The sequence below is a fragment of the Sebastes umbrosus genome, chromosome 10, assembly GCF_015220745.1.
Source record: "Sebastes umbrosus isolate fSebUmb1 chromosome 10, fSebUmb1.pri, whole genome shotgun sequence".
NCBI classification, from domain to species: domain Eukaryota; kingdom Metazoa; phylum Chordata; class Actinopteri; order Perciformes; family Sebastidae; genus Sebastes; species Sebastes umbrosus.
The window spans coordinates 10,370,759-10,614,551 of record NC_051278.1 but is presented as its reverse complement, the minus strand read 5'-3'; the positions used below and the strand labels follow the sequence as shown (position 1 = coordinate 10,614,551).

The window sequence follows — 243,793 nt, the reverse complement described above, 5'->3', positions numbered from 1 at the left end:
GTCAGGTTTACCTTTATTTACCTCATATTTCAAGCCTTGGTTAATTGACATTGTGTGGTGGTATTTATAGTTGACACAGGGATTACGAGGCTTCTGCTATTATTTCTGGCGAGTCAATGTAACATTTAACAACCGAATAGCTTCATTTCACACAGTAAATACCAGACTTGCTTTGTACATATTAGAGCCACTAAATGATAATAAGGTAAGGTAAATGGGAAACATGACTAGTTTGTATAATGTATGGCAAAAGTCCAAAAGAAAGACAATTTCAAAACACTCACTTGCTCAGTAACAGCACCGTGATCTTTATTTGTACAATAAGAGTTCATTCATAAAGGTATTAGTATTTACAATGAATTTTGAGTACGAATTTAATACCTCCAAACTCAAACAGATATTATAATTCCTGCTACTCATCAGTGAAACTCGGCCAGGTGTCTCCGGTGATGATAGTGAAACATTTTCCAAGATCTCTTCCCGGATTTCTCTTCCTCTCTAGAAGCCTAGTCTGGAGCCTCCTCATCTGACATTCAAACAAAAAACAAAAACAAAGTCAGATCAATAACGTATGAGTTCAATATGGATGAGTTGTGTGAATAATGAAGTATAGGCCTGACCTCCTCCAAATCTTGATCTGTCGCTGCCAACTGCTCGGTGGTCCTGACCCTGGGATTCCTACGTCTATCCTGGATCGTCTCAACACGGGCACGGATCTGCCGCTCCATCACACGTGCTGATCTGGAGGGAAACAGGTCAAAGATCAATTACATACCAAAATACTGAATATTTAGATGCCAACGGTGTGTAGCCCTTAGGTGTGGTAGACAACTGATTAAAACTGCAAGACTGTGAGTGACTGTTTTCCACTTAAGTTAAGATTTATTCTATGGATGAAAAAAGAAAATTCTAAGGTGTACTATCTGATCTGGGTCCTCTGTTTTTGGGCATAATGTTGCTCAAGAAGAACAAAAGAAACTGCTGATGCTCTGTGGTGGGTGTATGGTCTCTCTTTGTCCACTAGGGGTCTCTAGTTCTCCACCTGCATATGCATGGCTGATGATAGGAGACAATGTAAAAAGCCATTTGGTGGATACTTTTAGACCTGTAGTCTCTGTACTCCTACAGCTCAGGCTGTTCTGCATCACTATTTTAAGTTGTATACACCAGATACAGTATGCACAGTAGTCTTTTCATCAGTTACACTGTTAAGATGAACATATATTGCCGTATCGATTTCCCTTATTAAAGGCAGGGTTGGTAAAGATTTTAGATGCATTTTTGTTATATTTGTTGAAATTCTTATTACATCTCAACAGCAATCAATAAATCAAATGCTTTGACAAAAAAAAAGAAAAATCCAGTATCTGTGGATGTCGCAGGACTGTAATAAGCCCGACCAATCGATTCGTTCAGGCCGGTAGACAGGCTGAGTACTAACAATAGCCATGTTCGCCATTCACGTTCAATATGATATGTTTATGTTCGTAATGATATTTGTGGGGGAGTGGCTTTGGAGGGAGGCCTGAAGGGACGGACTGTCAGTGTAGATTGATAGATAGATAGATAGATAGATAGATAGATAGATAGATGTACTTTATTGATCCCAAATTGGGAAATTCTTGTGTTACAGTAGCAGGTAATCCAGACAATGCACAGGAACAGTAAATATAAAATAAATATACATATCAACACTAGAGATAATATCTATAGTAAACACAATATAAAGAATATATTAGAATACACTATAAATATACCAGACTACTACAATTTTGAATAACAAGCATACGACATACAATAGAAAAGTGTGCAATGACATACTATATATTAGAAAAGTGTGCAAGTTACACTTTTTCTTCAAAAAAAAATGAAATGAGGTTGTAAACCAATGTGCAAATTCCACATGTGCAAGATTATTACAGAACAGAAACTAAAAGTGTTGCCGACTTTGCGACTTTCTCTCTAGATTGAGGGACTTTTGGAGCTGGTGCTGTTAGCTACTTTCCTTGGAAAAGTGTTGGCAACACTGGGTTCGTTTTTTCGGCTGGATCATTTTAAAAGATCTAGTGTACTCTTGCTAGTCTCTCAAGGCCCTGCCTTTAAATCGTACAAAAGAGGTAATGGAGATAAACAGAAGCATTCATGTTTAAAACTTTGAGATTTTGATTTCTGCAGCTTCGACTGAATATCAGGAAGATGTTCCCAGTTTTATTGTACATTCAGTGTCAAAGCTCGAGGCAGATTCCGGATTCTGCCCAAGGTTTCTACTCGCTAAAGGGGAGTTTTTCCTTGCCATTGTTGCACAAGAATGCATGCTCATCTGGTTGGGTCTCTAAATTATAGAGTATGGTCTAGACCTGCTCTATATGAAAGGACTCTCGACATAACTTCTGCTATGATTTGACGCTATATATATAAATATATATATAAAAAAAAAACTGAATTGAAATTGAAAGCAACCAGTCATACTGATACAATAAAAAAAGACATTCCTGGCCAATGCAGCAGGTCTGATTCTTATACTGGCTCAGGTTTCAGGTTTTTGTGTACTACTATTTCTGGTCTGAAGTATTTTGTTCACCCTGAGTTCCTGTTTACCTGTTCTCCTCACACTCTGTGATGGATATGCAAGACGTCTGACTCTGAGTATCACTTCTGTCTGCTTCTGCTTCCTGTAACAGAGAGAGGGGGTGTTTGTGATCATGTACAGCAGTATTTTGTTCTAGAGTGCAGAGCTTGTGTACATATAGGCTATAGGATGATACAGCTGTTGCAAATACAGCCTACAGCTGCAGTTACATAACAGCCTCATTGTGTCAAATTACCCAAACGGGGTTGGTTTTTAAAGTGTTTTCCAGAGGACATTTACACCTCTGCTGCTGCTTGAATGCAATCATTATACGCTACACTTCATCTGCATGCATGGCGATGCAGCTGACAGTCAAATCACTCAAAACCATCCATCTACATTGTCTACAGTTTGTGTATACGTCAGCTCTGATAGCTATATGTTGCTGCTGTGCGATCACTGATGCGGCGCATTCCATCACAAGCTCTGCCATCTGTGGCTGCCTTCCACAGCACCATCCTAAATACCATCATTAAGGATCACTGACTCTGGTTGTGCTGCTACCTGGAAACTCATTAACAAAATGTTCTATCATATTTATTGTAATAGTCCTCCACCCGGTGTGACAGAGGCGGTGCTCTACTGCCTCCTTGTGGTAGGCCGGTGGAGATTCAAGTGATTTATTCCACACATACCTTTTGTTTTCTTTGTTCTGCATGCTTCTTCAGCACAGACACTTTCTTCTTCTCCAGCACAGACACTTTCTTCTTCTCCTCCTGTGTGATCTTCTGAAGTGCCTCTTGGCTTCTGTGGGAGAGCCGGATAACAATGCACTGTAATATAGATCTATGTCAAGGGGGCTATTGTTTCAAAATGGTTGCAAAGGGGTCTGCAAACATTGCTTATTCTTTCTATATTTACTTTGTGGATATAGGATGAATTCCCTACTGTCTGTCTCTTGGGCATTTATGAAACAACATTCTGTCTAATTTTTGGTATTAACTGCCCTGTGCAATTCCTCTAATGTAATTTAATGGTCAAAATGTAGTGCAGTAGGATAGTAAATGGGTATTTTATGGTTGAACTTACTTTCTTCTCTGCTCTAGAATAGCCTGTTTCTCCTTCAGCTCTTTCATTGCAGCCTGCCTCCTTTCTTCTGGCCTTTTCCGATGCCGAGTGTCAAACAAGGGCAGCTCGGGAATTACGCTGGCCTTGGTAGTCGCCTTTTTTCTGACAGATAAACTGAAACAAAATGCTTTATTTTTATTGCTCTCCTGCGCTCTGAGTCCCGGCGGAGACATGCTGGGAGATTTTTATCACTTGGTCTCCTCCTTGGAGAATCCCATTAAGAAGGGTTTTGCTATCCTTTTCCGAGGCACCATGCCATGCACAAGTCCAAACCTAAGCACAAAAGTTATCTACTGAAACAAAACAAATCCACCTCCTCTGTCCTACTCTCAGATAGCCAATAACACTTTCAGACTTCATTGCACAGTTTATCTGAACAGGTGGAAAACGATTTATGCCCAACAGATATTTGCAGGCTGGATATGTGGATCCTTTTTCTTTTTTAAAGGAATAGTTTGACATTTTGGGAAATACGATTATTTGCTTTCTGGCAGAGAGATGAGAGGATCAATACCTCTCACATATCTCTATGGTTAACTTAGTTTAGCATAAAGACTGGAAACAGCTAGCATAACAATGTCCAAAGGTATCGAAATCCACCTACCAGCACCTCTGAAGCTCACTTATCAACATGTTACATCTCATTTGTTCAATCTGTTTAAAAACTGAAGTGTCAAAATGACAACTTGTTGTTTTACAGGTTGTTATAGACGTTCAACGGAATTGCATTGCTAGGCAACAGCTTGGGTCCATATTTACTTCCTGTCAGCTGATGTCATTCACATGGGCTGCGTTCAAAATTGCATAATATGCACCACATAAACAATATGTATACTATCGTTCAACATACTTTTGTATGAATAAACAGTAGTATGTATCTTTTCAGACGCACTGAGCTGTAATATACGTTGTCAGTTGGAGACGTGTAACCATGGTAACCTGTGCCAACCTCATGTGACTAAAACAATGATTTGTGAGAATCAAAGTCTGAATTAAAAAGTGAAATCTTACAGTTACATTTAAGCGCTATTGACGTTACAGAGCTGTCCGCCACTGTCTGTTATGAATGTTATCATTACTATTGCATTTGCATTGTGGGATATTTATGCCACCATAGCGTCCAGTGTTTGCATACTGTAATATTTCACTGGAAGTAGTATGCAATTCACGTACTATTGGTATCATACTAAGGTTTTGGACATACTAAAACATCTCACATACTGTTTTAGTGTATAAATAGCATGTTAGTATGGAATTTTGGACGCAACTATACACTGCAACTAGGAACCCTTTTGCAAAGATACCTTTTACAACTGTGAAATGGTCTATATTGTCTAGCACCACTTGTCAGGAAACTAGGGTAGCCTCAAGGAAGTTACTGGTCCCAGCCAGGAAATGGTCCAGAATTGCCTTTTTTGTATTTGTATGAACTAAACAAATAAGATATATTTAATTAATTAGTGAGCTTTAGAGGTGCTGGTTGCTCCTGTTTCTAATCTTTATGCTAAGCTAAGCTAACAATCTCCTGGCTGTAGCTTCAGATTCAATGTAAAAGTGGTATCAATCTCTTCTAACTCTTTGAAAAATAGCTAATATATCCCAAAATGTCAAACCTACAACAGAGAAAAAGCAATTTCCTCTTCAAAACTCTCTTATTCCTTTCAGCCAAATACTTGTACTCACCTTTTGATGACAGGGATAAGGTGTGACTTTGGGTTTCTATCGCCCTGTGCTGTTGAGCCCAGCTCAGCTTTGTCCAGCAGGATCATCATGTCTTTGAGTTCCCTGAACCTCTGCAGCTCGTCCTCGTCCACCGACTCGTCCTGCTCCTCCATCAGCTCCGACAACTGGAGCTTCTCCACCACTGGCAACTCTACCAATGAAACCACAACCATGGCAGCTACAAGTATAATGTGGGGGCAGCCAATACTGGCAACAACCATCGCTGGCTACGGCTACATTGGCTGGTAGAAGCACAGGATGAATCAAGGATTACTGATAGAGTACAGAGTTTGTTTCCAACTGCAGCAAAGATATGCCAGCAACAAATCAACTAATAATAGCAGGTAAAACGTTCCCTTAAGTTTAAAAATAAGGGGCTGAATGTAACTTTTACCCACATTTAGGATAATCAGACTAAATATCCCATGTTATCAAAGCTGGTGACGATGCAGTATCGCTGTATATTCAAATGTGCTAAACTTATACTCTGAGCCAATTAAATGAAAGGAGATTACCCCCTGGAGACCTGGAGCCCTGTCTTCGTTAATAACCTCGTAGGCAGAGACATAAATCGTGTGATTGAGGGGTTTGGCTCTGCTCATTGTGCAGCAGCAGCCTCTCCTGTGGAGGGCTGTCTTGGGCTTCTCACAGTGATTACCACCAGACAGTGCTTAGTGACAGAGTTTAGAGCCCACAAGGTTATCGATCATTTTCATCTGGCTAAAAATATTACAGAGCTGGAACGGAGGGGGGGAAAAAAAGAGTCAGCCGAGTGGCACGCGCCGTCTTCAAGGGAACAGAAGTCACACCAGTGAAGTGGTACCAGGGCAAGGAGCTATTTTTGTGTCCAGCCGTCCTATCTTTGACAAAAAGAGCAGATGGCTATACTAAAACACCTTGCTGCTGCATTGTTCAAAGTTAAGGTGCCTTTGATTCACCTGGGGGGCTCTTTCTCATGCTAACTGGCCGCTCAGCCATAGCACTCCTGAGGTACTGCAGGATGCTCTGGAGCCCCTGGTTCACAGTGTCTGGTGGAGGGGAAGTGATGGGGCAGTTCCTCAGGTTCAGGCCATTGAGGGTGATCACATTTCCTAGGGATAATAAAGAATCCTTTAGAAATATATTTACAGGTTACACTTTTTGCATTGAGTTGACACTCTTATCCAGATTAATTTTTATAATGAGAACATCAGTAGAAGGAATCTAACATACTGTATATTCCTTGATTACCAGCGTTAAAGGAACAGTGTGTAGCATTTAGGGGGATCTATTAGCTGAAAAGTAATATAATATTCATAACAATGTTTTAATTTGCGTATAATCACCTGAAACTAAGAATCGTTGTGTTTTCGTTAGCTTAGAATGAGCCCTTCATATCTGCATAGGGAGCGGGTCCTCTTCACGGAGTCCGCCGTGTTGCTCCGCCATGTTTCTACAGTAGCCCAGAACGGACAAACCAAACACTGGCTCTAGAAAGAGCCATTCATGTTTTTATGTTACCTGAAGGCCACCGTAGTTCTTCGACATGCTTGTGAAACTGCGGTAACGTGAGCCGCAGAAACCGTGGTACCACCAGCCACCGTCTGACTTCCATTGCTCCTAAAGGAGTGTTATCATAGTACGGATGGCCTCTGAGCGAGGAGAACGGCGTTACCATCGTTTTGCACTCTGTGGCTCACGTTACCGCAGTCTTGGAAAGGGAGGAGTGAGCGGAGGGGTACTCAGTTGGTTGCAATCTGCAACCACACCACTAGATGTCGCCAAATCCTACACACTGTACCTTTGATGCATTGTACTTGGAAGCAACAGTGTATTAGCAACCGTTTTAGTGACAACAGCTAAGAGGAAAGCAACACATGTGATCCTCTATTGTGTATTATTTCTATTAATAACTAATCACTGCATGCAATCTTGCTCTAAATTTGCTGCCAGTGAGGCTTATTGAAACTGATGAAACAAGATGACAGCTTGTTATTTCAAAGAAAAGAGACATTGTTTGGAACACACCCAACTCAAGTGGAAGTTCTGAGATGGGGTTTCCTTCCAGAAGTATTGTTTTCAGAGATCTACATGAACAAAATCACAGATTGTTAGATGATCGCAAGGGCTATGCCTAAACTGAACACAAGGAAATTGTACAAAATGGTCAGAAAGAATCTAATCTCCTTTTGACAAACTTTGGAGTCATGAAGTTGTTTTTCAGAGCACATGCTACTGAACAGAACTCTAAAATAGAAAAAATTAATATCTAAAAATGTTCTGAAATGTGACAAAGAAACATATTCCCATGGTGGCCGAGGGGTTTGGAATCAATCAGCATGTATTTCAAAGGGGCAGTTGCATAAGTAACCTACCTGTGCAAGCCAATTTCGGCAGGGAGCGATGCAATTTGGTTATTTCTGAGGTCCAGCCACAGAAGGTTTGGCAAGCGGATGAACATTGAATCTGGGATACTGGATATCTGGTTGCCTTCAAGATATAAATACTGAAGATGATACAATGAGCAGTTAGAATTAATAGATAATGCAGAAGACCTAATTATACTGAGCTATTATTGTTGGCCTAATGTTCTACTGGCTGCATTAGGCCAGTGGTTTTCAAAGTGGGGTTCACAATGACAGAATGTATGACTATTTTGGTCATGGGTTTCATACACTTTCTGTAATAAAATATTTAAAGATGCTATTGATAACATTCAGCTACTAAATGTCGCATTCTCCCTCCCCCGTTCCATTGCATTTACTTCACAACAAGTCGTTACCAGGCACTTACTATCAATCTCAGCCATTCATCTGTTTTTTCCACACTAAATGACGACCCTGAGATACCAGGTGATACCAGTGTCGTTTTACTATTGGTTCACAACCCTTGTTAGATATGGGAATCAAATGTCAGATGTCTTCCACAGAGATAAATGGTGCCTTCAAATGAAACTCGTGAGCTCATGTTTACAACATGGGAAGTCATGTACACGATATGCTTGGCGTTCAAGTGGTTAAGTCGTGAGAACACCGCTGCTAAGCAACGGCAATATTAGCGTTACTGTCGGTGTCTAGAAGCCACAGAGGCTAAAAATTTCGCAAGCTAGCAAGTGGGCAACATAATGCAGTAAATGCAAAGGCTTAATAACAGAGGAAAAAGATGAGGCTGTTGGGAATATCAACATTTTCCTCATACATATTATAAAATTACAAAGAAAAACAATATATAATTAAAATTACAATATATTCACTTATTATGTACTGAAAAATGAGCTTCCATGGCCTCCGCCATTTCTTACAACGTCAACAAACACGTCACAACTCGTGAACTCTGAGCTTTCAGACATGTTCCACTTACGAGGTCGTGAATACCACAAGAGGGGAGCGTTCATATGGGCTCTTCTCGTGCACATGGTGAACACAACCCCATTTGAAGGCACCAAAACAAAACATTCATTTTGGACTCGCCAAACATTTTTAAATAATTAATTCACAATCATTTTTTTTTTTTCAGGAAAGCCATACTTTTATTTGGCACCTTTCTAACGGCTCTTTGGATTTATTAATTTAAAGAAAAATATTCGTCTACATAAAAATGTTATCAATAAGACCTTTAAAAGCAAAAATCCAATCAGATGGGGGTCTCTGGTCTAATTTGTGTCAGTTTAGGGGTCCTTGATGTTAAAACGGTTTTGGAACCACTGCGTTAAGGCTACTGATTTCTTGCATGAAAACCACTGCAACGTATGCAGATGAGTAGTGTGAAGTCCATACTGACCTTTAGTGAGCTATTTTTCAAAATACTTTCGTCAACATATTTCAGTTGAGTTCTCCTCAGACATAATGTCTCTGCTGAATAATATTCAGGGAGCTCCTGTGGCTCAGCCTCCTCAGGCTGAATGTGGGGGGTCTGTGGTTTGAAAACACTAGTGTTCCCAAAGACAAAACTGAGCTGCAGGTCGGAAACCTCCTCCTGCTGCAGCTCCTCTGGGGAAGACATTGTAGAAGTGATGCTGAGCTGTTTAGTGTTCATTGTTCAAGGTATTTTTCTGCATTGTTCGACCTGTGTCTGAAAATGAGAAAGTTCATATAAGTATCACATTCAGTGGTTTCGATTGAATACAGAATACTTTTATGTGATATTTTTACTTGCCTACAAGCCAGGTCTTTGTCTGAAATACTATGCAGTACATACTCAATATGTGTACTATCGGTTTACATACTTTTGTGTGAATAAATAGTAGTATGTATCTTTTCGGATGCACCGAGTAGTAATTTACGTCACTTCCTGAGAGCCTCCTCTCCGGTTAGAGACGTATAACCATGGTAACCCATGCCAACCTCATGTGAACAAAGTCTGAATTAATTTAAAGGTCCCATATCGTGCTCATTTTCAGGTTCATACTTGTATTTTGTGTTTCTACTAGAACATGTTTACATACTGTAATGTTAAAAAAAAAACTTTATTTTCCTCATACGGTCTGTCTGAATATACCTGTATTTACCCTCTGTCTGAAACGCTCCGTTTTAGCTCATTTCAACGGAATTGCAACAGAATTGCGTTGCTAGGCAACAGTTTGGGTCCATGTTTACTTCCTGTCAGCTGATGACATACACATACACTGCAACAGGAAATAAACTGGGACACATTTAGAATGTTTACGTTTAAAACTGTGTAATGATCTATATATATATTGTATATTTGGGACATCACAAATGGACAAAAAATCCAAACGGCTTGTTTCACGAGCACAGTTTCTGAATACGGGCTGTGTGTATTTCTCTGTGTTATTGAGCGTTTTGACAGTTTAACAGTATGTATACAGGACTTAAGCCTGCTTTATAATATAAAAGACATGAAAATCTCACTTTTTTACAATATGGGACCTTTAAAATATTTATTAGTAAAGTGAAATCTTACTTACATTTAAATCGAAGCGTTATTGATGTTACAGAGCTGTCTGTCAAAGTCTGTTATGAACGTTGTTGTCACTACCGCATTGCTCTTTGGGATATGTATGCCGCCCTAGTGTCCAGCATATCTTCCTGAGACCCAGCCCATTGACTTGTATCCTCTGTAGTGGACATTTTGTCCACATGCATCCCCTTTTACTCTTTTGAGCTACTCTATCAACCCCTGGTGTATTTTAAAGAGGACATCCTGGGCATCATTGGGACAATTCCAGTGTTATGGGCTCCTGTTTTCCAATAATCATAAGCGCAAACTTTGCATTCTTGAGGTAAATTGTATTTCTACTTGGGAAATCTTCAAACCTCAATTATCACTGATACACGTCAGTGATACATAGCAATATGTGTGCATTATGGGTGTTACATTACATGGAATTACCCATTTACTGTAAATATAATTTATAGGTTGTGTGACCATGAATCCAGAATGATATATTTTTTAGTTTTTCAATCAAGTTGAATGTATTTTTGGTTTAATATCACTCTACAGCCATATGCACATATTACATTTATTTACTGACGGACTGTACACACTATGTTCACCCATTCACTCTGTGTCTTTTATATCTCTATTATTGTTTTTATAATTTTTGTATACCTTTACCTCTCCTGTGTTTCACTCTGTTTGCTGATGTTGCTGCTTGACACCTGAATTTCCCTCCGGGGATTAATAAAGGTTCATCTTATCTTATTTTATCTTATCTTATTTTATAATCTGTTATATAAGCTGTCTTTTAACATTACAATGGGCCTGTGGTCCACTACAGAGGACACATGCTGTAAAATTAAAAATGTAAATAAAATTGAAAAAGTCTAAATTGTAAGATTTTCTTTAAACCCTAAATATTAAGGATTAAATCACAAAAAAAATTAAATTGGAAGACACTTTTTTTTCCTCAGTTCCCAAGAGGATATAGGTCTATAGTGTCCAGCGTTGCATCCTGTAATATCACCTTAAATAGTATGTAATTCACGTACTATGGATTCCTACTAAGGTTTCAGACATACTAAACTATCTCACACACTGTTTTAGCGTATTAAACAGCATGTTAGTGAGGAAAACATGTGTTAGTTAGCTGAGTTATCTAGCTAGCTAACTGGCATTCATTCACTGCTGCTGCACTATAACATTAGTTATTAACATTAGCAAACTGTACTGTACCTTAAACGTACTCGTAGCCCCTGTGGAAGCGACTCCGTGTCTTCTTAAAATAATAAACACTTTATAAAACGAACAAACATGAGTTACTGTAGAGGAGAAAATGTCATGCTAACTTTTAGACACCTCTTCATCACTTCAGGAGTTCGCACTTCGTAACCATGGCAGCGAGGTCAACACAAACTACGGCAGCTGTCTACGTCCAAACAAAAGGCGAACTGCATCCATAATGTATCACCAACCTGAGATTGTTTTAAAATGTCACAGCCTAAGAGACAACCACAACAACACATAACACTCTGCCTTTTATTTACTTCTCTATTTCATGTTTTTGTTTTGGTTGTTCTTTACATTTATATAATTATTAGCATATATTATATATACAACTTATTATTGTTATATATACAATTTATTAGCATATATTATACATACAACTCTATAGACTGCACATATGTACGTATTCAACTTATTTATTGCACATACTACATTTATTTATTGACGGACTGTACACACTATGTTCACCCATTCACTCTGTGTCTTTTATATCTCTATTATTGTTTTTATAATTTTTGTATACCTTTACCTCTCCTGTGTTTCACTCTGTTTGCTGAGGTTGCTGCTTGACACCTGAATTTAATTAATAAAGGTTCATCTTATCTTATCTTATCTTATCTTACATACATATACACACACATACACACCTACATACACACACATACATACATATACACACATACACATACACACACATACATACAAATACATACATATATATATATATATAAAAATAGAATAAATAAATAAATTATTATTATTATTAATAATAATAATAATAATAATAATAATAATAATAATACAAATAATAATTATAATAATGAATAAATCAATCAATTTAAATGTAATTAAATGTATATATATATATATATATATAACATATTTTTTTTTCTCTTCTTCTCTTATTATTTCATGACTTACTTGCGGATACTCTCCCTGTGTTGTATTCTCTACAATTTGAATTGTATGTATCCATGATTGAGAATCAGTTAGGTCTTTTGTGGCCAGCCTTGGCTGTTTGTGTGTATGTTGTTGCTAGGTATGATTGATTGATGTGTTGTGTCGCGGTTTGAGTGTTGTTCAGAAAAACAAAAATCAACTTTCCCTGTATAGAGTTACTGTTCTATTGATTATTGACAATTAATAAAAAAAAACTTTGTAGAGATGTACTTTATAATGTGCAGTGCAACAGAGCAAATAAACCTAGAGTGCATATTGAATACAGCGTGTTTAAAATCCCCTTTCCCTCCCTCAGTGATCCGAAAGCACCCATCCATCTCCTAATGAGATTGTGGAAGATGTCACTGAGGTTCATTTGTGCTGGAGGAGGAGGAGAGTACCAGTCTGCTGCTGGTAACAAGCGATGGATGGAGATGGAAGCCTCTCCTCCTCTGGTTTGTATACTGAGAGCTATCCTGGCTTCACCTACAGAGGCTGGTCCTTATGTGTTGATATGCATGACAGTCTGTGATACAGGGCTACGTCGACTACAGTCACTGGCCAGCAACTGTCACACTACTCTCACATGTGTCAAGCTAGTCAGGATGCTAGTGGGTCGCTTCCGGTTATAACTTTCACAATAAATATCTCCTTGGCGACCGTTGACTGTAAAAGTAAAGGAAGGCAGATGAAACGACACTTGAATGCTTTTTTAAATATATAAATATTTTTCTTTTCCCACTAAAGGCTTTTATCTACGTGCTCTATATAAGATAAGATAAGATAAGATAAGATATTCCTTTATGAGTCCCGCAGTGGGGAAATTTGCAGTGTCAAATGTTTCGTGGCTCCAGACGGATTTTTTTTTGTTGTTTTGTTTTTTTTGCCTAATATGGCTCTTTTGATAGTAAAGGTTGCTGACCCCTGGCCTATATAGTCACATTGCATCAATGACTTAACGTCTGTAATATTTAAGTTTTTATTCTTAAGGCAACAGACAAACTTTGGAGTCAGGAAGTTGTTTTTCAGAGCACATGCTACTGAACAGAACTCTAAAATAGAAAAATGTATATCTAAAAATGTTCTGAAATGTGACAAAGAAACATACTCCCATGGTGGCCGAGGGGTTTGGAATCAATCAGCATGTATTTCAAAGGGCAGTTGCATAAGTAACCTACCTGTGCAAGCCAATTTCGGCAGGGAGCAATGCAATGTGGTTATTTCTGAGGTCCAGCCACAGAAGGTTTGGCAAGCGGATGAACATTGAATCTGGGATACTGGATATCTGGTTGCCTTCAAGATATAAATACTGAAGATGATGCAATGAGCAGTTAGAATTAATAGATAATGCAGAAGACCTAATTATACTGAGCTATTATTGTTGGCCTAATGTTCTACAGGCTGCATTAGGCCAGTGGTTTTCAAAGTGGGGTTCACAATGACAGAATGTATGACTATTTTGGTCATGGGTTTCATACACTTTCTGTAATTAAACATTTAAAGATGCTATTGATAACATTGATAACATTCAGCTATTAAATGTTGCATTCTCCCTCCCCCTGTTCCATTGCATTTACTTCGCAACAAGTCGTTGCCAGGCACTTACTATCAATCTCAGCCATTCATCTGCTTTTTCCATACTAACTGAGATACCAGGTGATACCAGTGTCGTTTTACTATTGGTTCACAAGCTTTTATTTTGAAGGCAACATTCCATGACTTCCTTGTTTCCGGTTACCTAACGGTTTCTAACTCGACGCAGCTCTTTTACTCTCAGCTCCGACACAAAACACACAAGTCTCTCGTGTTGGCTGGCAGGCTACGGAAGACAACTGAACACTACCGGCACCGAGAGATTTATATTATATACGTCCAACTGTATCAAACCGAACAGTCTTTCTCTGTGAACACACATCTCTACAGCGGTAACGGTACTTGCTTAGTTGCACTTCATCTCTCCTCTGGTTTCAGAGAGAGAGTTCAAGTCGTGGCGCTCACAGAATAAATCTCCGTTAAAGGGAAATAACGGGACTCGGTTTTGGGTTGAAATGTACGGTTAGTATATCACTGTCTTTTGAGGAGGAGGGGGTGTTAAAACACGCTGTAGTTTCTCCTCAAGAGGCGAGGAATGCAATCTGAGCATCAATGTTTCACTGGGGCAAGTGGAAGAAGAGGATGGGAGCCAATAGTTCATCTAAGAGACCCGTGTTCGACGAGAAGGAGGATGGTAAGTGATGGAAAAGTAAAGCTTAAAAAAAACTTAAAAATAACACAACTTTAGTAGTAAGAGTTGCAACTGTGTTATGTGATGTTTAGTGTCCTTATTTAATCTTTCCAAGTGAGCACTAGCTTGTTTTATTGTGTTGTTGTCAAAGTTTCTACTTTTAAATGTTCGTAGAAGAAGACTGGAGTTTATCCTAAAAAAAAAGAGACGAAGAAGAAGTAGCCTGTTGCCTACATTTATTTAACAAAGGGTGTTTTTGTGTTTTTGGAAATGTCCAAGTTAATAGACAAGCTACAGAAGAAGAAGAAGAAACCCACTTTATTAATCCCTGAGGGGAAATACATTTTTTTTCACTCTGTTATATATACAGGACACACACATGCACAAACAGGACCTATATATATATTAATTTATATATATATTAATGAGTTGGAAATGTTGGAGGAAGTCCAACTTAATAGACAAGCTACACTCTCTGACAGTGCTTTTATCCAGAGGTGATAACAAAAAGATGCTAAGTAACCTCAAATGAGTATTTTCCCAGCAGCAGATATTCCTCCTGTGACTGAGTGGTAATGCCTCTCATTTTATCTGCATATAGACTAATTTGAAGTGGAAACTCTGTATGCTGTCAGTGTTACCTTATGTGGGCGTTATTGTGTGGAAAAGTAAAGCCAAAAAAAACCCTTTAAAATAACACAACTTTAGAAGTAAGAGTTGCAACTGTGTTATGTGATGTATAGTGTCCTTATTTAATCTTTCAAGCAGGCACTAGCTTGTTTTATTGTGTCAAAGTTTCTACTTTTAAATGTTCGTAGAAGAAGAACTCCTGCTAGAGTTTATCCTAAAACAAAAAAAGACAAAGAAGTAGCCTGTTGCCTACATTTATTTAACAAAAGGCTGTTTTTGGAAATGTTGGAGGAACTCCAATTTAACAGACAGCTACAGAAGAAGAAGAAAGGCACTTTATTAATCGCTGAGGGGAAATTAAAGTTTTTCACTCTGTTATATACAGGACACACACACACAAACAGGACCTATATACATGCGTTAATGAGAGAGATGTCAGAGCGAGGGTTGGGGGTTTGGTGCCTTGCTCAAGGGCACCTCGGCAGTGCCAAAGAGGCAAACTGGCATCTCTCCAGCGACCAATTCTCACTCAGTACTTGGTCCATGCGGGGACTTGAACCGGCAATCCTCCGGTTCCCAAGCCCAAGTCCCTATGGACTGAGCTACACTCTCTGACAGTGCTTTTTTCCAGAGGCGTTGACAAAAGATGCTAAGTAACCTCAAATTAGTATTTTCATCACACACAATAACGCCCACATAACTGCACACTGACAGCATACAAAGTTTCCACTTCAAATTAGCCTATGTGCAGATAAAATGAGATTAATGAGATAATTATTGTGTTGTGCTAAGTTGTCAAAGTTTCTACTTTTAAATGTTCCTAGAAGAACTCCTGCTGGAGTTTATCATAAAAAAAAAGAGACGAAGAAGAGTAGCCTGTTGCCTACATTTATCTAACAAAAAGCTGTTTTTTGTGTTTTTGGAAATGTTGGAGGAAGTCCAACTTAATAGACAAGCTACACTCTCTTGACAGTGCTTTTATCCAGAGGCGATAACAAAAGATGCTAAGTAACCTCAAATTAGTATTTTCATCACACACAATAACTCCCACATAACTGCACACTGACAGCATACAAAGTTTCCACTTCAAATTAGCCTATGTGCAGATAAAATGAGAGGCATTACCACTCAGTCACAGTAGGAATATCTGCTGCCTGGGAAAATACGTTAATGCCTGAATGAACCCTTTGAAATATGGACTATTTGAAGACAGATAGTTAATTGCATAATTAAGACAAGATTAGTGTCATGCATGGAAGTAATGTTAATTCACGATATCTTGTCAGTGTATGGGAAATAAGCTTCTTTGAAGTGCACCCTGAATCTCTGCGATAGACTACAGAAATCCAGTGTTGCTACAGAGCCATCATCGATGCGCTGGCCAAGTTACAGGCAAAACTTGAGTAAATTAGGTCACTTCACTGCAGGGATGTGGTCATATGGCCTCTGTGTGTGTGTGTGTGTTTAGTTCCTACATACAAGGATAACCCAATTAAGGTTGCAGCTTTTAGTCAATAAAAAAACAGGAGTGGTATGTTCTCGCCTTTTACAGCAATTGATCAAAGCCCACATCGGTTAATATATTAGAGAGAATTTCTGTTTCTGTAGCTGTTCTGTGTGATTAAAGGAGAAACCTTGAAACACAGGGCTGAACCTCTCAAGGCGGAGATGGTGCGTTTCTCCACTTTGTGCTGAGAGAGAGAGAGATAGCACACCATCTTTATTAGCAGTCAGAAGTTAGTTTACATACCCTCCTATCATCAATAGGCCTACGAATCAGGTGGCAGTTATGTATGACCTACAAAAAACTAACAACATCTGCGCTTCAATTTCAATTTCCGTCCGCTATGTTAAGCGCCGGTGCATCATTACCATCATCCTGACCTGCCTTTGTCCTATCATGCTGCATAGATGCATAGATTGAGGTCCAGTCTGTTCTTTGGTGCAAAGGTGTGTTTGATGCATTCATACAATATTGCTGTTACACGGATGTATTCAAGAGTGTGTCCCTTTATGCAGCTTGAAACACTCTGCTGAACGCATAGTGAACAGTAGGTAAAGTGGGTGGAGGGCATTAAAGAGAGACAACTGTTAATGTCAGCTTGATCACCTTGAACACTTGTGAAGCACTGATTCTGCATAGTTTAGTCTTTGTAAAGCAGCTGCTTCTCTTTTACCCTGTTCATCTTTCAAAGAGCTGCTGATAACAGCCTGAGCAAACCGTGCTGCAGTGCATTGTGGATGCTGACTTAGACTCTAGATGTCTCTTGCTGCCTGTCGGGTCTCTTAGAAACAGTATCTCTTGGCTTCTTGGAAAACAGCATATGGCCTACATTAGGCAGTAATATTAGAGCAGCGTTTGGCTCTAAAGGCTGCAAACATAATCAAGCGGTCAGGTTGATGTCCAAGCGTAGCTGCCAAAAGGGCATTTTTTTGGCAGATAGTTTGATTAGCAAAGGAAGGCTGTGGAATTGATTGAGGTGCACATCCTGCTAGTTTCGGCATTGTTTTTCCTCACTGGAACTCTTTGACAACAGCATGCATGCCGATCTGGTCTAGGTTTAGACACTTGAGCATTTCTGTGATCTTCATTTGAGAGAAGTCTTTTGTTTTTCTCTTTTGGCTGTTAAATTACTGTTAAAATTTCAGATGTGCTGGACTACAGCGGAGGCTGTACGAAGTCACTGAATAGTTCAGCACATAAACCCCCATGAAGCCACATCATGTTGTTTTTACACTTCATTTTTTGTACGGATGAAACGAGTGAGATATATTGTGACGTCAGTGAGCTTTAAGGCCCTGACACACCAAGTTGACGGTCAGCGGTTGGACAGTTTGGGGCCGCCGATGAGCGTCTGTCGGCCTAGTGTTTGCGGTGTGTCTTGTGTCTTTTTTTCTTGTCGTTCCTAATACGACCCCTCAGATTTATCTTGTGACCCTTAAGGGGGTTACTGACCCCCTAGATTGGAAATCACTGTTAATAACAGTGGTGTACAGTACAGTATTCAGAGCTTTTATTAAAGTAAAAGTAGGAATACCTCTCCCTAGAAATACTCTGTTACAGGTAAAAGTCCCGCTTAAGTAAAAGTACAAAAGTATTGGCATGAAAATATACCTTAAGTACTAGAGGTAAAACTGCTCATCATGCAGAATGGCCCATTTCAGAATAGTTTATGTTCTGTTATTGGAATTTATTGATGCATTAATGTGTCCATCACTTTAATGTTGCAGTAGGTAAAGGTTGGTAATTTTAATGACTTTATATGCTGCTGGGTAGATTCTGAATTTCCCCTCTGGATCAATAAAGTCTCATCTTAATCTTTAATGATACATAATAATGTATTTGTTGATTATAACTAACAACTAGCAACTCAAGTTAAGTTAAAAATAAATAGTGGAGTAAAAAGTACAATATTTCCCTATGAGATAGAAATATAAAGTAGCATAAAATGGAAATACTCAAGTAAAGTGCAAATATTTCAGAATTGCACTTGAGTAAATGTACGTAGTTACTTTCCACCACTGGTTAACACCATGTCCTTAGTCATTAATGATGAAACTGTGAGCAGCTGTGTGTCCAGAACACTTATGATTAGTCGATTCATTGTTTGTTTAAGACATTTTTCAAGCAGAAATATCAAACAACTGCTGCAGCCTCTTGAATGGAAAATTTAGATTTTTGGCTGCTGGTCAGAGTTTAAGCACAAGTGAGCACAACAAGACACTATTTTTAAAAAGTTTGTAGACCGAATCAGTTGTGGAAATGATCAGTAAATTATCCAGTAAAGAAAACAATATAAAATACAGCCCTAATATGAAGTTTACTCCACAAAGTTGTTAACACAGTGGGAGCTGACTGAGTCAGTGTAGCGAGTGTTTAGTTAAACTATTCAGCAGGCTCCACTCCAGACAAAGGAGCGCTTCACTCTCTCCAAGTCCTCATCTCAACTTGGAACAGCAGTAGCGTGGCATTTTTTGCACAACAGGGCACTTGTTGTGAATGTACTAAAGCGTTAGGGAGGGAGTGCACAATTGACAAATTCCTGCTTTAATTGAGCATGGCCTCAGATCTGGTGTACATGTTATTTTTGCTCCAAAGGATTTACTAAATGTGTGAGCGATTGTGCATGCAGAAGATGCTGTTAATTGTGTTGTCTGTTTATTGTGTTGTCACGCTGTTGTGTGCATTTGATCATCCTTGTTAAGCCAAAGGCAAATTTCCACTTCTGTGGACGATAAACTTCTATTCTCTGTGTAGGCGTGTGTGTGTGTGTGTGTGTGTGTATCTGAATGTCTGAGTGTGTGTGCGTGACTGCTCTTCCCGTCAAGGATAAGTGTGTGAGGCAATGAAAGCAGATTTGGTTGAGGATAAAGATAGACGCTGAGAGAGATGGCTGATTACTCGCACTGAATACTGAGGCGCTCACTTTCTTTCATTCCTGTTACAGACTCTCAATTTCTTTCACTCTCTTTATTCAACTTCATGGCTGCCTGCAGCTACTGGCCTCCTGCCACAACAGAGGGCCGCCATAATGGGCTGAACGTGCAATAGGTGGGGAATACTGGGCCGGTCATATTGCAGTCATCTGATCGCGGAGGGTGGCCACAGTTCAGATTGTTGAGTATTTCTCTGGTTGAAACTTAACGCTTGTAATGATTAAATGTAGCAACAGTTTATTTCCAAAGTACAAAACTGTCAACACTCTCTCAAAATAAACATGTAGCTAATGTAGGGCTCAATAATTTGAGGTAGGGATGCTCCGATACGACTTTTTCAGTCCCGATACCGAGTACCAATCTGATACCAGTGTTTAATTAATAAGCTGTATGCCTCACTGTGTGGAAGCGACTGAGCGAGAAACATGAATATATATACAGTTGTTTGAAGGAGATGTTTTCACAGCAGTATAACATAGATAATAGACAGGAAATTAACCACAGTAATAAAGGAGTGTATGTTGAAGTACATGCTGTTAAAGCTGTTTCTCACCAGCCCATCCGCATGCAAATTTTCCACATTTGACAACTATGCACACCGGGTCCTGTGCGAATTATCCGCATTCCCGTGTTCCATTTTCACAATGAGTTTCCTCCTAATGGCGATCAGGATTTCATTGGTCAAACATATACTGTATTTCTGCAGGCGGAAATTCGCTGAAGTTGAGGTCCGTCCGAATATTTTTTCCCCCGCACAAATGTTCCGCAGTGGTGTGCAAGCATTCATAAGAACCCACAAAATTAGTTTTTATAAATTTTCGTGCGTTTTTTTTCGGATGAAAATCCATGCTTGGTGTGAAACGTCTTTTATTGTTTTGTTTAGTTTTTTTGCCTTGGTATCAAGAATAGTGTAATTTCACTGGTATTGGTATGGACTTCTAAATTTCTTGTATCATGACATCCCTACTACATTATATACTTGACATTTCCCCATAATATTCCAATGTTACATTTTAAATTGATGTCATATTAACAGCTTCATAGTTGGCCGCTTCTGATAATAATGACAAACTGCTGGTAAGTCGGGTCTGACAATGTTTTTACATCTGAGTGACTGCACCTTCTGCTGCTGACAGCTTTGCGTAGGCTCTGTTTCACAGCAGACACTTTCACTCTGATAGTAGGAAAAGCGCAGGTGTTACTAATACCATTAACGATGGCTCTGCTCTATTCAATTGTCCCTGTAAGCCATGACAGTGTGACAGCGAGCCAGCACGCACATCACCATCACCACCCTGCAGATAATTAAGCCTTTATTCATTTTATTATTTACACCTTTGTTCTTTCTACTTGCATGTCAAAGTGCTGTGCTATCAATCATATTGTAAGGGTATAGATGTCACTTTTTCCCCAACTGGTTTTTCCTTTTTTAAACAAATCCTTCCACATCACATACAATAACGAAATAGTTGACAATGCCTCGTGTGTTCTTTTTGTCCATCTCGCCAGTCTTATGTAACCTTGTTTGCTTCAGGTGATGTGCAGGCGATGACAGTTGTAGCGGCTCGAGTGCCAGCGCGTCTTCAAAGAGATGAGCTCAGCTTGATGCTGAGGTGGCAACAGAGGGAAGAAAGGTCGCTCTTGCCTGTTGAGGTGTGTGCGTCTGTGAATGGATTAGGACCCGGGGAATGCAATTGAAGTGGTCGGGTGGAGGAGGACCTGCAGATTGTTTCGTCTTTCCTTCCTTCTGTTTTTGTCACTGCTTTGGCACTTTCCCGACCTTTGTAGAGAGGTTTGTTGTTGACCATAGATCCCCTTGTCTTTGTCATCGGAAATTACAGACTGGAACTGATAAGAGGAGCGTCTAATAAAGCAAACAAAAGTGTTACCTGTAGGCAGCCTTGCAGCGGCAGTTAGGTTAGTTCAATATTTGGCTGTCGGGTCGTACAGTGCTTTTATGGAGAAATACAGCGCTGCTTTCAGCCCGCATGCAGTTAATTCCCACCGCTTCGATTACTGAACTAGATTCATGACAGAGGGAAGAGAAGCAGCACTCTCGCCTTTGCCAATTCCTCCGGGAAACGTGAATGAAACTGTAAGTACTTTTTCACCGTGCCCAAGCTCAGGCAACCTCGTAGCAAATGAGGAGGATAAAGACTCGGGACGCAAATCACAAAGTCAACACAAGTTACTTGACAGACTGACAGATGTAAACGCTCTGTAATCCCATTCATTACGCAGGATGTGTGTGTGTGTGTGTGTGTGTGCGTGTAGTACTGTATCTGACTGTGTTTGTGGGGAGGCCTCTGTGCAGTGTAGTGAGACAAACACTGGGCTCCTGCATTGAATTCAGCAGCAGCAAACCCTGACATCATATCCCATGGAAACCAATTAAAACCAGTTTTCAGATAATCTCAGCATCCCTGCATTGTTTCTACGTCAAAGTAGTTTCAATCTTTAAGAATAATAGTCTGACTGGTTGGTTAAGTGTTTATTTAGCTTCAGTTAATTAATAAAAGTTACAGGGGGAGTATTGATTGTTCCCTAAGCCCCCTCAATTACTGTTGCTACTATGCCTGTCAAGCTTTTCACTCTTGCACGGCACAAATACAGTTTACAATTCTAACAGTGGAAGATTTAACACTCAAAATTCAGAAAGAGGTAGACATTTTTCCGGCTGAAATGACAGCCGTCGCTGGCAGATTTCATGGGCTGTTACTCGCTAACTATTCAAGCTGGATGCAATAAATTTGGTTGACTTTTTAGCAAGCTACAATATCGGCAAAGTGTTTCAGAGATAGAGAGAAAATATTGCTAATAGTTTAGCTTAGCCCTCTGCTAACCTCGTCATGACTGGTGCACCGCAGCGGTGATCTCACTGCTCACGCAGAATGCTAAACTATTAAGGCCCAGACAGTTTTTCGTCTTGACTTTACTCGTTGGCTTGCTTTCCTCACTTCCGTTTCTCTTCTCGTGCACTGATTCGTTTAAGCTGAACAGCCAGTCAGAGTGATTTCTCTTACTGACGGGCTCCGCCGCCGATTCAACATGCTGAATTGGCTGAAAAAACTCAGACACAGGCAGACTAGAGCCGACGGTGCGGGACACACCGAAAAAACTAGGCTGACAGACGCTCACCAGCGGCCCCAAACTGTCTGATGGCCAACCGTCAGCTTGGTGTGTCAGGGCCTTTTTTTAGAGATGGAGAGAAAATGTTGTTAATAGTGTAGCCTTCTGCTAACAGTAGCCGAAGCCGTGAGCCTTTGGCTGCGGCACTTTTTGAAGTCCATCTTCCATTTTTGGGTTGCTTTGCAGTGTAGGCAGCTGTTGCCAATGCTGGAATAGCAACTTTTTCTGCAGGATAGTTATGGGCATCCAAAGATTTATACACCCTCAGTTTCAACATGTGGAGAAATCTTGACAGACATGCCGTGCCTAGTTACAGTTGCTAAGCTATGATTGGACAATCTCTGTTTTGGGTAGGCGTTTAGCCAACATCCAGTGATTTATTGATCTATATGATGATGTGTTGTAGTAATAATTCTTTCAAAATAATAAAATCCATAGTAGTAGACAGAGTATATGCTCTTAACTTCAGAACAGCAACACAGTTTAATCTACTATCGTAAGATCTTAAATTTCTATCTCTATGATTACAAAAGTAGGCAAACTTTTTGAACTGCTTATGAAATGATAGCATTTTTTTTTAAGGTCGTTCGTCTGAGATTAGATTTTTCCAGAAGGCTATTTGTATCTGAGAGAATGAGGTCAGAGGAAGGTGACTCTGTACTGCAAGAGGACAGGACAGGACTGCCGGCCACACCACGCACCACCACTGTACTTCTTTATGTTGAGCTTTGAGCTCACTTGTGTGGCCAGAGGGTTTGTCACACTCATTATGATCACATGCACACAAGAAACAAGGTTATTGGGAGAAACTGGGTTATGGCAGGAAATCAGAGCGTTTACATCCGTGTTACTGTAAAACCTGTGTTTACATGGTCAGTAATCTGATTTCTCTCCTACCCCCAACCATCATTTTTAACTAAGGGCTGGATGCACCACTACAAGTAATAATGTTCCCTTTCCAGCTGCACAAAGCAATACTTCGCTTGTACGAAGTCATGCACAAGTTTTTTTTGTAAAAACCCAGAAAGTAACCTGCTTACTGTTAAGTGTACACGTGGCTTAATCCCTTACCCCAATAATGGAAACTGAGTTTCTCATTTACATGACGTTTAAGATCTTAGATTGCTGCAGACAGCCAACAGTAACCAGGTTACTTAAGCGCATGCAAACACACGGACTCACCGGTGGTGCACAAACACACACACATCCATATTCTCATTCTTGAAACGCTCTACGGTGAATGGCCACCGAAATGTGACACTATCAAATCTGACAGTGGCTCCTCCTTTCCAGCTGCCCGTTCCACCCCGGGGGAGTGTGTATGCAAACAAGCCTCCTTCACTTCGTAGATCAGAGGCCTATAAAAACAGTCACACTGCTACTTACAGGTGTCGAAGGAGATGTATCTGAGTCGATTTCAAAGTGTTGTGTAAAGATAAAGGGGGTTTTGAAATGTGGGTTCGGGCTGAGGCATCATGTGAGCGCACACCTGACTGGTGAACTGGATATACAGCTCTGGTGCTTGTCCTAAATACCTGTGAGGACTCACAGAAGTCAGGTGTATCTGGGCCAGAACACAATGTGTCCTGCCGGTGCTTCAAATTGGAGCTGCTAAGGGGAAAGAAATAGGCCACCGTGTCCATCTCCTCTCACCTTAAACGCACTCTATAAGGCAGTGTCATACACGCTATGCTGCAGTTTAAGCACTGTTTGGCAGCATTAAAGTATTCTATCTCTTAATATGGTTGGAAAGCAAAGCTACAGTGTTTGTCTCATAGAAATAGAATAGGAGTAGAACGGATATTGAACTGTTTTCCATGATCATTTCACTAGTACAAAAGAAAATGCCGATTGTTGTACAGTCATCAGTGGGGCTGTAAAGTGTCGTCGCAATCTCACCGGGAAGAGAACAGACGCAGCTCTGGAGGCTGGATGGTGGTTAGTTAGCTAGAAGAGCTTTTCCATTAGCACATTTTGCCACACCGAGTTAAACCATGCCGCACTCGAAATGGACCTTCTCCGTAGTCGGGCCAAGGTGCCAAGGTTTCACCCCCGTGTGGGTTGCGGTGACGTCTCGCCGGCTGCGGCCAACCCTGGACTAGCCCCCCTCTTCCTCTCAAACAAACCTGTGTTGCACGACTCAGCTCATGTCCTTGCAGAAGACCAGAGGACGTTGTGTGTGTGTTCAGCTTTGAGTACTTTTGTAGCTTTTGACTGAATCTCTGTGGTTTAGTTTCTCTCTTGCGTCCCTGTTTGTACATTCAGATATCTGCTTTATTTTACCGTTTTGCTTTCAGCTGTAGGCTGTAAGAGTCGTATTAAGTTGCTGCTGATGTAAACCCTCACAATCCTGATTTTGCTGCATCATAATAACAATTTTTGAATGACAAAGTAACGGGGGACTTTTGTTATGAAGAGTTTATAGGAAACTAAATGTTTATCTCCAAATTAGCGGAGCTTTGTTAGCGGCTCTTATATAGCTGCTCCTTTGGCCACGGTGCAAACCTCAAGTGAGTAGCTCTGTTGTAATAGAGTGCTACAAGGATGAAGTATTTTTGTAGGCCAACCAGGAAGTTAGCATCCCCCTGGTTCCTCATTTCTGGGTTTTAGGACTCATCCCTGTAGCACTGTATGGCATTGGTACACATAAAAATGCCCCCCCCTCTGACCATCCTGCTACATTGATTTGAATGGGAATGTCCGTTCTACTCCTATTCTATTTCTATGGTTTGTCTTGCGTTGCACTGTGATACTGATCAGTCTTTTTCCTCTGGTTAATACATGCATACAACATATGGTTGTATATTAAACATTTTTCCGAAATTGATCTGAATTGGGATGTTATCATGAATAATTTGTGGTACATCAGCTCCGTACTGCTCTTTTGTGTTCTGTGTTCATATGAGGGCAGCTGGTGTTGGAAGTGAAGATGCATTATTTAGCCTTCAGTGTACTTTTCACCTCTGAGGGGCTGAAAATAGTTCAAAACTGAGGCAGTATAGAAGTGGATAGTATGTACAGTACAGGCTTTCTTTTCTCTAAAAGACTCTTTGTGACTGCTCCTCCTCCTCCTATCCCTCTACTGCATTCCCTCCCACCACCTCCCACCGGGCTCTAAATAGATCCCTAATGTATCCCTCTGTGAACAGTCGAAAGGTTACTATGGCATTTTAACCCTGTAGCGTGGTCTATTTGTGCCCCGCAATGTGTCACAGCCCAGTGGTTTGTGAAACCGGGTCCTACCGGAGATGCACGAGGATAGATGATGGGAGCAGTTAGGGATGGCTGTTGTTGAGATGTAGTTCTTAATTGGAAGAAAAGGTTTGAAACACATCGGAAGCAGGAAGTTTTGGACCCACTGAACAGCCAGAATAGAGCTAGTGCTAGCATGTCCGACTCACTTAAAAACAAGCATAAAACAGGGAACATTCAACTTGTGCATGGTAAAATAGAGAATATTGGTATTTATATATATTCTTTATTGCAAAATACCTTATCATTAATGAAAAGTGACATGTTTATTGCACCTTAAAGGGGACATTTTATGGAAAAACTCACCTTTTCAGTACTTGTGCACATCCATTTAGGTATGTGGAGTGCCTCCCAACCCACAAACTGTGAAATAAGACGACCCAGGCAGTTTTTTATGGGCTGCCTAGATCAGAAAACACACGATTTAACAAGCCGTTCAGATTTGGCTCCCCTTCCTATGTCACATGCTGGTTTATTATAATATCTATCGCTCACAGCTTGAGAACTACCTTTGCAAAGGTGTACCATGTTTTTCATGAAGGCCAATCACAGCAGGAGGGGGGTTTAAAGAGACAGGTAAAACAGAGCGTTTCAGACAGAGGGTGAATACAGGTATATTCAGACAGACCAACACAATCTCATGGGAAGGCGGATAAATAGCACCACATTACAAGGACAATCCGTGTGTCATGAAGACGCATTTTTGGCTTTTCGCGTGTTATTTGTACGCCACGCAACAAAACTACGGTATGTCTGTAGTTAGGTTTAGGCGACAAAACCACTTAGGTTTCAGAAAAACGTCATGGTTGGGCTTTAAATAAGTACGTAAGCTATGTAAAATACATACAGAAACAACGTAACATAAGTACTAAAGAAACATCACAAACAAACGTCATCACACATGACAAACGTCACTAACGTAACTTACAAAACAAAACACTCGTCTCGAATACCGGTCTCCTGGTTGAAAGTCCTGAGTTTGTTCCACCTCCTCCCCCTCCCGTCCACCATAAGCAGTCTTTCTCGCTTTTTATTCTAGGTCATTAACTCTGAGCGTATTTACGAGGATGCGTTTACTGTACATTGCAGTCAGTACAGACTACATGGCGTAGAAATGACACGCCAAAAGCAAGAAAGCCGTTCCTATTATATGCTAAATGCCTTTGCATTATCGTGTCATTCATACGCCTTTTTGGGTGAAGGGGCTGGACAGACAGTATATGAGAATAATAATGTGTTTTTTGTACATTAAAGCATGTAAACATGTTCTTGTAGAAACCCCAAATAAAAGTATGAGCCTGAACTTGAGCATAATATGTCCCCTTTAAATCTGCTAAAAATTGTTTTGCTTTTGCTTCTAAAATATTTTGGTTTCTTTGTTATTCAAGTGAGATGGAAAGAGTCTCAAAGCCAATATTTGATACGAACCATAACCCAGCTTAGGCTGTATCTTCAGCTTTAATGACTATGCAGTGGCTGACCTGGTTTCAGGGCGCTGGGTTGGGATGATGACCTTTGAGGAGTCAGGCTCCAATTAATCCATTGTTTTTTCACCGGAGAAACCTAACAGGAGTAACTTACACGAACATTGGCTTGCAGCGAATAAGATCTTTATTTATCGCCTGACCTAACAAGCGATAGGTAGTTCGCCGTAAATCCAGCACAATCCCTCTGTTTTTATTAATGAGCCAAACATGATGAATACACAATGTGCCGAAGCTTGCCCAGGAGTTGTGAATCACACTGAATTAATTATGCCAATGCAGGGACTAGCAGATGATGTGGCAGCTCTGTAACGTAAAATAGACAGAGAGAAATAAACACACACACACACACAAAGGGACACATTGCTATGGTAACCTCAGAAGTTTTCACACGGTCCAGATGATGTTTCTTTGTGACAGTGCTGTGCATGCGAGAGTCCCCATGCTGCAGTGCAGAATTATCCTCTGAAGTGCTCTCTTCTTGCTCCCTCCTCGTCTTGACAGCCTTTAGATGTACGATACAGCCTCCCGTAGTGATTTCTCTGTGTGTAGAGGTCCAATTTCACATCTCCTCTTTCATTCTCAGTGACATGGCTCCCTGCTTGTGAAGATTTACTTGACATCTGTGCAGCTTTTTCGTACCTCATTCAGCTACACAATGCTGTGCATACTCACAGATACTGTACACATGCTTTGCATCGTATTGCAACCGCGTTACCACTGTGTACGTGTTTGTGTAGATGCATGGGGAGCACATTTGCAGGTGGGCGTCTTGTGTGAAACTGTAGGCCAACCAGTGGATGTTACTTAAGTTAAAATCCTTTACATTTCGGTCCTGGTTCATTTGGCGACACCCATGGTTACTGTGGTAACAGCAAGAGCGGTTTACTGGTGCCAAAATTCATGAGGCTGCACTCCTTGTACAGCCACGTTGTCAGAAATAAAACAAAAGAGCAACTGGTGCTTTTGTTTACAGTGCAGCCAAATAAACTGATGTTGTTTTATAAAAAAATAATAAATGCAACTGCGATCTGATTTCATGCTGTACACACACAGAGAGAGAGAGAGAGAGATAGAGAGAGAGAGAAAGAGTAGTTTTCCTCTCAACAGTAAAAGGAGTTGGAGGTGTGTAGCGTGTCACCTGCAGCTCTTCATCTAACAGCTCACTGTGACTGCTTCCTCTTGTGCCATTTCTCTCTTGAAAAAAAATGAAAATGATCCACTACAAAAAAGAAATTGCAGAAAATGACCATGTCTTGTTTTGTAGACGTATTTGGGATGAATGATCGCTGTGAGCGTTAGCTCCAGTGACAAATACATTGTGTTTCCTACGAGGAGAGTTAAAGGTAGGGTTGGTAGTGTTGTTCAAATACATTTTTCTTTATGTTTGTTGAAATTCTCATGACATCCTGACAGCAAGCAATAAATGCTCTGACAAAAAAAAAGAAAAAAATCCTGTATCTGTGGCTGATATGGATGGATAACTTAAAGAGACATGGCAAACAAGATTACTGGCCAGTGTCTCCGTCCACACAAGTCTGGGAAGAAGGGCTACTGTAGGTGAATGATGGATGTAGAAATCAACAGGCATTGCTGTTCAGGGAGAAAATCAGTATCTTTTGGCAATGAAACATCCAATACAACTTTGATGGTTGATGTGTGCGTCCCTGATCTATACCCTCTATTGATCTTCCAGTTCAAGCTCTTTCTAATTTGGTGAGTAACCTTAGCAACAAGGTACAGCGTATGAATCACATGCCCCACTAGTTGTTTTTGAATAGAGGTTCATCACATTAGTGAAGCACACAAACACAGCCAGGGCCAGATCAAGCCTTAATGGCTGCTTTAATTTTCCAGCAGTGTGACTCTTTTGTGTCATAATAAAAGCCGTCCAGCAGATGAAGATAAAAAAAAACACTCTCGTGGTAATTAATGCACATGCAAGGAGACTCAAAGACGGTATGACCACATGACAGTGTGCCCGCAGGGATCGTCGACTCACCACTGGAATTGTATACAGAGTTGCACCGACACACCCTCTGTGCACATCTCCCCATCCTTGTCCAATTATCAGTTGAGATCCATAGCTGAAATAGTCACGCCTGTAAAGACAATGAGCTCTGTAGTGCTCATGAATATTCATGGCATGCTCTGTTTAGAGAGGCCGCAATTAGGCTGTATTAGCGCTCTAGTGTACAAGGAGAAAATGATGATGATGGCTGCTCAGTGATGATAGTGATTTAAGTAAACAGATTCATCAAATGTGGCCTTCAGCGCGCGGCGGAGCTTTGAAACTGAAGACAGCGAGCATTTGCTCTTTGTCACCAGTTATAGAGTAAACCATAGCTACATACAAATCTATTGGGTAAACAGGGAAACACCATGTTTCAATGAGGCAGTAGCTCTGTCTTTGTCATAAACAAGCAAAGTATATGTGGAAATAGAGCGGTATAGCGTTGACTTTCTTCACCTGATCCTTATTTCTTATCAACCCGGTCTCACAGGAAGGCATATTAATACCACAACGTTACACGGACATTCAGCTTGTCATGAGTACGCATTTTAGCCTTTTCGTGAGTCATTTGTTTGCCACGCAACTAAATTATGGTATACGTCCGCAGTTAGGTTCAGGGAACAAAACCACTTAATTAGGTTTAGGAAAAATTTCATGGTTGGGCTTAAAATGAGTTTGTAAACTAAGTGAAATACGTACGGAAACAATAAAACACAATTACGGAAAACGTGTAACAAACGTCACTAAAAAACGTGACAAACGTCACTAATGTAACTTACAAAACAAAACACCAGTCAACACCGGTCTCAAACACCGGTCTCCTGGTTAAAAATCTGATGTTTGTACACCGCTTTTCACGTTTCATTTGTACGCCACGCAACTAAATTATGGTAACGTCAGCAGTAAGGCTCAGGCAACGAAACCACTTAGTTAGGTTAAGGAAAAGATCGTGGAAGTGGCGTTATTTAAGTATGGAAGTTACGTGACATATAAGTCAACGTTTGGGTTAAAATAGGAAAGTGGTGTAACTTAAGGTAACTCATGGTTGGGCTTGAAATAAGTTCCTAAACTAAGTAAAGTACGTACAAAAACAACATAACACAACTACGGAAAACTAGTCACAAACATCACTTAAAAACGTGACAAACGTCACTAACGTAACTTACAAAACAAAACACCAGTCAACACCGGTCTCCTGGTTAAAAGTCCGGTGTTTGTTGGACCTGCCCACAATAAATGGTCTTTCTGGCTTTTTATACTACGTCACTAGCTCTTAGCGCAGCATTTATACGCGGAAGTGTTGACATTGAAGTCAGCACAGGATACATGGCGTACAAATGACAGGCAGGAATCAAGAAAGGTGTACTTATTGCACGCTAAACACCTTGCGCATTATCGTGGCATTCATACTCCTTTTCGTGCGAACGGGCTGTTCTTACAGTCTCAGCAATACTCATACTCATACTAATTTATGCAAGAAGCACCTCCAAGAGCATGGCCTTAAAACTACTTGAAATGAGGCACGATGATGCAAACATAAGATTAATTCATGCCACCGTATTCTCTTTATTGCCATCCGAGGCACATGCAGCCTTCCCTGCGCTGATCAAAAGAACATGTGAGTCTTTTCCCCCCATCTTGAAATGAAAGTCCCATCAATAAAGATCAGAGAAGATCAGTGCAAGGTCAAGATCAAGATGGCCTTTAACCAGCGCTCGGCCTCTGAGATAGCTTGAGAAATGGGGAATGCCAGTAGCGAAATGTCTTGGATTTACAACGAGTTGAATTGCCTCTCAATGCATTCGATCAGATGCTCAATATCAAAGCCTCCAGTGTGTCCCAGCAGCAGCTCGACTACTACAGGCCGTGAAATATGGCTTACTACTGCATTCAAATATTCAGTAATCACGTGGGAGAAGAAGCTGCTATAAAGCAAACAGTTTTATCAGAGCGGTTCTTACTATGATCCTCGTGGCACTGTGTAGTGTCACATGCACATTGAAGTGTCACATGCACTGAGACTCTCTGATCCCCCTGCCAGTGTCTGTGTAGAGACACTAAACTACCGCCACGAGAACTTGAGCAAAGAGCGTCGCCCTCATCATATCCAGCGTTGCCTGCTGCTGATGCTATAAAGCTGCCAAGCATAGCGGTTACTGTGTGCACTGTGTATGCAAATGGAAACCTGTCAGCAAAATCTGAGAAATAGCTTGTACACAGGCTGATAACATAGTACAGAGGCAGACAGCGTCGGATTGGATTAGAAGCAGAGGCGTATTCTCCAAAGACAGAACAGGAAGAGATCGATGCTAGGAGGTTTTTTGATCCCAGTCCAATGGGTTTATCCACACAGGGTGCATTCACTCACTGATTTGATGGCTGGGTCGTACTCTAAATGTACTCTACATTAACATTTCAGAGTTCACTTTCTGTGTTCTGTGTCAAACTACCTTACATTTAGAAAGGATTGTGCCTCACTTAAATATTCATAAATTATTACACTCCACCAGTATTTCAACATTCACATTTTACCATTTTTGAGAGAGAAATAGTGATTCATTTGGTGCCAGTTATGCTGGGCTTTGTGCAGACTGTGTGTCCATCTACCACATTATTACAGAAACTATATACAAAAGCACTGTTAAAAAGCAAGTAGTCAATAATCAGAACATGGAGCATGGATGTTACTCCTGTTTACGTTTCTGGAATTGTGGATATTGGTTTTGTACCTTATTGATATCCTTTATTGTTATGGCTCCGCGCTGGCGACAGCCATGGCCGGAGGCGTTATGTTTTCGGGTTGTCCGTCCGGTCCATTCACGTGAGCGCGATATCTCAGGAACACCTTGAGGGAATGTCTTCAAATTTGGCACAAACGACCACTTGGACTCCAGGATGAACTGATTCGATTTTGGTGGTCAAAGGTCAATGTCACTGTGACCTCACAAAACACGTTTTTTTGCCATAACTCAAGAATTCATATGCTAATTATGACAATTCATAAAAATGTCTAGCAGGATAAAATGATGAAGTGATGACATTTTGGACAGACTGCAATTGCTGTAAACTGCAACTTGACTAGTTTACGGAGGCATACAACAATCACAAGGCGATAATTCTAGTATAGTATATTTTGTTTATTTGGACTCTATATGTTTGCACTCTTTCACACTTTGTACAGCTACTGCAGCACAACAATTTCCCTTGGGATAAATAGGGTTTTTAAAGTTATTTTACTGAACTACAAACTTTTAGGTGGTGTCTCATTGATAGCCATAGGGGACTTTTTCGATCGTTATACTCGTTGTTATTCCACGTAACTTTCATTAATGGTCGCTCCATATACTACGCCATTTTCTGCGTCGGTCCGCAGACTATCATTACAAAGGTTTGTGTGATATGGCAAAGGCAGACGTAATCCGCAACAAAGTACATACAAACATAATTGAGAATGTTTCGTTGTGTGGGAAAGTAACTTTTAGGTGACATGGCTGGTTAAAATATGTATAGCTTAATATATTATTAATGGAGCCTTAATTATACGAAGTAAGCTGTTTATATCAGCACTCAAAATAAGTCTCTATAGAGTATTTTAAATGCATAAAATGTATTTTCATTGTTTACCACTACCAATACAGATTACTCTCACTTATTAAACCGAGCATAGTCAGGCAGGTGTGAGTCAATAGTTCACTCAGGATTTTAAATGGAAGTATTTTTTACATGTTACGCTGACCGAACTTCAATCTCCGGCTTCCCCAATTCCGCCCTCTCAGCACAAACACTTGGGTCGTGAATGGAATGAGCACGGTGAAGCATGGCTCCATCGTATTAAGCGGTATCTCTAAGATCAATGTGCTTTAGCTTTACTGACATCCAAGGTATTAGGTTGCCTCCCATTAGGATAGTACTTTGCCTCCTTCTCAATTCCTTGGTAGCATCCTAGCTCAGCTTGATGCATCAATTTCAGGTGACAGTAGCGGAACAGTATCATTGGTCCAGTTTATTGATCATGTGTTGATTCTCTTCCAGTTAGGTAAAGCCTCTTTGGGGAACCCATGGGTGAAATTGGAGTCTGCGTGGTGGAGGATGAGATGTTGCGGGGGCTGTTTTGATTTTCTAAGGAATGCATCAATACTTAATTTGCTGCTCTCGGAGTGGTTCTAAATTAAACCAAATTGAAGGTCGTTTTTTTTTTCTCTACTAGATAACTGTGGTGTGTTCTCCAAGGACAACTTTTTGGGTTTGGGGGAAAATGATGTATCTGAACGCTCTCAAAATTACAGAATAAAAATGAGGACACTTCATCAGATGTTCACTCATCCATAAAAATGATTAGCTCAAGATGGACCTACAGTAAAAACTCAAGGTGACAAATGAATGCTCACCCACATAGCAGCTCCCGTGTTGCATCACATCTCTCAATACCGTAAAATTGCCCCGTCTAACTTTTCTCAAGCAAGTGACGTTGCATAAACAACATAAAAACTCTCAACCTTGAAGAGCCAAGCATCTGTTTGTAGTGAGTCACACCACAGCTATCTAAACTGCAGGTATACTTGTATGAGTTGAACTCACAATTCATCAGCATCCCGCGCTCTTGATAAATTGCCACCCCTCCTCCCCTCGCACAGCCCTCTTTGTGCCGGGAGCAGCGACTGTGATGGTGATTAATAAAGGACGTCTCATAAAAATTGCATTATCTTAGGATTCATTATTAATGCCTAAATATGACTATAGAAACTTTGCACACTAAATTCACATTAATGTTTGTACATTTATTGGCATTATGTGTGTGCCAACATGTTCTCTGTGTGGTCCCAGCTGTTAATTGCAGTCCTTTTTCTTACTATGTTCCACTAATGACTCTGGCTTGTAATACAGCGATTTCTTTTCATCTTTGAAGGATGGATACCATCCCCGTCTGTTGACTGCTGTTGCGTTTAGTCTTGCTTTCTAAAAGTTATCATGTTTGAGGAGAATTGCTTTGAAAGGTTGTCTCTCAGGACCCCTCTGCAATTCAGTATTTCCTAGGGTATAATTAGCAAGGTTAATGATCTCGATGCATAATGTATTCTTCGTGGTCTTGAAAGTGTCCTCCACATGGCTCACCTTGTCTAGCCTCTTCTCTCCTCCTTCATCACATTACACACACACACGCTATTACAATTAAGGCTGCACGCTTTTGAAAAAAATATCTATTTGTAATTATTTAGACTGATATTGCGATTATGATTTGCGATATTAGAGGCAATGATACGTTTTACATCATTGTGCTTATTTTCATTGAAAAACAGTCAAATGATTATGGGAGTTTTTTCTTCAGGGATCTGTGCTAGGACTGACTCGAATGCTTCAAAGCTTCGACCGTTGCCATGGTAATCAACCTCCAAATCAGCGTTTGAATGCTTCGTTTTCATATTCAACACTCATTATTGTCAGTTATTCTCAGACGGATATCGCTGTTGTTGTTGTGTGTGTGTGTGGACAGTAGTGCGTCAGCAGCACTGTCACGAAGCTTTGAATATCTTTGAATATTTCTCACCAAAGCTACGAAGCCCAAAAAACTGTATTCGGGACAGCCCTAATCTGTACCAAACAAAGAATATGAAGTAGAATATAATGTGTAGGCCAGGACATCTCTGCAGCACGACAATTTTTAATTTAAAACGATATTTTGACACACATTTCACCTCAAACAAATATTTCCCCTATAAAGGCTCATCTTATCCTGTGTTATTAATTGCAATCATCATATAAATAAGCTGTGCCCCCCCACTAGACCACTACCAAGGTTATTGGCTTGTTGTTGCTGTGGTTGTTAAGCCGCTCCTGAGCTAGAGAGATATTAGAACGGGTCCATCTCCCTTTGTATCCCGTATAGCCCCAAGTGGTGCTGAGACAAGTAGTTGATTATAAATGATAGTACATTACAATTAGATAACCAATAAATTAATTTATTTAAAGGGTATCTTTGTTTTTTTTCAACCCTATTTTCCCATGTTTTTGTGTTTAACTAACTAATAGGGACAACAATTCCTGAAATTGGTCCAGTATTGAGGGAGAGCGCTGTAGACGGCAGCTGCTCATGGGCTGCAATATAATCCTGATGGGGCAAGCTGGCATCGTCATTTACGTCCACTAAAAGTGCTTGTTTTTGCCATGACAGGCTCTAATTTTGATTATAAGTGTGTGCCATCATAGAAAGAGTCAAGCTCAAGGAGAAGTCTCCTTCTGAAATCTTTTGAGGTGACGTGTTGCCGGAAAATGGAATACAAGTGTAATACATCCATGGTGGAAACGTGAGTGCCAGCCAGGCAGAGTTTGTTGTGTTGGAGTACAGAAAGCATAGCTCAGTGTTATCTGTTAAGATGATTTCGACAATATGGATGAGGTCTTTGAATTCGATGTCTGCCCATAATTTTTTGAGTATAGAGATATTCGGATTTCACAGCGAGACTTGCGAACAAGCGAAAGGTAAGAAAAATGGTTTATTTCTCTGTAAGATCCTTTTCCCTATACATTGTTAGACACTTATAATTACAATCAGAGCCTTGCAGTGGCAAAAACAAGCACTTTTAGTGAATCTAACATTTTATTGACAGCACAATTGCTCCCGCAGCTTGTTTTGTGGCTGCCATTTACAGTGTTCTCCCTCCAATACTGGACCAATTTCAGATATTGTTGTCCCCATTAGTCACTTAGACACAAAAACATGGGAAAATAGGGTCCAGATTGAAAAATACAGAAGTTACCCTTGAAGTAATTTATCAGGTGACAAAGATTTGTAGAGTGAACGGTTAATCATGAGAATAATGTGATAATAAATATAATAGTTAATTGCAGCCCTACCCCTCCAGAGCACTTTGCTGCATATCATTACAAGGAACATTTGAAATGGGAATACAGAGTGTCACGACTTATTTTAGTTAGGGCTGAATAGTGCCTTTGGCTCAATTAGTGGTTTTAAGTGCGTGAACACACACAAACTCTCAGACCCTCTCAGATCCACTCTGATGCCCCTTGACATGGGCTTTGTGCCAATATCACCTCCTCCACAGGAGCCAATCACCCATTGAGGGCCCCTGTGGAGCCGACTCAGCGTATCATCCTGGTGTGTCAGCAGCTCCCAGCCCCCACAGAGGAAAAGATGTTGTCGTTCTCCCACCGTCTCCATAGTAGATCAGATCCACTCACACTGCACTTGTCTGAAGGGTCTGGCCGTAGTCTTTTGTGCAGCATCCACTGAAACCTGAGAGCGGCTGATGGAGCCAACATGCAGTATAGACACTTTTTTCTATCCAACCTCACTCACCATCAACAATCTGGTTTTCCTGAGTACCACTTGACTGTGAAACGACACAAAGTACAAATACCATCAGCAGTGTTTGTTGACTGTAATTTATCGACTGGATGCTCCCTGTCCTTAATCATTTGACTAAACACCTTCTGCAGCAACTGCGTATAAATCAACCACTTGAAGCTGGGGAAGAAAAGTGCTCCTTGACAGCACTGGAAAAGCATTCATTGAAATGCTGCTGAATAGAAAGGCACACAGGATGTGTTAATAGAGTCAACATGTAAAGAGAAAAACAGCTTTTGCATGATAACCGTATGATAAGCCAGGTTGTTCTCATGCAACGTTCTTAGCTAAAAGTAATGCGCTGTAATACGTATATATCCCATGAAATCAATCCATATGTAATCCACATAATTGTGAACCAGGAAGTATAACGAGTGGCAAACGCTGCGTAGGAAGGAGGTCAAAGTGGACGGGTGGGTTAAAAAACACCAGACTTTTGCCCTGGAGCCCGGTGTTCGTACCCCGTGTGAAACCAGACGTCAACGTCTATTTATTTCTCACGTTACTGACGTACTTAAGTTACACCACTTCTGGAGTTATGCTAACCCAAACCAGGATCTTTTCCTTAACCTGACTAAGTAGTTTTTTTTGCCTAAACCTGACTAAGTAGTTTTGTTGCCTTAACCTAACTAAGTAGTTTTGTTGCCTTAACCTAATTAAGTAGTTTTGTGCCTTAACCTAACTAAGTAGTTTTGTTGCCTTAACCTAACTAAGTAGTTTTGTTGCCTAAACCTAACCAAGTCGATCCTTACCTAAACCTAACTAAGTAGTTTTGTTGCCTTAACCTAACCAAGTAGTTTTGTTGCCTTAACCTAACTAAGTAGTTTTGTTGCCTTAACCTAACTAAGTCGTTTTGTTGCCTTAACCTAATTAAGTAGTTTTGTGCCTTAACCTAACTAAGTAGTTTGTTTGCCTTAACCTAACTAAGTAGTTTTGTTGCCTTAACCTAACTAAGTAGTTTTGTTGCCTTAACCTAACTAAGTAGTTTTGTTGCCTTAACCTAACCAAGTAGTTTTGTTGCCTTAACCTAACTAAGTAGTTTTGTTGTCTAAAGCTAACCAAATTGTTTCCTGTGAAGGCGGAAGTTTATGTTGAAAAGACTGTTTGCATCTAACAAGCGGAAATGAAGTGTTGCTGGACATTCTTTGGAAAACGCTCGAAAAATGAGGAATTACTTTTCGTGAAAGAGATAAAGATATCCGTTGTATGAGGATACGTTGGACAAGGCGGGTACTGAACAATAAACCATTTGTGCTGCTGTGCACCATTAATCTGACTGAACTGGAATCTCTTCGCCTCTGCTGTTTGACGTCACTGGTCAGCCAGTCAAGAGACGCCACCCTGATGTGATTTAAGTCAGTGTAAAGCTCCTCCATAATTCTTCCTCCCAGCATGTGGGAGCCAGCCTGACACATGATGCTGATGGGATGGTTACAGGAAACGCTGTGTCCGCTCTAATTATCCCCTCAGAATGGAACAAGGCCCAAATCTCTTTTGCCCCTGAACCTAAAGAGCAGCTCCTTTCATCAGGCCAGTTAAAGGGTGGGGAGGGGGCTTTTGTTTTGCTTCCCATTACCCGCCGATGATGACTCATACTTCGAGGAAGCACAGTGATACTGGGGACGATCGATGGGTTAAAAGAAAAGTTGCAAGCATGGTTAATTGTGCTATCTGTCGTGTAGAATCATATTCCAAGTCTTTGGTAGTCCATTTACATTTCTAGGGTTTCCTTTTTTTATATATATATATAACTTTTCTTTGATGATTTATAACATCTGACACATCTACTACAGTGTGACTGTGTGAAGGTGAAGTCGGTTTCAGCGTTTACTCATGTCTTTGTGAAAAGAAAAGCTAAAACCCTGTCAGATATGTAACCATAAGGATATTATATGAATGTTATACAGAGCCTGAAATTATAAAGTAAGTGAACCAGTGCTCCGATTTGTTTTAATGTTTCAGTACTTGTTGATACTATGACATTTTTGTGCAGTCTTGCTGAATAATATATGGTATCCCTGCTTCCTTTGCTAGATATATCATTCTTTAATTAATCTATAATGTCTAGGCTGGCTGCAACTAACTTGAAAAACATTTTAATGATTATTTTCATTGTTTATTTATCTGTTGATTATTTTCTCAATTAATCAATTAGTTGTTTGGTCTATTAAATGTCAGAAAATGGTGAAAAATGTTGATCATCATAAACTGAATCTATATGTTGTATATACATTTTCTAAACATTTCACCTCATCAGTTTTAATACCTCGCGGATCGCTGTGTTCATGGCACAGTGTCTCTGTGTGCCGGCACCAGGGGTGCAGTCAAAGCCATGCCATATGAGAGGATTAGCCATGTACAAAAGACTGAGCAGGGACAATCCACACTGGATTAGCCTATCTTCCAGACAAAAGACACAAACCACACCTTGTGTCTTTTGTCTGGAAGCATTGTGGGGTTTACCTCCTCGTTCAACCCGGGGTGCATAGGTCAGCTGGCAGTGGGTCTGCCTGGAGGAGCCCAGCGTGCGCTGTCGTCTCTCATGATCGCTCCTTGTCTACACGGACAGGGGGCTGAGCAGATCAGGATGTGAGCTTCACAAGCTGAATGACTTTTAAGGAGGAGCTGCATGGGTTAGCGTCAAGCCTGCTGTGCTCACATCTGCCTGTGGCACTGCCACACACACACACACACTCACACACACACACACACACACACAGAGCAGAGGCAAGTCTCAATCAGTAACATAGAGGACCAGGAGGAGGCCGGTCAGGCAGCCCGTCAGCTCATCAGCCCACATTTGTACGTGCACTACATAGTAACATGCTGACTGAGTTCTCTGGCTTAAATCAGTGCCAATTCACAAAAAAATCTTTTAAAATATATGTCTAAACCTTTTACATTCATGTGGAAAGAAGAGATTAGAAAACACCACTGCAATTTTAATCAAAACTTAATGAACAGTGAAGCTGTAGTAAGTGAAAGTCTGTTGATTTCTCCAACTATAACTCAACTGTAGCTAACTATTTAACTCAGCTGTAGCTAATTACAGTGGGCTATGTCTTTGTTGTTCATAAAACACCGAACTGAATGGCAAATCTCATCATCATCATCATCATTTTTTTTTGCGTCATCACTGACAGGTGAGTCGCTCAAGGGTCATTTTCACAGTGTTAGCAGACAGTAGGCTAGTGCACATGCCATGGACACTACTGTTTCGTCCCCATTGAGGAATTTTTTAGGGCAGTGGATAATTATTTTTGTCTAGAAGGTAACATGCAAATGGTTAAGGTTAGGCATTGACCGCGAACGGTTAAAGTTAGGATAGGTCATAGAGCAGCGAGTCTCGCAAGAGCTTTTTGCAAGTTTTTGCAAGTTTTCACAATTTGAGGGTTACCTTCTAGACACTACCAAAGTTTGTGAGTTATTTCCCTTCATCCATTCATGTGAATGAGCCAGAGACCGAGGCTGGAGTGAGGGCTGGGAGGCAGGGTTAAAGAAAACGCTACCGCGCCTGCTCTATGGGCCCAATGGATGCGGGAGATCGCCAGAAGATCCGGGTAATTTTATACTCAGAGGTCGAGCCATTTTGGCTTCATGCGCCACAGAGCAACTGTCAAAGGAATGAACGTGACCCCGCCTCCAACGCTGTATCCACTTCTCTTTATACATCCATGGTTACAGTAGGTGTCGTCAGTCCGACTTACCATCATTTATACCATAACTGACCAACTATGTAGCTGCTATTAATAAAAACACTTTTGAATGTAATGATTATGTTTAGATATTATTTAGTAATATCAAGTATACAAGTAATAATAAATGCAACAATTCAATGCAATAGCATTATTTTATGTAATTATATTGTAGAAACAAGATTAGTTTGTGATAATGCAAACTTATCTTGTGCAATTCTATTGTGTTTGGTATTATGGACAGCACAAAATACAGGCTTGCATTATTATTTTTATATTAGAAAATAATCACATTTTATATTTCAGTCACAGTTTTAGTCAGAGAAATCACAAATTTGATATTTTCCTCAAATTGTTCAGTTGAATCAACACAAAATTAAAAATATAACCTGTTGCTTTATATTATACAGAGGTTTAACTCTGTACCACACACAACACAACTCTATCAATCAGCAGAACACACATGCACTGAGGAGGACTAAAACATCAAACTGTTACACATATAGATATATCAAAATAAATTAAGATGAATGATTACAGTGCTGTGAGCTGGGTGTTTTTCTGAAATGAAACTCCTCTGTCTTTGCCTCCGCTCTGATGTTCCCACCAGATAAACTGGGAATCCAAATTAAACATTTTCATATAGAGATCTTTTTTTATTTCTTCTTATTCATTTGCACAAATTAAAGCATGCAAGCGTCGATCTTGATAACAATTTGAATGGCTTTGTTAAAAGTTTCCAATGTTCTGTGACATAGCTGTAACTAATTTTAGTCATTTTCAACGCTCTGAATGTTTTACGTGTTGTGTGTTTTAAGTCCTGATGTTATGATAAGACAGAGAAAGTTTTTTGTCTTTAGTTCAACTAAAGTTATGAGAAGACAGAACCATGCAGCAGGCATGATTAGAATTCCCTTGCTGATACATGGTACTATTTTGAAGCTACACTGTTCAGGTCTTGCAAAACCATACATGCTTCATGTTGTGACTGTTGTGCTCTAACTCAAAATGTCATTACTTTTACATTTTACAGACTTTTCATTGTCCAAAATTCAGTTTTCTCTCTCCCGCAATGTTCACAAAAGCTGGTTTTCATTCTAATTGAAGATATACTTTATGTTGTATTGATTCCAAAGCTACAACTTGACAGTATTAACAGTACAACCAGAAAGTATGTACAATAATATGTTTTTATTGGTTTGGTACTGTACTCCAGCTCAATGGATTTGATATGAAACAGTGACTATTCTTCAGCTTTACGAGTGTTCATATCAGTATTGGGCGAGGAGTGTAGGATTCGCAGCACTTTTAGCCGTATTAGAGGCACGACTCTAGAGATGTTGGTTGGTCCACCACTTTGGTCCAGACTGAAATATCTCAACAACTATTGGATGGTTTGCTGTGAATTTTTTGCACAGACCTTCAAGGTACTGAGAGGATGAACCCTATTGACTTTGGTGATCCGTCCTCCTCTAGTGCCAACATGAGGTTCACATTTGTGGTTTTGAGTGAAATATTTCAGCATCTATTGGATGGTAAATTGTCATGAAATTAGCTACAGAGATTCATGTTCCCTCCCGAGGAAATACCAAATACCTGCAAAACTAATGAAATCAGCTTCAGCTTTACTTTGTGTTTTGTGTTAATTAGCAAATGTTCGAGGTCGACCATCAGCTTGGTGTGTCAGGGCCTTTAAGTACAGCCCCAGTGAGCATGCTGTAGACTCTTAGCCTTGTTATTTAGGAGTATGCAGAAGGAAAGTGATCCTATACCTACAAGCAAAGCAACCAAGGACTTTTTTCAGGCCAAACAAAATGTTCTTAACTGGCCAAGTCAGACACCTGACCTCAATCTAACTGAGCATGGGTTGCTAAAGACCAGGCTAAAAAACAAAACACCCTCAAAGCAAGCAAGAAGTGAAGGTGCTTGCAGTACAGGCCTGGCAGAGCATCACCAGGGAATTGTCTGCTGATGTGTGTGTGTGTGTGTGTGGGTCGTAGACTTCAGCCAGTTATCGACTGCAGATTATTTGCAACTAACCATTAAATGCGACGACTTTATGTTAACTTGTCCAATTACTTTCTGTCCCATAAAAATGGGGGAGTGTGTAAAACAAAGGACTGCAATTCTTCCACCATTCATGTGATGTAGCTGTGAACACCCTCAGATTCATGTCCGCACTTTGACCTCATAGTCATTTTAAATATAAATGTGCTGGACTGCAGAGCTGAAACAACAGCAAAGGTGTCACTGTGCTAATACTTTATGATTGCACTACATGTCTTGCTCCCTGTCTCATAGCTGAACTCATGCTGACGGATTCCTTCTCTTCTCTTCCTCTCTTTTTCTTCACAGTGAACTTTGACCACTTCCAGATATTGCGGGCCATTGGGAAAGGGAGCTTCGGAAAGGTAACGTAACCTCTATTTTACACCCAGTGGATGTGTATCTTCAGTTACCCCACACAGTCATTATCTCCACTACAGAATCAGAGAAGGGCAGGCAGAGATTACACTTTAGCTCTCATGACATTATGGTGCTTAAAAGATAAATAATGTTTCTATTTTAACAATAGCTATTAATACAGCGTATGTAATTCTCTCTATAAAGTCACTTAGAGAAGAGCCAATTTACTTTTCATCTCACGCCAGCCAACCTGTTGGGAGTTTTGACCCCGCGTCTCCATTTAATTACAGAGCGGCACGATACTGTGGCTGCATTTGTCACCATGCTCAATGGTTGGCCTGAATGAATACAGCAGAGAGGAAAACTTGGCACATCTCTGTGTGTGCTGCATATTGTGAAACCAAATTACAGCAGTTCTTTTCAAGCACGTCTCAGGTGCCAATATCGTCATCGGTGGCCATTGTTGATGAAACAGACATTTTGGATTAACTTTTGGACCATGTTTTAGTTGAAGAATTCTTTTGTGTTTGTATTGAATGCCTGCATGAGACTTCAGTAATGAATTCAGGGCGTAGCGGGTGTGCGTGTGTGTGAGTGTGTATGTGCGTCGACACACAGTTGGACTCCAGAGATTGGAATAGTTTATCTTCATTTGGAATCCCAAATATCACGGCTAATATTTGTTCATTGTACTCATGTCTGTGTACGCCTTTGCAAAGTCTTTCTGCTTTGCTCTTCTCAAAACACAATCTTTTTTTTCCAAAAAACATGTCCCTCTGTTCTATGGAAAGTCATCGCCCAATGCTGAATACATTACCATGCGAATTTATGTTAATTTTAACTTATTGCTTTGTTCCCTCAAGCTGCTGCCACTTCCCTTATGATACTGAAGGGAAACTGCAGTAAGCCGGGAAATACTCTGCTCGACTGAAGCAGGGAAACCCATTTTTTTGTGCACATTAGATTATTTACAAATATTTTTTGGGGAATAAATGCCACATGGAAATAAATGTTCATTCATGTTTTTGGTTTTAAAATTCCAACATAAAGAGCTTGAAATAAGCTGCTCTTCTGGCTAAGATTGAAACGTCATGGATATCACAACGATCCATGAAAGATGGTATTTATTTTTGGACACCTTCCGCTCCTCTGTATCAGACGAGGGAAGCCAACTGCTTCAACCAAGAGGCACATTTTTTATCTGAGAGCTGGCTGGTCTCATACACCGCTTGTAGCTATACCTACGAAAAGTAAATGCACTGTAATTCATATATATCCCACAAAATCAATTCTATGTAATCCATGTAATCGTGAACCAGGAAATATAAAGAGCGTTGTGGTGGATGGGTGGGTCAAAAAACACCAGACTTTCGCCAGGAGACCGCTGTTCATATCCCGTGTGAGTCACGTAACTTCCATACTTTACGCCGCTTCCGTATTTTGACCTTGACTTATTTGTAGGGGTGTCGATTTTAAGGTCACATTTCGATTCGATTTTCGGTTTAAACATGACATTTGAGGAATAACTTTTCGTAACATATCATACGAACCGTTGTATGAGGATGCGTTGCTGAGAGCTTGCTTCCAGTTACGCCGTATCTGCAACACAGTCATGTTCTCACACACTTCTATGGAGACATGAGCGTGCACTCAGACGAACTACACTCCCACAGTCAGACAGATGCTCAGAGAAGACGTCTAGATAAAGTTTGTCCTTGTTGGAGGTCATCCTGTCTGTGTTTTTTTGGCCCACTGTGGCCACACTCTGTTTTCCTGCTGTTTTCTGAATACTGAACAGCATGAGTCTCTAGCTCTCCACTGAACACACCAAGGCCTGCGTTGGTGTGTGTGTAAGCGGGGATGTAGTAAAGAAGACGGGTAAACCATGACCTCCAGTTGGCATAAAAACAAGACAAAACAAACTTTCATTTAAAAAAAGAACTCCTACTACTTTCAGATTTGCTTCAGTGTCTACTTTTTGCACCAAAATGTGCAGCATCAACTTGATATTATACTAGTGTTGGTTATGTTATATAATGTGGTTATAAGGATTTATGTTATCCATGTATGTATCCATTAAACCATAAAAAAGCCTAAAAACCACAACATAAAGACATTGGCGTGTGTGTGTTTGAGTGTGAAGAGTAAAAGACAGAAACACAGAGAGAGAGGTATTTACCTCACACTGTAGCACTGTGAAACATGATCTGTATATTCCAGCTTGTGTAGGTGCTCCAAGAAAATGGGCTCTTTGGTGTGCGGTACTGTAGACGTGCGTGTGTATGTGTTTTGCATTTGTGAAAGTCAGAGTATGTGTGTCTCGGTGCTCGCTCTTGCACAGTGGGAACTCGTGAGGTAGGCTGGAGCTGAGAAAGAAGAGGCTGTCAGAGGGGAAGCGGAGGAAACCTCCCTCTAAAGCCATCTGCAAACATGGCTGACACCGGTTTAACTCTGCTCTTCACTTCTCTTTTTTTTCTCTTCATATCTCTCCTTTTTCATATCCGTACAGTATTAGGATATGTATCTTTCTCTACCGCTCCTCTGGCTCTTTCAACACAAGAGCTTCTCTCTATGTCATCTTCCTCTGTCAGCACGACATTAAAGGTGTTAATTCAATATCCAGAGCATAAATATAGCAGCAAACAGCGATTTGCTATGTAAAGATACAGTGGAGTAATGGCATCCTGAGCAGAGGATCCCAATCCTGTATATTTAGCACCTTTTAAAAACCTCACAATTGCTGCACAACTCAAAGTAGAAGACATTTTCAGGCTTGGCTAAATAATGCAGCTCAGTCTGTACACTGCAAATGTCCCCACTGTGGGACTAAAAAAGGAATATCTTATCTTATCTTATCTTATCTAACAGCTAAGAGTTACATTGAGTTGAGTTACATTAGGATGTGTGCATGTGTTCATGCTCTATTCAGTTAAAATGAGTATTGGGCTCCAGGTAAATTATAATGTTATCTTGTAAAATTTAGTTGAGGGTGAAAAACTTGAGGCGGATCATCAGTTAATAATATTATTCACAGAAAACAGTATGAAAACAGTAATAAAGGAGTGTATGTTAAAGTACATGGAATTTATTGTTTTGTTTTTTACCGTGGTATGGAATTGGTTATCTCGAATCGTGGAATTTCACAGGTATTGGCATCAACTACTAAATATCTGGTATCGTGACGTTGAGACGCGTTGTCCATTTTTATATACAGTCTATGACCAAGCAACCAAGAGTTTTTAGACCCATCACATAGTGTGGCATATAACGAACTTGTGAGATTGTTGTTATCACGCAGCCTGTAGGCGCACTGAGACAAATTGTACTGATTACAAGATTATTCCAGTTGGAGAGTCCCCCCCCCAGTTTCTGCTCATCCCCGGAATCAGACTCCAAGGGGGCTCAAACTACAAGTGCATCTTGTTTTTGTGTTGTCATGAAATCAAACCTGTCTGAAAACTGTGGTGGTGGCGTCTGGGACAGCTCACGTCGAGGTCCAGACATGTCTCGGAACCACTCGAGCTAGATGGCCCGTGGTGACAGGTACAAGCCCAGATTTCGTTCCAGGACTTATGTCTTTGGAATGAAAAATCTGTCTGGAAAAAGGGAAAAGCATGGTGAAAGGCACTCACTCTCTTTTGCCTCGAATCTCAATCATTCCCCTCGTTCCTTCTTTATCAGCAGAGCTACCTCCCTCCCTCCCCCTCCCTCCCTCCTCCTCCTTTTAATATATCAGGCCTAGTTTCTCTCTCTATCCCCCACTGTTCCTCTCGCAAATTCAATTCATGGGTGTTTTATGAGCTTGACAGTAAAGAAACCCTCTTTTGGCAAAGCAATATAATATTATTAAGAATAATATGGCATTAATGTTGTTTAAGCGCGGTCTCTCTTTACTTCTCCCTGTAATGTTTTTGGAGCATCTGTCCTCTACGAGGTGGGGGTGAAGAGTGATGGTAGCTGGGTGTGATTATTTCCACAGCAGTGGAGGATATAGCTCATTTGTAACGTGCCTGCTAGAGGGCTGGATGGCCATATACAGCAACCAAAGTCGGGATAATTGCTTGCTCCCCTGTTGCTCCCTCTCTCCTGCGTTACCCTTTTCCCCATGAGCATCACACTTTTGCCCCCCTTTGTCACTCCATCAGGTCGCTTCCGCCTCGGGGCTCATTAAGGCCCGCGCCCAAGGGAGCTCGAGGGCGGAGTTGACACTCGAGGGAGACGTGACGGCAGTTTAGTGACAGCTCCTTAATGCCGACAGTCAGGTGGACAGGTAAACATGTAAACAGAGGGAGGAGAGAGCGAAGGGAGGCAGGTGGAGAGAGGCAAGGAAGGTCAGAAATAGTGCAGCAGTTCAGCTGATGGTTTCTACGTCTTCATACCCTGCAGCACGCACACACTTCAGGGAATAAACCCTCATTAGGAGTGTGATGGAAGTAGAAAGACAGAGGAAATAAGTGGGAGTGGAAGAGAGAAGGAGGTGATATAGTGAGGTGAAAGGACAGCGAGAGAGGCTGTCACAGCCTCATCATATCGGGGTATGATAGCGGTGTCTGTGGAAAGGTCAGGAGATGATGAAGCCTTTGTTACCTTTTTCTCTTGGTTAGCCCTGCAGGTCTCCCAGGCAGCGCACCGAGAGTCCTCCTGCCTATAAAAGACTGACAGTTGAGCCTTTACCTTCTAGCTGCAGGTGTGAAAAGCTCCGATGAGAGTTGGTTTTGCAGCTTTGCAGCACAGCCCATCCGCAGTGTAGCCCTCGGCAACCTATTAGCCTAGAAATGTATGCTCTTCCATTACACTGCTCCTCCATAGGCTTCACAATGCAGAGCTCCGCTGCATTGAAAAAGAAGAAGAAGCCATATGGATGAAATAGCTTCAGGGCTTCGAAAAGCTGCTTGAACACAACATCCAGGGAGCTCTGAAATGTAAAAATGCTCCGTTGTTTTTTTCTGAAAGTATAATTTCACCCTTCTCTTTTTGTCCGTGTCCGAAATCATTCACTCATTCACTGCTACCTAGTGAGTTCTATAGAGGACTATATAGTGAGCTCACCTGCAAAATGAAGAAGACTCGGTCAAAACTATGTCTGGACCGTGTGCAGTCAGTCTATGAATTTGTGGTTAAATTGTTACACAGATAGTCAGTGGTCATGTCTATGATGTTAAATCCAGCAGTACATGTCCACCAGGTCCGGCGAGGACACTAGGCGACACGCTGCTCCACTCAACTGGCCGTTCAAGCGGTGACGTACCCTATCGTGGAATGCACCTGATTGGTCCCTGGTTTTCTGCTCGCCGTTTCAAACAGGAAACAACATGGTGGCGTGCTCGTAAAGCATTTTAAGTGAGAAGTAGGTCTATGCCGTTGCTAAATCTCGTTTCCTTTTAGATCTAGATCGTCTAGTTTAACAGCCGGACACATCATGCTGGACGGGCTCATTTGCATAAAGCCTTTGTTTGTTGATGAAATTGCTAGGCAAATTCAGAATCCAGAAAAAAAATAGGGCATTTGGAGGCGTTAATATTAACATGATTCCTGCCAACAAAATAAAATATACATGGTAGAAAATGAGAATGGCAGTAATGCTGTGAGCCAGAAAGCTGTCATGACCTCTGAAACTTTTCATACTCGCAGACTGCATCTTATTTTATCATCGTCCAAGTATGCCAAAGCGCATCTTTGTAAATACAGCTACACACATTAATGAGCTAGCTTTTTCCACTAATAATAGGGTTAAATTCTTGCTTGTATTCATTATCATTCCAACCATTCTTCCCCAGAGAATACCACTGAATTTCAGTATTCACATGTACTGTATCATTATTTAACTTCACTGCTTGTGTTAGCCAGAAACAGGACTGAGAGTTCTGATCCACCTCCTCATTTATTTGATATCTGCTCAGCTCCACGGAGAATGAATTGCAATGTGTGACAGTATTCAGCATTTTTCTGAGGATATGGTTACATTTTCTGATTAAAATCGGATACAGAACTGTCTCTCATTTGAGGTTAAAAATTCAGATAATCCATCGACTCGCAAAATCAATGTCCTTTCATCATCAATGTCTTTTCATCATCAATGTCCTTTCATCATAAATGCAACCAGGCTTGAAATCAGGATGGATCAGAGACTTTAAGATATTTGATTTATTGCCTTTGAAGATGTACTATAAATTAATATTTGTTAGGTATGAGTGGCTGCATTTAACCAGCATTCATTCCCTGTGCAGCAATTGTCCAACCATAGCTTACCTAAATAGCCCGAAGCAGTGTGCACGGAGTTGCAGAGCGAAACTCGGAGAGTTTGGAGGTAGTGATATTTTCATTTAGCCTTTCCAAAACCAATTATCACAAGAGCAAAATGGTAAGGAATAGATTAAAAAGTGTGTTTCTCTATTGTAAGCTGTGATTCTTGCGATTGCATGAATGGCCAACTAGCCGTAACTAGGGCTGTCAAAGTTAACGCGATAATAACGCGTTGACGCAAATTAGTTTTAACGTCACTTATTTCTTTAACGCATTAACGCAATTGGTCTTTCGGAGGTTCTAGCTGACTTTTAACGCTAGAGTGACGCTACTGGTATCATATGAAACTAGAAAAACCTAAGGAATCCATTGGTACCAACTATGTCATACTTGCTTGTTGCAAAAGAAGTTAAATAACGCTCCAAACTTGCGCAACATTTTGGCAAAGAAAAACTGACATGCCATTTTCAAAGGGGTCCTTTGACCTCTGACCTCAATCTATTTGAATGAAAATGGGTTCTATGGGTACCCACGAGTCTCTCCTTTACAGACATGCCCACTTTATGATAATCACATGCAGTTTGGGGCAAGTCATAGTCAAGTCAGCACACTGACACACTGACAGCTGTTGTTGCCTGTTGGGCTGCAGTTTGCCATGTTATGATTTGAGTATATATTTTTTTTTTTGCCTGGTACATGTAGCTTTAACCTCAGTCTTTTAGCACGATATCAAGAATGTAGCCATCAAGTATGCATATATATGATCTTTCTACAGGTTTCTCATTTTACTACAAATCAGCATGACACAAGTCAGTCTGGATCATGAAGCTAAACACTTAATTACCTATTAAGCTACAGCTGATAAAATCTGCTTGTTACAGATGCCATCTCATCTGGCAAAACTGACGGCTGGCAACGAGAAATGAGAAGCTGTTTGTGTCTACCTCTTTTTGAAATCAAGTACCCAAAAAGGATTAAAACATTACTTAGTGGTAAATCTTCCACTCTTATTGTAAACTGCGTGTACTGTGCGAGAACAGAAAGCTCAGCAGTAACTAATGGGGGCAGGGCTTCAGAGTGAATCAGTTGATCAATCGTGGCAGCTAAAGTGCTCATACATTTGACGGAGCAACACTGTATGTATGTCAGCGTTGTGGTCGGTCCCGCAGGTATATGAACTGAGTGACGTTCCCTTTAACAGAGAGCTCAGGGGGGAATGAAACCTCCAAACAGGAAAAAAAGGAGCAAGCTGTCAGACACGTGAACTAAAATACCACGTCAAATCCCTGTAGTTAACAAGACGGGGATCAAGGTAACAGGCAGGGTGTCAATCATTTTAATGGTCAGTTTTATCCCTCACTGATTCACACTATGCTTTAATTTTGAAAGAGGGCATGCTCTATTAAACAGTATCTGTTATCAAACAGCATCTATCATGTTAATGAATATGCATGAGATGTCCCACCTTTAATGAAACATGTAGTCACGCCTCTAACACCTTCAGTAAACCTAAAGAGAATATACATGAGAAAAAGCCTTCAGGCACTTCTTGTGCATCTTAAGTCTCCTCTACATTCTGGGATGCATGTAATCCTCATTATGCCATCCTTATATATCCCACCTTCATAAATGAGTGACTTCAAAGTATTTTTGTGTGTTTTATATAAACTGGAGGTAAGCACACACACACTCAAGGCAAGCTTGGAACAATTTTCTGCAATTTGTGTCTTTTCCCAGGGGGCATTTTTGAATTTTTTTATATCAGTTGAATCAAGTTTTCTTTTTTTGTAGACATGCAACACAATTTCATTCAACCAGAACAAACAATGGATCAAAGTGAAAGTCAATTATGTAATGTTAATAAAGGATGCACCAATTGGATACACTGGATCGGCACCGGGGCGATAATTACCTTATTAAACATATTGGTTATCAGCCATGACATGACCAATCCACACTGAATACGGTTTCTTTGTCAATGTCAAGATAAATTCAGTGTTTTATCAGTTACATTCAGTCAGTCACTATGGAGGACATAACCTGCCAAAATAAAAAATAAAAATATAAAATAAAATAAATAAATAAATGACTCAATGAATAAATAAATATGCCTATAAATGTACCAAAATAATGTTAAAAATAAATGTTTTTTTCTGTTTTAATTTGCTTTTTTATTTATTTACCTTTTTATTAATGATCCTATCTATCTACTGTAATATTTGATTTTTCCCTTTTATTTATTTACTTATTTTTATTAACTTTAAATGTATTTATTTATTTTTGAATTATTTTTGAATTAATTTGTAAATATCTTTATTCATTATTAAATGTATTTATTTATTAATTAATTAATTATTTATGTATTGCATTTATTTATTTCTGCATGATTTTTCCTTTTCATTCCCCCCCATTTATTTCCCAATAAACAACTTTCCCTAACTCTTTTATTTCTGTGTTATTTTCTTTATACATTTATTTATGCATTTCTGCTCCATTATGCAAATGAGTTAATTTCAAAGTGTGTCATGGGGTCAACTTTTCGCCTATGATAAATAAAAGGGAAAATTAGATAGAAGAGTAGATAGGGGAATTCATACAAAGGTAAATAAATAAATAAAAATAAATAAATGACGAAGCAAATTAAAACAGAAATATCAATTTATGTCACATTTTATTATTTAATTAATGCCTCAAGTTTTTTTAATGGTATTTTGGGTATGTTTAATGGCATATTTATTTATTTATTGAGTCATTTATTTATTTATTTTGGATTTTGGCATGTTTCGTCCTCCATAAGTCACAGCAGTCTGAAATAATCTGCAACTATTTTTCAAGCAAAAATACCATCCAGGCTCCAGCCTCTCAGATGTGAGGATTTGCTGCTGTTTTTGTTCAGGTTTTGGTCAGACAAAACAGAACATCTGAAGATGTCACCTCACCTTGTACTGTGGGAAATAATGATGGGCATTTTCAGTGGAGGCTGCTTCAAAGCCTGAAGCACTCTCAGGTTGTTAGAGGAATCTCTAGCAAGGTCCTGATGTGCAACCTAATGTAATATTTGTATTATTCATCTGTACTCAAGATGACTCGCACACTTTTTCTGATGTACTACAAAGCCTCACTTTGCTCCGTCTCACAGAAGTCTGATCCATGACTGTGCTTACTAATGGTCATGCCTACTGTAATGGTGCATCCTGGAGCTGTTGCAAAGGGACGGCCGAGCTCAGTAAACACTTTCATTTCCTCCGGGCTGACAGCAGCCGCTGTGGAGCAGAAGACATCCAGCGGAATGAGCCAAATGAAAGAGCAAATTATTCCTTCTTCTCCCTGGATGACATGTTCATCAGACCCTGAAAGTGTGCTTGCCTCGCTTGCCTCTCTCAAAGCACTCTTGCCCAAATGCAGCATTGGCAAGAGTGTGCGCGAGCGAGTGTGCGTGTTTGCATGTTTTTTTCGGTTATCCTGTACTTATACAACTTTTCTTCAATCACTGCACACTGACGACGAGTGTTACACCATCAAACACTGGCTGAAAGTTAATCTGTATGAATGATGGATGTCAGTGCTTAATGTACAGTATATTTCCGCTGAACTTAAGAGGAGAGACACAAGCTGCCCTCCCCTCAGGCAGTGGTCTTCTATCTGTTCGTTGTTCCCCATGTGTCTCAGTCAGAGGCTTCTGGCCGACTTGGCAGTTACCTGACCTAGAAAACAGAAAATCTGCAGCTTCCTCACTGAGTCCACTAAATTTAACACCCCACCCGTGTCTCCTCGCTGCAAGCCTTGCTGTCCCAGGAGCTTTAGACCCTCTGACAACAATTGATAGGACTGCTAACTATAGCAGAACAGTGGAGGGGATGAGGAGTAAGTAAGAAGGGGGAGTGTAAACGTAAACAACATGCAGCCATCCCTTGGATTTAACAGCGACGCTCCGCTTTGAAGCACGACACGAGAGAGTTCTTTTAGTGGCCGAGTGGTATGTCCAGCTAATAAGCATGTAAAGTGTTCAAGGAGGGAGTAACATTGAGATTAACCGGAGGGAGGTCGGGGGTAGATGGAGAAGAGCTGGAGGCTGAAGCAGAGGTCTGGTGCGAAGAGACCTAGATCACTATATCCAAACATATTAAAGATTTAGAGCAGCAAAAAGGGAATTTGGGCCTTTATTTTTGTTTGTTGAGATTCACCAAGCCCAGAGGCCAGGCACACAAGGACAGACTCTGATACCAAATAGGAGTGTGATTCCCAGAGATATGATCTCAACATACTACCTGATACCACATGAAGGTGACTGAGTGGTAAGAGAGTCTGTCCCAAAACCTTGTGTCAACCTTTTGTTCTCACAATCATTGTGTACTTGTGACTAATGATATTGTAGTATTGTAAATACTGAAAATAGGTGATTGCTTTATGACTTTAAAGGTGCCGTGTGTAGGATCTGGAGGCATCTACCAGTGAGGTTGAAGATTGCAACCACCTGAAACTTCTCACGTGTGCCAAGCGTGTAGGAGAACTATGGTGGCCGACGCAAAAACGCGAAAGGCCACATCTAGAGTAGAGAGTGGATACCCAATCTGAGCCCAACAGGATGGGTCCTGTCGGTTCGGACTGGGTTCGGACACATATTTACAAATGACGTTTGGGTCGGGTTCGGTCTACTTTTAGTGAATATATAATGTAAAAATAAATAAAACTGAAGGATCTACTGTGTGAGCTTCTTGTTCAGTGCTGCTGGTGTTTTTTATTTACCTGACGACGCATGAACGCGACAGCGCTGAATGACAACTCCAAATACATTTTGGATTATATACAAAGTACAGTTAACAACGGTTCAAGAGAGTTGTGAGTTTAAAAAAAGGGAAATAAGACATGACAATGGTAAGCATTACATTTTGTAATTTATAACTGCTGATAACCTTGCGTAGGCTTATGTGACTGTGTATACTAAAACAATCTGCATAAAACAATGCCTTTTGACGTTCATGCAAAGCTGTAACCATGGTAACAGTTGCAATGACAGGGTTAAAAAAAGAGGACCCTCTCCCTATGTAGATATAAACGGCTCATTCTAAACTAGCAAAAACACAAAAATTCGTAGTTTCAGGTGATTATACACTATCGAAAACATAGTTATGAATATTATATTCCATTTCTGCTAATTGATCCCCAAAATGCTACACACTGTTCCTTTAATGCAGCCTTTAAGATAACTATATCACGATAATACAACAACCAAACCCATACAAACTCTAGTCTCATATAACAATAAAGTATTGGTATATCACCCAGCTCTGTTATTAGATGCCATAAATCATCTTGTAATGCCTCTATAATGATCAAGCGCCCCTGTCGGTGCTGGTGCCATATCTTAAGGTCACTTAATAATCTATATGTCATGTCAAAGTGTCCTTCAATAAGAACTGCATTCTGACCCGTTAAAGTAGCTTATCATAGGATCTCCTGCCTTACTGTGAGATAAACGTCTATATATATATTTATATATATATATATATATATATTGTAAAAGCCATGAGTGAGATTGAAGTGGTAGATTTAATATCTCCTCTGTGATGGATGAAACACATTATTAAAGGCTTTTAATGAACTTCCTGGTTTCCTATTTCGAGCATAGTTTGAGGCTCTTGCCTATAGGCCTGTCAGTCTGCTCCAATATCTTCCACACCTCTTCCTCTTCTTTCATAACTCCGGCAGCATAATAATACTCAACTGTTAGGTATCCCTCAGTTAATAAAAGGGTGTTATTGAAGGAGCCGTTCATCTTTTTAATACCACAGAAGTTATTCCTGTATTACTATTGGTGCCTTGAGTCCGGTTAAAGTTTTAATGAAATTGAAGGAGAAAGCACCTCTTGGGTTTAATTAAGCTGAGCTAAAGGATTACCTGCATGACTTAATGGACTGTTTTTTTTTAAAATCGGTATGCCTACTGGTCACTTTCTCTTACCTTGACTAAGTACGATTCTTTTTTAGTCATGTGGATGAATATTTTTTTTTAATTGTGAATTCTCCAATGCCCTGTGGAATCATTATCCAGTGACCTTACCAAATTAACATCATCCACCCATCCAGCAGCCGGGTAAAAAGGCTGGAGTCGGAGCTGGACGGAGCATCTCAGTGGAATATATAATTAGTCTGATGATCTTCAGTAGATGGGTCATACTAGCAGATAGGTCACATTGAGCCGCAGTGGAAATTTACCAGTAAATTTAGGAAGACTCATGCTTTACAACAGCTTCTTTTTGAGATGTTATATCATATATCATGGTTTTTATATACATTTGGACACGAATAAAGCAACCCGTTCGCATTCCCAACTCGTCACATACTTACGCTTGGTCAGAACCCCCATGAACCAACATGGCGGCTTGTTTGGAAACTTCTATTCTCTTATATTCCGAAAATAGTTCACCGAAATGTGTTTCTGAAAACATTTTATGCCAGATGCAGTTGCTGAATCTGTCTTCATTTTAGATCGACGGGTTAGTTTCAACGTTTTTCAGGAGTTTCCAGAGGAGGCGAGTCTCTCTGGACGCCCCTGATGCCGAGGGCTGTGACAAAACGTCGGTATTTGACGCTCTGGGAATGAGTCTGGGCTGAGTATATTATAGCTCCTGTTTTGTTCTTTTTTGCAACAATATCGATTACAGCGTCTTTGAATAATCTTTACCCTTTCAGTATGCAGTCTCTGATGGTCCGTTGAATAGGATTTGCTGAATTATTAATGAATTGCTGTTGCTTCTTTTAATGGGTTACTGTTGCTTTCAAACCTGCGTTTACAAATAGCCGCTCTCATCACAAGCCGTGGAGGAACCTGCCATTGTTATTCTGTAATTGCTGCTCGTATTGCCTCATTAGAGATCCTCAAAAGTTTTTTTCAAAACATATGGGTGAATAACTGTGTTGGCTTTATTTAGAATAGTGGATTTTTTTTAATGTGGTGTTCAATCGCAGGAAACGTGTTTCTGTGGCTGCCAGGCGCCCCCGGCTGACCCTATGGAGATTAACTCCAGGAAACAGCCCGCCGAGCTCCTCGTTATTAGTTGCCGTTCTCCTTTCTTAGCACTGATTAAATAATGATTGTGCTGCAGAAAAACAAAGTTAGTTTCATGCTTCAGAGCTCCAGACTATTAAAAGTGAGCATCGGATGCAGAAGATGTGACACAAAGGAGGGTATCTTTGAGGATGAGACGGACAGGTGCTCTCATCCGTGGCGTTCCTTCGCGTGCGGCGTCCTTGCCTTTGAATTCGCCCCACATCAAATGACTCCTCACTTCTAACGCTGTCCACAGAGAAATCAATAGGTTCCGCCTTTACGTTTACTATGTGTGTGACCACCTCTAAAAAGCTGTCTTTAGTTGAGATAAACAGGTGCTATGTGCAGCTGGTGGTCAGAGATTACAGCCAACGTTGTGACAGCGTCTCACCTGGGGCCAGCGCTGTCGTCCTACCCTCTGCTTGGAGACGAGGAATCTGGAGCGAAGTATAAAACGGACACAGCCCGTGTGAATGAAAGGCCTGTTTGTTTTCCTTCAATTGTATTTGCTCATTAACCGCAACACCATTCAAGTTCCGTGTTGCATGATGGGACTAGAGCAGTCTGACAGCTGCCGTGCTGCATTCACTGTCACCTGGACCGTGACAGCAAGTTTTACTCGCACGCTGTAGGTAAATACAGCTGGTCAAAACTCTGGAGTACATTCAGAGCTCCACCGCATACAAGAACCTGTTTGTATTTAATTCATGGTAAACAAGTGAATATAAGTGAGAGCAGCACATTAAAGGATAAGTCTGGTGGTTATATTCTATATTTTTCTGTTTGTCAACAAATCCCATGAAAAGACCAGCACTTAATGTATTCTACTAACAAATATAGTCTGTGTGGCTAAAGCCTGATGTTCCTCTGTGCCTCCATTGTTGTCCAAAAACTATTAAAAACACATCAATGAGCCACACTGTTGTAGAGTGACATGTTACTTCATTACCATGAACACAGGCACAGCAGTGTTTTTTGGCATACATTGTCTGGCTGCCGGAAATACTCACTAGCACGTCAAATTTGCAGCTGAAAATAGTTCCCTACAAATACACTTTTTACTCCCGTGTCCGGATGGAGCAGATTAGATGGGTTTTTGAGCAGGTTTACTCAAATCTTTTCCAATGAAAATAATAAAAGTCACTAAAAGTCGTCAGATGACGCCATCATTTGCATAAAGCTTAGTGTTTTTCAGTGGGCTACCTCCGGGTCTGAAAAGTGAAGCCAATGCAGACGTGCCTTAAACTTGCATTCTCTCTAATAGCCATCAGGGGGCGACTCCTCTGGTTGCAAAAAGTAGTCTGATTGTATAGAAGTCTATGAGAAAATGAGCCTACTTCTCGCTTGATTTATTACCTCAGTAAACATTGTAAACATGAGTTTATGGTCTCAATCGCTAGTTTCAAGTGTTCTTCAATACAGCATGATGTTCATTTAGTAAATTATGGTCCCATTTAGAGTCAAATACACCATAAAGCAGGGTATGCTTTAGGGCGTGGCTACCTTTTATTGACAGGTCGCTACCACGGTGTTGTCCGGTCTGGGAGTTGTCCTGTTTGCGTCTTACAACTTTCACAGTTCACAAAAAAACAACATGGCGACGGCCAAATAAAAAAAAGGCGACGACCAAAATGCCGAACACGAGGCTTCAAAACGGCAATCCACAAACCAATGGATGACGTCACGGTGACTACGTCCACTTCTTATATACATTCTATGGTGGTTTTGCATGGCATGGTGCCATGGCAACACTGTTTTTATACCTCAGCGCTGGCGACAGCTGTAGCAGGAGGCATTATGTTTTCGGGTTGTCCGTCCGTCAGTCAGTCCCATTCTCGTGAATGCAAGATATCAGGAACACCTGAAGGAAATTTCTTCAACTTTGGCACAAACATCCACCTGGACTCAATGAGTTGGTTAGATTTTGGTGGTCAAAGGTCACTGTGACCTCACAAAAACAATTTTTTTGCCATAACTCAAGAATTCATATGCTAATTCTGACAATTTCACAGAAATGTCTAACAGGATAAAATGATGAAGTGATGACATTTTGGACAGACATGGGTGTAAACTGCAAACTGACTGGTTGGTGGAGGCGTACATAATTCTAGTTGAGTGTTAAAATCTGAATAAATTATACTTGAAGATTATAAGCTTATTTAATCATGTATTGAATAATGTTGTAAATAAACATTGTTTACTAAAATTTGAAGCCAATTTGTCCAGCGGACATCACCATGAGGTCCTTTTAGTTGGATGACTCATGCTGGCTGGAGGCTAGAACATCCAGAGCCTGATCTGGTGAATAATGTGCCAGTTCTTTAGCCAGCTCTTTCCCCAGATGCACCGCCAGCCAGCCAGCCAGCGGAGAAATCTGGCACCGTCCTCGGACTCGCCCCCGGCTTCCACCCTGCCTGTTCGAAAACAAAATGACCTTTATCTGTGACAAATATTCAAAGGCAATCTAAATAGCAGGTGTTCCTAAATTAGAATTTAACAATGAAAACCTCGACTGCAGTTTAATCGTAGGTTGGCTCATGCTGACCATTAGCATTTTGGAGATAATGTTACAGAATTAATTAGGAACACTTTAGTGTCCATTACTGCTGGGAGGGAATCGGTCTCAGAAGCCATCACTCTACCGGTGCCTCAGTCCTCAGCCGGCACAACACAGCGATAGCTGCAATCTTCCATCTCACCGGATTTCAATCTAGGTGAAAATGTCTCCATTCATATGCAAATAGATTGCAAAACATTCTCCCTGACACCTCACGCCTCAAAATTGTTACTTTCTTCTGCTCCCTACTAAACTGGCCTAATGCACTGAATTGCTAATATGCCCAATGAATATATGAATAAATCCTTTTTAAAAAGTCATCATTTCACAGCGCTGACCGGCTCCTGAGGATTCCAGATAAGATGGGGCTGCTGGGAGATGACTGACAGCGTGATAACTGGTTTTACATTTTACACAGCTGCCACAATCATTAGTCTTCCAATAAAGAAAATCTAAAAATAGCTGGATTTAATGCAAAGTTCTGTATTTAGCAACAGAGAGAATGGTCAAATGGTCAAAAATATACAGTATGATCAGGGAAACATGAATCAAATGAACGGGAGTTTTGTGTACAAAGTCTGACAATATACAGTAAACAACTTACTGAGGTGAACTTGAACTAAGGAACGTGCACAGAGTATTGAGGGGTAGTGGAAGTAATCCAAAACAGAACAATGAAATATTTCAGCTTCAAACATTCACCTGTTTGGCTGAATTATTTCTCTCTGCCTCCGTCAGCTCTCTTTAGAGCTCCTGCAATCACTGTGCAACACTGTGTAAAACCCTTTTCATCTTCGGTAACCACAGTCAACAATTAACCTTTTACAGTGTTAAGCAACAAGCTTAGAGCTCCAAGATATCTCATGCTACACAATCAAGTAAGTAACATGCTAATCTCTCTATATATATACATAGGTATATACTGTAGGTAGGATATAGGTCTCATCTTAATCTTTGAAAGACATTAATTCCTAGTTAAAGTGATGACTTGTTGAATAGGATTTTGGCAGGCTTTTCCACAACAGTAATTATAAGAATAGCAGCTGCAATAAGAGTTGTGATAATCATTTTTTGTTTGGTCCAGAGGGGCACATCAGCAGCTTGCGCCTCGAGAGCCGCCGTATACAGGGCACACATCCTGTATTTGAATGAAGTCACATTAAATATTCAAAGGATAAGAAAGAATGAAGCTGAAGGATGATGCTTAATGAATGCTGCTACTAACTGACTTTACATTATCATTAACATTAACATTTTCTAAATGAGACCATAAGATTTTAGATTTATTTCATACCATTCATCTCAGTATGCGATGACTAGATGCTTGCTTTAAATACCACCAGTGATCTTGTCGCTTCCTATATTTCATTTGGTCACAAAGTAATGGAGTTGTGAGCAGGCACCGTTTTTACTCCCCTCAGTCGTGCTTTCAATTTAACAGATCATATCTATAAAATTGTGCTCTGTACCGATAATAGAAAATAAATGTAAAGTCCACTGAGTGCTGTACTACGAGTGCAGCATTTTAAAGTTTCATCTGTCACTCATAGGCCTCATATAGAAAATTTCCTCTGAGGATAGTTACCACACCAACCTGGTTGTACAGGAAGGCGTATAATAGGCACGACATTACATGGACATTCTGCGTGTCCTAAGGATGTATTTTAGGCTTTTCGCGTGTTATTTGTACGCCGCTTTTCGCTTGTAATTTGTACACTATGCAAAAAAACTATGGTAACATCCACAGTTAGGTTGAGGCAACAAAACCACTTAGTTAGGTTTAGGAAAAACGTTACAGTTGGGCTTAAGTTAAGTATGTAAACAAAGTAAAATACGTACAGAAACAACGCAACATAAGTACAGAAAACACATCACAAACGTCAATAAAACACGTGACAAACTAACGTAACTTACAAAACAAAACACCAGTCTGTGTCCTGTGTTTGTTGGACCCATCCACTTCCACTCCCACCCACCATAAGCGGTCTTTCTCGCTTTTTATTCTATGTCACTAGCACTGACCTTTGAATATTTACGTGGTCAATACAGGGAACAGACTACATGGCTCACAAATGACACGCCAAAAACAAGAAAGGCGCTCTTATTGCACGCTAAATGCGTTGGGCATTATCGTGTCATTCATACGACTTTTCCTGCAAACGCACTGCCCACACAGCATGGCTGTTTCTCACTTGCACAAGGTATTTTGATGTTAAATGTAGTGTGCACAGTGGAGGTCTCTTGTGATTGGCACACTGGTTCTATGTAAGAGACTTTTGGCATGCTCTATTAAAACATGTTACTGCTTTTGCTCCAAAAAGAGCCATAAATAAGATTTCCAAAATAGGTCCTGAGCCAGTGAGTGTCTGTGTCTGTTTCTTGTTCCCAGATGATGCAGACATGGAAAATTGCTTTGAACATAAATGGAATAAGGTGCATATGGGAAGGACGGCTTATTTGCCTTAACAGTAGAGGGATAAAAATGTGGAGATAACCCTTTGGATTCTTGTATGCAGTATTTAAAGGAGTTTATTTAGTCTACCTTCTAGCACAGTGCAGATGGTACAGACTGGCCTGGCTAAGAGCAAAGAGAAACTGGGTCTGTGCTGAGCTCAACAAGGGAGATGGAAAAAGGGAGGGCCTGGAGCTGCGTTTTATCATGCTGAGGGCTAAAAAAATAGTCTAAAAAGGAGGTATGGTTGAATTGATAGTGAGACTTGAAATCCAAAAGCAGGATTATAAAATTTAAACCGGCAATAAGCAATATTTTCTGCTGATATTCCACATTTTTAAATTGAAAAATGTTTGGCTGTCTCCCAGAATCATATCTTTTCTTCATATGGATATGGGAAGTCCTCTGTGTCAGTATTTAAACCATCAGACAGTAAAAGTCTGCAGTGACTGGTATTGACAATAATTCTGATAACAATACAAGAGCAAAAAGTGTAAGGACTGGATTACTACTATATATATATATATATATATATATAAAATTTATATTATATTATACAGTGCTAAACATTATAATGTCAGCAGGGGACAGCATTTTCAACATAGACTGTATATAATAAGTGGACGTAGGCACCGTGACGTCACCCATTGGTTTGTGGACGACCGTTTTGAAACCGTTTCGAGTTTGGCATTTTGGCCATCGCCATCTTGGCTTTTGCAACCAGAAGTGACACTAGAGGGTGGAGCTAAGTACAACCGAACACTGAATAAGACATGTTTATGTGACCACGATGTTAATATTAACTTTCATGAACTGAAAACACTCTGTGAAAGGGTTACATTTCTAAGACTAAAACACGGACAACTCCCAGATGGGACAACGGCGTTGTAGCGACCTGTCAATCACAAGGTAGCCACACCCTAAAGCATCCCCTGCTTTATGGTCTATTTGACTCTAAATGGGACCATAATTTACTAAATGGACATCATGCTGTATTGAAGAAGACTTGAAACTAGTGATTGAGACCATAAACTCATGTTTACAATGTTTACTGAGGTAATAAATCAAGTGAGAAGTAGGCTCATTTTCTCATAGACTTCTATACAATCAGACTACTTTATGCAACCAGAGGAGTCGCCCCCTGCTGGCTATTAGAAAGAATGCAAGTTTAAGGGACTTCAGCATTGGCTTCACTTTTCAGACCTGGAGGTTACCCTCTGGTTTTCAACCAACTCATGGAACTAACTTAATTAGCTAGTTAGTTAAAGCTGATGTTGCCATTTCAGCCAATAGAATTGACAGTCTCTGTCAAGAAATAAGAAGCTGCTGTTGTTTAAACTGTTCGAAAATTACTAATCAATACTAATTTAGAGCGGTAATTCTTCATTTATCACCGTAAAACTGCACAGCTAATAGAAAAACTCTCTTCTTCAGTGTAATCTGTGAAGGAGGAGGAACAGGTTTGATGAATTTCAGCTGTGATGAGCTAATGAATGTGACAGAAGTAGGGGGAATCTGGGCTTGGAGGAGATCCAGACGGAGGAAACAGGAGAGACAGCCAAGTCAGACCTGGCACTCATCTGAGCTCTGTGCTTCTTGAGGGGAAACCATGAGCACAGTTAAATAGATGGTGTTTTACACAGTAATAGATTCCCTCCTGTCACCTCATGGAAAATGTTCATTTTAACACCTCATTTACTTTGGTGTTCATTCTTTAAATCTTCTTTTCGCCCGTTCAATCAGGTGAATAAAATCCACCAGATTTCAATAATCTTCATGATTTGTTTGTAATGCAGAGGTAATTTGAATATAGGAGACAAAATGAAAGTAACTCAAGATGAAAAATGTCAAACCATGCATATGCACAGCTGCACAAACATCCATCAGCATGGAAGCAAGGGAGAATTGCTCTCTCCATTGGCATTTTTCCTCGTCTTTTGTATGACTTAAAGACTGAGCAAATGAGAAAATGACTAGCTGAGATGGGTGGTATTTTTTGTAGTGCATCAGGGCCAGAGTGCCGTGTAAAACAGCCATCTGTCTGGCTCACACTGTAATGAGGAGACCTGTGCCTTGGTGGACAAATCAATCCAGCTAGGGCCTTCTGTCTGTAGCAGAAATAGCAGGGGGCTGTTTAGCTTTTAATGCTTCACAGGATGGTCAAGTGCTACACTCGGGGATACTTTTTAAGGCCAAAACAGCTGCTTAGGATTTATTACTGAAGTGCTTTGACAGTGAATAATGATGTGAACTTCCTGTCTTTTGTGAGGGTTTCGCAGTCGCTGTGTTTACACGCACGCAAGAAGCCAGGTTAATGGGAGGAATTAAATCAGGTAGTGTGTTTTCTTGCAGGTGGTTGGTAATGAAATTCCACCCAGACGCCCTCCCAGAGCTTTAAAGCAAGACTGGCATATTTCCAGGATGAGTAATGATGTTTCCTGCTGCCACAGTGATACTTTCAACTCAAGTCTTTGTCAGAAATCATCTGTCTCCATTAGAAATCTAATTTGAGTTAACCAGATTTCTCTTAATCCCCTTTTCCCCAGTTAAGGAAAACCAGGATTCTTGTTAAAGAAATAAAGACCTATACCAATATTTCTGTGCGTTTTCTTGTTAGTCATTTTGTATTTGATGCCACTGTACTGTGTGTTTTCCCTCTGGCCCACTTAGGCATTTTTACTGACAGTATTGAGCGTTGGTGGTATCCCTGCTCAACAGTCATGCAAATTAGATCTTACCACCCTTTGGAGATGGCTGTGAAGCCACATTAAAGGAGAGATTCAGATTTTTTCAAGTCTATTTTAATACACAAGCCATATGCACTGAATGATGAGAGTCATTGGTTGTTATTATTCATTCCTCCTCTTCATACTGGCCATAAAGCAATCCCCTTGTAGCACCAATAGCTCTCTCAACATACATTTGGCATATGAGTTTTGTATTTATCCAAACCTTTCATATCCTTCTTCATTTCAGTTTTAATCCATCTAATCTAAGTGCTGTATAAAGCAAATAATCTGTGTGTGTGTGTATGTGTCCTTTGCATATCTCGAGAACCGTTCATCCAATCTACTTCACACTTGGTGGGTGTATTGGTGGGGACCCAAGGATATTCAGTGTTGCAGTTGGTGCACTTTGGATACGTGACATGTTCAATATTAAAGGAACAGTGTGTAACATTTCATAAAATATTCTTAAGGTTGCATCAAAGGGCCAGTGTGTGGCATTTCTGGGATCTATTAGCAGGAATGGAATATAATTTTCATGTTTTCGTAAGTGTATAATCACCTGAAACTAAGAATAGTTGTGTTTCATGTTATTTACGTTACCCTTGGTCATGACGCGATCCTAGGAAAAAAGATTTGGCATTACGGAAGCCAAGCAATCGGCAATGTGCTCTAAATGGCCGCACTCCGAACGGGCACTGCTCTAGTTGATCAAGGACGCTTTCACAAGCCAACATTTAGTCCATTTTAATCGAACTCTGGTGCAGTTCAACCCCTGGTACGATTCATTTGGGCAGTTTTGAAGGCAGTAATCGTACTCTGGTGCAGACCAAGCAAACCAAAACGCAGGCTGCCTGTGTGGGCATTTGTTGAGATGGACGCAGGTATACGACAGGTTAACGTGAGTGGGAGACGACTGACCTGGACTTCTGCAGAAGTCCGATGTTTGATTGACATCTGGGCCGAAGAGAACATACAGAATATAATAAATAAAGTCCACAACAGTGACGTTTATAAAGTCATTGGAGATAAACCGGAGGAGAAGGGATTCGTGTGCACAGCAGATCAGTGCTGAGTCAAAGTGTAAACACTTCAACACCAATATATCAAAGTCTGCAATTCCTTGTATAGAAGTAGCAGCTCTCGAGACAAAAAAGATAAATTAATTCCTTCGTACACACCCCTCAGCAACTTAACTTTTTTATTTGGTCTGCTTTAATTTGTGCACTTTGAAACCGAACCAGACTAAATAGAAAACGAACCAAAACCATAAATTTCACCCTGATTTGAACTAAACAAACAGAATGTGGCTTGTGAAAGCACCCTAAAATGCTATCTGGTCTTAAGGTAACACAAGAAAAACAGAACGAGTGAAGATGTATTTCCTTATTTGTCTCCGAGGCAGGATTCGCAGCAGATAGATGATCCGTTTAATGACCGTGGTTGTCACGGTAATGTTACTGTAATGACTCTGACCTCTCTGGAGCGCCGTCCTGCTCCTGACCTTTCGCAGACACTTCCTGACAAAGCCACAAAACTTGTCATGAATAAATAATGAGGTGATTTGTTTGGAAGTGGTTTCTGCCACAAACTTCTGAATGAAGTTCATTAGAGGTGCTCGGCGTGTCAGCGTTTCATGCGCCGGTATAGGGCCTCTATCTCAACAACAGCATTAATCAACAGCTGAGAGATGCTGTGGGCTATTTTGAAAACATTTCATTTGCATAGCAGCGTCATGGCCGCATTACTGGAACTGAAACTTGGCTTCGACACCTTAGCAGTGATGTAATTCTCATTCCCTGCCAATACAATTCTGCAATTAGCACTGTGTTGTTGCTTTATGAATTCACATGCAGATTTTGCATGCAAACTATCTAAATACATGTTTCTCTTGTACTAATTTGCTTATTTTTTCTTTCTCCTCCCTCTTTTTCTCCCTTCTCCCTGCTGCAGGTATGCATTGTGCAAAAGAGGGACACGGAGAAGATGTACGCCATGAAGTACATGAACAAGCAGCAGTGCATAGAGAGAGATGAGGTCCGAAACGTCTTTAGAGAGCTTGAGATCCTACAGGAAATTGAACATGTTTTTTTAGTAAATCTCTGGTGACTATCCCATGTTTTTACACTTTCAATGTGGTCTGCACTGCCTGTGTCGGTCGCCTGCTTTGTCTTGTCTGTGCATCTTGTATATTTATTTACCCTCCCAGTAGACGAGTGCATGCTCACTCTAAAAAACGATGTACTCTGAGTAAATATTATGTTAGTGTTGCATGCTTTATTTTCTACATTTGGCACTTAGCGGAAAGTTTTGTTAGCTTCATTAAGGCTCTGAAACGCATTTCCCTCCAGAAACCAACAGCCTTTTAATTTAAGAAATAATTTACACAGCAGAGATATTTTGGGATATTAATTTTGACTCTGAGCCCATGAAGCACACATTTGATAATTACTGTGGTTCGAAATGACCTTACTCTTCCCTCGAGTCTGATATGTGGGTGAACGGAGGCTGCTTTCATTATTCAACGCTCATCTCCGAGCGGGACACATTTCTAAATGTAATTGGGGACCTGGCACGGCATTCACGGCATATTACACAAAGCACTCTCCTCTTCTGTAATTGGTAGACTGATATTGCACGTGCCTATCTTCTCTGCAGCAATCGCCGGCAGGATATTTTGTTATTCGCGCAATCCATGATGGATCGATTATGTGTAGATAACGAGTTGATGAACCAAGACAAACTCGAGCTCATTCCCTCATCAAGTTGTGAATGGTTTAAGTTTAATCAACGGGATATTGTTGCCAGCTAGAGGAGCCACTCTGCTAGAACAAACGGAGGGCATTTTAATGAGCGTACAGTAGTAGGCCTGTGTATTTTTTATAGTATAATTCCCTGCAGGAGTGTACGACTGCCAAAGCCTTCTGTGTTCTAGTTTGCGGTGTTGCTCTCTCTTTCTCTCTCTCATACTTTGCATCCAGCACTATTTCAAATGCCCATTAGTGATAAAGATGCTAAGCTGTATCATTGCGGCTACGTGGGAATGAGAAGTTTCACACCTCACACCTCCTCTCTCTGCTTTCTAAGTCAGCTTCACAGAGATGCTCCACAAAAGGGCCTGTCCATCTCCCTGGGAGCGTATAGAAAACACGCCAGCTTCCCCCGTACAGAAAATGTAACACTCACATACTCAGCAAACAGCCTTAGTTGCTCTGATTAATCCACATATTCTCATTTACATCCAGAAGTATAACAGTATAAAATGTCATAAACATTAAAGGGTCAGTTCACACTAATTATAAAAAAACATCTTATCTGATGAACCTCTCGTGATATCCATACATGCAGATGGTTTTTGTTTTATTTGCCAAGGATTTGAGATTTCTTCCCTCGCTCCAATACAATAGATCACGAATGCAACCTAAACAAATTGATTTTCCAGATCTGTGTGGCATTAGTGAGTCAGTAGAAGACATTATCAAGTGGCCCAATATTCAGTGGCCAGATATATACATTGTATTTGGTGGAGAAAGCGCGTAACGTCACACCAGCGAGAAATAACGAGCATACAGGTCACTAAATGCTGCCAACTACGTTATCTGTGGTCATGTACAGAACGTCAAATACCATGACAGACTCAGAGTTTTAAGTTTATTGAGTTTTGAAATGGGCGCTACAAATGCAAGCATTTTTGATCGTGTCCTCAGTCCAGTGGTGGTCAACACGTTTCATAGCTTGCAGCCATAGACGCCGCTGGTGATTTGGTTTAACAAGTGACCGTGTTAACAGCAGAATGCGTCGTGGTTGCTTGTAGTAACGGCAGCTGTTGAAAACACGAATCGAACATGTAGGTGTCCTTGTTGAGCCTCCAGTCGATTTTAAATACATCCTCATCTGTGTTTATTATCTACGCCAACCATTTACGTAACTCACTACGAGCGACCACGGACGCATTTGGCTGAAAGTCACCAGTTAACACGGCCGCTCGTTAATCCAGAACTTGAGTTCCACTGTTGGAATATCGATTCTGACAACCAAACACACAACAACAGGACATTTTGATGCTGGCAACAGTTTTAATTAAATGTTTAAAGCTTGCAAACTCATCTTTGTTTCTGAATTACGCCCCCTTATACTCACTTTCCTGCTTGTTTAGTTTTTTGTAACTGTGATGACCCGACCCTTCAAAGGGCCTTTATACGGCTTTTCTGAACAGTAATGTCCCCCTTCCCTCATCTTGCTCAGAGCTCACCTTCTTGTATTTGGCTGGCCCTCTCGAGAAGCATAGGGAAAGTGTCAAATCTGCACAACAAATAAAGCATCATAATGAGGGTTACAGAGAGCAAAGGCACAACCTCAACAGGCTGTTGTCAGCGCCATCAGATTGTGTGACGAGAGGGACGGCACATAAAAACAGCTGTGTGACAATGTCTGGATGCAGCTGTTATACTGTATGAATCTGTCAGTGCAGCGCGCTCAGACCCTGAACTTGAGCAGCTGTGTTGATGTTAGTAATCGCATCACCAGACTGGTCCCACGCAAAAGCCACCAGAGAGAGTGACAACGTTTATATAGAGTACCATTTTTTGGTAGCCTCATTGTGCAAACCTACAGTCAGAAGCTGACGGAAAATACAGTCTGGATTGGTTCCATCCTCATCAACTAAATTAATTAACACAGGACTGCTTTAAAGATGCTCTTCTGGGACTAAAGCCTTCCTGAATTGAGCTTTCTCTGAGCACAAAAACAATTATAATTGAAGGAAAGTTGTGCTAGAGAGAGGAGAACACAGTGACACATAAAGGAAATCAAATTTTAGCTGGAGTCTATGGTTTGTTCCACCCCAGTTTAAGCAGACACTGTGAGCATCTGTACATGACAGCATTGTTATGTGTTGCACCTGTATGCATCGCATAAACTGTCTGCTTCATTTAGCTGCTTCTTGGGACGCCATCGCCGCCGGGCAGGTAATGAGGTAGGACTGATGAGAACGCCGCTTCATCTTCCCATCGTCTCTCTTACTGTATAACAACTAGGATCCTAATTGGTTCACCGCGCGGGTATGTTGTTTAACCAATTCCCTGTAGATCAGACAGTTGCCAGTATATCCATAGGCTTGTCAAACACTGAGCGTTGCGGTTTCTGGCAATTTGGCACTTCAGCGTGTTATTAATGGTTGTGCGATAGACCAGCTGTGTTTTTTGGGAACTGCTTATTCTTAAAAGCAAACAAAAATGAAGAGGCAAGTCACGAGCAACACCAGCTTTGATAAAGCTTCATAGGAGTGTTTTTTTATTGATAGCGTGCCAGGAGGGAGCCATAGAGACACTCGGAGAGAATGCGGGAAAACACACCAAACATCTGTCAGAGGAAGTAATGATTCCTGCAATCACATAGAGAGGGAGGGCGAACATCACGTAGAGAGGAGGGGTGCACACGGCAGCGCTAAGAAAGCATTTGGCATTGATTTGTTTTGTCAAAAAAAAAAAGGAGATGTGCAGACTAAGAGGATTTGTAAGGTTCTCCTGCAGCTCTTACCTACACACAAAGACACACTTTCTGTCTTGAAGCTTTCGCTTTCATTGAGACATCCTGAATTTCCGCTGTGCTTTTGAACAGCTCCGTCCGTAGCTGCAGAGAAAATTCATTAGGAAGCAGCCTTGTGAAAGCCCACACTGAATCCCATCAGCCGGGTAAAGGCTGCCTTAAGCTGGGCGGATGTCAAGTTTTGCAGCCCACAATAATTGCTGCGACCATTCCCTCGCCGCGTAGATATGATGTGTAGGAGCCGGCGCTACGCTGAATGGATTACCTCGGAGGAGGAAAAATTAACTATCATCTACTGCACACACCAAATCCACATGAGAAGACGCTGACTTCGTCTTTCCCTCGCACCTCCAAGTGCAGGGGTCGTGTCTCCCCACCCAGAATAACCAGCATTAGGGCATAGCGATGGATCCCCTGGTCTACGGAGTATAGTACATCATTATAAAAGCAAGGTTTCCGCCCTAAGCGTTACATCACAACAGATCACTCTCAAATGTCGTCACCCGTTCTCCCCGAGGGCCGAGAGACGCAGCGGTGAATCATGACCAAATGGACGCTGCCACACAGTGCTGTCAAAAAAAACAACTCGCAGAGGGTAGCTAGGGTTGCTGCAGCGGCTGTCGTCAAAGAGTTAGAGCTTTAAACACAGTCCCTTGGGATCGTCTTAAAGGATTTTCAAAACCAAAACAGTGGTGAGTCAGGAGCGGTGTACGGCTTTCCTCTTACTGTCCGTCCCTTCATCGGAGTCAGAAAGCGAGCGAGAGGAGTGGCGAGGATGGATGTGCCGTGTCCTGCTCAGCCTCCATTAGGAATATTGATTTCAGGCCTGCATGGAACAAGGCCTTAGGAGACTGTGGAACAAATTAGCCTCTACACCCTCTGTCAGCAGATATAACAAGCTCTGTGAGGGGGCTTAGCCTTAAATCATCGTCATAAAAGGCGAAATACGGGATCATCTGTTTCTGTTTCACAGATTATTTTGCCCTGGATTTGCAGCCTTGAAGGACTTCTACTGCTACTTTTAAAGAAGAACTTTTTTTGTAGGACTTTGAAAGTGCACCTTGTGAAAGTAGGCCAACGGAGGTGTTGTGTCTCGGAGAGGCAGCGTTCACTCACACCATTGTTGCATCCACAGCGGACCACGCGGGGGGTGTCTTGTGATTGAGTCATGCAGCCGGCTCCAGCCAGCCCATCTCTATCATCAACTTTATGTAGGCCATCGAAACTTTGCAGACCAACTGGAGCCAACAGAATCACAAGCTCTTGTTTCTCTGTCGCCTTTTTCCTCAATACTCCTCTTCCGCCTCTCCTCCCTGCCTCCCTGGGCCCATTTGTCATTGTGGCCTGATTATTTCAGCCTGTTCCTTGTACTCCTTCCAGCCGGCTAACCTTCCTCTCTTAGTCGCTGTGACTGTCGCAGCCTCGTCCTGTCCACATGGCCTCCTCCTGGTTTTGGACAGTAACAGCTCTCCCCAGACGCCAGATTACTGCCAGGCATTCACTCACGCTCAAGGGTTTGACCTGCAATTCGTCTGTGCTCATTGTAAAGCACCACTCAGTAAATTGTGCTAATTTTTCCGTATGAGGAGCTGCAGAGGGCACATAAAACTAGATTAGTGGTGAAACATTACTTTGACCCATTATAGTGAAGCTCTATTCATAAAATAGTTAAAGCTGCACTAGTCAATATTTTTATATTGACTATAGATGTAATGACACTTGACTCTGCAGTTCCCTTCAGCTCTACAGAGCATTTCATTTTCTTCCAGCTCATTGTTTTGGTCTTACAGCCCGCAACTTTACCGTTTGGTTCAGTTTCACTGCTCCTATCAACTGTACGCTACCTGCCCAGTACCAAACAGCAGACAGTTAGTGACTTGCTAATGAATGTAGTGGAGCATTTAGAAGCTGAAGAGACAAATATTTCCCTCAGGAGTTGGTGGAAACAAACAGAACTGAAAGGAGAGTGAATACTAGACTTACCTCTACTCAAGGTTGCATCTTGTATCATATGGTAGAGCGAAACTAACAAGCAAGCAGATAGAATGATGCATGCTGCTAGCTAACTTTACCTAGTAGTCAAGATCTCCTCAGTGACTTCCAGCACGCACTGGAGCGGTTTGCAGCTGAGTGTGAAGTGTTTGGGATGAGAGTCAGTAACTCCAAGTCTGTGTGAGTCACTACCCCAAGTGAGGGAGTTCAAGTATCTCAAGGTTTTGTTCATGAGTGAGGGTAAAGTGGAGCGTGAGATGGACAGGCGGTTCGGTGCAGCGTCAGCAGTGATGCAGGCGCTGTATCGGACCGTTGTGGTGAAGAGGGAGCTGGAACGGAAGGCAAAGCTCTCGGTTTACCGGCCCCATACGTTTCGATCCTTATCTAAGGTCATGAGCTTTGGGGAGTGACAGAAAGAATGGGATCGCGGATACAAGAGGCCGAATGGAGCTTCTTTCGTAGGATAACTGGGCTCAGCCTTATGCATACACGGACAGCTGCAGACACCACGGACGCTTAGTAGTTCTGTTTATACTATCCACTCGGAGAATGTGCTCCGAACATGCTTAGTAGATCGTTAAGCTACATCTTGTAGAGTAGTGGCTGTGTGGACCTGTAACAACAAATTGCCAGTAGGCGGATGTCCGCACAGAGCCTACACCTACACCCTTTGATGACGAAATTTGCATCACACGGACCCCAGTACTCGCCGTAGCTGCGGACTTAGAAGGTATAACTCTGGGTTTAGAGATAGGATGAAGAGCTCAGACATCTGGAAGGAGCTCGGAGTAGAGATGCTGCTCCTTTGCGTCGAAAGGAGCCAGCTGAGGTGGTTTGGGCATCTGATCAGGATGCCTCCTGGACGCCTCCCTTTGGAGGTTTTCCTGGCACGCTCAACTGGTAAGAGGCCCTGGGGTAGACCCAGAACACGCTGGAGAGATTATATATCTTGTTTGGCCAGGGAATGCCTCGGGGTTCCCTAGAAAGAGCTGGAAAACGTTGCTAGGGAGAGGGACGTCTGCTGCCCCCGCGACCCGGCTCCCGAATAAGTGGAAGAAAATGGATAGTTGGATGGATGGAAGATCTCCTCACATGTTCTACGTTCATGGACTCTTCAGGAGATGTAGAGCTACATTCTGCATTCCAACAAACAGGTTACAGAAGTAGCCATAATGTGATCTATTCTTCTTTTCCCGTGATTGATGCAGACGCAGATGATTGCTGGAAATGTCTGTTCTATGCGTTCGTTCTTAATGACTCAAAGCCTAATGATGACGAAATCATCAGCCTGAATGTAGATCACAACCTGTCACATTTCATCTCTCTTCCTCGCTGTCATCCCCAATCTATACCATCCCCTTAAAGTAGACGATGTCCTTGAATACCAGCGTGTGAAATTATATTTCCTTACCCTGAGGGGCAAGATGAGGAGAAGAGGATATCTGGAAAGAGAGTGGAGCTGCCCTCCCTTCATATTAACGGAGCCAGTTGAGCTGGTTCTGGCATCTGATTAGGATTCTTCCTTGACATCTCCTTGTAAAGGTATTCCGGGCATGTCCATCTGGGAGGAGACCCAAGGGTAGACCCTGAGCATGCTCACATTGTATATCTTATCCGACCTAGGAACACATTGGGATCCCTCAGGAACATGCTGGAGGAAGTGGAAAGGGAGCGGGAAGCCTGGACTACTTTGCTTAATGCCAGAATATGCTAGAAACTAACTAGATCGTACAACATGTCGTCAAAAGGCAAAAGAATGATGGGGTGAAAAGCTTGCCATCATGGACGCCATGACCTCTCAAAATGTGGATAACAGCACACAGTTTATCCCCTCAACAGCATTCATGGTGTTACGGAGTAGAGACACTTGGTTGTACGGATGAAACATGATGGAAGTATTCAATTAATTGATTAGTTATCAATTATTAAATGAATAGACATCTATTTTGATAATCGATTAATCAGTTTGAGTATTTTTTTTTTAAGAAAAAAAGTCAAATTTCTCTGATTCCAGCTTCTTAAATATATATATTTTATGAATATTTTCTGGTTTCTTTACTCCTCTATGTTAGTAAAATGAATATCTTTGCGTTCTGGACAAAACAAGACATTTTAAGACGTCATCTTGGGCTTTTAGGAACACTGATCAACATTTTCACCATTTTATAGACCAAACAACTAATCGATTAATCTAGAAAATAATTGACAGATTAATCGACAATGAAAATAATGGTAAGCTGCAGCCCTAAAGTAGTCGCATGAAGAAGGAAAAAAAGGAGCTTGAGAGAGACGTTCAAACCCTTTATACTTTCACATATCTGGGCAATTGCTACATGAAGTGGGCAATGGGAAAATTGCAAAAATTGTCTGAAGCATACTGACCCCTTTACCCTAAGATATCAATAAGTGCCAAAAAGGGATGGATTCAAGTGCCCTTCAACTAATACTTTACTTGTCACTTTCCCTTCCTTTTATTGTTTACCCAGTTTTCCTTTCCGCTCCCAGACAGCAGAACACTCCTTTATTTGAGTTTCAGGACTGTCAAATTGGTGGACTTTACATTGTGTTTATCTGGAGCGAAGTGTTCCCAAAAAATGGGGAATAAGTTTGCGTTTCCTCCCTGTCCCAATCCTTGGCGAGAGTCTTAAAGGTGATGAGGCTTGTCAGCGCCGGAGCTTTCATATGCTCCCGTTGTCGGCCCGTATCTGACATCTCCTTGTCACCTCAGCGAAAGCGGGGGAAGGAATTGACAACCAGACCGAGCCGCTGCAGTCTTTCTCTTGGGAGCCCAGATATTTCGGCAGTGGATTTGGGAAAAGCGTTTTTGTGGAACAGTGAGATAGCGAGTGCCGCCTCATCTGTCAGCTGGATACTGTGAATCAGACTGTGACAATGAGGTGATAAAAAGGTGACGGTGAGGAGTCCCCGCCAACGGCAACAACAACATCCTGGGGGCCGGCCATCTGCTGCGGCCGCTCTGTGTTTTAATAGTGAGGCTGATATTTGAGAGGTTGGGGCAGGTTGGTTCACGGTGTCTCATGTAGGTGGCTCTATTGTCATTTCCTATTGAGTGCATGCTACAGGACTGTCTTGCAGTGCTGGCAGGGTGTGTAATGAAAAAGAGGAAACATTGGAAAACTTTTTGATGTTAATACAAAGCTATATGTGATGTTTTTGTGCTCACAGAGTCAGTAGAGTGTGCCATTATCTATCCCATCACATGAAAGTCGAGGCCCTTTCATCAATTAATCTACGTGGCGTTTTAGGAGAAGAGAAACAGTCCTTTCATCTGAGGCAGAGCCACCAATCTGTGCAAAGAGATGGAATGATTTTCGCTCTGCAGGCCTCATTTCTCACTTATACGGAGGCAGGAAATTGCACCTGAATAGGGCCAATCACAATGTCCCCATGAGTGTTCAGGACCGAGCCTGAAGATACAGAGGGAACCTGCTGCTATAAAAAAAAGAAGTAATATCGGCACAGTATCAGAGCTTTAATGGGAAAATATAAAGAATTGGCTCAGTTGCAACCCGCATTAAACCGGGTTTGATAGAAGAAACCACCAAGTTTGTTTTCCCTCCTCTGCAAATTGGCACAGGGGGCCTATTAAGATATTATTCTGCTTTTTTCTTGGATGAGAAATTAGATTCTGTTATACAAAAACAGTTTGTTCAGCCGTGTGGTTTAATGTTTTGTTCGGTGTCTGGGGCAGAAATTGTGGAGTGGAGTGTTACAAATCCCCACCCCGATCACTGAGAGGCTGTGTTTTAATTTGATGTGCATGATTAGTAAGCCTGATTGACGAAAATGTTTAGCGGACCACGAGCAGCCTTCAATTAAGTCACATCATGCAAAGACGGGTTGTTTTCGAGCTCTAATTCAACAGCCAGTTTCTCTCTTTTGGCATTTCCTTCAAAGACGTGTTATAAGGATAATGATGAGTGTTTTTTTACCGTCAACTGTTCACGCTCAGAGCCTGCCAGGAAGCACAACAGAAACCAACTCAAGCATTCATTGACATATACAGTATAACTATGTATTATGCATGAAGGTCGCTGATTCAACGGTATTTGTTTAGACGTATGCATGAATATGGCATGTTCTCCTGTAGTAGCTCGTAGATATGGCCTTTGTCCTTGTGTGGGTTTCTATAAACATGCATGTGTGTCTGCAGACGTTGTGTACTGCTTGCAAGAGCACACAAGCCCCTATACTGTGTGTGCTTGTGTGCTCAGTCTTTGCCTTTGTTCGTATAGCATGTGTTTTCTTTCCACGCTGGACGGTGAGTGAGCACTGTGTCCCCCCCCCCCCTTGCTCCCAGGTACTCGTTCCAGGACGAGGAGGACATGTTCATGGTGGTGGACCTCCTGCTTGGAGGAGATCTGCGCTACCACCTGCAGCAGAACGTCCAGTTCAGCGAGGACGCTGTCAAACTCTACCTCTGTGAGATGACACTGGCGCTCGACTACCTGAAGAACCAGCACATCATTCATAGGTACACGTTCATCTGGTTTTATTTCCTAAATTCAAGGCAGCTTCCCAGCCTTTTTGTGGATATTTATAAAGAAACACATCTTTCCCTAGTCTTTCCTGTCAACTACCTTTACACGGACATGTAAAAATGCACTGTGATTCGTATAAATTCCACAAAATCAATTTGTATGTAATCCACATAATTTTGAAACTTGAAATATAAAGAGAGACAAGCGCAGACTTTCACCCAGGAGACCGCTGTTTGTACCTCATTACGCCACTTCTGGAGGTATTTTAACTAAGACCGTAATCTTTTCCTAAACCTAACTAAGTAGTTTTGTTGCCTAAACCTAACCAAGTCGATCTTTTCTTAAACATAACTAAGTAGCTTTTGTCACGTAACTTTTGTACTTAAGTTACGCCACTTTTGGATTTATTTTAACCCAATCTTTTCCTAAACCTAACTAAGTAGTTTTGTTGCCTAAACCTAAACAAGCTGTTTCCTGTGAAGACGGAATTTTATTTCTGCATGCAACAGGCGGAAATTGACACATTTTGCTGGACATTTGTAGGAAAACGAACAAAAAAGGAGGAATAACTTTTTCGAGAGATATTATATGAACCATTGCCTGAGAATATGTTGGGCGGTTACAGCTAATAACGGTGTCCCAACTGACGGCATCAACGCAGAAGCATAGCACTCACCGTCGGGTTCCCCTTCAGGTAAACACCGTTATGTCTGTCAGCACTTTCGCCTTGTTTTCACTGGTAGCACCTTTAGCTGTAGGCTGCCAGCTCCCTGTGTTGAGAGCTGGGTGGAGGCAATAGAAATACTCTCAATCCTGTATTTAGCATCTTTAAATCAGTTATTGTTACAGACTCGCTCTCCACCTTCCTACACTTGTATTTTGAATGTAATTAATTTGTCATAAAAGACTCAAAACACACAATAAACAAAGTTAAAGATGAATTTGACTGAGCATTATTCTTCTTTTTCAATAGATATTCTGATAATATCGTTATTGTGACTTATTTTTGCCACAATAATCATGTAGTGAAAATCTAGTATCATGACAGCCCTAGTAGCATGGGTCCTTTAAAGTCCTTGGCGTTCAGGTTTTACACTGAATAAAATGACTTACACATTAAATAGACTGACACTCCCAATGTGGGACCAGACGTCTTATTTTCTGGGTTTTGATTCAATCTTCAAAATAGCAGATCAGAGAGAAACAGACACATTAAACTCCCAAATACACCCATTAAAGTGTTTTGCCCACAATACTTGGCAGATACAGCCAGTGTCAGGCCATTACATCATTATATTTTGTTCCATCAAATATACTAAACCTCAGTTCAAAGCACTGATGTGTTTCTGCATTTAAAGAACTCTGAATATCAATTCAAGGTTGTGTCTGTGACTTTTAGTATTCAAGAGGTTTCCTTCATTGTGTTCTGCTTCTCCAGCTCGCAGCGTTATTATTGGTGATTTATGAAAGTAATGGTTTACTCTTCGAGCTGGAACTCAAACACTAAAATTAATTTAAGGAAAAGTCAAGGGTCCTTTTCTTAACATCACGACTTGCGCAAGTGCATTATCTCCTCTCTATTCCAAAGGGAACGCTGCAATAAGCTTTTTCCTTTGTGTAAGCACTCTTGGTGTATCAGAACCACAAGGTCACGGTGACTTTCTAACTAGCTTTATGTGCACTTCTTTAGGCTGTAAACTTGACTCAAGTGTCTCTGTATAGATTTATATATTTAAACTCGTCTTCGTCATGTCCTGTTGACTAATGCCTCCGCTTCGACCTCACCGGTTATGACCACGTCCGCTCAGATGACACTACATTATTCTCCCAGAGGTGCCCCACAGCTCCCTAGAAAGGATAGTAGAAGGGTTAGTCATGCTTTTATTTTGGAACATGTGCCCTCTACATTTTCTCTATTTTGCACCATTTTGTACCTGCTGTTGTATCCATGCACTCACGATCACAGCATCAGGAGGGATGTGTTCGTTATCCTCTATCTAGAAGTCAAAATTAGCATTATAAGTAGAGATAACATAAAAGTATTAGACTGAGAAATATACCACACAAGTGAAAGAAGCCAAGCACACTATCTGAAGTCCTGGTGTGGCCTGCAGGTATTGCCTTATCTCGGCATTTGGGCATCCCTGTTTTTATTTCCGTTACTTTCCTCATATAAAGATAGCTCTAATGTTTGTTCTCATAATTGTTACCATCCATCATCCTCAACCATGGTGGGACTCGCTGTCCGCAGCTTTTTGTCCAAATATGCTGAGCGCAGCGGTATGTGTCTGTGCAGTCCAGTAAGTGAAAGAGCCGGATCCCTGCAGACTGCAGATTTAGTGCCGCAGATGGCTGAAAAACTGTTTGAACCTTGTTCCAAACCTCATTTGGGCTACATTTCTTCCTTCAAACAACAGCGTAGTCAAGTCAAGTCAGTTTTATTTATAAAGCCCAATATCACAAATCACGAATTTGCCTCAGGGGGCTTTACAATCTGTACAACATACGACACCGTCTGTCCTTTACAGTACAACCCTCGCTTCAGATAAGGAAAAACTCCCCAAACAAACCCCTTAAACAGGGAAGTGGAAGAAACCTCAAGAAGAGCAACAGGACAGACATGCAATACACGTCATGTGTACAGACTAGACCAACATAATAAAATTACAATATAGACCAGTGATTCTCAAAGTGGGGTCCGGGGACCCCCAGGGATCCGTGGCACTCTGTCAGGGGGTCCGCGAAATAATTTGCTGTAATTAAAAAATTGTGCTGTATCATTTAAAAGTGCATAGGTTGCCTGGCAACCACATTGCGACAACGAGAAGAAGAAAAAACTTGTCTGAAATCACATACTATGCACTACATACCCAATAGGTGTGGATAAACAGTAGTATGTGTCTTTTCAGACGTACTGAGCATGTACTTACCACGTCACTTCCTGAGAGCCTCCTTGCCAGTTCGAAACGTGTAACCATGGTAACCCTCGCCAACCTCATGTGACCAAATCGACGGATTGTGAGAATCGAAGTCTGATATAATTTGAAATATATATTACTCCTAGCAAAGTAAAATCTTACACTTACAGTGACGCGTTATTGATGTCACAGAGCTGTCCGTCAACGTCCTTTATGAACATTGTCGTCATTACCACATTGCATTGTGGGAAATAGAGTGTCCAGCGTTACATACTGTAATATTTAACCGGAAATAGTATGCAATTTGTGTACTATTGGTTCCATACTACTACCATACTACTACCATACTACTACTACTAGAAAACCAATAAGTGTGTGTTTCAAAAGCAACATTCAAGCATTAGTAAATAAATAATATACACATCAGGCATCGTAAACAGTATATATTGTGCATAAAAATATATCTTTATATGTGCATTTCATTCTACAAATCTTCTACATTTGCAGTGGGCTGTTTGTGTGTCATCACAAGCGTATGTGATCGTAATTTCAAAGAGCCAGTCACTCTCCCACGTTTCACTACATGACAGGTAGCCTAGTTGGCAAAGACGTCGGACTTCAGAACTGCCGTTTGTAGCAGGTGACAGATGTTGCTCATCTGTGCTTTTTTTTCTATTTTTTTTTCAACCTCTCCTTGACATCAGCTGTTCTGCCTTTGACACAATTGTGTCTCCTCTCAGAGGCGTAATCCAATCCCTGGGTATCCGTGGCCATCCCCAGCTCTACAATTTTGTTCCACCCTGTAAGTTTTTGACAGCAGAATACTATACAATTATTTTGTTGCACCAACTGAAGGAAGAAGGGTCTCTGGTCTCCTAGCAACAGTCAGCTGCCACCATGCCCAAGGAGGTAAAAATGGTCCTATGAGAAGAAGGGAAGTAAAAGTGGAGAGTCTCTCCTGTTTCCTCTCTGCGCAGATCGCCAGGTTGCTTCAGTCGTCTTCATCATACACTCAACATGTTAAAACTGCTCCCTGTGCAAAACAACAAGCCACTTCCCGTGCTGTTTCATGTTGGATTGGCATTTCTGTGCTCGCTGCAAAATGAATGAAACGTTAAGTGAATTTTTCTCTACATCAAACAAAATAGAACGATGCTGTAGCTGGCACTCACATCAGGCTTCCTCCTGTGAACATGTGAACATTTCCCTCCAGCCTTGTACTGCTGGATCAGACAACCCCCCCACCACCACCACCATCACCACCTCCACTACTCCCCTCCTAGAATTTGGCAGATGATATTAGCATCAGTTTAGCGTTGCATAGCCACAGCGAGCAAATGCGTCCTACGGGAAGGGTGGATGCTCTCTGAGGACCGTGTGTATTCTCCACACCAGCGTGACGTGCGGCATAATTAAATAAGCTGTGTGCGCTCTGTTAATTGCCTGCGGATGGCTTGGAGGGACTGGGAAATGTCGAGATGTGTGTGTGTGTGTGTGTGTGTGTGCCTGGATGTGTCTGTGCGTTGCATCGGTGCCCGGTGTAATAAGCATGTGCAGACAAACCTGCGAGAGCCTCCAGGGGGATCGGTGATGGCTGTGCTCTCATGCGCTCTGGCAACGTTTCAAATGCAGGAAATTAAAATGTTCCCCCTCTCGTTCTCTCACCTGACACACACACACACACACACACACACACACACACACACTTAACATGTTGCACCAACATGTACAGTAATTCACACATTCATGAGCCTAAAAACACCTCCTACAGAGTTTCACATCCACACATAGTGTACACATCTTATCGCACTCTTTCCTACCTGACCACAATCTATTGGACTTGAGGCACTGTTACAGTATGTGTTTCTGATTTAACTGAGAACTACAGGAACAAATAAGGGATTTAGCAAATGCCCTGAATCTGAGACACTTTTACTAACCGCAACAATTCAATAAGTGTGTTTCCATCCACCTATTTTCATGCCCATTTTCAATGAAAATAAAAGAACTTAACTTAATAAGAACTCATAAAACCTCTGGCATAAAAAAGAAACATTCCAAATATACAAACTCGAAACAGTCGCAGCTTGGTTAGGTTTAGGCACCAAAACTACTTGGTTAGGTTTAGGAAGATATCATGGTTAAGGTTAAAATAAGTACATTAATCCCAGAAGTTATCTCAGGGGGTGTGTCTTGTAGTAAAGTGGGTGTGTTGTGTAGCCTGCGAGACTGCTGATACACCCTTCTCATGCATTTCGGGGCGGTGAAGTATGTCCAGTAAACTCACGTCTCATACTCAGAAATTCTTTAATTTCTTGCATACACAAAATCGACATACTGCGGCGTTGGAATGCACTACATACTCAGTTTTACGTCATACTTGAATATTATTATTATTATATGAATAGTATGTTAGTATGTGGTTTATTCGCACCTGACCGGACAGTTAGCAAAATCAGCTGTATCTTGATGCAACCGACTAATAATATTCTCATTACAGTAGTGAATTGAAATGAATGTTAATATGGTTTGAATTTGAGCTGCACTTCAATGGAAACCTGACTGTGTTGTTTATGATATAACATTAGATTGTTATTCCGTATTAAGGTTATTTATGTGGCAAATCTTTTTTGATATGTGTGTCTGTTTTTGTCTCCTTTTAGAGATGTCAAGCCAGACAATATCCTGTTGGATGAGCAAGGTAAGGATGTGAACTGTTTGCTTTGACAGACTTATCATATAAATTTTTATGCAGATGATACAATCTTCTCCACCGCAAGCCGTGTCTAGACTACTGTGTGCTTTTAACATTCTTCAGACATCCTCAAACTTGTACTAAATGTATTTTATTCTCAAGAACCCATGATTCTATTTTGCATCTTCTTTCTAACCATACACGATGTAGTTTACCACTGTGTCATTTCCGAATCACCATCACAAGCTATTGTTCATCAGAGCAGATCCCAGAACTGGTTACCTCTTGATTCCCCACCAGTAAATACTTGGGGAAAACCGCCTTCCAGTTTTCTTTGCACTATATAAATTGAATAAATTACAAATGATTTTTAAACTTCCAACATCTCGTGCTTGTGTTGTGACAGGCTGTGTGTCTTATCACTGTTTTTAATTCTTCTGTTGTAATCAGGTTTTCTTGCAAAAGAGATCTTGATCTAAATGAGATTGAATAAAGGTTTTATATATATGTATCCATAACGCATTTGCGCATTTGCGTATTTGTGTATCTTAGTGTCTTTGTGGTCGGGTGAAAAGTGGAAATTGCGTCACAGCCAAAACCTTTTAAAGGTACAGTGTGCAGTATTTGGTGGCATCTAGTGGTGTGGTTGTAGATTGCAACAAACTGAGTACCCCTACGCGCACTCCTCCCTTTCCAAGACTGCGGTAACATGAGCCGCCGAGTGCAAAACCGCCGTTGGCCTCGCTCAGAGGCCATCCTTACCATAATGACAGGCGGTGCCACAGTTTTGCACTCTGCGGCTCACGCTACTGCAGTTTCACAAGGGATTCGGAGAACTACGGTGGCCTTCAGGTAACGTAAAATGCGAAAGGCTCTCTCTAGAGCCAGTGTTTGGTTTGTACGTTCTGGGCTACTGTAGAAACACGGCGGTGCAACATGGCAGACACTAATGAAAACATGGTTATGAATTTTAAATTCCATTTCTGCTAATAGATCCCCTGCACTGTTCCTTTAAGTGCACAGTATAAAGATAGGAGTGCGATTAAGTCCATCGTGACAAGTAGGACACAAAATGACCCTGCAGGCTACTAATGAGTCACGGTAACAAGGTCAGAGGAGTCAGGGACGTGTGCCCGACACACAAAAAAACACTGAAAATGGATTTAGTTGTGATGGATTTTGTGGTTGTTTTTTCTCAGGTCACGCTCACCTGACGGACTTCAACATAGCAACGATAATAAAGGACGGCGAGAGAGCCACAGCCTTAGCTGGAACCAAGCCCTACATGGGTAACTTTGCTTTGCAAGCTGCATCACAACCATCCTGTCCATCGTGTCTGATTGCTAGGTTGTATTCTTGGCATAGGAGAATTGCTGTGACATAGTAAACTGTAGTTTGTAGTCTCAAATGTACCTTTAGAAGAGACAGTTTAGTTAATTTGCATAAACTGTTTCTGACATTGCTACAGTGGGAAGATAACCTCAGTAAATATGAGACAAGCTTACAGTAGACACACTGTTCAAATTAGATAGTGCTGCTAAAGGTGCTAGACTCTGCTGATTTCTAAACATATTTTTGCTCGCTCATCAGCACTTAAGAGGCACTTGTGTGAATTAAATGATAGAAATTACAGATCTCGTGTTTATTTCTGAAAAGCCGAGGCAAAAAAGTCCCATCTTGTCTTTTGATTACACTGCACAGCTGAGGGAAAATAAACATGCTGACATTTTGGAAAGGAACATTTTGTTTTATTTTTTTTTACCACATGTACAAGCAGTGGTTTGAAAAGCTTTTCCAGCTCCAGAAGTGATTCTGTGTTTGTGCTTTCAGCCCCAGAGATCTTCCACTCTTTTGTGAGTGGGGGGACGGGCTACACCTTTGATGTAGACTGGTGGTCACTAGGGGTGACCATCTTCGAAGTGCTGCGTGGATGGGTAAGGCGTCATGGGAGTTTTTATGTTATAAGGTTGCAAATCTGAACTCCATTCATCCCTTCTCCTCTTTCTCTTCCTTATCTGTGTATTCATCCTATTTTTGTCATTGTGTTTCCACACCAGAGGCCCTATGACATCCATGCAAGTAACTCTGTGGAGTCCCTGATTCAGCTCTTCAGTACAGTCAGTGTCCAGTACAGCCCGGCCTGGCCCAAGGACCTGGTTTCCCTCTTGAGGAAGGTGAGCCGGACACAATGGGGTGTCATTTACTTTCAGCTCTTTCATTTAAATAGTTGGATTTAGCTCAGAGTCTAAAACCTGGGAATATTTTCGCACTGAGAGATAAGCATCATGAAATTGGGGCAATGGAATTTCGATTTACGTTGAGATGCCCCTGAACATTTCACTTCTCAGTCTCTTTTTTTCTTACTCAAGATAATCTGGTTTAGGATTTTGATGGTGTGGATGCGTTGACTTCTTTTCAGTTGCTATATTTTCTGCAGCCAGTATCTTCTTGATTTTTGGCAGTGTGCATTAACTCTGAAAATATGGATATAATTTGACAAATGTGCATGTTGTTAGGTGGCTAAAGTGGACTTATTTTACTCCAACTCTAGAGCTGAAATGATTAGCTGATTAATTGATCAGTCAATTGACAGAAAATTTATTGCAACTGTTTTGATAATTGATTAAGGGAAATGTATTTTCTCCCAGATTGCGGTCGCAGTTTTAATCACGATTAACGTTGTAATTTTAAACAAAACAAAACAAAAATGCAACAGAACTACCTAGTTAGGTTTAGTAAAAAACGGTAACGTCCGATGTTTGTTGCTAGCTAGCTTGCTAATTCCACCAATCTTCAACGCCACACTGGTTACAGAAAACGAGCCGAAGAAAATTGTCACTCGTCTGGCGATAGCTGTGCTTTCCTCTGCTGTGATAAGAGTGTGGATGAAGCATTAAGTTCTTAAATTTGACTCAGTTTCTTTGGCTCTCTATGCTTCATAAAGTTACTACTCCACTGTTCCTTTAGTCGTTACTGCAAAACCTCAACTCAGTGTGTCTGCGATTTGCCGCAAGTCGGTTTAGTACGGAAGTCAGCCCGTCGCTATGGCAACGGTACACATAAAAATGGACGTCCCTCTGACCATCCTGCTACGTTGATTTGAATGTGGATGTCCGTTCTACTCCTATTAAAAGTCTATGGTAGGGCGTGTCAAACTAGCCGATAGGCAGGTATTATGCAGATATGTTACTTTGTGACATCACCAAGTTACGGAAGAAAAGGCAGGCTTCAAGCAAGACGTTTAAGGCAGTTCAGGAGCTTTTTGTGAGAGAGAGTAACTCCCTTTGACGTGGACTTTGTGCTTTGTAACTTTGCAGACCTTTTACAAGCACAAAAAACTCTATAACACACTAAAGGAAAGGGAAAAAGCACAAAAGCATAACATGTCCTCTTTAATCAATTAATCTTGAAAATAATCTTCAGATTAATCGATAATTAAAATAGGGTTACCAAAGCATACTGTAAATATATGAAAATATAAATTAATGAAAGAATGAAGGAATGTGGACAAAAAATATATATATATATATTTCTCCTATTTTATTGAGATTCAGGTTATATTTTTGTTTAAATAAATTGAACCCTGACCCTCTGCCTGGACACAGATGGTCTTCCCTGTAAAGAGGATCAGGAGGGAAGCAGAGCAGTGGGGATATAGAGGTGAAATTGGGGTGCATATTGAGGTAAAAACCACTGAAGCCACAGGAACAGAGGATGAAGGTAGAGTAGGGGGACTGGAGCTGGAGGGAGGGAGGATGAGCCGAGACCCTCGGGGCAAAGGAGAAGAAAAACGACAGATGGGAATCTGAGGGATGGAAGCACAGAAACAGAGAGAGAAGCGATATATGTGTGACAACCTGTGTATTGCTGCTGATAATATTCATCATAACAAGTCATTTGACCTCATATTGAGGCTCAAACTGTTCTTACAACTGAAATTCTGCCAGTTGGATGAGATAATTCCCTTTGCGTCGAATGGAAATAAATCTGCTCAACAGTTTTCTTGTTATAATCGTCTACCTTATTCTGTTTGGTGTCAACATGTCATCTGAACAAGTGAAACTGTGCTGGAAACAAATGATCTAATCCCCTCTGGCAGTATTTCCTCACTCATTTTAAGACACGATTTATGTAGTATAAACAACGAGTACAAAAAAACGTGACTTGTTAGGAAGGATATTTTTTGGCAGAGTAAAAGTGTGAGCAGGAGAGCGTGCATGTGTTCAGTGTCTGAGAGACTGAGTGTCCTGGACGGAGCGCTGGTCTCTTCCGCTCTGCTGCTGATCGATTACCGTGTCTGGACTCCACTGAAACAGACGTAACTGGCCCTGCAGGAGAAAACCGAATCGACCTGTGACCAAAAGGAAGAAAATAAAGCACGGGAAAAGACTTAACATGACAACAAAAGCCACCTCCCGTTATTGTTGCCAGTGTTCACCCTCGAGGAGAAAAATGAAACAGATGGTATTCCATTAAAAACACAACCAGTTTTTATTTCCTCTCTGGAGTAAGTGACTCCAATTATGTGTGCCGTTCATCGGTCGCTGATAGCTGAAACAATTTTGAATCAAAACCTGATGAGTGGCTGATTTGATTAACAGTGCCCCCTGTTGGTTACTACATCAGTAAGGGTTTTAATTGAGCTGATATTCCTGTTGAAGTTTGATGCAACATAATTATACAGAAATAAACAAGAAATTTCGGAATAAATAAGATAAATAAATGAGCCAATAATTTGTAAATTATAATCAAAGAAAATCAAAACTCAGCTCATTATCGTGAAATGCATTTCATTATTTCATAATAACAGGGTTTACTGGACCTCATTATTTTTTCATTATAAACATTTTTAGTTAAAAAGAATATTTTTCGAAAGCCTGTGTCAAATTTTATTTCATATTTCTTTTCTTTTTTTAATTTAAGAAAACATACGTACATTAACAGTATGTACTTACAAAACTGCTCATATCAGGTGTACATATACAAAGTTTAAAAAAATAATAATAATACATATATATATGTATTTTTTAATTATTTTATTTCATACATAATTTTATATATTTATATATATATATAAATATAATATATATATACATATAATAAATATAATATATATATATACATATATATATATATATAGTTAGCTTGCTAGATAAGTTGCGTTCGTAGTTATGTTAAGCTAGGAAAGGTTACTTAATGTGTGTACTGTGTTGAATTACAACAGCATCCATAATGTCTTTTTTTTTAATTTATTTATTTAATATTGAATACTCGGGGCTCCATATTCATGCACATGCTTGTAAAGATAGCTTAACAAGGCTGCACATGCCACCTACCTAGCTGGCTAACTAGCTAGGCGGGGTTGTGAGCTTGTTTTATTACTTAGCATCAACGAGAAATGCCAGTCTTTGCAGCAGCGGCTAATTGGTTATCTTGACGATGTTCCTCTGAGAAAGATACAACTCTGAAAACGCTTTGGTAGTAGTGAAAATCTTTAATATCAAATGTGGAAGTTTTTATGGCAAGATAGTCTCAGTGAAGCCAGAAAGGATTAAATTCAACAGAATATTTTTTGCTCGTTGTTATGTTGACTTCACCGAGCCTTGCCACACACACACACACACACACAGTGTGGCACATCTTTTTATGTGAACTGCACAATAAAAAGGAAAGAAACAATTTTTTTGTTTTGTTTTTTCACCTGCAATTTGTCGAGTTTATTTCACCTCCCAGAGAGAGTGTCTGTGAGTGAGGAGAGAAGTTGTGAAGGTGATATTGCTACTCGGAGGGTGACATGATGTAGGTGACATTGCTGTGTGTGTGTGTGTGTGTGTGTCCCTTCCTTCCAGCTACTGACAGTGAACCCAGAGCATCGTTACTCAAGCCTGTCTGACATGCAGACATCTCCCTACCTCGCTGACGTCAACTGGGACGCCGTGAACGAGAAGAAGATGGAGGCCGGATTTGTTCCTAATGTTAGTGTGAAACAATCAGATATCAACACACACACATACAAATAGACACTTACAGTAAAAGCACACATATGCACTCCTTCATATTTGCTGATCGTAATGAGCACGTATAGCAACTAAATAATGCATTCATGTGTGTTATTCAGTACGTTCAGTCCAGTGTGTGCACTATGCATTGGTGCACTCTGTGGCTCCTTGTATAATGCAGCTGATTTATGACCCTGTGTGTGAGTGTTTGTGTTTCTAATTATCTCGTGTGCACCCTTCCTTCCTACAGAAAGGCCGCCTCCACTGCGACCCGACCTTTGAGCTGGAAGAGATGATCTTGGAGTCGCGCCCCCTCCACAAGAAGAAGAAGAGGCTGGCCAAGAACCGGTCTCGAGACAACAGCAAGGATTCACAGTCTGTGAGTGACGTCGTTGTTTGCGAACAGAGCTGCTGGTTGTACTGGAGTTGTCTGGATATAATGACAGTGCCTACCTGTAATGCCTCTGAGCACAGCTTTGTTTTATTGACTTTAATAGATTTATAATTTAAAAATACGTCATATCAGACTTGATTTGCAATAGGAAGACAAAGTTCTACCTTATTTCCATCGTTGATCCTGATGTTTTCACAATCCAGCAACCTTTACCAAGATGGAGACATGTATCCTATGTTGGACCTCAGAAATATTACAAACAAAGAACAGAGAAATTTGTTTTTTAAAGGTATAATATGCAAGAATTAACAAAAAAAAAAAAAAGATTTATGGACTAATCCCTCTCAATCATCACTTATGCCCCACTAGAATTGTGAGGTGGTATCTCTTTTCTTATTATTTTGCTTTACTCAGGACACTTTTGGGCATCTGCAAACAGCCTCCCGGGTGTGCAGCCCGTTCAGGTGGTCAAATATCGCCGCTTTGTCACGCCTCTCGGCTTCTAATACAGACTCACAAGTCCCCCTTTAGCTCTGTTAGATACAAAGCGGCCGTATTTCACGGATGGGAACGGGTTGTGTTATGTGCATGTGTTCCAGTCATCCCCATGCTCCTCTCTGTGCTGTGAGTGCAGCTATGATCGGTGTGTGTCTGTAGTTTGACGAGAGCAGCGCTGAGCCACAGCCAGCAGAAAGGAAGTCTGCATTCATTCAAAATCCCGGCAACACGGCATCTTCCCGCAGAGTTGTGCGGAGTTAGTTGTGTGTTTATTTGTGTTTTAAAACGTAACCGCCATGAAACAATCAGAAAATAACGTTTTATTTCTCTGATTCGCTGCTTTGTTCTCACTAACGCCGCTCCCTCTCTTCAGTCACTCTATAACTTGCTCAACCAACACCGCTGCTCTCTCTCTCTCTCTCTCTCTCTCTCTCTCTCTCTCTCTCTCTCTCTCTCTCTCTCTCTCTCGCTAGTTGAGCTGTGGAGGACTGGCCAGCTTTGAATGCTGTGTGTTTACAAACAGGAACAGACAACGGTTACATATTATACCTTTAATAAAAATGTAAAATTAAATCAGACAGTCAATAGGTACAAACAAGGTAGGGAGTATTCTAGAAACATCTCTGTGTGTACATGCATTTGTGTCTCTTAAAAGAATATTTAAATAGAGAGGTCACATTTCTCAGATTAACTTAAATCTGCACCATCTTTCATATTTCAGCTTTAGATACAAGAGATAAAATAGTGAAATGCTGCATTATGCACTAGCATTATGTTCTGTTGAGGAGGAGGATTTAGAAGCAGTGAGGATGAAGGTGGAATTCAAGATGTCACTGCATCTGTTGAAATGCCTTTATTCCCTCTGATGATAGAACGTAGAACACTATTTTTAGCTTTTGTCACATTTAAAATGGTTATTTTCCATTATACAATGCTATGATTTGCTGTTTCCTTGTTAATTTGATCTTTGTAGCCTTGTGCAGATCAGGTTAGTGTTATTTTCAGTATGTACGTGCTAAAAGCAAATGATTGTGAAGAGGACACCAGCACATGTGTCTGAGCAAATTATAACCTGCCGCATAGCAGTGTGTTACACATACAGTAGATACTATACAAATGAAGAGGCAGGGCCAGTCTCACAAATAACAATGCTGCTCAGGTTTGCCTTGGTCTCCGGTCTGTCAGTTCCTGTCAAAACTGTATATTTTTAGATTGGAGGTGAGCCAAAGCCCAGCATCTTTTCTTTTTCCTCAGCTATTGTGGATTATCTCAGCTCAGCAGACAAAATCAATAACGAATTGAGTCTTACTGTACAAACTACATGTAGCTGCAGGCCTCCTGTAAGAATGCTGACTGTTTGCATATTTTGAGATCATAAATATTCCAGGCCATAGTCTCTCCTTTACAGTCATACTGTGTATTTTGCTCCTGTTTTAAAACAAACTCTATCCTGAACAAGTGGAAATAAGAATATTACAGTAGGATATTATACAATTAAGGGATAATGTACAACAATGACCCGCTAGCTAGCTGTATATTATCCCGCTTATTACACGGCTACTTACTTAAGAAATCAATATTTCACACAAAATGGTCCACCAGAGTCCGAGATCAGAACTGTGCCCATAGCAACGGTCTGTTACACATGGCAACGGTCTGCTGTAAAGAAATAACAGACCGTAGAACGCCGTGATTGACCAATCAGAATAATCGAGTATTCAACAAAGCCGATTACCTGTCATACCAAAACAAAAGGATTTTGAAATTTAAAGGTGCTAAATTCGAAATTCAGAGCATATCTTTGGTTGATGGATTGCATCTACACCGCTCTCAACATGGCGACAGCTGAACCAGGCGGCTAGCAACTAACGGTGCTGACAGCACCAACAGTGCAAACAACGGCATCAGTGCTGACAGGGCTAACAGTGTTAACCTGAAGGGGGGAACCGGAGGATGGGTGTTACGCTTCTGCAATGACACCGTGGGTCGGGACGGCGCTTTCAGCGGTAACTGCCTTATGAGCGCCAAACTCGGATTACAACACACACAGAGGAAGAGTGACTTCATGCTCTGCTCAGGTAGACATTACTCCTCTTTATCTTTACATAGCAAATAGTTGTTTTCTGCGATATTAATGATCAGAATTTCAAATTTAGCACCTTAAAGAAATAGTTTTGAGAAATGCGCTTTTTTCGCCTTGAGTTAGATGAGAAGTTTGATACCACTCTCATGTCTGTCTAAGACATTTGTTAAATGTGCTAAAAGGTGTAATCTGAATTTCTCTGCTTTGTTGACATAGCTTTTCCGACCGCGCATGCTTTTAGTGTATGTTCGTGCATGTGAGCATGCCCCACTGGCTAACTCACGGCCGCCGCTCTGCACCGCTCTCATACGACAGATGATAACACCGTCCCGACTGACGGCGCTGTCGCGGAAGCGTAGCACCCACCCTGTTAGAAATGCTCCTAATCTTGTATTCAGCACCTTTAAAGCCATACAGAAACACAACAACAATTCACCCTTTTGCAAGGGTTTATGTGCCAGACTATGTCTTGGCTGGGAGCAGTAAGTTCCTGGAGTCTCCGCTGGTTGCCTGGCAACGGCTCGGTGAACAAATGGTAAATTGTCTTTGTTACACTTCGGGTAAAAAGATTTCAAGATACCTTGTAGAAATCGGTGAGCTTTAGAGGTACTGGTAGATGGATTTTTGTAACCTTTGGACGGAGCCGGGCTAGCTGTTTCCCACTGTTTTCAGTCTTTATGCTACTGCCTCCAGCTACATATTTACCACAAAGACGTGAGAGTGGTACCTATCTTCTCATCTAACTCTCAGCAAGAAAACCATTCAGCGTATTTCCAAACATTTCAACCTATTTCTTTAACTTACTTATAAAGCTCAAAACATTTGCTTGTTATAGCTTCTGACATTTTATAGCCTAAAAAGGATTAATCGATCATGAAAATAACAGAATATACTCCTTTTTTTACAATAGACTCCATCCTGAACAATGGGGAAAATATTACAGTAGACGTCTTCGCATTAAAAATGACAAATTTTGTGCAGAAATGAATGTCATAATTAATATATGATAAAGCCTGGGCCCGTCCTGATGTGCTCTGTGTACACTCAGACCAGAATTATATTCAGCAGCGGAGTCTCTTTGTCTCGTCTGTCTTGTTATGTTTGATTGAGACATTATTTACCACAGGCAGGAGATATCCTCTCTGTATTTATGAGAATCAGCCTGTTCCCATCAGACCGTCATCATGACATCAGTGTTGTTAACGTCAGTCCTCTGTGTGTGTGTGTGTGTGTGTGTGTGTGTGTGTCAAGTGTCATCAGCGTTGATCAGCGTGTGCAAGGAGTGTGTACCTCTAACAATAGCAGGGTTATGAGACTTGGTGTGTGTGAGTGTGTAGCACATACATGTGTGTGTGCCTGCTTGTGTGTGCCCCCATACTCCGTTATTACCAAGATTATTAAATTATGAAGCCTTCGCTGCTGTTGTCATGGCCTCAAGTGCTTTCGGAAATATGAGCTTCTATTTTTGTCTCGGGCCAAACATCCAATTTGAGGAGGGCTCACAAACAATTCATGACTTGTTTAAAAAGAGCAACGAAGGATAAAAAGGAAATGAGGAAAAAGACATTTTCACCTCAGAGGTCATGTAGTTGACTGATTCAAGTTGACGTAAAGTTTCCTCTGCAGTTTTTAATGATGATAACGAGGCTGATGTTGATGATGATGATGATGATGTTTTGTCTGTTGACTGCCTGCAGGAGAATGACTACCTACAGGAGTGCCTTGACGTGGTGCAGCAAGAGTTCATGATCTTCAACCGGGAGAAGTAAGAGAACACAAGAGCAGCAGACCATCTATAACACGGTGGTGATGCACGAACACACAGAGAACGTTATCATGCTGCCGGACCGAGTGCAAAGGGCAAAATATTACGAGAATTACACCAAATTTTCATTTTAAACAACATTAATTTGTTCTTCTTTGCTACCCTTTTGTTCAGATCTGGCATTAACATGCGTCTTGAGTGATCTTGTCACCAGTGGACAGTTTTAAGTACGCCAGTTCACACATGTACTGTACATCTCCACTTGTGATCGGATGTCACCTCCCCACTCTATATGCAAATAAACACGTACATCATTTCCATTTGCAAAGACAAAATGCTTTGTTTTTAATCGGCGGGAGGCAGCGATGCACTTCCTGTGCATAGTCTGCCGGAAATTAAAAGAAGAAGAAGGAGAATTCAAAAACATACATACTGGGTCTATTCCTTGGCGTGTTCCAGGTAAAACCAAATCGCCCAAGATGTTTGACGCACTCGTAATATTTCTCTTTGGGCTTTTCCAAATTTTCAGACGTTGCGGACTGCATGTTGTCACATTTTAATATATATAAATAAAAGAAATTTAATTTAGATAAATACTTTTCTTTTTACAATTAACACTTGAAATGATGAAGGCACTTGCAAATGACAAGGTAGTACAAAATGTAACACTTTGGTGTTTTTTATTTAAGATTTCATTAAACTTATCTCTGTCTTTTTACAAAATGAACCAAAACACTGACAAAGAGGAAGCTCTCCGGTAGATAATAATGAGAATATATATGACACAAAATTTAAATCATACCCTCTAAACTAAAAAGAAATCACCTAAAGGAAAGGCCCACCTAAAAGAAATCTATATCAGTTTAGGTGTACGCTATATTTCGAATATTTTCGCTGGGTTACTTTGCCGTCAAACAGCTGTACAGTCTATATTTCTGATGGGGAGCTGAAGCCGTTATCTACGCTCTCGCCAAAGCCATCAGACTCCATTGAAAAAAACAATAATTTTACCTCTTAGAACACGGGGGTTGCTGGTCTACCGCTGCCTCGATTGGTTAGTTTGTTTGTGTTATTGTGTGACTTTGGTTAGTTCGGATACACCAGAGTGGCACAGTAGCACAAACAAACTAACCGATCGAGGCAGCGGTAGAGCAGCAGCTCCTGTGTTCTCCGAGGTAACACTACTGGATTTTCTGGTCGCTTTGGCGAGAGCATAGATGGATACAACAGATTCAGCTCCCATTGGAAAGGGCTATCTGACTGAAAGGTAAAGCGGTGAAAATATTCTAAATATAGCGTACTCTTAAACTGATATTGATTTTTTTAGGTGGGCCTTTCATTTAGGGGGCTAAAATACGTTTTGCTGCCGGCCCCGTCCACAGCAGTACATTGCTTTGCTCCTGTATGGTAACTCCTGTCTGTCTCCAAACTGGGAGCATGATGACCGTCATCTACTGTAGGTCATACACTGACTATGGATAAATACCTCATACAACCCCACTATCCCACTAACCGCCCTAACACCCAAACTATCCCTTTAAGAACTTGTATCAGCTGCAGTATGTGAAGAGGCTCAGCAAATAGCCCTCTAATTTATGTCCAATATAAACTATAGAGCATATTATTCCAAACCAGTATGACAGCCAAGCCTCTTTAATGAAATGACTTGGATATGTAAATCATAGACGACAGAAGGTTTTTAAGAGCTCACCCTGCTGTGGCTAAATATGATGCATCTAATCTTTTATATCTGTCAGTAAAATATACTGTACATCATAAATATAGACTATGATGTCCATATATCATTGACTCTGTGTCCTCTCAGCAATGCCAAGGGAGGAATATTGGTTCAGTGCTGCTCTAAATTATTGCCTCATTTATTATTGACCGGGTCCTGCCACTGCAGCGTTGCTGAAATCCGTCTGTTTGGCAAATGTCTTATTTTATCCTTTTGCTCTAATTAATAGCAATCTACTTCTATTTATAACGGAGGGGCGTAATACCCAGAATTAGTGCTATATTATAGACCCAAGGTTTCCTTCTGCCCGTGTGTTTCATTTTGCTACTTTTCTGAGGAACAAATGTGCTCACGAGGATGCCTGTTCTTTACATTAAGAGGTTTCCATATGGTGTACATATGCATATACATATTCATGCAGGTTACATGATTATATATGTTTCTGTGTCTCCGTCTGTCTCAGGATGAACAGGCGTCAGGAGGAGGGTCAGGAGGAGGCCGGGGGCGATGACGCCAGCGGAGACGGCGACGGAGAGGCCGAGGCCGGGGCCACCGACGAAGATGCGCCCGAGCCAGAACCCGAACCCGAGCCGGAGCCCGAGTCCTCCTCCAAACTGAGCATGTGCGGCTCGGTGTGCTCCTCGCCCGGCAGCTGCTAGCGCCGCTATCGCCTCACAGTGACGATCGCAGGTCTCTCTGGCCGCTGCAATGTTTGTGCCATGCCAATAGATACATTCTCACCTCTCTCCTCTGTTGTAGCCAGGAGCGGAGGAAACAGACGCACAGCAGGGGCGACTGACGCACAGCAGGACCCCAAAATGGCTCCCACCATTTTTCCCTCCTTTTTTTTTTGTTCTGTAGCATCCTTCCGGTAGGGCATGAGCGAAGCAGATCTCCAGAGAGCCCCCCGCCTACTGTACCCATCCGCCCTAGAGTAAGCTAACTAACTATGCAATGTTACAGTATAGCATGACAAATAAGGTATCACTTACTAGGAGGTGTTGTTCACGAGCAGAAAGCCCCACGAGCATGATGACATCTCGGGCAATAGCAGTCCAACGGTTTTTGGGGGGTTTTTGGTGGAGACGCCTCCCCTCTCAGCCTTCCTGTTCAAAAATCTGATGGGGACGACTGAATTATTCAGCACACGCAGGCACTCAGTTTATGTTATTGCCTGTGTCTTCAGTTCACTCCCCCCCCCCCCCCCCCCCCCTCCAGCCTTTTTCATGTAATGTGTGCCCTAATTCAGAACAATTGTTTCTCCCGGAGCACCTTCCTCGTGTTGCAACACCTCTCCGAAACACATTTACAGTAAAGTGTGCATGGCTGTTTTCAGTCGGCCGAGAAAGCGTGGCTGGTTTCATGTTGTAAACCTGTTTAAAGTGGTGCCTGTTAATGATAATCAGTATTCGTTAATCACATTGGATGCATTAATCGGTCAGTTTCCTCTTTAAGTATTCTTTTTCTGAGCTTTGTTTTAGGACGATAAGGTACTGTAATCTATGGGGGAATCAGTACAGCAATCAGACTGAAAGATTTTGCTTGTCACTGTGTCTATAATGGTTACCAAGATGTAGTATTTTAGCCCTACGCCATGCTCAGAAACTGCTCTGGGGAGACTGTAAATGCCAATCACATCTTTTAAGAATCTATTAGAAAGCTCTGTTTACTCCACTAGACGCCATCATCTCTTTAAGTGCTTCGTTAGTATAAAGATCATCTCCCTGTAGAGCTTGTTTCAGGGCTGTACTTAAATGTGTAGCTGTTGGTACTTCAAATTGTATACACGAGTTAGTCTATTACTGTCATAGTGATAGTGGTACATTTAAGGTGGCGCCCATTAATCTCAGTGTGAACACCTGGGAACATGTAGCAACGGTTCACCTTAAAACCCTAAGGCCTAATAACATGAAAACCATGTAAATAGCATTACAGTATAGGTAATTAATCTCACCACAGTTTTATGTGGGACTGCGAACTCGACATATAAACTATAAAGGAAGAGCTGCGTGAAGCTTCGTACTGCTTCGTTCTGCTCTTCTTTCCAAGTGTGCAGGCACAACTTGTAGGCAAAATATGCCAAAGCTTTTCTACCATTTGCATAACCATTTCTAAGGAGCTGTGAGTGTGTGAGTGTGAGTCTCTGTTTTTCCCTGTATAACATAAAGTCAGTGTTCCTTCTGCAAGTGAAAACCATTTATACGATCATATTGTGATTATGTATAAAGTATCTATTTCAGGTAAGGGGGGGACCTTAAAGTAATAGACATTTTGGGAAACACGCCCAGCGTTGCCAGATGTACGATAATTATCGTATATGTACGATGTACGATCGATAACGCCCAAAAGTGCCATAATGTACGATCATTTAAAGGCCCCATATTGTAAAAAGTGAGATTTTCAGGTCTTTTATATTATAAAGCAGGTTTAAGTGCTAAATAAATACTGTTAAACTATCAAAACGCTCAATATACGGAGAAATACACACAGCCCGTATTCAGAAATTGTGCGTTTGAAACAAGCCGATTTTTGTCCATTTGTGATGTCACAAATATACAATATTTAGACCATTACAAGGTTTTAAACATAAACATTCTAAAGATGTTCTATTAGAAACACAAAATATAAGTATGAACCTGAAAATGAGCACGATATGGGACCTTTAACCATTTTGTGAGGCTTATTATTGGTAGTTGGTTTTAGTCCGCGCAGTCTCATTTGAATTAATTTCCAAATGAATCCTAAGTCTGTGTTTACGCATCCCTTCTTACCTGACATCTTTCCAGCCAATCATGCTTGTGGTAGGCTATGATGTTGATGAACATGACTCATTTGAAGAGAGCACGAGAGATAGCTCTGAATGCACCAGGAAGCCCACTTATTTATTTATTTATTTAATTAGCTTAGCTTATGGCCTTAACAGTGTTCATGCAGAGTATGAACAGGCTTCCAGTCGGGATGTCTTGTAATTTAATTTTGTACACGCATCATAGCTACGTCAGCTTGCTTTCGACAAAAAAAATGATTGGGTAGATTTGTGGGTGTGTCAAAAAGTTGGTTTAAATTTGTGTTTTGTAAATTTACACATATATTTGTTTATTTGTTCTAGTGGTTATGACTCATGTACGATAATTTTTCTCTGCTACAGAAGTTTAACTTTTCCCATCTGGCAACGCTGAATACGCCTATTGGCTGTCTTTACAAGAATTATATGAGAAGATACCACTTTCATGTCTGTGCGTTAAAGGGATAGTTTGGGTGTTTTGAAGTGAGGTTGTATGAGGTACTTATCCACAGTCGGTGTGTTACCTACAGTAGATGGCGGTCGGAGCGACCCCAGTTTGGAGCAACAGACAGGAGTCACCACACGGGAGCAAAGCGATGTACTGCTGTGGACGGAGCCGGCAGCAAAACATATTTTAGCCACCTAGAAAGAAAGGCCGACCGTCATCTACTGTAGGTAACACACTGACTATAAGTACCTCATATAATCCCCGAACTATCCCTTTAAGAATGCCTTCAGAAGCCTACAATTTACTTTCTGATTGAGCACCTTTAACGGAGCTCGACTGAATAAGTAACGAGTAATGTAACTTATTAATTTTGCTGGTGAGTAATTAGTTAAGTTTCTTTTCCAATGAGTAAAATGTAATGAGTAATTGATTACATTTCAAGTAACTTGTCCAGCACTGTAACAATAGTGATGGAACAGCAGATTAGCTCTGCTAGCATCAGCGCTAGCTTGGCTTCCTCTGTCAGCCACGTGACCCTCGTCTTTGCAGGTCGTCTTTAAGCTAAGCTAGGCTACTCGCCTCCTAGCCTCAGCTTCATGCTTCACTCACAGAGACATGAGACTGGTGTCCATCTTCTCATCTCACTCTCACAAAGAAAGCAAATTAGCCTATTTCCCAGAATGTTGAAGTATTTCTTTAAACACTATACATTATGATTAGATTAAGAAGCTTCTTTAAAGGGATATAAAGTGGCATCTTCCAAGTCTGCCAAAGTATATGATGAATTTAATAGTCTCGAGCCCTGCGCTTTTTTTGCATGTACCTTTACAGTATAAGCCTGTTTTTGCCAAAGCCTGGAGCTTGAGCCTTACTGGCTGATTTGTGCATGCACAAGCTTTTGGTGATGGCTCACCTGATTATAGACACAGTCCAAATCAGAGTATAACTCATAGATGTATATATACGTAGATGCCACATTGGCCGTGTCGCCGCCATATTGGGGAGGTCAGGACTGGCCTGTAAACATATACAAGTGAACGGGGGAGTTTCTCTGGATAAAAAGCACTTTAACGTTTAAATTTCTCAACTGATTTCAATGAGTCATTTTATATTCAAGGATTTATGATCTAGGAGGAGTAGAAAAAGACAGTTTTTCTCCAGCTATTTAACATTAACATTACATGAGCTGAATTACTTACATGGTGGAAAATAATTCATTTTGCTGAGAGTTAATGTTACTGTTCCAAAAACCCGACATGACATCAACTTTATTGTTTGCGATATTAGACACTCAAATTTTAAATACAAAATTATGTTAGACATGAAAATCTATAATCTAACATTAGATTTGGTTGAGGATTAGCTAACAATAGCAAATGCCAGCTAGAAATTATCTGATGATCTACGGAAGCAAATGTTTTGTAAAGATGTAACTTGAACTGTAATGTTGATGATGTGAAAAATTCTTAAAGGAAAATGTGTTATGACTATGTTATGAGTCCGAAAAATGTCTGAACAAAAGTCTGAAAATATCTGAAAAAGGCGAAAGAAAGGCCGAACAAAAGTCTGAAAATTTTTCAAAATAGGTCCGAAAAATGTCTGAAAAAGGTCAAAACAAATGTCAGAAAAAAGGCAGAAGAAAAGTCAGAAAAATGTCCAAAACATGTCCGAAAAATATCTGAAAAAATGTCTGAAAAAATGTCTGAAAAAGTATGACTTTCTAATACCATATCAACAGACAGACCGGCCGTTGAGCCATGAACTGTTCACCAAAAGTTTTATTTGTGGGGTGAATCTAACCTTCAGTACTCCACGTAAATAATTAACACTTGAATATAAAAACGACTCGCTGGAATCAGTTGAGAAATGTAAACATTATACTGCTTTCCATCCAGAAAAACAACAGCTCTCCTGTTCGCTTGTATGTGTTTAAAGGCCAGTCCTTGAACCATTATGGCGGCAACGTTGGCGTACAATCCAAAGGCCAATGGGGCATCTACGTATATATCCATATATCTGTGGTATAACTGGCCTGTGTGACTGTTTCTGGACAGTGAGTTTTGTGAACTTTAAACTGTACAAAATCGTATAATCCCAGTGTTATATGGACGGCATGATATTTTTAGATGATATGCAGTACCTTTTGGCATCCTGTAGGTTGTCTTAATGCTTTGTTGAAGTATACAGGCTCGTACCCTTGCTGGATGAGTGGAATGAGGTCAGCAGTTGTGTGTGATGCTCCGTTGTGGGTTAAGTGTTGCGTTATTGACTGTGCGGCAAAGGAAGAATATGGGGCACTTCACCCCAACAGAATTTGCTGCATTATAAAAACACTGAATGTCTCCATTTGTGGAAAAGAAAAGCTCAGTTATTTCTCAGTCTACACTCCATCAGAGTCAACATAGGTCTGAAGTGGATGTGTAATTATATGTTAATCATTTGTAAATGGGTAATCGCTTATTTTCAGTTCATTTAAGTGTAGCTTTTCTCTAATTTACAATACTAATCGACTGTTTTTGGCATTTTGTTCCTTGATATCGGTGATCATTTCCTCATTGGACTGTGCTTGCAAACCCTCCCGACATGTTTATTTATGTGTTAATGTTCTGGATGCCGTTAGGTGTTTAAAAAAAAAGGCATTGTGCTAGTGTTTGACCAGCAACAGCATGTCTCCTATTCAGCCGTTTTTTCCGATGGATGCTCTCGAAGCGTACCATAACTGTAGATGTCTTAACTCTGTGGATACAGTTTTGAAACTCAGTGCCCTGTTGAGAAAAACAAATCGATAAGAAAATGTGATTTTAATGCCACACTTTTTCCTCCTCTTGATCCTATTTTGCATAACGTTCTTGTGCTGCAGGATTTTTAACGGGGAAGCCTTGTTACTGTACCAACTGAAACTGCTCCGTGTGTTTAAAAAAATGCTGCTTTAACTGCTTTGATAAAGAAATAAATCTCCTTCCAGTAGTTTGGTGTCTGTGTAGTCATTTCCACTCAAATACAGCATTTAAGGCAGCCGGTAGAGGGCGATGAAGAGCAGGGGTATAAACTGACTGAGCAGAGGCGTGCAACATGAATTCATCTCTTTGAATAGCATTGTAAACATGAGCTGTGCCACTATTGACTGGAGGTGGAAGAATCTAAGACTGGAAAAGAAACAAGGCTGTCACAGGATTAGTAGGAGTAAATAATACAGACTAGCTCTCTTTTAAGATTAAAAAAAACTTCATTTTGATACAGTATATGCATACACAATTTTTTTTAAATGTTTGCAATTAACCCCCCGAGACCCGACAGACTTTACATTTTTTAAAAAGCTGTAGCAGGTTCGGTTTTAGAGCTAAAAAACCTAAGGAATACTTTGGTAACAACCATGTAGCTTGTCGCGAAGGAGGCTAAATAACGCTCCAAACTTACATTACATTTTGGTGAGGAAAAACTGGAATGGCCATTTTCAAAGGGGTCCCTTGACCTCTGACCTCAAGATATGTGAATGAAAATGGGTTGTCAGAAAATGTGTTATTTCCGCCTATTCTAAAAATGATGTGTTTGAATATTTCTGCATACTGGGGTCCCTAAACAGTCTTGGAATTACATAAATTGGGTATCACTGTAAAGCTGAGACTCTTGTGGAACCAATGAGCCCAACTGTATTCATGTGTGATGATGTTAGTCTCTATTGTAGCCATTTCATTGTAGTGAGACCATTTTTTGTAATTTGACATTACTGTATAACATGACCTGTGGTGACCTCGAGGATAATCACAGCCTCATGAAACTTTACAAACACAAACAAGAGACCTAGAGCATTCAGAGGATGGTTGGCTATTCTAGGTAGATTGACAATAAGGGGGTTTCTGAGCAGTTTACACTACAGAAGTGCTCGCCATTCAATTGCTGAAAAATGCAATTCTTGCAGAAATCTCAAAATGTTAAAAGTTTTTGATACCAAATCCCAGCATGGCTTTTTTTAGAGGGATTTTTGATCATTTTATCAATTCTCGAGTGGTCAATTTTTTTTTTAATTTAGCACCAAATCTGTGTTACAAATGGTATCAACCCAAAAATTGCTGCAACAATTTATGAGACTTAAAGCTTGAGAATAGCCATCATGTACTTCGATCATAATGTTCTAAACCCTTACACAATTTAACAATTTTAAATAATTTATGAATTCATGTTTATTTCTGATTTATGACTAGAACAACAATTCATCTAAAATTAATCTTCAGGTTCCCAGCTTTCAGATGATGTACACTACTTCTATGTGACATCTACAGTTGACCTGCTATCTCCCCTAAAGACCCCCTGTACCCCCCTAAAAAAGACAAAAAATGGGTCTATTGTGGGTCTCAGAGGGTTAAGTCATTGAAACAGATTTAATCCTTCAAAGTCCAAGAACAAGAGGCTTCTTGAGTCCCTCCTCCATCGATGCCTGGTTAGTTTTAAGACCTCTGCCCAGCTGGGTCCTCCAGGATATCCACTGTTGTCTTTCCTGTATTGTCCAACAGCGGGCGCCACTCTGGGGCTTCAATGGCCTGCAGAAGAGCAGCCAGCTCAACCTCCAACGTCTCAACTGTGTCCTCAACTCTCTACAGACAGACAGAAGACATAGTTGTTGTTTTGACGTATGAATAATACATTAATAAGTTGTAGTATGAATAATAGAATCATCACCCATGAATAATACAATCACTTATTCATATGAATAATACAGTTGCCCAAAAAACAGCTAGTAAGGTGAGGTCAAAGTAAGCGCGGGGTTTGTCACATGAAAGTGGGCCAACTCATCAGCGATTTTGGGAAAAGTTGAGAGATCATGGGGTTTTTTAAGTGTGGATGTGGCAGTGAGCCACGGTTTTCTCGAAATCTTCCTTGAAAGGAAATTTTTTGGCAGCCTAAGACGGAGAGAGAGCTGACATTTGATAATGAAGCTGACAACATCAGGGGTTTCAAAGCACTGAGTGCTGAATATGAGCTTGGATTGGAAACAGCACCTTCTCCACTACATCCAGGCGGTTGTGAAGGCTTGTGTGCTCTTGACAGGCACTTGAACGCACCGCTAGAGGCTGCACAACAGGTTCAGGTCCTGCAAAACAGAAAACATGCATATCTGAGTGATTTACAGTGCATGATGGAGGCAAACAAGTCACTTTAAACCATAATAACATAAGCAGAAAAGCTATTTTTGATCACATACTTCAACTCTCAACTTTCAAAATGAGCATTTCACTTTACCTCCTCAGTTAAACAGGTATTAGGAACAAGAATTAGGAGAACAATTACTTTCTAAGACAACAGGAGATACTGAAGTCCTTTATATGTAAGGCATTGATGTATGTATATATATTTTTAATATTTATATTTTTAATATCTTTTAATCAGGACTTTTTATAGTGTCTCATGTATTGTAATGTATTATATGTAATGTATTGTTGTTGTTGTTGTTTTTCTTATCTGGACCTTGAGTCTGCAATAAAGTTTGAATTGAATTGAATTGAATTAAAGCAATAGTTTGACATTTTGAAAAATATGCTTAATCACATTCTTGCAGAGAGTTAGATGATTTGATCAATACTCTCCTGTCTGTAATTTATTTATTTATTTTTCCTATACTTTATTTAGAAAGTTCAATACTGTAGCTACATAAACATGTTCAGTGTATAAAGTATAAAAATAATATTCATTTTTACAACAAATAACATGTAAGGACAGGAAAAGATGAATAAAACATAAAATAAAAAACAATTGGGGTCTGTTAAACAATTAGAATAAATTTGAAATGTCTAAATAATCTAATAGTTTTTGCCAATTTCGAATTTTTGAGTTTTCAGTTGTAGAAACAAATATGTTTTAAAATCAGTATCTTTAAAAGTATAATTATATATACTGTATATTATATGTATGTATGTATATATATATATATATATATATATATATATATATATACATATATATATATATTCTTTTAAGCCATGTCATTTTATGGATATAATATTTTACAAAGTTATAGATAAAATTAATTATGTAAATTTAATCTGCTGTGAAACTGGGATTGTTAAAAGTGTTGTTAGTATGATATGTTTTTCAAAATGTTTTGAGAAGTTCTTCTGTAAATTAATGTCATTGATGTAATTTATAGTTGCTATGGCGACGGCGAGCCGGAAGCTCGCAGCTAACGGTGCAAACAGTGGAAACTAGCAACACTTCTGACAAAGCTAACAGTGTTTACCTGCCCACAGGGAGAGAAACTTCATTCTCTGCTCAGGTAGACATTACTCCTTTATATCTTTACATAGACAATAGTTTGCTGCTCTAATAATGCTCTTGATATTGAATTTAGCATGCTGCAGCTTAGCTTAGCTTAACCTTCCAGCACTTTTAAAACTCACTATTAACAAGTATCTATAATATATATATAATTGTAAAAACTACTCCTCCGGTTCACTTTTCCTGGCCAGGAGATACAGAAATAATGTATTAATTGGTGAGTTTTACTGTCCTGACCCGGTACATTTATACGCTTAAAAAGTTACAAACAGTTCCTTTAAGTTTGACTCATGTGACTCTGCAGCAGAGTCTAAAATGATTATAATCTGTGCAACAGTCAGGGCACCATAATGGGGCACCATAATGATCTTGGTGTGAATTCACTCCAGCAGTATTGGGAGGGGGGGGCCACGTGCATCCTTCCAGCTGCTTTCCCCTCACAGTCATGTTTCCAATTATCTGTGTCTCTTTGAAGCCGACATATTTGAGTGGAAGCCTGCATTCTCTGGCAGGACTCTGCTTTCCATTTTCTAGCACCTTCTTAGTGGCCGCGGGCCAAGCTCCCATTGATAGCATTTATATTTTATAAATGAATGAACTTCTCATTCATTTACTGACTGCTGGCAGCGGTGCTGTCGCTGTTATTTAGATGAAACATTTGGAGTGTACAGGGACAGCTAATGCCCGAGAGCGTGTGTTGTTATCGAACATTAGTGATACTAAAGGCAGTGTTAGGTTGCCTCTGTGGAGCGGCATTTGTCAATATCATTTCTCTCATACTGTGGCTGCTTGACAATGACCAAACAAGGTTGTGCGTTCACCTTTTCTCCTGGAAAATACCATGAAATAACACTTAATCTTGAAGTTTTCTTTTAGGCCTTAACCAACAGGCAGCTGGTAACTTAGAATGAGCCAAAATACACTGAGCTCTTTCCAACTGTAAAAACTCTACACCTCCAGATTAGTTTTCTTTGGTTTCCTTGAAGTTAAAATCTCATTTTTTTGTTTGACAGCTTTACTCTTTGTTCACTTTTTTGAGCAATACAGTATGAGAAAGATTGCTCAACTTTTAAGCTCCTACAGTGCCTTTTCCCCACCATTTCACGCCTTCACATTACTCATTTTGTCCTCTCTGTGTCCTCATTGGAAAACAGAGCTTCACATGAGCACACTTGGAAATACAAAGTCTGCTGTCAGATAAATACAGACTGGCTTTGTTCAGGTTTCCGTCTTTGTAGCTCTTCAGCAGCGGCTACAGCTGTTAAATTAAATTCACATCTGGCATGATAAACTAAAAAAAGATGAAGACAAAATGTATGTGTTTACTTTCATGAGTGGATATTTATCCTTATAGATGCAGGGATTGTTGTTCTGCTGATCTCACGCTGCAGACCGTATCCGTCCTAACAAGTCATTTAATCCACTGCCGACCCTTAAAATCTTTTCTTCCTTGAGCAATAAAAGCTGTGCCAGCAAGAGTTGGCCGGAAATTATTCCCACATCTTATTCTGCACGTTGTCCCCCCCATGTACAGCCGTGCCTTAGCATCAGGCTGTTGATTTTACAGAGATATCCCGTGGAAACATTTTACAAGCTCCATTACGCCAGCAGATCGGTGCCAGGTTTAGTAAATGCAGGAAGCAGGCCAAGAAAGAGCAATGGATGGATGGATGGATGGATGGATGGATGAATGGAAGGGACAGTAAGTGGGTTTTGTCACTGAGCGGACAGAGCAGATGTCTGCCCTGATGTGTCCTTCATGATGGAGGTTTTGTTGAACTGACTCGGGGGCATGAAGGTTTGACAGTGATAGATCAGCAGTCTGCTAAAGACGTGAAGATTTCCAACACAGACGCTATTAAAGTGGTGGTTTCTGTCGTTGCATTTCAAAACAACCACAATCTTCAGCCGTAGCAGAATTGTGCTGCTGGTTTACCGATCAGCACAACAACAAAAATCCCCCCAAACCACAGCTGTGCCTCCATCTAAGTGTCAGTGTGTGTTTGTGTGATCAGTGTGTACACAGCCAGCTCTTGAAAAGGGGAAAACTTGCAACAGAGAGCTACATCATGAATACTGGCATGAAAAGGAAGAAGTGTCTGTGATGTATGCAATAAACAGATGAATGTGGCTGATGTGAAATAGCTGACTGGCTGAGATATTAGTTATAATCTCACCAGTCTGTGTTTCCAAAACAGCGATAAAGGCAGTCGTTCCTGTTTGTGTTGGCTTTTGCTTTCGTCCAGCTCACATGAAGACTTTTTTTTTCTCCCCTGATCCAGGAGGTTGAGAAATCATAGATTCACACTCCAAGGAAACACACCACAAGAACAAGCAGATATGATGAACACTGACTCCACCCGAGGACAAAGGTGAGTGTGTGTGTGTGTGTGCGCAGTATTTTCTAGCTCTGTGGGTTTGTTTTCTGACAAGGCTCTCTACAGGAGAGAGGAGAGGAGTTCAGCCAAGTGCAAAATTGAGAAGTCAGTGCAGGTCAGAGCGTTAGTTCACAACAACAGTGTTCATACAAACTGAGAGACATAAAGGCAGTTTACAAGCATGATCAATGAAGAATAAAAACTGTCATGTGTACTGCATAAAAGCCTGTTTGCATATGCAAAGTGAAACTGCATAGGATGCGCAACAGTGGGCAACCTCCAGGTCTGAAAAGTGAAGTCAATGCTGAATTGCCTTAAACTTGCATTCTTTCTAATAGCCAGCAGGGGGCGACTCCTCTGGTTGCAAAAAGAAGTCTGATTGTATAGAAGTCTATGAGAAAATGAGCCTACTTCTAACTTGATTTATTACATCAGTAAACATTGTAAACATGAGTTTATGGTCTCAATCACTAGTTTCAAGTCTTCTTCAATACAGCATGATGTTCATTTAGTAAATGATGGTCCCATTTAGAGTCAAATAGACCATAAAGCAGGGGATGCTTTAGGACGTGGCTACCTTGTGATTGACAGATCGCTACCACGGCCCAGCTCCTTAACCTTTCTCTTGATTCAGTCTGTTTGTTATTGTGACATGTGGCTTAGTGTTATCTAACAGAGTTTCAATATCATGGCTGAATATTTAGCTGATCTTGACAATGTGGATGCGACGCAAGATTTCAGAACGAGACCTCTCCCAGCGAGACTTTATTAGACACAAACAGACCGGATGAAAAGAAAGTAAGCAGAGAAACACTTTTATTGGACGTACATTGACGGTGACGGTTGTTGTCCCCATTAGTCACTTAGACACAAAAACATGGGAAAATACTGGTTTTGGGTTGAAAAATTCCAAAATTACCCTTTAAGGGCTTCAACCCTAAACTGTACCTCTCAATTTGGCAAGCAACAAATAAACATGTTGAAAAGATTTTAACCTTTTGTTTCCAATACGCGCACTTAGATTTCCCTTAAAACATCTAGCCTTTTCTAGTTTGTTCTCCTCTTGTTTCCATTGCCATTTAATTGTTTCTGACTCACATATCATTTGTTTGACACCATGGAGTGCCGTATCCTGCCCTTTTCTGAGATAGAGACCCTTGAACCATGAAAAAGCCTTTAAACAAGAACTATTCAACCCATGTTTACTTATTATGTTACCGTAAAATTAAGCTTTTAAGATGAAATATGAGATGAAATGCTTCGTGTGTGTGTCTGAGTGCTTGCTTGTTTTATTCGGTGAGTGTTCATTTTGCTGTGTTCCTCCTGCAGTTGGCCATTCTTGCAGTATGAAGTCAGTGTAATTCACACTCTGTGAGGCCGTCACTCACAGATTCGGCTCTGGAGGATTGGCCCACATTTCTGTGAATTTTCCACTGGACTTTAGTAACACTGATAAACAAAGCTAAACACACTGGTTAGAAGTGGGCAGATGAACATAATGGATGAAGAGAAAGCGAGCAATTGTTTGAAACTATGAGGACACAATATTAGATTAAGTGTAGCCAGAGCTGCAGTGGAATTAGTAACAGATGTGGTGGCAAACCCTGAACACACACAGACTCACATGTGGGTGTATGAACACCCCATGATGTCAGTTCAGCTTCATGTGTGTTCATCCAGCCGTCGTCTACACAGACTTACATCTGTGAAATATATGACATGTATTGCAACAAAGACGAACAAAATAGACGCGATAGGCATCCAAAAATGTATTTATACTACACCCCATAAATCATTTGTTAGTTAAATAAGTAATTCAACGCACTGAATACTGATCTGCTCAGCTGAATTCCCAGCTGTGTGTCCTTTGGCCCTTCCTGTCTGACCTTTGACCCCTCCACCCTCCCCTACATCCCTTACCTGCAGCAGCGTAGCCAATCAGAAGGAAGATGAGTCCAACTGAGGAGGTGGAGGGGCAGGTCATGGTGAAACCTGGCGAACAGCTGGTGACGAAGCGTGTAGTGTGTGTGAGAGTAAAGACACAAACAGCCCCCCAAATCTCCTCTAATCCAGAACCAGGCTGAAAACAAAAAGGCTTCTTCTTCTTCTTCTCCTCCACAACTCTTCCTGTTCACCCTGCGCTCGCTCTCCTGCTCTCTTATCCTTCCCTCGTTGACTTGGTTGCACCCAGTTTCCTAATGAAAACATTAGATGCAGAACAAAAAGCTCAGTATCTGGGAAGGGGCGGGAGGATGGAGCTGCTGGGGAGGGGACTCAGATCTCAGTTCAGCCTCACGCTGACCGGCTTTTAAAGAGGGGGAACTCTGGTTTTACTTAAGTTTTGTGGTCACTGGCATTTTATTGTTCACGTTGAAGTTAATATAAAAGCACAATCAATCACAGCAAATCATCAGCATTTACATACTAAACGGATAATTTTAACATAAGTATACAAACATGGTATTCTTTTTTATAATCCATGTATATTATGTATGTATATTTGCCCGACAAAGGGCTCTTACTTGCCCCTCCAGTCTTAAAAATGTCCCCTCCTTCCTTCCTCCACCCTAGTTGGCACATGGGTACGACAACCCCAAAAATAAATAAATAAATATATAAATAAAATAACCCGTTGCTATGTAATATGCATGTTTTTTTTATATCTGTGCTTCTTCTTTGCATGTTCTTGTAACAGTGTCTAATAATGTAGTACAATGTGGTCTTATTTAGTCCATGCATGTCCTGTATTGTGAGCCTCCATGTTGCATGTTTTTTAATGATTTTAATAACTTCATTAAATATTATATTTTGTTTTTAGGGTGACTCTGAAACATCTGTCCAGGGACTATAGACAAAAAAATAGCTTCTTGGCTAACTCTGGCGCATTTAGAGCAATGTTTCTTAATGTGCACAGTCCCTGTTAAATAAAAGAAAGAAAGAAAATAAATATATAATAATTAACAAAAAACAGTAATATGGAAAAGTTAAATATTTGTACATGTTAAATGTAAAAAAGGAGAAAGAAAATAACAATACATAAATAAATACATATAATCATGAAGAAAAAATAAAGAAAAATAAATATATTTAAAAAAACAAAACATCAGTTATAAATGTCAAAAACTGCCACAGGGAAACCATGTAGACCATATATTTTGGTAATAGTATAAACATTTGGAAACAGCCACAGATGCTATTTCACAGTCTGGGTTATATAACTTAATGTCACTTTCTCCGGTGCCTTGGACAAGGTGTCAGTTGTATTTCCCTTTGCACCGTTGGTTCGAGGCTTCGAGCTATAAAGAGGTCCAGAGAGATGATGTCTAATAATGAGAGGAACCACTGGGAAATCTGAAGTTTATGGGGAGGCTTCCACCTTAGTACTAGCAATGATCGGTCATTTTTTACATAGTTTATGAAGAAAACATGACATAAGAAGACTTTTCCAGAAATAAGATTTCAATGTTATATTCATACCATATTCCAGCACTGTATTACAAACACCATCTTTAGACTAACAGTTACATGCAAAAAAAATGCTGTGATGCATCAAAGACAAGGGTAAGACTGAAGTAGACAAGCTCTTAATAATTTAAATTTTATTATTTAAACTGTATTTTTCGATGTAATCGAGAGAACAACATAAGCTGCCGAGCTCTTTCTGGGAAAAGCAGTCAGGGTTTCCGTTTGGCAGGAAGTCCGAGAGATCAAAATCAATTCAGCAGCAGAGAATGCCCTTTATAATCACATTGATTGGTTCCTGTTATTCTCGCTGAATTGACTTCTCTCTGTCTATATCTGTGTGACTCACACACCTTCCCACACACATACACACACACACACACACACACACACACACACAGCCAAGACTGTTACGTAGTAAACGTGGTTATCTTCATTAAGCCTGGCTGTCTTCAGCCTCGTGCTCCGCTCTCTCGTCTGGCCTCTTAAGCAGATCTACAGGTTAAGCAGCACAAAACAAAACTGGAGGAAAAGTGAGTGAAGGGATCAAAGGAGAGAAAAGTAGATCAAATCCAGAGGTATACAGGCCAAGGACACATGAAAAGAAACAGTTATATGCCAAGAATTACTGTTAATATCTCACACATGACCAACCTTCTTGGTCTTTCATTTATATTTTAGTTTTAGTGGAAACTCATATGTCCTTAAAGTGAAAAAAAGGACTAGAAATCACATTTGAAAGGACACAACTCAAGGAAAAAAAATTAACTTCATACTGTCAGAATGAATTTGATACGCTTAACATCACACAAGGAAGAAAGGCACATTCAATTACCTTTTTTAACATTTAGTAGAAAGATGAATCCTCAGCGGATCACCTCAAAATGCAGATTCACTCTTGCATTTATTTTTTAAATTGTTCAGAAAACATCTACTTATTTATTTATTAGTTTATGTAACAGGGACGACATTTATTAATAAACAATGCTCCTGTCCCTGGACAGACATTACATAGTCACCCTAAAAAAAAGAAGATATACATATATATATGCAAATTTGTATTAATGTTGGTACACCAATGTGCATACACGATACATATGTAACGCAATTTGTGTATTTTTGGCCATTTCCAGGCTCTGTACTTTAACAAACTCCTCCTACAGATTTAACCTGATTGACTTCAAATTGGGTCGGCCCAATCTAAAGACCTTTGTGATGAAAAGTTATTAGAAGTTTGAGCTTTCGTGAAACGGTATTTACTTGATTCGCCATTAATCAACAAACCGTTGTAACTCGACTGTACTTGGTCAAATCTGCTTCAAACTTGACCTACTTCATATCAGTCCAGGCCTGAGGACATCTACGTGACAATATTGTCTCATAGTCGTAGCGCCCCCTACTGGCAACAGGAAGTCAGCTCTATGTGACAAACATCATACGGTTTACATTGTGTGGTCACTACACTTGATATACAGCAACATAATGCATGTTTAGCGCGTGTTAATGGACACAGAAAGTGGTGCAAAATTCGCAATATGTAATTTCTAGCGCCGTGCAGGAAATAACGTCAAACTCGTGTGCACAGTTTCCGATGGTCATGGAAGAGCATGGCCGCATCAACCGGCGTCCCGCCAGTACCCCAGACGTGCACATAGGTGCAAGGGCTCGATCATCGCTGCTTGCAGCGCTGAACCACATTTTTAAGGGCTAAACATGCTCCAAAAATAATTATATAACGTAACATAAATCCCACATAACATACATTTGAGCAATTGTTTTTACCATAAAATCGAAATTACATTAGAAAAATTGTTCGAAGTGTACAATAAAACCCTTGTCAAATATGGCTTCTTTTAGGTTCCACATTTTTAGGTCCCAAAATGTTCATGATCGCAGCGTTGACAAGTCATGTGACCTCGCGTGTTAACAAAATATATCTATTTTCTAGAAATTTGAGAGCTGAAAATGGATTTTGGTTTGTTTTTCATAAGAATTTATCAAACAAATTCTAAACCAGCGTGATATTAGATGTAAATGTAGGTCAAAGGTCATCTTGTGACCCTTCACTCAGATAGTGAATACGTGTTGAAGCACAGAGCGTCTACTCAGACACAGATCCAGAGGATCATGGCATCCAGTAGGTCGGCGTCGGCGTCACGCCGATCTGTGGTGTAACAGACTGCTGGAGGCGGGGTCACCTTCTCTCTGTCTATTTCTGTCCAGTACTCGTCTTTGTGCTGTCTACATGTCTGTTTGTTTTGGTCAATGTAACGCCTGCCAGTCATGATGATGACCAAACGAGCGTGGAGAGATGAGGGAGACCCTTCATCATTTAATCCAGTCAAACAGTAAATCTTCACCTGAACACGGACCTCACTAAACCCTTGTTGTTGCCAAGAAGAGAGCTCAGCTCTGCGTACCTGTTTGGCCTCTGGCATAGTACGCCGTCTTCCTGCCACTGTTTTTTAAGGCGCTAAATCTAATTTGGGTGAGGAGTGCTTGAAGTCTGTGGCTCCATCAAAAGAAGACAAGTCATTAGTTGACCTTCGGTTTCCCTCGACTGTGTCCTAATCCTATTGTAGATTTGCTGTACTTACAGAAACTATCAACAGCTTGACTCATGTGCTCAGCTTACTCAATATATGATAAGAAGACTGGTACCAAATCTTTTCTTTCATGCCTGATAGAACAGTGTGACTCTGTCATGTGGACATTTCATCATATAGCACCATATATTTACTTTCCAAATTATGAAGATAAATCTGTCAGATATTCAAAATTGATATTACTTTTCTGTCCATTTATAACGTCTGTAGACAAAACTATGATCCTCATCAACGGTCCATTACTTGACCTTTTTCTACGCTATAATAACTGTAGCTGTCTGGCTAATTTCAGCTCCTTTTATGTCTAAACAAAGAAAGCTCTATTTGAAAATCATGCAGACTTCTTTAGCCGCGTAAAGTGACTTTCATCCAATTTTCTGATTACGAGCCGCGACAGCGACGCTAGTATTGTTTTCACCTTATGAGTCAGGAACTACCACAGAAGTGGTTTTGAGTCGACCTGTCTGAGGACAGATATTGTCAAATCCGAGCCACAACTCTGCAAGATGCAGTCATGAAACTTTACAGATGTGTAGTTGAGATCAAAATGAAAGCCGCGTTTGAAAATGTGTATGGTCCGAGCAAAGGCACCAGAAGTAGGGGGTAGGAATTGGGGAACTGGCTCTTGGCGTTGCAGCTAGTCTCTAGTTATTTTATGTGTCTCCTTCCGACACAATTCAACCATCCGACGAGCATTTGTGAAGAAGCATACTGGCAGCTTTAGTGTTTATAGGTTTGTGCCCTTTTGATTGTCCCAGCTGCTTCTCTGGTGTGAGCTAAGCGGTAACCCTAATTGCCCAAACATGATCAGCGGTAAGCCGTGCCCTGGTTTTCCTATGGGGAGAGTGGTGCTGGGTGTTAGGCTAAAACGCTACCCTCGGCGTGGCGCACCACTCGAAAATTACCTCCGAGCGCTGCACTGAAAGTTCAAGTTATTTCAACTTTGACCTCGGTTGCTGCCGACCTTTCAAAGTGCAACCAATGAGAACAGCTGCAACTGTTGTTGTTGCCTAGAAACAGTGAATGCCATTCCCTGATGGCATATTATACCTGCATTGCACTTTTCCTCTGCGAGGCTTTACGCCCTAACTCACGGTGAGTGAAGAGCAAATTTCTTATCATGTAAAGGCAGCTTAAAGGGTTCAGTATGCTTGAAATTAACTAGGTTGTACGACGTGTACAAAGTGTTTATACCTGTTCTAAATGGCCACACTCAATGGTGGGGCAAAAAGCATGATGTCATAGTGGCAGATGGGAATAACGATCCACACTTTTGTGCAGTCTCGGAATGAAGGCATTCATGATGTTGCACTCAGTTGTGCACATAGAAAGTAACGGAAATTGTTGTGTGAATAATCATAAAAAGGGAGCTTGAGAGAGAAACCTGCTTACTTTTGGCAAATTGCTGCAAGGCACTTTGTCTGAAGCATGCTGAGGCCCGAACCATGCATGCAGTGATGGTGACCCTTTTGACTTTTACCCCTGCCCCACAGAGTTTGTGCATATCTGCTTACCACTGGACTGGTCAGAGTCTACTAGGCTTGAATGCAGGTAGAGAGACACTGTTAATGATATAACACAATCACTACTGGAGATTTTAGACTGTCACACGTCTCTCTTTGCTGTAACTGACACCATCTGCACTGTGCTGCAGCTGTAAGCTCCACCCATCTTCACACTCCATTCACTTCGCTCAGATTTACCTGCAAATACAGTTCAAGCCATGTCTGCTGAAGGGATTATCTCTGATTACAAACATTCCTGTGGTGATTTCAGTTGGTGAACACTCATTATCTGGAAGGAGCCACTCTGTCCAGCGAACGCTGGCATCACCGACGCTCCTCAGTTCAGATTTGAGGAACACGTTGGACATCCGATCAGAGCTGAATAGGATCTGGACCGCCTGCTGAGTGCTGGCAGCAGCCAATTTAACTCTTCTCCACTTTCCCTAAAGTCTCTGTGATCTGGCTGGCAGCTTGTCTCTCTCTACATGTACTGTTTATCCAGAGAAGCCTTGCTCTTCTGCAGCAAAATCCTGCTTTAGTTTCGTTCTGATGCAAGCGCTGACATCTGACAGCTCATCTCATAGAGAGCAGTTTGAGGGGGGAGGTGCTATATACCCTGATTCTAGGGGTGGGGGAAAAAAAATCGATATTTGAGTCTATGAGGAGGTAGAAGGAAGTTACCGCTTTTATTGTTGTAATCTGAGTAACGTTACGTCATATTTGTTCCGTATCCATCCCTACTATCCCTAGTGTATTGTCCCAGCCCTACTGGATTCTACAAATGGAAAATGGAGATATGAGAGTTACTTATGGCTCTTTCTCACTGATTTTTGCAGGTACAGTTATTGAATCCTGCGATTCTCTGGACACAAGCCTGCATCTCTAACCTTTTAGGCACCCACAACCCCATTTTCTTTCATTTCTGATCCTCCACCCATAGTCGTCTCCTCTGTGTGGTTTAGCCTCCAGATCACTGCTCCCTAGATAAACCCTAAGTCTGCATCTATCTCCTTAGACTGTCTGATTAGCACTACGTCAGAGAATGGGGTAGTAATCCCGGTCTGGGCCCAGGAATAGAGCCCTGGGAGGGGCCAGGCCACCGGAGAGACGCTGCAGAGCCACCATGCATGCGTCCCTGGGTAATCCCTTCTTAAATAGCCCTTGGGCAGAGAGAGAGTGAGGGAGCTGGAGCAGGTCACCGTTACACCGTGGGAGCAGCTCCAGTCAGTGTCCTCTTATCCCTCGGACACACCACAGCAACCGAAGGAGGAGGAGAGGGATTCGGATACTTGTTGGACTGTAGGAGGACGGTGCTTCGACCAGGATGAACTTTGCTGCCCAGTTATTCTACTCGAGCTACTTGAGCGAGCGACTGGAGCGTTTGTACTCACCGAGGCCTGCACTTAAAGGCGGCGAGGAGAATGACCCCTTCTGGCAGAGGTGAAAATTACAACACGTAGCCCCCTGGATCCTCCAGACCCCTTCCCTAACCAGCTGAACCCCGTAGCGACAGATCTACCCTTGGAGATAGCTTCTACCTCCACAGCCTCAATGCTTCTTCCTTCTACCTCCTCATCCACTTTGTTGGCAGCTTACCCTGACAAACACACCCTCAAATCTCCAATCTCTTCCTCTGTCACATCCTCCTCACCTTAATCACAAAAGGAAATCAACACCACCACCCACTCGTCTTCCAAATCCGCTTGGCTCCTGCGATCTCCAAATCAAGGCTTTACGAACTCCCTTCCAAGAATCTTTCTCTTCAGATGGTTCCCCGCAAACCCTCTCCTCCCGCTCCATCCAGGTCCCCAGCAGAAATGGCCTCCTCCTCTTCCATATCCCCGTCTTCTCCTCTTCCCTCTTCTTCCTCAGCTCCTGCTCCATCCAGGTCCTCCTCCTCTTCCTCAGCTCCTGCTCCTTTTAGAGAAGAGCTACTTCCGACCTTCCAAGCCCTGGTAAACTTGCTCCTTCGCTTGGTGCTCTACTTGATTTTCCTCTTCGTCCCCAGGTAATTCTCATAGATTTAGATCAAATCAGAGAGAAATCAAAGTGTGGCATCGGATTGCTTTGTGTAATATAGAAATGACATCACATGTAGGGTCAAAAAGGAGTTGGCCGGAGTTGTCTTTTTAGCCAACATGGAGCACCAAGATTGTCGGGATTTAATACATTGGAATGATTTTGGCCAGACGTGTCTTCAATCATGAAAGACAAACTAAGGGCGCATTTAGTCCATTTTAATTGAACTCTGGTGTGGTTTGTTTGGGCAGTTGTGAACGCAGTAATGGTACTCTGGTGCAAACCAAATAAAACCGGTCTGAGATTGCTTACTAGAGGTGGTATTGGAAGTTTCCAAGCGAACCAACTCGCAGGCTGCATGTGCGGGCATTTGTTGAGATGGACACAGGTAAACAACAGGTTAACATCAGTGGGAGAGGACGAACCCAGACCTCTGCAGTAGTCCGATGTTTTTCTTGACATCTGGGCTGAAGAAAACATACAGAAAGAGCTAAAAAGTCTGCAAAAATAGTGACATTTATAAAGTAATTACAGATAAACTGGAGGAGAAGGGATCCGTGTGCGCACAGTAGATCAACATCAACAGCAATATTTCAAAGTCTGTGATTTCCTGCATAAAAGTGTCAGCTCCCGAAATGAAAAAGATAAATTTGCTCCTTCGTACACACCCCTCAGCTAATCATTTTTTAAAAATGTGGTCTGCTTTAATTTGTGCTCTGTGATACCGAAACCAGACTAAATAGAAAACAAACCAAAAATATCAATATCACTCTGAGTGGGTCTAGCCAAATGGATTATGGCTTGTGAAAGCGCCCTAAAGAAAAAACAACTTTCAAGTACTTTGGTGTGAGTATGCAAACCTTGTGGTACCTCAAACCAGACAATAAAGGTGCAGAATTGGACTAACAACAATGCGACATCCACTATCAGGCTCATATAGTGCTAGGAGACATTTTCTCCTCTCAAGTGAACATTGTTGCGGCGGGAAAAGGAAGCGGTACAGCAGCCAGTTAGGGCATTTAGTCGTTAAAAGGACATTAAGAAGCTGAGATAGTGCGATGATGAAAGCCTGGTGGGCTGAAATGTCTCCTTCACTTTTTGCTTCGTCCTCACTTTTCACTTTTTGTACCAATTTGAATTAAAAGAACCTATTTTTTTTTTACCATCTCATGTCTTCTGAGGAGGCTTGATAGCGGCTGCCGTGTTGCTCTTTTCCCCTTTCTTGATGTTGTTTTTTGAACTCTGCTTTTTGAACCAGAGCCCCCTAATCACAGGTGCAGCCTCGTACTTTTTCTATTCACAGTCGTGTTAAGAGCACATTGTGAGGCTGAATAAAAGACTGAAAGGGACGGACAAGTGGGGCAGAGGGCAGTAATGGACCCCGGGGACGAGGTAAAAGGTCATCGTATTGTTTATGGCAGATCATTGTGTTATAAATAGACTGGGATGTTCTCTGCAGAGTGCTGGCGGATTCAGATAGTTGGTTGGGGGAACTGCTCCACCTGGTGGCCTCGTGGTACTTTAACACACTAAAAGCTCACCCCTAAAGCACTTTCACCACTTCATTCTTTTGTTATTTCACTCTTTTCAGTTACTCAGCTCTATCTGGACTCTCATGATGCAGCAAACCCGTTTGGCAGGTTAAAACAAACACACAACTTTTTGCTCGTACTGTAGATGTGAATACGACTGGCATGGCTCCACTGCACAACTTTATTCAAACTATTCAAGCTATTAACCATTTGTGATGTGCTTTAGTGGCTAAGTGACAGGGTTAATCTCCAAAGGGTGTAATCCTATTATTCTGTTATATATTCCTGATTAACTACGTGGTCGGAGAAACGTCCACGATCGAGTCTGAAGTTTTGTGCAGTGTCATTTGAGAAATTAAAGTACAGTCGGTAGCTTTAGGAAGAAATTTAACTATTTAGCAAATGAGTTGTACTGTTTCATTATATTCAATGGCCATTTACTGAGCAGTTATAAATCAAACTGTCCTGCCTTTGGCCCTAAATTGACACTTTAATCGTTTGCGCATCTCCTAAAAAGAACCGAATGACCCCATGAATCATAAATTGACTTCTAGACGTAATCTGCCACAGTAAGTGGAAGCTGGGTTGACATGAAAGGTGACTCGATTCATCTTAGACTGAGGGATCAGGGGTATGTGTGTGTGTGTGTCGAGGGTACATTCAAGTACAGTACCTTCATGCCAGGGTGTGTTTGATTTTAATTGTATCAGTTCAGGAATTTTCTTCCATAAAATTTCACTTACACCCAATCTCAAATGTTAATAGGACCGGTAGCTCTAACAGTGATATCTGAATTACAGTGAGTGAAGCCAAAACATCTCGATCACCCCCTGGTGCTCATAAGTCCCGCCCCCTCCATGTTAGCAGATGGGACATGGGCCAAACTAAAAAAGTCAAAGCACATGTCAAATAATTTTTTCCCCAAAAATGGTTTCTGTCATTTTTTAGTAGTTCTCATCGCGTTGATGTGTTGAAGTGTTCATTTTTCTGATAAGTTTGGTTTTAATTAGTTATTTGATGCTATAAAAATGGGGTGTGATGTCATGATTGACAGCTGCTCTGAGCAAAGTAGTCGCACAGCCAGAGGCTTGGGAATTGTGATCGTGTCTAGAAGGTAAGTTGAAAGCATTTATTGATGTGAAAAGTCTTCCAGGGCAGTGCATTCATGTGTTTTTGGGAAGTTCCAACTATTAAATTCACATGATTCTTTTGTTTTTGAATTGTTTTTCATCTGGGTTTGATTTCTGACAACATAAGAAGTGCAAAATGAAACTAAAATCTCGGCTTCCGGCCACAAATTAACCATCGTGGCCCATGCCTTAGCTAGCAACAACAACATAAGTATGACAAAATAAACCTGCATATGATGTTCATTGTGCAAGTTTCAAGGATCTAGGTAGAAAAAGACTCGTTACTTCCTACCTAGTCTAATCTGTGCCGTCTATCATTTTGCAAAAGTACGGATCAGTTTTCTCAAATGCACAATAAACAAATTAAACATAACGTCTTGTTTGTTGTCTTCTTTCCCAGAGATGAGTTGCATCTGGGTCCCAGTCAGCCCGGCGGCTCCTACAAATGTGGCCTCATCAGTAACGGCACCGCAGGCCGCAGACCCACCCTAATTGAACCAGAGCGGCTGAAGGACTTTGGCGAGGAGGATCTTGTCAACGGGGACGTGAAGGTCTACAGCACCAAGGTGATGGGGGGTCCTGAGATCATGCTCATGGAGCCCCCCAAAACCAGACGCCTCAGCGAGTTCAGGATCGTCCCCAGACCTCTTGTCCAGTACCTTCGCTTTGAGGATATCAGTGCCGCGGCCTTCAGGATCCAGACGGGGATACAGAGGACACCCTGCACGGTACACTAGCATAGCATGACCTTACATAGTGGGAAGTGATGTGGTGCGTCCAAAAATGTTTGAATGTCTCAGTAACCAAACAATCTAAAAGTAAGGGCTACAAGGAATGGACAAATAGGGTTAAATTTGTTTCACCAATACAATAAATATACACTCCCTGTTCACTTTATTAGGTACACCCATACAATCTAATGCAATCCAGTACAACCCTTTACAAGGAGGTGTTAATTCAACTATATGGCTGGTTTATTGGCTGCCCTCATCTCATAGGAAGGCGTAGAAATAGCACAACATTTCCGTGGCTTTCCGGCTTTTCACATGTCATTTATAATCCATAGGCTTGACGTGAAATGGCTTTTTGTGTGTCATTTAACGCCACTTCTTTCAACGGCCGCAATTAGATTTATGCAACAAAACCATATAGTAAAAAAAATCATGGTTGGACTTAAAATAACTACATAAACTAAGTAAAATCCGTACGTAAACAACGTAACATAAGTACAGAAGTCACGTCACTAACATAACTTCAAAATAACTCAACAACACTTTGGGACGCCGTTCCCAAACGCCAATCTCATGGTTGGAAGTCGTGTGTTTGTTGGACCCATTCACCTCCCCACCATATGCAGTCTCTCTCTCTTTGTATCCTACGTCACTAGCTCTGTGCGTAGCATATTTACGCGGATGCGTTTGCAGTCAGTACAGACTACATGGCGTACAAATGACACACCAAAAGCAACAAAGACGTTGTTATTGCACACAAAATGACTTACAAATGACCGTGTCATTCATACGCCATTTGGTGAGACCGGGCTGGTTTATTATTGAGGTCATATATAGTGGTGGTGTAGTACTGGGCTGTAGTATATTAAAACGTGTTTCTAACATTCTTCCCCTTCATGTAAATGTCAAAACATTAGCAATAAATTCTGAATTGACAAGAACTCTTACTGATTGATTAGTCGATTTAATCAACAGGTCTGTAAAACTGAGTTTTTCCCAAAAGAATCACATAAAATCACGACTTTAAATCTGATCAGATTATTGGAAATAAGTCATTCAGCATGAAAAAGCATAAAAAATGACTAATTGACTAAAGAAATATTAGTTGATTAAGACCAAAAACGACCAATTAGTCGACTAATCGACTAAAAGGCAGCCCTGATCAAAAGTGAATGTTATTATCTTTATAAAGGTTGAATTTATGGCTGAACTGTTGTATTTGATTGCATTACATTTTAATAAAGTAGCCACTGAGTGTATACTTAGGGTACCTCACGGAACAATTGAATAAATATAGAAACATGAGATAAAATACAGACATCTTTCTAATGATAACTTCATCAATAGGGAATCTTCTAATATAAATACATTATCATTCGCTGACACGCATTAATTGTTTCCTAAATCAACAGGTAAGATTAACTGAAGTAATAGTTTTTGACCTACTGAACAGTTCAGTTCACTCATGAGTTTAAACATCGAGCTGCTCTTGTAATGCTGCTTCTTTTTCTGTCTGTGTGCAGTACTCCAGACTGTCCAAACAGTACGGGATGGAGATCTACCTGAAGAAGGAGCACCTGCACTACACCGGCTCTGTGAAGGAGAGAGGAGTCCTCTACCTGCTCACCTCCCTCACACAGGTGAGACAGAGAGAGAGAGGTCAGACGTCAGAGGTCACAGCTAGTGCGATCTACTATCTGTGTGTTCGTGCAGACAGACACGTGTCAACTGACCGTCACTGACCTGTAGTGACAAAAATAGTCAGAGTGCAGCTTTAATGGATAATGACTGGGCAATGTGTCCCTTTGCATGTGTGTCTATGAGCGAGTGAGCCTGATTTCTCTTAGACAAGTGAGAGAACTGAAATTAATTTCAATCATATGAATAGAAATCCAGCAAAGCTTTGCTTCTCGGTACCTTATAGATTTTTAGGTTTAAGCTAGTTTGAGTTTCTAGCAACGACAAGTGGTGACGGATTGAGCACACTGACAGAAAAACCACTTCCATCCGTGTGCTCAATCCGTCTGTAAAGCCATGTAAAGATCTTCTTTGTGACAGGAACAGCAGGGATTATGGGAATTGTGGTCTAAATTTTAGAAACACTGGCTTAAGAAAGAGGCTTTATCACATGGAAGGCCTCATTTGGTTGCAGTAAGTTTTATTTTTTATTGCGTAAGTATACTTCATGTAGCACATTTAAGGTCATTCTTAAGCCTTTTGAAGAATAGTTTGCCATTTTGGGCGGTATGCTTAATCCCTTTCTAGTGGAGATGAAAATCGATACCATTTTCACATCTGTTTGTTAAATATAAAGTTAGCTTAGCATAAAGACTGGAAACGGGGAAACAGAAAATGTCTTAACCCCATGAGACACGCGGGATCTTACTATGTTTCAGAGGCTGTAGCAGGTTCAGGTTTAGAGCTGGAGTGGGGATACAGATATCATACAAAACTAGAAAAGGAATTCATTGGTAACAACCAGGTTGGCCAAAACCATGCAGTTTTTGTAATGCAGTATAAATGTGTTATTTCCGCCTATTCTAAAAATGGTGTGTTTGAATACTTCTGCATACTGGGGTCCCTAAACAGTCTTGGAATTGCATAATTTGTATCACTGTAAAGTTAAGACTCTTGTGGATTCAATGAGCCCAACTGTATTCATGTGTGATGATGTTAGTTTCCATGATAGCCATTTTGAAGTGAGACCATTTTTTGAAACGTGACTGTCACTGTATAAAATGACCTGTGGTGACCTCTAGGATACTCACAGCCTCATGAAGCTTTACAGCCATAAACAAGAGACCTAGAGCATTCAGAGGATGGATGGCGTTCCTCAGTAGATTGACAATAAGGGGGTTTCTGAGCAGTTTCCAGAACAGAAGCGCTCGCCATCCAATCGCCGAAAAATGCAATTCTTTGCTGAAATCTCCAAATCTCCAAAGTTTTTGATACCAAATCACAGCATGGCTTTTTCTACGGTGTTCCTCAAGGTCTTGGTGTCTTAATGTGTTGTTTTGGAAGGATTTTTGGTAATTTTTATCAGTTCTTGAGTGGTAAAAAATGGTTAAATTTAGCACCAAATCTGTGTAACAAATAGTATCAACCCAAGAATTGATGCAACAACTTATGAGACATGGGAGTGGCCATCATATACTTCTATCATCATGTTCTATGCTCTCATACACTTTCACAATTTATTTTAATTCATTCATTTTTATTTATGATTTATGACTAGAACAACTTGACACACAGTGCTGAGCAGCATCTCAAATTGATCTTCAGGTTCCCAGCTTTCAGATGATGTACACCACTTCTATGTGACTTCTACTGTTGACCTGCTATCTCCCCCTAAAGACCCCCTGCACCCCCCTAAAAAAGGCAAAAACGGGTCTATTGTGTGTCTCAGAAGGGTTAAGCATAACAATCAATGTTTTTAATACGTCCAAAAGTGTAAAAAACAACAATTCGCCAAGGTATAGTCCTGCATGTCGCCCCCTGTAAAACAATAAACTGTTATTTTTACACTTGAAGCACAATATTCAGTACACACTGGAGAGGATTCTTCATTGAATTTCCACCGAGTATATTGATGTTTGCTATTTGTACGTATTTATGATATATGAATATATGTTAAGCGTTTGTTTTCGTCCCTCCAGGCGCAGCAGAGGAAGGGCGTGATCGTGGCCACGGACTGTAACTTCTCCATGGCCGTGGCTCACCATGCGGTGGAGCTGAAGATCCCCGTGTTCGTCATCATGCCGTCATGCTGCTCCTCGCCTCGCCTCAGGATCTACAGGGACTACGGCGCCATGGTCATCTCCTACGGCAGCACCAGCTACGACTCTCAGAACCACGCCCGTCATCTGGCCACGGAGAACGGATACCTCTACCTGGAAGAGTCAGTCCCACTCTTACTCACTTTGACATTTCACCCAGAGGTCACAATACGTCTGCCTGCATCCAGAAAGATAGACTGATATGCTGTAATGTTATAATTCAGAGTATCAACTGTCAAGGGATAGTAATATTTTAAAACAGAATTAGAAAATACTTACTTAAACAAAGAAAATTCTTCAAGTAAAAGAAGAAGTTCACTTTGTTTTGATTTGACATTTTGACTTGTCAGAGGAGGAAAAGCCCAGGTTCTCTGGTCTGTAGGCAGAGTGGTCAGTGGAAGAAGAACTCCATAGCTTTTACACATCAAAGTTTACAGGTCTTGAAGAGTACTGCTGCATATGGGAGAAATGTTGTATAAAGTCTTTTGTGGCTCCAGAGGGAGCCGTGTGAAGTCTGATAAACTGACTCAGCGTATGGGCGGATTATGAGGCAACGGGCCCCCTGGGCACAGATAAAAAAGACCCCACCACCTCTCCAACATAGGAGCAAGACACACAGACTTTGTGATGCCTTTGCCTCTTTTTGTTGTTGTTTTGCATCTCGTAGTAGTCATGTCATGCATCTTTTCATGATTTTGTGTCTCTTTGTAGTTGTTTTTTTGTCTCTTTGTGGTCATTTTGTGTCTCTTTGTGATCATTTTGCATCTCTTAGTAGTTGGTACATGATGTGCTATTAGTGAGTGGGTAGAAGACATTAGCAAGTGGCCCAATATTCAGTGGGCGGATATACACCGATCAGCCATAACATTAACAACATTATGACCACTGACAGGTGAAGGGAATAACATTGATTATCTCGTTATGATGGCACCTGGCAGTGGGTGGGATATTAGGCAGCAAGTGAACATTTTGTCCTTGTTGTTGATGTGTTGGAAGCAGAAAAAATGGGCAAGCGTAAATATGTGAGCGACTTTGACAAGGGCCAGATTGTGACGGCTAGACGACTGGGTCAGAGCATCTCCAAAACTGCAGCTCTTGTGGGATGTTCCCAGTCTGCAGTGGTCAGGACCTACCAAAAGTGGTCCAAGGAAGGAAAACCGGTGATCCAGCGACTGGGTCATGGCCGACCAAGGCTCATTGATGCACGTGGGGAACGAAGGCTGGCCCGTGTTGTCCGATCCAATAGAAGAGTTACTGTAACTCAATTTGCTGAAAAAGTCAATGCTGGATCCGATAGAAAGGTATCAGAACACACAGTGCATCGCAGTTTGTTGCGTACGGGGCTGCGTAGCTGCAGACCGGTCAGGGTGCCTGTGCTGTCCTAATGTTATGGCTGATTGGTGTATACACGTATTTGGTGGAGAAACCTAGTGTGTAACGTCAGACCAGCGAGAAATCCAATCCAATACATGTCACTAGATGCTTACAACTGCGTTATTTGTGGTTAGGTACAAAACGTCAAATACCATGACATGCACTGAGTTTATTGAGTTTTTAAATGGGAGCTATAAACGCAAGCATTTTACAACCTAATACAAACCAACCTCTTTGTTTGCAGCCATAGACGCAGCCGGTGTTTTAGTTTAATGAGTGACCGCGTTAACTGGTGACTCTCAGCCGAATACATCATGGTCGCTCGTAGCGACGACAGCTGTTAAAAACACGAACAGAACATGTACAGGTGTCCTCGTAAAAGCCTTCAATCAATTTTAAAACACGCTGAACTTCAGGTGTTGTGTGCTGTAACATGATGGCTACTTTTACATACTGTCATGGAAGTTGTTCACGAATTGAATTCATATTTCTACCACAATTTCACAACAAAGACGAGTCTATTACTTCTTTCATACTATATAAATAAAGTATGTTATCTTTGTGCACAGGGCAGAGAAACTGAATGGGATGAGAATGGTTTAACAAAGGAAACCTGTGAAGTCTGCTGCTGATCACCTGATGCTTTTCTTTTTCTTTCTCTCTCTGTTTTTTGATGTCCAGAGATGAAAGTCCAGCGTACCTGGCAGGACTGGGAACTGTGGGCATGGAGATCTATGAGCAAGTGTCCAAACTGGATGCAGTGGTTGTTCCTGCAGCCGGACAGTACGGTCTACTGGCTGGTACAGCTGTTGCCATCAAACACCTCAACCCACAGATTCTTGTCATAGTAAGTAGACGCTCAGAAGATTTGAGAGCTTATAAACATCTGTGTATCACTGTCTACTTAACTACAATACCTGTAATGTGTAAGATGAGTTGCCTCTATCTCCCACCAGTGGTATTGTTGGTGCTGTTTCTTAAAAATGAGGTCACATTTCCCATAAAGCCTTACTTCTTATTGCAAAGATGAGTCTCCTCCGACACGTCCCCGGTGTTGATCCAAGTGTGTTTTTCATTCTGCTTGGATTTCCTTAACAAGATGAATGTATTTGAAGTATTTCCATTGTTCCACTATCTGCTCACAGCTGAAACTCTGACAGCTTTAGCTCTGTTTACACTGGAGGAACAGAATATTCTCAGTCATAAAGAAATATCCCTGTGTACGAGGAAGCAATCAATCAAATGTACTGCCAAGTTTATCCCAGTAGTGAACATTATAAAATGCAACGTAGAAGCTGATTAAGGCTGCTAATCTTCCCATATGTGGTCCTATTTTAATCATAGTAATCATATGAATGTTGCACGTTTTATTAATGTTAGTATTGAAGATGTAGCACATGAAATTACAGTGGACAGAATGCATGCATGAGCAATTTTATTTTGAAATGCAGTCTGTAGTCGGACATTTTTGCACTACATGTTCCAGGTGAATTCAATAGAAAACGTTGTGCATTTAAGTCCTGAACTCCACTTCTGTCATAAAAGGGAAAGTGTAGATGAGGGAGAATAGGCATAGTGAATAATGGGATTGGAACATAATATTTTTAACCACACTAGGAGATTTTAGTGGATTGGTCGGTATACTTCTTTGGTCCGGACTGAAATATCTCAACAACTGTGTGATGGATTGCTATGAAATTTGGTAGAGACATTCATGTCCCCCTCAGGATGAATTGTGATCCTCTAACTCTTCATCTAACGACACCATCAGGTCAAAATGTATTTTTTCCAATACCATGGGTTATGACAAAATACCTGCAGAACCAAGAGCCTCAGCTGTACTTTGTGTGAAATGAATCAATCATCCTCATGTTCTGTGTTCATGCGCCAGCTAGTGAGCCTTTCGGCAAGTGCAGACCAGATTTTACTGCACGTGTACCCCAATGACATGACGCGATATGGCGCTGTGACATCTCCTCTTTTAACCCACCTTGGTTGATAAACATACTGCTAAACATCAGCGTGTCAGCATTGAAATTGTTAGCATGCTTATGTTAGCATTTATCTCAAAGCTCTATTGTGTCTAAGTTCAGCCTAACAGAGCCGCTAGCGTGATTGCAGACTCGTAGTCTTGTTTGTACGCGTGGTAATATTCTGAAACTATGTGGGCTTTCTCCAACAGGGAATTGAACCAGAAAGTTTCCCTCTGCTGCTACAATCTCTGAAAACTGACGGTCCAATCAAAGACATGCGCAGCAACCCCAATAAGAAACTCTATGGAGGTAAAGTTAGTTCAGAAGTAGTTAGTTGGTTCTGGTTTCAGACATTTAGTGCACAACTGTCACATGAATAAACTTCTTCATTATCTGTTACTGTTAGAAGCTCATATGTTGATCTTCTCTCTCTTCTCAGATCTTATGGAGCGTTCGCTGGGTGTTAACACCTTCCACCTGGCAAAGAAACTAGTAGATAAAGTCATCTCTGTCAGGTACTGCATCTCCACAGCACATTTACCAGAGGTGTGGACTCGAGTCACATGACTTGGACTCGACAAAATAAAAAAAGATTTGCAACTCAACTTGGACTTTAACACCAGTGACTCGTGACTTAACTTGGACTTGAGCCTTTTGACTTGTAAATACTTGATACCTTCCCCCCCACGATTAAAAAGATTAAAAAGTATGTTATTTAAAAAGTGTGTGCACAAAGACGATCAACTGCCCGGAACTGAAAAAACTAAATTTCTTGTTTATTGCTGAACCCCCATTTTTTTTTATTTTTGGTGAATGGGACTTGCATTTTATTATCTTACACTTAATTCCCCAATTTGAACCAATCCGACAGCATCCAATCAAGTTGCAGGAGAGAACCATGAAGAACTAATGTTAAATTACGGAGCACCAGTTGGCGCCAGTTACTCTGTTGTAAAAATGGCATTACATTTGGTGAAGAGCGCATTATGACTTGTTTAGGACTCGAAACTCAAAGTTTAGGACCTGGGACTTGCCAGTCTTGACTTGGGACTTGAGTGCAAGGACTTGAGACTTACGTGTGACTTACAAAACAATGACTTGGTCCCACCTCTGACATTTACACATTCACGCTTCATATGAAAGTTTTTACTCAGAAATAGATTTCCACTGTGTGAAAAATGTGACCTCAGTGTTAAAATTCTGATTATGGTTCACTGTTATGAGCCACTTTTACATTCCGCCATTTAAAGTATTGACTGCTTTGAAATTCAGAATTAGAATTTCAGATATTTTAATGCAGAATTTTTGACTAAATCTTCTCATATCAAAAACTGTGGAAATCCTCTCTGTGTTTACTAATCGTGAAATTGAATTGATAAGGCTGCTGTGACTTTTGTCTTTCTTTGCCTCACAGTGAGGAGGACGCTCTGGTGGCGATGCTGCGGTTTCAGGAGTTTGAACGCTCCACTGTGGACACAGAGGGAGCCATGGGACTGGCTGCCATCTTGGCCGGACAGCTACCCGAGCTGAGAGGCAAAAAGTGGGTCAGACTTGTTGATATTATTGAACCCGACTGAGCCCTATTGGGAAATTCTCTGACAGACGTCAGGAGCAGACAGCAGCATTCATTCGAGCATCTTGTAACTAAAGCTCTTCGTGTTTATAGAAGGTTTTCTTGTGTGTGTGAGGCCTAGTTTTTTTTTTTTTTTCAAATGATGTAAAAACCCTCTCCCCTATCATTTTAAATATAGTCCAAAGTGTGAGGGTTGAGGTATTTTTTTAATGCCTAAGAAGCTGACATTTTGGCAATACAGCGATCACAGCACAGCTAATCCTTCTGGCTGCAGATGAAACAAGACTTCCTCTGTGTGTGTGTTTATCTGCTGTAGGGTCGCCGTAGTGGTGAGCAGCGCTAACATGGAGCTGGAGCTTGTGAGGCAGTGCGTGGACCGAGCCCTGGTGCTGGACGATCGGGTCAGTAAGTTCTCTGTGCAGCTGGGAGAATGGCCAGGAGACATGGCTAAGCTGCTGGACGTCCTGTCCAGAGAGGATGTCAGGTAGAGTCAAACACCCGTCCATTTTAAGATCTTTTACTCTGTCGTTTCCAGTCTGTTTTATGTTTAATGCCACTTTAATTCTTTGTCTCTGTCCTCCCAGGTTGTTGGACGTCTGCCATCGGAGACAAAGTGATAAGTCAGACCTCTTCAAGTCAAAGGTAGGCGACTAATCTCTCCTCTTCACCTCATTTTTTTCCCTCCTCCTCTTCAATCCGCTCAGCTACTTTTCATTTCATTGCCATGGTACTTATGGCCTTGAGTTGGCGGGACAAAACTGTGAGACTCGGAGGGCCAAAAATACATATCATGTCAAAACAAATATAGAAATATCTGTGCTGTGTTTTTGTAGCTTGTGTAGACGGGAAGAACCTACTCATATACTGCAAGAAATACTGGTACCACTTCCCAGTAAGGAACCCTTCATGAAGTTGTAACTAATGGCTTTATTAATAATTTAAAAATAATTTATTAATGCTCCATAGATCAGTTACAATCCATTAAAAAGAACATATTTTGGCCAGATAATATGGACCAAAGTCCATTTATCAGCATATTTTATGGTTCAAAACCCTATAAAACATTTATAACTGCTGACTTGATGACCTATTTGAAAGTGATAAACCCATGAGTATTTCATAAATGGATTACCAATATTTATAACTGCATTATTACCAAATAGAAAATATAAACACTCAATAAATTATGTATTTATCTTTAATAAAGACACTAATTACAGCCTATAAAACCTTTATAAAGGGTGCCATATTATAATATTCATTGTAAATAATTTAGCCTGGTATAAGGTTTTAAATTGTGATTATGTAACTATTAAAAGTCTTAATAACAAATTTTTCCTGTTACAAATGATAAGTTGAATTCAAGCACTAAAACGCACCCTCGCTTAATTCAATGTACGCAAAGGTTTCACTGCTACAGCCTCATGATACGTTCACACCAAACGCGAAGCGAATTTTCGCCTCACATTACTCGCACAAGTTTGACCGCTGGGATCATTTGTGTTCATTTGCGTCATCACGCCGGAGAGGAGGAGCGGTTTACCTCCACGTAGACACCAACGTTTCATCAACAATGGCCAAAATAACAACTATTGCTGCTTTGTACATGTTGTGGAAGTCCCAAATATGCCATCATGTCTGGGTTCATAACATCATCCAGCTGCGCTCTGTGAATTTCACAAAGCTGTATTCACTGAATCTAGCAAGCTGCGCGTCGCAGCATCGACACAGCATCATGCAAATTTCTCGCTCGAGTTGAAATATTTCTACTCGCACCGGCGCAAACTAATCTTGTATCTAATTGCGCTCCCATCACTTGGTCAGGTGTGACCAGTGGCTTTTGTTTGCTAATGTTAGCGTTAGATGTTAGATACAGTATTGCTGTGTAACTGGCAGCGCTGAGTCAGTTTGCAGACTTTCTGACTCTGCTTGTGCTACTGTAAAGCTTTCGTATTTTAACATTGGCTGCTGTTCCGCAAAAGTTACACACCGTAGTCTCACATTAAAATCTCATTTCCCTTGAAACAAATGAAAAAAGCTGGAGGGGGATGAACTCCAGTGCAAAGAAACTTGATTCATGAATCTTCTTGAACCAATAGTTTTCTCTTGATAACGAGGATCGCCTCATTATATCTTGTTTTAAAAAAAAAAAACATAATGAAACTGTTATATTTCTTTGGAGAGAAGCAGTCTCATCGTCTCCCCGGTTCTTCATTACAGCCACTGCAGGCTACGCGGACAAATTAGCACCGTACTGTTAATTCACCAGCCGTGTCAAAAGGTGAAAGGTGTTGCATAATTAAGCGGCAACGCGCTCGCTGCCCTAATTCTAGTGTGTGATGTCAGAGGGCTAACAGTGTGTGTGTATGTGTGTGTGTGTTAACAGGTGGAGTGTGTGGTGGAAACCAGGGATAAGACACAGAGCACTCAGCTGCGCAAGACGCTGAGTGAGCGCTACCCCTCTATATGCTGGCTGGGCCGGTGATCACAACAACAACATCAATATCTACACTAGAAAACAAAAAAAAGAAGAGGAAATGACACATCCTGTAACGTACACTACTACCATATATGAACTCTGTTATAGGACTCTCATTAAGACAATGGCTGTTAAGCAAACCTAAGTGTGTACAGAAAAGCCTTGAGATTATGTAGCGAATACTATTCATATTACTTCTATTACTTATGCTGCTATTGTTCTTTAATCATTGCACCCTGTAATTACGGTAATTAAAGTGGTTAGGCTGCATTCAGAGGATGAATATAGTTCTTATAGTTTAATCACAGAGCATGAATCATGCACTGTAGATGCAAGCTTTTACTCCTCTAGTGACCTCTTTTTAAAGCAACTACACACCTCCCTAAAGCACCAGCATAAAGGATGTATTTTTCAATCCACATTGTTTTTAAACTGTTGTATATATTTCTGTATTTATACTGTCTGAGATGGTATAGACAAATCCAAGTAAGTGTTCTCCAAATAAAAAACTAATTCTATGTTGTTCGGATGGTTTTCTGATGTTTGGGAGGAAGAAAAAAACCTTCCTCTACTTCTTTCTGTTGATGGTTTGGTGTAATTTCTCAAGAGTAAAAGTGAGGCAGGGTGTGAAATGAAGTTGTTTCTGCGCTGCCGATCAATTGATTAATGGCTGGAGACAGCTCTAGTGGAGACGGGACTGTTTAAGACGGGTTAATGCTCTTAAGCAGAGGACATCATGACCCTGTGCTACTGGTTCAGCCTCATTTGGACAACGTCACACTGTTTACCTGTGGACTTTGTCAGGTTGCTTGAAATGAATGCTAATGTTGCTAAAGGGAGCGTATCTATGCTCCCCAGCTCTTAATACGACACATTAAGGAGACATTTCACACGCTATTTCCCTCAGTCAAATGTTCAGTGTACGTTTTCTTGGCTCAACATGTTGAAATCACCCACCCAGGGGTTACATTTTGATTTCAAAGGTGGTGGGACACAGTTATTAGTACACAAATCAAAGCAATATGAATATCAAAATATGTATTTATTATAAAACTAGAGGCTTTTAAATAAAAAGTTGTCACAGGCTGAAATTTCACACTGACACCTTTTTAAAAGAAGGTTACTTTTACTTAATGTAAGAGGTAATTATACACATATTTATATTTTGTAAAATTGTTTATGTTGTCTTGACATATTACATAAGTTCTCTATTACTTAAGGTTGTATCACAGTTTTCGTATAGTTTGAATGCATTGGGTCTTCACAAAAAGATTGAAATTAATTGCAGGATGAGTCAGAAGAACTGAGATGCCTTGCAGACTTAGTGGCCTTAGTGACCTTGGAGCATGGTAAGACAGCCACTACACTTCAGGTAATATATAGAGGTGGTGCAGTTAAACAACATATGTTAAGTAAGGAGTAAGGAGTTTTTTTTATCACTTTTATACTTTTGGATATATTTCAAAATACAATTTTAACTCCATTAAACCTTATGGAGCTCAAGATTTCAAAATGTATCTCCTCTATGCTCTTACAATGTTTAAACTGGACACTCCAAGCTCCACTATAATACATACTGTTACCACTTAAAGAGATTTTGTACAGATTTTTTTTAATTATTTGTTAGTTTTTAAGTTATTCTCATTTCCATACTCTCAGAAGCCAAATAAAATGTGTGAAAATGGAATAACTCTCTATATAGCCTACATATACATTATGTCTAAAGTTATGGACACATGTGCAGTCAGCAACACAGCCTCTGAGTCGTCAACAGACTCGACCCAATGCATCATGGGAAACAATGTTGCCCTCAGTAGGCTTCAGCTAACGGCTAACAACAGCAACAACTCCTTTCAACACAGATACATGGATAACTAATCACAGAAGATATTCATTGTTGGATTTATTAGTATATAAAGTCTCTAAAATAACACCCTTGTTGTTCCATGCTGGATTACAAAGCTTCTGAAAGGGACACAAATCGCACCGGAAGTTGGAAAGCTACAACGATGACGGAACGGCGGCCATTTAAAGTGAGTCTCTAGACCTACCTAAACATAGTAATTAGAGTACTTTGGTGTCATATACTACATACGACGAGGTTTTAATTTGTCACACCCATCTGTACCATGGTTTTAAAGTTAGGAGTGAAGAAACTCCTGTCATATAAAACTAGACGACCAAAGGAATCCATGGACCATAATCACATGGCGGCCATTTTTTCAGAGCAAATTTATCTCAAAACTGGTAAATCCCGTTGTCTTTTTGTGGAGAGAACCAGGGCTAACTTCCTGGTTGGCCTACAAAAATACTTCTTCCCTGCACCACTCTATACTGTGCATAAAATATGCAGTAAGTGTTCCATGAAGGCAGAGATGAAGACTACGGAGAAACACATTTCTGTGACGATGAAAGCAGCTGGAATGATAAACCGTGTGAAATTCAAAATAGCCTGTCTGGATCTGTGAGAAGAAAGCAGCTTTATAACTCAGCCACCAAACTCTCACGACAACAAGGGAAACATTGATTATGGCCCAGCTGCAGTAAATAAAGTGGCTCATTAACAGACTCATTAACGCCTTCGCAAACATACACATACATACATTGTATTAATTTACTGCTTTAATCGCTCTAATTCAGTGCCTGCAGGTTGTCATAAATGTACCCATTCATTAAAGCGTACTGTGTATATTCCCGCTACAGCAGGTGTTTCCATTTTACCATGATGACACACACAGAAGACTCACAAGGTGAAAACAATATCAGCGTCGCTGTCGCAGCTGGTAGTCAACACAGTCCCAGACCGAACACACACATACATTAAAGGTGGAGTTAACACAAGGGTGGAGATTTTGTCCCATGATACTCTAACCTTGGTGTTAACTACAGTAACAAAAGTGGATCTTTCTGCTCTTTCAGACAGTTCTGGTACGAGGATGCCAGAAGAGGGGGATCATTTGAAGAGGAAGCTGAGAACCTTTGGTGAGTATGGGGACCTCTATGACGTGGAAACAAAAAGATACAGAAACATCATTAAAAGGTTGCTCTACGTCCTTTTATATGTTTTCTTTATGCATTTCTTTTACTGAGACATAAAGGTCTTTTTTTATTATTATTTTGTTATCCTCAACAGATCATAACTCCCAACAAGGATGGATGTATTTCAACCAGTTTCTACATTTCTTCTGTCCACAAGTCCTGGCAAGAGAGTAGAGACGACAGTCAGCAAAGACGTGATGATTATCAACAGCAAAGAAGAATAGGTATGTAAGAGAGTGAAAGTTCTCATGACTTTAGACATTGATATCTCCACAGTCACTAAACCGATTTTGACCACTCAAACTGCATTTGAAACGTCCACCTCCCTTCGTTCTTTTGCAATCTGAACTGCTTTGGTAGCCCTTATCAATCTCATACAATGTGTTTCCATATAAAGAGTCACACTTGCTCAAAACCCAACGCAAGGCTAGAAGAGCAACAGAGCAACTTTGATTGGACGAAGCTCTGGGATGGTGCGACACTCAACTTACCTACACCTTTTATATGCATTACTACAAGTATAGATAAAATGCAGACAAAGAATAGCATAGGCTACTTGGAGACGAAAACAATTGAATTAAATTGTAAGGAAGAAGAATTTTTAATCAAAAATAGTTTTAAAGCCCTGCTGTGCCTTACTGCAGCTTCACAGAGCCGCTGGCTGCCGTGTGTTTTGTTATAGGCCATCATGTTTTAAGTGAATTCTTCAGTAAAATATAGAATGAAGTCGGAGCATTTTGAGCGTTTCAAGAGGAATAAAAACGATGCAGCAAAACCCATTTCATGCAGTTTGTAAGTCACTCTTTATTTTTGCAGTGTTAACATTAACAACTTCCAGTCTGTAGTTTAAAACTCAAAGCACTTCAGTATATGAAAGGCAAATGGGGATTTGTAATGCATACAGCAGCTCTCTTTATTTTTATCCTGGAGAACTTTTGAGGCTGATGGCAGCGCACCATCTGCAGCCAACCTGACTTCACCGCAGCAGCTGAGAAAATATCCCAACAGCCATCACAAGGCTGAATATAAACATCATGAGAGTACAAAATAAGTTCATAAAAGATTCCCATTGTATTGCACTAAATATCCAGCAATTCATCTAGAGAACTCTGAAATAATCTCTGTTAATATTATTATCAATACAAACTTCTATGGTTCATTAATAGAAAATCTATGGAATGAAATGGAAAAATTGTAGTGTCTCTTTCAAAGATATGTTATATGTTAAAAGAAATAGTATAAGAGAAAAGTGTCTTCCTGCACTTCATATCAAAGATTTCATATCAAAGAGGAAGACAGTGGAAGAGGAAGAGGCATGAGGAAGCGATTGATTTTCTGGTGTTGTTCTGTGGGCTTCTCCAGCCGGAGTCAGTGCTGTTTGGGACGCTCGGGGTCGTACTTGAGGAGCAGGCCGAGGGAGGCGAAGCCAAACAGAAAGGTCTGGACGCCCCACAGCCAGCGAGTGGTTGTGTCGTTGATGCCTTTAGTTCTGCAGGAGCACAAAGAAGAAACAATGAGCTACAGTAAAGCTAGCAGCTGTTTCGTTCTAAAAGTGGTCGAAAAGTCTCAAGTCTTAACTTTCAAGTCCCAAGTTTCTGAGGCGAGAATCAAGCAAGTCAAGTCGAGTCCCTGCTATAAGTCAAGCAAGTCACAACAAGTCAAGTCATAGCTCAGGTCAAGCGATCTATCCCAAATGAAAACGTCCCGAAGTAAATGCTGACCACCCCGATTATAAAATGATAATAATAAATAATTCAAAGTAATGTGGCATAAATAAAACACCATGGAAATGATTAAATTATAAATTAGCTCATATTTTATAAAAAACATTAGTTACATAAGCCTATATATATTCATTGATTTGATTTCATACCATACGCATTCAATTTAGAAATCAACATTTTTTTATTCTAATATCTGTAAACTGTAACTGTATTTTCTTTTACATTTGAAGAGAGAGAGACAAACACAGAGAGAGAAAGTGTGCTTTTTGGACTTTGTCCCCGTCTTTGTCTTTGTCTTTGTCTCTTCTGCAGTACGTTTTGCCGGTTGGGCAGCCAGTGACACCAGAAATTGTAAAATCCCACCACCGCTTTGGGATGCCATTATAACAGCTGCGGTTCATCTTCTCGCTGTGTGTGTGCATGTCAGTGTGTTTGCACTCTTGAATTGTGTACTCTGTACTGTACTGTTCTCAATTCTACATGGACAACTAAATCCAAATGTTAGTATTTTTAGACTAGCCCCCTCCATGGTAGCTGGCGTGTGCGTTGGCCTCTGCTGGTCTGCCACGTACTAGTAGGTTACCAGAACGTAACTTGTCAATACCTAGAAAACAGCTTTAATAATGCTACAAAAAATAGTAAGTCAAGTCAATTTCGAGTCCTCTGTCTGAAGTCCAAGTCAAGTCTCAAGTCATGAATACCAAGTCAAAGTCAATTCGAGTCTTCTATCAGCGTAACTCAAGCAAGTCTCAAGTCCTCAAATTTGCGACTCGAGTCAAGTCATGTGACTCGAGTCAAGTCATGTGACTCGAGTCGTCCCCCACCTCTGGGTTGCTCATCCCCACTGCCTTTCATGTGTTATCATTTGCCACTAAAACCTAGTAACCTAATTCCTCTGGATAAATGGGTCAATAAGTGATGAATGAAGAAAAATGACTTCAATAAAATGTGAGGAATGTTGGTCATGAATGTTTACCTGGTTGTGTTTCTAAAGATCAGAATTGGACAAATGCCATTCAAGAACACCTTATTTATTGTTGGGACAAAATAATAATTCCCCCGTCCGATGACAAGTTGAAGCATGAGGTATAAACACGTGAGAGAGGCAGCTTTTGGATGTTTATTTATCTTGACATTTAGTGTGTTTGAAGAGGCCCAGTTTCCTAGACGAAGTTTAGGGGTACCATGTGAGTACATCACCATCTAGTGGACAAATCTGGTTCTTGACATTCTTACCTGCACATCTTCAACGCAACATAAGCCTCATAAACATGGATAGCCCAGGCGGCCCACCACCTGTAAGAGAAGGAAACGTGTTATACTCCTCAGACTTTATTTTCTATTCTTTCTATTTCTCTTTTCTTGATAAATAATTACAGTCTTTACTTCTGCAGAGATCAAATTACATGTATGTACCTATATGTATATGATGATTGTAGTTTTTTAAGTTTAAATGAAGTGGTGCGGTCTGAGAACATGTTGAGACTGCACACCATGTTTTGTTTTCCAGTAACACCCAACTGCCACTGAATCAACAGGAGTCACATGACAACCTAAAGACCACTTCACAGATATCAAACCACCAAACACTGAATGGGGCACTCGGGCTTAACGGCATAATGTATGCATGTCACATGACTTAAACAACAACAAAACATTTATCTTTAGATTGCTGTCATAATGGTGCTACAACAGTCATGTGACTTAAATGACTAATTAGCAAAGTGCTCTCCCAGTAGAAGTGGCGGTAACAATCTGTAAATGGGGGGAAAACACTAAGGCTGAAGTTGATTAAAAAGTGTATTTCAGTCCTGTGAGGGTACTTTGCACATCGTTGAATTGTTATTGATGCTGCTCGGCTGTAAAGAAAAGCTGGTGATTGGCCTTCATTCGAAATAGGCAAAATCTCAACACTTTTATTGGAGCATGTGAGAGCTGTCAACGTCAATGTCAGCGTATGTCCTATTTACTCTAAGGAAGTAGTCAATGAGAATATTTCTCATCGTATCACTTACCCTTTGTACATAAGGCCAGAATAGTTTTCCACAAGGTAGCTGCAGAAGGTGCCAAATGCACCAAGGTACTCAAATGGGATTTTCTCTGGTGCAAACACGATGCACTGCAAAACACAGGCAGAGTAGTTCAACTTTAACCCATACATTATCTATACACATATCTGTCTTTTCAAAGCATACTGGGCCATTTCATGTAAAATCAGAAGAGGCTTTTGTTTACATTATAGATTCTGTTCAAACTGTATGTATATGCTATTCATAGTTTCTTTTTGCCATTTTCACCCCCTAAAAAACATCTTGGAAGCCATTTTTAGGGTTCAATATCTTCAGAAATATAACTTCAAGAGCCATGAAATTTGGTAATGGCACAGACATAATGGTGTACAACAGATCCAAATGATTGAAAAGCACAAGCAGATGCCATACTTTTCATTACTGGCTCTTGAACAATTGGTGGTTTTGGGGCACCAGAAACCCCAAATCAGTGGATCCAAAACTTTTTCCTCACAAGATCCATTTTCTATCGTTGAATAAACTGACGAACCCTGACTAAGTGACATATTTTATGGATATTGCATGTTATAGTCCAAACATTTAGTTTTCTTCAGAGACATGAATGAAATGCTGATATAGGCCAACTGTACGTTTTGAAAAATAGTTGTCTCAAGAAGGCCTCGCAACCCCTCAGTGAAGCTTTGGCGACCCCTAGTGGGGGTCCGGACCCCCAGGTTAGGCCAGTGCCCCAAAGTAAATACATATGGATGTTTCCATACTTCTGGCTAAAAATACAGTGTTTGATTGTTGTTAAAACTAATTTCAGGGGCATCTAACATAAAAAGAATCCTATAAATGGCAAATATGGTGATGTGGACTCACTCCTAAAACCAGAAAATGTGTGTGTAACGGGGTCTAATGTGGCCATAACCTGTGTAAAGTTACAATTTACTTCTTCATATTTTAGGGTGCTAAAATGACAAACCTCCCAGGGGCAAAAACCTATACAATTCTCTAAATTCAGTGAAAATACTTTACAGAATATATTTTTGTTGTAAAATAGCACATACATAAAGTTTGAAGAAAATCTAAAACGTAAATAAAAATCTGATTTGACACAAAATTACCCCATTATAAGCTATTTAATACTCTGACACAAGTCCTGTTCATAACACACATTAATCAAAATTTCAGGGCTCCTTAAACATGACATTTAAGTCAAAGGACTGTTTGTGTTGATAATGACTGTACAATAATCTGGCACATATTTCGTTGCAGGCAGCTAACTAAAAGAAGCATGATCTGACTCTGTGGTCCACAATGTCCCGGTCCATTTACTGGAAAGTCCAAGGCTCGTTGACACCAAACTATCATCTGTTATAATTAATGACTTCAAGGTTTCTTGTGTGAGAAAATGGCACTATGAATGGTTCTTTGCATTAGTCTTGACTTTTAAAAGCTGTATGTAGCACACAAAGGGCAGCCTTGTTGAGAGATGATATCAAATTTGACGCAGTTCTGGAGGTGAATCAGTTCTGCACCGTGTTGGGCTTTTTGGTGGGTTGGTATTTAAGTTTTATCATCCATTCATCCTCAACCGCTTATCCGGGATCGGGTCGCGGAGTCAGATTCAGAGCCTAACAACACATCTACTCATTCAGTTTTATCATGTGAAGCTGAATGAGTAGATGTGTTGTTAGGTTCTGAATCTGACTCCATATCTTCTACGTTAATGTCAGGATCAACTTCTTTAGATCTGCATCAGCTTACAACCAGGTAAACTTAGATAAAATAATAATTATTAAGCCCACTTATATCAGTTAATATAACAGTATAATGAAGTTGAAGATATTTTAAAGTGAGTAAACAACCTAAATAGGGATGACCCGAATACTTCGAAGCTTTGATCGTTGCCATGGTAATCGACCTCCAAATCAGTATTCAAATGCTTTGTTTTTTTATATATATATATATATATATATATATATATATATATATATTTATATATATATATATATATATATATATATATATATATATATATATATATATTTGTATATATATTTGTATATATATTTTTATATATATATATATATATATATACTTATATACTTATATATAAGTATGTAATAATAATGTATAAATCCCAAAATAGCTCAAGAAATAAGGAATAACCCCACAACATTATTAATTATTCATATTCAACATTAACTATTATTAGTTATTCTCAGATGGATATCGCTGTTTGGCACTGAAACGGGGGAGATGGAGACAGACAGACAGAAGAACATGTCACCCTGCCACGCCGCAAAGCTTCGAATACCTTAGAGTATTTCTCACCGATATTTCAAAGCCCAACAAAAATGGTATTCAGGAGTCGGGACAGCCTTATACCCAATACAATTAAACATGAATGTACCTTGTTAGTTAGGTATTCTGTGTAACATACCAAAAGTGTTGTGACATACCTACTTACTAGCTTCACTTTTGCCATATTACACCTGTATACCCCTCTCACACAAAAAAATATGAAAAAGAAATTACCAAGCGTACCAAATAAATATAGGCCTAGCCTAGTAAAAAAGAAACACATGAGATGTGTATGACAACTCACATAGACTCACACAACAGACTACAAATCCCAGTGAGGTCTAAATGGCCTAATGTAGCATTGTGCCATGCTGCTATTGTCCTCTTGTGTCCACCTGTGACATGTCAGGTATGTGTCCCTCTGGACTATGACTGGTGCATGGAAAACACAAAGGGATGTATTGTTGGAAGGGCCCCTCTGCCCAGAAGCTGCAGTTCATTTATGGTTTGGATGTAAAGACATGCACATACATGTTTCTTTAAAGGTCCCATATTATAAAAAAGTGAGATTTTAATGTTTTTTTTATTATAAAGCAGGCTTAAGTCATATATAAATACTGTGAAAGTATCGAAACACTCAATCCACAGGGAAATACACACAGCCCGTATTCAGAAACTCTGCATTTGAAACAAGCCGTTAGGATTTCTGCCCATTCATGATGTCACGAATATACAATATTTAGACCCTTGACACAATTTTAAACGTAAACATACTAAATGGGACCCAGTTTATTTCCTGGTTGCAGTGTATGTGAATGTCATCAGCTGACAGGAAGTACACATGGACCCAAGCTGTTGCCTAGCAACGCAATTCCGTCAAAATGCACTAAAACGGAGCGTTTTAGACAGAGGGTGAATACAGGTATATTAAGACAGACAGAACGAGGAAAATAATGTGTTTTTTGAACATTACAGCATGTAAACATGTTCTAGTAGAAACACAAAATACAAGTATGAACCTGAAAATGAGCACGATGTGGGACCTTTAACTATTACTGATTATGAAATAACTTAGAAACAGTGTATTTTGTTGTATATTTTCTAACTACAACACGGTCCCCGTTTACATTACTGTGTACAAGTAGTAACCTGTCTGCGATGCGTGACAAGTTGTTATGGAGATTTGCACCAAATTCCATTTAAAATTTTACATTTTTGTTCATGTTACCTTTCTACCCAGCACGGCGGATAACAACTCTTCTAACAAATTACATTTTACAAATGTGTAATGTCTATTAATCAATTCGGCATATAGTTTGTTGAACAAGCACTACTACATTAGCTACAAGATACGTCAATATCTATTGACTACAGTTCGTTGTAACGTTAACGTCACTGTTTCCATAGAATATGGAAGCATTAAACTGCAACATTTTTGAATGGAGTTTGGCACGTTACTGTTACAACCAGTGGGCAAACATTAACTAGAGTTAGCTGATAGAGTGGACAGATGCACTTTGGACATTAGTTTTGTTTGACCTGTGCTCTTACAGTGGACTGAATGAATGCCGATTAGATTAGATATCAATTAGCTAAACAGTGACTTGGCAATGACCTCGAATAAAGCTTTGAAAACATAACATGTTCACCAAAATATCTCAAGTGTTCATATTGTTTTTTATTTTGTGAACCCGGACGACATTTAACGCGACACGACACGGTGGCAGTTGCAGTACAAGGAGCGAAAATCCTGTGAATCTTAACTTCGATCATAGCTGATATATTAATGAACTTACAGTGAAATATCCCATCCCCAGGATCACGAAGACGATCCAGAACAGGCTGGTTCTTTTAAAGTAATCTCCTCCATCACTTTTAGCCATAGTTGCTGCTTGTTCTGCGTTGGTGTCGCTGTCAAATACGACCGTGTAGTAACACACCGGTGAGAGGAGAGACTGATGGGAGGAGGCAGGGCAGCATCATAGAGGGGTGTTATTACATACATGGAAAAATATACAATAAATCACCTTTTGAAATGAACTTTTCAGGTATTCTCAACATAGATTTTTTTATTGCTATCTAAATAATAAAAAAAAATACATGTATAATAAACTACAGCATACACATTAATAACAACATTTCACTGCAATGTTGCCCCCTTGTGGCTTCCTTGTTGGAAAAAATAAATAAAAAATAACATGTTTAAGAGATGTTAAGATATTAAGAGAGTAGTATAATATTTTCAGCATCATGAGGGCATTACATAAATAGAAAAATAAACAATAAATCACCTTTTGATATGGAATTGTTATTTATTCTTATTATGGATTTTTTGTTATTGCTATATAAATTAAATAATAATAATACATTTATAATAAACTGCAGCATACACATTAATAACAACATTTCACTGCAATGTTGCCCCTTTGTGGCTTCCTCATTGATCTTGTACCATGTATCTGAACTTGAACTATAAGGGCCCTTTAGAGACAAAAGGGAAAAAATTAAAAAATACATTCAGTCTTGTGAAAGGCTCATTACATGGGTGGAAAAAAGTACAAAATGCAAGTCTCCCTCAAAAATAATCCAAGGCACACTTTAGTGTTTGAACAAATTTAAAAAGCCTTTATTTTACATGGCAATAATTGTTTAAAATTACCATGAATTGCCATGTAAAATAAAGGCTTTTTAATTTTGTTCAAACACTACAGTGTGCCTTGGATTATTTTTGAGGGAGACTTGCATTTTGTACTTTTTTCCAAAAGAAAAAAAAAACATGTTTGAGAGATGTTAAGATATTAAGAAAGTAATTAATACTTTGACAGATCAGATATCCAGTAGAATATTATAATATTTTCAGTTACCAGAAAATATTCTGTATTAGCTAGGGTTGGTAGTGTTCTTCAAAAAAAATGTTGTTATATTTATTGAAATTCTCATTACATCCCGACAGCAATCAATAAATCAAATACTCTGACAACAAAATAAAGAAAAAATCCAGTCTGTGGATGTCGCAGGCCTGTAATAGGCCTTTTATTCAGCACGAATGGGGACTTTCTTGCTAGATTTAGGGACTTTTGGATCTATTGCTGCTAGCCACTTTCATTGGCTAAGAGTTGGCAACACTGGACTCGTTTTTTTGTTGAATAATTTTTAAAATCTAGCGTACTCTTGCTAGTTTCTCAAGATTACCTACCCTAGCTTTTCAGTGACCTTTTTTGTAGCTATATCCTAGTTCCCCGCTGTATAATGCAAGATACTGTTATACTACCACATGATAAACTATACAATACTATAATATTTCTAATAACTATATAATACAATAAAGTATACACTATCTACTAGTCCTCATAGTATAATGTTTAGATGGATAGGCTATGCAACAAATTAACTTTTCCATACTGTAGGAAATAATACAAAATGTAATAAATTCACAAATGATTAACAAATGTCATGCATAATGTTTGCATGATATTTGTTTGTTTAAAAAGACTCTCACCTTGTAATTTTGCGTGTTTGTCCACAACCACCAAATTAAAAAGTAGCAAATTATTATATAACGTTTGTATTTTAAATGCATGTCTAACATCATCCCCAATAAACTCAAATATGAAAATTAAACTAAGCACAACTTAATGAAAGTACAGGACTACTTCCAAACTGTGATGTAAAAGCTTTTTGTTTATGCCTCCCTGTGATTCACAGCCATGTACTGCAGCATGTCCGTCTTCCTGTTTTAAGGATTATTATGCTTTGCATTTACATGAAGAGATAAGATGATCAGATGATGTTTTGTTTTTTTCAAATATGTAGATCTCTAAACTAAACAAAGCTCCTTCTAGTGAATTTGCATCAGCTGAATAGTCGATATGCTGAACCGGTGATCTTTAATCATTCAATCATTGTATGTAAACTTGGGCATAGCAAGTATTTAATCTGCTGAAACGGTTTATTGATAAGACTCTTTCCCATTTTATTATTTTATCAGACTAATTTTAGATAATGAAATACATGGTAAGTTATATATACAGTATATATATGAACATACAGAATTAATGTATTTCAAATGAGCGAGTTTGGCAGCTTCTACCGTTGGCAAAGTGTTGTGTATAACGTCTGATGGGATTTGGATAAAGCTCAGAGAGAGTTGGTGGGACTTTCAGGAGCCGTCTCCAAACATGGAGACACTGACTCTGCAAGTTGTCCAGATAAAGATGAAAAGAGATGGTCTTAGCTTGTGTTGTTGTGTTAGATAACTCAGGTAGACTTCAAGCTGCATTGTTTTCTAATACACCTACAAGTGCTGTAAATCTGTTCCTGCCCTTTGCCCTTTTGTACTATTTGACTTTAGATTCAGTATGTTAGCATTTACATTTTGAAACATTTGACATGCAATCATTAAATGCAACCAACAGGAAAGAGGTCAAAGGACAAGACTAGAATAATACAATGATATTCTATAATTAAGTAATTACATAGTTTTGCAGCATCATGTCAGAAGACTTGACATACTGAGGTTAAAGGTCACAGCGTCTGCATACAGCTCAGTCAAGGCCTGGACTTGTTAAACCATTTGACCACTGAGGCTGCGGTGTATACGTCCAATTCATCATTGAATAATTACCCACCTTTGTGATAGCAGGGAGCTGCTCTGCATATGAAAAGGAAAACAGGAGCCCCTGATAGGCTTCAGCTCAGGCTGCTCATTTGTATTTTGCTGAAGGTCTGCGAGTTAAACATTTATTTCAGACTATTGTTGGTTGATCAGCGTTCAACAGTTTGCAAAGCTGCCAGTGTTTGTGTTTAACCCTAATCAGATGACACCCAATAGCCACATTTGAATTAAAGGGAAGCCTTGAAATATAAAGAAAAATAATGGTTATAATCCTTTAAATTAAAACTTTAAGTTTTACATTTGTTCTTTGTATCTGTGCCATGAAAAATACTGGCAAAATATATATATTTCTATCAGGACTGTTAGAGTTAACGCAATAATTACTTAATAATAATTAATGCAATTTTTTAGATTGCAGCAGACTCAGTTTTATAGCTAGAGTGAATTAACTGGCATCATATGAAACTACAAAACCTAAAGAATCCATTGGTACCAACCATGTCATACTAGCTTGTCGCAAAGGAGGATAAATAACGCTCCAAAGTTATGCTACATTTTGGCGAGGAAAAACTGTCATGGCCATTTTCAAAGGGGTCCCTTGACCTCTGACCTCAAGATATGTGAATGAAAATGGGTTCTCTGGGTACCCACGAGTCTCCCCTTTACAGACATGCCCACTTTATGATAATCACATGCAGTTTGGGGCAAGTCATAGTCAAGTCAGCACACTGACACACTGACAGCTGTTGTTGCCTGTTGGGCTGCAGTTTGCCATGTTATGATTTGAGCATATGTTTTTATACTGAATGCAGTACCTGTGAGGGTTTCTGGACAATATTTGTCATTGTTTTGTGTTGTTAATTGATTTCCAATAATAAATAAATACATATATTTGCATAAAGCAAGCATATTTGCCCACTTCAATGTTGATAAGAGTATTAAATACTAGACAAATGTCCCTTTAAGGTACATTTTGAACAGGAAAAAAAATGTGTGATTAATTTGTGATTAATCACAATTAAATATAGATAATCATGCGATTAATTGCGATTAAATATTTTAATCGATTGACAGCCCTAATTTCTATGCATTATATTAATAAACATTAATGATAGAGCTGCACAATACATCATTTTTTTATCATCGCAATGTCAACTTATGCAAGGAACACATCGCAAAAGACAGCGATATTGCACTTAGGGATTTTTTTCAGTGTTGAATTTGTTCAATAAAAGAATGTTAGAGATAATTTCCTTTAATTTTTTAATTTTACAAGCAATTTTTTGTATTAAAGCAGTTTACTGAAAGCAGCAGAGAGGCAGAACTGAATACACTTTAATATCTGTTTATTTATTGCAAGTAATATTGTTATCATGATATTCAATGTTATCACATATTGCATATTTTCATCATATCCTGCAGCCCTAGTTAATGACAAATCACTTGTTAACCACAAAACCCCAATGAATTTGTTTTATACCAACGTAAAGTAAAATAGCAGCAAAAAAAGACAAATCGCAAATGAGAAAGATACAAAAAAATAATTTCTGTCTTTGTGCCTTGTTTTGTGTGTGTACTATTTGATATGTTTCATATCCAGCAGCACAAAAACAGTTAGTGAAGTGGTATCGATGAGGCTAACAAGTACAGAAGGACTTCCTTTTGTCTCCCAAAATCCTTCTGCAGTGTGTCATATTTTACTGTTGACCTTGCCACCCCTTTGATAGGGACGAGCTGATAACGACGAGTACTTCTGTTAACCCTCCCATCCTCAGAGTAAAGCGACACCCCACCCAGACTCTCCTCTGGCTCTACCATAGCCTTCTAGGGGTCTCAGGTGATCAATATAAAAGGTACCCTGACACAAGCAGGAGCAACACAGTCAGATACTCCCAGTGAAGGAACACACAGTCAGATCACAAGTCCATTAGAAATCCATTTGTTTCCAGAGCTTCATTCATTTCACATTTCACTGCTGCCATGTGGAAGGACTACAGCAACGGTAAGAAACGCTTTATGATGTATAACGTTTGCTTGTTGAGAAGAACAATCTTTGTGTTTTTGCTTGATTTAGTCAGAATCTGCAGCAATGTGTTAGTTTTTGTTAACTTTTCGTATGATCTAGCCCTGGATGAAATAGCTAGCAGAGCCATGTGAATGGGTTTTACTGCACCGGGATGACTCAGACAGGTAGTGTCAGGAAGTGTACCGATAACAGAGAATTTATTTCAGATTTTACCATTAAGTCGTGCAAACACTTTGGCTCTCATTGCATGTACTATCAGGCAACTCACCAACCTAGGGGGGCTAAAACTAATACTAATTCAAGAATTAGCTAACTTTAGGACCAGGTTTGGTATAACCAGTGAAAAAAACACAGTGAAAGTAGAATTAATAGATAGCCAGAGATGTTAAACATGTTGTGTAATGTAGAATACGGCATCAGTGTAGAAAGACAGATAATTGGCTGCATAACAACACAATCCTTGTTTTTTCCTCATTCACAAACTTGACTTTTACTGTATATATTTGTTTAAATAGTACAGTCTCAGCGAGAAATAGGAAAGTCAAGTTAAGTACGGGATAATGTACAGCGAGCCGGTCATTGTTGTGAAATAAACCCCAACAGGGTGATGGGGAAAGGGGTTTATTTCACAGCAATGACCTGCTAGCTGTACATTATCTAACTTATTTTACAGCTACTTACTTAAGAAACCAATAATTTGAACCCAAAAATGGTCCGCCAGAGTGCGACATCAGAACTGCGTCCTTAGCAACGGTCTGTTATACATAGCAACGGTCTGTTATAAAGAAATAACAGACTGTAGAATGCCGTGATTGACCAATCAGAATCAAGCGTTCAACAAAACCGTGTAATAATTATATGTATCACTGTCCATATTCAACATTTTGTATCTGTGCATTGAATTAGTGTCTGTTTAGTTACTGCTTTAGTAGGAACTAAACAGAACCTGGTTCAGGGCACAACAAGGAATCTGTGCAGAACTTATTATTCTGGATCCCGTCTGATGTGCTCTCTCTCTCGTTTCCCTCAGATGATGCCAGGTCCGTGGCCTCCAGCGGCGGCTCCTCTCGCAGCGCCAGCCGCAGGAAGAGAACCAGCTTCTCCAAAGAACACGTGGAGCTCCTGCGCGTCACCTTTAAGACCGACCCGTACCCTGGCATCAGCCTCAGAGAGAGCCTGTCCCAGACCACAGGCCTGCCGGAGTCACGCATCCAGGTACACAGTCGCCTTATATATGCAGCAGAGTCCTTGTATCCGATTAAATAAATTAAACTGAACTGTTACGAGTCAGTGAAATTGTCAGTTCAGATAGGAATTATCTTCATTTGGGGGATTGGAAACTGGTGATGTTCCAAGATTAAAGGCACATACGGTAACACACAGAGAGATGTTCAGCTGTGTTGTAAGGCCTCTTGCAATGCGGTTTCTTATCATGATAAGGGCTCTGTTTTCAAATGCATCCTGCATAGAATTGTAGATACCGCTATCACTCTATCACTTTATTTCTTGATCTTTAAAGATGACACAAGCTGTTTTTTTATCAGGACCTTGTTTGAGCTCACAGATAGACTGTACAACATGGCTCTGGTAGCTCTTAGATCTGCAGTCCCTCAACTCCACCGGTGCCTGTTAGCCCAGAAAATGATTAACAGAGTAGAATGTGTTGTTTATCTGAACTTTTTTTTCTTTCTTTCCTGTCCAGGTGTGGTTTCAGAACAGAAGAGCTCGCACCTTGAAGTGCAAGGGGGCTAAGAAAGCGCTGTGGCTGTCTGATAGCCCGGTGCATGATGGTCTACCTTCACCTCACGCTGTAGTCAGCAGGGGCTCGCAGCATAGCTTGGTCCATCTGCCGACTCACGGCCCTCCACCAACCTACCCAACCCATGTGAAGGAGGAGATGGGGGAGGCCTACTACTACGGACATCCTCCAGCGTACTCCACCATCGAGGAGCATGGACACTATGGCTCCATGTACGGGCTTCAGCATAGCAGACCGCTAAGATGCACCTCCAGCCCACCCTTGAGGGGCTTCTGGTCCCAACCAGGACGCCAAACCTCCCCAATCCCGCCTCAGTGGTGCCACTCTCCCCTGGAGATGAGAAACTACGGCTCCAACTCCAGTCAGGCAGCCTTCATGTATCCAGGATCAGCAGAGCAGCAGATGTACATGCCCCGCTCCACCTCCCACTCCTCAACGCCAGACACCCCTGATTCTGGATACTGGGATGTCAGTATGGAGAGCAACCCACCAGTAGAAAGCAAGTACTCGCAGCTGGAGGATTCGTGGAGCGGGGCTGCTCTGGAAGGCTACGGGGAGTCCGGACCTCCAGCGCCGGTCCAGCTCGTCCCCCTTCCCGAGCTGTCCCTGCAGGAGATTCTGGGGGAGCTGCATGAGGACTGGTTGGGAGGAGAAGGACTGGACAGCCATGCGACTGGGGATAAAATGTCTTTCTGCTAATGACTCTGTCATAAGGGCTTACAATGGACAATTAAAAATCATATGTATTATTTTGATTAGTCATTTGTATATTGCTTCTGTGATGTGTACATATAAGAAGTAGAAACCAAACTATTGGAAATGGGATCCACACACATATGTATTTATTCCACACCGAATGTATTTATTCTATCAATCAACTGTATTTAAAATAAATAAATAAATGAGAAGTAATATACCATGGAATTGTTTTCTTTGTTTTTTTTTTAATTCAAGAATTACACAAGAGCCAAATCCATGACATGAATTCCTCTGGTATCCAGATGTGACAGATTTGCTATTTAGCCGAGAGGAAAAAGTAGGTCATGCACTACGACCAGCAGATGGTGCCTGTGAGTTGGGAGGACAAGAAAGACACTGATTTCTTTCTGACCTAAACTTCTTCTGTGGGAATACAAAGGCCCAAAATGAAGGTTTTTGTTCCTTATTTGAAAAATAAGATTTTTTTTTTTGTTAGGTAAAAAGAATCCTTCTCTTTTCACAGGATGAAATGACCCAGGAGAGCGATGGCAAAGCAATTACAGTTATCACTTTTATCTCTTTTCATAAAAAACTGAAACATTTAAAGTCAATATTTAAATCTGAATGTAGGACTATTATCTGCTTTAGGGCGTGGCTACCTTGTGATTGACAGGTCGCTACCACAGCCTTGTCCGGTCTGGGAGTTGTCCATGTTTTCGTCTTAGAACTTGAACTCTTTCACAGTGTGTTTTCAGTTCATGAAAGTTAATATTAACATTTTGGCCGTCTACAAATGTCTTTTTCAGTGTTCGGTTGTACTTAGCTCCACCCCCTGGTGTCTTTTCTGGTTGCAAAAAAACAAGATGGCGACGGCCAAAATGCCGAACTCGAGGCTTCAAAACGGCAGTCCACAAACCAATGGTTGACGTCACGGTGACTACGTCCACTTCTTATATACAGTCTATGTGATTGACATTACGTGCACCAGCTGATGTAGCTTTCTGACTAAAGTTAGCTTCAGTTAGATACAGTAGCTGAAAAAGTTGGTGCTCAGCTTGTTTAGCCACCAGCGTTTGGTTTTAAGTTGAGCTACACAGTCCCTTCGATTTGCTCCACTGATGAAAATGAAATGGGATGTGTCAAGACCCCCCCAAAAAATAATGAGGTTGAAAAATAAATAGAAGAGTAAAATCAAGTAACGTTTAATTAATTTTAGCAACTGAAAAAGTCACACTTAAAAAGCATTTTTGCCAACTGATTAGAGCTTAAAGGAAATGTGTAAAACTTTACATTTCTTTTTACACTCCGTTTTGATTATTAACTAATAGTATTATTTATTGATGTTTTCAGTCATATCTTTGTTCTTTGATTTGTCTCATACTTTTTACTACATTTTACCAGCATCAGAGCTGCATAAACTTTATCCTGTGGTGCTTTATTTATTATTATTTTATTTATAACAGAAGAGTTTTTCGGGGGAGTTTTTGGAGTAATTTTTTAATTTTACACTTATCGAAAAGGTCACTCTCTTTTTATTTTCCCTCAGTGAATCTCAGTCAGTCCACCTTTGGGTACTGCAGATTCATTTGTCAGGTCACGATCAGAATCAGAACAAACTTTAATGGTCAAGTGAACACATACAAGGAATTTGACTATGTTTTTTTCATTGCTCTCAATGTACTTAAACAGAAATCGACATAACGGCTAAGAACAAGGACAACAAAGCTAGACAAATACAGGTAAAGAATAGACAGGACTATTATGTACTTGTATTATGTAAAGCACCAATGGCCAACAACAAGAATACAATAATATATATATAAGTTAAGTGTTTCTGTAAGTTGTAAACAATACAAATAATGCAAAGATATAAATGCTGAATGGATATACATGGACTGGATATAATATATATATTGACAGAGACAGTGCATGATGATATGTAGGCCAACTGTAATGGGAGCAAGTGGATGAACTGTTGAACTGACGTTAACTGTTCATCAGAGTGATGGCCTGCGGGGAAGAAAACTGTTTTTGTGTCAAGATGAAAGAAATCTCTTCTTTTTACCATCTGCCAGCAGCCCCCTGTGTGTATCAGCCCGGTGTTTTCCTATGACCTATGACGAACATATTGCTTTATCAAACATGCGATGGAAAAAGCCCAGGACAGTACACAGGATGTTAGGCTTGAGGCTTGACGCTGTTTCCCCACAACAGTGAAGTGTGCTTACGTTGTTTAGACTGCTTTGGCCTCCTGCCTTCATCCTCAACATAGGAAGGGTGTTGTCCTTTTGTTAGTGTCTGGCCGTGGGTTCCTGTATGTCCCCAGAAAACAATGCACAACGGGCCGGGACGCAAGAGGGAACGTGGATTTTCAGCCTCCTGTACGTGCTAAATATAGATCAGCAGAGGAAATGTCACAGACTGGCGGCGTCTGACGTGTGTCGGGCAGGTGTTCGCCAGCACACGATGCTCAATGAACAAGATGCAGACAGCTGAGTGAGCAAAAGTAGTACTAAATAGTAAACCAAAGTAGAATTTGATTGATTTTGAACTCTGATATCAGTAATTTTGGACTAAAGCTGCCAATAGCTGACATGTAGTTGTTTTTTGAACATGTGGCTCTTTTCTTACACGCATAGGCTACAAAGTGGGAACGCTGTAAAGTAGCGCTGTGTATTGGCAAGAACCTGGTGATACGATACGTATCATGATACAGGGGTTACGATTCAATATATTGCGATATATTGTGATACTGTAAGCAGTATTGATATGTTTTTCGGGCACTTTGAAGTGGTTTAAATTAAAGACAGTGGAAGACAGGCTTTAATTAATCTCCTGCTAAAAGCTACACACACACACACACACACACACACACACACACACACACACACACACACAAATGATTAAAACTGAAGCAGATGACTCGGAGTCAACGGGGGCAGCAGTGATCTGTTTCATAATTCCTCTTCAAACTGTCATCGACTTGAAATAATGTCTCTGAACAACATTTCCCAGAATTAGAAATATGTAATGGCTGCCATTATGAAATACAAGTGTGAAACGTTGTTGATATTTGTTTACCTTTACGAGACAACCGAGCCAAGTATGATGTGATCTTTTGACAACTCCCACGCTAAACACACTCGTGAGTCAACCATGAAAAACATAATCATCCATCAGACCTTTAGATGCTGGTGTAAATGGGACCTTTCCCTTTATACAAGCTTGAAATAAATATCCACGGTGCTGATCAGCTGTCTCTGTTTGCTGTAAATGTCTCCTCTTCTTGACCTCATTACGGTCAGCAGTGATTGCGTAACAGAAACATTTCCTCTAAAACAACACTCAGTTCCAATACAGCATTCAACATGTAGTGTGTAGCATCATGCCGTTTGTCATGTGTTTCAGGGGTTACTAAATAATACAACAGTCCAACTTCTGCAGCCACTCTCACCCGCTCTCACCCTACTTCCAGACATGTTGTCGTCCACTTGTAATCAGCTGAGTATTTCATGTGATGAGGGTTTTTGCATGTGTGTGTGTGTGTGTGTGTGTCTGGTTGGAGGTGTCTAGTGATGTTTTGGCATGACCAACATGTCTGATATGACCTGCATACAATGTCTACATACTCACCATTTCTGCCTCAGCTTGTCTGTGTCTGCCACTATGTTGATGCCTCTATGATAGAAAAAACATGATGTGCCCTTCCAGTGGACAAAACATGGTGGAGTGCACTGTCAGTGGAGAAAACATGATAAAGTGCCCTCTTTTGTGCCCTTCCAGTGGAGAAAACATGATGAAATGCCATTTAGGGTGCCCTTTCAGTGGAGAAAACATGATAAATTCCCCCCTAGGGTGCCCTTAAGTGGAGAAAACATGGTGAAGTGCCCTCTAGGGTGCCCATTCAGTGGAGAAAACATGATGAAGTGCCCTCTAGGGTGCCCATTCAGTGGAGAAAACATGATGAAATGCCATTTAGGGTGCCCTTTCAGTGGAGAAAACATGATAAATTCCCCCCTAGGGTGCCCTTAAGTGGAGAAAACATGATGAAGTGCCCTACAGGGTGCCCTTTCAGTGGAGAAAATATGATAAACTGTCCTATAGGGTGCCCTTCCAGTGGAGAAAATATGATAAAGTGCCCTTTAGGGTGCCCTTTCCGTGGAGAAAAAGTGATAAAGCGCCCAATAGGGTGCCCTTCCAGTGGAGAAAACATAATAAAGTACCCTCTAGGGTGCCCTTAAGTGGAGAAAACATGTTGAAATGCCCTCTAGGGTGCCCTTCCAGTGGACAAAACATGATAAAGTGCCATATAGGATGCCCTCCCAGTGGAGAAAACATGATAGAGTGCCCCCTAGGGTGCCCTTAAGTGGAGAAAACATGTTGAAGTGCCCTTTAAGTGAAGAAAACATGATAAATTGCCCTCTAGGGTGCCCTTCCAGTTGAGAAAACATGATAAAGTGCCCCTAGGATGCTCTTCCAGTCGAGAAAACATAAAATGCCCTCAAGGATGCCCTTCCAGTCGAAAAAACATGATAAATTCCCCCCTAGAGTGCCCTATGCTAGTAAACCTCATGTGTGATGGCGCCCCACCCCCTGCAGCTGATGCCCTTTTTATTTTTTCGCCCCTGTCCCTCAGACAGCCTGCAAAGAACGATTATCAAACTCCTCCGCCAGAACATTCAGGGTGAATTATTACTTGTAATTACATGCACACATACTGAAACACACTACAAAGCAATAAAACAGTAAACTGTTTCTAAGAAATGGTCTCATTTCACTCGCTCACACACACACACTCATACACAAATGTTAACAGCTCTAGTGTTGAACAAACTGGGGGCAGACAGGCGTGTGAGTGATGGTCCTCAGCTGCTGGCAGTTCCAGGGATGAAGCCTAGCCTTCACTAAAAATATGGCCTGTAATTTAACAAACCCTCCCAGGGAGTCCACGCTGGCCACACGCTCTAATTTAGGAGCTCATCTGAGCGCTTTGTGATTGCACTGCGCCACTCTCACCCGTCTACAGCCTCATCCTCGGTTTGCACGTCCACACTGTGATTGATGTTGGTCGGTGACAGGGAGGAAGTGTGTGTGTGTGTGTGGCTATACATGCTCATACATGCGTACTATACGATCTAGAAGATAGTATCTGGAAACTGGATAGGAGACCTGGGACTGAGGAGCTCTCGCATTTGTTTGCCTTTCCTAAAATAGAACACTTGCTGGTCAGACTGCAGTCCTCTGCAAATACACGGATGTAATACTATACCATTGAATATGTTTATTTTCATTCATATTCATCCTTTGTGCATGAAATACACATAAACACAATTTAATTTCCATGTCTCTGTTGAGAATACACAAGGTGAGCAGCCTTGACATTGTGTTTACGTTTGTTTGCGAGTGCTGAGATGCAGAATGTTGCCGACCAATATATTTTATTGAAGCCTCCACCTTTAAACTTAGCTCCATACAGAAATAGACAGTTGATATTAAATATCATCCACATGGGAAATAAGGTCAGCAGCTCACTAATGAACTCCTGGGCAGCAGCATCTTCTGGTTCCTGCCAGCGCTAACCTACACTAAAGCATCTTAATAAACCGGATACACTGCATGAACACAATATGTGACCTTCAAAGAATGTCCTTAAAAATAATTGAGGTTCTACATGGATACCTCCGCACAGGAATATAACAGGAGTGTTGTTGGGATAGCTGTGTGGATGGGTAAGGTGACATCAGAAACTCATTATTAAGGACCACAGATACAGTATTAACACCGTGCTGTATAGGCTTATACATGTAAGCGGTGGATGTAGTCACCATGACGTCACCCATTGGTTTGTGGACTGACATTTTGAAGCCTCAAGTTCGGCATCTTGGCCGTCGCTCAGAGGACAACAGACCAGTGGGCTACCTTGGGGTCTGAAAAGTGAAGCCATTGCTGAAGAGCCTTAAACTTGCATTCTTTCTAACAGCCAGCAGGAGGCGACTCCTCTGGTTGCAAAAAGAAGTCTGATTGTATAGAAGTCTATGAGAAAATGAGCCTACTTCTCACTTAATTTATTACCTCAGTAAACATTGTAAACATGAGTTTATGGTCTCAATCGCTAGTTTCAAGTCTTCTTTAATACAGCATGATGTTCATTTAGTAAATTATGGTCCCATTTAGAGTCAAATAGACCATAAAGCAGGGGATGCTTTAGGGCGGGGCTACCTTGTGATTGACAGGTCGCTACCACGGCGTTGTCCGGTCTGGGTGTTGTCCGTGTTTTCGTCTTACAACTTTTACCCTTTCACAGTGTGTTTTCAGTTCATAAAAGTTAATTATAACCTTTTTGGTCATCTAAAAATGTCTTATTCAGCGTTCGGTTGTGCTTAGCTCCACCCTCTCCTGTCACTTTTGGTTGCATATAACCAATATAACCAAAATGCCGAACTCAAGGCAAAATGGCAGTCTACAAACCAATAGGTGACGTCATGGTGACTACGTCCACTTCTTATATACAGTCTATGGGCTGGGCACTTGTATGTGAATGACAAAATACATAACATGACTAACTAACATAGATACATTATAAATTCCTGTAGGAATATAACATAATGTGTCAGTACTAGAAAACATAATTTAGTGCAAAATTAACAGAAAAATAGTCACCGCCGGCAAAAATGTAGAAGAAGCCAAACCTTCTCAAACTTAACATATCCTGCTTTTAATTAGCATCATTTACCCACCTTTCAAATCCCAATATTCCCTTCAGGAATAACCTCAAGTAGCTCCAGATATATTTTTCTATCTTGTTTGACAAAACACACATAGTCTGTTTCTGGTTGGTCGAGCGCTTCAGCAACATTATATCACAGCGAGTGAAATATTTAAAATCCTAGATACATATAAAAACACAATTCCACAGGAATATCAAATGTCTCTTTGGAAGTATTATATAGCTTTCAGATCTTAAAATAAAGCTCTTACACGATGCCTTTTTACATGAGTACAGTGATGGACGTGTCAAACACCAAATATGGTGGTTACTAATACAGATTCATGATATACATCAGAGTAAGAGCACATATAAAGTCTGTATTTGTGAGGATATACAGCAGACTGGAGATCAGCACTAACTGGAAGTTATAGCCTATTCCCGCCTTGTTATTTATTTAATGACACACCGTGGGAATGGAGTAATATCATAGTGATTGATGTTAGGAGTCTTACAGTAGGTTATCACTGATAAGGTGCATCCATCACAGATCATCCCAGCAGCCTGACTTCTGTCATTTTCAGCTGAAAGCCCCCTTGATGCCGGCCCAGCCCAGAGCAGGGAGGAGCCCTGTGTCTCCAATGCAACACCTTCAGCAGGAGTACTACATGTATGAGGTAATTGTTGTTTGGTCATGTGAGCTGCTGCAGCAGCTGTCAAATGTGATGATAGCAGGAGAATCCTCGGCCCCGCCCCCTGCAGCTGATTGGATGTCTCCCAGCCGTCTAGGGACCATCAACCAAGAGATCAGCCTATAGATGGACTCAAAGTTTAGTTTCAACCAGGAAACTGAGAGAAAGAGAAGCAGAATATTAGTAGATTTTACAGTAAACTGCTGTTTTTTAGCCAAGTTTTCTACCCGTTAAAGGTGGGGGTTTCACTGCCATTGTTGCATAAGAGTGCATGCTCATGGGGGATCTCCTGTTGGGTTTCTAGATTATAGAATACGGTCTAGACCTGCTCTATGAGTAAAGCGCCTCGAGATAACTTCTGTTGATGATTTGAAGCTATATAAAAACAAATTGAATTTAAGTGTTTGTTTTTTTAAAACATATGAATTCAAATAGCAAATGTTATAGTATTCAATTGCATTCAGCACACATACACTTTATTGAACTTTTTAAATCTTGGCACTTCATTTAATCAAGTTCAATTGCTGTAATTTTACAATTTTTAATATGCCCCTATTTGCTGTTACTGCTTTCCTCTTATTTCATACCAGCGATCGGAAGAAGCCCAGTTTCCTGTCAACTGTGACTCACTTGATTATCATGTAGTTTCTGTTTCAGTTAAATGTGTAACATTATACAAGTTGTCATCAATACATCTTGCTGATTCAGACAGCTGTGAGATTAGAACAAAGTGGCTGATTTGGGATCAGAAAATGCAAACAGGCTAGAAATGATCTAAGATATTTGTGATGTCAAAAAGACAAAGTGAAAGCTAAAAAGACCTCATGAACATGAATTTACGCTCATTGAGATAGCAAAACAGCAGATAATTTCTGACCTCATTTTCAGTGATAACAAGCCAAAAATCTCCATAACAGGCTGGCAAATGTCATGTAAACCGGCTTCTAAAGTTAAGTTGGTATCTTAAGACAAGGGGATTTTATTAGAGATACATTTGTTGCTCAGATGTAATGACACTATCTGTGTCTTAAGTTTTATTTAGGTGAGATGTGATTATATTTGAAACAGGCATGTGGTGAATGAGTATCAGTGACAGGATATCAGATCACATGGTTAAAAACACGTCCTTTGCAGAGTGCATTTTATTGTAAAGGACATTAGGGCTACAACTAACGATTATTTTCTCAATTAATCGATTAATTGTTTGGCCTATAAAATGTCAGAAAATGGTAAAAATGACGGTCAGTGTTTCCCAAAGCCCAAGATGACGTCCTCAAATGTCTTGTTTTGTCCACAACTCAAAGATATTCAGTTAACTGTCATAGAGGAGTAAATAAACTAGAAAATATCCACATTTAAGAAGCTGCAATCAGAGAATTTTGACCTTTTTTTCTTAAAAAAAACACTCAAACTGATTAATCGATTATCAAAATAGTTGGCGATTAATTTAATAGTCGACAACTAATAAATGAATCGGTTTATCGTTGCTGCTCTAAAGGACATAACAACAGATGTGTAAAACATTTGTTATCTTACGTTGCACATTTCTTAGGACCCCCAGGAGTTTCCGGGCCTCACTTTAGGAACATTTGGCCTAGAAAGCAGAGAGATTAAGAGAGACAGAAACATGATATGCACATTTCCATTTATACAGAGACGTGCTTTATGAAGATGCTTATGAGTGCACTAATTCAAAGAGACAGCCCACACCTGGCCAACTGCACCACAGAGGTCAAAGCTCTGTATCTCCCCTCCTTCTTTCATAAACACATAACCTCCTCCTGTGGCGACTCCATCTGCAGCTCCCCGCCCGGCCCCGTCTCACATATCCCATCCATCCTCAACACACACACACACACACGGTAGCACAGTATGTATGTGTGTATTTCCATCTATTCATCTGCTTAACCACAGAGTCATGTGAAAAGCAGACAGACTTCCCTAAATTTAGAAATGTTTAAGACTTATGTTACAACATTTGTCTAAACAAACAGGTGGGGTGTATTCTTACATGTTATTATGCTGGACTGTCTGGTAGGACAGATGTATGTCTAGCCAAAGTGAAATCAATATAACATCACTGTTGTCTTTATTTAGGGAATAAGTGATAGTGGGTTTTGAATATGACACCCGTATAATGTCCCCAGGATATTCCTGCATGTATGGACTAAGCTGTTGAATATATTGTACCAGTATCAGTAGCCTTATTATATAAATTCATCCAGCGATATCTCTGTCAATTTTCCTGAAGGTCTTATAGGTGTATTGGTTGCCATTATATCATGAAGGCAAGGGGGTGGAGTTTGACCCTGAGGTGGCCATGCTCCTTTTATTTAGTTTTCATGTTTTTCTCAGGTAAAATTTTTTTTAAAAGCACCCTTAAAAAAATAAAGAGTGAAAAAACATGTCTGAGATCTTCTGACATCTGAGCTAATCAGTTTGAACACACCTTGGAAATCATCAAGAGTCATAAAAACTGTGTTCTGCAACATTTTGGAATATTTAGCGCCTATTTGATGAGGCCCTGTGGAAAGAGGCTGGGACACAGGCGGACTTGGGTCTTGTGGTATGGGGTACAACCAAGCCCCCAGGAAGAGCGTCAGTCGTTGATCCCAACTTTCGTAGTGGTCAAAAGGCGGTACTACAACTTCCTTGTCCGTCACGTGATGCCATTGGGCCCAAAAATACTTTTTCCCATAGACTTACATTGGGAAAGAGACGTCTGCAACTCAGCGTATAATTTTTTTTTTACGTGAATCAACTCCCCAGTACGAACACTCTAGTAGCTCTTATTTAAAAAATTACGTTTTTAAAGTTGTAAAACGCACTAATAGCCGAATACAGACTTATTTCCCTTCCTCCGTTCATGTGAGTGAGACTCAGACCGAGGCTGGAGCGAGGGCTGGGAGGCGGAGTTAGTAAGCCGTGACGACAGCGTGGCGTTGTGACCCCGTGACCAAGTCATGTGACCAAGCGGACACTACACTAAAATGGCCGCCATGGCCCCCAGGGGCTAAATTTGTAGTGCCCTGATATCTATATCTTTTCATAACATATAAACCTACATCTGTGCCAAATGTGTTGCTTTTATCACAAAATGCATAATTGTTATGAATATTTTAGCTTAGCTGCCCCAAAATATTGTGTGTGTGTGTGTGTGTGTGGTAGTCCTACTGTACTCATTGGCATCTCACACTTCAGGATATTGTTTTATTTCCTGCACCCTTTTTAAGGATTAAAACAATGTGTTTTGTATAACATCCTCCTAATATTTATGATGTCATTTCTTACAGTCTTTGGTCCCCACACATCCCCACCAGGCGGAGGAGTGCACTTTATCCAGAGCCCCTTGGTTTCAAACCCAAGCTCCACCTCTCCAGCAAAGTGCTATTGTGCTGATTGACAGTTGGGAGAGGTACACAAGCACATAGCAGTACGAATATACACAATGCGTTTTCGTGAGAAACACTGATTATAAACACAATATTTGTTTGTTTTAGGGCTGTCAAAGTTAACGCGATAATAACGCGCAAATTCATTTTAACGCCACTCATTTCTTTAACGCATTAAGGCAACTTGTGGTTTCTATGTTGTAGCGGGCTCAGTCTTAAAGTTAGAGAGAAGATACTGGCATCATGTAAAACTAAGAAACCTAAGGAATCCATTGGTACCAGCCATGATATACTAGCATGTAGGGAAGGAGGCTGAATAACGCTGCAAACTTATGCTAAATTTTTAGGAGGAAAAACTGGCATGGCCATTTTCAAAGGGGTCCCTTGACCTCTGACCTCAAGATATGTGAATGAAAATGGGTTCTATGGGTACCCACCTGTATAAGGACTAAAATGATGTGTTTTTGTATAACATCTTCCTAATATTTATGATGTCAAAATATGACATCCCAAACTCTGGAATGCACTTCCTATAGAGATACAATCATCTAACTCTGTATCCACTTTTAAAAAACTTTTGAAAACACATTTTTTTTAGGATAGCATTCCTATAAGTAGAAGACAGGGTATACATATATGTATGTATACATCTGTTTCTGGATGCATGTGTACATGTATACACATTTATGTATATATACTATGTATTTGTTTTATGAACTTGTCCTACCATTTTACCATTACTATTATTATTGATATGTTCTTTGATGTTCTGTTTTAGCAGTTTACCTTATTAGTTTTACTCTATCTGCTTTTATTGTCTGATGTTCTGTTTTGACAGTTACCATATCTTTTACTTTATTTATCTGCTTTTATTGTCTGATGTTCTGTTTTAACAGTTACCATATCTTTTACTTTATTTATCTGCTTTTATTGTCTGATGTTCTGTTTTAACAGTTACCATATCTTTTACTTTATTTATCTGCTTTTATTGTCTTGTGAAGCACTTTGTAACATCTGTTTTGAGAAGTGCTATATAAATACATTTAGTATTATTATTATTATAAGGATTAAAACAATGTGTTTTGTATAACATCTTCCTAATATTTATGATGTCATTTCTTACAGTCCTTGGTTCCCACCAGGCGGAGGAGTGCACTTTATCCAGAGCCCCTTGCTTTCAAACCCAAGCTCCGCCTCTCCAGCAAAGCGCACCCAGCCAGCCAGCAGCCAGCAGCCAGCAGCCTGTCCAGCAGCAGCAGCAGCAGCAGCACAGTGCGCCAGGCAGCAGCCGGAGCTCAGGCGTGGAGCTACACCGAGGAGAGAGCACCACTGACCGGGCAGCAGCAGCAGCAGCAGCAGCAGCAGGGGTACTTCTCTGGAGAAAAGACGCATTAAACCTGCATTAAGAACCTCTAAAGACTGAGGGAAAGGGAACTCCTGCACAGCCAAATTTTGGGAGTAGTCTGCAGTAACCAGTGGTGGTGTTGGAGAGAGAGACAGAGATGCAGTTCCTCCGACCCTGGTGATGCCCAGCAGCCTGGGATCACCGCCCAGCAGCAGCAGCAGCAGCAGCAGGAGGAAGAGGAGGAGGAGGATGATGGTAAGGTCGGGATCATGGCTAACGGAACCGGTACCATCATGTTAAAATGCGTCGTGGTTGGAGACGGTGCAGTGGGCAAAACGTGTCTCCTGATGAGCTATGCCAATGACGCCTTTCCAGAGGAGTATGTGCCCACAGTCTTTGATCATTATGCAGGTAGGAATGCATTCTATTATATGTCTTATCATGGGCGTCTAATAATAATAATAACATCATGACATGTGCATGAACTGCTGCTATTCTAATGATTCAAATCTAATGTCTGTTTTTCCTCTGCCACTCTTTCCTCAACTGCATTGGCTTGCATCTGTTGCTATAAATCATTATGCAGGTAGGAATATTTCTATTATATGTCTTATCATGGGCGTCTAATAATAACATGACATGTTGGAACTGCTGCTATTCTAATGATTCAAATCTAATGTCTGTTTTTTCCTCTGCCACTCTTTCTCCAACTGCATTGCATCTGTTGCTATAATGAAAACCACTTGTTTGCCTCCTACATAGCAGAGAGGGGTTGGGGACCCTAACCCCTCCCCTATCTCCCTCCCTCTCTTTCTACTCACCCCTCTCCAACCTCACCCTCCTTCCTCCTCTCAACTGCTCTTTGTCATTTCCTTGCAGTGAGTGTCAACGTTGGAGGAAAGCAGTACTTACTGGGACTGTATGACACAGCTGGTCAGGTACAGTTTATTTTTATTTATTTATTTATTTATTTTTTCATTTTTTGTTCTCCTTTATTTGGTTTTACTCAGACATTTACATAAACATACTTAGTTAGATACAAATATAGTTATATAAACACGACATTTGTTTATTTTAGGGCTGTCAACGTTAACGCGATAATAATGCTTTAACGCAAATTTGATTTAACGCCAATAATTTCTTTAATGCATTAAAGCAACTTGCGATTTCGAGGTTGTAACAGGCTCTGTCTTAAAGTTGAAGTGAAGATACTGGTATCACATGAAACTAAGAAACCTAAGGAATCCATTGGTACCAACCATGTCATACTAGCATGTAGGGAAGGAGGCTAAATAACGCTCCAAACTTATGCAACATTTTGGCGAGTACAAACTGGCATGGCCATTTTCAAAGAGGTCCCTTGACCTCTGACCTCAAGATATGTGAATGAAAATGGGTTCTCTGGGTACCCACGAGTCTCCCCTTTACAGACATGCCTACTTTATGATAATCAAATGCAGTTTGGGGCAAGTCATAGTCAAATCAGCACACTGACAAACTGACAGCGATTTGAGCAAAATTTATATGCTGTGAGGGTTTCTGGACAATATTTATCATTGTTTTGTGTTAATTGATTTCCAATAATAAATATATACATACATTTGCATAAAGCAGCATATTTTCTCACTCCCATGTTGATAAGAGTATTAAATACTTGACAAATCTCCCTTTTTTCTTTCATTTTTTTTTCCTTTATTTGGTTTTACTCAGACATTTACATAAACATACTTAGTTATATACAAATATGAAGTGAACCAACTTTTCCACTTTTTTTACAATGAAATTATAGAACACACAAATATAACATGGGGGTGCTTTTCATGTGAAATAAGATAAAATAAATTATAGTAATAAAACAAATTACATTTAAAAATTAAATAAAAATTAAACAAAAGAAGGGGCGTTTTGGGGAAATATACTTTTTCCCACTCCCTTCAAAATTACCTCTCATTTAGTTTCTTGAAGCCTCATTGAGAACGTAATTCTTTCCATTACAAATATTTCATAAATTACATTATACCAGTTCATACCAGATACCCCATCTAACGATGGGGTATCTGGTTTAAGCCATTTCTTAGTAATTGCTTTTCTAGCCGCTACACTCAATAATCTAAATAAGTATTTTTTTTTTAATATTTGTAGAATTTGAAAGTAGAAGACCAAACAGGAGTTCGTCCCACTTAAAAACTATGTTTGTACCAAATAGAGTAACTAATTCTGTAGAAATCTTACGCCAAAAAGAATTTACTTTTGGACAGGCCCAAAACAGGTGATGGTGGTTAGCTACCTGGGAGCCACAGTTCCTCCAGCAGCTGGAAGAGCCTGAATGATGAGACTTCTGAGCAGGTGTAATTATTTTTATTTTTTTATCCTCTGGCCACGTGCCAAGCATGTCAAGGACACATACACTCCCCTCTGTCTCTCACTCCGTCTCTATCTCGGTCTCCCCGATGCACTCCTGGGACCAATAAGTTTCCGCCGGTGCCTCCCAACACGCCCACAGGCTTCATATTCAGGCCAGACGCTAAGCTGCAACAGGTGACGTTTTTTTTTCGCGCATGGGTTTTACTGCCAGAGTCTGGTGTGCCATGGACAGTGATGGTAGTGACGGGGGGTTTCAATAGTTCTATTATGTGGAGAACAGGACTCCTATGTCCAGTAGTGATGTCACAGGTTTGTTAATAGGGTTGCCTAATGCCGGGGCTTTTTCTTTACAATGTGCCATTCAGCGGGCAAGAGTTAAAACTGTACTGAAAATGCACTGGCCTACACATACACACACACAATAATGTTTGCACTCAGCAGAAGAGCCAGTGTTAACACACAAAGACAGAGGAAACCATGTTAACACATGACAGATGAGGTCACAAGATATGGTGCATTATTTACCACCAGAAGTTTTGGTCTGTGTGATAACTTTGATGATTAGACTAGAGCGGAAATTATTAGTCAAGTCATCAACACAAATGAATAAGGAACAATTTGATTAATTGTTAGTTGCAGCCATAGATCATTAATACATTGAATATACTGAATATAAACACAACATTTGTTTGTTTGTTTGTTGTTGTTTTATGGCTGTCAAAGTTAACGGGAAAATAAAACGCCACTAATTTCTTTAACGCATTAACGCAACTTGTGGTTTCTAGGCTGTAACAGGCTCAGTCTTAAAGTTAGAGTGAAGATACTGGTATCACGTGAAACTAGGAAACCTGAAGAATCCATTGGTGTCAACCTTGTCATACTAGCATGTAGGGAAGGAGGCTAAGTAACGCTCCAAAGTTACGCGTTCAAAGGGGTCCCTTGACCTCTGACCTCTAGATATGTGAATGAAAATGGGTTCTATGGGTACCCACGAGTCTCCCCTTTACAGACATGCCCACTTTATGATAATCACATGCAGTTTGGGGCAAGTCATAGTCAAGTCAGCACACTGACAGCGATTTGAGCATATTTTTGATGTTAATGCAGTAGTGAGGGTTTCTGGACAATATTTGTCATTGTTTTGTGTTAATTGATTTCCAATCAAAATACATACATTTGTATAAAGCAAGCATATTTGTCCACTCCCATGTTGATAAGAGTATTAAATAGTTGACAAATCTCCCTTTAAGGTACATTTTGAACAGTTAAAAAATGTGTGATTAATTTGCGATTAATCGCGAATAACTATTTTAAGCGATTGACATCTCTAGTTTGTTTCCGAGAACCTCCACAGAGCACCTTTAAGTTTGGACTCCCTTTCTCTGCCCCAAGACCTTTAACCTCCGTCTTTCCCAGCAACCTAAAACTGTACACATGTCAAATGTTGAATAGTTAATGCTTTCCTCAGGGCCGGATTTAACTCTGTGAAGTCAGAATGAGTCACAATCTGAAATCGGATCCGTTCATCGGAAAGACAAAAACCAGGCGCTGAAAGGTCAACCGGGGGGAATATTCAGCCGTTTCTCTATTCTGTTCATTCATGAATGCTAAATGCACAAGTCCATGAATAGCAAATCACAGCCGCCCTCCCTCCTTCTTTCCACCCAGACAGCTACCTGTGGCTGCGTTACATATTTCAGTTCGGGAGAAAACAGATGGTAGAGGTGTTACTACTCGGTTGTAGAAAGAGGAACCTTATTGTCTATTCTGGCGTGTTTGATATGGTGTGTGTGTGTCAGATGAGGGTTTGTTTTTAGCTGATTCAGAGTGTCTCTGAAATGGAGAAGTTCTCCCAGATGTCTGCCGTGGCTGCTGCCGGCCACCGAGAGTAGAGTTACGGCTCTTGAAAACGCACCCCCCCACTCCCCCTCCCGCCCCTCGACTCCGCTGACCTCTTTATGTGGAGCACAAGGCCAGCTGGTAATGTTTATAGCTTCAGCATCTGATCAAAGACCCGGCGCCCCGAAGAGAGAGGAGAGAGAGAGTGAAAGAAAGACAGAAAGAGGAAGAGAGAGACAGATGGGGGGGAGGGGGGCGGGGGGGTAAGGAAGGAGGAGGAGGAGGGGGTGGAATTGCCCAGAAAGTAGATAAATTCAGTCGTCTCAGTTTCATTTTCCTTTCCCTTTCTCTCTATCACTCTTTCATTTCAAACACTCCCCTCATCAACTCCACTAGAGCTGCACAATTAAACGTATATAATCGCGATCACGATTTTGGCTTCCCAAAATTCAATGAACATGATCGACTGCGATGTTTAAAATGCTCCATTTTGGCTTCACTTTTGAGGAGCTGTGATGCCCATCGACTGTATATAAGAAGTGGACGTAGTCACTGTCACATCACCCATTGGTTTGTGGACGACGGTTTTGAAGCCTCGAGTTCGGCAATTTTGGCCGTCGCCAAATTGCGAAGCTCTCGTGAGATGGTTATTGTTAGGATAGGTCGTCGGGCAGTGGGTCTCGCAAGAGTTTTTGCAAGTTTTTGCAAATTTTTGCGGGTTACCTTCTAGACATGACCCATTGTGGCCGTCGCCGTCTTGTTTTTTTGCTGTCACCATATTCGTTTTTTGCCTTCGCCATCTTGTTTTTTGGTCGTAGCTCTCTGGTTTGTGGACCTCGCCATCTTAATTTTTTGCTACCAGAAGTGACACTAGAGGGTGTAATTAAATACAACCGAACGCTGAATAAGCCCAACATGGAAGAGAAAGCAGCGCTCTGTTTATTTAAATGTGAAAGTGCAATGAAAATATTTTTTCACTAAAATCAATGAACAATCGTGATAAATAATTGTGATCTCAATGCAGATCTAGAATAATCGTGATTATCATTTTGGCTATAATCGTGCAGCCTTAATCTCCACCTCTGGCCTGCGCTACACATGTTCAATTGGCTTCAAGTTCCCTGTAATATCAATTCCTGGCATGGCTTCCACGATGGTGTCGGCAGCATTACAGATACACGCCGCCGCCGTGCCCTCATCGGATGCGATTCCATGCTGTCACGCCGGTGTTACATGTCAGGGCCACATAATCACGGCTCGCCACTGAGCCGAGTGCCATTGTGCTCAGTCTGCTGTTGATACTGCTGCCCTGCCTGCTATTGTCTGCGCGCTGCCACGTCGCTCCCTCAGCCGCGGCCTATTGAATTATTCCATATGGAAGGTCTGCGAAGTCTGTGATGAGGGAACGGAGGGGAAAGCCTTTACTTATTCATTCATTCTCCTGCTGCTGGTGCTGCTGCACTCAAGAAAATCTAGCATCGCTGCCCGAGGAGGAGCAGGAGGAAACGGGAAGTGGATGCTAAGTGATGTGGTACCCATGGAAACGCTTTAGGTAGAGGAACACACGAGTTGTGGGATCCGTGCCCCGCTGCCCCAATAACCCCCTCGTTGTTGTTGGACTGTTCTTCATTTGCTCAGCCCTTCAACTGCTTTCACACTTAACTGCACATCCTGTGATCACTTTTACCATTTCACTTCACCCATTGCCCCCTCTTTCCTCTCCTTACTGTCTGAGTCTTTACCCCCTCTCTCCTCTCCTTACTGTCTGATGTGTCTTTTTTGACTCGGCAACCCAAAGTGGCCCAGTGACCCCCAGACGTCTTAGTGGTTAAGGGAGGGTGGCAGGTGGGGCTGGGGGAGACTGGAAATGGTTTTACGCAGCGGGGATCCTGTCACCACTGAGCTGCTTCGACACAGAGAAATGGGAATACTATAGACGTGCCTCAGCTCACACTTTCCACTTGAGATTTTACACTTTCGAGTAACCCTATATTCTCCTTTAGAGAGGAAACCTACGCTCTTCTTAAGGCTCTGACAATTTGGGGCCTTCAGTGAGCGTCTGTCGGCCTAGTTTTTGCGGTGTGTCCCGCACCGTTGGCACTAGTCTGCCCGTGTCGGAGGCTTTTTGGCCGATTCAGCATGTTGAATAGGTGGCGGTGCCCGTTGGTGAGAGAAATCCCTCTGATCGGCTGTTCAGCTTAAGCGAATCAGTGCACGATAAGAGAAACGGAAGTGAGGAAGGCAAACAATTCAGACCAAGTATCTTTTCCCAAACCTAACTAAGTAGTTTTATTGCCTAAACCTAACTAAGTTGTTTCCTGTGAAGACAGATGTTTATTTTGAAAAGACTGTAGCGGAAATCAGCATGTGTGTTACATGTTGCTAGTTATTTGTAGGAAAACGCACGAAAAATGAGGAATAACTTCTCTTAAGATATCATACGAACCGCTGTATGAGGATACATACACAATACTTGTTAGTGGGATCAAGTTATTGTTAGTTTTGGTCTTCTTTTTATAAGAAAAATATAGTATATTATCAGCTTTGTCCTTTAACAATTTTGTAGTCTCCAAGCTGAAGCTGAGATAAGGCCTGATGACATCATAAGGGACTTGACAAAGCTCCTCCAGAGTCACAGAAGACACACAGTGTACTGTATATAGCAGTCCCATTGGTTTGTGGACTGTTGTTTTGAAGCCTCGAGTTTGACATTTTGGCTGTAACCATCTTGGTATTTGGCCGTAGCCAAATACCAAGATGTGGCACAAGAGGGTGGAGCTGTTTCAATGTTTTTAGGCGACCAAAATGTTACAATTAACTTTCATGAACTGAAAACACACTGCGAAAGGGTTAAAGTTGTAGTTGACGAAAACACGGACAACTCCCAGACCGGACAACGCCGTGGTAGCGACCTGTAAATCACAAGGTATCCACGCCCTAAAGCATCCCCTGCTTTATGGTCTATTTGACTCTAAATGGGACCATAATTTACTAAATGAACATCATGCTGTATTGAAGAAGACTTGAAACTAGCGATTGAGACCATAAACTCATGTTTACAATGTTTGCTGAGGTAATAAATCAAGTGAGAAGTAGGCTCATTATCTCATAGACTTCTATACAATCAGACTTCTTTTTTGCAACCAGAGGAGTCGCCCCCTGCTGGCTATTAGAAAGAATTTAAAGTTTAAGGCACTTCAGCTTTGGCTTCACTTCTCAGACCTGGTGGTTGCCTTCTGGTAAGAACAGTGGAATTGCCCTTTAAATATTTCTCAAAATTGTTGGTGATAGATTTTCTGTCGATCGATTAATCAAGTTATCATTTCAGCACCAGTCTTTTAAAATCTTCTTGATCCTCTTTGCCACCTAAAGTAGTATATTTTGATTATATAACATTTTAGGGAAAAGTGTTAAAAGCATGCACATGAAAACAGTTCCTTCAAATGATTCATTAAAGATCTTAATTTAGGTTGTACATTCTACTTTCCATTAACTGCCATTACACCCAACATTAAACTGTCAGATCTTTGAATGGAGTATGGCAGGATGTTCTCACCATGCAGGCATGAATAGACAGAGTGCATCAGAGCTCAAGCTATGATTAATAATCATCAATCACCATTAAAGGACCAGTAAAATAGAAACGCATTCCTGGACCAAAATGTACAGATTTGCAGAGATCAGAGACAGAACTTTGTGAATAGACGCGTCTTGTGTTTGGGCTTGCGTTCCCGCCCGGCGGCCATGTTAGAGCAAGCGTCTCTGACTCTGTTGACATTGCCAGTTTATAGAGCCCCGAGGAGGCGATAGGAGTAGAAAAGGAGAAAAGATAGAGAAGAGAGAGAGCGGCGGGAGGAGGGAATGACTCACTGATATCATTGCACTCATATGTCACTGAGTCAACAGAGCACAGTCACACAGTGGAGCTCATACGATGGACAAATGAAGACGCAGAGCCTTGCCCTGATGGAGATGTATGGAGAGAAGTTAGTGTTAGTAGATCACGCAGTACACACACTAAGCCACTCATTCCTTTCTTCCCTTTCCCATGATCATAATATTTACTGCACTGCTGTGAAAAGACTGTTATGCAATGCCTCAGTGATGCGCTCATGAACTGTTGAACTGTGCTAATATGACATACTTCTGATGGAAACTTTTATCCAAAGCACCTTCACAGCAGCATGAGTGTAAACATCTCTGGACCGAGCGCTGATCAAACACTAGATTGAGCGTTGGAGCTACGTAGGAGTACATACTCTGTCTGTATCTCGCTATATATGCAGTATGCACTCTGAGTGGCTAGCGGGCATACTGTCTTTGGTAATGTGTCAGGGGTGTACTGAGGAAACAGTGTGAGAGAGCAGAGATGAGATGGGTCTCAGAGAAGCTGCGGGCCTGTTTACGGTAAACTGCTGAGTGGCTTACACTGTGCTCCTTTATGTCTGTTGCTCACCGGGGGGATCGGACAGTTCAGTTGTGCAAGCAAAGGTCACACAGATGATCCCATGTGACAGATATAGTTTTATCTTAGGGAGGCGGAGGAAAGTAAAATGAGCTGGATGACATAAGTATCAGATAGGATTGGGCGCTATGTTGTTATATAAATGTGTTGACTGTTGCAGATTTTGCTTTCACTGTTCATACCAATGTAGCTATTCCTTTGATCTCTAGTGAGATTGTTAAGGATAGGCATTGACCTCGAATGGTTAAGGTTTGGATAGGTCGTCAGCAGCAAGTCTCGGAAGAGTTTTTGCACGTTTTTTTGCTGGTTTCTGCAATTTTTGGGTTACTTTCTGTACATGACCCTTCAATATTTTGCAAATCATTGAGCAGAACAGCTGTATGGTAACGTTGATATATATATTTCAGGTATTTAATTTGCTTGATTTGCCCAAAACACTCCTATCTACTTATTTTATCTAGAAAAACTCTCGCCCCTGTGATGAACTAAATGCCAATGTCAGCATGCTAACATGCTCACAATGACAATGCAAACATGCTGATGTTTAACAAGTACCTTTTTCCATGTTCACCTTCTGCATGCTAATATTTGCTAATTAACACAAAGTACAGCTGAGGCTGATGGGAATGTCATTAGTTTTGCAGCTATTTGATCACAAGTATTGGAGAAATAAAAATGACCTGATGATAGCACTTGAAGAATAGTAACAGGATCACCAAACTTATAACAATTCATCCCAAAGAGGAACAAGAACGTCTGTGCCAAATGTCATGGCAATCCATCCAATAGTTGTCGTGACATTTCACTGAAGTCCAAAAATGTGAACCTCATGTTGGCCTTAAAGGAAAAGTCAAGGCATCATCAGAGTCTTTAGGATACATCCTCTGTTTTAGCCACGTGTAGTACTGCAAAAATGTTTCAATTGAATTTTCAGTTAAATATACTATATCAGGGTATTAATATTAAACATACCATTGGTTAGTATGTTATTTAGGGGTGGGCAATATAGAGAAAACCCTTTAACAGGGTACATGTAAAAAAAATTTATCACTGAATTCATCACATTGATGCAACAATCAGGTAAAAATCCAATATCTCCATAAAGCAGTCACTGATCTGTAACAGTGCCCACACTGGCCGACACAACCGGTGCTAAATGTAAGATTGAGAGTATTTCTATTGCCTCCACACGGCCTTCAACATGGCGACAGCTGATAGGATATACGTGCAGAGCGGCGGCCATGAGCTAGCCAGTGAAGCATGCTCACATGTACTAAAAGCACGTGCGGCCAGCCCGGCGATGTAAACAAAGACTGGAGAAGCTCTGATTACAACACACACAGAGGGAGATTGACTTCATTCTCTGCTCAGGTAGACATTACTCCTCACTAAATCTTTACATAGACAATAGTTGTTTAATATCAATGCTCTGGATATACTATAGAGAGCCTTAAAAGGGATGGACACCATGGTATAAATGGTATGTCAAAATCTGTGACGTTGACAAATTTATTGTCTCACTATATATGTCGTTACATTGCCTAATTTTATCATTTTATTTACTGTAATTTGAGGTCTTTATGTTGGTCTTTCACCAAACTATACAACTAAAAATCAGCCACATAGAGTTTGCGGATCATCCTCATCGTTTGTCTCAGCCTGCACGGAGCACCAGATGGTTTGCATTCATAACTGATTCATCACATAAGGGAATTCAGATAGTGTCAGGTAAGCTGTCAGTCACAGTTATGTTACATGAATGACTGTGATTGTCAAACAGTCGTCTCATGCGACCATCCGCAACCTGCTGGCGCTCCTGTCTGAGTGCCTGTCTGTGAGAACCTGTGAAATCCTGTACTCATGTGGAAGTAACAACTCATACATTTTTTAATAATATCCACTTGACCTACTCCAGCGGAGCGTAGTTGAGTCATCTACTACACGAGCACAGGCGTGAAGATTTGTACGCTGTTTTTATCATCTACTCCAATCGAATATGAATCCAGTATATCTTAAATTCATTACACGGCCAACAAAAGATCACGCACTGGCCCGGCTGATCTACTGCTATTCGGAGAATCTTCTGACATTCAATCCCCTTAATGCATTTGACTTGTTTCTGGGGTTATAGCAGTGTGATCATTTTGGACTGTGCCGTGTGTGTTTGGGACTCGCTGAAGGCGTCAGACTGAAAGACTGTCATGCCAGTGCTCCGTTGTCCCGTTGTAGCAAAGTGGGACGTGGCATCCAATTTGCTTTGATTTCAGGGATGTGGACAGTAAATTCCCCAGACAAGAGAGTGAGATTGATTCACTTGGTCCGAGTTGGTCCGGTTGAGTCATATCTAATTACTGGAGATCCATTGATCGATGAAGCTAGCAGCAGAAAACCGTCCCGATGTGTGCCGTCAGAAGAAGAAGTGAGAGGAGCCATGAATATTCATATGAGTGCACTCTGTCAAAAGGGTTTATCTTTGGTGAGGACGAGAGGGCGCTTGATCCGACGCATCTTGCATCTGTGACCATTTACACCACACCAATATGGGAGATGGCTGTGTTTTCAGTGTCTTGCGGCGATGCCTTGAAGGACTGCAAATGTAAAATAATCCCTTAATGCAGGGGTGTCAAACATACGGCCCGAGGGCCACAACCGGCCCGCCAAAGGGTCCGATCTGGCCCACTGAATGACTTTGCAGAGTGTAAAAAATTGCAGAGAAGTCATTAATTCCAATTTTTCAATAAAATGCTCTGCTATTCCTATTTGTCCACTAGAGGTTGCGCTGTCCTAAAGGCCCTATGCTGGATACACTATACATCAGACCGACAGACACAGGTACTTTGCAAAAAGTCAAGGCCGAGCCCCCTTTTGGGGGAAAGAAAACCGAAGATCCCATAGACTTCAATACAGTTTGACATATGTGTGGGTTCTAATTTTAACAAGTTTGTCTGCATTCTTCTCTTGATAAACAAACGTTTGTTTTATACACATGTCTAATAATTATTTTACGACCTTGCTTGAACCTGAGCGTTCGCGGTACCTTAATAAATTAAGGTTGATCGCCGCCATGTCCCTTCAGTCTTCCTCCGTCCAACACAGTGGCCGGATATTGTTTATCCAGACTTTTATACATATTTGATTGAATCACGTCAGGCTAAGTGTTGTTGCTACAACGTTAATGTATGATTGTATTACTGCAGCAGCCTCCCACTCAAGCTTACGTCAGCTAACCATGCTAGTCACTGTCACCAGCATCATTTAGCGATTTACCACACTGACAGTGAATATTAAGGTATCGTATGTGCCTCAAATCTCAGTGTGAAAGCCTCGTTAACCCGCTACTCAACAGCTTTTCGTCATTTTCTCACCTGTGACAGCGAGTTTCTTTCCCCCAAAAGGGAAACGCTGGATTGGTCTATAGCTTGGAGCCATAAAGCCCCTCAATTCTATCTCTTTTAGGACATGACAGGGGAACAAATCAGAGATCAGCGTTGTTTGATTTATTGTTGGTGCAACCAGCTACACAGCAACTCTTCGGCATAGCGTTATTACCAGTTTGTTTAAAGTAGAAGTTTGGAGACATATTTCAACTTCTTCAGTTTGCTCTGTTACCATCTATGAGGGACTGTTTTCTCCAAAAAGGTGGGGTGGTCACGAGAGCCTACTCTGGATGACGTATTGCCGTATTATAGATCTCACGTGCTTTCGTAGAGGCTACGTGATACAGAAAATATCTTTGTCAAAATGGAGAAAAGTGGACACACTGTCCACTGTCCAAAAAAAATGGACCAGTTCCTCTTTCTTCACATAGTTAATGGGAAGCCAGTGTGCTTGGCGTGTTAACAGCATCTTTCAGTGCTCAAGGAATATAATATGCGGCGTCACTATCAGACTCATCATGGTGAGAAATACAAGAACTTGCAAGGACAACTGAGAACAGAAGAGGAATGAATTATTGGCAGGTTTGAGGAAACGGCAGTCTGTTTTTAGTCGTGTTCATCATCTGGTTTGTAAATGGATTGTTGTTTTCAGAATGTACTTGAACCTCTTTACACTAAAATAAAGAGAAAAATGAAGATGTGTTGCTATATATAGGTTATTATGCAGTGGTTTTACTACTGAGATCAGATTGGGCTATATGAGGCCCATGAACTAAACAGAGTTTGACACCCCTGCTTTAATGTGTCAACTCTCACGTGAAGATCGTCCTCTTCACATTCTTCTCTCTTCATAACTCAGTTCCAACTGTGGTTCATCATGCGTATCATTCCTGTCATAATATTCCTCATCATTCCTGTGAAACAGCCGAGGAGCTAGCCAAGCACAGTGTAAAGTTAGCTCTCCTGGCTCCAGCGAGGAGTAAAAGTCTGTCTGTGTTCGGAGCTCATTTTTCACACGCTTAAATAATTCATGAGTAATAATTTCTCAGATGTTAAGAAACGGAAATGAATAATGTGTGCCCGCCATCCTGACCTCTCATCCTCCCCTGACCCCCTAACGTTAACTATTCCTGTCCCGTCTCCCTCCAGGAGGACTACGACCGCCTGAGGCCGCTGTCCTACCCGATGACCGATGTCTTTCTCATCTGCTTCTCGGTGGTAAACCCCGCCAGTTTCCAGAATGTGCGTGAGGAATGGGTGCCCGAGTTGCAGGAGTATGCACCCAGTGTCCCCTACCTGCTCATTGGCACCCAGGTCAGTCCATAATGCATCATTCATGCTCAGCTTCAAATTACTGCTTATACAGTATGTGATTTGTATTCATGTATATGCCTGAATATATTAATAATAATAATCTGTCACATCTGTATCAACATGATATGATATGAATTGTAACTGAAAAAAATTTGACTCTGTTGGCTTTTTGCTATCGTTGCTGTTTAGGAAAACACACACACACACACACACACACACATACACACATACACACATACATACAAACATACACACACACTTTCAGCTACAATGTGAATTTAACCTCAAGAGGCCACCGAGGCCAACAGAGCTATTTGTTAAATTCAGAGACAAATATGCATTGAATCCACCTCGGGCATATTTCCAAACCCTGAAGGAATGAGTTTTGCATAATGCATAGGAAACTTATGGCACGTTTCCACCAAGCAGTTCAGTCTAGTTCAGTTTGTTACACATTAGAACGGTTATTTTAGTGTTTCCATTAACAAAAGTTGTGGGTGGTACCAATAGAACCACTCCATTTTTGGAACCACCTGTGTTGAGGTTCCAAGTGAGCTGAACCGACACTAGAAGGAGGAGTTAAAACACTGCAGACCACTGATTGGTCAGAGAGAATCGTTACTAGTGTGACACGGGACATCCTCCACAAAGCGTCACAAACCCGTGATATTTAAATAGCCAGGCTACTGTCAATAGCGACCGCAATTTTGAATTTACTTGACCCAGATTTTTTAAAAATGGCAGCTCGCAAAACTACCCCGTACAATTGACGAAGTGCAGAGCGCTTTTTGGTTGCCGTTGAAATGATTCAGCAACTACATGGGCAGAAATACATACTAGGGCTGTCCCGAGTATAATTTGTTGGGCTCCGACCAGAGCAGCGCACTCCCTGCGCTCCTCTGGTCGCCTCCTCTGTGACCAGAGAGATCACCGCCAGCGCTCTGTCTATCCTCAGCGTTTCCTTTCCTCATTCCTCTCTGTGTGCAAGTGTAGACGTACCTCAAAGTCACGTTTGCGGGCCATCTCCCCTAAACGGCGGCGTTCTGAGGCTGATGGGTCCGCTCATTACAGACCGCCTTTCCAGCAGTGCCCGGCTGCAAACCCGTATATACAGCAGTTCGTCTCTGCGCTTTCAGACAGAGCGATCGGATCTCAATCAGATCAAAATCGGATCTCAATGACGACGTTGGAGACACGTATTAATACCAGGTGTAAATGTAATCAGGTTAAATCATATCTAGATATAATCTAGATACAAGATGTGTTTTAATGCCAAGTGTAAAGGGGGTCAGAGTCATGTTTTCCATTGTTATTATAAAAATGTTCATTAGTGCAGCATTAAGTAGAGGTGATTAAAAACAAACCTTGACAAAGAAAAGTTAATTTATTCAATAAAAAAAATTGGAACAGCCAGAACAAACCTGACTGGGGACCTCAGGCTGATCTGGCTCATGTGGGTTTAAAAGGTCTGTGGCTTGGTACAGGAAGGAGTCCTCTCTGCCTTTAAAGGTAATCATTAAATCAGAAATATTTAAACCAGCAATTAACTTATGCAAAAATGCTAAAGCTGGGCTTATGTCTTCAATAGAAGCATCACTAAACTCATGAAGATGTTAAGTGATGACACTAATCCTGAGTATTAGCCTATCTCTTAAGCCTTAAAAACCCACTGCCAGCACCACCATGTCCAAAACCGAGCGCTCACTTGTGGGTGGTTTTTCGGTCTGTGTTCCCTGGCAACCAAATGCCAGTGCAGCCAAGGCCCAGCGGTGATGAGGAGGATGGAGTGGGTGTCTGATTTATCTTGTGTCAGCTGATGTTTACTGCCCTTTTATCAGTTCCCGTCATAACTCGCTCGCTTGCTCTTTGGCCGGATGCTGATAAGTACGCATGAGCTTCATAACGCTGCCACAAATCACTCCAATTGAGAAAAGGGTTAATGAAGGTTGCTCCCAGTGCGATTGTGCAGGTGGATGCATTTATCATAACTGGTTATTACTGAGACGGGGATGAGTTGTCTGTGTGTGCTGAGCATTGCAATGAATAAAAGAAGAGTGAGGAACCTTGTGGTTGGCTGTGAAATCTCTTTGCACAAGAGCAGGAAGTGTGGGCCAACATTACAAAATGAGAAAACACACTGTCAGTTATACAGTTCAGCTCTCGTGGCTATGTTTAGAAGAGTGGAGAAAAGTGCTGTAATACCTGATTTCATGTTGTAACAAAGTCTTTAATCGATATCCATATTGTAACGGTGACTTAGCTCAGTGGAAGTGTCCCTTATCTCTTTCAGATTGACCTTCGTGACGACCCCAAGACCATTGCCAAACTGAATGACATGAAGGAGAAGCCCATACCCACTGAGCAGGGACAGAAACTAGCCAAGGAGGTTTGTATGTTTGTTCCTTCTGAAGAAGAGAAGTAATAAATAGCAGGGGAAAGAGACTAGAAGCTTACATTTTCACTTTCATGGTTGCAGAAGTGAGCTGTGAATGTCTCAGTATGAATGTCATTTCCTCAGTGAAATGCCTTGAATCAGACCTCCAAGTGGATCCAGGAATACATTCTGGGTCAACACGGATGTCCAGAGGACTTCCAGGCTGTAGGACATAATGTGGTTAATGTGATTAATCGCTCCCGTCAGGCAGAAACTGAGAATAAAAGTCAAACGTTCAAAAACGACAATCTAGACTCATTTTAAAGTTGGCAACAGAAGATAGGAGTTAGGTGGGATTCATGTCTCGTGGGAGTCATGAAGTTTTCTTATAGGCCACAGGAGTCCGTGTGAGATCACTTCAAGATATTTGAAGACCACTCAATTTAGAGCTATTTTCTTCAATGTGAGCAGTATTTTACCTTTGATATTACCTACAACTCTCTGTTGTTCTTGTTTTAGATGACCTGTCTTCCTTCAGATCTATGTCAAATTTAGGAATCCTTAAAGGTGCTATATGCGAGATTGGGAGCTGGCAAATTACAACCATGCAAGCTTATAGTGCCAACTTCTAACCAAACTACACTGTAGCTGAGTTTATTCACTCCAAACTTGTTGATGGAAACGCATTTAATTCACATTTAATTTTTTGCAATATTTCAAAATTTCACTTAAAATTCCCTTGACAATTGAATGGAAACACAGCTAGTGAATACAACGGCAACAGTGCTTATAGTGTTAACCTGGGGGAGAACCAGAGGGTGGGTGCTATGCTTCCGTAATGGCGCCGTCAGTCGGGACAGCGTTATCAGCATGGATGTACTTAGAGAACTGGATACAGCGTTGGAGGCGGGCCCCCGTTCATTCCTATGAAAGTTGCTCAGTGGCGCATGAAGCCTAAATTGCTCAACTTCCGTCTGGAAAAGTACCCGGATCTTGGGCAACTGGAACATGCGCAGTAGCGTACGCTCAGTTACATGACTCAGACACGGGGTCCCAACGTCACGCTGTCGTCACGGCTTGCGCTCCAGCCTCAGTCTAGGTCTTATTCACATGAATGGAGGAAGGGAAATAACTCTGGATTTGGCTATTAGTTCATTTTACAACTTTAAAAACTTATTTTTTTAAATAAGGGCTACTAAAGTGTTCGTACTGGCAAGTTGATTCACCTCAAAAAAAAATATCCGCTGAGTTACAGACGTCTCTTTCCCAATGTAAGTGTATGGGAAAAAGTATTTTTGGGCCCAATACATCATGTGACTGACACGGAAGTTGCAGTACCGCTGTTTGACCACTACGAAAGTTGGGATCGACGACTGATACACTGCCTCGGGGCTTGGTAATCAGCTGTTACCACCTTATGAGAGCAGTGCAGAGTGGCAACTGTGAGCTAGCCAGCGGGGTACGCTCACATGCACAAACATGCACTAAAAGCACGCACAGTCGGCGATGTCAACAAAGCGAGGAGAAACTTGTATTACAACACACACAGAGGGAGAGCAACTTCATTCTCGGCTCAGGTAGACATTACTCCATTTTAACAAAACAGATATAATGTGATAATTCGTGAGCTTCACGCATGCTGATAGGCGGATTGTGTTAACCTTTGGACAGACCCAGGCTAGCTGTTTCCCCCTCTGTTTCCAGTCTTTATGCTAAGCTAAACTAACCAGCTGTTGGCTGTAGCTTTATATTTAAGAATCGATCTTGTCATATAACTCTGGGCAAGAAAGACAATCTATTCCTGGAACTACATGCTAGTTGACCATCGTATTGTACTGGAATTTTTTGACTGATTGTCCGTCCTATCTTTTCTTCTCATCAGATCGGTGCATGTTGCTACGTTGAATGTTCAGCTTTGACCCAGAAGGGCCTGAAGACGGTGTTCGACGAGGCCATCATCGCAATCCTGACTCCCAAGAAGAAGAAGGGAGCTCTGAAGAGAAGACTTGGACCCCGCTGCATCAACTGCTGCCTGATCACGTGATACATAAACCTGGAGATCATTCAGCAAACCAACCATAAACCAAACCTGGACTGGAGGCTAGAGACAGACAAAAGAAAAATGCACAGACAGCAGCGTGAGACAAAAGATAGGACTGAAAACAAGAGCTACTTTGAAGCTGCAGGGCTCTTGGAACAGCCATAACTCTCTGCTGCTGTCCAACACAGGTTGAGGATGCAGTTTACTACCAAAGGAGCACAAAACTCAAGTCAGTCTCTTCTTCTAAAAGACTTTTTGCCTCAAAAGTACCTTCTTTTATAACCATTTTTAATCATGTTTCCTGTACAAAATTGTTGTAAGCGGTCATGCGGAAAAAAAACACGAAATGACATTTCCGTTTTAAGGAGTTCATATTATTTCTTTGCGCTAGATTATTGATTTATCTCTATAAGAGCAGATCAGAGAAAGCCTGCAGCTGATAAATAATGAGAGAAGTGACACTGTGACAGTGGCCAGGATACATTTCTGGACATAAGGGCCCAGTTTATTTCAGATTTAAAAATCTGTTGGTCCACAAAGTCTCCAATTATTTGCCAATTGAGAAGCTGCAAATGAAACCACACAAAGTGCTTTGTGTTGTGTGGGCGCTAACACAAATCGACAGTGAGTGTAATGCTGTTCAGACACATTTAAGGCCTGAAACTGTATTATTTTAAAGTTTTAGAGTCTTGTTTTTGCCTTATAGAAAGCCCATTATTTTACAGTTTGGCAAAACATTAGGTCTTCATCAGGAGCTGAAGAGGTCTATTATCCATTTTTTAAATATATATTATCCAGAGTTTATGATTCTATATCTCTAAAATAGAGACGATCTAACAAATATTATTTTGTCAGCTTACTTTCTTTTTTTCAATTTTTTGCTATCCTGCAATAATATGTTATCCTTTTATCACCTTTAAGAAGGTTTAGAAGAAGAAGAAGAGGAGGGATCTCATTTTAGAAATGAAACTCTGATTCATATCCAACGTCCAAAGAATCAAATGCACACTTTCATCAGAATCACGTGGCTGAGGTGACCCAATACTGTACGTGTAATGCACAACATGAAGCACAGTCAGCGCCACAACAAAGCACATTCCTCTGCTTTTGAACACAGTAACTCTCCCAGAAAAGACTGATTGAAGCACAGACGACGCACAAGTATGAGCATAGCACACTATCTTACCACGCACAATCATACTGTAGTCCATCAAGTCTCTAAAATACTTTTCAGGAAGGACAGCGATTCAAACTGTTTTTAAAGGATACAAGAAGGGGTTGCAGCAGCAGTCTGTAAATTTTACACGTTACCAATTACCAATTTTACACATCACTAAATTAAAACGGGTTGTACCACACAAACTAGTTCTTACTTTGACGCGTCTCCACTTCCTCCCACTGTATAGAATTGAAGCCAAAATATCCCGGATACTGGAGCTGCCATCTTGAGATTTTGACCTCATTTGGAGCCAGAGTCTGCGCAGTAGTGATCGGGCGGTAGAGCCGCGATATCGAGGTCAACCGCCGAGCCAATCGAGAGCCGAGCACGGCCGCAGCTTGTTAGCGAGAGAGACTCACAGCTGTCAATCATGACGTCTCACCGCCTTTTTATAGCATCAAATAACTAATTGAAACCAAACCTATCAGAAAAATGAACACTTGAACATACATCGGCGTGATAAGTACTACCTAAAATGACAGAAACCATCTCTGGGAAAAATGTATTTGATGTGTACTTTGACTTTTTAGTCTGGCTCACGTCCCATCCTCTAACATGGAGGGGGCGGGCTTTATGACCTATACTGCAGCCAGCCACCAGGTGGCGATCCAGATGTTTTGGCTTCACTTTTGGGGGAGCTGTCATGTCATCCAGTAACTGTCAGGCGCAGCTGTTGCATAGCGTTAGCCAACTGAACCAACTGACAACGTTAGCTTGCAAAGATAGAACTTGTTTTGAATGAAGAGTAAAAGAGTTAATAATGGTCGACACTTCAAAAATCAGTGTAATGACGATGTAAAGTGTCCATTAAAGAGTATATTTTACCAAAACAACACAATATACCAATAATGCCAATAATGTGAGACTAAATGACGAGATAACATTACTGTAAGTAACACTGGTTGGGTTAGATTCATCTTATTTTTCCCACTCGTTCTAAATTGTACTAACTTTGATGTTTCTCTCCCTGGATGCAAATATAAAAGAAAGTCATTGCTATATTTACAAAGTATCAGCACTAAAGTTTAACATATCAGTTTACCACCTAAAATTGTTATTTTAGGCACTTATTTTACATCCCCTGATGTTACAGTGACTTTGCAAATTCTTCCCTGGGGCGGGCAGCAGGCTGGTTACATACATACCTACCTACGACCATATTTTTTAAGTTTTAATGGTGCAACCCAATGTAAATCCCTAACTTGAAACTAGCTTATACTAGAACTTATAAAGGACTTTACATTAGCGCCGCAACAATTAATCGATTAGTTGTCAATTAGTAAATTAATCAACAACTATTTTGATGATCGATTAATTGTTTTGAGTATTTTTTTTAAGAGAAAAAAGTAAAAATTCTCTGGTTCCAGCTTCTTAAATGTGGATATTTTCTAGTTTCTTTACTCCTCTATGACAGTAAACTGAATATCTTTGAGTTGTGGACAAAACAAGATATTTGAGGACATCATCTTGGGCTTTGGGAAACACTGATCCACATTTTTCCCAATTTTTTGACATTTTATAGATCAAACAACTAATCGATTAATCAAGAAAATAATCGCTAGTTGCAGCCCTGCTTAACACATAATCTTTTGGATTGGATTTACGAATGCTGGTGCAACCCAGTCTGTAGAAGTCAATCCTTCAAAACAGTACAGAATCCAAATAATTACCAAATTCAAAGTTATAAGGTCCTCACGACATGAAAGCTGTGAAGGGTTTAATAGTTTGACCATCACCCATGTACCATCCCATCTTTTCAGCAACACTGTAGAAACAGGTTATCTCATAAGAATTCATTGATCTGTGTAATAAAGCCAACATTTCAAATAGAAATTGAGATAATATGTGAAGTTTACCAGGATTTAGAGAATAGTTTAAATATCTATGAGCTCCCATAACAAATGTATGCAAGGTTTCCAGCCTACACGTCTATAATACTGTAGGTAATAACTTGACTGATCTTTTCCTGCAAGCCAAACATCCTAAATATCAGCTCTTCTTATTTTTACGCATTTGTTATTGGCTTTTTCTAACTTTTTATTTTTGAAAAAGATGTTAATCAAAGGTGCCAACTCTTGCTAAATGACTTGTGTTATAATTTTGTGTTGAGAGTCCGATATGCTGATTGATTAAAGCTTTAATGTCAATGGTGCTCCTGTCCCAGCCTGCGTTGTATAACTGTCTTTCTGAGCAGCAGAGTGGATTTTGGGGTGAACAGCCTTCTCACTCGGACAGTTTCGCTTGCTTACGTCTTGTGAAGGTCCACCCTCAGGATCCAGGACCTATAAGTGCCGCAGCCACCGATGCATTCTCCCGTTGATGCTCCTCTCTTCTCAATAAATGTGTTTACTGTGTTAATAAGCCGGCTTGGAGGGTTTAACTTGGATGTGCTGTGTGGGACGCATTTGTGAAATTGGAGTGTTTATTCCTGGAAAAGGGCGTTTCATGTGCATGATGGGTCAGACATCACCGGGTTGATTTGATAAGCAGGTCAACAGGATTAAACTCTGAGGCGTGTTTGAATGAAAACACACAAATGCCTTCTGTTCCTCGATGTATGCTTTGTTTAGAAAGTTTTTCTTGTCAGCCTCTTAAAGTTGGTGACATTTCATCAGTTTACTCTTTATGCCACCTCTGCTCAGTCTGTACGAGGATGAGTTGTGTTGATCTCTGGAGCATGAGCGCCACCTGCTGGCTGCTTTTTTAAATAGATTGTTCCTCACATTTCTGCTTTTTACTCAGATATTTGAGGTCACTTTAACATGCACAGTACTCTTTTACTCTGCTTCACGTGTTTGCAGGGCTTTTCTGAGTGGAGTTTTGCATGTTCTCTGTGTGTTTGCATGGGTTTCCTCCGGGTTCTTCGAGCAGCTAAAAGACGAACAACAACATGTAAAGTTTCCCATCGGAGAGGTACTTCAACCGTTGGACACTCACTGTTACTATTGGGGGTTAAAGCCAGCTGCCCTTGTTTCACACTTTAATTAAGCATCTCAATAATGCACATTTTGGGCCATTACTGGGTTTGAAACCTTCCATTCTGAATCATACATTTTGTTTACGTGAGTTATAATAGTGCAACGGTTCAACAAGCCCACGGTTCAGTTTGTATTGCGGTTTTTGGGTCACGGTTTCGGTTCAGTTTGTTTTGCACATTAAGGAGAAGAAAACCATAACCATTTCCAATGTGTTAACTCAAAAATATATAAATAAATTGCTTATAGTAATGAATGATGTTTCTATACTATATGAAGTCATAAAACTGAGTTTATACATGAAATAAGGCAGGCTACTTAATGGTCAAGTAGGCCTGCCCTATGTTCAGATAATTGCCTCTTCTATGTCTCTGGCACCTCGTCAAATAATTAACAGGCCTGTATTTAATCGTGGTGCAACAGTTCAACAAGCCCTCGGTTCAGTTTGGACGTCAGCGGTATATTTTTTTTACAGTTTGGTTTTGCATCCCTGGTGAGTTATGACTCCATATCAGAGCAGTTAAGAAATAAGAGACTTTAAGGCATATTGTAGGGGTTACACCCACAAAGAAAAGCCTGTAGGGCTGAAAAGAGTCCGTCTTCTTCTGCTGCTATGCATCATTGATGTGTCACACATTTATTTATGAGTGCTGATTGATGCCTTCATTTACCAATTTTGTGATTTTTTATTATACTCTGAAGACAGTTGAGTTGAGCAGGCCATACAGTTCTTTTGTTTGCATATTCAGTTAACTAACTTGCATTAGGGATGGGCAATATGTAATTTACCAACACTTTTCATTAGTAAAGGTGGTTAATGTACGATTATGTGGAAGAGTTGCATGTCATGATTCATAAAGTCGATTAATCATTAATAGGCTACTTCTAAATACACTTTCAGTAACACCGAGCGATTTACCAAACATTAAAGAGGAATTTATACCAGTATACAATAAAATAGCATATTCTGGAAGAAAAATGTTTACATTAACAAAAAGGTAACAAAATGGGTATCAGCTGCAGTAAGACCACAACCATGCCCAAATGGAGACGGAGGAAACAGCAGATAGACACATGTAAAGATCCAAGGGTGTTGCATGTTAAAAAAAGGTGGATATTTCCTTCTGTAGAACTGCCTGTCTGCCAGATGGAGAACACATCAGAGAGGGGATGAGTGGAAGTCAATAACGTGCTCCAGGACATGCTGAAACAGTTTGTTTTTTGTATATTTGGATCACATTCTGATCTTTTCCGACTACAAGTGGGATCATGTGCAACATGTGTCCTCCAAACCCCTGATTCTAGGCATGACGTAACATCCTGTGCATGTGGAACCTGTTTTCTGGCTTATTTGACACAGAAAATTGATGAATCAGATCAGATCACACATACTTTTGAGCTGAATCCACTTTTGGATGCTTTGACTCACAGAGGCTAAACAATTGTTAAGTACTTGTTCGTGTCATGTAAGATGTCCAATTCAAAAGAAAATAAATTACTGGACCTGGTCAGCATACGGCAGAGCCACTATCAGAACAGCATCAGGACATTAATAGGCGCAGCAATATGTTTGCTAAAGGTACAGTTTGTAGGATTTAGTGGCATCTAGTGGTGCGGTTGCAAACTGCAACCAACTGAGTACCCCTTTGCTCTCTGCAGCTCACGTCTGGGCTACTGTAGAAACACGGCGGAGCAACATGGTGAACTCAGTGAAGAGGACCCGCTCCCTACATAGATATGAAGGGCTCATTCTAAGGTAACGAAAACACAGCGATTCAGGTTATACACAAATAAAAACATATTATGAATATTATATTCCATTCCTGCTAATAGATCCTCCAAAATGTTGCACACTGTTCCGTTAATGATGTGATTATGACAGTTGACACAGTACAAAATGTCTCTTTTTTAAAAGGAAACTATTTGAAATGGACAAATGGAAAAAAATCTTCAATGAATGCGAGTGAAGTTTTGCATTCACAGAATTGGGGTAAAGTGATTGGTGACTGTTGTGTGTTCATGCCTGCATGTCTTTTGCATGTATGTCATTTTGTTCTCTATACTTGCTGGTAAAACATTTGCTTAAATGTACTTAATCTGAGCATATATAGTATATTTTAATAGGCTCTGTCATCTCAACATGGGTGTCTATTGGAAAGTTTAAACATCAAGTGTTGGCAATTATCATGGAGCACAGTGACACACATTACACTGGAAAATGTGAAGTGAAACACTTTGCAGTTTCTTTGACGTAGCTGAACAAAGATCTTCCTGCCGGTCAACATAATTCCTTACTCCATTACCCACATAATGTCAATGGAAGCATCATTTATTCATGTGTTGTGGGCAAAAGAAATTAATTTGCTCATTTCCATAGCACAGATTTGGGTTGGGCAGAACGATTCAATAAAGACTCAAAGGAAGTTGCCACATGATATGTAGGCCTAATGGAACGGGACAGGCTGGCCGTCTAACGTCATTAGCTGTAGACTGTCAACCACAGGTCAGACACATTGAGGCCACATTAACTGGCTTTTCCAGTCTGAAAACCAGTGCATCAAATTTAGATCATGCATCCTATTCAACACAAGATCAAACCTCACCCTGCTGACAGTCTTGTGCTTCAAAGAGAGGCTGGTATCTAACCAGTCGCATCACGTCTGGAGTCACTTACAGTGCATTCAGCACAATAACAACATCTAAAGACATACTGGACTGTAAAAAAGTAGAGCAACTTATCTCAATTGCCAAGGTTCTGTATCCTGAGAGGCGTGACTGTGCAGCTATTAAGGTATTCTTTATTTCACTGCCTAAAATTGATGTCTGAGCTGTCAGGCCTGTCATTGTTCTATAATCCTGCTAACAAACTTTCAAACTAACCAATAAACAAACACAAACTCCTTGGTGGAGGCAATAAAACAAATAAAACAGCAGATTTGTGGGGTTTGAGACGATTACCAGGGAACAGTAAAATGAGATTTGGATGCAATTTTGTTTCCACCCTGCTGCCACAAGATGGCAACCTTTTCTTTGTTGCTATGCAATTAACTCCTGTACATCTGGATTCATACAATACATTCAAAACAGAACTCATTTTCACAAGTTTGTATGCAATGTCTGTCTTTCTTTATATGTACTGTAAGTAAAAGATATCGCTTACTACTGTAACTGATATCACCAATATTACCGGCATGAATACTGTGCACCGGTTTTGTCCTGAATTAGTTGAATTTATATTTTTAGAGACATGAATGTAATTTCAAAACAGAGCAATAAAAAAAAAAGGCAAACTGAATATGAACAATCAGAAATACTTTATATTACAGTCGCTCTTATGTAAACATAAAGAAACATGTAAATTATGTACAGAATGCTACAATATAAACACAATAATATGTAAAGACATATAAGTAAGTAACAAAATTAAAAATAAGAAATGAGAATATGAAAAAAGAAATATGTACAAATATTTGCATTAAGACGTGCAACATGTAACATATAATCACAGTGCAGATAAGTAAATACAAAATGCTGAGAAGTGGGATCTATTAAGGGTTTTAAATATAAATGGTATAAATAAGAATATTTCTTGAAATGTACAATATAAATGCAGTATTAATGACAGAGTATTGCACTGAATTATTGCACAATGAGGTCCGATCAAAGCCCAAAAGTTAATAAGAATTAAAATAGTAATTATAACATCTGACATGGTTGAATAAACTGTGAATTCCTTCAATTTCAGTGGACAGCAAAGACAGATGTTGGACAAAACAATACATCTATCCAACTGTACTCTAACGGGCTGATTGACATACACCACCAAAATATTTAAATGTACTGTAGAAGTACCCTTTTGAGGTATGAGTATTTAAGTTAAATGAAATGTGATCTTACGCACCACACAAGAGAATCCCATCTATCCATCCAGGCGTCTACATCCATCCATCCATCTATCCACTGATCTGGATCCAAATCTATTTGTGTGCTGAGTGATGCCCATCCACAAATATTATCTGTCAGCACTTATACGATTTGTTTCAGTTTATTGGATGTCAGACTAGCAGCTTGCACACTTTAATGTGATTGACACCTCACTTAAAATGTTCAAAATGATCCTGGTAGAATGAACTTAGAGGACTAAGAGGACTTAGAAGTCTAATTGTATAAAAATGTAAATATCCTTAATTTGAATAGTCAGGCGTGAAGGCTGAGAGACTCTCTTTAGTTTATAGCAGAACTGATGTGATACTATGGATTTGTCATCAGACCTTTGGTCTTCCAGATGCATGTGAATCTGGACAGTAGTAGTGAGTTATGTGGATTGTTTGCAGATGACACAGCAGAGACCTGGTGGGAGAGGTCCCGTGTTGACTAAAATAGTGTGAATCACTGCTGGCAGAAGAGTCGGTGCTAATGCAATTCCCTTTCATTTCCTCTCATAAGCACGAATCAGATCAGCGGCTCGGAGATGTAAAAGCTAATGTGTTCGGACGGCTGGTGATTTCCCCTGAACTCACCCTCCCGCTCCAGCTAACTACTACATTACTCACACCGCTTCCACTTCCCATTACGCCCCGTGTCATGTGCTCATGAATGAGCCGACTCCAGGAGATGACCTCATGTGTGGGTGCGAGTGGCTATGTGAATGCTCCTTTGAGACGTTTTAATTGTTCTAAGATTGACTTTTTAGTACAAGCTATGACACATATGGTGTGGGCTAAATAGTGCCACGACTAATTCTGCAGCACATGAGGCCTTAAGAGGGGAGTCTGTATGAAGAGTTTGTTTTATTTTAGTGGGACAATACCATCCTACCAATTCCACAAATAAATGCATTTATTACTTGTTCTTCTTCTGCATAGATACATGACATTGTTCTGCACTTTAATTGACATTGCAAGGAGAGTTTATAGGTATGATCATGGCCGGATTAACCTGCTCACTGGGGCGAAAATAAGCTATTGGATTCCACCTAACCCCCTTTCCTTACACTGTCAGTGCAATAAGTACAGTTTTTCTATGCTGGAATCAGTGCCTGAATTGGACCAAAAAAGGTGCCTTTAATTCAGCAGTTGCATGACATGGTCATCACATGTGTCTTGGATATATTTATATTAGGGCTGTCAATCGATTAAAATATCTAATTGTGATTAATTGCACATTTTTATCTGTTCAAAATGTACCTTAAAGGGAGATTTGTCAAGTATTTAATACTCTTATCAACATGGGAGTGGACAAATATGCTGCTTTATGCAAATGTATGTGTATATTTATTATTGGAAATCAATTAATAACACAAAACAATGACAAATATTGCCCAGAAACCCTCACAGGTACTGCATTTAGAATAAAAATATATGCTCAAATCATAACATGGCAAACTGCAGCCCAACAGACAACAACAGCTGTCAGTGTGCCAGTGTGTTGACTTGACTATGACTTGCCCCAAACTGCATGTGATTATCATAAAGTGGGCATGTCTGTAAAGGGGAGACTCGTGGGTACCCATAGAACCCATTATCATTCACATATCTTAAGCTCAGAGGTCAAGGGACCCCTTTGAAAATGGCCATGACAGTTTTTCTTCGCCAAAATTTAGTGCGAGTTTGGAGCGTTATTTAGCTTTAAAACTGAGCCCGCTACAACCTCCGGAAGATTGATTGTGTTAATGCGTTAAAGAAATTAGTGGCGTTTAAACTAATTTGCGTTATTATCGCGTTAACTTTGACAGCCCTAATTTATATTTATATCTTGGTAATATGTCTGTCCTTCTGTGTGGAGTTTGCATGTTCTCCCCGTGTTAGCGTGGGTTTTTTCCGGGTTCTCTGGCTTCCTCCCACAGTCCAAAGACATGCAGGTTAACTGTTGACCCTAAATTGCCCATAGGTGTGAATGTGAGTGTGAATGTACCTGTCAAGATCAAACTATGTAACCACTTAAAAGATGGTCTCTTCTGACGTTTGTGTTTTTTAAACAGAAAACACAGGTTTTATATTGTGTTATTTACTGAAAATGACACAGTACAGCCAACAGTAGCCTATATGTAAACTTTCAGGGGATCTCCCTCCAGCCTGCTGTCACCTTATTTAGGTGTTTGTAGTGAGATGAGGAGGTATCGTATCGATGCTTTGTCGCTTGCGGCCAGTTAGGAGTCGGACTTTCCAATGGAAAACAATGCAATCAAACTGATTTTGTCTCCTATGCTTGTAATATGTATACACGCATCCCAATACATTAGACCTCTCTGCGTTGTACACATCACATTCCCTCTAGATTTATTTTTTTGTGAACCCCCAACCTAAAAAGGATTGTTTGTAAGAATCAGAAATTTGCTTGTTAACAGCGACACCTGTGGCCGTTAAATCAACGAAAGTCAGCGTCCTGTTGCTCGCGCTTGTGCTCGCTCTAAATAGACATGAACGAGCATCGATCAAAACAGCGAGGCGACACACGTCACCTAAAACCACAATATCACTCTATATTTCACCTACTTGGCAGTAATGTTAGCTGACCAGACGGAGGTCTCTCCATGAATCAGTGCTGATCCTAGTGTTGACTTTTCGTGCTTCAGCCTCCCGACCGCGGCCGTAGGGAACAGGGGAGACACCGGAGTTTTGGTCGGAGACGATAACGTTTCTCGCTGCGGAGCCCCGTCACTTCACAAGACACGGGAAACCTCTGTTGGTCTGGAGGAGCTGCAGCAGTTATTTCTGCACAAACGTCCACTGTACATTCACTAGATATTCTCAGAGCTACTAAATCTGCTGCAGTGTGTAGTGTGCGCGCATGCACGTGAGGTGTAGCGAAATAGCGAGAACGAGCGCGGTGTGTGAGTGAAGGCAAGCAGGCAGGCAGGCAGAGGAGCAGAGTACAGTAGAGACTCCGGCCCTGGAGACCAAAGCTACGGTCTCCCCCGCGTCCTCCAACCGCGACTGTTTTGCAAGACGGGCTTCACTAGATAGAACGTTGTGGTTTTGGTGCTTCTTTGCAGTTTGTGTTAGAGTCTGAGTCTGAACAGCGTAGCCACATGCGAGTGCGCATGGGATACCGACCCGGTAGATTTATATGTGCAAGAAGTTACAAACAGTCCCCTTTAAGGTTTCAAGATGTTTCTGAAAACATTTAAAGGAGAGAAATAGGCATTACAGTAACAGAATAATGATTCAAATTTGATCCGCGCTGCCTAGTTTGACCTGTTTGATCAGAGTTTGCGAGTGATTGACAGCTGCTCAGAGACTCCAGCTCGGCTCTGATTGGTTGTTTTCCTCTGGTCTGTGAAATCCTGCAAATGCCATTAGGAGCTCCAGAGGACACCGACCGGAGGACACAGGACACCGACCGGTGGAGAGGACACCGACAACGACCGGTGGAGAAGACACCGACACCGACCGGAGGACACCGACCGGAGGAGAGGACACCGACACCGACCGGAGGACACCGACCGGAGGAGAGGACACCGACACCGACCGGAGGACACCGACCGGAGGAGAGGACACCGACCGGAAGACACCGACACCTACCGGAGGACACCGAGGCACATGATTGTTTTCAGATTATATGTCTCATGCACTACTGTCAGGATATATACTGACTGTTTTATAAAAAAAATAACTTTAATCATATTTATTCCATTTCTACCCACTGCAGCTTTAAATAAAAAACAAACTTTACTAGATTAAATTGGGTCAGGGGGGTGAGTGACACTGACAAGGGACCAATGCAGAGCCCATGATCCTGGTTCTCTTAACCTGGATGACATCATTGGTCCGGCCTGGCTGTGTAACACCACCAGCATCACTTCACCTCTCCACGTTTCCAAGTAGAGCTGCCAGTGGAGAGCCTCCTCCTCATCATCATCCTGCTCTCTCTCTCATTGGTGACCAGAGACGCCCATCACGCTGGATCCAGCTAGAGGGGGGTATTCTCTATCCGCGTGGTGCTCCGTCTCCGTCGGAAACGTCCGTCCTCTCCCCGGTCCTCCTCCCGGTCTTCCCGGTCCTCCATTGGATCGAGCCGCTGTCAGTCGGCTCCGTCAGCCCTCACAGTGAAACACCGTCCGCCTCTCTCCGGCTCGCTGTCTGCCTGAGACCGCCGTCATATTGGCTGCTCGGAGCAGCAGCAGAAAGACCCCCACCATGATGAAGACTTAAAGAACAACTAACCTTTTTAAAAACACGTTTGATTAGTATTAAATGTTACAATCATCGGGATGAAACCATCAGGTATCCGGGTTCTCTCCGTGCTCCGCTCCGACACCGTGGACCCGAGGCTGGATGATGTCTGCCTGACTCTTCAGAGACTGTTTCTGCAGACAAAGAGAGCTGTTGAGTAGAGCTTCACCACCAGGCTGCAGGGTGAGATATACGAGATCACCTCCACTAACAACACCACCACTCTGTACAGCAGGTCACGTTTGGTCTACAACTCCATCTTTTAATCTACAACTTCATTTATAAGGGGACATTTTTGGGTCGCTTTTTTTTTTTCTTCCCAAAAAGCTAACATGCTAAGCTAACCCCGCTAGCTAGCTGGCTAGCTGTGTTAGCCAACAGCTAACATGCTAACCCCCGTTAGCTGGCTGTGTTAGCCAACAGCTAACATGCTAACCCCCACTAGCTGGCCGTGTTAGCCAACAGCTAACATGCTAACCCCCGCTAGCTGGCCGTGTTAGCCAAAGCTAGCTGGCTGTGTTAGCAACATGCTAACCCCCGCTAACTGGCTATGAAACTCCCATTCTAGGGAAATGCTAACAGTTAGCATTTTTTGAATGCTAACAGTTAGCATTTTTTTTGACAGCTCGTAAAGCCTTGGAACCGCAAGTTAGCGAAGCAGTCTTGAATTTAGCGTAAAGATTAGCTTATATATGTTGCCAACCAACAGAAGGGGGATTTTATTTCTGATTTAAATATTACACATTTAACTGAAATCACCAATATGAGCCAAGCTAACGTTATCCTAACGGCTGTATGTATCCTAACGGCTGTATCTAGCTAACGTTATCCTAACGGCTGTATCCTCACGGCTGTATGTATCCTAACGGCTGTATCTAGCTAACGTTATCCTAACGGCTGTATATCCTAACGGCTGTATATCCTAACGGCTGTATATCCTAACGGCTGTATATCCTAACGGCTGTATATCCTAACGGCTGTATATCCTAACGGCTGTATATCCTAACGGCTGTATCCAGCTATCTACATTTAGCGGTACTGTGCTGTGTAGATGGTTAGCCTGTTAGCGGCTAACTTGGCTGGGACCAGGGCAAGGCTTATAGAAGGAGGCTGAGACACGCGTCATTTCTAGAGGGGGGAATTGCACATGCGCAGTAGAAGCTGGTCGGAAATTGAGCCAATCGCAACGCAACGACCGCAGCTTCATTTAGACTGCGCATGCGTTATATACCTCTTATCCCAAGATCAGTAATCCAACCTCCTTTCATAGGCCTTGGACCAGGGGAAAAGTGGGGCCTCCTGCAACCTAAAGGCCTTCCAACCACTTCTATATACCAGCTATAATAATAACGTTATATAGCTCCAGAGTTGTGTGTGTGTCTTCTATTGACATTAAGTTAGTGGGAAAAACATATCTAAAATCTGTAAAGGTAGTTAGTAACGTCATAATAAAACTTTACTATCCACGTCAATGTGTGTTTGACAAGATCACATCATCATATTGTAATGTAGTTAACTTTAAATCTAAAGAGTTTGTCTTAAAATGCGAGTTAAGTTCTGTTTTTTTCAAGTTAAGTATACTAAAATAATGTGAGTTAATTAGTTTACTGTCTGACTTGAATGTTCTTTAATAAATTACTGAGTGCAAACAACTAACAAAAGGGCAGAATAATTATTATACAAACAGTGTTGTTAATGCACTGCTGAAAAACAATGAAATATTGAGTTGCAGGAATATGTTTTACTGTGCCTCTATTTTAAAGGGGCTTTCTTTAGCCACAACTAAAGTCTGTGTATGACAAGATCATATTGAAAAGAAGACAGTTTTGGTATTGTAATATACTTTAAATCTTAAGAGATTCTCTTAAAATGCAAGTTAAGGTGTGTTTTTTCAAGTTAATTGTACTAAACTAATGTGAGTTAATTAGTTTACTGTCTGACTTGAATTTTCTTCAATAAATTACTGAGTGCAAACAACTAACAAAAGGGCATAATAATTATTATACAAATAGTATTGTGTTGTTAATGCACTGCTGAAAAACAATGCAATATTGAGTTGCAGGAATATGTTTTACTGTGCCTCTATTTTAAAGGGGCTTTCTTTAGCCAAAACTACATTCTGTGGAGGAAAAAAAACTTGCATAGCATGTCTAATGAAAGTTTTAATATTCGCTGAGATTCAAATGATAGGAATAATCAGTCTGATTTATCAGTCATTTACAGACCCCGTTGTGGCGTTCTGCCATCCCCACATATCTTTGAGAATGCAAAACGCTGCAAATATCTCATTAACTCTGGTCTGGTCTGAGCAGAGAAGGCGTCCTCCTTGTAATCTTGTCTTCTCTACAGCCCTCTCTTAGATCAGTCTGATCCCAGGAGAATGGGTGTGTTGGGCTGCCGGAGAGCAGAAAGTAGCCTAGTTCTGTTTCAGGGCGGCTTTAAATGGTTGTGGACTGGATTGCACTTTTGGTGTGGTCATTGTTATCAATGGCAACAGTCGTAGAAAATTTATATAGGACGACTATAGATTTAAATAATCAATCTTGAATTAGCTAAGCAGGGTTCATTCTAGGCGAAAATCTGCAATATGAGACACTTCCTGCTCTTCCTCCTGTGCAGACGCTTCGCTGAGTTGCTCTTCGCTTTGCTTTCTTTTTATCATTGCTATGCTTATCTTTCGCTACTAAATTTTTGGAAAACGGGTCCTGGATACTTACAAATCACTGGGAGTTTAATTTATGAAAGAAACTGAAGGCTACCACTATTTTAAAAACTGTTTTACTTTGCGAGCGTGGCCTATCAGCAGCACAAGCCTGTACTATAGTGAACGGGAGCGAGGTGCTTGGCTAAAGCTAATCAGCAGCAAGATGCCTCCCTTCTCCACGGATGACTACTACAAACTTCTACAGAAGATAGCAGTGCTGGAAACAAAGATTATCCGGCTCGAAGTGAATGCGGAGGTGAATGGACTATGTGGGAATGAAACCACTCTACCACTGACTCAAAACAGTGAACTGGAACAGGCTAATAGAAAGCTAATTAGCACCAACAAGACCACCAAGAATCAAGAAGGGGGCAATAAATCGACTAGTAGTCCTCCCTGGAACGCTCTTGGTGCAAAGCCAAAGCGTAAATCATGTCCCTGGGAAATGGGAGGAAAACTTACAGGCAGAACCCAGCACCCTCAGATATATGATGCGACCGGCTGGCCTGCATTAGCATCCGAGCATAGTGCCTCATCAACCCCTGTACAAAGTAAGGTCCAACCGTGGACAACTGTGAAAGGAAGGATGAGTAACAAACCTCCCCAACAAAGAAGTTTGCAACTGGAGAACAGATTTGCTCCACTGTTGCAGGACCCTGGATCTCGATCTGATGCCCTGGATAATCTCAACTCTTCACACAGCAGGGTAAGAACCAAAAGCAACTCTGAAGGTAAAAGGCTACAGGGAAAGCTAACAACTGGGCCTCAAACTCAAACTCTGATTGTGGGTGATGCTGCTGTTAAAGATGTGAAAAGCATGTGGAGTAAAGACATCAAAGTACTCTGTTTTCCCAAAGATATGGTCTCTGATCTGGCAGAAAGAATCCTGGATATTGTGACTGCACACCCAAATGTGAAAAATGTGGTATTGCACATTGGGTCGAATGATGTTGTGAAGCAACAGTCTGAAGTGCTGAAACGGGACTTTACTGGTCTGCTAAACACGGTCAGCTCTGTGAATGCTCAGGTGTTTATCAGTGGACCCCTGCCGCCAATCAGAAGAGGAGTCGAGAGATTCAGCAGGTTGCTGGGACTGAACACATGGCTTTCAACAGCATGCAAATCCCACTCAGTGCATTTTATTGACAATTTTAACTTTTTTTGGGACCGCAGACATCTCTTCAAGGCAGATGGACTCTGCCTAAACAAGTCAGGAGTAAAATTGTTCAACTCCAACCTATTCTACTTACTGCGTCATTCATCTGTTCCCTCTGCCAAGGACGCGAGACAAGAGGAATCACCACTGGAGGAAGACACAACACAATGTGCCAGGGGACCTCAAGGAGAATCATTTCACCCCCCACCACAAGCCAGCCCTGGGATACAGCAGAGACAAGAGGAGGCGTCCTCATCCTCGCTTATCACCCTTTCTCCCTCCTCCCCCCTCTTGGAGTTCACTGACCACATGAAGGAGCTGGTCAATGCTGGAACTAAACTTACTCCCCGCCCTACACCCATTTTCTCTCCCATGATCCCCCCACGAGGTCGACCTCGAACAACTTTGGCACTATCTCCACAAGCACGACACCTACCACCTCCATCCCCTCCACAATGGAATCAGCCTCTGTCTCCGCAGCCTGATAAGGATGTTCCTTTACAAAATGTTGCAAGCACAGATTGATATGTGCTGGGTCCAGGCTTCAAGGCTAATGATACACGTGACTGTTTCCAGGAAAAGCTGGGGCCCTGTGTGATGAGAGCTTCTTCTATCTCAGTTCTAATAAGTAGTAGAAAAAGAATGGTGAATCTGCAAAGAAACAGGAAGATTTTTACTGATTGTGCTAATTTATCAAATTTAGCATTGATTCCTTGCCAGCCAAACCATGTCCCAAAAAATAATAATAATGCTTCTAGCACATTAAAGCTAGCCCTGTTAAACGTCAGGTCTTTGGCAGGAAAAAGTTTTTTAATCAATGATTTTATTATTGAGCACAAGCTTGATTTTATGTTTTTAACTGAAACTTGGTTAGACCAAAATAACAGTGCAGCTGTTCTTATCGAGTCAACTCCTCCCAACTTTAGTTTTATGAGCGAAGCTAGAATGCATAAGAAAGGAGGTGGAGTTGCCATATTGTTTAATGATTCTCTCCAATGCAAACAGATATCTTATGGACATTTTGCTTCTTTTGAATATGTCGCTCTTCAGCTGAACTCCTCTTCTCGAGCTTTGTTTCTCAATATCTACAGGCCACCTAAATACTGTGCAAACTTTTTTGATGATTTTACTGAACTGCTGTCTGTAATTTGTGTTGACTTTGACTGTGTAGTCATTGTTGGTGATTTTAACATCCATGTTGACAACCAACAGGACAGAGGGGCCAAAGAACTGTGTCAGGTTCTTGATAACTATGGAATGAGTCAGCATGTGACAGAGCCCACACACAATAGGGGACACACTTTGGACTTAATCATATCAAAGGGCCTGAACATTTCCAAGGTTGTAGTGATGGATGTTGCTCTGTCTGATCATTCATGTGTATTCTTTGAGAGTACTCTTCCTGTGCACAGGAATGATAAGACAGAGGTAATCACAAAAAGGTATATCACTGAAAATACCAGTGATCAATTTGTTCAGGCTTTCTCTTCCACACCCACCCTCCCCTGGACCTCTGTCAATGAGCTTGTAGATAATTTCAATTCTAAAATGACAAATGTTATTGATACCATTGCACCCACCACGGTGAAGATTGTCTCTGGTAAGAAAAAATCTCCATGGAGAAATACCATGTTGGTAAGAAATGAAAAAAGAGAGTGTCGAAAAGCTGAACGCCAGTGGCGGAAAACAAATCTACAAGTTCATTATGACATCTATAAAGAGAGACTTTGCATTTATAATTCAGAACTGAAAAATGCAAGGCGGTCCTTCTTCTCTGACATCATCACCAAAAACAATAACAATGCACGTGCCCTGTTTGCTACTGTCGACAGGCTAACAAACCCTCCTGTGTCAGTAGCCTCTGAACTTTTATCCTCCAGGGCCTGCAATGAATTTGCTTCCTTTTTTACAGAAAAAATTCACAAAATCAGACAAGCAGTCACTTCCTCCATAGCAGGTACAGGATGTTTGTTTCCCCTGCGTCCACTTAAACCTGGTGCAAATACCATGACACAGTTTTATCCAATAAATCAGACATACCTGGAGGAAATCATACAACATCTAAAATCCTCCTCATGCTGCCTTGACATTCTGCCAACAGGCCTTTTCAAAAAAGTATCAGATTGTATGGTCTCAGAGCTTTTACAGATTGTTAATGCATCTCTTGTTTCAGGAGTGTTCCCACAGGCCCTGAAAACTGCTGTCATCAAACCACTCCTCAAAAAGAACAATCTGGACTCATCAATAGTAAATAATTACAGACCGATATCAAATCTTCCATTCTTGTCTAAAATAATTGAAAAAACAGTTTTTCAAAAATTAAATAGCTTTCTGGCACTAAACAACTCTTTTGATGTCTTCCAGTCAGGTTTTCGACGAAACCACAGCACTGAGACTGCTCTTGTTAAGGTCTTCAATGACATCCGATTGAACACAGACAGTGGTAGAACTACGGTTTTAGTTTTACTGGATCTCAGTGCTGCATTCGACACGGTTGACCATAATATATTACTAGACCGACTGGAAAACTGGGTGGGTATTTCTGGCATAGCACTCAGCTGGTTTAAATCCTACCTAAAAGACAGGGACTTCTTTGTGTCTATAGGTAATTGCAAATCTGAGCTGAACAAAATCACATGCGGAGTTCCCCAAGGCTCCATCTTGGGGCCTCTTTTGTTTAACATCTACATGCTCCCACTGGGTCAGATTTTTGAGAACAACAAAATAAATTACCATAACTATGCAGACGACACACAAATTTACATAACTCTATCACCAGGAGACTACAGTCCAATACAAGCACTGAGTGAGTGCATTGAACAAGTCAATAATTGGATGTGCCAGAATTTTCTTCAGCTGAACAAAGACAAAACTGAGGTTGTAGTTTTTGGAGCCAAAAAAGAAAGATTAAAGGTTAGTGCTCACCTACAATCTGTGATGTTAAAAAGCTCAGACCAAGCCAGAAACCTTGGTGTAGTCATGGACTCAGACCTGAGCTTTAACAGCCATATTAAGACAATTACAAAGACAGCCTTCTATCACCTGAAGAATATAAGAAGAATTAGAGGACTGATGTCTCAGCAGGATTTGGAAAAACTAGTACATGCATTTATCTTCAGCCGACTTGACTACTGTAACGGCGTCTTTACCGGTCTTCCTAAAAAATCGATCAGACAGCTGCAGCTGATTCAGAACGTTGCTGCTAGAGTCCTCACTAAGACCAAGAAAGTGGATCACATCAGTCCAGTTCTGAAGTCTCTACACTGGCTGCCTGTCTCTCAGAGAATTGATTTCAAAATACTGCTGCTGGTTTACAAAGCACTAAATGGTTTAGGGCCAAAATACATTTCTGATCTTCTGCTGTGTTATGAACCATCCAGACCTCTCAGGTCATCTGGATCAGGTCTGCTTAGTGTCCCCAGAGTCAGAACTAAACATGCAGAAGCAGCATTCAGTTTTTATGCACCAAATATCTGGAACAAGCTCCCAGAAACCTGCAGGACCGCTCCAACTCTCACTTCTTTTAAAACAAAGCTTAAAACTTTCCTGTTTGCGGGTGCCTTTCATTCTGACACTGCACTATAACTTTTACTCTTTTGAGTTTTATGCAATTTTAGCTTCTATCCTAGCTTTTATTTTTAGCTTGTTTTTATTTTCTAATCTTTAATGTTTTAATGTTTTTATGTTTTTATAACTGTTTTAATTATTTCTTAATGTTCTTTTGCATTTTGTCGCAATGTTCTTGAATGTTTCTGTAAAGCACTTTGAATTGCCCTGTTGTTGAAATGTGCTATACAAATAAAGCTGCCTTGCCTTGCCTTGCCTTGCTTAGCGGTGTGTCCTGCTGTAGACATAAAATTGAATTTAAGGGTTATAATGTTGCGTAAATGATTAGACTAACTTCATTATAACTTTTGCAGCAAAGCACCAAAAATAGAACATGCAAGCATGTAGTGACAAATCTGATTACTACTTTACTACTATTGTCGTCTGTTTTGGATAGCTCCAAGAGTTTATTTGATGTCAAATAAGAATGGGACCAAGCTAACGAGGACACAGATTAGCTAACTAACACACCGGCAGAGTTTTTGGTTCTCCGTGGTCATTCATGGTACAACTCCTTGAATTCTGTCTCGTCAGGTTAACTTCTAAATCCTAGCCATTTATTATCATTTGACAGTGAAGCTATCTAAGGCCCTGTCTACATGTATACAGATTTTTTTTAAAAACAGATATTTTCCCCTCCGTTTAAATAAAAAAAAATCTGTCCACACGACCTTTGTTTTACAAATTATCTCCGTCCACACTGGAACACAAAAACGACTCCAAACGCTTGCCGTAGTATTTAAATGTCACCACTCATAAGCTCATAAGTTAAAGGTCAATGAATTTTGTTACCACCCTTCTCACTTCCTTTCCTTTGGTTTCATTACAGTCAGTTCGATAACCGTTATTATTCGGGGGGGAACTGGGACTCCTGGTTGAACTGCATGACTGTCATCAACTGTCTCTTTACATGCATAAATGGCGAAAAGGAGGTCATTCAGGTTTATGTCGATCGCCCTTCCGAGTGCTCCAAACCTCGCCATCAATCGCCCAAAAGCACATTCAATCACCATTTGGCCTCAACGTTTAATGTGTTCCTGCTTTGGCCTCCTGTGACTGTAACATTTTTCAAATGTAAAATAGTCCGAGAAGTGCTAACAAAACGTCAAAAAGCTGGTGGTCCGCCATCTTTGTTATTGTTTCTGGTGCATGCTCATTACACAAAGCAACAATGAGCGAAATGAGGAGAGGATGTCATCGTTTCTCAAACGCTCAGTTTCACACGTCCACACAGATACACCGTAACTGGAGTTTTTTAAAAATCGGCACCTTAAAAGACGTTTTCAAAAATATCAAATATCTGTTTTTGTGACCCAAAACTGTGTTTGAGTGTGGACGAGAGGCCAAAACGTTGAGGAAAATAAATAAAAATCTGTTTACATGTAGACCTAAAAGGGGCCTAAATGTGTCAGATTGGACATGGCTAAATCAGTATAACAAATACACGTGTGTAATTCTAGTGTGATCCAGCATGTGGTGGATAGGGGTATGATAGCTAGCATGTTTTTCCTGTTCCATCATTGCCTATACATAACAGGTTTATTGTTAAATTGTGGCAACAGTCATAGAGTAAAGTTATAGGAGTGATTTAATCCTACTTGGGCACAATTGAAGTTTTAGAGACCCTGGCCCCTTTGTGTCGTGGTCACTGGAACTTTTCATTGTTTGTATTTTTGAGGCGATTGGCAAGCTGAGGGATAAAACACACCGACCCGAATGGAAAATCCGGCCTCTCAAGATGTAGCTGATATAATATGAGCCTCACAATTCCAGTTCATCTTGGAGGGCAGACCGCAGGGTGTGAACATGCAGTTTTAGTTCATAATCAGTGTTTTCATGTTGGCAGCGAAAATTACAGAATCAAATGTGGGCAAATTTAGGTAGCGGCCGGTAAGACTTTGTGCTCCAACAATAACTTTGACAAATGAGAGACAGTTTGCATGTTTTTCTTTCAAAAAATCTAATTGGCTGGACAAATAGTTCAAGTATATGTTGAGCCTTTGATGAAACCTTAGATAGTCTGTCTAATTTAGGCAGTTTGAGCCTAGAGGATTTTAAAATGAATTGTCAAGACTATTAGTATGCCATTGAGCCACCAAACTGAAATCATATTTAAATAACTTGAGTAACACTTCAGTTAGTATGCACCATTGGTATTGTAGTATAGATGCACTTCTTTAGTTTTAGTTTAGCCGATTTAATTGTGCTAGATGGTTTATAAAATTGTATTGGTACACACTTATAATAACAATGACTAAGAAGCGTGTTGGACTTATTGGACTCTTACTTATAAGAATATATTTTAAGAAATTTAAATCATCACCCAGATTGTCTAGTGGCTGTAGTAAGAACTTTTGGACTGAACCCTTAAAATAATTTATAACTTGAAGGAGTTTACTAGTGATGGTAATTATTCACTGTTAAAAATAGGGTTTCATTATCGTTTAATTTGCAGATTATTTTTCGATTGTTTGATTTATAATCAGAAAACAAAACAAAAAAATCCTTCAGCACAAAGGCAATGTTGTATAATAATATAATATTCAGTGTACTCTAATTTAAGGCCAAAAAGAGTATCAAATCACATCAAGTATCAAATTACATTTTTTTCCATTGTCAAAATAGCTGGAGAATTAATTTTCTTTTCATTGTCTTGATTGATTAATTGACTAATTGTTGCAGCTCTAGTTAAGTTACATTTTGAATAACATTTGCTTATTCAAGATGTACTCAGTTGGCAAGACATACTTTGTGGACAGCTGAAGTTTCATACACTGTGGATACCGACCATAACGTGAGGAAGTATAATCAGAGCCCGTGCTGTGGGCACAGTGCCAGTTGTTTTCCATACAACGGGAATGGCATAATAAAAGGTGTTACTTACCTTGATGACGTGTTGCAGGTTTGAGTTCACCCAAACTGGTGTCAGCTCCTCTTACCTGCAGCGCTTTGTCTAACCTGTCCATGCTGACTGCTGCTTTTACTATTGCTCAGTATCCCACAGTTTTATATCACGCAGGGGTCATAGTGTAAAGTGATTTACATTTGACAACTTTAATATTCTCCCATAGAAAGCCTGTTGTCAGGACTTCAATGCGACCATTTTATTTTTTCCCCTTAAATGCATTTGAAGCCTATCGTCCTTAAAATGCATCAATGCAGCACAGATCAATTGTATTAAAAAAAAGCAAACTGCTAATATTTTTGAATTTAGTAGGGTTGCACAATTAATTGAAAGTTTATCGAAATCGCAATATGGCCTACTGTAATTTTCAAATCGCAGTATTTGTTAAAGGCGAAATGTGTCAAAATACCATTTCAAATTAAATATTGTCATGCTGCAGAGATGTCCTGGCCTGCACATCATATCCTACAGAGTTAATAAAACATCTTTGTTTGGTTCAGATCCCCACAAAAATCACGCCATAATCATTTTAATGTTTTTCCAATGAAAATGAGAATAATGAAGTAAAAATTATCATTCCCTCTAATATTGCAATATCAGTCAAAATAATAGATATTTTATTCAAAATTGTACAGCCGTAGAATTTAGTAAGACCACATGCAAACCTTGACAGCATTATGTTCAACCAATTGTTTTATTTGTTGGTATTTAAATCAGAAATGCAATTATCTATTTGTGCATGCCAAGAAAATAGCCCATGTCATTATCTTAATTGAGTCTTCAATAACAAAAACCCTTTTTGTACTTAATAAACTTTTAATGATTGATTACGAATATGACCAACGATTGATAAATTGCGACAGCACACCGTCATTGCAAACGTGCGTTTTTGCCAAATGTTGCAGACCTTGGAGATGAGATTCAGCATACTGTCATTATGACACTATAAGCGATGGCAACAGCAATACCAACACTCCATGGAGATTTAAGATGTAAGGAAACATACATACATACTGACATAGTTCCATGCAGGAGATGAAACTCAAATTCATAAGTATCAAAATTTATAATTTTGTAATCAAATGCAGCACGAGTTTGAAAAATTATCAATTGCGATTATTTTGACTGATAATGCAATTGCGATATTAGAGGGAACAATCACTTTTACATAATTATCCCATTTTTTATTAAAATGACTATGGTGTGATTTTTGAGGGGATCTGTACCAAACAAAGATGTTTTATTTAAGTCTGTAGAATATGAAATGTAGGTTAGGACATCTCTGCAGCACCACAATATTTAATTTAAAATGGTATTTTGACACACATTTCACCTTTAACAAATATTGTGCCTCCTGCGATTACGGATTACGGTACACCATATTGTGATTTTGATAAAATTGATTAATTGTGCAGCCCTAGTTGCAAAATACCTCCTAGCCACAGCTCGCAGCACTTAACAGCTTGTTGAAGAGTATTCTGTGTGTGTTGCAGTTATGACATTGGCTTCATTATTTATAGCGGAGCTCAAGTTTTAAACACAGTTTTGAAACAATCATTTCAAAGCAAGTTTATTTGTCTATCCACCCGGTGTCTTCGTTAGCTTAAGGTGATCAGATTGGGAGTATAGTCGGTGGCTGTGGATTTTTTGTGCTGGTACTACACCTTGAGAGACTTAAAGGAAGATGTCCAACAGGCTAGACAATAAGCACAACACTTACACAGGCTTATTGTGCAGAACATGAGATAAACCACAGTGATTGAGCAGTGTTAGAAGAAGTATTCAGACATTTTATTTAACTAAAAGCAGCAATACAGTGTAAAAATACTCTGTTACAAGTAAAATATATATATTATATTATTGGATTATAATTATTGATGCATTATTGTGTTCATCACTTTAATGTTGCAGCCGGTAAAGGTGGAGCTGATTTTAATTACTTTATATACTACTGGTTAATTTCCCCCTGGTAATCAATAACGTTTTATTGTAATCTATGATATTGCATCATAATTTATTTGTTGATTTCATTTTGTATTATTAATCTGAATCTGCAAAGTAACTAAAGCTTTAAAATAAATTTAGTGAAGTAAAAAGTACAATATTTGCCTCTGAAATGTAGTGGAGTAGAAGTATAAAGTAGCATAAAATGGAAATACTAAAGTAAAGTACAACAAAATTGTACATAAGTGCAGTACTTGAGTAAATGCACTTAGTTACATTCTACCACTGCGAATGAGTCATGTCACATTTGGTGATGTAGCTCAACTGTGTGAATAAGAAATACTTTTTCTTAGCAACAAAGGCGTAGCCGTATGTATTGCAAACATCGATTAACTGTCAAGCGGAGAGACGTCATATTTTGCGAGTACAAAGCACGTCGATAATGGGGATGACACTGATGTCATGAGTTTGTTAGTGATAGCCTTGGAACTGCCCTCAGAAAATCAACTTAATCAGTCATGTGCTAAAGACCAGTCTGGTTTCCTGTGCTTCACACTACCCTTGGCCTGTCACAGCTGACTGTGCAAATCCATAATGTCTTTATCAATGTTACGAGGCAAACTTCACTCTGTGGGCAGGGCGACATGATGCCTGGTAGTTGGATCGCTCCTTTTAGCCCAGAGGCAGACGGAAAAGAAAAGAAGTGGGAGGGAAACCAGCTGCAGAGGGTCCAACGTCCTTTGTTTTGTGCCTTTAGCTTAGTTTATAGCACATGCAATTAATGCTGACAAGGTTAGGGATTTAAATTTTCAACAAGAACTCCCACAATCGGAGTGCATGCTCTTATAAGTACTGTATAATGTGCTGCTTGCAGCTTTTTCTCATGGATAATGTTATCAGTTACTTCAAGTAATGAATGTCCAAATTGTGTTGTAATTAGGGCTGCAACTAACCATTATTTTCCTTGTCGTTTAATCTGTCGATTATTTTCTCGATAATCGATAAGTTGTTTGGTTAACGAAGACTTTATGTAAGTTTATGATTGGTATATGAAACTCCAAAAACCTGTGTCTTAGTGGGATTAATAACGACTAAGTCTAAAGCCACACTAGCAGCTCTTTGAGGCTGTAATTAGGCACAGTGGTGCTTTGAGCTAAATGCTTACAACAACAGTGCTAACATGCTTATGCCATGCCAAAATGCCATGTTAACCACATTAGTTTAGCTAGCATTAGGGCTGCAACTAACGATTGTTTTCATTGCGATTAATCTGTTTATTTTCTCGATTAATCGATTAGTTGTTTGGTCTATAAAATGTCAGAAAATGGTGAAAAATATTGATTATTGTTTCCCAAAGCCCAAGATGACGTCCTCAAATGTCTTGTTTTGTCCACAACTCAAAGATATTCAGTTTACTGTCATAGAGGAGTAAAGAAAGCAGAAACTATTCACATTTAAGAAGCTGGAATCAGAGAATTTGGACTTTTAGGCTTTTACGAGTTTTTTATTAAAAAATTCTCAAACCGATTAATTGATTATCAAAATAGTTTCTGGTTAATTTAATAGTTGACAACACTCTTATCAACATGGGAGTGGGCAAATATGATTGCTTTATTCAATCGTATGTATATATTTATTATTGGAAATCAATTAACAACACAAATCAATGACAAATATTGTCCAGAAACCCTCACAGGTACTGCATTTCACATAAAAAATATGCCCAAATCATAACATGGCAAACTCAAGCCCAACAGACAACAACAGACATGGTTGGTACCAATGACTATGACCTCAGAAAGATCAATTGCGTTAATGTGTTAAAGAAATTAGTGGCGTTAAAACGAATTTGCGTTAATGCGTTACTATCTTGTTAAGTTTGACAGCCTTATTGACAACTAATCGTTTAATCGCTGCAGATGATTAATTTTTAGGAACAAAGAGCTAAAACATGAGTATGAAGACTTGCAAAGTATTTGTTTTTGGATATCTTACATATTGGAAATTTATTCAAGTATTTGCTGCAGTGATTTGGATTTACCGGCGACACCAACATGTGTTAATAATAAATCCAGTAACGGTGTCTGAAATAGGGAAAGAAATGCTGCATTTTGGATTCCTTCAGTGTTTTGCGTTTGGCACCTGAGGTGACTTTGCTCGCTGTAAAACTTGCACCATTTCGACCACAATTTGGTGCTACTACTTCCAAATCCTTGTCAAATTCTAGCAGAGTGATAAATCAACGACATACATGAGTGTGTATGTGCATCTGCCCTATCTGCTGCTGTTACAAGGAAAGTTTTTGGTCAGGTCTAGACTGGCTCTGTAATACAGTACATACCAGCAGATCAGCTGTGAGCAGATCCTGGGTTCATTTATAGCTGTGGCCTTGTGTCCCTGCATGTCTGCCTGGCAACTCCTAACTCTGCTGTTCCAACTACTCAAGCTCACCCACCTCTCAGACACTTTGGCCCCGTTATACTCTCACCATGTCAAATTACTAGATACACAGTAGTCTGGGGAATTTAAATGTAGGACATTCTTTATGTAGTTTGTGCCTCGGTGTTAAATGCAGGCGCCTTCGCTGTTTTGCGAGATTTCTCCACCTGAGACTTAATCATTTTTGTCTCCTGTCCTCTTCAGGTCCCAGGGGCTCCTTTTGATGAAGAAAGTGGGCAACATGTGGAGCAACCTGAAGAGCAAATGCCAGACACTCTTTCACAACAGTTCAGGACTCAGTGAAAGCAGGGTGGAGGCCGATGCCGTCCTCTGTGTGGTGGATCTTGGCCAAGGAAGCACCTCAGGTGAGTCTCAGGCATCAGGAGCCTCCAGCCCGTCACGGAGCCTCCTGCCAGTGCCAATGGTTACAGCAGGACGGCGCCATCACAACTGTGTGTCGGACATCCCTCAGATAGTGGAGATTACAATTGATAAGGACACTGAGGATGTGCGTGGGGGATCAGGGGGTGTTCCCATGGCCCGGAGAGACTCCTATTCCCGTCATGCTCCATGGGGGGGCAAGAAAAAACACTCATGTTCCACCAAAACCCAGAGCTCTTTGGAGGCCGACAGGCGGTCTGGGCGCTTACGGGGGAGTGGGAACCGCAGGGACAGGCGTTATGGAGTCAGCTCCATCCAGGAGATGAGCGACTCTGTATCTGGAGCACGCAGTCTGAATGCCCGGTCTTTGCGCCAGCGGCTAAGTGATACAGTAGGGCTGTGCTTACCCCTGCCCGCTCGCAGACGCTCCCGCTCATCTAAGAACCCCATCACCCCCAAACGTAAGATTCACCTGACAGAGCTCATGCTGGAGACCTGCCCCTTCCCACCAGGCTCCGACCTCGCTCACAAGTGGCACTTGATCAAGCAACACACAGCACCGGTCAGCCCGCATTCCTCCACCGCCCTGCTGGATGCCTTTGACCCGGCCCACCCCTCTCCCGAGGACGAGGAGGAACGTCTGCGTGAGCGCCGCAGACTTAGCATCGAGGAAGGTGTGGACCCACCACCTAATGCACAGATCCACACCCTGGAGGCCTCAGTGCCGGGCTCCTCTCTCTACAAACTGGGACCAAAGATGGCTCCTGGCATAGGAGAGACCTCCGGGGAAGGCCGGGCCTCAGGGTCTGGCAGCTCTGCGAGTGCTGGATCATCAGGGGCCTGTGGGCCGGTGTTGGCGGCTGCAGTGTCAGCCCAGGACTGTGACTCTGAGGAGGATTCGACCACCCTCTGTCTGCAGGCCAGGAGGCCCAAGCAGAGGCACGCCTCTGGGGACGGCCACCTGAGCAGACAGCAGCCTGGGCCCTGGAAGGTTCACACTCAGATAGACTATATCCACTGCCTGGTGCCGGACCTGTTGCAGATCACAGCTCTGCCCTGCTACTGGGGCGTGATGGACCGCTACGAAGCTGAGGCACTGCTGGATGGACGGCCAGAGGGCACCTTCCTGCTGCGTGACTCCGCCCAGGAGGACTACCTCTTCTCCGTTAGCTTCCGCCGTTACAACCGCTCACTGCACGCCCGCATCGAGCAGTGGAACCACAACTTCAGCTTTGACGCTCACGACCCTTGTGTTTTCCACTCTTCCACCGTCACAGGACTGCTGGAGCACTACAAGGATCCCAGCGCCTGCATGTTTTTTGAACCGCTGCTTACAGCGCCTCTCCATCGGACCTTTCCCTTCGGCCTGCAGCACCTGGCACGAGCCGCCATCTGCCGCTGGACCACTTACGATGGTATAGGCTCTCTGCCGCTGCCCCCTGCCCTGCAGGACTTCCTCAAGGAGTATCACTATAAACAGAAAGTACGAGTTCGCTGGCTGGAGAGGGAACCGCCACTCAAGGTCAAATAGGGTGGGCTTCTCCATTGCCTGTACACACACTGCAGGAGGATTACAGAACTTTAAAAAATCCTCATTAGCCAATTAGAGGCTATACTGACATGGCTCTCTTTCTGGTGAGGGATGGAGTTTAAATGTAACAAGCTATACAAGATTCATTCTAATCTTTGTTTTACTTACATCACAGAAAATACATATGATTATATTCAGTATAACGCTGTCTGGCAAGCACATGTTTTTGTGTTGAACAGGTTGTTTTGACAGGGAGGGAAGGCACAAATATCAGTGTCTTTTCTCTCCTGCTTTGTGCTAAATGTCTGCCTGATCCCACAACATCACCCTGCCTGTAGACCTGCCTGCATGACTCCCTTATTCATCCCAAATTGCTATTTAGGCCCACATGGTTACATTGTACAGTTCACTTTGTGCTTTCTCTATTTTTTTTTCTTCCTTAGCTTGTCAAAGCACCTAGTGGAGCACCTTCCCAAGAGGGTTTTTAAGGTGTGTGTGGGTTGAGAGGGCATCTGGAGATGCTTTTGTTATATTGCAGTCAGAGCTTGTCCCATGGATAGAGCTACATAAAGGCACATTCTTTGCCATCTCTTTGCACGCATGAGCATCAGCTAAGCCAGGGACAGATTCTGAGAGGGTCCATAGAGTTCAGGATGGCACGTCAGGGAAATGAAGTGCTTTCTAAGGACTATAGATTAGTCCTTTTTAAAAAAAAAAAGTGGTTCCTCCTTCAGCAGTAATGGTGAATACTGTGTCCTATTTAGTGAGCGAGCTGTCAACTTTATTCCCACTGTGCGGCGTTGCTTTCAAAACAGAATATTTTCTTACAATCTGTCCCTCCTAACAATTCTTGCCATTGTTACAGTCGTCACAGCAGTCTTCATTGGCCACAGACACTATTGTGCATATATGCACACCGTTCATTTCATCCTGTATGGAGTTTAGCTCCCTAGGGTAACATTTGAGCAGTCTTGTGTCTTTGTGGAAATTGTGTTATGGCTTTATAGTGTTTAATTTTACACCCGCTTCCTTCAGTTAGTATCTTTTGGTGGCATCTGGCCTACAGAAAGCTTTGACCCCTGTGTATCCCGGTTTGTAACATCGGTGCAGATAGCTTTGGTTACAGTAAGGAACGGTAACAAGTCTTCTCAGACGAATAGAGTGCTCCAGGGATGACGTATTTTTGTAAGCCAACCAGGAAGTTGGCATCGCCCCGGTTCCCTCGACAAAAAGCCGTTTTTTTTTGAGAAAATATGCTCTGTGGCAAACACACATTTATGATACTTACACGTTTTGTTCAGCAAGATAATCTTCACAAATGAACACCACTTTTATGATTTTTGAAGTGTGAATGCAATCGGCAGAAGTAAAAAGCTAACGTTAGGCTATAAATGAACACCACCATGGTCGCATGAGTGCGAGTACAAACGAGGCTGTAAAGGCGGACGAGTCGGCGTGATGACGTTTAGTAGTCTCACTTAGCCACTTGTTAGCAACCACCTTTTTTAAGACACGTAAAGGCTTCAAAATTCTCGAGTGGGATATTTACTGACGTCTTTTATATCGTAAATAAAACTTTAAAATCTCTCGATCACCGACTTTATTTCAGGCATCACACTAAAAACCCATTCAAAAAACCCATTGACTTCCAAGCAAGGGAACCGGAAGTGCTAAAATGCTAACTCATTTCCGGGTTTTAGGACTCATTCTTGCAGCACTCTATTGAGGGCACGTGTGACGAGCTGAAGGTGAAGACAAAAGATAAAAATTCGAAATGCCAGCGTCCCTTTAAACATGACGGTGAAATGATCTGTTCGTACTATTGAGGCTTGTTTGGGGATGGGCTTTGATCATAAATGGGGAGGACAGTTACTGCTCATGATGCTAGAAAGACTGAACAATAATCTGCTTGTTAAAATTATAAACTCCCACGATTAGATTGCAGTACCCTTTTCCTCCTTAATTTATATTTCTTTTATGAAACCATGTTAAAATGTATTGAGCTGTTTTTATGAAGACCAATGTGTCACCAACAGGAAAGAGGTGATGTAGCCTTTTCTTGGGAGTTGATGTCCCCCACCTAACAACTTATAACCATAGAGAGGTGAAGTCCCGCCCCTTCTGGTGGACCACATGGGACCTTATTTTGGAAAAAATATGAACGGTAGTCAACGGAGAGAGACACATTTTTTTTTTTTATCCAATTTGGGTTGCGCCATGAATCACACATGTTTGACAAGAAAGTCTCAGTTTGTCTTAGTATCATTTAGTTTTGTGTGAAACAGCTCAGTGAACTACATCTCTTGTTTCGCACAATATACGTCACCAACACTAGCTAGCTAGCTAACTTAGCTGTGTTCCACGCACAAATGTAACATTATCTTACCTGAATTGTTTTATCCAGCGACTCCTGGTCTTTTTATCAGCACGGAAGCGAAAGAACGAACGAGACCCGTTGCTGGTGCGAGTACATCCCAGTAGGAAACACACAACTTCAGAGAGAGAGACGTCACTTGCGCGAGTTTTGGGTGTGTAGTCTTTCTAATTGCGTATTTTCACAGTCTGACACTTCAACAGTTTTACAACAAACTGAGACTTTCTTGACTTGCAAAATTATATTTTAAACTGTGATTTCATGGTGCAATTCAAACGGGATCAAAAAATGATTTGCCTCATCGTTGACTGCCGTGCATATTTTTGTCAGAAATAAGATCCCATGGTGTTCCACCGGAAAGGACAGGACTTCACCTCTCTATAAAGTCTCAACCCCAACAAACCCCCTTGTTGCCCGGTTGCATTTATAGTCATAGTTATAGCATTGAGTGCAGGCAACTCTCGAGAGGTTGGCATATCTTTGAGAGCTTTAGTTATGTAATCTGAATGATTTTAGTTATGTTACCTGGGACAAAAAACACTGCTGGCTCGCCTAGTCACTTCTGTTTTGTTCTCATAGTGAAGAGAAAATAAGTGTAACCTATGTGCCTTTCAGAGAACCATTTATCTCGTTCCATAATCCGTTAACTTAACAGGAGGTGCTTCAACACAGTCCACACTCGGATGCCATCAAATGAGACTGAAGAGAATAATAATGAAAAGGTGCATGAGCTATAAGCTCACTTACTTATGGTGCACGCTAAAGTTTTTGTAACGGATAAAATTTCAGTGGTGCTATGTTGGTTTAAGCTATGACCGATTATTGAAATGATAAGTTGTACATTAGTAACATCTGTTGTCACTCACTAATGCATGCATTAGTTTCTCGCCACATTATGGCCTGTATGGTAGTATTAGGTTCTTAGTGGGTCCAATGCCAGCCCTACTGTAGCATATTTCAGTGCAAAATGTCCAGCCCTCACTTGTGTAGTCTGCAACTTGACATAGAGGGCATAAAGTTAACTCTTTACAGTAAGAGTTTTAATCTAAGTTACCCATCAGTTCATCAGCAACAGTGTATATTATAACTATTAGTAATAATAACACGCATTACCTGGCTTTTTAAATGAGATGAAATTAGTTGGAACTTTTTAACAAAACAAGTGTGCACATGCCTTTGGGAGGATGAGATGGGTGGAGACAAGCAGAGCGCTTCCCTTATGGCATGTTTTCTAACAAATATAATAAACTGCAAAATATGTAGACGAAAAACCCAGCAGGTAAATGTGTAAAACTCAAAATATTAAAGCTGAAACACATGAGATCACGTTCACTGGAATGCTTAAACTTCTCAAACTAGTTCATATTTTAATGTGTGAGTGTGTTATCAGCCCGCACTTATGTTAAAGGTTATTGTAGTTCTCATAAGTGAGGATGAATCATGAACAAATGTGTTTTTATTTGCCCCTGAATATCTGAGCCTGTGACCAAAGCTATGTGTAGTAGGCTAAAGCATATTAATATCCTCAGTGTCAGAATTAACGCTAAATTATTAGGGATGCACCGATTTGTTTGGCCGATATTCGCCTTGTTGATGCCATCGGCCTATCAGTAAATAAGATGACATTCGCCGATGGCAGTGGCCGATGTTTATCTGTTGTCGCATCAATTTTGCGCCGGCTAAATGTTGTTAGTTATTACAAATTTTAAAAAAATAATATTTTTCATTCATTAAATTTGTGTGATTGATTTTGTGCTCATTCAAAGACAGTGTAATGAAATGCTGAATGACTTTAAAACAGCTCAGTTATTTCTTTTATAATTAAGATGTCTTTGTTTCCCATGCACAAAAAAGGAATAGATTAAAAAAACAACAGTATTGGCTATCGGCCAAATTGTTATTTTAAACATCGGTATCGGCCCAGAATTTCACAATCCGTGCATCCCTATATATTATATTTCAGATTTACAAACCAGTGAAAATTGGTTCCATACCACCGTATGTTAGACTGCTCTTCTTTAATATATTCATAGGGGAGAACCTGGCCCCGTCAAGCTCACACACATTATTTTCACTTGTTTATCAGGCAGGAAACAAGAATTTTTTTATGCAGGTGGTAAAACATAATTGGTGTAGGTATAAGCGTTAACATTTCTCATATCTCACTTAACAAATTTTTACTTTCTCTATTGCATTGTGAATTGACTTTACCGAACATTTCTTCATATAAAAGTCCCAAACATTTTCCACTGCCCTGCACTTTGTCCTCAGAAAGCTTGAATATCGCATGTGAATCACCTATTATGTGTTAAAGAGTGGCAGGAGTGAGTGTTAAGCGGAGGGGAATAAGGTTGACATTTGAGTATGTGCACTTTCATGTTTCAGGATTTTTTTTTTAGCATCCACACTGTCAAATAGAAGATATCTATTTGTAAACACACATCGTACTATCTCGCTCACTGTCACCTGTCTATCATGCTACTGCACAGCAATAACATACACCTCCTTACAGTGCCCCACCCCACTTGCAGGCACTAATCACAGGCTAATTTTACCATTTTGGGATATAAATTTACTGGGTACTAAAAGGGCCACTCTGTGTTGCCTTATGGCTGCTGTGTGGCTGAGAGAGGCCTTTTTTTATTATTATATCCAACTGCTCTCTCTCCATCTGGCCACATCCCCAACATCACTGTGCTGATGTGGAGGTGACTGTGGTTCCGAGTGAACTAAGGCCCGTTTGTCCGACCCTCTCTACTCTCTATCCAGCCCTGTTAGGCTGAAGTTAACGTTGAGGAGCCAGGAGGAGGAGAGATGGAGCTGGCTCACAGAGAGCCGTGGCTTCCTGTTGTGGCAACGGCTTTGCTCACAGAGAGGGCGAGGGATTTGTTGAAGTAAATAGCACTTTAATTGTGTATTTGTGTTCGACAGTGCAGTCTGCAAGTATTAGGACAGTGGCACGTTTTTTTCGTTGTGTTGGCTCTTTACTCCAGCATATGGGATTTGAAATGACCGTTGGGCTTAGTGACAATTTGAGGCTTAAAATTGCATCCATATTGAGTATGAATTTACCGCTTCTTGTACAAAGACCCCAACTTTTAGTAACTTAACAAACTTAAAGGAACAGTGTGTAACATTTCGGGGCATCTATTAGCAGAAATTGAATATTCATAACTATGTGTTCATTAGTGTATTATAACCTGAAACTAAGAATTGTTGTGTTTTCATTTGCTTAGACTGAGATCTTCACATCTACATAGGGAGCGGGTCCTCTTCACAGAGTCCGCCATGTTGCTCCTCCATTTTTCTACAGTAACACAGAATGGACAAACCAAACACTGGCTCTAGAGAGAGCCTTTCATGTTTGTACGTTATCTGAAGTCCACCAAATTGTGGTAACATGAACTGCAGTGTGCAAAACCGTGGTACCGTCAGCTGCCATCTGACTTCCATTGCTCCTCAAGTAGCGTTATTATGGTAATGCCTAGTTCACACTAAACTTTACCCCGGATTTTCTGCTCCCCGACAGTTTTTGGAGCTCCCCGACAAAAGCCCCAGATCAGAGCAAATCGGTGTTGGCTCGGCGCTCGAGCGTCGTGTGTGAACTGCTCAAAGACGCTCGCCGATGGCCTTGCAGGCGCACTCCAGATATCTAACATGCTAAATATCTGAACCTGTATGGGGACTGGCCACGAGCCACAGCCAATGAGAGCGCGAGACACGGGTTCAGGGGAGACGTGGGGGAGGAGGGGTCACCTGTAACAATAGGAACTTATTGTATGTGTTGCAGGAATAAATAGTAAAAAATGTATAGTTTGGAGACCCATCAGGGATTCCTCCCTGTGAAAGATCTTGTAGTGTGACCTCCTGTCGCACGTCAGTCATAAAGTAAATAAACGACTTCAAGACTCACAATTACAAGACAGCAAGTTGTGTAGTGTGAACAGTACAGCGATCTTACGGCTTTGAAAGTCAAATAGTGTGAACTTAGCTTAAGGACGGCTTCTGAGCGAGTCGAACGGCATTTCCACGGTTTTGCACACGGCGGCTCACGTTACCGCAGTCTCGGAAAGAGGAGGAGTGAGCGGAGAGGTTGGTTGCAATCTGCAACCAACACCACTAAATACCACCAAATCCTACACACTGTACCTTTCAGTCATTATGTTTAGTATGTGGTTGAATATCTTTTGCAATCAGTCACTGCTGAATTCTACACACATACATGAGCGGACACTTTGTCTAAGTTCTGCGGGGTCTTTATTCTGGCTTTTTTTGGTAATTTTTTGCCAGCCTTGACTTAAGCAAGTAAAACATTGTCAGTTGGACTGAGGTCAGGTGATTTGGCCGGTCAAGAACATGCTGTTTTGGCCCTCATTGGTGGTCTTTTCTGTATGTTTTCGGATCATTGTTTGCTTGCTTTGACTAAACTTGTGGGTAAAGAGCTATGATTTCCCACTCTATACATCCACTATGGATTTGAACACACTAAAAGCTGAGAGTTTAACCTAATAGTCATCATTTCATTACCAATATGCTGCACTACAGAGCCAAAACTGAACATTTCCCCCTGTCCAAATATTTATGGACGGCACTGTTTGTGTTTTAGCTCAAAATGGCGAGACTTGTGTGTGAGTGTTAAGAAAAAAGCCGGCGGTCCTGAAATATTTCACTTATATTCTTCAGGCATTGTGAGCTGTGTCGATGGAGTCGTATTCTCCACCATGCTGCAGACTCGGTGCATGGCGTGTGTGTCGTGTGGGAGTATATTAGTGTATGGACAGAGCCACACGGAGGGGTCCAGTGGAGGAGGATGCAGAGTGGACTGTGAGGGGTGATGACAGTGACTCCTATGAACGACGCCTCTCTGCCCCCCCGTCCCCCCGTCCCACCAACCCTCTTATTCTCAGGCAGGCCCATTGCGAGGAGAGTCCCTCTCAACCCAGTTTTCCCCATGGGAAATATCTGACTTTAACCGTAGCACATGTTTGCCATATAACCCGTAGATTTTAGGAGAGAAAAAAAAAAACATTGTATGTATGATGAATGGAGTTATGTAATAGGAGCCTGATGATGAAATTTTTATTCTGTGGTGCATTAACTGTCTGGAACACATACATTTTGCACACACTTGCTATATCTCCTGACACCCGCACTACCCCAGGTATTGACACACATCCACACCACCCCACCCTACGCCAGGGATGTGTAAACATGGACCACATTTAGCCAGCACCACCTTTCTGCACACCCCCAAAAAAGAGGGCGAGCAAAGATGGGTGTTTACGTGTATATTCTATGTTCTTAAAGAAAAAGCAAAATGCCGTGAATTGAACTATTTTGACCTTATATTGTCATTAGTATGACACTATTTAGCTGCACTATGAGAGCCTCGTTTGTGGCGAGAAACCACTGGGTCTGGTCTGGCTGGTCGTGTCGCTAGCTGTCCCACTAAACTACAGCAACACCCCCGCATGAAGGACTTCTACCCCCCTGCCCCCACCTCGGTACGACTCATGGTTTCAGCTCAAACTAAAAAAAAAAAAAAAAGATATTTTAAACATTTTTTCCCATATATATTTTAGAAAGCTGGGTTAAGTGCTATATGCAAACAGAAAAAAGATGTATGAAAGAATTATTATTTTTCATTCTCCCTAATATGCAATGGAGTGTAGTGTAACAATGGTTGCAATCCTCTGTCACTTTAATGCTGTATGTGCACATTGGTTGCTGTGTGGATGTGGGTGCCGAGGCAACAGGACTTGACAATGATGGGAACTAATGGTTGTCACTCTGCAGCACCGCCGTGTTCCCAGACCGCCTTATTCGTTCTGACCAATCACAAGAGCCCTTTAAGTCTCCGGGCCTCAGCCAGCCACCGCCACAGGCTGACCGAGCTGTCGTCAGACGAATATCGCTGTTCCATTTTCTTCTGCTTTTTCTTTTCCTTCCTTCTTCTTTTTTTTTTTCTTCTTCTTTCTGCTGTCAGGTAGGATTTGGAGCGTGTAAATGGCATAATCATGTTCACATTTCACTGTCTGTTCTGTGTATCTGCTTCACCATTCAAAGAGAGAAAAAAAAACAGTTGTTTTCCAGTATAACCTGTTCATTTTTAAGAGCCGTATGATGCGACACTTGTAGCTGTCACTCTTGGTGCTTGGCTTATGCTTCATTGTCTTAATATTCCAAATAAAACTGTTAAGTGTAATCCACACTGGCCCATGATATAATATTGAGTTTGTTTGTTTTTTCTTTATCATGCTGTAATGCAGTCCTTGTAGTATTCTAGCAGTGAGTCAGGGTGTGTGTGTGGAGGGAGTTTAGGGTGACTGTGTGGGTGTTTGATTTCAGTTAATGTTCAAGAGACAATGGTGGTGGATCACTGAAACCAAAAGCTCAGCATTCAGTACATACTAGGGCTGTCAATCGATTAAAATATTTAATCGTGATTAATGCATGATTGTCCATGATTAATCACACATTTTTTATCTGTTCAAAATGTACCTTAAAGGGAGATTTGTCAAGTATTTAATACTCTTATCAACATGAGTGGGCAAATATGCTTGCTTTATGCAAATTAATGTATATATTTATTATTGGAAATCAATTAACAACACAAAACAATGACAAATATTGTCCAGAAACCCTCACAGGTACTGCATATAGCATAAAAAATATGCTCAAATCATAACACGGCAAGCTCAAGCTCAACAGGCAACAACAGCTGTCAGTGTGTCAGTGACGGCATAAACGTCTGTTCTCTTTGAGTGTTTTCAAAGAGAGATTTTAGATTTATTTATATTAGGGCTGTCAAAGATAACGCGTTAACACAACTTTGTTTTAAAGCCACTAATTTCTTTAACGCATTAACGCAACTTGTGATTTTTAGGTTGTAGCAGGCTCCGTTTTAAAGTTAGAGTGAAGATACTGGCATCATATGAAACTATAAAACCTAAAGAATCCATTGGTACCAACCATGTCGTACTAGCTCACGAAGGAGGTTAAATAACGCCTCAGACTTGCGCTAAATTACGGCGAGAAAAAACTGTCATGGCCATTTTCAAAGGGGTCCCTTGACCTCTGACCTCAAGATATGTGACTGAAAATGGGTTCTATGGGTACCCACGAGTCTCCCCTTTACAGACATGCCTACTTTATGATAATCACATGCAGTTTGGGGGCAAGTCATAGTCAAGTCAGCACACTGACACACTGACAGCTGTTGCCTGTTGAGCTTGAGTTTGCCATGTTATGATTTGAGCATATTTTTTATGCTAAATGCAGTACCTGTGAGGGTTTATGGACAATATTTGTCATTGTTTTGTGTTAATTGATTTCTAATAAATATATACATACATTTGCATAAAGCAGAATATTTGCCCACTCCCATGTTGATAAGAGTATTAAATACTTGACAAATCTCTCTTTAAGGTACATTTTGAACAGATAAAAAATGTTTGATTAATCGCGTTTAAATATTTTAATCGACTGACAGCCCTAATTTAGAGCAATGCAATTCACGTACACAAACAACTAGCGCTGAAGATAATGAAAATCTGTCTTGAGTTACAGGTGGTACACTTTCTTCTGCCTTGTAGTCTCACCTATAGTGTGCAGCTGCTGGTTCAGCCTTTCTCCCCAGTGGACCGATGACCCCCGGCGCTCCTCCTCGCCGCCCGCTCGGCCGTACCCACCGTCTACCTCCCTCACTGTTCCCCAGCAGCAGCAGCTATGCAGACAGACACGACCAAGCTGCCTGGAACTTCACAGTTAAGTATTTGTTCATTTGAAATGATGTATAAATAGCATGTGGGTTATCGGTTTCAAGTTAGCTACCCAAGGCTTATGAATAATTGACGCTCACCCAGGAGGAGGGTAAGCTGCCATACAGGGCAGGAAACTTTCTGTGGGCTCAAAGAGAGGACAAGAAAGCAAGAAAACGGAGTAATAAACTCATATAAACGTACTCAAAACATACCCTCAAGTCTCCTGTTAAACCCTCTGGTATAGAAACCGAGCAGTAACTCTCCAGCAATAAGTTATGGAACCTAGAGTTGGATGTGGGTCACTGACGAGGAGGAGGATGAAAGTGCAGATGATGAAGTTCTTCTCAGTTTATCAGCAGGCCAAACCCTCCAGATTTCATCTCCGTGTGGCTCAGTCAGCGCAGTCTGAGACGCCTCCTTATCAGCCTCCGCGGTACGGTACGCTCTGCTCTATCTCTGCTCGGCACATTGAGCCGCAATGAGCAGTTGTTGTTGGCAGCAGCATCAAAAGACACGGCAAGGGTGAGAACTATCACACCGCTATCAAGATAAAAAGGTTCCTTTGGTTTGTTGCTCCATGCCAAGAACGGTATTTTGTGTTTTTATGTAATTTGATAAATGAGAGTTCACATAGAAATACGGTGCTTTTTTTTTTTTTGGTAAGACACGCTTCTTCAACTCACATAAATAGCCCGGTTCCACATAAGTGTTCTCACATGCAGTGTATTCTCCATGCTTTATTTTTGTTTTAGTGTGTGGGAAAGCGAAAAATGTTTTGGTGCAGTAAAATATTGAGTGAATGTCGAATGCTGTAGTTATTTAAAGGAACATTGTGTAACAATTAAGGGGATCAACAACTGGCTCTAGATAGGGCCATTCATGTTGGCCACCATAGTTCTCCTACGTGCTTGGCACACGGGAGTTTCAGGTGGTTGCAATCTGCAACCTCATCGCTAGATGCCCCCAGATCCTACACACTGTATCTTTAAGCAACATTTTTGGAAATACACGTTCGCTTTTGTGCCAAGAGTTAGATGAGAAGATCGATACCACTCTCACGTCTGTTCATTAAATGTGAAGCCACAGCCAGCAGCCTTTTAGCTTAGCTTAGCACAAAGACTGGAAAAAGGAGCTTCCATCTTGACATTTTGACGTCATTTGGAGCCAGAGTCTGCGTAGTAGTGATCGGGGCCCTGGAGCCGCGGTACATCGAGGTCCCGCCCACACACCGGCCTGAGCCAATCACGAGCCGAGCACAGCCGCAGCTCGTTAGCATGAGCCATCTAGATGCTACATTAGCACCACGGTAGCTGTTTGGCTAGGAAGACACAACAACTAACTCTAATATCTCTAAAACTAATTTAACTAATTGCCATTATTATTATTATTATTATTTTTATTTTTATTTTTATTTTTTAAACTAAAACAATGATGATCAAACTGACGGATGTTATATTACACAGACTCGTGACGGTTATGAAAGTTAAAGTTACATCTACTCTCCCGTACAATTCCTGAGCCTCCAGCTGCAACTACTTCACTCAATCACAGCTGTCTATCATGACATCTCACTCCCTTTTTATAGCATCAAATAACTAAATGAAACCAAACTTATCAGAGAAATGAACACTTGAACGTACATCAGCATGATAAGAACTACCTAAAAAGACAGAAAACACCTTTGGGAGAAATGTATTTGACATGTACTTTAACTTTTTACTTTGACCTTTGTCCCATCCGCTAACATGGAGGAGGTGGGCTTTATGACCCATACTGCAGCCAGCCACCAGGCTGCGATCCAGATGTTTTGGCTTCACTTTTTGGGAGCTGTCATGTCTCCATCTTGATATACAATCTATGGTCTTTACGCTAAGCTAAGCTAACCGGCTGCTGGCTATAGCTTCATGTCTAGCTTATGAGAGTGGCACCTTCTTCTCATCTAACTCTCAGTAAGAAAGCAAATAAGCCCATTTCCCAAAATGCATAACTATGTCTTTAATTTGCAACACATTTCGTAATCAGGTCAGTATTATTTTGTATTTGTAGCATACCAGTAATACCTGAGAGGCCAGCTTTATAGCCCCGTTTTCTGAAATCATTGGCAGTGTGTGTGGGGAGGAAAACTTTCCTCCTGTTACATTTTCTTGAGCTCATCTGACTCCCGTCTCACTTGTGAACTAGTTAGGCTTTTCATTTCCTTCACTTCTCCTGCTCTTGAGCCCACATTTCTCCCCACACCCACAGTGCTAAGCCCAGAGCTCAACGCAGATACACACCACATGGCTCCCTGCACCTTGTCCTCACGCAAACTACAGTTAACACTGGCAAAGAAGAGGAGGACGAGGAGGAGGAAGAGCACAGACAGAGAGCGAGAAAGAGACACTGCTGCTGCTTCTTCCAGCGTTGGACTGCCGCCAAGTCTCTGGCGGCAAAGTGAGCATTGACCTCCGGTTAACCTTACGCGGATGCACATACAAAGGCGGGCGCACGCTCACACAAGGCTCACATCCATATTTCATTGCAGAAATATATCCGCCCGGCAGTATTTTACACCCACTGCGGAGCTCACCTCCCAGTGGCTTAGAGGGCTGCGGAGGGCCGGGCCTGGAGGCTGCTCCTCTTCCAGCGCCCGAGCCAAGAGCAACAGGGCCAATCATCTGGAGCTGAGGCTTAAAGAGGGAGAGCCATCAGTCCGTTTTCCAGCTTTGTCTTGCTACTTGTCAAATTAAATGATCAATAACTCCGCTCTGACTGGATCTAATACAGCTGGATCTTCATTCACGGAGGCTACAGTGAGCGGTCACCTCGCGATGACCTCTGCCCCCTACAGACCTCCTGGAAAGTTGACTCCCCACCTGTCCAACATCTGCTAGCCAAATGGAGTCCAGGTTCTGCTTCACATAATCAGATTAAACCCCCATTTATAACCCAACTCCTTCTTCGACACACCTCTTCTTCGCCAATCCCTCCACCCCCTCCGCTCCAGAGAAGTCGGACCACATGTGAACAGTCAGTGAACGGCATCTGGACTGACCTCTCTTTTTTTTTGTTGTTCTCTGGCAGAGACGTTGGAAAATTTCAGTGGGCATGTCCTTTTAATTCCTCTGCCTTCCCCCCCTCCTCCTTCACTCTTTCTCATTCTCCATTACTGTCTCCCCGCCTGGTCCCGTCTCTTTCTATGTACATACATACATATCAGGGGAATGTTTTGATTCTGGACCTATCCAGCTCAGATTGCAGGGTTTTAGTATGTCCAATCTATCCTCTTCTTTCCCCTTTCATTCTCTGCTCCCATTTCCACCACTTTTCTTCTCTCCCATTCCCCTGTGTCCTTCCCTTCCAGTGCAGTGTATCATTGCTGCTTGGCTGGCCTCTGCGTAAACCCTGAGTTCGTTCAGCAGCCCTGCTTACTCTCACCCTCGGCCTCCCCGTCACTCAGCGAGCCTCCGGAAAGTTCTCCCTCGCTCTCTCCGAGCGCTGGCATCGGGAGCCGAATCCATGTATGTGTTTATGGAGTTCTGACAAATTCCTTCCTCCTCTTGCGTTGCAGACTTGACATGCGAGCATTATATTTAATCCCTCGTTCCCCGTGCAGGCAGAGGCAGTGTGGTGGAGGAGCTATGGGGCCTGGAGCTGGAGCCTTCTGCGGTGGCTGGTGCACCATTATGGAGGCAGCAGGACCGGCGAGCTATGGGTTCAGATTGGCCTTGTGGTAGAGCTATGGGATATGTGGCGGAGCTGTATTTTCTTACGGCGGGGTACTGCCTGGGTCATACTGGTCACTCTTTAATTAATTGAATTATGAATAAGCTGCAGTATTAGGTTCTCCGGCAAACAACTGAGGCTGTTGCTGCTTTTGTGTTAACTAGATCCAGTGGGACCAAGCCACATTACGGCTAATGTAAAACATAAAAATGCATAGTAAAGTTACCACGCATAATGGTATACCGCATATGTAGCTATAATTATAAATCAGTCCCATAACAACCCTGTTAGTAGACAGTTTTGCCTTTAGCCTGAGGTCAAATTACAGTTGAAAAAAAACACTTTGAGCACTAAATCAGTAGTTTACCATAGTGGATTGATTCAGAGATGTCACATGACTTTTGAAAAGCAGCAAAATTAATTGACTTTTAAAGGATCAGTGTTTTGGGGATCTATTAGCAGAAATTTAATAAAATATTCATAACTATTGTTTTCATTAGGGTGTAATCACCTGAAACTACAAATCGTTTTGTTTTCGTTAGCCTAGAATGAGCCCTTCATATCTACATAGGGAGTGGGACCTCTTCACGGAGTTCGCCATGTTTCTACAGTAGCCTAGAACGGAAAAAACAAACACTGGCTCTAGAGAGAGCCTTTTACGTTACCTGAAGGCCACCGTAGTTCTCCAATACACTTGAGAAACTGCGGTAACGTGAGCAGCAGAGTGTAAAACCGTGTTACCGCCAGCTTCCGTGTGACTTCCGTTGTTCCTAAAGTAGTGTTATTATGGTAGGGATGGCCTCTGAGGGAGGCGAACAGCGTTACCATGGTTTTGCACTCGGCGACTCAAGTTAGCACAGTCTTGGAAAGGGAGGAGAGAGCGGAGGGGTTGGTTGCAATATGCAGCCACACCACTAGATGCCACCAAATCCTACACACTGTCTCTTTAAAAGCCCATTTTAGAAGGTTAATCGGGTGGAGCTGCATCGGAAATGTAACTTCTGACAAGCACGCCCACTTAAAGGAGCAGTGTGTAGGATTTAGTGGCATCTAGTGGTGAGGTTGCAGATTGCAACCAACTGAATACCTAACATGTTCTCATCCCATCTGATCACATACTCACGCTTCGTCAGACCTCTCGGCGTAACTTTTTGCATTGTGAATTAAACAAAAATGCTTCGGCTTAGGAAGAGCAAAAATGAATGTCAAAGTGGGCGGCTCCCGGCGACTCCAGTTGTCGTCATCTTGGCAACAATGTGCAGTGTGGATGGAGCCCGGTTGCTGAAAAGCAAATGAAAAGCATCAGCAGCTCTGTCTGTTTACCGTCATGGTGTCTGCAAGGCGTGGAGCGAAACAACAAGAGAGAAAAAGACAAAGAGAACGAAAGGGGGTCAAGACTAGACAGTGAGAGACGAGGCTGTGTTGCGGTTTCCTTTTCGAGCCGGCTTTCCCAGAAGAGTGAATCAGCCGAGACCACAAAGGAGCCCAGAGGCTCTTCATCCGGGCCCTAGGGTCTCTTCTCGGAGAGAGCTGAACCGCCACTTAACGGTCACACTGGCCCCTCTCTCTGGTTCCCAGTGACTCACACAGCTGCTGTCACACTACTGGACAACCCACCCAGGTTGAGAAAGATTCACTCGTTTTGTTAATGTGTTCATATATTGTCTCTGGCAGATCAGGTCCCTACACGCTGTTTACATGCTGCTGACATGTTTTATTTTGTCTGGCGACTACGACACATGTAACTCAGCTCCCGGGGATAGAAACATAATATATAACTCCTGTGGTGTTGATGATGAATGATCTTCTTTTGACATACTATACATGTTGATGGGATGTTTTAAAGGAATGTTTGCTTTACTTTAAGTCAAGCGCTGAACCTTTCTGCAGTTTCATGCTACTTTTAGTGAACATTTACACTTTGACTCCACACTGTATAGACCAGTGGTTCCCAACCAGGGAACCCGGAACCCGCTTAGGGGGACGCCAAAGATCACAGGGGGGGTACGCCAGGATTTGTCAGATTTAGGGCATGTCTATGTATAGGAGAAACTCGTGGGTACCCATAGAACCCATTTTCATTCACATATCTTGAGGTCAGAGGTCAAGGGACCCCTTTGAAAATGGCCATGACAGTTTTTCCTCGCCAAAATTTAGCGCAAGTTTGGAGCGTTATTTAACCTTCTTTATGATGAGCTAGTATGACATGGTTGGTACCGATGGATTCATTATGTTTCTTAAGTTCATATGATACCAGTATCTTCACTTAAGCTGTAAAACTGAGCTCGCTACGACCTCCGAAAAATGTATTGTGTTAATGTGTTAAAGAAATTAGTGGTGTTAAAACGAATTTGCGTTAACATGTTATTATCGTGTTCTGTTATCGTGCCCTAGTCTATATATGTACAACTATTTAAAAATATATATTTTTTTGCTACTCTATATTCTGCTTCAATTCATATTTGTTGGCATTTAGCCTTTCAAAAACAACATTTTCATTGCGGTCAAAAACCTATTTGCTCTCCCGCTTGCCGCACACAAAGGGAGACCTGCTCCTGTATTAACAACACTATAAATTACATTTATTTAACCACAGTAAAACAATCTATTTTGGGCTCTAATGCTATTATAGTAGATTAATTAATCTATCTGCATTCAGTCTGCAACTCTGTCAAGACGTCAACACTTTATTTATGTTGACGAAACTGACGAGTTATATTCATTCAAGTTGATTTAGTTAATAAAGACTAACTAATTTAGTACACTAAATCACTTTATTCAAATTGAGGATTTGTAATTTTTTTTTAGGGTGATGGTGTCGGGGAGGCTCAGACTTTCTTAGATACAAGTAGAAGGGGGGCTTCAAGGAAAACAGGAAACTCTAGTATAGACCATATTCTGTATTTTTCTTTAGACAGAACCTTTATTATCAAGCAAGGCAATAGATTCAGCTTCAGTAGGAATTTGAGTCATTTTAGCTTTAAGCTGTTTCTTGTAATCTTTATTTCCCTAGAAGAAGGTTCTTGGAGCTCCCTGCTCTTTTCTCAGCAAGGCTCGGCTTCACATCCTGCATGGGAGCTGCCCAAATCAACCACAGGTCATTGAGCAACTTCACTGGAACTGTTGATGGTTGGGTAAAGTTGCTCAAGGGTATCTGCGGATCTGAACCTGTGACCTCATAACCAATTATTACCGAGGTAATCTGACTAACATTTGCTTCGTCTGATACTGTAAGCACATTTCCAGACTTCATGCTAATTTTCTGAAGCTTTATAGTTTAAAGGATAATAATGAAGCAGAATTCTGGGTTATTGACACTTGGGTCTTATTTGTAGTTTCGTCAATTGTTATAATAATATTGTTATTATTCCTAATAATAACAACTTGGTACTAGCGCTGCAAATAACGATTATTTTCATTGTTGATTAATCTGTCAGTTATTTTCTCGATTAATCGATTAGTTTTTGGTCTGTAAAATGTCAGAAAATGGTGAAAAATGTCTATCAGTGATTCCCAAAGCCCAACATGACGTCCTCAAATGTCTTGTTCTGTCCACATCTCAAAGTTATTCAGTTTACTATCATAGAGGAGCAAAGAAACCAGAAAATATTCATATTTAAGAAGCTGGAATCAGAGAATATAAACTTTTTTTTTTCTTAAAAACTACTCTGATTAATTTATTATCAAAATAGTTGGGGATTAATTGAATAGTTTAAAACTAATTGATAAATCGTTGCAGCTCTAAATTACAAATTATTGTAATTACTGAGATTTGGGAGCATGTCAAAAGAAGCCCGGTTGTACAGATTTTAACGGATAAGTCTGGTGATATTGTATTTTCTCACATTATCAATGAATGTATCCTACTAACAAGTATTGTCTGTGTGTCCAAAGCCTGATATTCCTCTGTGCTAACAGAGTGATCCACATTGTTGCTCTGGGTACCATGTTCCTTTATTACCATGAACACACACACTAGTTTATTTTGAGTCGATCCCACATTCACCGTCCTGCTGCCCCAAATACTCACTAGAGCACCAACTGTGTATTAATACACAGCTGAAAATAGTCCCCAACAAATGCACTATTTACTCCTGTTTGAGTAACATTTACCAAAAACTACAGCGACCACTTGTTTTAGGGAATTATTTTGCTTTTTGAAACTATACTTTTGTGTTTTTAAAGATTTGCGTCCTCATTAGGAATGAATGGGAGAGCCCAAACAGGCTGTGAAAGTATAGAGTGCTGCAGGGATGACGTATCTTTGTAGGCCAACCAGGAAGTTAGAATCACACAGGTTCCCTTGACAAACAGCCAATGGGATTTTTCCACTGGGTTTTGGATTATTGCTGAAAATAAACTCTGTGGCAAACACACCTTTACGATACTTGTAGTTTTGTTCAACAAGATAATCTTCACAAATGAACACCACTTTTATTATTTTTGTGTGAAGTTTGAATGCGATCGCCAGAAGTAAAAAGCTAACGTTAGGCTATAGACACCACGGTTGCATGAAGATGAGTATAAACAACGAGGCTGTAAAGGCGGACGAGTCGGCGGGATGACGTTTAGTAGTCTCATTTAGCCACTTGTTAGCAACCGCCTTTTTTAAGACATGTAAAAGCTTCACAAGTGGGATATTTACTGACGTATTTTATATCGTAGAACAAAACGTTAAAATCTCTTCAGCTTGTGTTAACAACAGATCTTATTTCAGGCATCTAACTAAAAACCCATTCAAAAAAACCATCGACTTCCAGACGATGGAACCGGTTTGACGATTGTAAAATGCGGCTCATTGTTGCTAATTACCCAACACTTATTTTGCCGATGCAACACCATATGTTTATCCTTTTAATGCACTAACTAAACAGTCGAGTCAAGTCACGTTGGGGTGTAGGACATGTATTTGGATGAACATGAGCTAAATGCTCCAGTTCTGTATACAGTATACTTCAGATGTATCCCTTTACATATACGTGGACTTAGCGACACTCGCCCATGTATTTATTTCACTGTATTGTGTTCAGTCCCTGATGATCTGATGGATCGGTGCACAGGTCAGTCACTGCACTTCCCTCTGCAGCTGCAGCCGTGCTGTCAGCCACACGGCCATCCTCTCTCTGCCTGTTGAATGTATATTTGTGGAGTGATCTGTATAGTCTACCGTTCCAAACTTTGTCTCTTTGCACTGCATGGGAGGTCCTCGTGTCTTTGTACCACCTGGGTCAGAACTTTGTACTATAATTTCTGTCTCTGTGCCCGTGTCAAGATAGGTTTCTGTTAGGGCTGTCAAAGTTAACGCCATAATAACGCGTTAACGCAAATTTGCCATTAATTTCTTTAACGCATTAATGCAACTTGCAATTTCTGGGTTGTAGCGTGCTCAGATTTAAATCTAGAGTGAGTGTACTGGTATCATATAAAACTAAAAATCCTAAGGAATACATTGGTACCAACCATGTCATACTAGCTTGCCCAGAAGGAGGTTAAATAACGCTCCAAACTTGCGCTAAATTTTGGCGAGGAAAAATTGGCATGGCCACTTTCAAAGGGGTCCCTTGACCTCTGACCTCCAGATATGTGAATGAAAATGGGTTCTATGGGTACCCACGAGTCTCCCCTTTACAGACATGCCCACTTTATGATAATCACATGCAGTTTGGGGCAAGTCATAGTCAAGTCAGCTCACTGACACACTGACAGCTGTTGTTGCCTGTTGGGCTGCAGTTTGCCATGTTAAGATTTGAGCATATTTTTTTATGCTAAATGCAGAACCTGTGAGAGTTTCTGGACAATATTTGTTATTGTTTTGTGTTGTTAATTGATTTCAAATAATAAATATATACATACATTTGCATAAAGCAGCATATTTGCCCACTCCCATGTTGAAAAGAGTATCAAATACTTTAAAAATCTCCCTTTTAAGGTACATTTTAAACAGATAAAAAATGTGTGATTATGTTTGCGATTAATCACGATGAAATATTTTAATCGATTGAAAGTTTTTGTGCATTTTTTTAATTGATTGTGAATCTAAAATGACTGTAATAAATGAAGGCAAAGGAGTGTGTAATTTGCTTGTTGATTTTTTCTTTTTTTTAATGGTTCGTAGCCTTTAAAGAACACACTTGCATTAGAAACATGTGAACTTATTTAACCTGCTTTTTTTCTCTTGTTGCAGAGCTGGAACACAGCCCAAGTGTCTTATGGATTATCTCTGCGGTGGCTGTGAAGACACGGTCAGTTCCCCAGGGACCTGCTGTGCTCTGCATGGTGAGTGAGGAACGGTGTGACGGTGGTAGCGAAGCACGGAGCGTTTGAGTCTGCTTGTGGTCGAAAGCACAGCGAGGCCTGCAACAGGAAATGACAGAACTCGGCGCGGAGGCTAAAAATAATGCCCGTTGTTAAGGGAGAATAGAGCCGGGGAGGCAGCGAGTACAGCAAATATTATTGCAATTAAACCGCAGGCCCAAAACCACGGCCTTCTTTTCAGAGAATAACCCAGGTGGCTGCCAGTGGAACAAAATAAAGTGAGGAGAGGGTGAGGTGAGGAGTGGACGCTTTCACAAATGGAGTCAAAGGTTGGGTGTTGGTGTTGGGGATGGTGGTGGTGGCGAGGCGAGGCGAGGCGAGGCGAGGGGGGTTTCTGAGTAAAATTCCTGTGAAGTTATGCCACAGTGCACTGACTCACAGAGGACAACATGCATTTTTTGTGGGTCTTTTCGCAATGACTTCCAGCACCTCCTTCCCTGGCTTCACTATTGTTACCAAGAAAAGGAGGAGGAGGGGGCATCGAGGGCTGTAATGCTGGCATCAAACTGACACTAACGCCACTCCAGTTCACCTCCCCCTTTCCTAAACTCTCACACACACACACACACACACACACTGGCAAGCTCAACACACCCTGGCACTCAGCGGTGCCGAGCTAAGAATGGAGCACTCCTTCGGCTCACGCAATGTGGTGTGCTGAAATTTCCTGCAATAAAAAACGTGATTGGGAAGATACCCATTAAAACGTGTGAGGAAAGAGGAAAAAGGCTGCCAGCCAGCGAAGAATGAGAAAGCAAAGAGGAAGAGGAGGAGGGCAGGAGAGGTTGATGGAAAGAGTGTAGAGAAAAGTTAGAGGAAGAGAAGGATCAGGGAGGGGAGGTTGAGGGATATTCTCCTTGCTGACCACTGGATACCCTGCCACCCCTCGGCAAGAAAAAAAACTCTTTTTGGCTTCTTTTGTGTTCTCTTCTCTCTTTTTTTTTTTTTTCAAATCCTGTTTTCATTTAGCACATGGCAGCGCTCCCTCAAACTCTTGAGTTTCCCAAACCAAAAGCTATTTCCTGATTCACTCCCTCTCTCATATAATTATTCTGCTGGACCGTGTTCAACACTTCTTATTTTTTTCAGGGCTTCTTTTCCAGCACGGCCTGTTCTGTGCTCGGGGGTGACATCACAGCCTCGATGGGGCAAAAGGCGGCCCGGCTCGTACTCTATAGGTCAGAGGTCAGGGCTGCTCCCACTCGTTCACACATACTTAATCCCCGTTTGCGCTAGCATTACGTGTCAACCTGATGTAAGTTAATGAAACACTTTTGCATGGGATAAGTAAATTGGCCATCTGTCCTTGAATGCGGTCATTTAAGGTTAAGAAGTTGATTTTAGTGAGGTGAAAAACTTTTTTAGGTAACACTTTATAATAACTATCATTAATAAATGGTAAATTGATAGTTAATCAAACTTAGTTAATAGTTATTTTACTGTTAAACAATTAAATTATATGATATAGATTTTAATATTAGTTTGTTTAATATGAAATAATTAGTTTATAAATTATATATTGTGTCATAGCTGATAAGGGACGATAACAATTACATTCTGATTACATTAGTAAAGTATTTGTTATCAGTTTATTGTTGCACAACATTTTATATACTATAATATGTATTCGTTAGTGATTACCAAATGATTTATAAACTTTTAACAAATTGTTTTTAAAAAATGTTTTGTTTTTATAAACATCATAAACATTACATAAATAGACCAGAATACAATTAACAACCATTGACAAAGTATTAATGATCTATCTAAATAATGTTTATAGATGCTTTACAAAGTATTTATTAACTATTTAACAAGGTATTATAATCAGCTGTTGCAACTTTATAATCCAAATAGTGTTTATAGATGGTTAAACAATTTTTAAAGGTTTACAAATAATGTCTTAATTATAAACAAATACTTATATATAAATAAATAAATACATACATATATAAATATAAATATATATATATAATAAACATATAAACATAAATATAAATATATATATATATATATATATATATATACATATATAAAATGTGTTCAACAATAAACTGTTCAAATAACATAAATTATAGCATTACTAATCATTAGTAAACATTATTAATTATCATTTCATGTTTGTTAACAGTAAAATAACTATTAAATAAGTTTAATTAACTATCAATTTACCATTTATTACTGATGGTTATTATAAAGTGTTACCCTTTTTTTACATTTTTATCTTTTTGGGTGTATGAAGAGGGCTCTCAAGACGTTTTCTGCTCTCAAGCGGGTCACATGGTTAATATGTTAAGGGCTCTTGTTAAAGGCTGCGGTATTCACCTCATAAATGGCCTCATTGTTCCCGTTCACACACACACACACACACACACACTCGCACATACACTGAGGCTTTTTATGCCATAACTATTCTGAATCACTCGTAATATGCCCTCAAATCTGCTGTTAAAAGTGCACTCTCAGCATTAGCGGTGCGTTTTAGCTACTCAACCTGTGCAGCACTGGTTTTCTGGCTGCTGGTGTTATAGCAGCAGTGTTAAGTTGCATTTACACTTTTCTCTCTCTCCCTCTCTCTCTCTCTCTCTCTCTCTCCCTCTCCCTCTCCCAGCTGTGTGCTTCTGTCCTCGTTCCAGCTGTTCGGGTGTGGCTGCTGCTGGCACCATGAGAAACCTCCACAAACTCTGGGAGAAGTTGTGCTCATTAATTGACTGCTGGAGACGAGGCCGCGAGAGGAGCGGAGGGTTGCAGAGAGACATATAGGCTGACTCATAAAGTTTGCTCCGGCTGGTGGGCGGTGCTTGGTATTTCTTCAACTGATCTCAACATGGCTGCCGGGTCACAAACTTTCTCATTTTACAGCTAAACAGTACACTACAAGATGTTTCTGAAAACATTTGAGGAGAGTAATAGGCATTACAGTTACAAAATATTGATTCAAATTTGATAAGCGCTGCCTAGTTTGATTGGAGTTTGCGAATGATTGACAGCTGCTCAGAGACGGCAAGACTCCAGAGGCCTGTACTACGAAGTGAGTTCAACATACCCAGGGTATCTTCTTGTTATCTGGCTCCACTAACCCTAACAAACGAAATCACGCTTAACGTTCCTACGAAGGTGGTTATCAACTCGGTGTTTCTCCATCTGGCTATGAGCGCGTTCACATGAACGGGGCGGGGTTTACAGCATCTGACCAATCACAGCACGGACAAGTCTACTGATTTGCAGACAGACAGGCAGAGCGGCACATTTTCACAAAGGAAGAAACTATATTTGACAAATACGAAGAAGTTAAACGTATAATCCAGACTAAAAGTAACACAGTTGAAGCTACCAAATATAGGAAGGACAACTGGCAAAAGAAAAAACTCCCGATGTGTGAATCCCTAAATTAACAGACTTATTAATTTAACGGAACACACAAAAGTCAGACATAGTCGTTTAGATATAAATAGCATTACTATATGTAAAGTATGGATGGATTACACCTCATTATATCCATTGATTACAATATGGCGTGTGTGACTATTTCAGCCTTCTTTCAGATGCGTCCCGTCTCCGGCGGTGTGAAACGGACTCAGGAGCAAGTAAAAAAATAAATTTAAAAACGTAATTCAAAGCGGTAAACACATAAAAACAAAACAGCATAAATCCAGCTGTCCTTCTTGCTTTTGTCAGTTTAAACTGTGTTGTTTTTAGCCTGGATTATGACTTAAACTTCTTCGTATGTGTGTATTATTACCATATAATCACCACACTGAGCTCTGATTGGTCAGTAGGCGATGCTTTCATACCAGTTGATCTCTTATCTGGAACATAACCTGCTCCGGAGCAGGTTAGCTGTTCAGCATCAGTTACCATGGTAAAGTTACTTGTGTTTTTAACGCCAAATCCTGCTTGGTAGTACAGGCCTCAGCTCAGCTCTGATTGGTTGTTTTCCTCCGGTCTGTGAAATCTTGCAGATGCCATTAGGAGCACCGGAGGACACAGAGGCACATGATTTGTTTTCAGATTACTTGTCTCATGCACTACAGTCAGGATATAGTGACCGTTTTATAAAAATAACTTTTTTTTTAATCATATTGGCTTCATTTCTACCCTCTGCAGCTTTAACAAGGACCAAAATAAATGACTACTACTAATGAGGTTCAATGGCCAGCCCTACTTATGTGATTGTAAGTGATAGGAAATCATTGTTCACCCTCGTGAATGCCAGACATAGCGGTAGCAGTAGCTGCAGGGTGACATGGGGACAGAGCAGAATATATATAGGACCCATCATACCAGTATTAATAACAGCAATATTTCACACCAGATTCAATTATTTTAATGGAACTGTGGCATTGCTTTCATGTCGAGTTCAACTTCGGTGAACATGCAAATGTATACTGTTGACCGATAGCAACGCTGCTTTGTTAACCACATAATGGGGTGGTCAAATTGAGTCCAACATGCCAGAAGCTATCCAGCTCACTCAGTTTTATAGGATTCTGCTTTGGCAGAGAGTAAAAGTTGCAGTATAAAAAGAATAGTGGTATAGTTAGCAGTGAGTTTTGATACAGGGTCAGATAAATGGCATTAATGGGCGCTCCGTTTTTACGGTGTTCTTTTTTTATTTCTGGATTTTCCCGTACGCGTCCCAGCTTAGAAACAGCCAATTCCCTTCATACTGCACATTTCCACTCCTCTCTTCCACGGCCTCTATACTTTTCACATCCTGCATGCCCACAACTGGCTGTTTTTAATTGTGGTTTAATGTGAGCAGCGTTGGATTGTAACTAAGTATATTTACTCAGGTACAATTTTGACATGTTTGTACCTTACCTGAGTATTTCCATTTTCTGCCACTTTATACTTCTACTTTACTACATTTCAGATTGGAACATTGTACTTTTTACATTTATTTGACAGCTGGAGTAACTCGTTACTTTTTAAATAAAGATATAAAACATGATATGCTTATATAATATGATGCAGTACTAATCTACCCAGCCAGTAGTACACAATGTATCTAGAATTGACTCCACATTGATGAACTACATCATTAAAATGCTCTTTCATGTATTCATTAGTGATACATGTTAATGCTAATGTACAGTATATAGTATGTCTTTGCACACTTTGCTATTGTATATAGTATGTTATTGTTATTCTACTTTTTTATTTATATTTTCTAAGCTAGTTGTAGTAGTCTGATATATTTAAAGTGTATTCTAATATATTATTTATATTGTGTATACCATACATATATCTCTCGTGTTGATATGTATATTTACTGTGTATTTTAACCTCCTATCTATCTATCTATCTATCTATCTAAAAACAGAATAATATAATATTCTATAGTAATATATCACTTTGAAAGAAGTCATTCTGCATCATTAGTACTTTTACTTTTGATACTGAGTATATTTTGCTGATAATACTTATGTACTTTTACTGAAGTAAAGGATCTGCGTACTTCTTCCACCTCTGGATGTGAGTGATGTATAGCTAGTTTGCCAGTCTAGTACTATAATGCAAGTAAAGGAGGCTCGTACGCATTGTTGGACACAAAGTTATATCTGCCTTTGACTTTAAATTACTTCAGTCAGCTGCGAACCCTCAGTGTCTTTGACAAAAAACAAGCGGAAACCGAATAAGACAGCGTAAGAATAAGTCTGTCTTGGTCCATCAGATATTTAAGTTGATGATTTGTTGAAGCATATAGAAAGCCTTTGAGAAACTTTCCTCCTCATGTTTTCACTTATAGCGGTGCTAAGAATAGCCTGCAGACTAGACTACAATATGCACTGTAATAGCGGTAGATATCCTACACCAGGTTAGAGGTCATGCAGTGTTTAATCCAAGCGCTGATCTTAGTCGAGAGAGCATCAGTTTGCGAGGCTACATGTGCGTTAAGTCGGGAAGCATGCATGTACTATGTGAGTATAAGTATGTGCGTGTGTGGCCTTACAGTGGCTGGTGATGAACCGGCATCTGCTCCGTGAGGTTAGTGTAGCGTGCCGGGGTCAGAGCAGGACAGCACACGACCGTGATATAATGGCAATGGAGTGTATACAGACATGCAGGAGAGGCAGCTTTTTTAGACCAGCTGCCGTCACCATGGTTACGACCACCAAGATGCTGACACACCCCGCCTATGAAAAGCAAGTTGTTCTCTTGCACAAGAGGAAGTGCTTAACAATCAGTGCAAATAGAATAGCAATAATTAGTTCATTCATTAAGGATGATTTGTTACAAAGTGACCTTGTGTTCAGTTTTTGTGTATATCATTCTGATTTGTGGTTTCCCTCTAAAGTGACGTAGGTTGCAGGTAGCTCCCCCCACCAAAACCGCAAAGTTATATTTAGTGAAGCCCGTCTGTTAAACAGTGTTGGCCGTGGTCCGAGGATGCGGGGGAGACCGTAGCTTTGGTCTCCAGGACCAGAGTCTCTGCTTCTCTGACTGCCTGCTCGCCTTCACTCACACACCGCGCTCGTTCTCGCTCAGCTCGCTCCACCTCACGTGCATGCGCGCACACTCCACACTGCAGAAGACTTCGTAGCGCTGAGAATATCTAGTGAATGTACAGTGGACATTAGTGCAGAAATAACTGCTACAGCTCCTCCAGACCAACAGAGGTTTCCCGTGTCTTGTGAAGTGACGGGGCTCCGCAGCGAGAAACGTTATCGTCTCCGGCCAAAACTCCGGTGTCTCCCCTGTTCCCTCCAGCCGCGGTCGGGAGGCTGAAGCAGGAAAAGCCAACACTAGGATCAGCACTGATTCATGGAGAGACCTTCGTCTGGTCAGCTAACATTACTGCCAAGCAGGTGAAATATAGAGTGATATTGTGGTTTTAGCTGACGTGTCGCCTCACCTTCGAGTATATTATGTCAAAAAAGTTTGTAGAATAAAGTAAAAAAAAAAAAATCATAGTATAGTATGTCGAAAAAAAGTAAAAAAAAGTCATGGTATAGTATGTCGAAAAAAGGTTTGTCAAAAAAAAGTAAAAAAAAGTCATAGTATGTCGAAAAAAGTTTTAAATAAAAGTCAGTGTGGTAATTTGAAAAAAACTTTTAAAAAAGTCAGTGTAGTTTGTCGAAAAAACGTTTTAAAAAAAAGTCGTGGTATAGTATGTCAAAAACAAGTTTGTCAAAAAAAGACATAGTATAGTATGTCGAAAAAAACTTTTAAAAAAAAAGTCAGTGTGGTAATTCGAAAAAAAAACTTTAAAAAAAGTCAGTGTAGTTTGTCGAAAAAAAGTTTTAAAAAAAAGTCATAGTTTAGTATTAGAAAAAAAAAAAAAAAGAAAGTCGTGGTATAGTATGTCAAAAAAAAGTTTGTCAAAAAAAAGACAGTATAGTATGTCGAAAAAAAATTAAAAAAAAGTCAGTGTGGTAATTTGAAAAAAACTTTTAAAAAAGTCAGTGTAGTTTGTCGAAAAAAAAGTAAAAAAAAAAGTCAGAGTATACTATGTCAAAAAGGTTTGTGGAAAAAAGTAAAAAAAAAAAAATCATAGTATAGTATGTTGAAAAAAAGTAAAAAAAAAGTCATATTATATTATGTCGAAAAAAAGTCATGTTGAAAAAAAAAGTTAAAAAAGTCATATTGCAGTATTTCGAAAAAAACTTTTAAAAAAAGTCAGTGTGGTAATTCGAAAAAAACTTTAAAAAAAGTCAGCGTAGTTTGTCGAAAAAAAGTAAAAAAAAAAAGTCGTAGTATTAGTATACTATGTCAAAAAAAGGTTTGTCGAAAAAAAGGTAAAAAAAAGTCATAGTGTGGTAATTTGAAAAAAACTTTTAAAAAAGTCATAGTGTAGTTTGTCGAAAAAAAAATTTAAAAAAAAGTCGTAGTATACTATGTCAAAAAAGTTTGTAGAAAAAAGTAAAAAAAAAGTCATATAGTATGTCGAAAAAAAGTAATGTTGAAAAAAAAAGTTAAAAAAGTCATATTGTAGTATTTCGAAAAATTTTTTAAAAAAAAGTCATAGTTTAGTATGTAGGAAAAAAAAAAAAAAAAAAGTTGTGGTATAGTATGTCAAAAAAAAGTTTGTCAAAAAAAAGACAGTATAATATGTCGAAAAAAAGTTAAAAAAAGTCAGTGTGGTAATTTGAAAAAAACTTTTAAAAAAGTCAGTGTAGTTTGTTGAAAAAAAAGTAAAAAAAAAAGTCAGAGTATACTATGTCAAAAAAGTTTGTGGAAAAAAGTAAAAAAAAAAAAATCATAGTATAGTTTGTTGAAAAAAAGTAAAAAAAAGTCATATTATATTATGTCGAAAAAAAGTCATGTTGAAAAAAAAAGTCATATTGTAGTATTTCGAAAATTTTTTTTAAAAAAAAGTCAGTGGTAATTCGAAAAAAACTTTAAAAAAAAGTCAGTGGTTTGTCGAAAAAAAAGTAAAAAAAAAAAAGTCGTGGTATAGTATGTCAAAAAAAAGTTTGTTGAAAAAAGTAAAAAAAAGTCATATTATAGTATGTCGAAAAAAAGTAATGTTGAAAAAAAAAGTTAAAAAAGTCATATTGTAGTATTTCGAAAAAAACTTTTAAAAAAAGTCAGTGTGGTAATTCGAAAAAAACTTTAAAAAAAGTCAGTGTAGTTTGTCGAAAAAAAGTAAAAAAAAAAAAAGTCGTAGTATACTATGTCAAAAAAAAGTTTGTCGAAAAAAAAGTAAAAAAAAAAAGTCGTAGTATACTATGTCAAAAAAGTTTGTAGAAAAAAGTAAAAAAAAAAATCATAGTTTAGTATGTAGAAAAAAAAAAAAAAAAAGTCGTAGTATAGTATGTCACAAAAAAGTTTGTCGAAAAAAAGTTAAAAAAAAGTCATATTATAGTATGTCGAAAAAAAGTCATGTTGAAAAAAAAACGTTAAAAAAGTCATATTGTAGTATTTCGAAAAAAACTTTTAAAAAAAAGTCATAGTGTAGTTTGTCGAAAAGAAAGTTAAAAAAAAGTCATAGTATACTATGTCAAAAAAGTTTGTAGAAAAAAGTAAAAAAAAAAAAAATCAGTTTAGTATGTAGAAAAAAAAAAAAAAAAAGTCAGTGTGGTAATTCGAAAAAAAACTTTAAAAAAAAGTCAGTATAGTTTGTCGAAAAAAAAGTAAAAAAAAAAGTCATAGTATACTTTGTCAAAAAAGTTTGTAGAAAAAAGTAAAAAAAAAAAATCATAGTTTACAATGTAGAAAAAAAGTAAAATAAAAAAGTCGTGGTATAGTATGTCGAAAAAAAGTTTGTCAAAAAAAAGTAAAAAAAAAAGTCAGTGTGGTAATTCGAAAAAAAGTTTAAAAAAATGTCAGTGTAATTTGTCGAAAAAAAAGTTTAAAAAAAGTCATAGTATACTATGTCAAAAAAGTTTATGGAAAAAAGTAAAAAAAAAAAATCATAATATAGTATGTTGAAAAAAAGTAAAAAAAAGTCATATTATATTATTATATTATTATATATGTCGAAAAAAAGTCATGTTGAAAAAAAAAGTTAAAAAAGTCATATTGTAGTATTTCGAAAAAACTTTTTAAAAAAAAGTCAGTGGTAATTCGAAAAAAACTTTAAAAAAAAGTCAGTGGTTTGTCGAAAAAAAAGTAAAAAAAAAAAAGTCGTGGTATAGTATGTCAAAAAAAAGTTTGTCGAAAAAAAAGTAAAAAAAAGTCATAGTGTGGTAATTTGAAAAAAACTTAAAAAAGTCAGTGTAGTTTGTCGAAAAAAAAGTTTAAAAAAAGTCATAGTATACTGTGTAAAAAAAGTTTGTCAAAAAAAAGTAAAAAAAAAAAATCATAGTATAGTATGTCGAAAAAAAGTTAAAAAAGTCATATTATAGTATGTCGAAAAAAAGTCATGTTGAAAAAAAAACGTTAAAAAAGTCATATTGTAGTATTTCGAAAAAAACTTTTAAAAAAAAGTCATAGTGTAATTTGTCGAAAAGAAAGTTAAAAAAAAGTCATAGTATACTATGTCAAAAAAGTTTGTAGAAAAAAGTAAAAAAAAAAAAAAATCAGTTTAGTATGTAGAAAAAAAAAAAAAAAAGTCATAGTGTGGTAATTTGAAAAAAACTTTAAAAAAAAGTCAGTGTAGTTTGTCGAAAAAAAAGTAAAAAAAAAAGTCATAGTATACTATGTCAAAAAAGTTTGTAGAAAAAAATAAAAAAAAAAATCATAGTTTAGAATGTAGAAAAAAAGTAAAATAAAAAAGTCGTTGTATAGTATGTCGAAAAAAAGTTTGTCAAAAAAAAGTAAAAAAAAAGTCAGTGTGGTAATTCGAAAAAAAGTTTAAAAAAAAGTCAGTGTAGTTTGTCGAAAAAAAAGTTTAAAAAAAGTCATAGTATACTGTGTAAAAAAAGTTTGTCAAAAAAAAGTAAAAAAAAAAAATCATAGTATAGTATGTCGAAAAAAGTAAAAAAAAAAGTCAGTGTGGTAATTTGAAAAAAAACTTTAAAAAAAGTCAGTGTAGTTTGTCGAAAAAAAAGTTTAAAAAAAAGTCGTAGTATACTATATGTCAAAAAAGTTTGTAGAAAAAAGTAAAAAAAAAGTCATATAGTATGTCGAAAAAAAGTCATGTTGAAAAAAAAAGTTAAAAAAGTCATAGTGTGGTAATTTGAAAAAAACTTTAAAAAAAGTCAGTGTAGTTTGTCGAAAAAAAAGTTTAAAAAAAGTCATAGTATACTGTGTAAAAAAAGTTTGTCAAAAAAAAATCAAAAAAAAAAAATCATAGTATAGTATGTTGAAAAAAAGTTAAAAAAAAGTCATATTATAGTATGTCGAAAAAAAGTCATGTTGAAAAAAAAACGTTAAAAAAGTCATATTGTAGTATTTCGAAAAAAACTTTTAAAAAAAAGTCATAGTGTAATTTGTCGAAAAGAAAGTTAAAAAAAAGTCATAGTATACTATGTCAAAAAAGTTTGTAGAAAAAAGTAAAAAAAAAAAAAATCAGTTTAGTATGTAGAAAAAAAAAAAAAAAAGTCATAGTGTGGTAATTCGAAAAAAACTTTAAAAAAAAGTCAGTGTAGTTTGTCGAAAAAAAAGTAAAAAAAAAAGTCATAGTATACTATGTCAAAAAAGTTTGTAGAAAAAAGTAAAAAAAAAAAATCATAGTTTAGAATGTAGAAAAAAAGTAAAATAAAAAAGTCGTGGTATAGTATGTCGAAAAAAAGTTTGTCAAAAAAAAGTAAAAAAAAAAGTCAGTGTGGTAATTCGAAAAAAACTTTAAAAAAAAGTCAGTGTAGTTTGTCGAAAAAAAAGTTTAAAAAAAGTCATAGTATACTGTGTAAAAAAAGTTTGTCAAAAAAAAGTAAAAAAAAAAAATCATAGTATAGTATGTCGAAAAAAAGTTAAAAAAAAAGTCATATTATAGTATGTCGAAAAAAAGTCATGTTGAAAAAAAAACGTTAAAAAAGTCATATTGTAGTATTTCGAAAAAAACTTTTAAAAAAAAGTCATAGTTTAGTATGTAGGAAAAAAAAAAAAAAAAGTCGTGGTATAGTATGTCAAAAAAAAGTTTGTCAACAAAAAGACAGTATAGTATGTCAAAAAAAAGTTAAAAAAAGTCAGTGTGGTAATTTGAAATTTTTTTTTAAAAAAGTCAGTGTAGTTTGTTGAAAAAAAAGTTAAAAAAAAAGTCAGAGTATACTATGTCAAAAAAGTTTGTGGAAAAAAGTAAAAAAAAAAAATCATAGTATAGTATGTTGAAAAAAAGTAAAAAAAAAGTCTTATTATATTATGTCGAAAAAAACTCATGTTGAAAAAAAAAGTTAAAAAAGTCATATTGTAGTATTTCGAAAAAATTTTTTAATAAAAAGTCAGTGTGGTAATTCGAAAAAAAATTTAAAAAAAAGTCAGTGGTTTGTCGAAAAAAAGTAAAAAAAAAAAAGTCATGGTATAGTATGTCAAAAAAAAGTTTGTTGAAAAAAGTAAAAAAAAGTCTTATAGTATGTCGAAAAAAAGTAATGTTGAAAAAAAAAGTTAAAAAAGTCATATAGTAGTATTTCGAAAAAAACTTTTAAAAAAAAGTCAGTGTGGTAATTCGAAAAAAACTTTAAAAAAAGTCAGTGTAGTTTGTCGAAAAAAAGTAAAAAAAAAAAAGTCGTAGTATACTATGTCAAAAAAAAGTTTGTCAAAAAAAAAGTAAAAAAAAAAAAGTCGTAGTATACTATGTCAAAAAAGTTTGTCGAAAAAAAGTAAAAAAAAGTCATATTATAGTATGTCGAAAAAAAGTAATGTTGAAAAAAAAAGTTAAAAAAGTCATAGTGTGGTAATTTGAAAAAAACTTTAAAAAAAGTCAGTGTAGTTTGTCGAAAAAAAAGTTTAAAAAAAGTCATAGTATACTGTGTAAAAAAAGTTTGTCAAAAAAAAGTAAAAAAAAAAAAATCATAGTATAGTATGTTGAAAAAAAGTTAAAAAAAAGTCATATTATAGTATGTCGAAAAAAAGTCATGTTGAAAAAAAAACGTTAAAAAAGTCATATTGTAGTATTTCGAAAAAAACTTTTAAAAAAAAGTCATAGTGTAATTTGTCGAAAAGAAAGTTAAAAAAAAGTCATAGTATACTATGTCAAAAAAGTTTGTAGAAAAAAGTAAAAAAAAAAAAAATCAGTTTAGTATGTAGAAAAAAAAAAAAAAAAAGTCATAGTGTGGTAATTCGAAAAAAACTTTAAAAAAAAGTCAGTGTAGTTTGTCGAAAAAAAAGTAAAAAAAAAAGTCATAGTATACTATGTCAAAAAAGTTTGTAGAAAAAAGTAAAAAAAAAAAATCATAGTTTAGAATGTAGAAAAAAAGTAAAATAAAAAAGTCGTGGTATAGTATGTCGAAAAAAAGTTTGTCAAAAAAAAGTAAAAAAAAAAGTCAGTGTGGTAATTCGAAAAAAAGTTTAAAAAAAAGTCAGTGTAGTTTGTCGAAAAAAAAGTTTAAAAAAAGTCATAGTATACTGTGTAAAAAAAGTTTGTCAAAAAAAAGTAAAAAAAAAAATCATAGTATAGTATGTCGAAAAAAGTAAAAAAAAAAAGTCAGTGTGGTAATTTGAAAAAAAACTTTAAAAAAAGTCAGTGTAGTTTGTCGAAAAAAAAGTTTAAAAAAAAGTCGTAGTATACTATATGTCAAAAAGGTTTGTAGAAAAAAGTAAAAAAAAGTCATATAGTATGTCGAAAAAAAGTCATGTTGAAAAAAAAAGTTAAAAAAAGTCATATTGTAGTATTTCGAAAAAAACTTTTAAAAAAAAGTCATAGTTTAGTATGTAGGAAAAAAAAAAAAAAAAAGTCGTGGTATAGTATGTCAAAAAAAAGTTAAAAAAAGTCAGTGTGGTAATTTGAAATTTTTTTTTAAAAAAGTCAGTGTAGTTTGTTGAAAAAAAAGGTAAAAAAAAAGTCAGAGTATACTATGTCAAAAAAGTTTGTGGAAAAAAGTAAAAAAAAAAAATCATAGTATAGTATGTTGAAAAAAAGTAAAAAAAAGTCATATTATATTATGTCGAAAAAAAGTCATGTTGAAAAAAAAAGTTAAAAAAGTCATATTGTAGTATTTCGAAAATTTTTTTTAAAAAAAAGTCAGTGTGGTAATTCGAAAAAAAATTTAAAAAAAAGTCAGTGGTAATTCGAAAAAAACTTTAAAAAAAAGTCAGTGGTTTGTCGAAAAAAAGTAAAAAAAAAAAAGTCGTGGTATAGTATGTCAAAAAAAAGTTTGTTGAAAAAAGTAAAAAAAAGTCTTATAGTATGTCGAAAAAAAGTAATGTTGAAAAAAAAAGTTAAAAAAGTCATATAGTAGTATTTCGAAAAAAACTTTTAAAAAAAGTCAGTGTGGTAATTCGAAAAAAACTTTAAAAAAAGTCAGTGTAGTTTGTCGAAAAAAAGTAAAAAAAAAAAAAGTCGTAGTATACTATGTCAAAAAAAAGTTTGTCAAAAAAAAAGTAAAAAAAAAAAGTCGTAGTATACTATGTCAAAAAAGTTTGTAGAAAAAAGTAAAAAAAAAAATCATAGTTTAGTATGTAGAAAAAAAAAAAAAAAAAAGTCGTGGTATAGTATGTCACAAAAAAGTTTGTCGAAAAAAAAGTAAAAAAAAGTCATAGTGTGGTAATTTGAAAAAAACTTAAAAAAGTCAGTGTAGTTTGTCGAAAAAAAGTTTAAAAAAAGTCATAGTATACTGTGTAAAAAAAGTTTGTCAAAAAAAAGTAAAAAAAAAAAATCATAGTATAGTATGTCGAAAAAAAGTTAAAAAAAAGTCATATTATAGTATGTCGAAAAAAAGTCATGTTGAAAAAAAAACGTTAAAAAAGTCATATTGTAGTATTTCGAAAAAAACTTTTAAAAAAAAGTCATAGTGTAGTTTGTCGAAAAGAAAGTTAAAAAAAAGTCACAGTATACTATGTCAAAAAAGTTTGTAGAAAAAAGTAAAAAAAAAAAAAATCAGTTTAGTATGTAGAAAAAAAAAAAAAAAGTCATAGTGTGGTAATTTGAAAAAAACTTTAAAAAAAAGTCAGTGTAGTTTGTCGAAAAAAAAGTAAAAAAAAAAGTCATAGTATACTATGTCAAAAAAGTTTGTAGAAAAAAGTAAAAAAAAAAATCATAGTTTAGAATGTAGAAAAAAAGTAAAATAAAAAAGTCGTGGTATAGTATGTCGAAAAAAAGTTTGTCAAAAAAAAGTAAAAAAAAAAGTCAGTGTGGTAATTCGAAAAAAAGTTTAAAAAAAAAGTCAGTGTAGTTTGTCGAAAAAAAAGTTTAAAAAAAGTCATAGTATACTGTGTAAAAAAAGTTTGTCAAAAAAAAGTAAAAAAAAAAAATCATAGTATAGTATGTCGAAAAAAGTAAAAAAAAAAAGTCAGTGTGGTAATTTGAAAAAAAACTTTAAAAAAAGTCAGTGTAGTTTGTCGAAAAAAAGTTAAAAAAAAAAGTCGTGGTATAGTATGTCAAAAAAAAGTTTGTCGAAAAAAAGTAAAAAAAAGTCATATTATAGTATGTCGAAAAAAAGTAATGTTGAAAAAAAAAGTTAAAAAAGTCATAGTGTGGTAATTTGAAAAAAACTTTAAAAAAAGTCAGTGTAGTTTGTCGAAAAAAAAGTTTAAAAAAAGTCATAGTATACTGTGTAAAAAAAGTTTGTCAAAAAAAAGTAAAAAAAAAAAAATCATAGTATAGTATGTTGAAAAAAAGTTAAAAAAAAGTCATATTATAGTATGTCGAAAAAAAGTCATGTTGAAAAAAAAAACGTTAAAAAAGTCATAGTGTAGTATTTCGAAAAATACTTTTAAAAAAAAGTCATAGTGTAATTTGTCGAAAAGAAAGTTAAAAAAAAGTCATAGTATACTATGTCAAAAAAGTTTGTAGAAAAAAGTAAAAAAAAAAAAAATCAGTTTAGTATGTAGAAAAAAAAAAAAAAAAAATCATAGTGTGGTAATTCGAAAAAAAACTTTAAAAGAAAGTCAGTGTAGTTTGTCGAAAAAAAAGTAAAAAAAAAAGTCATAGTATACTATGTCAAAAAAGTTTGTAGAAAAAAGTAAAAAAAAAAAAATCATAGTTTAGAATGTAGAAAAAAAGTAAAATAAAAAAGTCGTGGTATAGTATGTCGAAAAAAAGTTTGTCAAAAAAAAGTAAAAAAAAAAGTCAGTGTGGTAATTCGAAAAAAACTTTAAAAAAAAGTCAGTGTAGTTTGTCGAAAAAAAAGTTTAAAAAAAGTCATAGTATACTGTGTAAAAAAAGTTTGTCAAAAAAAAGTAAAAAAAAAAAATCATAGTATAGTATGTCGAAAAAAGTAAAAAAAAAAAAGTCAGTGTGGTAATTTGAAAAAAAACTTTAAAAAAAGTCAGTGTAGTTTGTCGAAAAAAAGTTAAAAAAAAAAAGTCGTGGTATAGTATGTCAAAAAAAAGTTTGTCGAAAAAAAGTAAAAAAGAAGTCGAAAAAAAGTAATGTTGAAAAAAAAAAGTTAAATAAGTCATAGTGTGGTAATTTGAAAAAAACTTTAAAAAAAATCAGTGTAGTTTGTCGAAAAAAAGTTAAAAAAAAAGTCGTAGTATCACAACAAGTGATGAAATTGATCAAAATATCCCCTCACCACAGGCAAAAAAGTGCAGAATAAAACCACCCTGGAGATGGTGTTGGGGGTGCCCTGATATCTGACTGCATCGTGTTCTGTTCTACCTCGGGTATGGGCATCTGAAAAACTAAAGCCCTTATGAGGATTTATGTCTGTACTAATAACTGTGTCC

At 40.1% G+C, this 243,793-nt stretch overlaps 8 protein-coding genes and 2 long non-coding RNA genes across 14 annotated transcripts; 5 read left to right on the top strand and 5 right to left on the bottom strand.

The window, feature by feature from the left end:
• Positions 1-283: 283 nt before the first annotated feature.
• Positions 284-11,692, bottom strand: LOC119495820 (leucine-rich repeat-containing protein 27-like). The gene is made up of 11 exons (XM_037782648.1): positions 11,534-11,692; positions 9,179-9,469; positions 7,774-7,904; positions 7,427-7,485; positions 6,358-6,510; positions 5,381-5,570; positions 3,659-3,799; positions 3,265-3,376; positions 2,599-2,672; positions 621-741; positions 284-526 (listed from the first exon to the last, which is right to left on the bottom strand). Exons 2-11 carry the CDS (start codon positions 9,431-9,433, stop codon positions 413-415), a joined length of 1,350 nt encoding a protein of 449 aa, XP_037638576.1. The 5' UTR covers positions 9,434-9,469; positions 11,534-11,692; the 3' UTR covers positions 284-412.
• Positions 11,693-14,280: 2,588 nt separating this feature from the next.
• On the top strand, positions 14,281-96,804 carry LOC119495900 (serine/threonine-protein kinase 32C-like). Its single transcript, XM_037782812.1, has 12 exons — positions 14,281-14,750; positions 43,107-43,162; positions 66,139-66,290; positions 76,046-76,219; positions 81,808-81,845; positions 83,039-83,128; positions 83,670-83,773; positions 83,897-84,013; positions 87,689-87,814; positions 88,089-88,217; positions 92,511-92,578; positions 94,780-96,804. The coding sequence occupies exons 1-12, from the start codon at positions 14,669-14,671 to the stop codon at positions 94,973-94,975; spliced, it is 1,332 nt and encodes a 443-aa protein (XP_037638740.1). The 5' UTR covers positions 14,281-14,668; the 3' UTR covers positions 94,976-96,804.
• On the bottom strand, positions 79,820-81,280 carry LOC119495901. The gene is made up of 2 exons (XR_005208589.1): positions 80,317-81,280; positions 79,820-80,239 (listed from the first exon to the last, which is right to left on the bottom strand). It is a non-coding gene; the product is annotated as an uncharacterized LOC119495901 (long non-coding RNA).
• A 5,105-nt stretch (positions 96,805-101,909) lies between the features above and the next one.
• LOC119495177 (placenta-specific protein 9-like) lies at positions 101,910-108,416 on the bottom strand. Its single transcript, XM_037781411.1, has 3 exons — positions 108,118-108,416; positions 102,547-102,638; positions 101,910-102,141 (listed from the first exon to the last, which is right to left on the bottom strand). Exons 1-3 carry the CDS (start codon positions 108,179-108,181, stop codon positions 101,995-101,997), a joined length of 303 nt encoding a protein of 100 aa, XP_037637339.1. The 5' UTR covers positions 108,182-108,416; the 3' UTR covers positions 101,910-101,994.
• A 6,515-nt stretch (positions 108,417-114,931) lies between these two features.
• LOC119495123 (L-threo-3-hydroxyaspartate ammonia-lyase) lies at positions 114,932-130,875 on the top strand. 2 transcript variants are annotated; one of them, XM_037781349.1, is made up of 11 exons: positions 114,932-115,210; positions 118,852-119,179; positions 120,706-120,822; positions 122,839-123,080; positions 125,014-125,179; positions 126,515-126,614; positions 126,745-126,820; positions 127,720-127,845; positions 128,195-128,362; positions 128,463-128,520; positions 130,265-130,875. In XM_037781349.1, the coding sequence occupies exons 1-11, from the start codon at positions 115,095-115,097 to the stop codon at positions 130,361-130,363; spliced, it is 1,596 nt and encodes a 531-aa protein (XP_037637277.1). In that variant the 5' UTR covers positions 114,932-115,094; the 3' UTR covers positions 130,364-130,875. The 2 variants fall into 2 exon arrangements, with proteins under 2 accessions (XP_037637277.1, XP_037637276.1); XM_037781348.1 differs by lacking the exon at positions 114,932-115,210 and adding an exon at positions 115,221-115,778.
• LOC119495124 lies at positions 127,165-132,933 on the bottom strand. Its single transcript, XR_005208362.1, has 3 exons — positions 132,923-132,933; positions 127,697-127,706; positions 127,165-127,328 (listed from the first exon to the last, which is right to left on the bottom strand). It is a non-coding gene; the product is annotated as an uncharacterized LOC119495124 (long non-coding RNA).
• Positions 132,934-134,180: 1,247 nt separating this feature from the next.
• tmem254 (transmembrane protein 254) lies at positions 134,181-141,436 on the bottom strand. The gene is made up of 4 exons (XM_037783450.1): positions 141,236-141,436; positions 137,136-137,239; positions 136,357-136,416; positions 134,181-134,885 (listed from the first exon to the last, which is right to left on the bottom strand). Exons 1-4 carry the CDS (start codon positions 141,320-141,322, stop codon positions 134,765-134,767), a joined length of 372 nt encoding a protein of 123 aa, XP_037639378.1. The 5' UTR covers positions 141,323-141,436; the 3' UTR covers positions 134,181-134,764.
• Positions 141,437-146,034: 4,598 nt separating this feature from the next.
• Positions 146,035-148,554, top strand: LOC119495738 (homeobox protein otx5-A-like). The gene is made up of 3 exons (XM_037782496.1): positions 146,035-146,056; positions 147,111-147,295; positions 147,783-148,554. The coding sequence occupies exons 1-3, from the start codon at positions 146,035-146,037 to the stop codon at positions 148,536-148,538; spliced, it is 963 nt and encodes a 320-aa protein (XP_037638424.1). The 3' UTR covers positions 148,539-148,554.
• An 11,981-nt stretch (positions 148,555-160,535) lies between these two features.
• LOC119495805 (rho-related GTP-binding protein RhoQ) lies at positions 160,536-180,756 on the top strand. The gene is made up of 5 exons (XM_037782616.1): positions 160,536-161,084; positions 161,553-161,611; positions 173,868-174,032; positions 176,323-176,418; positions 178,289-180,756. Exons 1-5 carry the CDS (start codon positions 160,943-160,945, stop codon positions 178,448-178,450), a joined length of 624 nt encoding a protein of 207 aa, XP_037638544.1. The 5' UTR covers positions 160,536-160,942; the 3' UTR covers positions 178,451-180,756.
• A 9,526-nt stretch (positions 180,757-190,282) lies between these two features.
• socs5b (suppressor of cytokine signaling 5b) lies at positions 190,283-216,082 on the top strand. 4 transcript variants are annotated; one of them, XR_005208367.1, is made up of 4 exons: positions 190,283-190,998; positions 205,774-207,482; positions 212,625-212,749; positions 214,539-216,082. XR_005208367.1 is itself a non-coding variant. In XM_037781372.1 (3 exons), exon 2 carries the CDS (start codon positions 205,793-205,795, stop codon positions 207,479-207,481), a length of 1,689 nt encoding a protein of 562 aa, XP_037637300.1. In that variant the 5' UTR covers positions 190,283-190,998; positions 205,774-205,792; the 3' UTR covers position 207,482; positions 214,539-216,082. The 4 variants fall into 4 exon arrangements, 1 of the variants encoding a protein (XP_037637300.1); XR_005208365.1 differs by having other exon boundaries at positions 205,774-207,585; XR_005208366.1 differs by lacking the exon at positions 212,625-212,749 and having other exon boundaries at positions 205,774-207,585.
• The last annotated feature ends 27,711 nt before the right edge of the window (positions 216,083-243,793 follow it).

Coding starts and splice junctions, on each gene's coding strand:
- tmem254 (XM_037783450.1), bottom strand. CDS start 141,322: ATGGCTAAAAGTGATGGAGGAGATTACTTTAAAAGAACCAGCCTGTTC. Junction 136,417..137,135: donor TCTGGCCTTATGTACAAAGG/GTAAGTGATACG, acceptor CTTCTCTTACAG/GTGGTGGGCCGCCTGGGCTA. Junction 134,886..136,356: donor GTTGCGTTGAAGATGTGCAG/GTAAGAATGTCA, acceptor GTGCTCCTGCAG/AACTAAAGGCATCAACGACA.
- LOC119495738 (XM_037782496.1), top strand. CDS start 146,035: ATGTGGAAGGACTACAGCAACG. Junction 146,057..147,110: donor GTGGAAGGACTACAGCAACG/GTAAGAAACGCT, acceptor CGTTTCCCTCAG/ATGATGCCAGGTCCGTGGCC. Junction 147,296..147,782: donor TGCCGGAGTCACGCATCCAG/GTACACAGTCGC, acceptor TTTCCTGTCCAG/GTGTGGTTTCAGAACAGAAG.
- LOC119495805 (XM_037782616.1), top strand. CDS start 160,943: ATGGCTAACGGAACCGGTACCATCATGTTAAAATGCGTCGTGGTTGGA. Junction 174,033..176,322: donor ACCTGCTCATTGGCACCCAG/GTCAGTCCATAA, acceptor TATCTCTTTCAG/ATTGACCTTCGTGACGACCC. Junction 176,419..178,288: donor GACAGAAACTAGCCAAGGAG/GTTTGTATGTTT, acceptor TCTTCTCATCAG/ATCGGTGCATGTTGCTACGT.
- socs5b (XM_037781372.1), top strand. CDS start 205,793: ATGAAGAAAGTGGGCAACATGTGGAGCAACCTGAAGAGCAAATGCCAG.
- LOC119495123 (XM_037781348.1), top strand. CDS start 115,537: ATGGTTCCCCGCAAACCCTCTCCTCCCGCTCCATCCAGGTCCCCAGCA. Junction 120,823..122,838: donor TGCTCACCTCCCTCACACAG/GTGAGACAGAGA, acceptor TCGTCCCTCCAG/GCGCAGCAGAGGAAGGGCGT. Junction 128,521..130,264: donor CAGACCTCTTCAAGTCAAAG/GTAGGCGACTAA, acceptor GTGTGTTAACAG/GTGGAGTGTGTGGTGGAAAC.
- LOC119495820 (XM_037782648.1), bottom strand. CDS start 9,433: ATGAACACTAAACAGCTCAGCATCACTTCTACAATGTCTTCCCCAGAG. Junction 7,905..9,178: donor TGAAAAATAGCTCACTAAAG/GTCAGTATGGAC, acceptor TATCATCTTCAG/TATTTATATCTTGAAGGCAA. Junction 3,800..5,380: donor CTTATCCCTGTCATCAAAAG/GTGAGTACAAGT, acceptor TTTATCTGTCAG/AAAAAAGGCGACTACCAAGG.
- LOC119495177 (XM_037781411.1), bottom strand. CDS start 108,181: ATGACCTGCCCCTCCACCTCCTCAGTTGGACTCATCTTCCTTCTGATT. Junction 102,639..108,117: donor GATTGGCTACGCTGCTGCAG/GTAAGGGATGTA, acceptor TCTGTTTTGCAG/GACCTGAACCTGTTGTGCAG. Junction 102,142..102,546: donor GCCTGGATGTAGTGGAGAAG/GTGCTGTTTCCA, acceptor GTCTGTCTGTAG/AGAGTTGAGGACACAGTTGA.
- LOC119495900 (XM_037782812.1), top strand. CDS start 14,669: ATGTTTCACTGGGGCAAGTGGAAGAAGAGGATGGGAGCCAATAGTTCA. Junction 81,846..83,038: donor TATCCTGTTGGATGAGCAAG/GTAAGGATGTGA, acceptor GTTTTTTCTCAG/GTCACGCTCACCTGACGGAC. Junction 84,014..87,688: donor TGGTTTCCCTCTTGAGGAAG/GTGAGCCGGACA, acceptor CCTTCCTTCCAG/CTACTGACAGTGAACCCAGA.